The sequence below is a fragment of the Dermacentor andersoni genome, chromosome 9, assembly GCF_023375885.2.
Source record: "Dermacentor andersoni chromosome 9, qqDerAnde1_hic_scaffold, whole genome shotgun sequence".
Lineage (NCBI taxonomy): Eukaryota > Metazoa > Arthropoda > Arachnida > Ixodida > Ixodidae > Dermacentor > Dermacentor andersoni.
The window spans coordinates 109388952-109651639 of record NC_092822.1 but is presented as its reverse complement, the minus strand read 5'-3'; the positions used below and the strand labels follow the sequence as shown (position 1 = coordinate 109651639).

Below are 262688 nucleotides of genomic sequence, written 5' to 3'. Positions count from 1 at the left end.
CTGTGCCCAAGGCCAGTACCACGGCCGTCTGTCAACCACGTGTCGACGGCCGTGTGTTAGCCGGTGTGTCAAAGGCGTGCACAGCAGCCCTCTATTACTTCTAATAGAGGGCTGCTGTGCACGCCTTTTATAAATGAAAAATTGCCGCGCGACTGGCCGATCGAGGCACTTTGCGTGTGCTCGCGCGCTATCACGCTCGGGAAAACGCTTTTAGGTGTCACGTATTGAGCAACAGTAAGCTGCGTCGAGAGACTTTCATGTTGCGCTACAATTTTCTCATTCACACTTCTCATCTAATTATAATATATGAGAAGTTGATAATGAATTAAGACGAATTATCCAATTCAATGGAAGGAAAAAAATAATCTGAGTTTGTCCAAGAGACGGCAAAGGTCATTACCTTAGTTCTGTCCAGCTACGTGGCATTCAGATATTTTTAAACTCTGGCTGAAAGTAGTTGTGGCAACCTGTATAGGGAGCCTACTTTGGTTTGTTTCTTCGCCGTTTTCTTCACTGCCGGGCGAAAAATTTTGTTTTCCCTACCGCTATGAGCAGCGTGAGTCAACAACAGCAACTCTAGGTCGCTGGTATCACTAGGCGTGCTAGTGGAGCACTAGGAATGCTGTGAAGATGAGTCGCCCTACGGGGGGCTGGCGTAATGGAGACCTCGTGACACACAGAATGCCTTCAAAACTTCTGAAAAAGATTGAACACCTGAAACACACTTACTCTTATTTGACAATCACTGATATATTGTTATTGCTATTTGTTTCACCTACAAGATAGAGAAATTTTGGTAAAAGGCGGAGCCTGATATGTATTCCGTGAAGTTTCTTACAAGATTTTATGGGCTTCTTCGCGCCGTTGGCACGACATGATGCTAACTGCACTAAAAATGTAACGGATACCTTGTGGACAATGTGGAAACACTTCAAAAATTATTACGTACTTTCTTTCTATTTAGATGGCTAGATACTGCGAGTATGAGAGTACACCCTGCTGCCCTTGCCCATGCATGAGTTAACAGCCGCTTCTTGTTTATTAGCTTATGTATTCTGTGAAGTGTACGTATAAATGAGGCTCTAACAAGGAATTCTTCAGGCAGGAGTCAACGTTTTGACAAAGCGATTTGTCCTGAGCAAGGCCCTTCTCGAAATGTTCCCTCCAGCCTCAAGCATGCGCGCTTCCACCATGGTTCGTCACTTTCAACCCCTGCATTCCGATGAACTGTCTGATTGTATGCGGCAGGTGTAAAATGTTAGCTCAGAACCCACTTTTACTAGTGTGATATTCAAGTATTGAATATTAGTCAATTATTTGCGAAAATGTAAGAACGCCTAATGTAGAAATGTAATGCCGGTGACCGTCCACTCGGCGCGGAGTATATATATGAACATCGGGGTCCAAAAAGCGCGGACTTTGTTTATCAATAAGGGTTTCATTTCTTGCGACATACGAGCACTGGGCACCTTGCACAGCTTTAACACTTCTTCGATATATGTGATGCGTGTCTCGCCTGGTAGCTGCGCCCGTCGTGACAGTGTCTGCTCAGCACACTTCGTTTTGGCAACCGAGTCCCCAAAGCACATTTTTAGCGCGCCAACAAAGACTTCCCACGTCGTAAGCGCGTCCTCGCTGTTCTCGTATCACACGAATGTGGTACCGGTCCGGGAGAACACCACATTACGGAGCTGAGCGGTTGCTTCCCGCCCGTTGGACTTTCTCACTAGATTGTAGTGGATGAGCCACTCGTCGGCGTCTTCTCCCGCATTTCCTCCGAAGGCGGGTGGGACTCTATACTGCTGCAGCTGCCCACTACACAGCTAGCTGCCGTCGGAACGGCTCCATCTTCAGGCATGTCGAAGACGGTCACGGCAGATGGCGGAAGGCCGGTAAGTCGACGGCTTCGACCAAGATGCAGCAGTGATGGTTCCGTTGTTGTGAGCGCTTACCAAGCACCTCCACTACTTTGTTACGCGCGAAGCAGACCGTTTATCACCATTAAGGCTTAAGGAGGCCATTTATTTTAGGTCCCGAAGGTGAGCTCAAGAGCGGCCAGCTGGTTGAAAATCTCAACGTCGTCCTTGTTTTGATGTGGTGGAATGGAGTCGGCCGAGGAGCAGGCTTACAGACCGGGCATAACGGCTGGGCCGAGGAGCGCCGCAGAAGGAAAGTGTATCCTTCCGTTAACGAGGACCAAAGAGTGGGCCTCTTCGATTATGCAATGACGGATTGTCCGCAAACCGTCTGTGGTTTCCGGTCTGACTAGTCCTGACAAAAAAGCGCGTCGCAGTCACGTGATCCAGCTGTTGGAGACGGTTCCAAGTTTCATTCGAAAGAACCGTGACCCGAAGTCGCTCTCTTGGCTGCAGTCGTCTGCTCTTAGCTACTCGTAGATAGTCAGTGCGATGGCTTGCAAAAGGGTACAGTCTCAAAGGCCACGTCATCGACACAACCATAAAGTTCGCATAGTGGAATAGCAGAACTAGCGCATGCAACGTGTTCGCAATGCGCAGTTTGCGTCGCGCTCGCGCTCATCGAGCCCCTTGACCCCTGTCTTTAAGCTAGTTCATTAGACAATTTTAGCAGAGCGTTTGCTTGTGCTCCGCTCTGCACACGTTTCACGCACACCGGTGGCTGCATAGAATACATTGATTTCGCTTATCTAACAAGCGCGTCTCCCAGAGACGCCACTGACGTGCTCTCAGCTTGGCGGTAAAACGATTACGAAAGCAACTACACGCCCCCTGACGCACCGCTAAATCAGGTTCCTAGCGGAACGTGGTCAGCGTCCCACGTTCCGCTGCCGCTATGTGTGCTGTGCGCACGCGCGTCAGTGTTCCCGGTAGCGTTTTGCTGAGCTGCTGCGTGCCAATTGTTGTGATAGGCCGGTCTGAGCGGAGCGGACCGTAAACGCTCTGCTAAAACTCTCTATTGTCTGCGAAGTTTAGTCGGAGTTGCCACGCGGACATAAGCAATATCGCAGTCGTGCCACGTCGTTGTTCACGTAGAAGGCATCCGCCGATATGCTCAAAGCTCGAGAGGTCGTCTACTAAAGGCACGACGCGTGTCTAGGGCAGAGCGCATGTGCAGTCAACCAATTTTTTAACGATACCGTGCGAGTGTCGACTGGCCGGCCGGTCAGCGCCTTTCAACAGCGCGAAGCGACGATATCAGCTAGAGTAGCGCATGCGCCCCAACTTAACAGGAAGCGTAAGTTTCCTCTGCTAGGCACTTTCCACGAACATGACATAGCTCCTAGCGCGATTGACTCGGTGCAAGCTCCCCGTCCTGTCGGAGATCATGGCTTCCAGTGAACTTGGCGCACGCGCGCTACTCATGCTTATTCAATCGCTTCGCGCGGTTAGAAGGCGCTCACCGGTCGGCCAGTCGCCGCTCGCGTGGTACTGTTAAAGAATCGACAGACTATACACTGTCTACAAATACTGCACGTCAAAGAGCGAACGCTGTAACTTGTCAACGGAAGGGATCAACATATATGTCAGCAGCAATTGGCGAAACTGCGATTGTAAACCACCCCATCTAATGGCGTGAAATAGCCAGACGCAATATGGTATGCTTTATCGCACACCAGTTTCACTCACCTGAAAAGCGAAATCTACCTGTTTAATAGCGTATGCCAATGAATATGGCAGATCTCGCGAAACGCATCAAGAAAAGCAAGCATGTGACCTTCATCACCGTGCTTCTCTCCTAAAAAGCACGAGTACTAAAACTGAAGCAATTAGACAACGTATAAAAAATTCGCACGATGGCAGACGTAATAAGCGATAGCTGGGTGCTCAATATTTGGCGCCTGGAATGGGCAAAGCACACAGACGCACACGCCATCTTTTAGGACATGTTCACACATGTCTAACGCCGCGCGTATCTTGCGATATCAAATAATGCACCCTCCAGGCGCATTTCTACCGTCGGCGTCAGCGCAGTGCCTCCTCTATCAGCGTCGGCATCGCCGTGAAGCTCCGTATAAACACCAAAGGTAATAACACGGTCGCCGCGGGCCCTACGCTGTATGTGCGATTGAAAGCATCTGAGGGAAGCCAATGATCGATGCTCAATCTCGCCCGTGTGAAAGGGCCGAATGCGAAGAGGAAGCGCGCCTTCTTCTCTCCCGCGCGACGCACCCAGCATATCGAGGCGGCGGGGGGAGGGGAGGAAGAGAGCGGCGTTCTCTCCGGCTACAACTGGCGCATGTGGGGGCTGCGCGTGGTCACGTGGCCGTATCTTGTGAGCGATCTGCCTTGGGGGCAGAGTCTAGATACGCCGGCGGCTCGTTGCTTTGTGCATGCTGTGCGTCCTCGGCGCGAGCTTTGCGTTGAACCGACAGCAGGAATGTCACTTTGCTCGCTGCTGCTGCCGCGTTTCCTCATGCCAGCGTTTTGACAGCGGGTGTCCGCAATTATCCAGTTTGATGTGTTGATGTTTGCAGTGGGCGCGGAAACTATGCTTAGTTTGTTAGCAAGCAAATTATTAGACTTTGATACGGCTGAAAAAAGTCTAGACTTAGTTCGTATGGCTGTCTGCTAATTCGCTATCGCAACCGATGCTCCCCCTTTCGGGCAAAACTGCGTTTTTTAAAAACAGCCGTCATCGGCTAGCTGCTTGCGCTTGTCCGAGATGGCAGCTCCGAGAGTCCGCGGAGAGTCCTCGATTTCCGGTCCATTGAAAACAAATGCGATTCTGGCAGCTGTCGGGCTGGTGGGCGAGCTTCGGAAGCTGTCCGAGAAAATCGAAGGCGGGACAGCAGGCCCCAGCAGTTCGAGAATATCAGGGACTCATAATCGAAGAGGTCAATTAAGTTAACTCAGCAGAGGCAAAGAAAACTCGGCGGGGTACACTTGCAACGTTAGCCGCGGTGTGGCGCAAGTGATCAAAGCACGTCGAAACCGAAGGGGGGGATATAACACCGCTTCTCCGTTAAAGGAAGAAGATACACAAATTTCTCTCATGTGAAAACAGGAACGGTATGCGTTATACAATGAATAACGCTTTGGCAGGACCCGTAACATTTGCAAAATGAAGTAAATGCAATCGGAACATCTTTAAATACAAAATCAACACATCACATTGCCATCGAAGGAGCTGTATACATTGAGCACCATTATACTACAGCAAGTAAAACAGCAGTTTTCTTTTTAAAATAGTAGGTAAGTTTGCGTATTAGAGATGTCCAAGACAAAGTTTATCATGAAATTTAATTGCACACCACACTGTTCAGATAATAGAAACACGCACACTGAAATAACACATGCGAGTTTAAAAGACAATATTACTCAAAATTCACGGAATATGAACACTGAACGAAAAAGAAAGACACAGTGAATATCCATGTATCCGCCTCGGATAACAAGGATGGGCGGCTCATTGACATTAAGCCTTGGTTGAGAGTGACGGGCCTTGGCCGTCGTTGACGTGGCAGTGTGCGCACGGCACGTAACTGCTGGGGAAAATCCCCCCTTTCGAACGATGCTGTCTAACCTAAATGTCATGAAATAAACATTTTTGGTGTAAAAAGCGTAATTCGTGTGGGAGGGTTTTAGACGGTGGCAGGAAAACTGCGAGAAGTAGGAACCTGTGTCTAGTTAACCAAGGCAGTAGAGCTACTTGGACACATAATCCTTAAACCGTACCCTCTGTTGTCCATGTCGTGTACACCTACGGAGCACTACTTCAGATTGCCGAGTAGGATTAGAAGAATCATTCCTAGGAGATGAGCTGAAATTCTGAGGATCACTGTCCTGAGCCCCTTCAGGAGGCGTACGTTGGCATCGAAGCTCAGCAGATTCTTCCGCATAGGATGAACCTAGTCGCGGGGGTGAAACAGGAAGTAGAAATGCAGTGTGCAGCAGAACCTGTACCAGTAGGAATTAGAAGGAAAGGCGGAAAACCATCATCAAAGGATAGGCAGTCACTTGCATTACTTTTCATTTAAGCTCTCAAGAGAGTTTTGCCGTACCGAATGTTTCAGAAGTTTCCAAGCATTCCGATGCTTGCCATTTTAAAGCTGATGCTAAAGATGCACTTTAGCATATCGGTCGCTGAATTTTGAAAGTGCCAAGGTACTTGGCACCTGTCTTCCTTGAATTTCGCACCTTGACAAGATCGAATGGTTGCAGCTTCGGGCGTTTTCTTCCTCGGCTTTGGCCTACATAACCTTTGGTCTTGTGCTACTTTTGTATCACTCGTTTTCGAACTTTCTGACAAAGCTGAGAGGAAGCAAACTCTGGATCGATGGGAGTAATGTGTGCCACAACTAACCTAGTTCGAGGTTGATGACTATTCAACTATGCAATAGCATGGTTGGTGAGGCACCAGTTGGCATGTATGGTGAAAACCTGTAAATCGCTAGGTACTCCAGGACTCCTGATGTAAGCTCACGACTATCGAGAAAGGCTACTTGAATGCATTCCTTCAGCGCACAATTGAATCTTTCTACTTGGTATTTGCCTGAGGGCAGTACAGGGAAGACAGGAAATGCTTGATTCCTCTTTATTTCAGAAAGGTTCAAAATTCGTGCGACACAAATTGAGAACCACTGTCGGACAAGGACATCAGGAAACCCTTCACGACTGAAAGCTGAGATAAGGGAGCGCATAACAGCTTCAGAAGTGACTTAAGACAAAAAAAATTGACAGCCATTCCACTCTGTGAAGATGCTGTGGTTAGCGAAAGCTGACGACAGTCAAAGCTCTCAAAAGAAAAACAACGTGCTTAACCCCCGCCGCGGGTCAGCCCGAAGATCGGGCCGACCCGCGGTGGAGGGGCAGCAGGCGTTCCCCATACGTGGACCAATTCCGAAGGTAGTGCAATGCCGGGCCGACCCATGGCAAAGGTTAAGCAGGCGTCAGTACTCCCCATACGTGGGCCGAAGATAATGCAATAGCGGGCCCACCCGCGGTGGAGGTGAAGCAGGCGTTAAGCACTCCCTATACGTGGGTCCATACCGAATGTAGTGCAATGCCGAGCCGACCATCGGCTGAGGTAAGTAGGCATTAAGCACTCCCCATACGTGGGCCCATCCCCAAGATCCCGAAGAGCGCTTTACAGGTTCCCGAGCCCACAGGGGTATGTGCCATTGAGCTTAGACTCTTTCTGCACTATCACCAGTATCGGCCCACTTGCTCATTTTTTCTGCTGACGGAAGCCGAAAATAGTATGCAAGGTTAGCATATACAGCTTTCGCTGTAAAATCGAACTTCAACCGACTTGGAGCAATAATCTACCAGGACGGCTGCAAAGAGACCACGCTGAGGAGCCTGACTGATTGGACTGATAGTGCTTATGGCCACTTTTTCACACGGCCTGAGAGGCCATTCGACAGGTTGGAGTGGAGCAGCAGTTGGCTTGGTAGATTTGTCTACCTTCTAACACACAAAGAATCTGCGAACGAGCTCCTCTACTTGCCTGTCCACCTGAGGCCACCAGTAGATGCCTCGGAGTCTGAGCTTTGTCTTAGTAATACCCAAATGACCTTCGTGAGCGAATGATAGAAGTTTCTCTCGCAGTGAAGCTGGCAGAATGATGAGTTCTCCTCGGAGTAAAACATTATCAATGTAGGGTAACACTAACTGTAGTAGTACATATGCTTGTAGTTCTGGCGGAAGATCAGAAGCATTTCTCCAGTCATTGACTATTCTTTCTTTTAAGGCGTGACAGACTGGATCAGCCTGTGCAGCTGTTTGAGACTCCACTTTTGGGATACATGCAATGATGAATGGCACTACTTCTTCTTCTCGAACTGGCTGTCTCAGGAGAAACAGGACGGCGCGACAACGCATCAGCCATTACGTTATGGTCGCCGTTGCAGTACTCTATGTCAAAGTTGTAGTAAAGGAGTCGATCACTCCATCGAGAAATCCTGAGAGGATGATGACCACAACCTTTGGAAGACAGCAATGCAACAAGAGCATGGTGGTAAGTTCGATGCGTGAACTGTCCACCCCACAAGTAAATATGCCAATGTTCACAAGCAAAAAGACATGCCAATGCTTCTCGTTCACTTAAGGAGTATCATCGTTCTGCGGGAGTTAACCTGTGGGACTCAAAAGCCACTGTATATAGTTCATTTCCGCATTTTTGTTCGAGGACGACTACCAAGTCAACGTCTGAAGCATCGGCCGCTACAACGATGGGCAGGTACGGTTGAAGCATGCATACTACAGGACGCAAAGAAAATACTTCCTTAGGTGACTGGAAGATAAATTCAGTGTCTTGGCCACAGACAAACTCTTTCCCTTGTCTTTCAAGTTTTCTAGGAGGCTCTACCCATTCAGCGTAGTGCGGGACGTATTCAGCGTAGTACCCGTGATACCAAGAAAATGCATAGAATTCATTTTTAGTTGGCTGCGGTGCATCAACTATTGACTTGACCCTGTCTCCAAGGAAAGTGAGCTCTGGGGTACTGAATACACACTTTGCGTTTAGCTTCATGCCAGAAGCTCAGATTTTGGAAAGTGAAGTTTGCAGATTTTCGTCATGCTCAGTGTAAGTGCGGCCGCAACTGAAAGCATCCTCTAGGTAGCACAAGGTACCTGCACAGTCACTTAAAACAGAAGACATGATCTGTAGAAAAGGAGGTGACGCAGATGCCAAACGGAAACACACACACTTAATGCGGGAATCACCGTAATAAGTAATGAAAGTAGTAAGCCCGCAACTTTTTTTGGCTAACAGGACGTGTTGATATACAGAGTGTAATCTAACACTGAAAACAGTGGCATCAGCAAATCGATGCAAAAGTTCATCAGTCGAATTGAGTTTGCCCCTTTCCTAACCATGACGAGCGGAGAAATCCACTCGACGTTGAGACTCGTTTGATAATGTCAGCTGTTTCCCATCGATGCAGTTCAGCCGAAACTTACTCGTGGAGAACCAGGGTAGAGTTACGAAGTATTGCTGCTGCGCGTTGCGCTGAAGGTCGCTGACGAACCTTATGAATTAAACCCTTCACAAGACCCAGTCGTTTCGAATAAGATGCGGAAAAATTTCACTGGAGCGTTGTGTGGTAGAGATGATAGCTTGACAGCCGGATCTGCTGGAATTCCTGACACTTGTTGACAAGTGAGTGAAGTTCCTTGGATATGAATGCACAGAGCTTGAATGGAGTCTAGGCCCAGAAGATAAGTGCCCTAGTTCGTGACGTCGAATATAACTACCGCAGACGTATTGCGGTATTTCACTACCAAGAAGAAATATCCTGAATGCATTATTTCTGGCTACGAATAGTTCTTGAGTCTGAGACTCGAAACACACAATGAAATAACCTTGAAATGCTCAACGTACGTGGCGTTGTCCATCTGAGGAGGAGGAGGAAAAACTTTATTTGCTCTAATTGGTTAGAAATTAGCGGTGGCAGATGCGGTCGGCCGTCTTCACGGTCTTCTTCCCCATCTGCGCAGGGTCGACGCCCCTGTTCCAGGGCACCACTGAGGGTGGCTACTCGGCGAGCGTGCCTTACTAGTCCATGCTGGACTTTCGGGTCGCTGCTGGAGAGCACCCTCTCCCACTGCTCCGCACTCAGGTCTTTTATTTGAAGGAATTGTTGATTCTGAACGCATTCCATCCATCTGAGAGACCGTTGCTCCTGTATCGACAAGCTGCTTGAGGAAGTGCTTGCGATAGGGAATTTAGCCCAAATTATGGCCGGGGTTGAACTCGGTGCTTGTATCATTAACATGGAAGAGACTGTACTTGCCGACTGTGTTTCAGCAGAAGAGGAAACGAACCGAGCTCTTGCAGGAGACGCTCGATGCGTTCGATTCCGTGAGTGGCGAACTGTAGCATAATGTCCAACTTTCTTTCACGCGTGGTAGGTAACGTGCTTGGCCGGACAGCCTGGACCGAATGCTATGTGCTGAGTTGATCCACACCGGTAACAATGGACTGTGGCGTTATGGCTAGCTTCGTGAAATTCTTGCTGGGCGCCATGTTCGCCGGCTTCCCCAGATCGCAGCTTCCCGCAAAGTTTTCAGGCGCCATCTTGAACATCTGGATGAGGAAGGCGACGGTTATCGACGCCATCTTGCCGCTGCGTAAAGACGCGATGCAAGGGAGAATCGTTGAAAACCTGAGGTTCACTGTGGATTTGCTTGACGCTCCTTTTGATTTCTTGGGCCTCCTGCAGCGTCAGTGAAGGTCCCTCGTGCAGCACCCATTCGCCTATTCTTGTAGATGCAACGCGTTACAGGATCTGGTCTCGCAGGAACTCGTCATGCCAAGCGCCGAAAGCACAAGCACGTGCCAACCGATGTAGCAAGGTGACGAATTCCTGGAACCTCTCTCCTGGCTGCTGTTTACGTTCCCGGAAGATGATCCGGTGTACCAAGGAGCTAGTACTGTCTTCATAATGATTGTCGAAGACGCGTAAGATGTCTTGACAAGTCAGGGGTGGCGCCAGGAGGGGTCACGGGAGTTTGCCCCCTTCCCCAAGAGCGCGGAGTAACTGACCCAAGGTAGGTGGCATAAAATAAAATGTCAATTTTCATGTCGTGGAATTTGGACGCAGATGTATGAGAGCAGCGACGCTTACAAAGGACGACCTTGTTTAAGTGTAAGAATTTATTGCAGGAAATTTCTGATCACAAGCAACTTCCCTCGAGCATGTGATAGAATGGGTGCTTGAAATATAGTGCGGCTGCCGCAATAAGATAAAACTGGTTCCAACAGTTTTAAATAGATTTAGAAATGGGCTACATTTCTTCGTTGTTCGGTCTGCTAGCGTGAACCGGCAACTTCGTGCTTCGGGTGTGATAGCATCTGCCACAATATCGCACGTGCAGTCAAACGAGCTGAAAGCTGTGAAAGCATCTTTTCTCACAGAAAGCCATTGGGACAACGCTGCCTACTCTAAAAAAGACCCGGTAAGCAACTCAACCTTGCAGGACGCCACCACTTATTCAGCAATCCGCTCCGCCTGTCGTAAAAACACGCGTGTCGAATGCCGGCGTACTTGGAAGTGTTGTGGCTCGAAGTGGCGTTTTGGCCAGGAATCCACCAGGCCCATCGACGAGTTCATCCGCAAGTCCCACGCACTGTGGGAATCGGTATACGCGAACCTTTCTGTGCTGTTTGCTTTGATTGACGATAATTAACGGCGATGTTGACGGCGAACGTTTAATTTCTTCAAAGTTCAGTCCAACGCGAGAGTGCTAAGCTGACGTTAAACGTTACCTTGCATGCACCCCTGCTGTTTGTCTGCGTAGTACAGAGGACACGCAGGGAGAGGTGTTTGCTTGAGGCATTGTCGTGCGCCTAATTTCATAACGTCTGAGAGGTCGAGTACTGTCATTGCCTTACATGGCACATTGCATCGCTGCAGAAGTATTAAACTTTAATTTAATTATGGCGTTTTTTATTCCGCCCGAGTCGAAATGCGGCTGCCGCGGTCGGGATCATGTCCGCGACCTCGAGATGTGGCGTTGCCGCAAAGCTACTGCGACGGGCACTGAAGTGTTGATTTGACGTGCCCACGCTTCCGCGGTGTCGCATAGACCCTGCGGTGTGCTTTAATTAATGCGGCTCTTATCCTGCACGCCCTGCGTAATTTGTGCGCTTGACATATTTGGATGCTGTTTATTTTTCAGAAATAGCAGAGACGTACGGACGTACCTTACCCTACCTTGAACTTAAATTTATCCCGTTTTCCCACAACCGCTGCCGTGTCTATAGTAGTAGCGTACATTTCGTTGCCTTCTCATGTCATCTTTTTCTATCCCTAACTCTCTTCCCGTTGAATGGGAAATGCGAGCGAAGAGTGGCAAGGCTGTTATTCACTCGTTTAGCGACTGCGTCTGTTCTAGCCTATCTCTGCTTCCTCTCCCCCCTTCTCTCTACCATTCTATATAGCTAACCTCTGGACTTGCAAGTTAGTAGAAAGGTAAGTGCTGCAGTTTCTGCAATGCTTATTCTGCGCAGCTTAAACCATTCCATCATGTCCAGGTGGCCTCGGTAAAGAGAGTGCAGCCTTTCGGAAGCATCGTCCTGCTCATATACATCGCAAGAAACCTGTCCAAAAAGCGCGAGCGTGCGCCAGCACCTAGTGCAACTGTTCGCCAAGCTGCTTGCGTCCTCCACGGACGCCTCCCTCAGCCCATACCATAGCTTCGCGCGATTCATGCGCGGCGACTGGGAGCGAAGCAATGCGCTGAGCGTGTGCGAGACGCCGCACCAGAAGGCGCTGGACCGAATGACGAAGCCTATCGCAATGTCCAGGTGCCAGATTCGCGCCAGAACGGCGTACGGCGAGCGGCTGCCGCTTTCGGCAGCTGCGCAAACGTGCTGAGCGGTCGCGTAGACCACCATGCCGCGTTCAAGGGCGCGCTGTTAGAGGCTGGAATCACGTGGCCACGAATTCCCGACTGGGTGGACATCCTGCACACGTTGCTGTTCACCTCTCTGAAGTTCGCGTGGGACGTGATCGTGCGCGTTGTGCCAAGGTGTTCCGGCAACTAAACAGTACTGGCGTTGAACCCTGTCCGTCTGTTCCACCGCATCGTGAAAATGGCGACGAACTCGCTGATGGAAAGCGAATTCATGGTGTACTTCAACGCCTTACGGAAGGCACCGGAGGCAGCGATAAGAGAGAGGCTAGCTTAGCGGAGACCGCCGCACTCTAGAGAGTCACTGCCCTTGCGCTCGTTCCCAAGTACAGCCTCTAAATGCAGTATCCGTTGCACTTGATGGTGCCGCGTGATATTGGCATCTCCGACGTCGACTGGCTAGCTAATGTCATTGACTTCGGCTACAATGGCGCATCCGAAGTGTCACTGATCACCACGACCCCGTGCTTCGTCGCCGCCTTCCTCGACGTCTGGCGCAGAATCGGCAGCAACACCCACCGTTTGACGTCATGAAGCACACTGCAGGTGACTGCCCTGTACGCGAACAAGGACCTGGTTCTCAACTTCTACGGTGGCAAGAGTGAGCATGCCTCCGTTCGCTACAATGCCTTCTTCTTCACTATGGCTTACATCCTCTCCCGTGGTGCTCTGTTTGAAAATCACATTAACGAAGCGGTCCACAATTATGAGCGAGCGAGCGCGGACGGCATCATACGCTCGGTCGGCAACGCGTTCCGTCGCCGCCTGTCCAAATGGGCGCAGTTTAAGGAGGACATCACGGTCATTGCCGACTAGTCAGCGACGCCATCCGAAGCCTTCTACGAAATGCACGTCATTGTAGCCAACGACTCAACAGTGGGGGCGAGGTGCCCGACCTGACTGACTCTGCTGCTCAATTGACGTTCCTGGTCCAGGCTGATCATGAACGCGCCGTACCACGTCTACGAAGTCGTCGGCGCCATCAATTCCCTCGAGCTGTCAGTGCCATCTTCTAGGTCGAAGACATTGCGGCTGCTCCCGCTGTCTTTGTCGTTTCCCGCATTCGACGTTCGGCTTCCCCTGCCGCCAACTAGTTGGTCTCGCAGGTCAGATGGGCTCCGCCCTTTCCTAGCTCCTCCTCACAACCTACGCCGGCGACGTAAGGACTGCCGACGTCCTTTGCAATCTGAGTGCGTGCGTGAAGAAGGAATCCTCTCGCGCCCTCCAGCTAGACAGTGCTCTCAACCAAGCTTTGACCGCGGGTGCGCTTCGGGGATGCCTGCGAGTACGAAGTGGCGGCTCACGGCACTCACGTTTAGCGGCTACAGGGGAACTCCGCTCCTCTTAATGGTGCTGTGCTTCTTCACGTACGCCGGTAGAGATACTGTAAACGAGGGTGCCGTCTGTGATTCGGCGATGAGGCAAGCGAGGGAGTTCGCTAGAGCCTTCAGTTGCAGGTGAGGGACATCAAGAACTTGGAGAAACGGTGCAACCTGCCTTGATCGCCTTCGTCAACACATTTATGCTGTCGTGTATTTTAATGCGAAACTTTCGTTCCCTCTTCCTTCGACTTTCCCACTGCTGCTGCTGCTGCTGCTGCCGCCTATCGGAAGTCAACGCAGCTTTGACGCCGACCATAGACGGGTCAGGAAAAGACCCTCTACCTGAATATGACACGCTGAACTAACGATGCCATGAAACGGCTGCTGTCCGGCACACCCAGTCGGAGAGGAAAGGCGACGGGAGAAACTCGTCTTCACCCCACCGCGTCGAACGTGCACAATGCCCACTGGAGCTCCCTGGGCGTCGCCAACTGCAGCGCTTCTCTTTCTACTAAAGTGCGGTTCCAGAGGGGATGTAGAACTGTAGACAGAAGGGAGAAGAAGAGGCAGTTTCCAAATAAGGGAGGAGGAAAGGTGACGTGAGAAGGCAAGGAAACCCTACTACTATACGAGAGCGGTTGCGGGGAAACTGGATAAGCTCAAGCTCAAGGTACTGTACAGTACGTTGCTGCTATTTCTCAACACTTCTGTGTTGGCTTGACGAAATAGAAAACGCACGTGCACTTAGATTTTGGACACATTAAAGAACATGAGGCTGTCATCAGAATGGGCTATCAGAATGGGCTATGGCGCATGTGCGCCGATATCGTTTGCCACTTCTTTCCCTCGCTCTCCTTTCCCTCACTGCCTAGGCAAGTACATAAGCGTACGAATAAACGACCAGTGGATCATTCTTTGCTCAGCAACAAGACGCCTCGGTCCGTTACTTCAAACACAATACATGGTGTCAGAAGTGTTTGTCACAGCAGCAGAATGGTCGCCGTCAAGCCCCCGGAGCCGTTGCAGCTTTCCGGAAACTTGAGAAGAAACTGGCTACTGTTTAAGCAGAAGTTGGAACTCTACATCACAGCGACGTCGCCAGACAAGCCAAGGAAGGAAGCTGTAAAAGCGGCAATACTTCTCAGCACCGCAGGTGACGATGCCTTGGACGTGTACAACAACTTCGTGTTCGCTGAAGGTGAGGACAAAGAAGATTATCAAACTTTGGTCAGGAAGTTTCAAGAGTACTGTCTCCCCGAAGGAAATGAAGTTTATGAAAGGCACGTTTTCCGCCTTCGAGTGCGGGACGAGGCAGAACCATTTGAAAGCTTTTTGCGGGATCTCAAGAAGCAAGCGAAACTCTGCAACTTCGAAACTCTGCATCCATGATAAGGGACCAAGTGGTCTTTGGTATCAACGACAAAAAGCTCAGGCAGAGGTTACTTGGCGAGAAGGACCTTAGCTTGCAGAAAGCTGACCAAATGTGCAAAGCAGCCGAAGTTTCTGCGCAGCAAAATGCATCATGGTCGAAGGAAAGGCTTCAAGTAGAGTACACGAGAGAAACTGAACGAGACAGCAAAAAAAACAATATCGATGCCGTCAGTGGGGAAGAATTCATGCGCCAGAAGAATGTCCGGCTCGCGGAAAGTTTTGCTACGCATGCAAGAAAAAGAACCACTTCGCGGCGTATTGCAGAAGACTCCAGATAAACCAAGTCGACGAAGCACAAAAGGCCGATGATAACTTCGATATCCTGAATATCGGCGTGTGCGGCATAACTGACGGCGCGGGAGCAGATTGGACATTTCGCGGCAAGACAGCCGGCCAAGAATTGCAATTTAAAGTAGACACTGGCTCGCAAGCCAACCTACTACCTCTGTCTGTGTTCAGGCGTGCCAATCGAGCGATGGAGCCAAGAAAAAGCACAGCAGTTTTAACGGCATATAACGGAAGCATTATCAAGCATGTGCGAGTCCCAACAGAAGTCCTGAGCATAAACGGCCAAGAATGTCACGTTATATTTTTTATTGTGAAGAAAGGTCGCCATGCCATCATTGGTCTCAAGGCATGTCGGGAATTCGGACTGATTCAAACAGTGAATGCAGTAGACTCAGGCGAAGACTGCGCTCCCCAGCTGGCTTTTCCCCACCTATTTCGCGGAACCAGCTGCGTAAAGCGACTGTACAAGATAGTACTGCGACGGGATGCCGTTCCAGTGGTGCAGCCTGCCCGGAGGGTACCGTTGGCGATGAAGGAACCGCTTCGCAAAGAACTGAACCGCATGGAAGGGGCCTCTATCATTGCGAAAGTGGACGAGCTGACCGACTGGGCAAGCCCTTTAGTTGTAGTAAGAAAAAAGGACGGCCGGCTTCGCATATGATTGGATCCAAGGGCCATAAACAAAAGTATAATGCGGGAACATTATCCGATGCCATCCTGGGAAGACATTGAAAGCGAAATATCGGGCGCAAAGTACTTTTCTCGGCTTGACGCAAACGCTGGCTTCCATCAGATACCATTGGACGACGCTACATCGCGCGTGTGCACTTTCGCAACGCCCTTTGGGCGCTACAGGTTTTTAAGGCTGCCGTTTGGAATCTCTTCAGCGAGCGAGGTCTTCCAGAAGACATTACCAGAAATATTCGAAGGCCTGACGGGAGTACGCGTATACATTGACGACATTCTGGTCTGGGGTGACTCAACAGAGCAGCATAATGAAAGGCTTCGAGCCGTACTAAAGCGAGCGGATCAAGCTGGGCTGACGTTTAATGAAAAAAAATGTGTATTTTGCGTGACACAGGTAACATTTCTTGGTGACGTGATCAGTGAGAACGGTGTCCGTCCCAGCCCAGACTTAATTGAGAGCATACACGCCATACCACCTCCGAAGGATAAGCAGGCGGTTCGAAGAATGTTGGGCGTCGTGAATTATTTGCGCAAATATGTACCCTCACTCAGTGAAAAGACGTCATTACTTCGTGGCCTTATGAAGGAAAGCGTGGTGTTTGAATGGACATCAGCGCACGCGCAGGAATGGGCTCAGATATGCGAAGCACTGATACACCCACCGCTTCTAGCCCTCTTCCATTCAAAGAAGGAAACGAAGGTAACGGCAGATGCCTCGGGAACCGGCATTGGTGCCGCCTCATTGCAAAAGCACGGAAACGACTGGCGTCCAGTCACGTACGCATCGCGGGTTCTGAGCGAGAGTGAAACGCGGTATGCTCAAATCGAAAAGGAGGCGCTCGCTATAGTTTTTGCATGCGAAAAGTTCATCAGTTTGTGTATGGCCGCAGGATCTTGGTCGAAACTGATCACAAGCCATTGAGTGCTATCGCTCAAAAAAGTGTTGTAGACATGCCACCAAGGCTGCAGCGATTTTTTTATCAGTCTCTTCAAATATGATTATGTCTTGCAGTTCATCCCTGGGAAAGACTTGCTGCTCGCATATATGCTGTCCCGTGCTGCCACGCTGCCTGGGTGCGCTGAAGAAACGGAAGACGTGGATATCCACGCAGTTCAAGTGGTCTCGAGCATTGTAAGCACGAGAACAAAGCAATGGCTGGAAGAAGAAACTCGCACGGATCCGTATTTAAGCAGCGTTATAGAACAACTAAACACAGGTGCGGCCATTCAAGGGGAACTTAAGCCGTTCACATCCGAGTTGGCGGCAGTGGATGGCATACTGCTAAAAGGAAGCAAGATTGTCATACCAAAAGCCATGAGGGCCGAAATTCTGCGGCGGATACACGAGGGTCACTTGGGACAGAACAAATGCAAGGCCAGGGTACGTAGACTAGTTTTTTGGCCAGGACTCGGCAGTGATATTGAGAACCTGGTACGAACGTGCCATGTGTGTCAGAAATACGCCTACAGCCAACCCAGCGAGCCCCTGCTGCTATGGCCTACACCGGAACGACCATGGCACCGTGTCGGAATTGACCTGTTCCAATACGCAGGGCACTCGTACGTGGTAGTGTATGACGACCACTCGAACTTCCCAGAGGTGGATAGGTTGGTGGGCACAAGAGCGAAGAAAGCATTTCTAAGATATCTGCCATATTCTCTCGCTATGGCATTCCTGCGCAAGTCTGCACTGACAACGGGCCCCAGTTCGCTTCAAGTGACTTCGCTGCTTTCGCAAGACGGTACGACTTCGAACGTGTAACATCCAGCCCTAATTTCCCGCGCTCAAACGGCCTAGCCGAAAAGGGGGTACAGATTGTTAAAAGAATTCTCAAGAAAGCTACGGAGTGCAGTGAGGATTTCTGGTTGGGCCTTTTGGCTTATCGATCGTCTCCCTTAGAAGATGGACGGTCTCCCGGAGAGTTGCTGCAAGGTCGTAGTCTTCGGACAACTGTTCCCGAGCTCAACACTGATGGGGGATGCCCTGTATCAAAACATCGCCAATCATTGCGGGGCAAGCCAATATCGCCTCTTGAAGCAGGAAACGTCGTTCGGATAAAAAATGGGAACTGGTCACGCAAAGCAACGGTGCTTAAAGAAGCAGCACCACGTTCGTATATGGTCGAAACTGAGAACCACCAACAGCTGAGGCGCAATCGACAACATTTGCGGCGAACAGACGAGCACTGAGCAAACGTGAACGACTACGAGAGCAGCCGGGAAGACACTGAGCCGGAACCGAATACAACCGATCGAAGACTTTGAACCGGTAAACGACGCAGGTGACGCTGCGACAGCCGACCACTGCTCAAGCCGGCAAATGACCGGGGTTCCTGACTCAGCCGGGCAACAAGACACACCGGGAAACCCATCCGCATTGCCAACAATTCGTCGATCTACCAGATCCCGGACGGAGCCGAAGCGTCTTTGCTACGACGAAAACTTTCGTCAAGTCTGCTAGCTTAAATTTTTTTTTTTTTTTTGTGTGTGTGTGTGTGTGTGTGTGTGTGTGTGTGTGTGTGTGTGTGTGTGTGTGTGTGTGTGTGTGTGTGTGTGTGTGTGTGTGTGTGTGTGTGTGTGTGTGTGTGTGTGTGTGTGTGTGTGTGTGTGTGTGTGTGTGTGTGTGTGTGTGTGTGTGTGTGTGTGTGTGTGTGTGTGTGTGTGTGTGTGTGTGTGTGTGTGTGTGTGTGTGTGTGTGTGTGTGTGTGTGTGTGTGTGTGTGTGTGTGTGTGTGTGTGTGTGTGAGAAGACAAGCAAGTCTCCCAATTGTATGAACGGGTATCAGAATGGGTTATCGCGCATGTGCGCCGATATCGTTTGCCACTTCTTTCCGTCGCTCTCCTTTCCCTCATTGCATACGCAAGTACATAAGCGAATGAATAAACGACCAGTGGGTCATACTTTGCTCAGCAAGAAGTCTCCTCGGTCCGTTACTTCAAACACGATACAAACACTGCTCGGAAGACCGCCACTACGGCGTGCCTCGTAATCCGATTGTGGTTTTGGCGCGTACAGCCCCATAATCCAATTCAAGTTTAATACTTCTGCCGCGATGCGATGTGCCACGTCAGGTAATGACAATGCTCAACGCTCTCAGAGGTTATGAAATATGGCGCACAAGAACGCCTCAAGCAAACACATCTCCCCGAGTGTTCTGTGTACTACGCAGACAAACGCAAGTGGTGCACGCAAGGTAACGTTTAAGATCAACTCACCACTATCATGTTTGACTAAACGTTGAAGAAATTAAGCTTTAGTCCTCAACAACACCGTAAATTGCCGTCAATCAAAGCATCCAGAACGGAAAGCTTCGCTTACATCGATTCACACAGTGCGTGGGATCTGCATATATTTTTTTTTACTTTCATTGCGTGACTGGCGAATACAGTTATTATTTAATTGTTTTTTTTTCTGGCCGTCGTTAAAGCTGCGTGCTTTCATATAAACAACGCCGCTTCCTGATCTTTGCTATGTATACGTGACTTTATAAAGGTATAATGGGTACATGTTGAACATGTTTTTTTTTTTTTGTTGTTGTTGTGTCCTTATTGCTTGTCTAGGCGTATAAGTACTTTTTTATATAACGACAGCCCTACGGCTTGAAGCAGCGGTCATACGCAGGGGCCCCTATTGACGTTTCAATAAACTTCCTTCTGGCCAGTCTCTTGAATAAAGGTTTCAAAAGATATGCAGCAAACGGAGAATTTTAGCTAAAAATATGTGCGTTTTAGTTGTTTGTTTCACAAAATAGCATAAACGCTGTATTGGAAGAGCAAAAAAGTTTCTGTAGGCGCAGAAAATTTTTAGCGCAGCCTTGCGGCAGTACTGTTCTCTTCATCGCGTATAGAAGCCTCCGCTCTGTTACATGTTTTATATCGATTACACAGTTAAGTGATTGAAGGACTCTTTTTTTATTTTTAAGAAGCGCCATGTGATCGCCTGCGATATCATATTTCCCTATTTATTTCTTGCAGGAAGAACACGCCAGATTTAGCCGGCAGTTTCTCACGACCTTGTTTCAATTAAATGAATTGATTGCTACACATCGTAGCTACAAGTTTTGACATATAGGAAATACAAAAGGAGGTACCATGGTTAAGGATTCTATTTGGGGTCTCCAGTTCAGACTAAGGGTTGAGAGGAGTAACTATGCGACAGCAAAGTGAAAAAAAAAATCAAATCAGAATTGTGAGGTGCGGCAGTATCATCCCTACACAACTGGCTTAATTCTCAAGGGAACGTGTGAAGGAGTATAGAGTTACCACGAAAGCGTTGCTCCCTTGCGATCCTAGGGGCATGGTTTTAGCGTCCCCTGGTGGGAGCTGAGTCTCTAACATGGCACGTACCCGCTACGCTGCAGGGGTCGAAAACAGGGTTGTAAGATGGAACGCAATAAAGCGTGCAGTAACCGTGAATGTGAATGGTTTAGAAAAAATACTTTAAAAGTCATAATGATGCGTAATTGAGTAATCAAGCCTGTAGCGACAATTAAATCTATTAAAAAGAAAGAAGGTCCGTTGAAATATCCACTCATTTTTTGCGTGAGATTAGGGTTTCTTTTTATTTTAATTGGCGCGAGAAAAAAAGAAGGCAAGGCGTTAACGTCTTGTCCATTGCTGCTTCTGCAGACATATACATTCAAAAATGCAGTAGCAACTAGCTCAAACTACTGCCTTGATGAAGTGATACTTCTCAAGCCATGCCCACAGCGCCTCCTTTCTTCTTTCTTTAGGTTTACTCTATTCAGCTACAGTATACAGCAGGGCTAAAGTAGAGACCCAGCTTAAATTTGCCTTGCCCCCTGGCAGCAACACAGCTACAGAGCGTACAGTGCTGGTGCTAAGTCTTTTTATTTTTGCAGCGGTACAGCATATTTATTCTTCGCGCATCGCTAGCGCTCAGCCCTGGCTTCTCGTGAACTTCTTTGAGCCTGCTGCCGTCCTTGGCCAGCATGGTTGCCAGGCCTCGCTTGCGGGAGAACGACTCCGAGCCGTACAGCATGACCGAGTTTCTGTCGAAGGGCGTCAGGAGCTTGTTCTGCCACGGCTCGAGCTTCTTGAACTGATCCACGTTTTCTGCGACAAATGTTGTGGAGCTTCATGCCGTGGGTTGGGATCAAAACACATGGATGAGAAGTAGAGGGGCGAACAACGCAAGGGCAAACTCTCAGCTGTTTTTTATTGAAGGAACTTTAATTTGTGATGATGATTTTTCTTTCTTGTCATCAAGTCCGAAGCAGAGCGGCGACAAACAGTCACCTAGCCTGCTTGATCTAGTCATTTTTATTGCATCTATCGCAGTGTAGCATTTCGCCTATCAACCCTTAAAACATCTATATCTGCCTTGCACACTTACCTATGCCAGTAACGTATCAGGCTCTATCAATCTCTCCCCTGCTTTTCTTTCCACCAGTACTCGTCATCTGTCATGCTCAGCTCCACTGCCGAGCAGTTAATTCTTCCAACTGTTTTGAATCCAAGCGCTGCTAGAAGACGGGCGTTACCTGCGAGCCTTGCTGGATGAACATCTTAGCATTTTTACAATCCTAAGTGCGCCACCTGGCAGGGAAACCAACCCTCGGACCAAAAAAAATATATCTAAATAATGCGAACATACACCGGCTGGCCTATGTGCTACGGAGATATGCGAATTGTTTTTCCGTCAACAAAACATATGGCTGACTGACACAAGAGTAGACCCCCTTTTTGTTGTGAAACTCCGCTATGATTTGCCTGTTAATTTGGCATGTGTCTCTTTATAATATACCGGTGTCTAGAGACACCGGTCTGCAGCTATATCTATGACAGTGGTATACCAAGTGGGAGAGTGCCGTGTTTAGCTTGCATGGCGAAACAAAATCGGGATACCAGAATGCTAAAACGAGCGTAATTTGCATTCTACCAGCAATACTATAGTGACTTCTTCACGGCGTTTCAATTAGGTGAAAATTTTCTCCTGTATTCCTCAAAGAAGTGTCTCAATATTGGATAAGGAAAAAGTGGTTTATTGTACCGTATGTACGTAATGTGCATTTGAAGGTGCAATGATATGAACTTTGTATTTGCTGTTCAAGCAACATCGCGAAAATTTTGTCAGCTCTGGGGCGCTATAACGTAAAACTATTCCAAACTTTTCTATTCCAATTCTGCTATCAGCCCTCCGCGATTGGTCATAAAGGCAGTACATCATTGTTTACAAATGTCCGTTACACAAAATTGAGTATCGCGAACCATGCGAAGCAAATGAAGAAAAAAAGATGTGCTTTAACAGGGCATAATAAAAAACAATGATAGGCACAACGGTATCGCAAATGTACGGAAATTTTCCCTCACGGACAACTCCACCGACGCCGACACCGAATTGTCTGTGACATGGTGGGCCTTTATCGCTGTCGCCTTAAATCTGTGTCCCTGCTACTGTCATCGCTTCGTTATACAGAAGCTAATGTTTATAGAGCTACAAGGAAGATTGAACCACGTACACTTTTCGGGTTTCGATACTTCTTGACAGTAGAGATGCCATTGATCTCCCCACTATGCGCAATATGGGGCAGCAAATAGGCATCACACAAACTTTGCAGTACTGAGCGTCGTCTGGAAAGCGAACTCAAACCTACGTTTTTAGAATGATACCATAACAAGTACAAGTAAGCCCTACATCCCGTTTGTACGCCGGAATACCGGTGCGGCTTTGTCAGATAAGAAGATTGAAACAAATCGATAACGTATTCTGCTACTTACGGCTGGTTTCGCCTAATGTCGGAACACCAGTGAAAAAAAATGTTTTTTTGCACAATCTGGTGGACAATCTCAGTGGTTACATGACAATGGTTGAGTCATGTAACGACTCGTTGACGCGTACAGCCTGCTTCATTTACTTACAAAAGTGCACGCCTTGGTTTTCGGCAAGAAGTTTGCACTACCTTAAAACATTATTGTGTACTTTCTCGCACTGAGCACAGACATCACAGAGGAGAAGAGCGACCACTTGCGCTGAGGGGAGACGACACGAGCTCGAAATGAGGAAGAGATGTGACATGTTCCTGTACTACAGAGAGACAGACAGCTGTGGCTTTCGCTCTGCCGGCACATGGCCTCATTTCCCTCCAAACTATGAGCTATGTCCCTTGCCTCAAACAGTTAACACACCGAATGACTTTGCCATGGGCCAACACTCTATTTGCCCTATATACCAGCACAATCAACACTTGTTGCACGAAGCTCTTGCGTATATGATCAAAATACCTATGTCAGGGCACCTTATAATGGGTCTCTTGAGAGAAGGTACATCTAGTTTCAGGCGATAGAAGTTTACTTGTTTGTACAGAGGGCACACGGGATGAATTGCTTTTTAGTTCACGTTCGTACGCCGAGATACCATTGCTGCGATGCGCAAGTGAACGATAAGTCCATAACACTTACAAAAGAGACAAAGGCGCACCAAAAAGATTCTGGAGCCATGTAAGAGAACTCGGAGCTCCAACTAAAAATTTGCAGACGTTTATAAGGGATGAAGCTGGTAACATCTTGGGAGGAGACGATGCGCTGCGGTACATCACAGACACCGTTAGGGCTAACTTCGGCAGGAAAGAAGGCATAGTTCGGACCCAAGCAGATCACGCATCAGCAGAGGAGCCTGAGGTATCAACATTTACCAGGGCATGTAATGAGGAGGGAAGATAACCGATGGTGATTAATGACTACGGACTGGATTCCAAGAGAAGGGAAGCGTAGCAGGGGGCGTCAGAAAGTTAGGTGGACGGATGAGATTAATAAGAAGTTTGCAGGGACAACAAGGCCACAATTAGCACATGACCGGGGTAGTTGGAGAAGTATGGGAGAGGCCTTTGCCTTGCAGCGGGCGTAGCCTGGCTGATGATGATGTTGATGATAGACAATTCAGTAGCTCAGATTAAACCTTTATGGAGGGCATTTTAAGATATTAAGGGAGCCTACGACAACGTAGACACGGAGTTTTTATTTTTTTACGTGAAGGACAATGCCTCAGGGCATACAGGGTTATGGGAAGGGGGCGAATAAGGATAATTAAATCAACGAAAACATATTTGCCTATTTATTAAAATGCAGGAGGGATGGATAATGGGGTCCCTGCGTCCAAGCAGTGAATTGGCTAGGATTATGCGGCGAGAGTCCCGCTGCTGAAAGGTGCCGGAGCCTCGTCCTTTTATAAGTTTTCGTCCTGTCTCCCTGCCTTCATGAAAATGTGTTACATCTTTTTCCTAGTTTATATATAGCAGCGGCAAATATTTAAATTTAATCTCTTCCCTCTAGCATTTAGCCTTCGGGCACTGAGACCGGGCCTGCAATGAAACAATGTACTCGCCGCGCAGCCTGTTACCTAAGTTGAGCGATAATGCGCAACAGTTCCCACATCTTCGGCCTCGCGACTGTACATACCTGGCTCCGCGTTCTCCGTGAAGACGTCGATGTATTGGTCCCTGTCCGAACGGGAGTGCTCGTGCGCAAAGCCCACCGCGTGCGTCAGCTCGTGCACGATGATACCCTGGTAGAGACAGTCTCTGCCTAGGGACAACTTCTGTGCGCCACCCCTGCGCCCAACGTGCGAACTGCAGCTGCGGTGTGTATAAACAAAACAAAAAAATGCTGCGCATTCGCCTTCTGGTATCCCCTCGCCTTGCGAGAGCTTTATGCACAGCACTAGAAAAACGCTCCGAAAACTCGTTGCGAAACGTCTCGGCATGTTGTATGAATTGTAAAGGCCAGGCAGTCCCCACGCTTACGGCGACGCAGTTATTAGGGAACAGGTTAACACAAGAACCTGTGCACTTACTATCTCCATGGGGACAGTTACATAATTCCAGATTTTTACATTTTTTTTAGTGACCGGCTTTTTTTACTTTGAGAAATAGTGCCCGCACCAACGCGCATGATCGTAATCAATTTTGCCTACGTAAAATTGACACTTCCCGGCGTTAACATTAGTGGTGCGAACCATAGGTGGCGGGGCAGAATGGCACGTTGCACGACGGCTGGCGCTGGAGTAATGTATGCATTTTCTGTTGATTCTAGTAAAAGGCTTATTGAAAAATATACAGAACATGCAATTGCAGGCGGCAGTCACATTTAGTCGATGTGGAGAAGCCGTGCCTGCCCGTAGTTCTGAAGATATCCACCTCTACGTGCAAAAGTTGTAGAGTTTAGAAAGTAGCACTGCCATGAAAGTAGACACGCCACTTATGCAAGGAACTCAACTGATGTGGCGCGTCGCTGTTACATAATAATAACGAGAGCAATTTCCAAACAGCACATTGCGAATTGGGCGCTGAAATAGAAGGACATTTATCAAAAGAGCGTGTAAAGAGGGCTGTGTAATAGGAAGGCGAAGAAATGCTGTTATAGTAACAATTACTGATACGTACGAATCTTAACCTTACTTTTTCCTTACACTTCTTGATTGTTTCGCTTCATAAGAATTGGGTTGCACTGCTATTTTTTTCAATCTTTGTGCTCAAATGGGAACAACTAACCTTGGGTGCAAATAAGTGATGCCTTTAGTACTGACACACTCTTGCGCTCTAGAGTACCGACGCTGTCTAAAGAATGCGCGAACATTTTATACAGCGCCTTTGTCCCAATGCTCGCCTAAATGACTAAATAGGCACCAAAGTTGAGTAGCTGCCATTTAACACCCCTTTAGGTTATTGCAAAGCCCGCAAACAGGACAGCTTCGCGACGGCAATATTGCAGTAAAATAAGGTGCAGGCTACCTTTCAGTTCAGACAAGATGGCGGCTGAACAGACTGCTTGAAGAGCCGGGATGGGCAATTCACTCGCGAAAGCAAGAGTAGTCGCGCTTTTTTAGGCTAATAGCAACGTTGTGCATTTCATAAGCTTACACAATGAGTACCGTACAACAGTGAAAATATTACGGGGTTAAAAACAGTCAGACGTATATTAGCAGGATATTTACAATAATCGTAGCGGCTGACAAGGTGGTTGACAGCGCGCGAAGTCCAGAGCGTCGTCTTCTTCCGACCAAGCTGACAACACCTTCTTCGTCAGCGTGTCACATGACCCCCGGCGACGGAAGCACCGGCTCGGTGCTGGTTAGGAGGCGGGCGAGTGATACAACTTAAGACGCGCGACATGGACCACGTCGGAGCGATGCTGAGCCACGGTTGGCTCAAGAGGGGCGATTTCGTACGTGACGTCAGTTACTTTACGTAAGACACGGTAAGGGCCAGAGTAGCGTGAAAGTAACTTCTCCGAGAGGCCAACGCGTCGCGACGGCGACCAAAGGAGAACCAGGGCTCCCGGTGTGTAATGGCCGTCACGATGGCGGGCGTCATATAAGCACCGCTGATGGTCCTGCGACTCCACAAGTCGACGTCGGGCAATATGGCGTGCTTCTTGAGCTTTGAGTATGGCTTCATGGGCGTACTCGGATGTGGAATTCAGACTAGCAGGCAGAATGGTGTCGAAAGGTAGCGTAGGGTCGCGGCCAAACAAGAGGAAGAATGGAAAGAAGCCGGCGGTATCATGGCGAGACGAATAATAGGCGAGAGTAACGAACGGCAGCGCAACGTCCCAGTCGCGATGGTTAGCGAAGACATACATGGACAGCATGTCAGCAAGGGTGCGGTTAAAGCGCTCGGTTAGACCGTTCGTTCGTGGATGGTAAGCAGTAGCAACTTTGTGTTTAGTCGCGCACGAGTGCAGAATGTCGTTGACAACTTTAGAAAGAAAGTAGCGGCCGCGGTCGGTGAAGAGCTGTCGAGGGGCGCCGTGGTGAAGGATGACGTTCTCTAAGAGGAAGTCGGCGACATCGGTTGTACAGCTTGTCGGAAGAGCCCGTGTGATTGCATATCGGGTGGCGTAGTCTGTTGCTACAGCAATCCACTTGTTTCCCGAATCAGACGTAGGAAAAGGGCCTACAAGATCAACACCTACACGGATTCGAAGAATGGTTCTGATGGTACGTCAAGTGGTTGAATGCGACCAGCAGAGAGTGTGGTCCGCTTTTTGCGTCGTTGACAAAGGTCACGCGCAGCGACATAACGGCAGACGTCATGGTATATACCAGGCAAATAGAAGCGACGAACGCGGTCATAGGTCCGTGACACGCCAAGGTGACCGGCAGTCAGGACATCATGAAGCTGGCCGAGAACAGTCTGACGCAGACGCTCAAGCACAACGAAGAGTCGGGCAGGGCCGTCCGGGCGCATGTTAGAGCGGTACAATATACCATCTTTAAGTTTAAACATGCGAAGGGAAGGATCGGGCGTGGTTGAAGTGAGCCGTTGAATAAGGTCTTGTAAGGAGGCGTCCCGACGTTGTTCGGCTCCAATATCGCGAAAAGCAGCCAGAGAGAGAACGGTGACAGGTATTCCGGCCGCAGAAATGCCAGGAGGGTCGACAGGATGGCGCGACAAGCAGTCCGCATCTTCATGTAACCGGCCGGTCTTGTATACAATTGAATAGTTGTATTCTTGAAGGCGCAGAGGCCAGCGTCCAAGGCGCCCTGAAGGATATTTGAGGGACGAAAGCCAACACAGAGCGTGGTGATCAGTGATGAGTGTGAATTGGCGGCCGTACAAATGGGGGCGGAATTTAACCACTGCCCAAACGAGAGCCAGACACTCGCGGTCGGTGATGGAATAATTGCTCTCAGCAAAGGAAAGAAGGCGGCTGGCGTAGGCAATAACACGTTCTCGCCCTTGTTGTTTCTGCGCCAAGATAGCGCCAATACTGTGGCCACTGGCATCGGTACGGACTTCTGTTGAAGCTGACGCATCAAAGTGAGCGAGAATGGGCGGGGACGTAAGCAGCCCAATCAGCTCGGTGAAAGCACCAGCTTTCTCAGGGCCCCAAATGAATGCAGCGTCTTTCTTGAGGAGCTGAGTGAGAGGGCGCGCAACGTTCGCAAAATTTCGGACAAACCGACGGAAGTAGGAGCAAAGGCCCAAGAAGCTGCGAACATCCTTGGCACATGTTGGCACGGGAAAGTTTTTCACTGCCCGTGTTTTATCGGGATCAGGGCGTACACCAGAAGAATCGACGAGATGCCCGAGCACTTGGATTTCTCGAAGACCGAAGTGGCACTTGGACGAATTTAATTGTAGCCCCGCCTGACGGAAAACAGATAGGATCGTCGATAGGCGTTCGAGGTGTGTCGCAAAAGTCGGAGAAAAAACTATCACGTCGTCCAGGTAACAGAAGCAGATGGACCACTTGAAACCATGTAGGAGGGCGTCCATCATTCGTTCAAATGTGGCCGGGGCATTACATAAACCGAAAGGCATCACTTTGAACTGATACAGGCCATCGGGAGTAATAAATGCTGTCTTCTCGCGGTCCATGTCGTCGACGGCAATTTGCCAGTAGCCGGAGCGAAGGTCGATGGACGAAAAATATTGTGCTCCATGCAGGCAATCCAGGGCATCGTCAATGCGTGGTAGCGGATAGACGTCCCTCTTGGTTACCTTGTTGAGGTGTCGATAATCCACGCAAAGTCGCCAACTGTTGTCCTTCTTTTTAACTAGTACAACAGGGGATGCCCATGGGCTGCAAGAAGGTTCGATGATGTCTCGAGAAAGCATCTTGTCAACTTTATGTTGGATGATTAGTAGGTGAGACGTGGTAGGGTCGTCGATGGATCGGGCTCGCATCACCGCTGTTTATTCGATGTTTTACGACAGATGTTTGTCCTAGAGGGCGCTCTCCAAGGTCGAATATGTCCCACTAAGAGGCAAGGAGGCAACGCAGTTCATTAGCACCCTGGGGCGGAAGGTCGGGAGCAATCATTTTTGTTAGGGCATTCAAGTCTGAAGGGGCAGGGGGCGAAGCAAGCGTTGAACACGAGGAGCTGTTAGAAGTTAAAAATGTTGTAGTCTCTGGCCGGCGTTATTTGCGCCAGGGATATTTCGCGCGGGAGTACTTGTGTACAAAGTCCAAAATTCACAAGTGGAAGGCAGGACGCGTTGTCTGAAATGGTAATGACGGTGTGAGGAAAAGCGACGGTATGCGAGAGCAGGACATCCGGATTAGGGGATACGATGTAGTCACCGTCTGGTATAGGAGGAACGGGGGAGACACCTATGTAGGTAACGGCACGGTGTGGGAGGCGAATATGCTCTGTGGAACATAGCCGTATCGGAGCACTATCGGGAGGGTCAATAGCAGCAGGTAGAGCGAGTTGCACAACACCAGCAGAACAGTCTATCAAAGCGGAATGTCTAGACAGAAAGTCAAGGTCCAGAATGAGGTCGTGAGGGCAGTGCTCTAAAGCATAAAATAAAACAGAAGTATGATGTCCGGCGACGCTCACGCGAGCCGGACACATGCCAATAACGGCTGGTGTTCCACCGTCGGCGACTTGGACCACAGGCGACGGAGCAGGAGTAAGGACTTTCTTGAGACGATTCCGAAGATGAGCATTCATCACAGATATGTGCGCGCCAGTGTCAATCAGAGCCCTAACAGGTACACCATCCACGTTCACTTTAATGAGGTTCCGATGTGTGGGCAGGGTCAGAAGAGGATTTTTGCGTCGGGTCGGTTTGGCAGCATCACCTCCAGGTGCTGCACCCGTTAGTTTTCCGGAAGGGTGTGCCGGAAGGAGCTAGGGGACGGTGATCGCCGAGATGGGGCGATCGGGAGAAGCGGCGACGTGGCGAAGGCGAGCGGCTAGAGCGGGCAGGACGAGAAGTGTCGCCAGAATTTGCTGGCTGCGTTTGCGGGGCTAACCGAGGAGCAGCATGAGGGCCGTGGAAAGGGAGGTAGGGCCAGGGGGTCGAAATGCATGAAGACCGGCAGTGACGTGAAATATGGCCGATACGGCCACAAGTGAAGCATATAGGCTTGTCGTCTGGAGTGCGCCATTCGGCCGGATTGCGATACCGCGTTGGGGCATTCAGGCTGCGGGTGCGTATGACTGTGCTGGACAGAGTGTAGTCAGGTCGATTAACTTAGCAGACGTTGGTAGAGCCAATGTTGGCTCATTCCTGGCGCACGACGGACTGTATCAGTGAGACGGTCGCCTGGCAATTGTCGGGGCCATGGGTTGGGGTTGAGACAGGAGAACATCCCCGCACCTCCACCAAAAATGCTACGGGGTTAAAAACAGTCAGACGTATATTTACAGGATATTTACAATACTCGTAGCGGCTGACAAGATGGCTTCGTAGATACGTGTTCCGAGCGCGTTTCATTGATTGGACTCGAAACTCTCTTTTTAGCAGTCAAAGTATAGTGGCTTCAATCCTGGCCACTATTGCAACACACCCTGCATGTCTACAAGGCTTCTTGGAAAGTATACCTGCTCATTGCACAAGTAAATTCCCCGGCCTAAATTAGCGCAACGAGAAGTGTCGGCCCCATTGTGTCGTTTCGTGCTTGTTTTCGGCTACAAGCAAATGACGCAGAGCTGCTCCGCAGTGAACTGCCACATGTCTGTATGCGGAGCGCACCTAACTTAAAGCACAGTCCTTCTTTCTATACTGTACAGGGTGATCATTTTTGAGGTTATTGGTTCTTTTAAAAATTGCCTCTTACAGATAACATAATTCTAGTCCTTAAGGTGGATTATTAAGAGGCGGACATTGCTTGCAGAAGAAATCGAAACACATATTCAAAGAATAACAAGAATTCACTAATTATATATTTAATTAGTTTAGGACACATATTGCAATTTTGGAATTCCAGCTGATGAGCTTGCAAGGCACATCCACTTGTAATGAATTTCCAGAATGACGCCAGTTAGGAGATATGCGTCATCAAACTAGCCCTAAAAATACATTGTTGTTCAACTTACACTTTTAGCAAAACTCTTTTTTATGCATTGAAGCACAAAAGGAATTGGAACGTCCATGTGCCCTGTTCCACATAATGGGAAAGAACATCTGAAAACTGGTATCATCCTGGAAATTCATTCACCGGCTACAATTCGTAAATTACTATATGTGCAATTAACTAATTACATGAATAAGTTAAGTAGCAAATTTTTGTCAATTAGCTCAATATGTGCTCTGATTTCTCGTGCTAGTAATGTCCGCCTCATCGAATAATGCCGCTCAACGACAAGAATGTTGCTATCTGCCACACGTGATCTTTAAAAATTCCATAAAACGTAAAAATTATCACCCCGAAGACATTGAAGCCTGCCATATCATTTGACCACGTACAACTTACGGATTCCGAGTGCGAAATTATTGTTTGCCGAAAGCGCTCAGTGACTTCAAGCCAGTGAAGACTTGCGCACAATGTAATGACTCTTTACTAAACACGTTGCATTCAACATGCTGTTCTTACTGCTTGTTTGGTATTGGTTTCACCTGCAGAAAGAAGCGATATTCTGCAGTGCAGAAGTTTTCGTAGGAAGTGCATTTTGCGAAATGCGCACACTTCTGTCACTTTTGGGCTGCCGTTGTGAACGTCACAGAAGTGTTCCTATAGTCTAGGCTGCCCAAACCAGCTGTCTAGTACTATCTATATGCACAAAAAGACGCTAATCCATTTGTCGTTATCCTGATATGTATTTAGGCGAGGGGAATAGAGGACGTTTGATCATTAAAAACTGAACATACCTTGCGAATATTGGCCAAAATTTTATAATTTAGAGCCGAAAAACACAAACTTTATTATCAAGACGGGTATCACTTTTATGCAAGACCTAACCTGATAGGGCTTTCAGTACTGACAGGGCCATCAAACAAAGCTACGCTTTACATTACTTGCTTATCTCGGTTGGTTAATTTTTCTAGTCTATTGTTCTTGAAATAGCGGTTTTACTTCAGTAATGGATCAAATGTAAACTTCGTGCGCTTTTAACAGACTTGTTCTGATATTTATATGTAGGGTTACAGATGACTCAATATTTCTTTCTTTTTTTGGATTCCGGATTATATTGCAAAACGAGCTATAACAAAATTATATTCCTAGCTTTCACTCCAATTTTACTCCATGCGTGAGAAGCTCATTACACTAAGTTCAACGGCCGCATTTGGGCGGTTATCGTGCATTACTGTGCAACGCAGTATAACATGTGTCACTGGTTTACAGTAACAACAACAGCCTCAACTAAAGTTTCATTTTATACGGCATAATACACATACCGTGTAAGGTCGTCGCCGAAATATTGAGAAGGGCTGCTCACCCGTCTCCACGCATGATGTGCAGGTAGTTCTCATGCTTCTTGCGGGCCACAAAGCGCAAGCAGCTTTTAGACTCGATGTCGGCCATTGCCCGCAGAATCTTCTTCGTAGTGCGATCTGCCGATAAGAAAGTAACGTGATTGCGCCTACTTTCCCCTGCATAACTCACTCTGCAGTGAACAAGCGGAATGGATTAAGGTCTAGGCACGGTGTCCGTGGTTTAATCAGTAGGTTTGTTTCCCAAAACAATCAATGCAATCACTAAATAACTCACATAAGCACAAGTGCCTGTGTGCCGTGTCTAGGCAGGTCATTGCTAACTCTGAACGGAATCATCGTGTTGGCCCGAACCAAATGATCAAAGAAAAAAGAAATGCTCTGCTCTTAAAGACGAACAAAGCAAACAACTAATACAAGGTGTGCGTGTGCTTGTGCGCGTGTGTGCGCGCGCGCACGCGTGCGTGTTATGAAATTGTATTGTATCCAAGAAATCACAATCCATGTGTATGTTGGCGTAAACCGCGCTCCGTTAAAGAAAGAAACGTTGGAGCCTCTCGATGTCGGTAGTGACCAGTGCGATGACTCCTAAATGCCAAGAGCCCGCACTAATAATTCACTCACGCGCAGTGATGGGAGAGCATCAATGGGAGGGGGACGGTGGCAATAAGCGAAAATAGGCGAAAAGATGGCGCTACCTTAAAATGGTTGATCAAGGGACACTACGCGAGCGTTTCGAGACGCCTGGTATCTGCGTGCACACTATCTTCGTAGCAGGTGTTGCCTCCCACGCTATGTCGTGCATACATGTCGACTTCGCATATTCTTCGACACAGTCGGAGGGGCTTCGTTGCCATCGGTTTCAATGCATCGCCTTTAGGGCAAAACTGCCTCTTTTCGTAGACTGCGGAACAATGAGGCACAAAAACAGCGAAAGGAAAGCAGAACGAGCTCGCAAACAAGCGACTACTGGACCATAGTTACGAGATCCCGCCGTCTTCACTTACTGAGTTGAGCGTCGATGACGTAAGGAATGATTCCTCCCGGCCACAGGCGGTCCTTTTTAGTAACTGCATTCCGCTGTGCACGAGAAGATGCAGTCACCAAACAGCGTTAGCAGGTGAACGACAATGACATGCAGGCTTCTACAAAAGTACACTCGAACGCGAATGTTTACGGACCACGAGGTCTGCAGCAAAAACTTGCAGTTCTCCGTAGCGTCGGAACGCAGCTTAGGGTTCGGATTTTCGATCTATACTAGTATATGCCTCGTACATTTATCCTGCGAATGTGAAACATGAAGTGGAAACAACCTTCCGAAGAAAATGAGCTAGGCCTGAGACGAGAACACCGGGCTTTGACCAGTACAAAGCCCAAGCTTGGTAAATAGATAGTGGTTTTGGCATGTCAGATGGATAATGAGATGGTGGTTCTGGCATGTAAAAGCTCAAATACTATTTTGCTTCTTCATTGTTGATTCTTTTGAAGTGGCCATCTTGCCCAGGAACATCTGTCCATTGTGAGGTGCGTAATAGTTGACAATACTGAAGTAGATTTAGATATCATGAGCTCTCAGTTTGAGTGAACTTGCAATGCTTCTTTGTTTTTTGCTTTTTTTTTCTGCACCACAAGACAGCCAACAGCGGCCGAAATAGCACGTGTCATACCGCCACCCCGTCTGAGAGCAGTGCGGACACTTTTCATGGAAGGTCGTTTGAAATGGAGCGAAAGCACTACTCACATCAGCGGAATTGTCCCGTGGCCGGAGAATATCTCCCTCGAAGTCTCCTGCTCTTTCCAAGGCCAGTACTCCTGCACAATTAAGAATATAATGTTTCCGCTTAGCGCCAGAAAACAGCCTCCCGCTATGCTTGCTGCCCCCGGCACTAAGGCGCAGACTACGCACTCACCTGGGCCTAGAGGGAAAGGTGTTAAGGAATAGCACATGCTTTAAGAATTATCTTGCGCGGCTACTGTAAACGTATAGTTCGCATGAAAGTGAGTCATCTTGTGTTAACTCTTCCAGGCTTTGCTGACCGTGGCTGCTTATCTCTCGCCGAATATCTCATTCATGGGAGAAGAATTACATAACGAATCGGCTTATCTAGAACCCGAGCTCCACTACCCCTACGGATTTGCCGATGACCAGGCTTTGTTCTGTGTGCAATTACACCTTGAAACCACAAATGATACTTAAATATGCTCACTGTAACAAATATATGCCTTCAAGCACATAGTTTCTTTAATTAAGTCAAACATTTCACGCCTTTATTGCTGAGATATGCAGCGTCTGCTCAGTCGGCTTCTCGACGAGTAAGGTGGACTGGTGCTTAAGACTGTGCTCTAGTAAACTTCAGATCAGTAAACTTCAGACCACGCATAAAGCGTAATGGGTAGTGGGACGATCTAAGAGAACGCACTATCTCTGGGATCGGCCACTAAATTCAAAAATTATCCGAGTTGTATTTGTACATCACGTGTCTTCGAAACAACATGGGTCACCTTTACCATGAGAAGAGCCTTGGTAGGCTGTGAAAAACTCAAAAAACGAGAGACGGGTGGTGAACCCACCTTGATATTGCCCCACCATCTCACCGTGACGTCATGTATTTTTTACAGCGGCTGCGGGGGCTTATTTATTTTTCCATCGGTAATTTGTACAGGAATTGTATTCTAGAAGGTCCACGACGATGGCAGGACAACGGCATGACGAATGTGGCACGACGACGAGTGTACTGCGGCAGTGCGAGCTTAGAAACATTTAGGCATTTTTTTACTGTCTCAAAAACCACTATAATGGAAAGAAACACTTCGAAATCCACGTAGTCACTGCGACGTATACCTGCGCTGGGATTTCGACGCAAAATAAGAAAAATGAAACCTCTACTATTTTATCTTCTGTTCGCCAACCTGATACAATAAAAATAACTAGGAAATAGAGTTCTAATAGAATATTTTCTCTATTTGAAGTGACTTATTGTCCCTTTTGTGTGAGCCTATCTAACACACACTTGTCAATTCAGCAGAGCCAACCTACTGATGCTTACGATTTGTATTTGAGGGGCAGTTATGAAAGTTTCTTGGGAAGAGTGCGAAAAAGCGCCTTCTAATAGTGCTCCTTGCCGATCAAGAGAACACAATCCGCCAGCATTTATTGATGTTTTCTCCCAACCTTACGTGTGGGCTCATCAGTAGGAACCACTTTTTAGCATATTGGATAATAAATGTAAGAAAAAGTTGATAATAAGTGTAGTGAGCATAACAAGCGCGCAACGAAGGCATAAGGCCCTGTTGACATCAAAGGCCACCAGATGGAGCGCGCTAGGTAATTTGTAACATCGATTAGCACACAAAAGTATGCGGATGCCTCGTACGGTGGCAGTCATGGATGCTATACTTATTTGATGGATGCTTGCATTAATGCAAAACGAGTTCACTTTGCGCAGTGTTACATTATTGTGGATATATTATTGTTCTTCATGCAGATGTATTTTAACGTTTTGTATTTGCCATGCCATGCGTTCGTGCGTTCGCAAAGTTTGCCTGCGTAGAAGCAATATACGCGAATGAATTTAGCCGACATAGTTATTTCTTTAGCACAGTGAATGTCCCTCGCTATTTTACAATCAAATCTCAATTGCACTTCCCGTTCAAGACGTTGATAAGTGCACTTTGGTAAGCAGCAGCATCAGAACGTAGCAATTCTAAAGTAGACTCTAAACTGTCAGCACCATGACAATGCCGGCGAGAGCTGCCGAGTGCGCTTCACGTTGGTCACCATAGTACAGGGAACTAATTAAAGGGCGTCAAATCGAAGTTGATCTTTCTCTTTCTCTCGGTGTGCGTGCGTGTGTGTGTGTGTGTGTGTGTGTGTGAGTGTGTGTGTGTGTGTGTGCGCACGTGTGTGTGTGTGTGTGTGTGTGTGTGTGTGTGTGTGTGTGTGTGTGTGTGTGTGTGTGTGTGTGTGTGTGTGTGTGTGTGTCTGTGTGTGTGTGTGTCCGTTATCGCTTCTGTAGAAACATAGCATAATTTCGCAGCGATGAGTGCCCGCGTCTTGTACGTCATCGCGCTTATCGTGCTTATCGATTGTGTCCAAGTTTCCAGCGTACTAAGCACGCACAGGCATACACTCGTAATCGCCATCCATCACATCAGCAGCACTCGAGCTGTGCGATAAGCTTAAGGTTCTGAGAACAAGGACAAGAGAACCACCTCATAGTTTGATGTCACATGAGTCAAGTCGATGTTCGCGCATCGGTCACCATAACGTAGCGCACAAACCTGGTTCGGGTAACGGTGAGGATAGCGCCATTACCTTTCGCGACGGGGCGAAAGGGAGCCTGCCGTATCTATCAGAGGAGGCGTTTTTTGAAACCTCCTCTCCTGCGATGGCTCTGACATCTTTCTGTCGAGCAGGAGGCCGTGGGTATGACTCCCTGCCGCGTTCTGATGAGACTGGAATGTGAAAACGTTGTTTGTCCCTCGGGTCACTTTAGGATGTTCGAATGCATAATGTGTTATTTATGACATGCACGTACCTGCCAAGTCTTACATATATCTGAGAGACTCCTAAATCTCGACTAATTATCCGGATAGTACGTACATAATCGGAAATTTCCCGAAAAGCTTCCCCAACCCCATCGAAAAAAAATGCGTCATGCAGCGTCATCGTATTTGTCGTTATGCGCTAGGCAGCTAGCCCAAGTCAGACTTGAATCTAAGCCATTGGTACGCAGGCAGTGTTGGCCTAACTTCAGAGCTTCAGATCGAGGCATGCGCTGACAAAGGCGCTTGAGGCAAAAGTATAATATACGTCGCATAATAACCACTTTTTCGGAGTCAGCTTCACCGCAGTACGGTCTTGTTAGGCGCTGAAGTATATTAAGAATCCCAAGGGGCGATGGTCACGGGACATAATATAGGTTCCTTAATTATATACGCATTCTCTCCAGTCATCGTACGAGCGCCGAGACGCCGAGACATCTAATGACTTTACTGGCAGCCATTCAGAGCTGTTCCTTACGTTGCTGTGACCGAGAAAAAAAATGAGCTCATTTTATTGTTCGAAGGAACGTCATAACGTACCTCAGAATAAGTACCTCAGAATAAGTAGTGAAGTGTACAAGTTAGTAGTTAGGGGTTCATTGTTAACAATTGCGCAATAACCTGGGTTGTATGCAGAGTCAAGAACAAGGCGCTGAATCTTAATTGGCAATTTTTTTCTCCTCACTACTCCTATTTGCACAATAGAGAGGCTACCGTCTGCACGGACCCGCCGTGGTTGCTCAGCAGCTATGGTGTTGGGCTGCTGAGCACGAGGTCGCGGGATCGAATCCCGGCCACGGCGGCCGCATTACGATGGGGGCAAAATGCGAAAACACCCACGTACTTAGATTTAGGTGCACGTTAAAGAACCCCAGGTGGTCGAAATTTCCGGAGTCCCCCACTACGGCGTGCCTCATAATCAGAAAGTGGTTTTGGCACGTAAAACCCCATAATTTAATTTTAAGTCTGCACGGCACTGGCTGGTCGCAATTAAACAAGAAAACCGTAGTAGGAAAAACTACGAAAGAACAAAATAGTTTTATCACACAGCTGTGAAGCTTCCGCAGTTATTTTATGGTGGCCCTATTTGTAGCATGTCGGCTACAAACTAAGGCCTGTGACAAGAATAAACCGTTACTTCAAAGTCAACAGCTTCTTCCTCGTCATTCTTATGCTTACGTCCTACCCCGTCTATCAGGCTGTTGCTTATAACGAATAGTCCAGCCTGGAAAGTCTGCAGCAAATTTTTCGCCTCCGCAAAAGAAAACAGCAGCAAACGCAATATGAGGATGCAGGCCCTGCCAAACTTCTTGCGTGGCGTAAACATGCCACACAACTATAGAGATGTAATCACGTAACAAACCCTGTTGCTAGTAATGAGCGAGGCGGAGAGATGGGGGAAACATACAAGGCCTCCGCGTCCACGATGTGATTATGACGAACCACGATCTGATTATGAGGCACTACGTAGTGGGGAACTCCGGAAATCTTGACCACCTGGGGTTGTTCAACGTGTACCTAAATATAAGTACACGGGCGTTTTCGCCCCATCGAAATGCGGCCGCCGTAGCCGGAATTCGATCCCGTGACCTCGTGTTTAGCAGCCCAACACCATAGCCACTAAGCAACCACGGCGGGTTAAGGAAAGAAAAAACTAAGTTTCACACCACATTACCAACCCATCGGTGTTCAGATCTCGTGGATGCCTAGAGGGTAAAAATTCTGCATTGTGCCAACGCCGTGCTTGTTCCACTCGCTCATTGGACGCAGTGGACCGGTGGCTATAAACGGCGTTCTGCAGCGCAACCTAAGATATACCGGCTTCAGTTCACGTCTGTGCAGGCCGCACTCCAATTTTGGCGGGACTCGAAAAACGTTCGTGTGCTTAGGTTTACGAGAAGAGAGAGAGAAACAGAAAAAAAGGAAAGGCAGGTAGGTTAACCAGACGCGCACGTCTCGTTTGCTACCCTGCACTGGGGCCAGGATTATGGGGACGAAGAAAGAGAGAGAGAGAGGAGATAGAGAGAGCACAGTTTCACGCACATTTGAAGGTTTGCACCCAGTCTACACACAGTCGCCAAAACCTGTAGACTTAAGGTATTTCAACAACGCTTTCGTGGCTTTCTGTGCCATCGACGCGTACGGCCGTGGTACAAGGATCTTCATTTCTGAAAATGGTCTAGAGTCCAGCTGGCTCAATGCTATCCGGAGAGCTTCACGCTCGACGGCGTACTGGGGACGGAGACGTAGGATGTGTTCAATCATTTCTATGGTTCCACAACAGTCGCACGTGGGCGTATCCCCCATTACGATGCGCAAGGAGTAGGCCTTCGTAAATGTAGGTTTACGAGAACGTTCTATAGAATTCCCCGCGTGGCTATTCATCCACAGATTTTTACTACGGTGTCTATAATAGCATTTGCTGTTTCGCTGGGACTAAACTTGCGCGCGTTACCGAAAAGAAAGTAAGAGATTACAATCACAATTACTTCTTTCAAAACGTGTTTGATTAGAGCTACCAATTACGGCGCCAAGATAGTATTCAGCAATTACTTTAGCGTTATTTCCCTCCCTGCAATAAGTAGAACGAGCTTATCTGGCTCTTTCAATGCATCCTCTGCAGCCCTTCAGACGATATCTATCTTCGCTAAGAATTGTTTTTCAAAATTATCTTCCGCAAGCTCGTTTTGTCTCGAGGACATCTGAAGTCACCCTGGAAACTTGCTCTATGTGCGCGCTGTAGATAAGGGCTGGGTTGTAACGCAGAAGCACCTTGCTCACAAGATTGTGGTTACTTACTGCCGCGATGTTGAAGTCTGGCTTCTCTATGAAGCGCAACGGTTAATTGTAGCTGGAGCTAGGTGAAGAGCGCTCCGGATAGGCGAGTAAAAAAAATGAAAAGTTGTCCATAGCTGATTCCCGGCCATTAAGGCCCGAAGTGGCCTCGGCTATCGAGCCATAGTAGCGCATTTCAGTTTGTCTGCCAATAATTTGTGAACCTCCTAACGCCGTCTTTCACGATCGTTAGCCATTCAGACCTAAACGAATAATTGTAGTATGCCAGCGAACGTTCACGTTTGCAATGCAGTTTAATGTAAAGCTGGCAATTATTCACCTCTAAAGATACTGTTCGTGCGGTAGAATTGCGAGACTGAATGTATGAGTCGCGTGTCACACAGAAACAATCGCTTTTAACGGCCAAGATACTTCTGTCGACATTAGAGAAATCACTGGATGCCCTAAGCGAAGGAGAATTAAGCAGCAGCTATTACTGCCCATAAAGTCCGCTTGAAAACGCTTCCAGAAAAGATAGAGAAAGAAGGAGAAATTTATTATAAGAGAAAAGCTAAGAGGCCGGACTTCACAGACAGGTGTGTGAATCTGAAAGCCGGCCATGTTCAGGTGATTGAGGAAGAACGGCCGGATTGTGGGGAGAGAGTAAACCATGTATACGTTTTCAACCCTTCGGACACAGTAGTACTCACAGATTTTCAGCGCTTCAAGTTGCGTATTGAGTCAGAGCGTTTTTCATTAATAATGTAACTGGTTAAATGCAATCAGTTGCTGGAAAAAGCCATTAAATTATAGTGAGCGTTACCAAATAAACAAGGTAATCGTTAAATTACAAAGATTGCGCAGAGACGCGTAATTGATAACATGTAAATCTTTACATGCAATTTGTTACGTACAAGTCTGGTCGGGAAATTGCATTCCGTGCATGAAAAAGCCCCATCAATCGCTACGCCAATAATTACCGGGATGCTTCCAGTCAGCCACCGGCTGAGCCACAGGATCCCCCTGCGACTTCCATGGCGCCGATGCGAGCGTCAGCCAGAGAATGCTCCACGAAGGTGCGACGCGCATGATGCCGATGCTCTGTGGTCGCTTCGGAAGCGCTAACGCCTTTTATTTCAACTCGCAATGAGGGACGCCGAAGCGTGCTCGCCGCGATTAGATAACGCACGCGCACGCTTGCCGGGCCTGGGTGGTGTTTGATGCGTGTTATGCCAAAAGACAAAGGAACGTTACCAAGCGTGTTACGCACCGCACTGTTCCGATAAGAATATACGTCACGGAGCCCCTCTGTCTTTGTGTACAGACGCTGCCACTGCTAGCGGGAACAGGAGAGCACATTACAGCGCTACGTTGAACGCCACTACCGACGCCTCATGAAGTCTTGGCACACGACTCACCATAGCAGACGACTCCCCAGGATTTTCGTCAATCGCTTTGATTGCGCCTGCACCGCAAGTCTTCATGAGGTCCCTGTGGTGGGGTAGTCCGCGGAGCGATGCAATGCGTTCCGCGTTTCCACTAGCAGTGGCCGTGCCTGTACATCTGCGCTATTTGCGGAATGATTATATTTCTCGACAGTAGAATCGCACATCAAGATGTTTTAGTTCTTCTCTCTTTACTCGATCGCCGTGGAATCTAAATGGTGGGGTTTCGTGTACCGACCTCTGGCGCTTATGTGACCGTGGCTGCCTTATTCGAGGACATCGGGGTCAAAATCTTTTTCTTCTCACTCCGAGAGACTTTAGGGGAAGGCGTAAACGGTATTATAGCACGGCTCATGCTGAAGAACAGCCCCAGGAAAGAAAGAAATAAAGATTAAATGAAAAAGAGAAATATATTACAGAACGAAAAAGAGGAACAAAATACGAAAGAAAGAAAAGAAGAAAGCAAGAAAAGCAGAAAGAAAGAGAAAAGGAAGGAAGAACGAAGGAAAGACAGGAAAGAAGACAGAAAGAGCTCAAGAAAGAAAGAAAAAAAGAAATAATTGTGTACACGGTGAGGGTTGCTTGAAAGTATTTACTTGTGATCCAGAACCTGAACGTACAGCGATACCGACGGATGAATATCCAACGTGACCGAATGTCCGACGGGTGACATGACTGGCGAAGCTAAATCTTCAACAAGACCGAATATTCAACGAAAACGGACTGTAAAACTACACTGTATGTCAAACCGAGACTAGATGTCCTATGATGTGGAATGTCCAGCGAGACGCAATGTACAACTAAAGAAAGTGATTGCATTCGTCTTCAAGATTATCGAATGCCTGGGCTTCTTCTGGAGTACCCAATCACCAGGAAACATCCATACGCAAAATTCCCACAGGGGCCTCTGTGTGAGCAGGCGTTTGGGGTGGTGCAACATCACGTACCAGAGCACACGAGGGTTGGCCTCTTCCGCCTTTAACATTCTGTGGCTTAACCGTGTCCGAGGAAAAGCGGATCCTGGAGGTTGAGCCGAAGCCGGGTGTTTGGACCTTGATGAACCCTCAGCGGAGGCTTCATGTAGACAGCAGCCCTGGACTGACCCACCCGGGGCAAATCGGTAGTTGTTTTTTCCTGTCTCCCTCTTCCTCCAACCTTCGTATTTCTCTGACTTCCCATCTTTCCTGTCTTCTCGTGGCTTCCCTTCACTTCCAGTTTTTTCCAGGCAGCAAGGGTTAACCTTGTATGAATAGCGAACTTAAGCTACGTCATATTTGGTTATAGCGTTGACGTACAGCTGGCTTTTACAGGACCTGTTTTTACAGGCCCTGCAGCGTCCCCTTGTAGGGCTCCATGGTGGTTCGCTAGCATTACTGCCGAAAACTTTACATTCATCTACGGCTAGTTCCATCGCCCCACTCCCTGATCTTCCTCAGAAATGAGGGCACCGATCAAGTCTTCCAGTTTTTTAATCACCAAAAAAAAATCTTTCCCCCGTCTCCATGCCATTCATACTGAAGAACCAAACATACCAGTGCGAAGAATTTCATCAGTCCTTGTTTTATGGTCTCTTTCCGAAGTTTTTGGTACAGATAATAAAGCATCGAGGATGGCAAGCGGTGATCTCCTCTTGTAGATCTGCGACCAGAAACAGTATGAAAAACTGCCCAATCTCGTGTCATTTGGGGATGCCCAAGTAACGGCAACCCCACACCCTACTATGAATACCACCCGTGGCGTTGTCTCAGATGATGATCTGTTGGAGCTAACTGAAGCTGAACTCCTAGAGGACTTCAGTGAACTGAACGTCATCAATGTTAAACGAATTAAGATGAGGCGTGAGAGTAAGGAAATCCCGACCAAGCACCTGATGCTTACATTCGGTTCAAGTGTTCTGCCCGAGGATCCATTGATACCGGGCACATCAAACTCCGTGTTAGGCCATGCGTGCCAAATCCCCTCAGATGTTTCAAGTGCCAGTGTTTCGGCCACAGTTCACAAAGCTGTCGAGGCTGTCAAGCTTGTGCGACATGTAGTGCCCATGAACACACCTTTGAATCTAGCAAGAACTCTCCCCACTATGTAAATTGTGATGGGGAGCACGCCGCATACTGGCGGTCGTGCCCATCATGGAAAAAAGAAGAGGAAATAGTGAACATTAAAGCAAAAGAAAACAACTTTCACGGAGGCATGCAGGCGGGTATCCTACCAGCCCAAGAACACCTTTGCCGATGTGACGCGTCAAGGGGCGGCGACACAACGGATTCTGGCGGCTGTCCGGCACACATGCAGTGAGTCGGCAGTGACGACTCCCGCCCGGCGGCTACGGCTAGCGCTATTCCGCCATCCCGGAAGAAAGGACCATCGACCTCCGGGCCGGCGGCCTAAAAGGTCTCGTCCGACTTGTTCAGCCCTGCACGTCAAATGTAGAGCTCGCAAGAGCGCGTGCCCAGTGCCTCGGAAGAGGCGACGGGCACAACAACCAGTCAGACGGCGCCACCAGCGCCTAAGGAGCGGCGAGTCTTTCTCGATCGCTCCAAAAAAGAAAGAACTCGCGTCACGGCGCCTGAAAAGGGCCCGTGAGCTAACCTTCGTTTCTTCAACACACAGCACCAAACACATTATCATAATGGAAACAGAAATACTACAATGGAATGTTCAAGGGCTTCTTCATAACCTCGACGACATTATAAAACTACTGCACAAACACAATCCAAAGTGGCTGTACACATTTGAAACCTATAAAGACTAACTTTCTTCACAACTACACCATCTTCCAAAAAGACCACGACGACGCTAATGCCTCCGATGGTGTAGCAATAGTTGCCGACAAGTATGTAGCTTCTCAAAGCGTCGCCCTTCAGACGTCCCTTGAGGCAGTGTCAGTTCGGGCAATCTTTTTAATAAACTGGCCACTGTAGTCACTATAACATCATTGATCATCTTCCGGATCCCTACATACTCTTGGGTGATTGTAATGCCCACAATGCACTGTGGGGAGACTCGCGATGCGACGCGAGCGGTCGGTTCATTGAAAAATTTTTTATGATCTCTAGTGCCTCCCTGTTTAATAAAAAAGAGCCGACCTATTACAGCGTCCAACACAACACGCTTTCACCGATAAATCTAGCAACTGGCTCTTCTCTTCTGCCTCACCTGGAATAGAACGTCACCAATGAAATTTGCAGAACTGAGAACCTTGCTGTAACTTTAAATCTAACTGTGGATGAAAACGCTCCCCATATTCCTCGATGGAAATTAGCATTGGCGAATTGGGAGCAATTTAAAGAAGCGACTTACTTACCACAAGTTTTTATAAAGGATTTTGGTATAGATGATGCTGTTGTACATTTTACCGCTCTTATTATTGATGCAGCCCAATGTTTATCCCACAAACGAATGGTAGTTCACTTACACAATGTGTTCCCTGGTGGAACGAAGACTGTATAGAGGCGCTAAATAGGCTGAATTGCGTATTGCGCAAATGGTGAAATGTAGAAAATCTAATTCTATTTAGAAAAGTTATATCACAGGGAAGGCGGACACGGCGTCCGGCAAAGAGAGAAAGCTGGGTGAGGTTCATCTCCGGCATTAATTCATACACGCAGGTGGCGAAAGTGTGGAACGGCTTAATAAACCTAAAAGGGCAACAAATCCATCCTTTGCCTCTGGTGATCGACCAAGGGAATACCTTGAAAGACCAGGCAGGTTCTCTTGGAGAGCACTTTGAGCACGTATCAAGCTACACACATTACACAAGATCATTCCGTAAATATAATCTAGCTGAACTTAAGACACTGGATCGTAAATTCCGTCCTAATGAACCATACAACCGGCCTTTTATTATTGCCGAGATTAGAGCTGCCTTCAGCGCATATAGAAGCTCTGCACCGGGAGCTGACAGAATCATATATGACATGATTAAAAACTTACACACCGACACACAGATGACACTTCTGGCACTTTTCAACTATATCTGGGCTGCCGGATACCACCCATCCTCATAAAAGGAAGCTATTGTTATTTCCGTCTTGAAACTGGGTAAAGACCGTTCCTTGGCAGCAAGTTATCGCCCGTTAGCTCTTACAAGTTGTCTGTGTGAGCTTTTTGAAAAAAATGATTAATCGTCGACTCATACATTTCCTTGAACTGAACAATATGCTTGATCCCTATCAGTGTGACTTCAGAAAAGGGCGGTCCACGACTGATCATCTTGTGCGCATTGAAGGAAACATCTGTGATGCATTTTACACAAACAGTTTTCCTTATCGATATTCCTCGATATGGAGAATGCGTATGACACAACGTAGCGTTACGGGATCTTGCGAGACTTGTCAGGAATGGGCATCCGTGGAAATACGCTACACATAATAGAAAGCTATTTGTCCTATCGTACCTTCCCCTTGAAAATCGGCAACGTATTTTCGCGACCATCTATACAAGAAACTGGTGTACCCCAAGGAGGCGTGCTTAGCTGTACGCTCTTTATCGTGAAGATGAACACGCTTCGTGCTTCATTACCGCCAGCCACTTTTTATTCTGTTTATGTTGACGACATACCAATAGATTTTAAATCCTGCAACTTTGCAGTGTGTGAGAGACAAGTACAACAGGGCTTGAACAAAGTGTTCAAATGGGCAGACGAAAACGGATTTAAAGTAAACCCCAACAAAAGTTCCAGTGTACTTTTCACAAGAAAGAAAGGGCTTATTGCAGATCCCATTATCGAAATGTACGGGCAAAAAATACCTGCGGACAAAGAGCACAACTCTTTGGGCACTATACTTGACGGTAAACTAACTTTTATTCAAGACATAAAATATCTTAAGCTCAAATGTTAAAAAGCAATGAACTTACTGAAGATGTTATCCCATGCAACATGGGGCAGCGACAGGAAGTGTTTAATGAATCTTTGCAAGAGCCTCATTCGATCACGATTGGACTATGGTGCCATAATCTATCATTCTGCCGCCCCGAGCGCGCTAAAGGTGCTAGATCCTGTCCACCATCTAGGTATCCGGCTGGCCACTGGCGCTTTTAAACAAGTCCTATTGAAAGTTTATATGTAGAATCAAATGAGTGGTCACTCCATCTGCAGAGAACATGCATCAGCCAAACATATTTTCTGAAAGTTTACTCTAATCATCAACATCCGCGTTCTAATATCGTTAACGATATGAGATGTGCTACACTCTTTCGTAATCGCCCCTCTGTAAGACAGCCTTTTTCACTGCGTGTGAGGGAGCTGAGCACTGAGATGAATGTCCCACTTCTCGAACATGGCTTAGCGTCTCCAGCTAAACTGCTACCGCCTTGCGATTGCCAGCTGATACAATGCGATATATATTTTCTAGAAGTTACAAAGCATGCTCCAGACATTGAAATCCGAATGCATTTCCTAGAACTCCAGTACAAGCTCTCCTGCAAGGAGTTCTACGGAGACGCATCGAAGTCACATTCCGGGGTTTCCTATGCAGCTGTCAGTCCATCCTTCTCAGAATCGTATTCCCTTCATCCGCAAACAATTGTCTTTACGGCTGAGGCCTATCACTATTGTCGGCTGTGAAGCACATAAGGAAATCAAAACTCCAAAAAGCAGTTATACATACAGACTTCCTAACTGTCGTGAAGGCCTTGATGTCACTCTGTAAGCACAACAATCCACTGCTTATTGAGCTCTATTCCGTCCTGCGTAAAGCTTATATATCAAACCAGCATGTATTTATGTGCTGGGTGCCTGGCCATAGGCGCATCGAGGGTGACTGGCGGACCCGGTGGCCACGTCAATAGCACCACAAGCTGTTAATCCTACCGCTGCTGTCCCTGCCACAGATATCAGGCCTTTCTTACGAAGGGAACTGCGAAACTACTGGTAACGCTTGTGGGACACGGAAACAAATAATAAGCTCCACGTAACAAAGCCGCAATTAGGCTTTTGGCCCTCTGCAACAAAATCACGCCGAACAGATGTCCTATTCTGTCGTCTCAGAATAGGACACACGTTCGGCATCAAAGATTTTCTACTCACTGGAAATGAACCTCCAGCCTGTGGTAGATGCAGGGAGAGGATGCCAGTCCTCCACGTCCTCATGGAGTGTCGGGAAGCCAAATCTGAGAGAGCGAGACATTTTTCCGTAGCATACCAGAAGCACATCCTTCTTCATCCTGTAATGTTTCTTGGTCCATAACCGCTTTTTTATACCAACCCATTCCTGCGTTTCCTGAAACATATTTTCTTACATGTTATTAGTCCCTTACATTCGTAGCGCTTCTTCTCTTCAGAAGATGCCACTGCAATAGTGTTATTGTGTAGCACATGTCTCCAGGCCCTTGTGTTTCAGGGGTCTAGTGAGGCAGTAGTGCTCTAGGCAATTTTTTGTCATCTCACATATTTTGTAGATTGTATCGTTTTTTTTTGCGCAGTGCAATTTAAGGCTCATAGTACACGTCTTTGGTCGTCGCCATAATTTTATTACACGTAGATTTTACGCCCTTTCAGCGACTTTGTTTAGACCCCTTTACTGCCACGTCACATTACCTTCATAGAACTGATAACTCCACTGCAAAGTCATCAACATTGACATGGTGCTTTTTCGCCCTACCTGGCCCTTGCGCCACTAAACAACACACATTCATATATTCACTCAATCGTCCGCAAAATCGAGCTGTCGGTGAAAGCCACATAGTCTCCCTTGCGAGGCCATGAAGGAACTGCAAATTTGGCAAGAACAAAACGTAAAGAACATAGGTGGACTTCACTAAGCTAACTCACATACCAATGTTGGCGTAAAATACAAAAATAGCGTATTCACAAAGCTAAATCTCTTCGTAAGATCAGCGAACTTGCGATGACCCCCGCTGCATTGACGAGCGCTTTAGTCGAAAAAAAAATACGTATATGTAAGGGTAGCACACGTGTGAGCTTCAGCACTTCCGGCAATAATAAGCGTAAGTCGATTCATAAAATCATCGCCCAAGCACTTCGTACGGATGGTTAACCAGCAAACGTGCGGCCCCGGCGTTTATCATTGGATCAATCCCGACGGTTCATTAAACGACGGCTGGGTAGGCTGCATGATCCTCAGCACGCAGTTCGCCTGCGCGCGCCTGTTCTTGCGCCCGGGCTGCAGCATCGGCATGGCGTAGACAAGCTTGTTACCAGTTCTGCTCGCGTCGTTGCTCATCGAAAGCTGCCTGCTCTTCAGAAGTACGTATGACGCGTGTCCTACCCATTTCGGAGCCGGAAAGAAACTGCTGCGCGTGCGCTCGGCTGCGACTGAGAGCAACGACGTCACTACTGGCGCAGCCAATCGCGCGCTTCCCTTTCTTTTTTTCCCCGCATACGCATGGGGTTGCACCGGAGGAGTTTTCGGCGTACAGGCGACAGATGGACGGACGGACGAATCGGCTATTGATTGATTGATTGATTGAAAACATCTTTATTTCCGATACATATTGAAAACATCTTTATAGTCCGATACAACTCACGTCTGCAGCGAAGTCCCGCCCAAGCCCTCATAACCGCCAGCCACTGTTCCTCCGCGAGACTGCAAATATTTCGGACTTCAAGCTTTCCCTGTTACCTAAATAAGGCAATAACCACAAAATAAAAATGATAAGCGCGTAATTTTGCACGTTTTCACTCGTATATTATAGCGGAACGGTGAAAGCCTAATTCTTTATTGGACGGAAATAAAACGCTTGCTTCGCTGCTATATTTATTGCCAAGTTTCACTTCAGTTGGCAGTGAGATTTCATGAGTAAAACGGGGTCAACAGTGAAATGAACTGTACCGCGGACTTTTGAAGAGCGAAATGCTCAGACTCCATACACTTTGTCTATGTATGTTGCACACCTCATCGCTTCCACCGGTGGAGAAACTTCTGAAGAACAGCAGACGCTGCGGAAGTATGAAATAGGACGCCGTTTTCAAATGGTCGCGTGACGACAATTTTGTCTGCTTCTGTGATTGTCTGGTGGAGTAATGACTTGGCGCGGTCCGTGCGCCTTGGTTTCCAACAGCTCTATATTTTTTAACTTGTATCCTACTGTTGCCACATACAGCCACGCTGTAAAACCTAAGCAGCTCTTTCAGATGACGACTTAAGCAAAAATTTCTACGATAGGGGTGTAGCAGTCTTAATAATATAAGTGTCTATATGCACCGCTAGAGCTTACGCGGGTAAACGTTAGGACGCGCTGATACGGCTGATTGGCATGAAGCCACTTCTCATAGCCGAGCATGGCGCGTGCTTATATCTTTCTGGGTCCCTCTGATTTGTCATCTCCAAACGCATCGAACTCTTTGGGTGCGTAACGGCTGCTGTGGAAGACAGTAATATTAATGCTGTCCGACGAACTTCTACCTATTGTCTGATCGGCCATGCGCGCAATAGCTTTAATTTGCATACTCGTCATGTTATTCAACTGGGTGTTATGAAATAGAACTGTATAGCGTCCACCCATGATAACAGTCAACTTTATCACTGATGTGTTTCGAGCACTTCTTCCATCTTTTTTTCTCTCGGCCTTCCTTTTTCTTCTTTTTTTTTTTGTTAGTTTCAGCTTTCTCTTGCTCGTGAGGCTGGGGTTTATTATTTTTTCCAGAACTTTGAGGCTACATTTGTACATGCGATATGAAACAATGAAAAAGCCCCTACAAGTTTCTAAATATTAAAACTTGTTGCGGTTGCACAATTCGCTGTCGTCTTGCGTGCTATTAGCCTCAGCCTTCTATTATATAGATCATAGGTTCAATTCAACACTGAGTCGAAGCGACGTAGGGGCTACGCCCTCACTTTAGCTCATTCTGTGGCATATGGTGTCAACCAACGTAAGCGTTCGACGGATGGCAATCCTGCATATGATATGAAGCGGGACGTCAATAGGGTGACATATTAAAAAATAAACAGCGAATAAAATCACGTACCACCAATGATACGAAAATCATGTGGACAGATGGACGGACGGGCGAATCGGCTATATTCGTATACAACTAACGTCTGCAGCGAACAAGATTGATGTTATGAAATTAAATAACCTCACGAGCAAAGCGAACAATTGCCGCATGAGTACACGCACACGCACGCACACACCCGCACATACGCGCGCGCACGCATGCGCGAGCGCAAATTTCTATTTATATAACCACACTGACGAGCAACGCCGCAGACACTTAGTTTTTGTTAAACAAAGCACGCAGCATAACGCTCATAAAGACGCCACTTAGTTTTTGTTTTGCATGCACAAAGGCAGTAACAGGCAAAAGGCCGTAGGAGGACCAGACGACAAAGAAAAGCGACCGCAGACGACAGCCATCGTCGTCTTATGATTGGCTGAATATGTTCGTTCTAAACCCCAGACTAACATCAGTGCTGGACGAAATAACGTCATTCCCGTCTGGCATGCGATGCTCTTTTTACAGTTTCCTCCTCCTACTTAGGGAAACTCTTCTTAGGCGTTTGTGAATTCAGCGCAAGAATTTTCTTCCTGCCGGAGAGAGTCTTACGGTGCTCCTCGCCTTCTGGGCAGCAGTCAGGTCAACATGACGACATGGAAACTCCAGTCACAGTGGCCTGGTATCGCGAAAGGAACAATGTGAAGTGCGGTCACTAAAACGCGGCGTATCAGAAAGACCAGCCCTTACGTCGCTCGAATTATGTTGCCTTGTGCTCTCTCCCGGTGGCGCGCAATTCGATCACCTAATTCAGTGCGTTTAGACGAAGCTATGACATTAGTGTTTAATCAGCGGTGTAAGTGTATATCTAGCGGATTGTACTGAAGGATTGAATGAACTTCACATCAAAGCCATGGTGCTTGCAGCGTGCGGATGACAACACAATAATAATTCCATTTATGTTTAACTTCCATATTTACGTTCGGCCACAGTCCACGTATCCACAGCTTCTCGGCTTCGACTCTGCCTCAGTGATAATTCCAGCTTGGCATGTTTTAATTACCCGCAGGAAAGCAGTCAGGCAAGGAGACACACCACTCCAATTATATTCACTATATGCTTAGGAGAAATATTCAAGCTATTAGACTGGGAAGGATTAAGGGCGATGACCAATGGCGAATACTTCAACAACCTTCATCTTGCCGATGACTTCTCCTGTTTAGCAATGCTGGGGCAACATTCCAACAATTGATTGAGAATCTTAAGCGAGAAAGTGTAAGGGTAAGTTGAAGAATTATATACAGAACAATATGCAAAAGACAAAGGTAATTTTGTACAACCTCTCAATGGAACGAGGATTCATGATTGGCAGTCAGCCTGTCAGTTACAGGGAACCCTGGTCATGAGACAGAAACTTAAAGAAGATGAAAATGCGTCGTAGTGCATTTTAAATCGTGACCGGGAGCTCACCGCTGTCGTTGAAAAGAAAAATGTGCAACAATTCCGTTCTTCAAGTGGTTTCATATGGGGCAGAAACTAGCAAGTTGATAATGAAGCTTGAGAAAAGGTTTAGCACCGCTCAAACAAGCGAGGGAACGAAAAATGTTAGGCGTAACGCTAAAAGAGAGGAAGAGAGCGGTGTGTATGAGTGTAAAGGGGGTAGTGGTAATTGATATTATGTGGGAAATTACGAGCCGGGCAGGCTCCCTAATTCAAAGGGTAGATAATCGGTGATCCATTCGAAATACAGAGGGGGTGCTATGGGAAAGGAAGTGCTGTCGAGGACAGCAGAAATTTAGGCGGAGTAATGCAATCAGGAAATTTGCAGGCATAAATGGGAGTCATCTAGCGCGGGTCAGGTGTAATTAGAGATAGCTGGGAGAGACCTTCGTTATGCAGTTAACAGTGCGCTGATCACATTGTGCAACAGCGAACATTTGTACGGAATTTTAACAAACTGTTTCTCTTGAGGCGCAGCTCGCATCGTACTGCGAGGCCGCATTCGCATGTTGACAGAACAGCGTCGCGTGCCGCTTGGATACCACCTCCCCCACCTCGGCATCGTACTATACAGGGTGTCCCACATAGCTTGAGCGAAGAATTTAAAAATGAAAGGCGCGTCGGCAGCGAATTGAACCGAGAGCATACCATTCGCAATAGCCTATAGTAACTCCGAGAATGTTTTCTTTTCCCCATAACTCACCAATTAATTAAGTTTAATTACCCAAATTTTTAATTATTGGCTGAGGGCCCCAAGTATGATACGCAGATTTGTAGGGCACTTTGAGAAACCATTGATCGAGTTGTTTCCCGTACGATACGTCTCGCGCAGTCCTTTTTCCCGGGGTGCAAAGAAGTCCCGCGAAATATGAAAAGAAGCCACGTGACGAAGCGTTTGCGCAGTGGTATCGTGCTGCTCTCAAGCGTACGTTCGGTGAACAAGGTCGGCTGCATCGCGACTGGTGACGAGGAAGCGGCGGGGCGTTCTTTAGCTCATCGGCAGTACTCGGCCAGCAGCATGTATTTTCGCCGTCATACGACGGGAGCCGACCTTCTTCACCGAACGCACGCTTGATAGCAGCACGATACCACTGCGCAAGCGCTCCGTCACGTGGCTTTTTTTTTTTATATTTCGCGGGCTGCCTTTGCAACCCGGAGAAAAGAACTACGTGAGACGCATCGTAACGGAAGCAACTCGATCGGTGGTTTCTGAAGGTGCTCTACAAATCGGCGTATCATACATGGAGTCCTCAGCCAGTAATTAAAAAGTAGGATAATTAAACTTAATCAATTAGGGAGTTACGGGGACAACAAATCATTGTCTGAGTAACTATAGGCTATATCGTGAATGGTATGCGTACGGTTCAATTCGCTTCCGACCCGCCTTTCATTTTTAAATTCTTGGCCCAAGTTATGTGGGACACCCTGTACATGTGCAGCGACTGCCCTGAACAAAGTGTGTCAGTGTCGCAATATCGACGAATTGAACCAATCTGATCCAAAATCAGCTAGAATACTGAACGGCTATTTGCTTCGTGTATGGTGCTCTGCAGTATTCTTACGTGCACTTGAACGTGTGTTCGTATGAGGCTAGTAAGTTTACGGCACCGTTGGCCCTGAGCATCGTGGTGACGTTGACTTATTAGCCAAGACTTCATTGATGTGCCACTTGGGCTATGACAAACAGCATAGTTAGAGACTCCATGCCCTGACGTCACCAACCTATGATTTATTACCGGTCTCCAAAGTTGACGTATACGCGCCTTTGTGCATTTCGCCTCTCTCGGAATGCAGCCGCCTGAACCTGCAAAAACAAACACTTGACCTGGTGCGAGACACCATCGCGTTTAATCAGCTGAGGAGCAGCCAAGAAGAAGCGACGAACGCTGACGCGATGTCAAAGTGCGATAGGCAGCGAAACTTGCAGGTGTGGATGTTACGTAGTGAAGTTTTCTGTCACAGGTCGGGGAGTGCCGGAACGCACGGCTACCTTTTGCATTTGTTTTTTAGGGCAGCTTTCATAGCTCTCCGTGCCACCGACAGTGATACTATGCGAAGGGACCACACCTTTAGTCGTCGGTTGGCGGTCGGCGTCATCGTCGACCAGCACCTTGTATACCGTACCGGCTGCCGAAGGAGCCGATATTGAGCGTCTGCGCGTCGTTAGAGCTGCACCTGAAACCGTGTGCAGCACAATCACATGCCATAACGATGAACGTACCGGTGCTGGTCCCCGTGCTTTGGGGACACACAACCTCCTCCATCATCCCGATGGAAATAAAGATTATTATTATTATTTTTCATTTCCGTAATCAGTATCCAAATAAAAACATTTAGTCGCTTCGTGTTGCGGTGGTGGTTGTGGTGGTGGTGATGCGTACAGAATTGCTTGCCAGGCCTGGCAGGCCTGGCAAGCAATTCCTCCTACTGAGAGTCTCCTTCTGCACTAAATATATCATCATGTGTCAATCAGTTCTATCTCTTCGATAAAGGTGAGAAGAATGTGTAGCACTTCCACTGCAATCCTTTTGACGGCGATGCGCAGAATGGGCGAACGTGATGGCGCTTGTAGGCGCTGTAGCAGACGCCCGGAAAAAGAAGGGGTCCAGTAGGGGTACGTAATGATTTGCCGTATTTGATGCATGATGTGCGATCATGGTACGTATCAGTTGACCGGACTTCTTTCATTTGTTGTCGTTTAATTCGAGCTTTGCTTCCTGCTCACTCTCGTACGACGCCATAAGTTGAAAGCGCCACCAGTCCGGTTGTACCCTTATCCAAGCTAAGAACTTTTTGGCTAAGAAATTGCGTACGAACAGCGCAGCTTAGTGAATTCCACCCCATGTCCTTTTTTAGTATACCTTGGCAGCGCCTCTAGAAAACGAAATGGCACTGGAGGCAGGAAAAAGCTGAAATCCACACTATCCGCGAGCTGGGGCTCACCGAAGCACCAGCTCATGGACAGTCCTGGTTCCAGCGTTCATCTCCCCGCTGTCCCTTAATTACAATCTCAGGGGCTCTCCTTGGGCGTTACAAGTACCGCTCTGGAACAGTAGCTGTAAAGCATCCACTCCTCGCCATATGAAAGGGACGAACAATGTTGCTGGATTACAACGAGACGCAATGTACGACGAGAGAGGACGTGCGACCGAGGCGGAATGTCCAGCGACACTAACCTTCAACGAGGCGGAATGGGCCACTGAGCTGGATGTCCAAAGAACATGAGTGTCCATCGAGTCTGTATGTCCAGTATTGGACATTGTGTCTCGTTTGGCATTCAAGGCGCAAGCGTTTATTTTTGTGATACTATAAGGCATTTCAGCCGCGAGTAGTGTCGTTGCCGTCCTCTTCTTATTGAATTCTCTGTGGCGCCTAGGACCAGGGTATGCAGCCGAAACTGGGCAGAAAACTGGTAAACAGCGTTATTTTTGCTCGAACCAGGACTGAACCCGAGCGTTCTTTATTTTTTCACTTCTGAGTGAAACCGACAAAAAGAAAATGCTGGCTCTCGAGTAATCGAAAGCAGATGTAAACATTAAATGGCAACCGACAAAGCAGATTGGTTGGAGACGACAGTCACAATCGTAAAATTGGTGCGGTGCATCTTCTCAACGGCACACCCCACCGCACCACACCGCACCCCACTGTACCCCACCACACTGTACGCATATATGCAGGGTGTCCCCGCTAACTTGGACCAAGATTTAAAAAATACCCAAGAGCTCTGGAGAAATCGTACCGACTGCATAGTAGCCGTAGTCGTATGCACTACTTACGGCCAGCATTTGTTTCATCACGAAGTATTAGGTAATTAATTACTTTTAACAAGTGAATTTTTTAATATTGCTTGAATCGCAAACATATCAATTACAAAGTTGTAGGGCACCTTAAATAACCTCCGAATCAAGCATTTATTTCGTGCTGAAGTGGTCCTCGTTGTTTTTTTCCAAGAAAAAGCAAAAGCCCGGGAAATACACGAAATACTGAATAGATGTGCACTCGCACGCCGCTACTCAAGCGCCTACAAGCAACCATTGGAAGATATACGGCTGCATTCTCTTATCGCCGCATCGTACAAGGCTCCGCAACGCTTATCAATGCGTCAGCGGCGTGTTCGCTTGATGCCGCGACCATCATGTAGCGTGAAGCACTGCATCGAGCTGCCGCCGCTGGTAAAGCCGCGTATCCGTGGCTATTCGCTTGGGAGCGCTTGAATAGCGGCGCGCGAGCGCCTGTATATTTCGTAATTTGGATGTTTCGCACGCTTTTGTTTTTTCTCGGAAAAACCAACGGGGCAAAGCTGAGCACTAAACAAATGCTTGATTCTGATGATATTTGAGGTGCACAGCAACTTCGCAAATGATATGTTTGCGATTCAAGCAATAATTAAAAAGTTCACTAATTAAAAATAATGAATCAATACTTCGTGATGAAAAAATGCTGGCAGAAAGTACATGCGACTACGGCTACTATACAGTCGGTACGATTTCTCTAGAGCTGTTGGGTATTTTTTAAATCTTGGCCCAAGTTAGCGGGGACACCCTGTATATATATACATATATAGAAAGTTCTTCCTAAGCCGTCATCTGCGGCGGCTGTTTAGGTCTTGCGAATCGACTTACGCTTACTAGTGGCGGAAGTACTGCAGTTCGCGCCTCTGCTATACTTATATACACATATTTCGACTACAGCGCTCGTTTTTACAGTGACGGGCATCGCAAGCTTCCTGATCTTACGAACAGTTCTAGCTTTGTGAATACGCTTTTTTCGTAAGATTTTCTTACGCCAAAACGTGTTCGTACGTTCGCTTAGTGAATTGCACCCCTGATTTTTAAATCTAAGCTTTTTTTGCCCACTGTCCCTGGTTGTTGCAAATGTTCTATCTGTAATAAACGGGTAAGACCTACCCTCTCGGGGCTAACTCTATGAGCCGGAATGAGAGCAGAAAGGCGAACTGGGATAGGGCAAGTTAAAATTCTGCTCACAAAGACATATTGCCGAAAGATTCCATGATTCGCTATCTATAATTGTTTTTAAGTGCTAATTACGTGCCACCTGAACAACACGCGTAACCTTTAGACCGAGCTTAGCATCAGCGCAGAGCTTTTGTAGAAGGTGAGGTTATGCTCTTTTTCCATAATAATTCTGCAGTCATGCAAAGGAGTTTGAACTGCTTTCCAGCTGAATTGAACTGTTATTTTTCCGCTCGACAGTAGCACCAGAACTGGATCATTTACGCTGAACTGTAACAAAATTCTGAACGAAAAAAAGTTTTGGTTCGGTTGAGGCCTAGGAGATCACAATGGATATATGCTAACTAGCCCCGATAACTAAGCCCATACTCTATCCACGACACCATCAACACCACCCACCGTGAGTGTTGTGAGCTCGATGAGGCCAGGACGCTAAAGCACGAATATTAGTAGCTTGTTGAAAAATCACAGGTTAACAAAGTTCGCCCGAAGGGCCCCACTATGGCATCCCTCTTAACGACTATGCAATTTTTGTCGGTTAAACCCCATAATTTCGTTATTTCTTTCCAACCCCGTGATAGCAACTTTGTTGACCCCTTTTCTAGGCATGCACCTGATCAAGCAATTTTCTGTCCAAATGCCCGCTCAGACTTCCCTCTTTAATAAATTTTCGAACTTGCATCACGTAATGCACGGCATTATCTTACACGGACGTCATCGCGATCCCGATGTTGCCTGCCACAATACACATGTTCTCCGCATCAGTGGTTATGACGTCTTGCGCAAGACACTCAAAATGAAAGGCATAAAAGACGCGGGAAAGCAAAGGCACAAAGCGTATATGGGAGTAGGACAGAGGGAATTGTCATAGCATTGCTGTGTCAGCATTACTGTGACAGCATTACACACTTACTGCTCCACAACTGGGGTCGAATAGCGAGAAAGTACATTGAAATCCACGACGTCACAATGGACGTAACGACGTTGGTCTCTAGGCGTGCCATTCAAGAAATATAAGTTTTACTTATATTTCCTGTTTTAATACTATAACCATTGTTGCGAAATTAAGTTTTAAAGAATTTCGAAGGAATACTTTATTACTTCATACGAATTTAGTGTATCTCTCTTTAGCATATTTTTATCACTGACCTTATCACCTTTCTTCATTTCGATGGGGGCGAAATGCGAAAACACCCATGTCCTTAGATTTAGGTGCACCTTAAAGAACCCCAGGTGGTCAAAATTTCCGGAGTCTTCCACTACGGCGTGCCTCATAATCAGAAAGTGGTTTTGGCGCGTGAAACCCCATAATTTTTTTTCACCTTTCTTGATAATTCTTTGTTAACCTGTACCAACGTTTCTATTCAAGATATGTGCTAGTTATTCAAGAATGAAGTCTTCGGTATTGTTAACAAATACATTCCCTCAAATAACAGTTTATCATTCTCTGGGCGCCCCTTGGTACAGCCGATGCTTCAAATGGTTATCTGTCATAAAAGGGCAGCCCTTTTCATGCTTCTTAAAAAGGCCAATCTCTAGACCCTACCGAAAATCTTGCTGATATACTGGACGTTATAAAACAGAGGCTAGGGAGTGCTTCAGCGCAGGACTGCTTCTAGTGGTTCGTTAATAAAGATTAGAGGCATTGAAATGCCGCGTCATCATGCAGCCATGACGGACACTTCACTGCAACGTAGGCGCAAACGCACACCCTCTGCCCCCCCTAGCATCTGCTGAGCTCTTCCATGCATGTTTTCGTGCATGGAGGGACCACGGCACTTTTATCTCACCAGGCATCTCTCCTTATTACGCTATTATCATCCTTAGGATAACTAAAGCACATTTTCCCGGTATCTATCCATGTCCGCATGTAACCGTTATCTTTTCACACCAACTTGAGTCACTGGGTATGGGGCACTGTGTATGAGCCCCTAGGCGTGTGTCCTCTCTTCAGTGAGCCTCTTCGATGTCAACTTGGATCCCTTGATATGTGCACTGAGTATATGCCGCTCTTCATGATAATGTTCAAACGCTCGTGCCCCTTGCACAGGATGCACGTTTCAGAACCCCAAGAGGTCAAAATGATCAGTCACCCCCCGCCCCCCCGCCCCGCTTCGCTACGGCGTTCCTCATAAACAGATTGTGGTTTTCGCGCGAAAAAACCCACATTTCTCTTCAATAAACTTTAATAATGCAGTTAGCCCTTCGTTTAGCCATTCCATAATCTCCTATCTTCCATCTTACCCCGAATCACAATATATTCCAATGAATGCTGTCATTCTCAACGCTGTTACTATAAACAAATTCATTCCTAACTTAAATCAATCAGCTTCATCGGTTACTGATGCATTCGTTCAAAGATTCCATAGGAAAATATATTTTCATTTTATTGTTGTCTGTGTTTATTAATTATGGCTGTTCGTATTTTTCATTGCACTTTTCTTGGGTCAATTCACGACGGGTAAGTGCCAGGACATTGAAAAACAGGCAACGTGGTTCCGTTGTGAAAGCCTAGTGACGCGCATAGCCCGTGCTTGCCGTTATTTCACTCACTTTTCTAACTGCTTATACGTACCTTCTACGTACGCACTCTTAAAACTGCACGTTGATGCAGTCATATCTCACGCCATGCGCATGCTCGGCTTCTTAAAAGAACCATCTTACTTGCTCCTGCAGTGCTTAAAATAAAACTACACATTGCATACAATAAGACTGAGAGACTGGCTAGTTGGTTTGCCTTCATTGTGGAAACCTTTGTGCAAACTAAACGACGACGACAAGAAAAAGACAGAAAGACCAGCGCAGACTCACAACTGAACTTTGTTCCTAACACAGCACGTAACACTTTCGAGAACCATTCATGAACACCGCGCATGTGCAAGAGAGCATCCGCTTCACATGACACTGCTGTATTTCTGAGTGTTGTTATGATGTGGAAGGGATGCTGTACTGTCAATGCGCGGTGTTCATGAGATGGTTCTCGCAGGTGTATGTGTGCTGTTTTAGGAATAATGTTCAGTTGTCAGTCAGTGCTGGTCGTTGTCTTCATCTTCACGTCGTCGTTTAGTGTGAGCAAAACTTTCCACAATTACATCGCATACGTCCACGCTAACTTGTAATGCGCTTCATCAACAATAGTCAGTAGGCTTCACTCTTTGCTGAATCCCTCAGCTGTTTCGCCATGTTTAAGCTTCTTTTCTTGGCAAGTAAGCAAAAACTTTCGCACCTCCGTTTTCATAAGCTGTGTTACGATTGGTAATTATATATTCACAGCACATCGGATCAACTTTCATTTGACCGCGTCTTTGCGACATGCGCAAGGACATAATTCGGCTACACACGAACGTCAGTGTACTTGTAGTCCTTCGTTCATAAAGCACTCTGTGACGAGCTATACCTTCTTACCTCATTATCTCGTACAACATACACTGGTTGTTTCCGCACTGAGTCAAAGTACCCAAATTTCGTTTGTACGCACGTCTATTTAGTTTCAGTACCCTGTGGCCTTTTTGTACACGCAATTATTTGTTCACCAGTTACGAATTAATCATCTCATTACATTTTTCATTTGCTAGTTCTGTCCTCTATTTCTGCGTTTCCTATCCCCCCCCCTTTTTTTTTTGCTTCATCGTTTCATTACAACCGCTCTTCGTGCAATAAACACTGCTTTGTATTTGTGGATGTGTTTCCTGAATTGTGCTGAAGTCCTTGCGTGTCCGTGGCTCTCTTGTCTACGTGTTCGTAAGAGTGTTGCGTTCGGAGTGCGGCGCTCACGCACGAGTTTGTTTGCAGCTGTTCAGGAATATTCGTACTTTGTTAGTTCTACACCTAACGCCACTACATATTTCCTGCGTTGTCTATTTGGTTATAGCATCAAGGGCACGTACAATTACTATGTCGGACAGGAGGAGTATCTGTCACCGCCAAGAAACGCTCAAAGCCTACTTAAACGCAGTAACTTAAACAGACAACGCGTTCGTCAAAAATTATTGAACTGCGACGTCTCTAATCGCCCATGCGTATCCGTCGGATAACCTAGCGATAAGAGTCGTTTTCTATTTCTTGCTTGGTGGCTATGACAAAGTCATCCGGCGCGTGATTCCATGCACGCCACGCGCGCATATTTTATTACCATTGTCTTCCATATCATTGCATTCTCATTTACCTATCACGTGAACAGAGGCTTGCTGGAGAGGGGACATAAGGATGGGCGACTGGTCGTTTATTATTTCTCGCTGTTGCTGGGCCCATCCTCCGCGCGCATTTGCAGAGATAAGGAACACCTTGTCTCCCATTCTCTGTAGCGAAAATTGTTGCTCCGTATTTAATGCTGTTTAAGCGCAGAATTTACAAAGAACCACAAATGGACACCAACAGGACTGGCGCTAATTTACAACTAACGTTTAATGCAAGATGTCGTGAATATATACCGAAAAACAGACAAAAAGAAACAGAAATAACTAGTAATTTCATCGCACCCTCTAACGCACACATGTTATTTCTTTGGCAGATAACAAAACAAACGGTGAGCTGACGCACTCACAGAAATCGCTATATACTCATTACTGCAGCTTCCACGATCTTGCGCGTGCCCCGATCATTGTCTCTAAACAAGACTGCAGTGTTAACAAGATATGGCTTGCACAAGTGCAAGTCATATCTTACCACATGCCCTTGTCCTCCCTTTGTCACGTTCCTGTCGTGCTCCCATAACCGCTAATGACCTACAAAGGCGTTTGGCCATCGGAAGCATATATACACGCGGCCCCCTTTTGGGTACGGAAGAGCCGCTTCCCAAGTTGGCTATTATTCCGTTACGTTGGCACGTGGCGGCGGGCAGTGAGTGTTAGCAACCTGCAGGAGAGGGTATCGACGCACTAGCGAAGGCCTGCTGGGGAGAGGGAGAGCAGAGGAGGCAGAAGACAAGGCAGCACATTGGACACGCAGAGTGCGAGCGGATTCGCTGCATCGTTTTTTTTTTTCTGTCTAAATGCATGGGGACGAAGGAACTGCTTTTCTTGACGACCACTGCACCAAATTTGATGAGATTTGCTTCATTCCAAAAGAAGAAAAAAACATGCATAATGGGGACTGTAAGAAGGAGATATTTCATTCAGGCTACCAATTTTTGTTAAAAATTGTTCAAAATTGCACAATTTCAAAAAGCGACTCGCTCACGTTTACAGCTTTGTAACTCAGCAGCAAAGAAGGCTGTAACGATCCTTTAAACTGCGACTAATAATACTTCTAAACGGGACAGTATTTATGCATCATACATCCTTCTAAAATGCGCCACTACATTGTGCGTGGCACTTGTAACTAGTTCGTGTAAGCTGCAAATTCATGCATGAAATTTGTCCACCTGAGATGCTTTAACGTATACAGTTTACGACACAGCGATATCTGTTTTTGGTGCAGCGGTACGGATTTTTAAACCCTGTGCTTCCCTTATTTTACCAAACCAATTTCCGACAGTTCTCTCAAAATATGTCGAGTCCTCAGTCCAACTTCTTGTTACAGTCAGTATATAATTATCCTTCTCTCTAAAATACAATAATTGCTATTCAGTTGATTGAGGGGTTGTCTCCCAAAAGCATTTCTGCGTATTACATGTATTGCAATAGGCGGCATCGGATACAAACTCCGATGTCGCCTATTCAAATACATCTCTATAGCTTTCGAAGCAGGGAGGAAGAGAGGGACATATTCATTTATTTATTATTTATTAGTACCTCAAAGGCCCCATTGAAGGGGTAGTGCGTGAGGGGATGGAATTTCAGCAATACATTCCTTCTATGGACGATCTGAATGACGATGAGTCGATCTGATCAACGATGGCGTTTGGCAGGTCATTCCAGTCCCTTGCTGTATGGACGAAAATTGATGACAGATGCGCAGAAGTTCGGGCAGGGGGAGGGTAGAAGGCCTTCTCGTGGTTTGTGCGAGTGGAAATGTGATGGGTGGGGCTGATAATGGAGTTCAGAGATGAATGATAAAAGAATTTATGAAACAAACACAGTGTGGAAATTTTTCGGCGGTTCGCTAAAGTTGTGAGATGAGCATTACGTTTTAGTTCAGTTACACGTAAGTGATAGGAATAGGCGGAGAAAATTAAATGAGCTGAGCGATTTTGTACAGATTCAAGAGTAGTGGAAAGGTTATTTTGATGAGGGTCCCAGATCGCACATGCATATTCTAATTTGGGACGGATAAGTGTTAAGTAAGCAAGGGATTTCACTGATGGGGATGCTAGTTGCAGAGTTAGCCGAAAGTAACCAAGGACGCGATTTGCCTCGTTAGTAACCTGTGATATATGAAAAGACCAATTTAGATCAGGTGTCAAATGGATGCCTAAATACTTGTAAGTTGATACTGAAGCAATTTCTGCATTCCCGATTAGATATCTTGAAGATGGTTGTGAGTGACGTCGGTGGAATGATAGCAGACATGTTTTTTTTTTTTCACATTTAAGGACATTAGCCATGAATTACACCAGGTTAGTACGTGCTGAATGTCAGACTGAAGAAACAAAATGTCATCGGCGTTAGTAATAGGCCGATAGATGACGCAATCATCAGCGAATGTGTGAATGTTAGAACATATGTTAGCAGGCAAATCATTAATATATATGAGAAAAAGAAGGGGGCCCAAGACAGTGCCCTGATGTACCCCAGATATTACAGAGGAATAAGAAGATGAACATTTATTAGCAAAGGCAAACTGCTGCCGATTAGTGAGAAAGCTGCACATCCAATTAAAAACATGTTCATTAAGATTGAGACGAGAAAGTTTTAGGAATAGTCGTTTTTGAGGAACTTTGTCAAAAGCTGTTTCAAAATCGAGGAAGAGGGCGTCAATAAGATTGTTAAGGTCAATGCTAGAGCTAAGGTCGTTAATAAAGAGGGCTAACTGTGTTTCGCAAGATAAACCTTTTAAAAAGTCATGCTGGTTAGGGTGGAAGACGTTGACGGACACTAGAAATTTCATAATTTGAGAGAAAATTATATGTTCCCTTAGTTTAGAAGTGATACATGGGATAGATATTGGTCTATAATTATGGCGAGAAGATGAAGGTCCTTTTTTGGGGACTGGGATGACTTTGCCTATTTTCCCGTCATGGAATATAATGGCTGATGAAAGGGATTTCTGAAAGATATGAGACAATATGGTGCTAGTGGCATGTTTTGTATTTTTTAACACTTTTGTATTAATTCTGTCAACACCAGCTCAGGCGATTAATTTCAAAGAGTCGATTATTTTGACAATACCATCAGGTTCGAAGCTGAAGTCCGGCATTGGTGGAAAGTTAAAGGAAGGGAAATCGGGTAATTCCTTATCCGGTTCGTGGGTGATAACAGAGCTGAATGATAAATTCAAAACTTCCGTAACGTCGTGATCTTCAATTGGATTATTATCATCGTCACACAGTGTTATATTTCTGATGGGGTTAGGATTGATACACTTCCAGAATTGACGTGGGTTTGTACGTATCATGTCGGGTAGAGTAGAACAAAAAAATGAGTGTTTAGTTTCGTATACTTGTAGGTTATAGGATCTTTCTGCTTCGTAATAATTTTGCCACGTGGAGGGGTTATGCTTTTTTTTTTGGCGGTTCGGCTTTTCTTTTTTGTTATGCATGCGTTTGAGCACTGAATTGAACCAAGGTAATTCATGGCGCTCAGTTACAGTAATGGTAGGTATAAATTTTTCAATTAGAGCGTGCATATTGTTTTTGAACAGTAGCCAATTAGTTTCAGGGGTGCGATCAAGAAAATCGGTTAGAAACCAGGTTCAGAACGCATCAAGTTCACTGTTGATGCTTTCATAGTCTCCTTTGTCATAAAGTGCGATTTTTTTGTTATTTTTTTAGGGTGCGGTAAGTGGTTGAGAAACGTGGCGTGTATTGCTGAGTGGTCACTGATTCCCGGCAGATTCAAGAGTGATATCAAGTTTTCTGCATGTGATGTTAGTATTAGGTCTAATATGTTCGATGATTGAGCATTCTGCCTTGTTGGGCTGGTGATCAGTTGGGTCAGACCAAAAGTGTGACAAGTATTAAAGAAATCGCGCGCGCAAAGATGAGTCGTGTCAGATGGGTTCTGCCAATTAATTTCGGGAAAGTTGAAGTCATCTAGGACAAAGAGACAAGCGCGTGGAAGTTCCGAAGTTATCACATGAAGAGCGTTGTGGAAGGAAGGAATAAACGAAGCATCACTGTCTGGAGCACGATAGCAAGCGCAGATTACTGTCGGTGGAAATGAGGCTTTAGAACAGATTAATAATATTTCGATGGGAGAGTCAATCGGCATAACATGAAATTTCAGGCTGTGGTGTGTTGCTATTAGAACGCCACCGCATCGTTTACCGATGCGGTCGCAGCGGAAGACATCACAGTTGCGGAATGCGGTCTGTGCTTCGCTATCCGTTATGTTCTCATTTAACAATGTTTCTGTTAGTACGACTGCATTGCTTTCTGTGGTGTTGAATAGGCTAGATAGAGCATCGCGTTTAGGCCGGGGGTTTGTAATGTTAGTGTAAAGGACTGAGAGTGAGTTGGGAGTGTTTTTTTTTTTTTTGTGGGGGGGGGGGGTTGTTTGGATGATAGCTATGGGGTTCGAGGTAACACTGATTGCGATGCGTGATCGAATGTGTACGTGATGGTACCGATTACCATCCTGTCGTGTCGAAGGGTAACGTCCTTTTTGATGACTTTTAGCGTAATCTATGAGGTTTTTACGGCCAATACGAGTGTTACGAGAGTAGTCTTCGGATACGCTGTGAATTGTACTCTTAAAGAGTTTTGCGTTTGAAAGAACCAGTTCCTTAGTTTTGAAGTGTGCGAATTTGACAATAATAGGCCTGTTCTTCTCAGTATTGAAATTAATAAGCCGGTGGGCCCGTTCTATGTGTATAGGTTGGATTGTGAGATTTAGCTCGGATTTGCAAATACCTATTATGAGATTCTCGGATTCGGCCCTGGTTTCGCGGTCAGTATCCTTCACACCAAAGAATACGAGGTTGGAACGACGGGCCCTCTCCTCGCTGTCGTCTAGCCTATGTACAAGGTCTGACAGATTGTTTGCGTTTTCTTGGGTGAGGCACTGGACGTCGCTAATTTGGGCTTTAAGGGACTCTAGTGAGGCGCATTCTTCTTCAATTTTTGTTAGTCTTGATTTTATCTCCTTAAATGCTTTCTCTTGTTGAGCCAGTCTTGTGTGAATTGATTTCATCTCGTTTAGAAGGGTTGTTTGTCCATTCTTTAACTCGCCCAATGCCTCAAGCAATTCTTTGTGCGAGTCTGTATTGCCTGAGCGGGTGTAAGATCCAGGTCCAGGATTTAGTTCAATGTCCCCACATAGCAATAGAAGGTGGAAAATGACATGGGCGCAGTCACTTGCGATGGCAATACAACACAGGAAGGAAGAATATAAGGAAGACAGCGATGTTAACCAGTCAAGAGTCCGGTTAGCTACCCTACACCGGGGGAGGGGAGAAGGGGAAGAAAGAAAGAGAGATAGAGAGATGGTGGGGTATAGACGTACCGAGTCAGCGGCGCTCGCACAAGCGAGACGTTCTCAGAAAGCAAAAGAGTGCCTTCACTGCCTTCTGAGCCGATGATCGGTGGGGACAATGCCTTGGTATTGTCTGTTCACTCAGAGGACGATCGTCCAGTTTCCTAAATGCGTTCGACATAGATTGTTTTGTGCTTAAAATTGAGGACAGTGGCACAATAAGTGGTGAATGTTCTCCTTGCATCCGCAGACATCAAATGCAGAACTGTCAGCCATTCCAATCAGTGCTAAAAATGATTTAGTGAAGGCAACTCCCAGCCACAACCAACAAAGAGACGCTTCGCGTCATTGCAGTCTGGCTGGAGGTCCGAGTTACGTCGAAGCGTTTAGTCTGTGCACTTGTATGTGCGGTGTTCCACTCAGCTAAGGAAAGCGTAGGTGCTAGAATGCGAAGTCTCGCAGCGTTGGTCCGCGAGAAAGTAATGCAGATACAGTGGTCTTTTGTTTGACGCCCGAGCTGCCTTATCTGCGTCATCATTTCCAATGATGCCGCAATGGCCTCGTATTCATTGAAAATAGATATGGCCTTTTTTTGTCAAGTGATGGACAAGTTTCACAATTTCACACGTCACCTGATCATGATTTTTATGTCGGAGAAACGACCGTACACATTGTAAGGCCGGCCCTGAATCGCAGAAGACTGCCCATTTTCGAGGAGTTTCAGCATTTATCACATGAAGCGCGTCGCGGAGAGCCGCTACCTCTGCAGCTGCAGACGTAGTGATATGGGAAGTCTTGAAGCGCTGGGTGATTCTCATTGTTGGTGTAACTACAGCGCCACCGGAACTGGTTGATGTAGTTCAGCCATCAATACATACGTGTGTGTGGTCACCGTATTTCTCATTCAAGAGGAGTAAACTAAGTTGCTTAAGTGCAGATAGCGGTAAGTCTGACATTTTCTAAAGTCCTGCGATTGTTAGGTTTACTTGAGTACGGCTCACACACCAGCGAAGAATCGCAGGTCTCGCCGCAGGTGCGTGACCTGACCTGAGAGAGGCACGGTGCGCGGAGAGAGTTGCACTGAATGTCGTGTGGGGCGTTTCTACTGCGACACTTGCGAGGTGGTAGGTAGGAGACCGAGCGAAGTGTCTTATGTGCACACGCATTGCTTCAATGGTAACGTACCTTCTAATAGTGTAATAATTAGTGTAATAATTTAATGTAATAATTTGTGTCATAATGTAATAATTAGTGTAATAATTTCAGCCGTTGACGCACTCCGCGGTAGGCCAAGGCATATCTTTAGGGCTTGGGCTTGGATGCTTAGGATGGCATTCAGGTTAGTTCTGCAGCTGTTCGAGATGACCGGTAGGCTGTACCACAGGAGTCCATTAAATATGACCCTGTACAGTTGCAGCAGACGTTGGATTGACACTACCCCCGGTTTTTGCATCACTTAAACACATGGCAAAGTCCCGTCAGTGGTTTTCTCGCATAATTAAAATGAGGGTTCCAGAGGAGATTTCTGTCAATGACCACCCCAAAAATCTGTGACGTGCTGTGTGAGATCAGCTGTCCGTCGACGGATATCACGTATGGAGACCATGGTTTCCTGGTAAATGCTACCATTGCACACTTTTCCCATGCTATCTGAAGGCTTTGTTCTAGAAGGTAGGATGATGTTCAAGTGCCTGCCTCCTGAAGCCGCGCGCGAAGCTGAGATCACATCATACCCGACGTCCAAATAGAAATGTCGTCGGCGTATATGGAGATCCTAACGGTGCATGGAAGAATGTCGGCTAGTTCAATTAGTGTTAGATTCAAGAGCGTTAGCCTCGCTACTCCGCCCTGAGGTACACCATGGTTACTATAATGCTGGAAGGTTGGGCCACCAATGTTAAGTATGGAAAATGATCTCTTTTGTAGGTAGTCACTAATCAAGAAATAGATCTTGCGCCATGTCCTACTGCCTCTAATGTGCTGAGAATCGATTCGTGCGTTAAGTTATCGTATGCTCCATTAACACCTAGAAAGAGGGCCGCAGATAATCGTTTGCAGGACTTCTGGTGCCAGTTTTACGTCACCAAGTCGATAACGTTGTCTATGGAAGAACGGCCACGCTTGAAACCGGTCATTGCGTCTGGATATACCTGGTAATGTTCGAGGCACCATTCTAGCCGTACTAGATCCATGCTATCCATTAGTTTTGCGATGCAACTGGCAAGCGCGATCTGTTGGTATGATGCAATGTCTACAGTCGACTTGCCAGGCTTGAGCAGTGGAATTAAGCGACTGCTATTCCATACCTAGGGAACCGTACCTGTCTGCCAGGAGCTGTTGAACACTAGCAGGAGCACTTTGAGCTTCATCGCCAAGATTACAGGGAGTGCTGATTGCATTGTGCATGCTCTAAGTACTCATTGTTTGCATTTGCAGCCATTGGATAATTTTAAAATGTACCCCTAACAGTTTAAGTGCCTGTCATTAAATTTTCATTATCGCTACCTTTTTACCCAGGCTTCTCCGCATATTCATAAGCTTTACTTCACATGATGCAGTGTGCGAATAAACCTTATTTTGGAGACCAAACTGTTGAGGCCCGAAGGTGGGTGGTCACCTTATTCCAGGTAGGTAGCCATGGCCATGTTCTGGTAGCCTGTGCCTGTTCACCAGTCGTTGCTGGTCCTCATGTCGTCGGCTTGTCCGCTGGACCTTGTTTGTTTTCTGCTGGTGCTTGGATAGGCGTTGTCCGCGGGTTCTTCTTGCATTCCCAGACCATGTAGTAAAGGGTGTTTGGTGTACTGTAGAATTGGCAGTCTCTTGCAAATGTTGAGGGGTACATTGCGTGTAGTAAAGTGATGCGGAGGTAATTGCCCATCTGAAGTCGTCGTGGTATGACGGCTTCTTCTCTGTTAAGCTTGGTCAGTGGTGGTGGATATTCCCTCATAAAGAAGTTATAACTTTTACATGACGTTACGCTACCTTTACGCTGATATCAGTGGAAGTTTAGGCACTGTTTATGCTAATGACGCTAGGCAAAGCTTATTACGATGACATTAAGCAAACTTCAGGCTAAATACCACTGCAATTTTTTGTGGTATTAGTACTAGCAGCAAATTTTCTTCCGGGGGCAAATTTCCCAAGGTTCCGAGCTGCAAACGACACCAAAAAATATCATTTGTGTTTCTGCGCACCCTCTGAACCTTAAACGTTGCCAGTCATATCCTCTCCTTCTTTGATTTTATTTCCAATTTCCCCTTAAGAGGAAGCTTTTCCTAACGGCCAACTCTAATGTCACCTATTCAAACAGATGTAAAACGCAGAAATGTTTTTCGAAACAACCACTGGGCCTATTTCAATAAAGTTTTTTTTTTTTTGCATTTGAGCGAGAAAGTTAAATTCTAGTGACCAATCACTCGAGCAACCTCACTTTCCGTGGCAGCGAACTCATACGTGCAATAATAGGAGGGCAGCACAGGTTTTCTTTCTGCGCCGGAAATCAAACAGAAGGCAAGTGATCGCTCGACCTCTTGCAACAGTCTTTGTCACCGCGTACGCGAATACATTTTTATGTGCGCTGTTTGTAATCAGAAAACACTTCCTAAGTTATCTTATCAGCGCCGGCGACGAGAATGACCCGGTCGGAACCAACCACCGTGATCCGAGCAGGTTGCAAACAGGTTTTTTCTGCGCGCGCACATGCGCCTATTACCGAACCAAGTCGTTGCACATGCAGGCAATTCTGCCAACCCGCGCACCGCCGCAACAACCTTATATATGTGCCGCTGTAAAGGCTACAATATGAAGAGTAAAAGCAAACATGAGGCTGCTACACTTGTCTCCTTTAGCCGGTATAATTGCGCACAATAAGATTGCAATGCATACGAGACGGATACATGAGAGGCGTATACAATGCCTCTGCAGCTTTTACGAAAGTTTTGTCTCTTGTACCCACTGGCTGCTCACCGTGATGGCCGAAATAATGGCTGTCTGCGCCGTATCTGCGGCCACATGGTGGTCATTTAAACGAGCGAGCGAACGTCGGTCAGAAGGCGCTCAATGGCGGGCGCTGTCACGTGAAGAAATATGGCGGCGCCCATGGCTATCGGTCAGTATAATGTCTACACTACTACAGCGGTATCTTTTGTGACACCTTATGACCCCATCTGACACCCCATCGATCAACCAGCGCTAACGGTTGGCGTAACAAAAAGCGCTGGACGCCATCCGGATCAATTATTACGTATAAGTAGCGTACATGGTAATCACGCGTAAGGAAAATTCCCTAGTTTGCACTTACAAGATACACCGTATCGGGATTAAGCAATTCGATGAATTCACATGCCTCGGATTAGCAACTGATTCTTATATTACCTATAACACACATGCCAAGTACGTTTCCTTGGCGACAATAGAAAATTTATTGTTATAAGCACTGTTTAATATAGCGCACCAGTGTCATGAATTAACAGTACGCAGCACAGCCACCAGGTGGTTGCTAAAGTGTGTAGACACTGTCGGGGACCCGCTCACAAAGATTCGCATAGACATTATAGGAATAGGGCAAAGGAGAGCACTTAGATTTATCTATACTGCTTTTATGATTGGCACATTGCCGTTGCCAATGTCATGTTGTGGTTTGAGCTCCAGACACTAGGGGGGAAACTCGCCGCCAAATACAACGCCTACAAATGATGTATACCATTGTTATAAGAGCCACAGTAATATGAGACTCGGCACGTGCATGCAATTTAATGAATCGCGACAGGCAAGAGGCCTAGTAAAACAATTTTAGTACCAAATACTAGAACAGTCACACGTCGTCTATTCTTCCTGAGCAGAACAATACGCGCTAGGAACGCGCTATTGCAAGGCGTGCTCAACTCAATAACTCCCGGTTCTTTCTTAGGTGCAGTGCAGCCGTACTTGTACTGTCGTGCGTTGATTTTCTCTTTTTGATTGTTTTTTTTTTTTTTTTGGTTGGTTTGTTGGTTTGTGGGCGGCGCAAGAAGACCAAGGTGGTTCCGAGACGAGGGCCAGGACCAGGGTCAACAAAACTTCAATGCCTACCGGAGCGGGTCACGGAGCTGGAGCCGACGGTCCAACCGGGACGGATCCTATCCACCCCTGGGCGGCACGGGTCAGTAACAGCAGCAAAAACAGCAAAAGAAGAGCGGCGGCGGCGTTAAGGTGAGCTGGGGGACCGGCCCTCCCAAAACACTTTTTGCTCCGCACTCGGGACCACACACTAACAACAACACGCAGACAGCAGCCGAAAGGCAACTAAGTGAGGAAAACAAAAGTCTCAAACGCGAACTCGAGCTAAGCCGAGAAGAAACGCGACAACTCAGAAAGAGGATAGACGACCTAATTAAAGAAATGCAAGAGCTCAGACGAGCGGGGTACTCGCCGATCAGAACGCCAACGCCACCACCGCAGGCCGTGGCACCAGTGCAGCAAAACACAGAAGAGAAAAGCTTTAATGATGAAATCAGGAATTTCATGACTAGCGTGCAAAACCAAATGCAACAGATGCAAAATCAGATGCAACAAACGCAACAAAAGATAGCTCTGCAGGACCAGAGCTTCCGTAACTAGGTCAAAAATCAAAACACGCAGAAAACCACTAATGACGCCAGGAATAGGCTATACAATGACAGGAGATTCGGATCAGAAACCCAAGGTACAAGCAACAACAGTAACAACGCAACATGGCAGGACAAAACCAACTAGAAGTATGGCAGTGGAACTGCAGAGGGTACAAGCGCAAGCAAGGACTCCTGCAACAGTTCATATCTACGCGAGAAAATCCACCAGATATAATCATGCTACAGGAACCCAATAATACCCCCGCGCTCAGGGGCTACACGTGCCAGGAGAGTGGCCGCACCGCGACCCTCATAAGTAACAAAGTAGTAACCATAGCGCATAAAGAAATCGAGGACACCCAGATAGAACACGTGATCACGGAGGTGATTCCCAAATAGAAAAGAAAGGCTAGAAGTACCTACATAGTAAACTTGTACAGTCCACCTAAACAGACAAAAGGAAACTTTATTAAACTTTTCGCGGAGGCCAAAAAATTGGCGGGAAAAAACACCCTAATCATAGCGGGAGACTTTAACGCTAAAAGCCCGCGCTGGGGCTATAAAAAGGAAGACAAGAAGGGACGAGGCATCTGCACGGCGGCAGAAAACACCGGGTGCGAGCTGCTAACCGATGAAAACCAGCCGACTAGACAGGGAAACAGCGTTAGTCCAGACACGTGTCCCGACCTAACCTTTATCAGGGGCGCCAAGCAGGCAGAGTGGGAAAACCTGCTCGAGAACCTTGGCAGCGACCACCACATAATAAGAGTCAGCACGGTGGCACACAATGTCAAGAGGAAAATTGGTACGGCTCGGCTGACGGATTGGGACGCCTTTAGAGCACACTGTCGACTGCTAAAGGGTAACATTACCTCGGTTGAAGAGTGGAGCCAACAACTAAAGCAAATTCAGGAAATGTACACGCAAGAAGTGCATAGAACCGAACAAACACCGGAGGTAGACAAGCGGCTCCTCAGGCTCTGGGAGGCTAGACGCGGGCTCACCAAGAGATGGGAAAGACAAAAGCTAAATAAGAAGCTAAAGAAGAAGATAGCGGACATCACTAGGCAGACGGAGGAGTACGCGACGCAGCTGGCCAGACAGGGGTGGCAACAGTTTAGCAACTCGCTGAACGGGACCCTAAGTACGGCCAAAACGTGGCGCATCCTCAAGGCCCTAATGGACCCTAGCAAGAACAAGTCCGAAAGCGGCAAATCGATCCAAAGACTGGTCCACCAGTACGAAGGTTCCGAAGAGCAGCTCCTGAAAGAAGTTCGAGAAAAATGCTACGGGAAAGACCAAATCGAAGGTTACAAAGGAGATTATCTCGGTGAGGAAAACCGAAAATGGACCGACCCATCACGAAAGAGGAGGTCACCGAAGCCGTGAGAGCGGCCACCAAGAACACAGCGGCGGGAGCGGACAAGATTCGAAACTCGCTCATAAGAAACCTAAGCGACGAGGCAGTCGATCAGCTGACGTCGTACCTCAACACGCTCTGGCAAGAGGGGAAGGTACCGGCGGAATGGAAACACGCCGTCGTGGTCATGATACCCAAGCCGGGCAAGAAACTACAGATCGAGAATCTCAGGCCGATCTCGCTTACGTCGTGCCTGGGAAAACTGTATGAGAGAATAGTCACCAGAAGGATCCAGCAGCACCTGGAGAACGGGAGGTGGTACCCAGACAGCTTGTATGGCTTCAGGGCCAACCTATCGACGCAGGACGTCCTCCTGCAACTCAAAGAAGAGGTACTCGACACAATGCCCAAGGCGGGTGAAAACGTTGTGATGGCGCTCGACATCAAAGGCGCCTTCGACAACGTCAGCCACGCGGCCATAATGGAGGGCCTCAACAACACCAACTGCGGAAGGAAAGTACACGACTACGTCAAGGACTTCCTAACCGACAGAACGGCAACGGTAGGGCTGGGGGAGTTGAGAAGCGACACCTTCTCCACACCGTGTAAAGGCACACCCCAAGGCTCCGTGATATCGCCCGTGCTATATAATGTGGCGATCATCGGCCTGGCAAAACGACTCGGCGAGATTCAGGGCATCCAACACGCGATGTACGCGGACGACGTCACGGTTTGGGTCACGCAAGGTTCACTGGGAGAAAAACAAGAAAAGCTACAAGAGGCTGCGCGCTGTGTCGAAAAGTACACCAGAGAGAGGGGACTGGTATGCTCCACAGAAAAATCCGAACTACTGAGAGTAGGTAGACACCCCACCCAAGCAACACTGGAAGTAACGCTTGACGGTCAAAACATCCCGGAAAAGAATATGATCAAAATCCTGGGCATGTGGCTACAGGGCAGCAGAAAATGCAGCCACACCATCAGCCTGCTGAGCAAAGTGACGGAGCAGGTGGGCCGGATGATCAACAGGGTCTCCCAAAAAAGATACGGCATGAAAGAGGAAGACACACTCAAACTCGTCGGCAGCCTGGTCGTCAGCCGAGTCATCTACTCGCTACCGTACCACGCGATGACCAAAGGAGAGAGGGAACAGGTGGACACGATACTCAGGAAAGCATACAAGACGGCTCTCCATCTGCCAAAAAACACGTCAAACGAAAAACTGCTCCAACTGGGCATCAGCAACACTTTCAGCGAACTGGCGGAAGCCCTGCTTGAAACGCAAAAAGCCAGACTCAAAAGCACCCCTGCAGGTAGAGCGCTCCTGACTAGGCTGGGACGGGACACGAGCGGACACGTAGATAGATACGCAGACGTGCCCGACTGCTTAAGAAAAACAATAAGCGTTAGGCCAGTACCTAAGAACATGGACCCCAACCTCCACTAGAGCAGAAGGCAGGCGCGAGCCGAATACGTGGAAAAGACACTAGCGCTACTAGAGAACACGGTATACACGGATGCTGCCACGTACCCGCGAGAAGGGAAGCGCACGGCCACGGCGGTGGTGGTGGACGGCGACGGGAATCTGATCACATGTGCGACGGCAAAGGCAGACGACACAGCGGAGGCCGAAGAAATTGCCGTGGCGCTGGCGGCAGTAGAAGGATATAGGTCAGGCAGGCCTCTAAACATCTTAACAGACTCGAAGGAAGCGTGCAGAAATTACACGAGGGGCAGGATTAGCAAAGCCGCCCTCAGAATTCTTGGCGGAGCCAACTTCGCCGAGAGGAACGTTACGCACAAGTTAATTTGGATTCCGGCCCACGCAGGCATCGAGGGTAACGAAAGGGCAGACATCCTAGCTCGAGAGACCACGTTCCGAGCAGAGCAGTCGCGCGCCCCGGAGTATCACCCACACGCTTGTGAAGGCGGATACACAGAAATCTTAAACTTATACAGAGGGACGAGAGCCAAATATCCCCCACGGCACAAAGCTCTAACGCAGGAGGAAGCAACGAGTTGGCGCAGATTGCAGACAAACTCCTTCCCAAATTTATACATCCTAAACAAAATGTACCCAACTCAATACAGAGACACCTGCCCATGGTGCGGGGCCACACCCACACTATACCATGTCACATGGGAATGTAAACACAATAAATCATTCCACCAACACAATAACCCGAGTGCGGAGCAATGGGAGAGTCGGCTTACCAGCTGCGAGCTCACGGCCCAAAGGGCCTTAGTGCAGCACGCTAGTGAGGTAGCTAGGCTCAGTGGAGCCCTGGAATAGGGGCCCACCCTTGCCGGAAGAGGCTCCAAGTCGCCGGCGCCCAAGACGACCGAGACCTCGAGACGCTAAATCCTTGAAGGAACCAAATAAAGTTTCTCTCTCTCTCTCTCTCTCTCCGCATTCCTACTGGCAGCAAATGTGAAGGCGTCAAGTATTCATTTGCCAAGACTTCTGTATTTCTTATTACCTTTTAGGAAAGGAGTATGCAATCACGTAATTTGATGTACCACTCTTGTCTGGTCTCTCCAAAAGGAATCGGCCAGTACTTAAAAAGAACAAAGAGAACACTTCTCACTATGCAGAGCTCAAGAAACTTGTCTAGAACACGCTCGCGGGGGTGAGAGTACCGTCAAAACATTACCGAACCATCATGGCAATCGAAGGCAAGGTATATCTTGTCAAGGTGCCCTTGGACGATCCCATCCAGCCGTTTTCATATCACGTGTTATCGCTAATGCCGCCAGCGCCTTACGGAACACGTGGCTAGAGCCTTCTAGACAAGGGCGTTGACGTTCGTACACGCCCATGTGGCATCTTGACGTAGCATACCGTAAAAGGCCGAACGGGACATTTATTTATTTATTTATTTATTTATTTATTTATTTGTTTAACAACTTATTTATTTATTACAGAAAAGCTGCAGCTCCGCAAGGAGATGTATATTGCAGGGGTTAATACAGGTACTAAATACAAAGAAAAAGACGAGCATGTGTTTTGCCTCAAAGCACTCTATAAAATGCTAAGAGGACCAGTATGAGAATTCCTACGAACATACAACATGTATTAACTAACGAATAGCAAAAAACAAAGAAATGCAATATATATGTTTTTTTTATCTCTTCCGGTTTTGTTTTCTACGCGCACTGACGCCTGTTCTGTGGCGAAGCGGCTACATGCGTATTCCGCCTAATTCTTTCTCTGCGTCGAGCTGTTGACTGTAACAGCAACTTTCGGTACGCAAAATTTTTTCTGTTATACTCCCTCAATTTTAGCTTTTATTTGTGTTATCGAAACTATGTTTGAGACAGCATGTTTCAAACGCGCGCGAAGTAATCTGGAATAATTCAATGTATGAAGTAGACAGGCTCATGCAAACGCCAGAAGTATCGCCCAAGTTGTATTTTCAAGCACTTATTTACGTACTTAGCGCCCAAGAGGTGTAATAATGAAATTCGTGAGAATAAAATTCGCCGACTTTTGTTGTTATTCAAGCGCATTTGCCATTTTCTACACCATTGACGTATACGCCAGCTCTGGGTGCTACTGGAGGTAGAGCGCACCGTGGACATTCCTTATATATCGGTATATCACGCATTCGTCGGCGTAGAAACGGGTCTTACAATCAAGATACTGAGCAACATATTGTGCATCAATTAAAGGCAACAAAGGCTCCAGCAAGCACCTGCTTCATTTTTGCTGTGCTACGCAGCAGAAACGGCGAACCCTGGCAGCAGTTGGGCGTCCTGCACAACGCTGACGTCATAAGCAACGCCGACACCGGCCTTACAGGCACCGCAGCTCAATGGTGCACGAGATGAGACTTCAAGACTGTTACAGCCGACTGAGCCGAGCGCGAGGGTGTGGCCACTATAGGCTTCGTCATTTTTGCAGGCAAAGAGACGCGCGAGCTTCACGTGCACCATTGATGCCGGGACTCCACGGCGCAAACGCGCCCCTGAGTGCCCATAAACTGCCGTCGCAATAAAAAAACAAAATGTCAGCCATGAGGTAAATGTCTTCGACAATTGTCTTCGCCAGGCCAACAGCTCTTGTGGCGCTGACAAGTCCTAGTTTCCTTGATCTCATCAATTCTGCATTTAAAATAGTTAAAGTAAAGGGAGCAGCTTTGTCTCGCTATTTCGCTCGTTTTTATTGGCTCATCGTCGGTGGTTAGAGGTGGTCGACAAGGCGCCGTTGCAAATGGCGCCCACTCTCTTCCAACCGGAGTTGTGGGGGGGCTTTCGTCGCTGCGCGCTAATTATTATAGCTGCTCGAGACGAGCGTGCGGTCGCGCGAGTGCATTCCAGCACCTCAAGATTGACACGCCGTGATGAAGTGCTTAGGACGGACAGCCCACTCCTGCCACCCCCCCCCCCCCCCCTGGCGGGTGCGGGAGAGGAGGATGGCAGCTGCTTTTCACGCCGACGCCCGCGCCACTAGAGACAACGCGCATCAGTCGAACATTGGCTAAGTAGCATAGAAGACGTTCGGCAGCTTCTTGGCCACCATTCCTTTGACACATTAGGCGATGTCGGTCACTGCTGTCAAGAATGAGCATGCACTGGTGAATACGACGCCTCGACGTAAGGACAAAGTATTGTTTCTTCTCTTTGGGGAAGATCAGGTAGCACGCGCAGTTGCACAAAGGGGTTCCAGTGAATGTCTGCGCGCGTTCTAATGCATCTAAAACCTTGCTTCCTCTATTGATAGCGAGAAATCGGGAGTGTTCGTGGTTGGCATGAGCACTCATTACCCGTTTATACGTTTTGCAAGTACCGGCAGGCCTGAAAACATGTGTCGTGGCAGTCATAATTTGGCGCCACCGTTGACGCGAATGCGCCTCCAGAGTCCACAGAATGTCCATCGCAGTAATAGCGTTGTACCCAGTGTGCAATCGTTTCTATTTCGCGGCTGGTTCCGTCATATCCAGCGGCACGTTTATTAGCCAAACGAAAACGGTATCAAATGTATCTTTCGTTACGCCGCACGCATCCTTCAGCCGACAAGCTGTAGAGGCGTCATTTCTGTGTCACTTGGCGACGCCTTCCAAACAGGGATTGTTGGTGGCCGTCGCGTCCGCGTGAACCACGAACGTGCCGGTGGCCCCGGTGGTCGCAGCGCCCTCCGCGACCGCTGCGCCCTCTGCGGACTTGCTCGTCTCCACGCGGTGCTGCTTGACGATCAGACCGCACACCACGAGTCGGCTCTTGTATTCCCGAGCGAACTGGGGGTCAGCGGGACGCCAGCGCGTCGCGTGGGCTTTCACCACCTCCACGTTCTGCGATAACTCGGAGTAATAACGTGCATGTCAAAGGAAAGTGTCGAGGCACGCAGTATTTGTGGAAATGTAAAGTAACACAGAGTTTTATAGGAAGACGAACTTGAAGTGAACAACAGCGGTCGATCAACAGACGCGCAGGCTGGAGCCAATGTTCTGACAATGAGATTTGTCATCGCTCTGACGACTCATCGAAACGTTCACTCGTGCCTGTACACCGCTCATTCAACCACTGCTTATCACTATATTCACTCTGCATTTTCTGGGCTTTCTAAAGATCTGCGTACGGAGCTGAAGGGTGCAGAACGCTCAAAAAGGCCTGCAAATCACGCGGTAGGCGAGTTAAAGAACAGCAAAATTGCTAGCTCGTGCACAGTTGCTACATCTCTACAGAAAAGTTCGGCAGCGTGTTGCACTCTCTGTAAGACTTGAAGGCGAAAGCTTGCTGCACACTTGGTAATGCTTTAAGTTATACATTCGAGAACTAGATTTCTTGCAAGACATAACGAGCCGCAGTGTGAAGTTCAGGTGCGGCGCTTTTGGGTGGACCACCTCAATGACACATGCGAGCACGTAATGCACTACCGAAAGGTGCAGCATGTTTGTCGCCAGTAAGTGTTTGAAAATGCGTAACACAAGCCGAAAACAATCGCGTTCCATCCTCTCAGCAGGCAAAAGCGGCACTCGCGGTCGAACTCCTTGCTCCCACCGCTTCGCGAGTCACACCTCGTTTCTCGCTTGGTGAGCATCCTCGGCCGTAGCGTACTTTCGAGGCCTACCGCGCGATCCGCTAGGCGAGCGTCCTCCATCGCCGTCTCCCTCGCTTCATAGTCGACTGTCGCCACAACCGCCGCCGACACCACGTGACGTCAGCGACGCAACATCTGTTTGTCTGCGCACGCCGTCAGTTCCCTTCTCACTCGCCCGTCGCTCGGAGACGGTCACGTGGGCTTTTGTACCACTTTTTGTGCCTGCTGTGTTTCGATCAAGGTCACCGCGCAATGAGCGACTTATTGAGGCTTTCGCCTTAAAAGTGAGCAGCGAAATCGACAAGGGCCAGTGGTCCCTTGTCATTCGAGCTGTTTGCTTTTGTGTAGAGAGTTAGAAAGCATTCATGTTGGAAGAAAGGCGCGATAAAACGGACAGATGGAAGAAAAAATGCGATATATTACGGTAACACGAAATGTTACATTCACCCCATAAACCAACAACTGCGGTAATCGACGCAGCTTGGTCACCGATTGCGCGACTCGGACATATACAACATCGGCGAGGTAATGTGACCAGGCTTAAAGGGGCCCTGAAAGACTTTCTAAGAGATCATAAATTGGCCTCGCTAATAAAAGATGTCGCCTCACAAATTTCCTGTCGCAAATATTTTTCGAATCTTTCAAGTACAAACGGAATTACACGTAGTCATTGCACTGATGTGCGGCTTTCTCCTTTCGTCTCCACGAGTGCGCTGGAAGGGAGGATGGCAAGTAGACAAGATTTCACCTATGGTTGCACTCAAAAATTATATTTTTTTTTATTTACGACGCTACTTCTGGTTCATGTGTGTGCGGAACACTCTCGACGCGAGATGGAGGCACTCGGGCGCCTGGAGCTGCTTCACATACACAGACCAATCAGCGTTCGCAGTTGCCTCACCAGAGGGCTTGTCGCGCCACCCCGTGGCGGCCGCGGTATCTACGCTATGCAGCACAATAGTGTGATTTCGGAGGCCACGCGCGTAGCTGCGTGGCCTCCGAACGAAGCCACAAAGATTAAATGCTTTTCCGGGTCTTTTTGAGATCGCAGATATGCGTATTTGTCATTGATTTAACTCAAAATTAGCAATGATAGTGTAGCGTAGAAATGTCCGCTACTTGTTCCGCACCGGAGAGATGAGGCGAGCACATTGGTGATCTGTAGACATTTCCTGATTTTATTTATTTGAACTTTAGTTAATCCAATTAAACATTTAGGCACATGCACAATTCATAACTGCGACATCTCAGTAGCACTCGCTGCGACCTCGTCCGTCGCGAACTCTCCTGGAACCCTCGGAAAACGTCACAACATCCCGCCAGAGAGCAAACAGAACACCAATACCAACTCCTCGTTGACCAGAGCCAACCAGGCCGCACAGATTCAAATCCTCACAGCCAATCGTGGGCGGACTTCGCTGAGTTTGAACTTGATGACAGCCGCCTACCTGAAGAATTATGACCCAAAGAAAAGTAAAGATACACAGAAAACTACAGAGACATCCGTTGGGATTTAGACGAACTAGAAGGAAGAACTATCGGCGTCTACAAAGAGAAAGCGCACAAAAGAGTCGAGAAGCATCCCCGAACAGTTTGGGAAATTAGGAGGCGCCACTTCTGTCGCCAGTACAAAGGCGGACGACAACGCGGTCGGCCGGCCGGACCACGGTGTTAGAACACCGTGGGCCGGACCCTCAGGTGGAGTGGGTGGTGCCGCGCGTGAGGTTCCCCCAACCGGCCTCTCCACTCGTGGGCGAGAAGACAGCTTGAGAGAAAAGCGATAAGAAAGGAAAGAACACTGGCACACAGCACAGGCGAACGAAAAAACGTAAAGAGAGACAGCTACGCGACAATAGTGTTACTCAGAATATTCTCGCGATCACGAAATGAGCGAATAAATGTCAGTGCGCTTGGCATCTTTCAACGTAGCAGCATGATGAGATTGGGATGAAGAAAGCAAGCGATTTTTTACTATTATTGACGTGGGAATAAATTCCTTGCAGCATGCAGTGCAATGATATTTGGATTACATTTTCTCTGAACCCTTGTGTACAGATCGGCAGCGTTTTTCTTTTTTGTGTTCAAAAATGTGCTTCAGCACCGTGTCTTGAATGGATGATAAAAAAAAGCGCGTGTTCTATATTATTCGATACCTCTTCAATGCGATGTTTCCCATAGTATCTTTGTTGTTTTGTGGCGTCACATCCTGTCACTCAAATGAAAATAAAAGATAGTAAAGTATGCTGTGAATTCTGGACACTCCTAGTCCAAGGTGATGTGCTTTTTTCGCAGTTGTTATTCAATTCAAAAGGGATAGAAAATTGACACTTAGAAATTGATTCACCACTCTGTTCATTTCATTGGTGCTGTATGGTATAACACGCAGAAATCAAGCTCAAGTTGTGTCACTTAGCCGTCAAGAACACGAAAAAAAAGAAAATTCCTTCATTAGATTGCGCAGATCGGTGACAGTCGAGCGCCACACTGCAGGCGTTGTTTTGTGTCTGCTTTCCTTTTTTTTCGTATATTTATTTCGTGCTAACTGATCTAACCACGATCTCTTGTCATGGTCTTTTGGTGCTTCGCATGCGCATGCGCAGTTGAATGTTATGTTACGTCCGATACCTCAATAAATCTTCCAGTTTACAGTCCGCACTTACGTTATCTACTCCTTCCTTGGCCTTCGTTTTCAGTGTGCTGTTATTAGCCGTTCAAAGAGTATAGCGCAGGGCGTTCAGAACGCGAGGGTACTCACGAAGTTGTTGGAAGCCAGTATGGAGTACGCATAAGAAGGCACGAAGGTGAGCGCCACCAAGGCTACAGAGGCCGCGATGATCTTAGCCGGCACGGTGTACGCCTGGTCGCGGAACGTGGGGCTTGGCCGGAAGAGCAGGCCCAGAACCAGGAATATCTACGGGAATGAGGCAGGGCCGCGGTATGCTCTTGTCATTTGCTTCTCACGGTGCCCCGCAAAGACGCAACGAGTCCCTCCGTCTCGGTATAGTTCTCGATGCACTGTTTCTGTCGCTTTACGCCACTGTCGCCCAGGAGGAGTCATGATGGTCGAGTTCGCGGTTTTGAGGCGAAAGCCCTAAATCTCTGTTTCAAGGTCATGTTGTAAGGTATAGAAAGTATCACGTGACCCAAGGAAGGCCAGAAGCGAATCAAAGCATGTCCAGCCATGTATAAGGGATTATTAATGATTAGCAAAGTTAGATTGATTAGTAATTAGATTAAGGTAGATGAAGGTGGATGAAGGCCGATTAAGGTGGATTATGGTGGATTAAGAGGATTAAGGTAGATGAAGGAAGGTTACGGTGGATTAAGGAGGACTGAAGTAAATTAAGGTCGTTCAAAGCGCATTAAGGTGGATGAAAAAGGATCAAGGTGGATTACGATAGATTATGGTAGATTAGGGAGCACTGAGGTCGATTAAGATGATTAAGGAAGATTAAGGTGAATTGCAGTAGGCTTTACAAGGCCTTCGCGTATCTTAGGCGATAGGTAAGGAGACCTGCGAATTTTAATTTGCTCTGCACGTAGGTATAAGCCGTGCGCTATGCATTATACTTATTATGGACTTGCCGCGGTGGCTTGGTGGTGCTAAGCACGAGGTGGCGGGTTCCATTTGTGGCCGTGCCGGCTGCATTTCGATGGAGGCGAAATGCAAAAAACGCTCATGTACTCAGATTTTGGTGCAAGTTTCTTTATTTGTTTGTTTATTTATTTATTTATTTATTTATTTATTTATTTATTTATTAGATACCTTAGGGCCCGAGGGCATTACAGAAGGGAGTGGAGTGCATTAAGAAGAAATGCATATAACACAGAAATGCGACAATACAGAAAACAAAACAAGCAACAGTAACTATGTTGCAGCAACATGCAGCTGCTAGATTACTGAAAATAAGCAAGGTCTTCAATAGCAGATTTAAATAAGTCAGTGTCGGTAATTGCGGCAGTTGAGGTGGGCAGGCGGTTACAATCATTACTTGTCTTAGGAATGAATGAGTAAAAATATGAGTTAGTTTGAGAAAGAGGGACGCCTACTTTAAGATGGTGATCTCTACGGGATGAAATGTTCTCTGGCTCAGATAGAAAGACTTCTTTATGATGGGGATGATGATAAATTTTGTTAAATAGTGGTAACTGAGACACTTTTCTTCGTGCGGAAAGAAGAGCAAGGTTCAAAGTAGCTTTCATGGTCGACACACTAGATAGGCGAGAGTAGTTGTGAAGTGCAATAAAGCGGACAGGCAGCATTCCAACAAGCAAAAGGATGACCGTTTATTTCACAGTGCACTTATATAGACAAGGGATCATGTGATCCGTACAAAAGGAATGCGCGCACTTGCTGCGCAGTGATATGCGACGTCACGCTATACCACAGTCGTGAGGAAAGAAGAGGAAGGTTCAAAGTAGCTTTCATGGTGGACACACTAGATAGGCGAGAGTAGTTGTGAAGTATGAATCTTGCGCTGCGATTTTGCACCGATTCCAAAGTTTGAATGAGGCACTCATGACCAGGATCCCGCACCAAGCATGCATATTCCAATTTTGGGCGTACGGCCGATTCCTAGAGTAAACGTTTTAATGAGGATGGTGCCATAGAGAAATCGCACATTAAATAACCAAGCATGTGATTGTCATTATTGACAATGAACTTAATATGTGTATGCCAGGACAGATTATTGGTTATGTAAACACCTAGGTTTTTATAAAATGTTACATATTCTAGTGAAAGACCTTCGGTCTCGTAATTAAAGGCACCAGTGGAAACAGGAGGCGTTTTCCGGGAAATTCTCACTGCTTTGCACTTATTAGGGTTAAGATGTATTTTCCAGGTGTGCTTAAATAGGGGACGTCTGATCACGTGAGATCAGCTGTCTCGAAATTCTGGATTCTGGATATTCTATCGCAAATACGCACTAAAAAAAGAAACCTACGCGCATATTCGGAAACGTTTGATCCCGATCTCAGATAAGTTTAGCGACGCTGATATTTCATCCGGATTTACGCTCCCTCGTTCGGATGGACACACACAAATAGCAGTCCCGTTCAATCATTCTCACCTGCCCTGCGCGCTCACACAACAATTAGCACTCGTCAGCATTCTTTTACCGGGGCGGCTATCAAATGAGCGCGTATGCGCCGAAACGCGGCATCCGAGATGCATATCACTGCTGGACCAAAGGATACTCCCTCCTTTCACCTGCCTATGCTGATTCGCTAAAACCCGCTCCGAATTCTACAATTGTCGGTGCTCGTTGACGATCACACTCGCGCCCGCGCACACGCATGAGCATCGCCAAGATAAACAAACTTTCGCACCCTGATCTCAAGAACAAACGCGATGTGGATAAACATGTACTTTGCAGCCCCCCCCCCCCCCCGAAAATAAAATAAGGAAAAGTTTATTAAAATTAAATTATGGGGTTTTCCGTGCCAAAACCACTTTCTGCTTATGAGGCACGCCGTAGTGGAGGACTCCGGAAATTTCGACCACCTGGGGATCTTTAACGTGCACCTAAATCTAAGTACACGGGTGTTTTCGTATTTCGCCTCCATCGAAATGCGGCCGCCATGGCCGGGATTCGATCCCGCGACCTCGTGCTCAGCAGCCCAACACTATAGCCACTGAGCAACCACGGCGGGTGAAAAGTTTATTGCGAATCACAGAACAGCGACACGGCAGCTGTAGCATAGCTACATGAGCACAGAACCAACTTGGCGTTGTTCACTTGTCCTGCACCAATTCGTTAAGTTCGGACTGAGCTTCACTGGTACAAATTTGTCACATTTCGAAATAATTCAGCACGATCGCATGGCGTCTATCAAGAATCCCGAAACAAGAACACATCGGCGACACTTATAATCCATTTCGTATTTCCCAGCGCTGCACCTGGGCTTTCCAAATGTTCGAGCAGGGGCTTTGTCTAGGCTCATACAGACGGGCCCGGAGAATGTCTGTACCCATCGCATGAACTGCTGCTAACTTCCCTGCACCGGCAAACATCTCGCGATTTCGTTTCTTTCTCTTTTTTTTTTGGGGGGGGGGGGGGGGGGGACACCCCCCGTAGAGGCTTGGTGGTTATGGCGTTGCTCTGCTAAGCACAAGGTCGTGTGTCCGACTCAGGGGGCACAAATGCAATTTCCAATAGGGCACAAATGCAAAAACACCCGTGCACTATACATTTGGTGCACGTTAAAAAAGAACGCACGTGGTACAAACAATACGGAGTCTCCCACTACGGCGTGTCTCATGATGCGGTCGGGCTTTGGGCTGATATATGACCCCAGGATTCAATACATTTAAATCTCTATGGGGACAGAACGCATGTGCAAGACAAGTGAACCGGAAACACGGCCGCTCTTTCCCGGCGTGTTCATAATCACGTGACTCTAACGGCGAAATATGCGTATACGTATCATCACCATTTTATAAAGCGTGCGACCATCAGGCGTTCAGCCCCGTATGTTCCGCACTTACTGTCACGTCGCAAACAGTTCCTTACCGTGAGTACCATTGGAATGACCGAGGTCCAGAGCACCTGAAGGACCCTCCAGGGCGTTCTCTCCAGCATGAGGTCGCAGTCGATCATCACGCGTTCGAGACCTGCCACAATAATCCTTCCTTCACTTCAACAGAAACACGAAGTTAGAGAGCAGCTATTCAATCCAGTATTCTGAAGATGTGGACGCGCATAATCATTACCCGCCACAATGGCAATAACAAAAGGTAAAGTCACCAATAGCGTCATTTCTTCAGTGTTGAATGTCAGCAACCGTGATATGAACTAATTATTTCAACGACATTTTGTGTATTTCCTTTACTCGCTTTCTTGTACTTTATTCATCAAAATTTTTTTCGTGCTCTTAGTTGTGTTATAGTGAGAAATCGTATAATCGGGATACGGTTCTATACTCAAACCAATAATTTGGTGCCCACTGGCTGCCTAAAGTCATCTGAGGTTTGGCTCCTGGAGAAAGTTGAAGAAACGGTGACTTGGCAATGAGATAAAAAGAACACAGGGGTGGGTTTCGCGAATAGGGTTTGGCGCCCAGATACCCACGCACATCGCAGACGCGCCTTCCATTGCTGGTCTCTATTATGTAAAGTCCACTGCATTCAGTGCATGTTACGTTATAACAACGCCAACATAAGCTGAAGAAGGTTGTGACCAAAGGCACGTGACAGCAGAAGCTCCAGCAAATTTCTCGGGAAAAAAACTGTAAACGAGATGAACATGGCAAACGCAGCCCTCCTGGCCAACAAACGCGATATCTCACCACATATGCTCTTCACTGCACATTCGACGGGTTGCCACCTCGCTTCGATTCGGTTTCCAGCGATGCGGAAACCTCTGGAGATTGGAGCCGGATAAATCCTGTACGAGCCGAAAGTTCAGCTGCTGCTAGAGCAATCGGCGGGGCCACGTGACAAAGAACTGTGTCAGACATCGGACCCGCTCCAGACTCGAAGGTGAAAACGCCTTCAAGCGCTCCGAATGAACAAAGAGAATGTGTTTCTAGCGCTGGCTCTAGACCAGCAGCACGTAGAGTTCTCGGGAGCGTTCGAAAGCAACCAGTCGAATTGAGCAGAGTGACTCACCATTGAAGGCCCTGGCAGCATCGTTCACAACAAGTATGACAACATGCATTCAACTAATGCGCTATCACGCTCCCCCTACTTCAGGCTACATAAATTATTTTATCCAGGAGTATGCCGCATTCTGTGCTAGATTTTCCAACAGACACCGAAAAATTCATTTTTGGTAATTGTATTGGGTACTGTATCGAAAAGCTACTGCAAACTATTTCTATTCCAATTATGCAATCAGCCTTTCACGACTGGTCAAAAAATTTTCGGGCCAATCCCACTACACCTCCTTGTCACGCGACTCAACGAAAACCGCGAAAACTTGCGTCGAAATGCTTGCGTTGGTGGTTATGTAAACGTGAAGTCGGGAGATTGAAATAGTTTTACGTTATAGGGCCCAAGAACCTAATTTTACCGTAGCGTTACCTGACCATACGATATCCCGACATACTATAGAGTAGAACAAACGCGGTTAGTAACATGTACGAAATCTGCATCTGCATCTCTGACGAGGGGATTGGAATGCGTTCATGTGTTGTAATACATTTTCTGTCGACTTCATTAATGTTGCGATCAGTAATTACGGAAAAATAGTACCATTATCGAGAACTCCTCTATCCCACACATTATTCATTGTTACGGTTCGTTTTCACAGCTTCCGCGCAAGCAGAGAGCACCAGCGATAGCGCCCGACTGCTAGCTGCACACGCTGATGACATGCGTGCAAATGTCACAACCATCTGTGCCAAATAGACGTTAAGACGTGCAGCCAATGAAATGATTGTGCCTCACTTTCACTTACCATAGAGTTGGAAGACAACCAGCAACTCTCCGATGATGTTGGCAAAACCGACAACGTAATAAAGGTACTCCAGAACAAGGACCTTTATGTAGGGGCCAGCCTAAGGGATAGTGAAAATATTGTCACGTGGTGGTGACGTTCAAGAACACAGTAGTAATACTGTGAAGAACAAAACTAACTTTTATTGGGCGAACCTGTGCCCACAAAAACAGGCTACACTTATAGCACAACGATAGCGGCGAACACTGTCGGCGATCGTCGAAAATCTGATCAGCGGGTCAAGCGCGTCGGCTTTTATACAGCAGTCGTCGAATGTTCCAGACTAATCGCTGGGACCCGCGCGTATTCCACAATGTTCTACGCCATTCGCGTCAGGCGATGAAATCAGATAACATAAGGTTCGGCGACAACAGACAGCCGGGTAGAAGCATCGATAACTTTCCAGAAACGTCGGATACATGCAGGCGCGTCCGTCGCTGTGCGATTACAGTTGTTAAGCGGCGAAACGTGGTCGCCCGATAAAGATAAGTACACGTGTCAATACCCCCCTCTTAAAAAGCATCGACCCGATGCTGCAAACAAACGAAGTTAATAAACAAAAGCATTCGTAGCAAAGAAAAGAACAAAAATGACGAAGTTCGTCAGCGTCCGTAAAAGGGTTTAAGGCGCACCACGTGGACCACTTCAGATCGTGCGCGGCGCCGCTGTGAATGCGAAATGCCGTCTGGCACGACCTCATAGTCCAGAGCGCCAATACGTCGGATGACCTTGTAGGGTCCGAAATAGCGTCGGAGTAGCTTCTCACTGAGTCCTCGTCGGCGTATCGGGGTCCAGACCCAAACACGGTCGCCAGGCTGGTACTCGACGAAGCGTCGTCGGAGGTTGTAGTGTCGGCTGTCGGTCCTCTGCTGGCTCTTGATTCGCAGGCGGGCGAGCTGTCGAGCTTCTTCGGCGCGCTGTAGATAGCTAGCGACGTCAACATTCTCTTCGTCAGTGACGTGGGGTAGCATGGCGTCGAGCGTCGTCGTCGGGTTCCTGCCGTAGACCAGCTTGAACGGCGTGATCTGTGTTGTTTCTTGCACCGCCGTGTTGTACGCAAAGGTTACGTACGGCAGGACCGCGTCCCACGTCTTGTGTTCAACGTCGACGTACATTGCTAGCATGTCGGCGAGGGTCTTGTTCAGGCGCTCCGTGAGACCATTCGTCTGCGGATGGTAGGCAGTTGTCCTCCTGTGGCTTGTCTGGCTGTACTGCAGAATGGCTTGGGTGAGCTCTGCTGTAAAAGCCGTTCCTCTGTCGGTGATGAGGACTTCTGGAGCACCATGTCGCAGCAGGATGTTTTCGACGAAAAATTTCGCCACTTCGGCTGCGCTGCCTTTTGGTAGAGCTTTAGTTTCAGCAAAGCGGGTGAGATAGTCCGTCGCCACGACGATCCACTTATTCCCGGATGTTGACATCGGAAACGGCCCCAACAAATCCATCCCAATCTGCTGGAATGGTCGGCGAGGAGGTTCGATCGGCTGTAGTAATCCAGCTGGCCTTGTCGATGGTGTCTTGCGTCGTTGACAATCTCGGCATGTCTTGACATAACGAGCGACGTCGGCGGTCAGATGCGGCCAGTAATACCTTTCCTGTATCCTCGACAGCGTCCGGGAGAATCCAAGGTGCCCAGCGGTTGGATCGTCGTGTAGGGCGTGCAGTACTTCTGGACGCAGCGCTGACGGTACCACAAGAAGGTAGCTGGCGCGGACTGGTGAGAAATTCTTCTTCACGAGCAGGTTGTTTTGTAGCGTGAACGAAGATAATCCACGCTTAAATGCCCTAGGGACAACGTCGGTGTGCCCTTCCAAATACTCGACTAGGGCTTTTAGCTCCGGGTCCCCTCGTTGTTGTTCGGCGAAGTCTTCCGCGCTTATTATGCCGAGGAAGGCGTCGTCATCCTCGTCATCTTGCGGCGGTGGGTCAATGGGGGCGCGGGATAGGCAATCGGCATCTGAGTGTTTTCTTCCGGACTTGTATGTTACAGTGATGTCGTATTCTTGTAGTCTGAGGCTCCACCGCGCCAGCCGTCCTGAAGGGTCCTTTAAGTTAGCTAGCCAACACAACGCGTGATGGTCGCTGACCACTTTGAATGGCCTGCCATAGAGGTAAGGGCGAAATTTCGCTGTAGCCCAAATGATGGCGAGGCATTCCTTTTCGGTTGTAGAATAATTGCCTTCCGCTTTTGACAGCGACCGGCTAGCGTAAGCTATCACGTGTTCATGTCCATCTTTTCTCTGGACTAGGACGGCACCGAGGCCTAGGCTACTGGCGTCAGTGTGGATTTCAGTATCGGCGTCTTCGTCGAAGTGTGCAAGTACCGGCGGCGACTGCATGCGTCGTTTCAGTTCTTGAAATGCGTCGGCCTGCGGCGTTTCCCACTTGAACTCGACATCACATTTCGTTAGATGTGTTAGCGGCTCTGCGATGCGTGAAAAATCCTTGACAAAGCGCCTATAGTAGGCACACATGCCAAGGAATCTGCGCACTGCCTTCTTGTCGATTGGCTGCGGGAACTTTGCGATGGCAGCTGTCTTCTGCGGGTCGGGGCGTACTCCAGATTTGCTGATGACGTGGCCTAGGAATAGAAGCTCATCATAAGCGAAGCGACACTTTTCCGGCTTCAGAGTGAGCCCTGATGACTTGATGACCTCTAATACCGTCCCAAGCCGCTTAAGGTGATCGTCGAAATTTCCGGCGAAGACGACGACGTCATCCAAGTAAACAAGACAGGTCTGCCACTTCAACCCTGCTAAAACCGTGTCCATAACGCGCTGGAACGTTGCAGGCGCCGAGCACAGTCCAAATGGCATAACCTTGAACTCATAGAGGCCGTCTGGCGTGATGAAGGCGGTCTTTTCGCGATCTCTTTCGTCGACTTCTATTTGCCAGTAGCCAGACTTGAGGTCCATTGACGAGAAGTATTTAGCATTGCAGAGCCGATCTAATGCGTCGTCTATCCGTGGGAGGGGGTATACGTCTTTCTTCGTGATTTTGTTCAGTCGACGATAGTCGACGCAGAAACGTAGAGTTCCGTCCTTTTTCTTCACTAAAACAACTGGAGACGCCCACGGGCTTTTCGACGGCTGGATGATGTCGTCGCGCAGCATTTCGTCGACTTGTTGTCTTATAGCTTCGCGTTCTCGCGTCGAAACTCGGTAAGGGCTCTGGCGGAGTGGTCGAGCGCACTCTTCGGTTATTATGCGATGCTTTGCGACTGGTGTTTGTCGAATCCTCGACGACGTCGAAAAGCAGTCTTTGTATCGTCGAAGCAGACTTCTGAGTTGTTGCTGCTTAATCACGGGGAGACTTGGATTTATGTCGAAGTCTGGCTCGGGAACTACGGTCGTCGGGGTAGATGCGACAGAATCGGAGAGGACAAACGCATCGCTGGTTTCCTGAATGTCCTCGATGTATGCGATCGTCGTGCCCTTGTTGATGTGCTTGAACTCCTGGCTGAAGTTTGTCAGCAACACTTTCGTGCTTCCTCCGTGCAGTCGAGCGATCCCTCTTGCGACGCAAATTTCACGTTCGAGCAGTAGACGTTGGTCGCCTTCGATGACGCCTTCTACGTCAGCGGGTGTTTCGGTGCCGACCGAAATAACAATGCTGGAGCGAGGCGGGATGCTCACTTGATCTTCGAGCACACTCAAGGCGTGGTGACTACGAGGGCTCTCCGGCGGTATCGCTTGATCTTCCGACAGCGTTATTGACTTCGACTTCAGGTCGATGATTGCGCCATGTTGGTTCAGGAAGTCCATGCCGAGAATGACGTCTCGTGAACACTGTTGCAGGATAACGAAGGTGGCAGGGTAAGTCCGGTCATGAATGGTAATTCTTGCCGTGCAGATTCCACTCGGCGTGATGAGGTGTCCTCCAGCGGTCCGAATTAACGGGCCTTCCCATGCAGTCTTAACTTTCTTCAATTGGGCTGCGATGGGTCCACTCATGACGGAGTAATCGGCTCCTGTGTCTACTAACGCGGTGACTGCGTGGCCGTCGAGAAGCACGTCGAGGTCGGTGGTTCTTTGTCTTGCGTTACAGTTAGGCCTTGGCGTCGGATCACGGCTGTGTCGCGTTGACCTGTGGTTGGTACGTGGCGTCGTCAGGTGGTCTTTCGTCAGCGTGTTCTTTCCTGCCAGACTTCGTCGGGACGGCGGTGTGTCGTCGTTGTTATGTCGTGGAGATAGTCTTTTCGGCGTCTTCGTCGGCGGCGGAGGATCTTCGTCAGTTCGACGAACAGCAACCGCACCTCCACCGGTTGCTGCTTTTAGTTTTCCGGATATGGGCTGACGGACCGGCCTCGGGCTGGGCCAGTGTATGGTCGGCGCTGCGGCGACAGGTAGCGGCCTGGTGACGGCGAACGGGACGGTCGTCGAGGGCTCCACTTAGTAGCGGCGAGGTAGTCGGCGATGTCACGAGGGTGTTCACCTTCCCTCGGGCGCTGTGCGTTGACGGCGAAGCCTCGCAGTCCCATCTCCCGGTATGGGCATCGGCGATACACATGGCCGGCTTCTCCGCAGTGATAGCAGAGCGGGCGGTGGTCGGGGGCTCGCCAAATGTCCGTCTTCCTCGCGTAGGTACGCTGGGTGACGGGTGGGCGTGCTGGCGGCGGCGGCGGCGGACGACGGAACTGCGGCGTGACAGGGCCCTGGCGCGGTCGCGGCGGGGGACCTTGACGGCGTGCGACGGCGGCGTAGGTCATCGCTTCTGGCTGGGGCTGCGGTAATTGTGGTTGCAGCTCGGGAACTCCAAGCGATCGGTGCACCTCTTCTTTGACGATGTCGGCGATCGAAGCCACTTGGGGCTGCAACGAAGGCAGGACCTTGCGCAGTTCTTCGCGCACAATGGCCCTGATGGTCTCCTGAAGGTCGCCGGAATCTAGTCCTTGGATGGCGTACTGCGGCGTGAGCCCCTGCCGGTTATATTGCCGGGTGCGCATCTCCAGAGTTTTCTCGATCGTCGATGCCTCTGCCGAAAACTCAGCTACGGTCTTCGGCGGGTTACGAATCAGTCCTGCAAAAAGTTCTTGCTTGACGCCCCGCATCAGGAAGCGGACTTTTTTCTCTTCTGACATTTCCGGGTCGGCGTGCCGGAAAAGACGGGCCATCTCTTCCGTGAAGATCGCGATCGTCTCGTTTGGCAGCTGCACTCTGGTTTCTAGTAGTGCTTGGGCTCGCTCTTTTCGCACGACGCTTGTAAACGTTTGCAAGAAGCCGCTTCGGAACAGGTCCCACGTCGTTAAGGTGGCTTCTCGATTCTCGAACCAGGTCCTGGCGGCGTCTTCCAGTGCGAAATAGACATGCCGCAGCTTGTCGTCGCTGTCCCAACTGTTAAACGTAGCGACCCTCTCATACGTCTCTAGCCAGGTTTCCGGGTCCTCAAATGTTGATCCACGGAACGTCGGAGGTTCCCTGGGCTGCTTCAGCACGATGGGGGACGCTGGGGCTGCCATTGGGGTTGCCTTGTCCGCAATCTTCTTGGTCTTCTCAGGTAGAAGTCGGTGCTCCGGGGGCAGCTGTTGAAGACGGCGGCTTGCTCGCTGCTCCGGGACTACGTTGGTGCTCTCTTTGCGGTCCGGGCTTGGATCACGGCTTGTCGGGGGCGTCCGGTACATGAAAGAAAAGCACCTCCACCAGATGTCACGTGGTGGTGACGTTCAAGAACACAGTAGTAATACTGTGAAGAACAAAACTAACTTTTATTGGGCGAACCTGTGCCCACAAAAACAGGCTACACTTATAGCACAACGATAGCGGCGAACACTGTCGGCGATCGTCGAAAATCTGATCAGCGGGTCAAGCGCGTCGGGTTTTATACAGCAGTCGTCGAATGTTCCAGACTATTCGCTGTGACCCGCGCGTATTCCACAATGTTCTACGCCATTCGCGTCAGGCGATGAAATCAGATAACATAAGGTTCGGCGACAACAGACAGCCGGGTAGAAGCATCGATAACTTTCCAGAAACGTCGCATACATGCAGGCGCGTCCGTCGCTGTGCGATTACAGTTGTTAAGCGGCGAAACGTGGTCGCCCGATAAAGATAAGTACACGTGTCAATATTACAAGAAGGACTAAGATACGGCAATGTTGCACAACGGCATGTAATAATTAGGTATTACCGTGTTCCGGTTCTTGTTTCAATAAATATCGGCGTGCTTGACAAACAAATTGTCAAGTTTCTTTATACCCATGAGCCTTAAGTGGCTCATGGGTAGAAAAATGTGTTGTCATGCGTTCTGTGTAACTTTAAAATTGTTGCCGTCTTAAGAAAAGATAGAGCCCACCTCTTGCCGCCATAATGCGTAGGCAACGGCTTTAGAGACAAGCCATGTGGTTCAGCGAATGTGCCTAAAATATGACGTAATGTTTTGCCAAGAGGCGATGGAATTACCACGGTATGGAATGCACGGGACGCAAACGGTTATAAAGAGCTGAGCTCGGTGTCAACACCGGAACAGTGAGTAAAACGGAAAGGAATAAGTTATATCTGATATATTGATCGCCACATATTTATCACCGTAATAAGGGGAATGTGCCTCTTAATTTCAGTATGCAGAAATGAGCACCGATTCGGCGTAATGTATCTACTGCTGTGTAAAGCTACTAATTTCCCGAGCAAAGTTTCGTGACTTTTGTTTTAAGCTAAGAAATTGTGGTGCACTATTACTGCTTCCGGTTCAAACAAAAGATTCCACAAATAAATTTGACATGTCGTATTGGCTGTTTTTTATAGCCTTAAGAGGAAGATTTACCTCGAGCACAACTCCAATGTCACCTATTGAAATGCATGTAAAACACAGAAATACTTTTGTGATACAATCGCGGCACCAATATGAAATAAATTTTCTTGTATTAGAGAGAGAGAGGTAACTTCTGGAAAATGCTGCGAGCATAACTTTTATTTGAGACCTTGAATTTACTTTTACGAAAGTTTACGACAATCGGCAAGTTTGCAACATAATATTCCAAAGAGTACTGATTCGTAACTTTGCATCGAAAATAGTTATTTAGGATCTGTGAAATGCATGTGCATAAAACGAAGAAATTGGATATATTTTACAGATGCGTGAAATTGTTACAATGTTTACAAGGCAATTTACAATTGCGAGCACATGTCGTGTTCGCAGTTCAATGGCGTATGTTCGAGCGGTTTATGCTACACCAGCATTGTCTGCTTTTGTGTACAATTGGCATGCGTCTGATATTGTTTTCTATTGTCAGTTTACAATGCCCGAAACTTGATACTGGAGCTTTACGAAATTTTTCAATATTTAAATCTGTTCCCTGAATGCATTATTTTCCTAAATTAAAAAACTATTTATTTAAGTTACTATATTTTTACTACTTCTTGTCCTTGTGCTGTTCTGCACCACCCACCCAATACAGAAGTATGGCAATTCGCGTTATCCACATATGGTATTTTTTACAAGAATTGCTAGCTGCTGCTGCGATCATTATGCAGTCATGGTAATGGTGGGTAGTACGTGAATTTTTTTTTATATTTGTGTTCATGACTTCAGCCATCCTTATAGCGTTACTTATTACAATTTTTGTTCTAAATTTACGATCAATTAAATTTTACTAAGCATGCGAAGGCGGTACGTTTTCGCGCTCGGGCATAACCACTGCGACTGGCTCTGTGCATAACACCATATTTCGTTTAAAACAATCACTTTGGCCGGTTTACATCCTTATCACGGCGCGTCGACAGGAATGCGTGAGGCCATCCCGGAGATAGTTCAATATCGGGCTAAGCCGCGGCGGAGGTGAAGCAGGCTTCATGCACTCCACCAACTTCAAAACGTTTGATACCTTGGGTGCAAATAGAATCACAGAAATTCAGTGTTGTAAGATAAATACAATATATATATATATATATATATATATATATATAGTATTTATCTTACATCTGATTAACTATTCGCGTCGCGCATACATGTAATCAGATTATGCAAGGTTCGGTGAAAGACAGCGGATGGAACCATCCATAACATTCCATAAACTTCCGATACGTGCAGGCGCGTCCTGCGCTGTGCGATAACGTTTGTTAGGTGGTGAAACGGGGTTGCTTGATGCAGATAAACAAGTAACAAGTACACGTCTCAAAGCGTGCGTGCGTGCGTGCGTGTGTGTGTGTGTGTGTGTGTGTGTGTGTTTGTGTGTGTGTGTGTGTGCGTGTGTGTGCGTGTGTGTGCGTGTGTGTGTGTGTGTGTGTGTGCGCGCGTGCGTGCGTGCGTGTGTGTGTGCGCGTGCGCGCGTGCGTGCGTGTGTGTGTGCGCGTGCGCGTGCGCGCAAAGTGCTCTTAGTGTAAGAAGTTGGCCTTCATGAGCTTTATTTGTTTTCAGTTCTGTTTGCCGAATAATAAGAGGGGGAAGGAGTGCGGCGACGGTGCCTGTGCACGTGGCGTGGGCTTCTGTGGTTATGCCGTCAGGCGCGTCGGAAGTGCCGGCGCGGCTCCACCAGCGGCTGCGGCACATGCACGGGAGGTGCGGCGACCGCGGCAGCGACCGCGGCGGCGCTTGTGTCGGCATAGTGTGGTGCCAGCCCGTGTATGCATCATAGACAGCTTCGCTGGTAGTCCGTCCCTGTACGGATGTTTCGGCCCCACGAATTTTTCGATGTGTGCTTTTTGTCTGGTTATATTTTCTTGAACTCGAATAAAGGTATCTTGCACACCACTTCTCTAGGAATGATGAAGACGAAGTTGAAGGGAGCGGATGCACCTTACGACGGCTCCGTGTTCTTCACATGATTTCGCAGCCCAAATCATCAAGGACAACACACATTTTGGCACCATTCGACTCAGCTCTTCATCCGGAATCTGTGGATACCCGATTCTGGGGTGGGTGACGATTTTTGAGATTTTACGGCCATAACCCACGCCAAGTGGCGGGTGGCTGGCTAAGCCTACCGCGAGCCCTGTACCTACCGTATAGGGCTGATATTCAGGCTTCGGCATTCTTAAACCTAGGCGGCGACATTGTATCGAGAATGAAGGTTGTTGAGAGAAGCGACGATGAGATTCGACAGGAGATGGAGCATGATAATGGCTGAAAATTTGTGAGATATAAGAAACGGGCCAAAGAAGAAGCGATACGTGGGATGCCTAGCGCTAACCCTAACCGACTTCCCGAAGCGAGCGGAGTGAAGATCACCTCGTAAGTTAATAGTTCTAGCAACATGCCTAAACTGCCTATGGGAAATTACAAGATTGTGATTAGACCAAGAGTACAGCTGCACCTATCCCAGCTAAGCCTACTACAACTAGGACAAGTCATCTACGAGGCAGCATGGATCCGTTACGAAGAACAGGAGACGTATTCCATCTGCCCCAACGACTTCCAGAATATTCTAGTCGTCAGTACTCCGAATCAGGACCATGCAGGCAAGTATCAGTGCATCAAAACAATCAAGTTCAACGGCAAGGATTATAAAGTTGCAGCGTACGAAACAGCCCCGGACGTTACAGCTAAAGGAATCATCCCAGGTGTGCCTGTGGAAGTTTCCCCGAGAGATATTACGGCGACCATTATCACAACACGAAATCTGACGGCGATCGCAGCCAAACGACTGGCAAACACCACAACTGTGATCATTTTATTCAACGGTTGCAAGGTTCCCACGTACGTTTGTTATGGAGGAGTGCTCACGGGATGCTCGTTATACAAGAAACAAGTGGACTTTTGCAAACAGTGTAATAGACTCGGACACAGAAATCACGTGTGCCCGAAGCCTGAGGATAAGCTATTTGCGAGATGCGGCAAGTCCAGCCCGGATTAATATAATCCATGTCAGCCCAATTGCCAACCGGGCGGGAATGATCACCCCACGGCCAACAAAACCTGTAAGGCCAAGTTCACGAAACCCTACATAGTCAAGCAACGACAAGGACTTCACCAAGAGCAAGCAATTAAACAACAGGAGGAACAGCAGCACCAGCTTCGCTTCGCAGACGGACCTGTCGGGCGAGGCAGATCCAGGTCCTGAAGCAGAGCAACGCCTAATGTCCGATACCGATTCAGGTCCCGGGCGAGATCCAGGACCCGGTCAAGGAGAAGACGAGCGCACCCGGCTACGACCCCTAGGGGGAGCTGGTCAGATGCGGTCAAAGGGCTGCGCTCTGGGACACCGGAGGCGACTGCACACAATTCTAATAATGCTAACGAAATAGCTGAGATGAGGAAAGAAAATGCGCACTTGAGAGAATTAATAGCACAGTTAACCAAGGAGATTCAGGAGCTTAAGAGCAACAAAAATCAGACAAACAAACAAATGCGATCTACAAGCCCCGGGAGACGAGGTAATTCAAGAAAATAGAACGTAGGAGATTAATACTCCACCTCCTTCCTAGAGAAAGGCGATCAGGGACACAGCTACGGCTTCAACTATGAGCTTAAACCAGGCAATTTTTCGCTGGAAACACCAGTCTTTCGCTGGAAGTCTCGATGATCTCGACCAGGCTAGAGAAAATGGAGCCCAATATGGCTGACATTTAATGGCAGGATAACAGAACTTAACCCGAGAGTTGTTGATCAGAGACCCATCGTCTCTGATCAACAACACACCTGTGCTCAGTTCGGCAGGGAATCTACAAAATTTGCAAGCAGCTGGGAATTGCAGGCCTTATAACATTGTTTTAAAAGCGCCCTCCTTCCTTCCGCCACCTTGCACGGTGACCACACCATAAGATGGGAAAGCGTAAGAAAAGAGAGCTTATCATACGGCAGTGGAATTGCAGGAGCTAGGAAGCCAAAAAGGCTGTGCTGCAACAATACCTTAGAAACAAGACTAAACGACACGTTATGATTCGTCCAGGAAACTCGTGGATTAGCGAAACAGCCGGGATATCAAGCTACCGGGCCCCTAAACGGGAATAATAGAACGTTAACTATGCCCGTAAGGAAAGTGCTGTTGGTGATTCGTCAGAACACGCAAATCTCGGATATTAGGCACGTGCTTATAGAGCTCCTCCCCAGATGAAGGAAATGCTCAAGTATACTTATTATAAACTTGAATAGTAATCCAACCCTCAAAAAAGCGCTTCATAATTCTCTTTAGAAAGACTGTGGTGATGGAAAGTACTAGTCCTCTAATCATAGGGGGAGACTTCAATGCCTCGCACGATGTCTCGGGGTGTGGTTATTCGTGAGTGAAAGGCAAAATGCTATGGCAAGATACAGAGTACAGGGACAACGCTCGTAAATGAGCCCGACTCCTTTACACGTATAGGGACCGGGCTCAACAGAGATACCACACCGGATCTTACAATCTTAAACAAGGTCGCAAAGCTCAAACGGAGAAACACATTCGAAGACTTTGGCAGCGATCTTAGAATTATATAAATCAAGATCAAAGAAGTAGCATATGCCGAAAATAACAGATACGTTAAAGGGATTAGCTACGACAAGTTTCGCAAAATAAGAGACGAAAGGAAGCAAGAGACGATCGAAAACACAGAACAATGGGCTAGAGACCTCATCAAAACCGTAAGCGTAGCCACTCACACAATCACGCTGGACCAACCTGTAGAGAAGATTGATAGTCCTCTCGCACACATGTGGGAGGCGAAACAATCGTTACTACGTAGATGGCGTCAGCAAAAGTACAATGGGAGTCTACATAAGTGAATAGCTGAGCCTGTGCCGACGGTCGACGCCGCGAGTATGAGCCATTAAAGGCTTTCCCCTTAATCGCTTCCGTTCCGCTTCCCTGGCCTTGGTGCCCGGTGACATGTTAGCCCGCCGCATTCGCTCATTCTTCTTCTCGCATTTGGTATCGGGGAATCCACATTATTGGGGCGCTTCTCCGAACAGCTTGCCGTGCAATCATCACCGGGCCGCTTGAGAGCCATCCGACTAACTCGACTGCTGCAACGAGACGTATGACGAAGGAGTAACGAAGGAGCGTTGCTGCGCGCCGCTGTGTCATCACGTGATGGCTGAAAGAGTGTAAAGGAGAGATGCCACAGCTGTGGCGGTGCAATTGTTGCTATGCGCCGCTGTGCCATCCCGTGATTGCTGAGAGAGTGTGAGGGGCAGAGACTACAGCTGGCACCATTCCAGGGCACGGACGGACGGACGGTCGGACGCCGCGAGTATGAGCCATTAAAGGCTTTCGCCTTAATACCTGCTAGATCCAGACAATCCCAGGATAGCTCAAAAACAATTTGCGAAAGCTTCTGCACAGGCCCAACGGAAGGAAAATCAGCTCATCGCTGAGGCAAACCCTACATACCTTCCCCCCAACCCAATCGTCAAGCAAGGGCGGTATGAAGGAAAGCCTAACGAGACCTTCGATGAGGACTTCACTGCACAAGAAGAGATTAGAGCAGCGCTGCAAAAACAATATGAAATGTGACCCGGGGCCAGACGCGATTAATAATAAGATGCTAAGAAACCTGGATGATCAGGCAACAGAGGACATTACGAAATACATAAACGAATGCTGTACCAAGGGCTCTATACCACAACAGTGGAAGGAAGCCCAGGTTATACTTATTTCTAAACCTCGAAAACCAATAATATTGCAAATCTACGGCCGATATCTCTCACCTCTTGCACAGTCAAGCTTATGGAGCATGAATTCCTCATCAGAATAAACAATTACTTGGAAGAAAACGAAACATATCCAAATACTATGTTGGGTTTTCGGGCTGGACTCTCTACTCAGGACCGTTATGGTGCAAATCAAGCAGAAAGTACTAGACAGTAAAGCGTGGTCCACCATAGCCATATTAGGGTTGGATCTCAAGAAAGCACTTGACAAAGCAGCACATTCGGCCGTACTCAGTCGGGTCAGCAACCTAAGCCTATAGGAGAAAGGGCGTACAATTACATTCGAGACTTCCTAACGAATAGGAAGGCTACCCTCACCATGGGGGAACTCAAGCCTGAGGTGGGGGACATGGGCAGTTCGGGTACGCCTCAGGGATCCGTGACATCGCCCATGCTCTTTAACATCATTATGATAGCACTGTCAGAAAAGCTTGAGGATTTCGGAGGAATTATTCACTCCTCATACGCGGATAATATTACCATATGGATCTCGGAAGGAAGTGATGGAGAGATAGAACAGAAATTACAGGAAGCGGTAGATTCTTCCATCAAGTTGTGGAGTACCTTACAGGCACGGGACTTGAATGCTCCCTAGAGAAGTCAGAGCTTCTCCTTTACAGACCCACCCTCAAGGGCAGGCCGCCCAAATGATACATCAAGGAGAGAGATTACGAAGAGATACAGATTCGTATGATAAATTACGGCGTCATCGCGAACGTTAAACAAGTTCGGGCCCTGGTACTCAACATTCAGACGAAGGTAACTAACTGGGAAGCTCTTAGAAAGCTCGTTACCAAGGTCCCTAACGCCATTCAGCTCATCAGGAGAATCACGAGCAAGCATCAGGGAATGAAGAAGACTAGAATTGTTAGGCTCATTTGCTATTTTGCTATAAGCCACATTATTTACGTAGCTGTGTACCTTAACTGGTACAAGGCAGAAAAGGACAAAATCAATACACGCAAAAGGAACGCTGTCGTGCAGGCCATAGGCTTGCACGAAAGCACCTGTGCTGAGAGAATAATGCAGCTGGGCAAGCATACCACCTTAGAAGGATTGATTGAAGCTCAGCAAATAGATCAGATGGAAACACTAGCAAGCACACGTACTTGTAGAAGTACACTAAAAAAATTACGAATAAATTACCATAACCAGCAAGGACCCACGGTTGCATTGGCCAGAGAGATTAGGAGAAAGATTGAAATCACAAATTTACCCAAAAATATGCACCCGGAATTCAATCAGGGCTGGTGAACGAGCAGAGCTAAAGCTCTACTCAAACACTACGGCAATGACGAGGAAGTGCTATACGTGGACGCTGCGGAGTATTCAAATCAGCAAGCGTTTACCGCGGTAGCAACTAATACAAAGCAAGAAAGCGTACACACGTGCTCAATCGAAATCAGGGTAAAATCAAGAGTTCGACGAAAACTCGTCTGGTCAGGATTGCTCATAGTCAAGGGTAAAACGGACGCCGACCAATAACATTAAAAAAACGAAACCAAGACGTTTCGGCTCCCGTACGGTGGCCTTGTTCACATGTGAACAAGGCCCCCGTATGGGACCTGAAACGTCTTGGTTTCCTTTCTTTTAATGTTATTGGTCGGCGTCCGTTTTACCCTTGACCAAAACCAGGGTGTTTGAGGTTGCGGAGGAGGTTGCCATCGATCTAGCTATCGCTCGTCCCAAATATGGATATATATTTAGAGACTCTCAATTGGCTATACGAAATTTCGCCAGAGGACGGATATCAGTTAAAGCTGCAGAAATAAACGGTAAAGCCAAACTCGTATCATATGAGGAATTTCACGACAAGGAAATCATCTGGTTCCCAGCCCATACAGAGTCCGAATCCCCCGCCACCCTGAACCTTAACGAGTCTGCCCATCGTGTTGCCCGAGGAGTCATTATTTTCACCCGATTGGGGGGAGGGGGGGGGGGCTCTGACCGAGGAGGAGATGGAACGGACGGATATGTATAGACTCCTTTCATTCATTCATATAACTCAATACTACAATATATTCACCTTTTAACCCAGAAATGGACAGGTTGTAGGCGTTTAACTAGAGGCGCCTTTGAAACCAGAACTTACACGAACCCAGTAGATCTTAACCGCATGTTTCCGGAATTATACCCTGATATCAAATGTAAATTATGGGATAGAGGAGCCACCGTAGAGCACACACTCTGGGTTTGTAAAAGTTCAGAGGACAATTGCAGTCTGGCCCCCAACCCCCCGGATAATCTAGAGGCGCGATTGAGAGCCGCACTGACTAGTTCAGATCTTCGGAACCAACTTTGGGTCGTCCAGAAAGCCCGGGAAGCTACCGACAGACAGAGTTTCTCTGCTGCCCCCGGCGGCGCCTAGAACGAGGCCATCATCATCATCATCATCATCATCATCATCATCATCATCATCATCATCAGCCTGATTACGACCACTGCAGGGCAAAGGCCTCTGCCATACTTCTCCAACTACCCTGGTCATGTACTAATTGTGGCCATGCCGTCCCTGCAAACTTAATCTCATCCGCCCACCTAACTTTCTGCCGCTCACTGCTACGGTTACCTTCCCTTGGAATCCAGTCCGTAACCCTTAATGACCATTGGTTATCTTCCCTCCTCGTTACATGTCCTGCCCATGCCCCATTTATTTTTATTTTTTTATTTCAACTGAGATGACATTTACCCGCGTTTGTTCCCTCACCCAATCTGCTCTTTTCTTATCCCTTTAAGTTACACCCATCATTCTTCTTTCCATAGCTCGTTGCGTCGTCCGCAATTTAAATAGGACCCTTTTCGTAAGCCTCCAGGTTTCTGCCCCGTTCGTGAGTACTGGTAAGACACAGCTGTTATACACTTTTCTCTTGAGGGATAATGGCAACCTGCTGTTCATGATCTGCGAATGCCTGCCAAACGCACCCCAGCCCATTCTTATTCTTCTGATTATTTAAGTCTCATGATCCGGATCCGCGGTCACTACCTGCCCTAAGTAGATGTATTCCCTTACTACTTCCAATGCCTCGCTACCTATCGTCAACTGTTGTTCTCTTCCGAGACTGTTAAACATTACTTTAGTTTTCTGCAGAATAATTTTTAGACCCACCCTTCCACTTTGTCTCTCCAGGTCAGTGAGCATGCATTGCAATTGGGCCCCTGAGTTACAAGCAAAGCAATATCATCAGCGAATCGCAAGTTACTAAGGTATTCTCCCTTAACTCTTATCCCCAATTCTTCCCAATCCAGGTCTCTGAATACCTCCTGTAAACATGCTTTGAATAACATTGGAGAGATCGTATCTTCCTGCCTGACGCCTTTCTTTATTGGGATTTTGTTGCTTTCTTTATGGAGGACTACGGTGGCTGTGGAGCCGCTATAGATATCTTTCAGTATTTTTACATACGGCTCCTCTACACCCTGATTCCATAATTCCTCCATGACTGCTGAGGTTTCGACTGAATCAAATGCTTTCTCGTAATCAATGAAAGTTATATATAAGGGTTGGTTATGTTCCGCATATTTCGCTATCACCTGATTGATAGTGTGAATATGGTCTATTGTTGAGTAGCCTTTACGGAATCCTGCCTGGTCCTTTGGTTGACAGAAGCCTAAGGTGTGCCCGATTCTATTTGCGATTACCTTAGTAAATTCTTTGTATGCAATGGACAGTAAGCTGATCGGTCTATCGTTTTTCAAGTCTTTGGCATCCCCTTTCTTATGGATTAGGATTATGTTAGCATTCTTCCAAGATTTCGGCACGCTCGAGGTCATGAGGTATTGCGTATACAGGGTGGCCAGTTTTTCTAGAACAATCTGCCTGCCATCCTTCAACAAATCTGCTGTTACCTGATCCTCCCCAGCTGCCTTCCCCCTTTGCATGTCTCTCAAGGCTTTCTTTACTTTATCCGTTGTTACTTGGGAAATTTCAAATTTTTCTAGACTATTCTCTCTTCCATTATCGTCGTGGGTGCCACTGGTACTGTATAAATCTCTATAGAATTCCTCAGCCCCTTGTACTATCTCATCCATATTAGTAATGATATCACCGGCTTTGTCTCTAAACGCATACATCTGATTCTTGCCAATTCCTAGTTTCTTCACTGCTTTTAGGCTTCCTCCGTTCCTGAGAGCATGTTGAATTCTATCTATATTATACTTCCTTATGTCAGCTGTTTTACGCTTGTTCTGCCAGTTCTATTCTAGCTGTAGGGTTAGAGGCTTTCATACATTTGCGTTTCTTGATCAGATCTTTCGTCTCCTGCGATAGCTTACTGGAATCCTTACTTGTATCCTTACTGGTATCCGAGGCCATCAATTGCAGGACATTTAATAAAGTTGCCCCCCCCCCCCCCCACACGCGCACCACTCCTCTCAGTACGACGCCGTGGTTCTTGCAGCAGTGGTTTGACGGAATCGCTTCAGTTTATTTGTTATTTTATGTTCTTACAGAAAGCTAGTTATAAAGCAAATTTTTATCATAAATTTATTGTGCGGCATTGATAACTCCGGCTTGTGTCTTAATATGGATGTCATCTGGTGGTTTTCAACGAAGTACGCACAATAGTGTTTGTTCGATATAGTGAAAATGAATATGTGCGATCAGTGTGACCTGTCAGTCTTTTAGTTTAGGCGAAAAGCATGATCGGTGCCGTCGCTATTCATTTCACCGCTCGAAATAACGCAATAAAACGACTATTTGTGATAGTAAAAGAAAAATAACTTCGCTGTGCACGCGGCAGCGTTCCTGATTGCTTTCAGGTAGCTGCAGTATCCATTCCGTGATCATGGTCCAACTCGGAACTTACAGGCGTGGTGTATACACAGCTTGCGAAGAAGCAGATGACCGAGGTGACGACGCGGACCGTGCGGTTATTTACGTGTGCGTGCGGGAATTCTTCGTCGACCACTTCCACAACCAGCTCGGTAGTCAGCAGCTGCAAATGCGTAACGGATTAGCGGACAACACCATCGACTCCTTCTCCCAGAACATGCGTAAGTACACTCGCGCGAGGTCGTAGTTTTGAACCTCTTAGCTAATCCAAAATACAGAGAAATCGCTTGCCTCTAATAATAATTTCTTGTGTAACAATCTCGCAAACTTTCAAAGAATAGGTTGCAAAGCGCAAAATACGCGCTGCCATATCTTCCGACTAGGTTAACCTAAACCTTTGGACTAGCTTGCGGCAGTGAAAACATCTAATGGATAAATTTCTATTACTCAATCGGCACGTACAATGCAGTAGCCATAACCGTCTTAAACTATCTCGACATGAACGGTCTAAGGTCCATTTTTATTATTTGTTCAATCTGGCAGTACGTGGCACGGTGGTATAGTGGGCGACACACAGCATGGACTTACAACAAAATTACGTACGAGAGCATGCGAAGTACGCACATAAGATAACCTGTTATCTCTTACAGCGAGCCAACTTTCGCAACAAACTATACATGACCAAGCGAAAGGGGAGACTAAAGGGTGCGGTCTTGTACGCGTTCCAAAATAGAACGGAGGCGGTCCGTTCTTTACGTCGGGAAATAGGCAGTCCGTTCCATTGCATTCGTCCGATAGACGACGACACGGAATGATTGACAGCAGATATCACGGCACAATTGACGTCATGGCATTCGTCACGGTTCAAATTGACCAATTGTGTGCGGCTCGGTGGAACGGACCGCCTGCGTTCTATTTTGGAACGCGTACAAGATCGCACCCCTAGATGAACCTATTCCTAAGAAAACATACGGATTTCTTGAACATAGCTATACGAAAGCCCTCGCCACGGTGGCTCTTACTTAAGGTGATGTGCCGCTCAACCCGATGTCACGGGGCTACGGTAGCCGATAATGCGCAAACTCTTCTTGACCAAGGACCAATTACGCTGACCACTAGGTCATTATCGAAAATACCCTGCGTCATCAGTCGATATATCCAACTGTAGCTGGCACGGCTAACAGCTCAGCGCGTTATCTTTCCACCGTCAATTCATATTTCCGCTCTACACGATATCTGTTCTCTATGAGAAGGGTGTTTTCTTTTGATGGAGGAGAACAGCTGGCTAAATATGTACGCTATGATTATCTGAGAACATAAATAGCGCGTTATTTCCACTGAACCTGTGGCCAAACTCAGATTTTCGTTTTCGTGTTCTTTAGCATTGGCTTGGTCGCTGGATTGGCTGGAATTTCCTATTAGGAACAATCGAAGCGTTAGAGCTTTTTGGGAATATAGGCCGTGTTCTCATGCATCTAAAATGGCCAAAGCGCATTTTTTTCTGCACCGACGAACCAATAAACACTTATCAAATGGCCTTTTCTTAGATACGAAACTACGTGGTGACGTCACAATGAACTTCCGCTCATAGTGGCGCCACAGATTTCGATGACGTCAGCTCGGTTAAACCTAATAATTGTCAACCCAGCAAGTTCTCATAAATTTTCTTGCGCCAACACTTTTCGAATACAGGAATACTGCACAAAATCGGTGACGCCGTCTGAACTCACAAGTAGATTATTCGAGTTCTAATTTGTCTGCAAACTTGGCGTTTGCTGTTTACCTGGTTATCGAAGGCGTAAACCGTGAACCGTCGAACTGGTAGTGCCATGTGGGGGCGCAATGCTCAACTGCTGCACTGAGCTATTGCTGCAGCACCCGAATGGGTTCTACTTGGCTGCGTGTTTAATTTCCGGCAGTGGCGTAATCGTGAACACGTTGACTCTATAAATGTGTTTTTCTTTTTCGACAAGAACACATGGAACAAGAATCCATAAAGAATTGCGGCGAGACAAACCATCGCAAGATGTCACTATTGTGCCGCTATCGCTAAAGTCCCTTGATAATTTGAAAGTAGTGACACTCTTTGAACTCTGCCGCCGCCGCGCGACCTCCTCGCCTCGTCCTCGCCCCTTGCGCGTTCCCCCGCGGCAACCAGTTTTGCCCCCGTTTTTCTGCGCGACGATTGGTCTCCCTGCCGTTGCCCTTGGAAACGCGCGGATTTTGAGTTTTGCTTGTGTTTTTCTTTTTTGTTCGCGCCATTTTCCTCCTGAGCACGGCTGGCTCGGTGCTTTAGCTCGGCGTAGCGAACGTTGTACGCTGTGTTTCTGGTCTATGTGCTAGCGCTATGCCGGGCTGTTGCGCATATAACTGCAGCAAGAAGCCTGAAGATGGTTATGCCGTTTTTATGATACCACAACGAAAGCGTGACGGCTTGCGTAGGAAGCAGTGGCTGCATGACATTGGCCGAAAGAACTTTGTTCCGACAAAGAACAGCGTTGTTGGCGAACTGAGGAGCCTTTCTTATAGCTCGCAGCAAAGAATCTCGTAATGGTGCATTTTTTTTTCATTCTTCCGGCCTGCTCACCAGCGTTTTTGTTGCGGTTGTCCTCAGTATGCTTAATATTCTGGGAAGGCTCCATCACTTCGCACGTCGCTAACTGTTGTTATTCAGTCGGAAGTGCAGTATTATGATTCTGCTTTGCGCCCTGAAAAAAATTAGTGGCAAGTATACCCGTAGTATTGCAGGTGATGAGCGTTAGCTAGTCAAAATTCAGTTTTTTTTTTTTAGTTTTAGGGCGAAAGCCTTTAGATCTTTATGTTTCGAGGTCGCGTTGTAAACTGGAAGTATCACGTGACCCAAGAAAGGCCAGAGGGGACCCAAAGCATGTCCGCCCCTGTATAAGAGAATGATTACCCAAGTTAATTAATGAATCATTAGTGGTTGACATAAGGTGGATTAGGGACGATTAAGGTTGATTAGAGAGTATTAAAGAACATTACGGTGGATTAGAGTGCATTATGAAGGATTAAGATGCATGAATAAAGATTAAAGTGCGTGGAGGAGGATTAAGGCGGATTATGGTGGATTAAGGTGAAGTGTTGATGAAAGGGTATTAAGACCGATTAGGGTGGATTAGGGTGCCGGAACAAGGATTAGGGTGGCTTAACGTGGATAAAGGGAAATTAAGGTCGATTAATGTGGATTAAGGTGAATTAGGGTTGAGAAAGGAGGATTAAGACCGATTTGGATGGAATGGGGTAGATTAAGTTGGATTAGAGACCATGGAGCTGGATTAGGCTTTATAAAGGCGGATTAGGATGTGTTAAGGTAGATTGGGACCATCAAGCAGGATTAAGTGGGATTAAGGTGCGTGAATAAGAATTAAGATGAATAAAGGAGGATTAAGGCGGAATATGATGGATTAGGGTTGATGAAGGAGGATTAAGACCGCATAGGGTAGGCTAAGGTGCATTAGGGGCGATATAGGTTGATTAGGTTGTATTAAGGTGGATTGGGAGTTTTAAGGTGGATGAAGGAGCATTAAGGTGGATTAGGGTGGACTAAGGTGTTCTGGGGTTCATTGAGTATTGAGACCGATTAGTCTACCATAATCCTCCTAATGCACATTCATAGACCTCAATCCTCCTTCATTCACTTTAATCCACCATAATCCACGAAAGGCCTCCTCAATGCACCCTAATCCACCTTCATCGACCTTAATCTACTCTAACCCTCCTTAATGCACTTTAATCCTCCTTAATCAACCGTAATGCTTCCTCATTAACTTTAATCCACCCTAGCCCACCATAATCATCTTTAATGCACCTTAATCCCTCTTAATCCACCTTTATCCTTCTTCATGCCCTTTAATCCCCCATAATCCACTACAATCGTCCTGAATGCACATCAACGCACCTTCATCCACCCTAATTAACCTCAACGACCTTAATCCCACCTAGTCCTCCTTTACCATCTTTATTCATCCTAATGCACCTTCATTAACTTTAATCCACCTTAATCATCCTTAATACACCCGAATTCATCTTAATCCAATCACTAATCAATCATTACTTTGCTAATCATTAATCATCTCTTATACGCGGCTGCACATGCTTTGGTTCGCTTCCCGCCTTCCTTCGGTCACGTGATATTTTCTGTAGCTCACAACGGGACCTTGAAACAGAGGTTTAAGGCTTTCGCTTAATAAGCCACACACAAAGGGATGTGTCACAAGCAATACTAGATCAGACGCACGAAGTAAAGCATCTGATCATGTGGCAGAAAAATTGTCTGGAGTATAGAACTCGCCTCAAAGCTCCCTTTACATCGGTATACCCCGTTCATACGGCTTTAAGAAAAAACCAACCCCCTCATAAACGTTGCCTCCAGCATTATCGATGCTGTTATTAGCATTTCTCAACATTTTCAACCCCACTGGGGCGCGCAACTGGCCCAAAATAACACGCCTGCATAGAATCCTGCAGCCCGTCCGCGGGAGCCCAGGAGGAATAGCGCGCCGTGCGCAGCCGGCGGGCGAGGAGAATCGAGGAGGAAAGCGCCGCCAGGAGGAGAGTGTCGCTACTGGGCCTCTTCGATTTTCGGAGTTCTGGCAGCCCGCTGGGAGCCAGACGGCAGCCAGCTAGTTCCGGTTCTGACAGGAAGTCACGTGGGCTGGGATTCCAAGACAACCCGAACCTGCCCGAAGTTTGCAAAATCGAACGCCGGTACAGCTGGCCAAATGTAAACGTGCTACCAGCATGGCAGCGCCCGTCGAGGCCGACGCGCGGTCGGCGTAGTCGGCCCGTTTATGCGTTGCCAGCTTGAAAATATATAGTTGCATTCAGGAATACGATCACTTTCGCGCGACTCGGCGCAGGACGCGTACTCGGCCAACCTCGCCTTGCGCAGCGCAACAGATGGCCTCCGACGGGGCGGATGACGAAGACGCGAAATCGTGATTGTATACTCGAAAGCGATAGCTGGAGGATCCCTGCTCGCAGCGACCACGTCGACCACCGGCGACATTGATGAGTTGGCGTTGTGTCATCACAAGACATGATAAAGCAGGTTATCGGGTACGTCTCATACGCATAAAATTTCGCGCCGACCTGCTTGGGCTTCGATTTCAGAAAATTTCTTGTGGCTGATGGTGCTTCTCATTTAAGGAGCTGGGGACGCGGCTGGCGCGTGAAAATGCACGTCGCCTGTGACCAGCGAGGCGTTTCACACGAAAAACAACATTGGTCGCAATCATGAGAGCAGTAAGCCAATGTACGCGTGTCTAAATGTACAGCGTACAATCAGTGTATTCTTAGATCAACGGCCTGCAGTTCGAACACATATCGGTTTCGAGCTGCCACCTAAGCATACGACGGAGAGACGGAGCGAACACGGGCTAACTGCAAAGCCTTCGCCAACTGCAGATAAAGGAGAGATATACATAGGCGAAATATGTGCAAAGGAACGCCACCAGAGAAAGACGAACCCAAAATGTACCGCAATGTGTGAATGAGCGTCTACAACTTGCGTGGAACACGATGCAGATAACATGCACGCATGAGAGCGCGGCGCGCTGTTCACCTCCGCGAAGAAGCAATCAGGACACACACACACAAAAGCTTCAAACGGTTCACCACGGCTCGTATCACACCGCTTCGCGATGCGGAACGGAGCGTTAGCACCTAAAACGATAACGCTAGAAGTAAGGAAATCCGAAGATGACCGTAGACAGTTGGCTGAGCGAGGTAAATTTAAGTCCTCAAGCGCCCGCGTTGCAATCCGTGAAGTCCCCGTAAAGATGGCGGCGAGAGCCCATCACCTCTTTTAGTCGTCTGCTAGCCAGAGAACTTCCAGAGAGCAGCCAGACCAAAATCGTCCTGGCAGGTTCTGGCAGCCCGCGGGTAGCCAGAACCGTCCAGCGCGAGCAAAACGAACGCCCGGCGGAAGTGCGTAGCGCGGTGGGCGGAGCAACCCGAGAAAAACGAAGACGCTCTGGCTGGCTCTGGCAGCCCGCGGGTAGCCAGAAGTGGAAAATCGAAGAAGCCCACTTTCAAATTATCAAAGGCTTTTAGCTATCGCCTGCCTTTCAGGCTCGGCCTGTGACGTCACGACAGATAGCTTGGCGACGACTGCGTGCGCCAAGCTACAGTACCACGTGACCTCCCCCTGCGTGTATATCATCGGCCAGCGCAATGAGCACGAGCTATCATTTTTCTGTCGTCACCACAGCTCGTCGACTGACTTCTGGCACGCACACGCTTCGCACTCGTATGCAGCGTCACCACAGCTACCACCACCGTCCGGTTGCCCGGCCTTACGCAAACGTGACTGTTAATACCGCAGTGCCGGACAGTGCTGAAGCTCTCTATTGCCTTTGTACTCTTGTAAACGTCCGCAGGAATATTTACGATGATACGCAATCAATCTCAAAACATGCGGTTTGCTTTAATTCTGTACAACATCGGAGACAGTCTACGTAGGCAGCTAAGGAGACAGCTAAAACAGCTTCGAGCCCAAGAAGTGGAACGCGGTGAAACCGTCAGGAAGACGAGGGAAATGCTAGATGGATGGATAACTGGATGGATGTTATGAGCATCCCCTTTGAAATGGGGTGGTGGGTAGTGCCACCAAGCTCTTGCTATTATACTGTCTAATGCCCTACCTATGTTTTTAAAAAACACAAAATTCCCAGCATCAAACTTCCAACGTGATACCACCTCGGGGTGACAAGAAAACGTTAAGCGCACATTATCCCTCTACGTTCACTCTGTGCGTCTGCGAACCTATGAAAAACGCGACATGACTTACATTAAACGCGACGTGACTTACATCAATTTATGAGAAAGCGTCACTGCGCTCTCTTCTGCGCAGACGACCTTCCCGTTAACTTGTCAAGCGTCCTCCTCAGCCGCCATCGTGTTTGGACAGCCACATAGCCTGCATCGTTTCTGACTTCATGTTGTCTTCTTTGACAGCTTCGTCAGAATTGGAACGAAGCTTAGTACATCCTAAGCTTCGGCGAGTATTGTAACACCGCAATGAACTCGACCAATGAAAAAGTGCGAGAATTATAGAGAAATGTACGTCAACAGTGTACTGACTTGAGCTGGTTGGCGAGGAACAGCGCTTAAATTGCAGAGTTATAGCCTGTCAGCTAACTTTTTTATTGTTTACAGATTAGCCGGTTACGCAGCGAAGCCGTAGGTGGCATGTACCAATGCTGCATGCTAACGACATCTAATAACGTTTTGTCTAACGAAAATAGGTTTGAACCATTTGGTGTGGCATGAGTGTTCTCGTCAAAAGGAAATCCCAAAAATAGTGCACGTTAATGGTTAGGTCGCTACCATCGCCTTACACCAGCAGTTTAGTAGAATATGATAATCACTGCGCAGTGTTCGCTTTGTGTGCATCTAATGAAACTCCGCGTCACAAGGTGCCGCTACCACCGTTGTCGCTACCCTACACCTCTCCGGGAAGTTAATGTTTTTTACGAACAAACTAGAAATCTTCATAATTCGGCGCAAGTTGTGAAACTTCGATGGATCAAGGGACACCTTTGACTCCAAGTTTCTGCACGGCAGTCTCAAAAAAGCACGAGCTGTTTACATTAACACGCGCTGCGCGAGGTTTGTTAAGTGATCTTTCCTACGAACCTAACTTGAACTAACAGATAGCAAGAAGTGCCGCTAAAAAGCATTAAAGAGACGCATTTTGTAAGCTCGGATTGCTAGGTATGCGGAGGGTGGCAGCAATATTTGATGACACCAGTCTGCGCGTACGACGCCTTTTAAGACAGAGGTTTCTACAAAAAATTTATGAGAGAAATATGATCGTAGTCGGTACAGGCAAAAAATTGAACGGTTTCACGTGCAGAAAACACGGTTGGATTATGAGGTACGTCGCTGTTGTGTTACTCATAATTAACTCTGAACACTCGTGGTTGTTTAACGCGCAAATAAATCTAATCACACCAGCGTTTATAAGTTTTGCCTAATAAAAACATGGCCGTCGCTGACGGAATTGACCCCGCGACCTTGCAGCACAACGCCAAAGCCACAGGGCCACCACGGTAGGTTTCGATCTGCATACTGCCGCGACAACTTGGTCGCATTCAAGTTGCGCGCCTTTCGTATTGGACACTGTGGCCGCCGTACCGTGGTGTTGTTCAGCGATAGGCAGCGATCTTCGTGGCACGGGTAGCCGGTTGGACCCGACTCACATGCGCCACGCGCGCGAGGTGTCACGCGAGAAGAAAGAGGAAGGCGGTTCGAGGCCAGTTTGAGAACGCGACTGCCGCGGATTTCTTCACGACCGCAGTGACTTTTGCTTGTGGGCACAAGTTCGCCCTTAATAAATATCGTTGCTTTATTAACATCGTTACATAATGTGGCAGCTCAGTGGTTCAACTAGCACGCGAGTGATAGCTGTAGTGCAAGGCCTTAGCTAAACTTCGCCCTTTTGCCTTAAAATAGCATTATCACCTTGGAGATTTATCACCTTAAACCGAAATATTGCATTATGGATGCTGCAATTTGCAATGATGTTTGATAGGCACAAGAAAATATGGTTGCAGGAACATTTAGAAATGTAAACCTTAATTTAAACCGTAAAGCCGCAAGCACGCGTATTCGACGAATATACCTACTACCCATAGTTCGCACTGGAGCTCTAGTGCTATAGTTCCCTCTCGTAATTTAATACGAAACTAAACGTGGCCATCTTGGTCAGAACACACGAGATGTGCCCAGAGGCGCGTTTGCCGGCTTTACGCATCGTCCATTGCGCATTAGAAAAAAAAATTATGCCATACTTCTTTGTAAGTTGTTCTCTTTATTTCCCCCAAATTACTTTTCCTGGATGACTTTTTTTTTTACAGGAATAGCGGCTAGGAAACTTCGTTCATCTCCCGTACAATCTGTCGCAAGAACAAACATTCTCGTTCCTTCGCAGCAGAAATCGTAAGCAAAGAAAATTGTATTTATTTCCAACTAGAGTGTCGCACGTGCTGTCGTCGTCGTTGCACAAATTACTGCTTTTGTGATTCGCACTTAACAAGCAAAAAAAAAAGTATTTGTTGAGACTGTGTTGGTACATTAAGCTTCTATGCAAATCGGCTGCGTTTAACGTGAGACGAGGTTGGGCACGCCATAAAAGGTGGATGGTGACGTCATAATGAAATTACCACTGAGCTCACGATGACGTCACGAATTTTGACAGTGACAACTAGGGTACAGTTGATAACGCTCAAAATATAAAATGTGTCGAGACATTTTTTGCGTCAACACTACTCGGTTACAAGATAAAAAACATCGAAATTCACGACCTCACATTGACCTACCTGCGCTGAAGTTTCGAAGGTAGACTCCACTGCACCAATAATGAACGCTTTACTGCCAGAACAATAAATATAAAGCTTAGAAATAAAGCATTTACCCGTGTACTTTCATTTAGTGTTGCTCTCTGTAGTCCCTTTAAAGCGGCCCTGCAACGCACCAAGGAAAGCTTGTTGATCGGTAGAGACGGCACCGCCTCAATGCGGCGGTCTTGTGTACTTCCTGGACAGGACGTGACATCAAGGCGTGCCGCTACGAGTTAGCGGTTAAAAATGTGACGAGCGATTTACGCTTGTGCGAGCTCTTGCAACCATGGGAACGACGCATCAACATGCCGAGCACTTGGTGCGCCAAAGGCCGCCTCAGAACAGCTGTTCTATACCCACAAAAGGTGCGCCACAACCTCGGAAATCGAACGGCGTGCCCCCCAATTGCGGAGGCCATGGGCGCCCCATCAACAGGCTGAGCAAAGGTTGGGGAAACGCGGGGCGCCGATTTTCGCCAATGTCCTGCCGCTATTGGCGCCTCCCTGTGATTTCGTGGTAGAGTGAGACGTGGCACCTAAAACGGCAAAAATTCGAGCTCAGGGTAACTCTCATCTTTCTTGTATTTTGACATTTCTCTAGCCGATAACTTGGGTTTGTATGAATTATCGTAACCCTTTCTTTGCACTTTGTTCGAAGGCATGCTTCGAATAGATCTAAAGCAAGCAAACATGGTGGTCTGATAAAAAAGGTGTTACAGGGCCCGTTTAAGGCTTGCATTTTCAGTGGGCTTTGAAATTCTTCCCGCACTAATACAACGGAGAAATAAGTCCGCCATAGTATGGCGCCATATTCTAATCTCGCTATCTGGTTTCACTGACACTTTCAGTGAACGAGCACCTTTATCTTTTCTGGGTTTATGACATATCAACTAGCAATGCGCAACACTACAGAATTCGACGCGTATCGAATCATGTTACCAGTGATCCGAGTCCCATGAAGACCACGAAAAGGAAGAACACCGGCAGCACGACTCCATTCGTCTGTGTGGACAACAGCGCCTGCGGGATCTGCGCGAAGGCCACGTCCTCCACCACATCTGCGATGGCAAGAATATGCGTATTGCCTACTGTTCGAAAGCTCAGATGGCTAACAGGGAGTGACACATGAAGATTTAGGGGTCATCTAATGTGCCACGTGTGGCTGTGTGATGCAGAACAGTTGAATTGCTACCGAGAAAGCAACTTGCCACGGTTAGTTATTGTTACCGAGAGTAGAATTCGCCTGCCATGAGGAGCCGGAATTATAAGTGGGAGGGCTAATATTAAGAGATTTGATGGATTTCCAGCGCTTTAAGAAAGCAGGAAAAAAATTGGGGAAAAAAAGGCGGAGCTACAGGTAGGACGCAGGTCTTCAGCTCAGCTGAAGACCGACCTGTTCTTTCGCTTTTTCTTCTCTGATGTTTTTCCTATTTCTCTAAAGCGCTGCAAATTCATGAAATGACGATATTGCAACTAGCCCACCTGTCCGATTTAAGTAACGATATTTAGAGAATTTCTCGCGAGAAAGTTGACCTCCTTACAAAAAGCAAATTCCTCGCACATGTGTAAAATCATTTTTACAAATATGTATTGGCCAAATCAAGCGCTTGACCAAGCACCACTCGTTCAACTAAAAGCGTGATTCAAAACAGGGTCACTGACCTAGTCAAAACAAAACCGTGACGTTTCTTGTTTCACACGGAACCTTCATTCACAATGATGTCGGTCTCAGGAAGGCTTTTAACTATGTCTTAGTGGGTGGCCCAAAGATTTAAAACACTGAGGTGGTTCAGATTCCCTACCGTCCTGTTAAGTGCGAGAGGTAGTGTAAATTACGAGTGATTCCACCCAATACTCGCCAACACGATACGGTTTCTTCAATCACTTGGACTCGCAATAAAAATATGATTACTTCCCAGTGAACCCAGCCCCTGTGTATACAAGGTTCCCTATAAAACCCGGGAAGTCAGGAAATTCTTGTTTTGACTTCAGTAATGACCCAATTTTTCAAGAAGTTCACAGTTCCTATAGTGTCAGCCATTAAGTCTCACCTTACAAATACCCAATGCTTGCAGTGTTGCTTAATGCGCTGAAATCGTGCTCACGCTATCGACACTTATCGTGTCCAACAATAGTCGTGGAGGTTTCGCTGTTCTGTGCCGCCCTTGCCTCGCGCTTCCTGGCAGGGTCTCGAGCACGGCGAGCATCCGACAACCTCGCACATCGCAGCACAGCTAAGCGCCCCGTGCGCAGCGTGTAGCATTTTCTGAGCCGCTGACGTCACGTCAGCCATATTCTGAACATTAAGCCCCATAATAAACATTGAACATTCAACCTTCTTTGAGTATTGGTACCTGCGATAACGGAAACTCTGTCACTTCGTCTGACTGAATGATTTCAAAATTATGCCGGTGGCATGTCATAACACCGAGAGCGAGCCCTGTCTGCCTTATAGCTCTTTCTTTCGTAATGAGGGCGGTAATCCCAGTTGTTGAATGGTGCAACGCCCAAGCATCTCAAGTTTTGAAGAAGCCAAATGCAGAATGCTACTTCATAAACTAAATTTTTCGTAATTCTAGATTACCAATAGATTACGACTGTTCGTCTTTCAGATTGATGCATTTTCCCAAGTTCACTGAACACTTCGGATATTAAATGTCATCCGGGACCTTCCAAAGCTGGTCTGAAGACTCGAACAAGTCACGGTGCTCGAGATTTCAAGTTGGTCGAGTGGTTATCCAAACCACGCCCTGCACCACGAACTTCTGATGTCATTGTATCACGTCACTCCTCCGCAATTGGCCAATTATAGAACCAGCTCAAAAACTTATCCTGATTCCTTCCCATTTCTCGCTTCAATAAGCTACTGCTATTTCTGTATGACCTGTGACAATACTGATCACATCTACGCGCGCTGCTGCCGCTCAATATCATTGCGCCGTTCTATTATTCGCTGACGTCACGCTGTTCCCGTGGATATTGGTGGTCTTGATAACTCGCTTCTGATTGCACAAATGCATCTCTCATGACCAACGACAAAACGTAAATCCGCTGGAAATATGCGAGGCTTAGCTCGAACCTATGATTAATATGTCTGCGGTGATTGCATGAAAATCGCCGACACACTTTTATACCTCGCGGGCTCACTTGTTTAGGCAATTGTGAAAAACTTTACTAACTGTACTCGCATATTCAAAACGGACCCCAATTCCTAAACTTTCTTCAATTTGCCCGCTCTGTGCAATACACACCTATCGAGATTTCAGCTAAGTAGTAATATTTCGCCGTCTGTGGCAATCACTTAAATAACGTACGAGGTGGGGAAGCTACTTTATTTATTTTTATTTATTTATACATACATACTGCAGCCTCAATGAGGCTGTTGCAGGTGTGGGATGAACAACAAACACACAACATCTATAAACAAGGTTGCGTAAATTTTTTCAGTGGTAGTGAACGGATGTTTCCCGGTAATGAATTCCAGACTTCAATTGCTGGTGGAAAAAAGCTGTGTTTAAAAGAATCAGTGCGGGCAAAAAAGGTAGAGATATTTAGAACATGGTGACTCCTCGTACATTAGGGTTTGGAAAAAGTCAAGTATATAGTTATCTAGAGAGGGGAAGCGAGGAGAATTCATTAACGTGTGAAGGAATTTTAAGCATTCTAGTTTTCGACGCTCTGCAAGAGGACTGAGACCAAGTAGAGGAAGAGAGTTAGATGGCGAAAATTCCCTGCCATTTCTACTACAAACTAAATGCACAGCCTTTTTTTTTTTTGCACTGATTCTAGTTTTTTGACGTCACGATGTTTGCATCACGATGTGTACAACGCAGCCATATTGGAGGATGGCGCGAATGAGGGTTTTATATGTAAGAAGTTTCGTTTCTTGAGTTGCAAGACGCAGCGTAAGATGAAAGTAACCTAGTATTTTAGGGCCTTGTTAATGGTGGCACCAATGTGTTTTGGACCCCGACAAATCGTATGGTAATAGAATACCTAAATATTTGAATTCGAAGACCCTATTTAAAGTAATTTTGGTAAAGGCATAGGCAAAGAAGGAGGGGGATGAGCGTCGCGTAAAGGGCATGGAGACAGTGGAGACAGGAGACTTGAAGTAAACGCGGGTGCAGGCGTGTCAAAGATGGTGGGAAATACACTTTAACTGTTGACATATTATTAATCGTCATCTCGATTTCATGAATGTAGAAAGGTTTAAATGGACGTTCCTGAATAAGTGTTGTTGATATCGACGTTTCGTGTACCAACCTCAGCAATAATATCTATTTTCAAGCATACCTTATTCGGCGAATTTTCGCGAATATTTATCATCCATCTACATGGATTACGAAAGTGGGTCTGCTGCCCTAAAAGACGTGTACAAAGATTTCATTAACTGTAAAAATGAACTTTCTAATAAAAAATTTGGAGGACGCTTAAGCTTCGCCTTTCAGAGTGGAACACGATAGCATTCAAAGATTCCTGACTGATTCTAGTTAATGCAAGGAACCGGGGGCGCCGCTCCGTGGCCCCCAAGACACCCATCGCACCGGCGCGCGCAATATGGCGGACGCCGCGGCCGGTTTTTGTGTGAAGGGGTTTCTTTGAGCTTTCGCCTAACAGAATTATGTTTTCTCGTGCAGTCAAATTGCGATCCGAGAGCTATCATGTCTGTGCAAGTCGTAGTTTACGATTTTTCTACGTAGTTCAGCTTGAGAAATTCAATAAGTTCAGTCAGTTCCGTACATCATATCGAGGGCCTGGGTATGCGTGGTTCAAAAACTTTTTGCCGATGCGACGTCTGACGCCGGGCGCGGACTGCTGGATTTTTTGCGACATGGGCTCCTTAACGCTCTCCCGTTAAAACCACAAATCATTCATTAATGCAATGTGTAGACCTGCATATTTGATTCCTTCTCGGGGGAACGCGCATTTGTAAAAAAAGTAACCAGCGGCTGATAACGAACCGTGCATTATCGATCGTCCTTTATTACCATAACTTGTCGCCGCGATTCAATGAATGGTGCAGCGCTTACCCGTTTAGTGAAAAGTCGTCAGGCTTTCTCTTCTCCGAAAATAAACGCGACGATATATCACAAATTACTATGGACGGGATTTAAGGCTTATTCTTACTTGCCTCTTCCAATCGAGGCCGCAAGCGAGACTGCCCGCTCTTCAGCATTTGATATGGTCGTGCCTTCAAATTTATCACTAAAAATGAAAGAAATTGGTTTGACCTCGCATATTACTAACTGGATTAAGCCATATCTATGCAACCGTAATCAGAACGATAGCGTTAACAGATCCTGTTCGCGGTTTTTAGACGTATACTCCGGCGTTCCCAGGGGCCTGTTTTGGGACCGTGCTTAATACTTATATTAATGACATTGTGCACGTGGCGGACTCGTTTGTATCTTTCAAGTTATTCGCAGATGACTGCATCCTATTGACCTCTGTCAATTCTGTCTCTGAACAAACGACCTTGAACTATGGTGTTGGGCTGCTGAGCACGAGGTCGCGGGATCGAATCCCGGCCACGGCGGCCGCATTTCGATGGGGGCGAAATGCGAAAACACCCGTGTACTTAGATTTAGGTGCACGTTAAAGAACCCCAGGTGGTCCAAATTTCCGGAGTCCCCCACTACGGCGTGCCTCATAATCAGGAAGTGCTTTTGGCACGTAAAACACCATAATTTAAAAAAAAACGACCTTGAATAACACTTTAAATTAATTGGTAGAATGGTGAGCTAAATGAGAAATGGAAATTAAACTTCAGAAAACTGTGCACATGTGCATCACTAATAAACGCAACAAACTTCCCTTGGCCTACCATATAAAAACAACTCCCTTGAAAAGGTTGAGGAATGCGAATAATTAGGGCTGACAATAACTGCCAGTCTTAACTGGTCGACCCATATAAATAACATATGGTCTACAGCCCGAAAAAAATTAGGCCTTTTCAAACATAAGTCAGGCGAATATTCCTCCTCCCTGAGATTGGTGACATACAATCCTTTCATCAGACCCTCTTTGGAATTAGGCAGTACTGACTAGGACAATTTTACTCGGAAAACGCAGAAAAACTTCAAAAATTTCAGACATTAGCCCCTCGGCTATATTTACAAACGTTTCAAATGTCTTCACACACCTTCGGCGATGTTACAATTGGCCGAACTCGAACCACTTGCTCAGAGGAGAAAAACAGGACGTTCGACCTTCTTAGTTTCTATTTGTTTGGTAAACTGGCTATAAAACCTTACGACTACGTGGCAAAACACACTGGTCGAGCCTCACATCACAAACACAGTCATCACATCAAGCTTTGTATTCGCAACAATTACCTTTTATAGATATTCATTCTTCCCGCACACAATTACAGAATTCATCGCCACCAACTTCACCCTTGCTACGTAATACTTTGTGATGCGTTATAATGCATGCTTTCCTTTTTTTTCACACTATCCTGCTTGGAATATTGTCCGCAGTATTGTACCAAATAAAACAGAATAAAGAACAATGAAGAATTAACGCAGGCGCAGGAAACGCGACAATCAGCGTAGGACACAAAGATGTGTTCCGTTATGCTGTCCCTCGCTCGGTTTGTTGTCTCTCTCAATTTTTACAGCGAAGCTCTATATTTCTACCGCCCAAGGAAATTTTCGCGTCATTGTGGTAAGCAACAAACTCCCCATACGTGGGCCGATCCCGAAGAAAGTGCCATGCCGGGCCGACCCGCGGCGGAGGTGAAGCAGGCGTTAAGCACTCCCCGTTACGTGGACCGATCCCGAAGATAGTGCCATGCCGGGCCGACCCGCGGTGGAGGTGAAGCAGGCGTTAAGCACTCCCCATACGTGGGCCGATCCCGAAGAAAGTGCCATGCCGGGCCGACCCGCGGCGGAGGTGAAGCAGGCGTTAAGCACTCCCCGTTACGTGGGCCGATCCCGAAGAAAGTGCCATGCCGGGCCGACCCGCGGCGGAGGTGAAGCAGGCGTTAAGCACTCCCCATACGTGGGCCGATCCCGAAGATAGTGCCATGCCGGGCCGACCCGCGGTGGAGGTGAAGCAGGCGTTAAGCACTCCCCATACGTGGGCCGATCCCGAAGAAAGTGCCATGCCGGGCCGACCCGCGGCGGAGGTGAAGCAGGCGTTAAGCACTCCCCGTTACGTGGGCCGATCCCGAAGAAAGTGCCATGCCGGGCCGACCCGTGGCGGAGGTGAAGCAGGCGTTAAGCACTCCCCATACGTGGGCCGATCCCGAAGAAAGTGCAATGCCGGGCCGACCCGCGGCGGAGGTGAAGCAGGCGTTAAGCACTCCCCGTTACGTGGGCCGATCCCGAAGATAGTGCCAAGCCGGGTCGACCCGCGGCGGAGGTGAAGCAGGCGTTAAGCACTCCCCATACGTGGGCCGATCCCGAAGATAGCGCCATGCCGGGCCGACCCGCGGCGGAGGTGAAGCAGGCGTTAAGCACTCCCCGTTACGTGGGCCGATCCCGAAGATAGTGCCATGCCGGACCGACCCGCGGCGGAGGTGAAGCAGGCGTTAAGCACTCCCCGTTACGTGGGCCGATCCCGAAGATAGTGCCATGCCGGGCCGACCCGCGGCGGAGGTGAAGCAGGCGTTAAGCACTCCCCGTTACGTGGGCCGAACCCGAAGAAAGTGCCATGCCGTGCCGACCCGTGGCGGAGGTGAAGCAGGCGTTAAGCACTCCCCATACGTGGGCCGATCCCGAAGAAAGTGCCATGCCGGGCCGACCCGCGGCGGAGGTGAAGCAGGCGTTAAGCACTCCCCATACGTGCGCCGATCCCGAAGATAGTGCCATGCCGGGCCGACCCGCGGTGGAGGTGAAGCAGGCGTTAAGCACTCCCCATACGTGGGCCGATCCCGAAGAAAGTGCCATGCCGGGCCGACCCGCGGCGGAGGTGAAGCAGGCGTTAAGCACTCCCCGTTACGTGGGCCGATCCCGAAGAAAGTGCCATGCCGGGCCGACCCGCGGCGGAGGTGAAGCAGGCGTTAAGCACTCCCCATACGTGGGCCGATCCCGAAGAAAGTGCCATGCCGGGCCGACCCGCGGCGGAGGTGAAGCAGGCGTTAAGCACTCCCCGTTACGTGGGCCGATCCCGAAGATAGTGCCAAGCCGGGTCGACCCGCGGCGGAGGTGAAGCAGGCGTTAAGCACTCCCCATACGTGGGCCGATCCCGAAGATAGCGCCATGCCGGGCCGACCCGCGGCGGAGGTGAAGCAGGCGTTAAGCACTCCCCGTTACGTGGGCCGATCCCGAAGATAGTGCCATGCCGGACCGACCCGCGGCGGAGGTGAAGCAGGCGTTAAGCACTCCCCGTTACGTGGGCCGATCCCGAAGATAGTGCCATGCCGGGCCGACCCGCGGCGGAGGTGAAGCAGGCGTTAAGCACTCCCCGTTACGTGGGCCGAACCCGAAGAAAGTGCCATGCCGTGCCGACCCGTGGCGGAGGTGAAGCAGGCGTTAAGCACTCCCCATACGTGGGCCGATCCCGAAGAAAGTGCCATGCCGGGCCGACCCGCGGCGGAGGTGAAGCAGGCGTTAAGCACTCCCCATACGTGCGCCGATCCCGAAGATAGTGCCATGCCGGGCCGACCCGCGGTGGAGGTGAAGCAGGCGTTAAGCGCTCCCCATACGTGGGCCGATCCCGAAGAAAGTGCCATGCCGGGCCGACCCGCGGCGGAGGTGAAGCAGGCGTTAAGCAGTCCCCGTTACGTGGGCCGATCCCGAAGAAAGTGTCATGCCGGGCCGACCCGCGGCGGAGGTGAAGCAGGCGTTAAGCACTCCCCATACGTGGACCGATCCCGAAGATAGTGCCATGCCGGGCCGACCCGCGGCGGAGGTGAAGCAGGCGTTAAGCACTCCCCGTTACGTGGGCCGATCCCGAAGATAGTGCCAAGCCGGGTCGACCCGCGGCGGAGGTGAAGCAGGTGTTAAGCACTCCCCGTTACGTGGACCGATCCCGAAGATAGTGCCATGCCGGGCCGACCCGCGGCGGAGGTGAAGCAGGCGTTAAGCACTCCCCGTTACGTGGGCCGATCCCGAAGATAGTGTCATGCCGGGCCGACCCGCGGCGGAGGTGAAGCAGGCGTTAAGCACTCCCCGTTACGTGGGCCGATCCCGAAGAAAGTGCCGTGCCGGGCCGACCCGCGGCGCAAGTGAAACAGGCGTTAAGCACTCCCCGTTACGTGGGCCGATCCCGAAGAAAGTGGCATGCCGGGCCGACCCGCGGCGGAGGTGAAGCAGGCGTTAAGCACTCCCCATACGTGGGCCGATCCCGAAGAATGTGCCATGCCGGGCCGACCCGCGGCGGAGGTGAAGCAGGCGTTAAGCACTCCCCGTTACGTGGGCCGATCCCGAAGATAGTGCCAAGCCGGGTCGACCCGCGGCGGAGGTGAAGCAGGCGTTAAGCACTCCCCATACGTGGGCCGATCCCGAAGATAGCGCCATGCCGGGCCGACCCGCGGCGGAGGTGAAGCAGGCGTTAAGCACTCCCCGTTACGTGGGCCGATCCCGAAGATAGTGCCATGCCGGACCGACCCGCGGCGGAGGTGAAGCAGGCGTTAAGCACTCCCCGTTACGTGGGCCGATCCCGAAGATAGTGCCATGCCGGGCCGACCCGCGGCGGAGGTGAAGCCGGCGTTAAGCACTCCCCGTTACGTGGGCCGAAACCGAAGAAAGTGCCATGCCGTGCCGACCCGTGGCGGAGGTGAAGCAGGCGTTAAGCACTCCCCATACGTGGGCCGATCCCGAAGAAAGTGCCATGCCGGGCCGACCCGCGGCGGAGGTGAAGCAGGCGTTAAGCACTCCCCATACGTGCGCCGATCCCGAAGATAGTGCCATGCCGGGCCGACCCGCGGTGGAGGTGAAGCAGGCGTTAAGCGCTCCCCATACGTGGGCCGATCCCGAAGAAAGTGCCATGCCGGGCCGACCCGCGGCGGAGGTGAAGAAGGCGTTAAGCAGTCCCCGTTACGTGGGCCGATCCCGAAGAAAGTGTCATGCCGGGCCGACCCGCGGCGGAGGTGAAGCAGACGTTAAGCACTCCCCATACGTGGACCGATCCCGAAGATAGTGCCATGCCGGGCCGACCCGCGGCGGAGGTGAAGCAGGCGTTAAGCACTCCCCGTTACGTGGGCCGATCGCGAAGATAGTGCCAAGCCGGGTCGACCCGCGGCGGAGGTGAAGCAGGTGTTAAGCACTCCCCGTTACGTGGGCCGATCCCGAAGATAGTGCCATGCCGGGCCGACCCGTGGCGGAGGTGAAGCAGGCGTTAAGCACTCCCCATACGTGGGCCGATCCCGAAGATAGTGCCATGCCGGGCCGACCCGCGGTGGAGGTGAAGCAGGCGTTAAGCACTCCCCATACGTAGGCCGATCCCGAAGAAAGTGCCATGCCGGGCCGACCCGCGGCGGAGGTGAAGCAGGCGTTAAGCACTCCCCGTTACGTGGGCCGATCCCGAAGAAAGTGCCACGCCGGGCCGACCCGCGGCGGAGGTGAAGCAGGCATTAAGCACTCCCCATACGTGGACCGATCCCGAAGCTAGTGCCATGCCGGGCCGACCCGCGGCGGAGGTGAAGCAGGCGTTAAGCACTCCCCGTTACGTGGGCCGATCCCGAAGATAGTGCCAAGCCGGGTCGACCCGCGGCGGAGGTGAAGCAGGTGTTAAGCACTCCCCGTTACGTGGGCCGATCCCGAAGATAGTGCCATGCCGGGCCGACCCGCGGCGGAGGTGAAGCAGGCGTTAAGCACTCCCCGTTACGTGGGCCGATCCCGAAGATAGTGCCATGCCGGGCCGACCCGCGGCGGAGGTGAAGCAGGCGTTAAGCACTCCCCGTTACGTGGGCCGATCCCGAAGATAGTGCCATGCCGGGCCGACCCGCGGCGGAGGTGAAGCAGGCGTTAAGCACTCCCCGTTACGTGGGCCGATCCCGAAGATAGTGCCATGCCGGACCGACCCGCGGCGGAGGTGAAGCAGGCGTTAAGCACTCCCCGTTACGTGGACCGATCACGAAGATAGTGCCATGCCGGGCCGACCCGCGGTGGAGGTGAAGCAGGCGTTAAGCACTCCCCGTTACGTGGGCCTATCCCGAAGAAAGTGCCATGCCGGGCCGACCCGCGGCGGAGGTGAAGCAGGCGTTAAGCACTCCCCAACGTAGGCCGATCCCGAAGAAAGTGCCATGCCGGGCCGACCCGCGGTGGAGGTGAAGCAGGCGTTAAGCACTCCCCATACGTGGGCCGATCCCGAAGAAAGTGCCATGCCGGGCCGACCCGCGGCGGAGGTGAAGCAGGCGTTAAGCACTCCCCGTTACGTGGGCCGATCCCGAAGAAAGTGCCATGCCGGGCCGACCCGCGGCGGAGGTGAAGCAGGCGTTAAGCACTCCCCATACGTGGGCCGATCCCGAAGATAGTGCCATGCCGGGCCGACCCGCGGTGGAGGTGAAGCAGGCGTTAAGCACTCCCCATACGTGGGCCGATCCCGAAGAAAGTGCCATGCCGGGCCGACCCGCGGCGGAGGTGAAGCAGGCGTTAAGCACTCCCCGTTACGTGGGCCGATCCCGAAGAAAGTGCCATGCCGGGCCGACCCGCGGCGGAGGTGAAGCAGGCGTTAAGCACTCCCCATACGTGGGCCGATCCCGAAGAAAGTGCCATGCCGGGCCGACCCGCGGCGGAGGTGAAGCAGGCGTTAAGCACTCCCCGTTACGTGGGCCGATCCCGAAGATAGTGCCAAGCCGGGTCGACCCGCGGCGGAGGTGAAGCAGGCGTTAAGCACTCCCCATACGTGGGCCGATCCCGAAGATAGCGCCATGCCGGGCCGACCCGCGGCGGAGGTGAAGCAGGCGTTAAGCACTCCCCGTTACGTGGGCCGATCCCGAAGATAGTGCCATGCCGGACCGACCCGCGGCGGAGGTGAAGCAGGCGTTAAGCACTCCCCGTTACGTGGGCCGATCCCGAAGATAGTGCCATGCCGGGCCGACCCGCGGCGGAGGTGAAGCAGGCGTTAAGCACTCCCCGTTACGTGGGCCGAACCCGAAGAAAGTGCCATGCCGTGCCGACCCGTGGCGGAGGTGAAGCAGGCGTTAAGCACTCCCCATACGTGGGCCGATCCCGAAGAAAGTGCCATGCCGGGCCGACCCGCGGCGGAGGTGAAGCAGGCGTTAAGCACTCCCCATACGTGCGCCGATCCCGAAGATAGTGCCATGCCGGGCCGACCCGCGGTGGAGGTGAAGCAGGCGTTAAGCGCTCCCCATACGTGGGCCGATCCCGAAGAAAGTGCCATGCCGGGCCGACCCGCGGCGGAGGTGAAGCAGGCGTTAAGCAGTCCCCGTTACGTGGGCCGATCCCGAAGAAAGTGTCATGCCGGGCCGACCCGCGGCGGAGGTGAAGCAGGCGTTAAGCACTCCCCATACGTGGACCGATCCCGAAGATAGTGCCATGCCGGGCCGACCCGCGGCGGAGGTGAAGCAGGCGTTAAGCACTCCCCGTTACGTGGGCCGATCCCGAAGATAGTGCCAAGCCGGGTCGACCCGCGGCGGAGGTGAAGCAGGTGTTAAGCACTCCCCGTTACGTGGACCGATCCCGAAGATAGTGCCATGCCGGGCCGACCCGCGGCGGAGGTGAAGCAGGCGTTAAGCACTCCCCGTTACGTGGGCCGATCCCGAAGATAGTGCCATGCCGGGCCGACCCGCGGCGGAGGTGAAGCAGGCGTTAAGCACTCCCCGTTACGTGGGCCGATCCCGAAGAAAGTGCCGTGCCGGGCCGACCCGCGGCGCAAGTGAAACAGGCGTTAAGCACTCCCCGTTACGTGGGCCGATCCCGAAGAAAGTGGCATGCCGGGCCGACCCGCGCGGAGGTGAAGCAGGCGTTAAGCACTCCCCATACGTGGGCCGATCCCGAAGAATGTGCCATGCCGGGCCGACCCGCGGCGGAGGTGAAGCAGGCGTTAAGCACTCCCCGTTACGTGGGCCGATCCCGAAGATAGTGCCAAGCCGGGTCGACCCGCGGCGGAGGTGAAGCAGGCGTTAAGCACTCCCCATACGTGGGCCGATCCCGAAGATAGCGCCATGCCGGGCCGACCCGCGGCGGAGGTGAAGCAGGCGTTAAGCACTCCCCGTTACGTGGGCCGATCCCGAAGATAGTGCCATGCCGGACCGACCCGCGGCGGAGGTGAAGCAGGCGTTAAGCACTCCCCGTTACGTGGGCCGATCCCGAAGATAGTGCCATGCCGGGCCGACCCGCGGCGGAGGTGAAGCAGGCGTTAAGCACTCCCCGTTACGTGGGCCGAACCCGAAGAAAGTGCCATGCCGTGCCGACCCGTGGCGGAGGTGAAGCAGGCGTTAAGCACTCCCCATACGTGGGCCGATCCCGAAGAAAGTGCCATGCCGGGCCGACCCGCGGCGGAGGTGAAGCAGGCGTTAAGCACTCCCCATACGTGCGCCGATCCCGAAGATAGTGCCATGCCGGGCCGACCCGCGGTGGAGGTGAAGCAGGCGTTAAGCGCTCCCCATACGTGGGCCGATCCCGAAGAAAGTGCCATGCCGGGCCGACCCGCGGCGGAGGTGAAGAAGGCGTTAAGCAGTCCCCGTTACGTGGGCCGATCCCGAAGAAAGTGTCATGCCGGGCCGACCCGCGGCGGAGGTGAAGCAGACGTTAAGCACTCCCCATACGTGGACCGATCCCGAAGATAGTGCCATGCCGGGCCGACCCGCGGCGGAGGTGAAGCAGGCGTTAAGCACTCCCCGTTACGTGGGCCGATCGCGAAGATAGTGCCAAGCCGGGTCGACCCGCGGCGGAGGTGAAGCAGGTGTTAAGCACTCCCCGTTACGTGGGCCGATCCCGAAGATAGTGCCATGCCGGGCCGACCCGTGGCGGAGGTGAAGCAGGCGTTAAGCACTCCCCATACGTGGGCCGATCCCGAAGATAGTGCCATGCCGGGCCGACCCGCGGTGGAGGTGAAGCAGGCGTTAAGCACTCCCCATACGTAGGCCGATCCCGAAGAAAGTGCCATGCCGGGCCGACCCGCGGCGGAGGTGAAGCAGGCGTTAAGCACTCCCCGTTACGTGGGCCGATCCCGAAGAAAGTGCCATGCCGGGCCGACCCGCGGCGGAGGTGAAGCAGGCATTAAGCACTCCCCATACGTGGACCGATCCCGAAGCTAGTGCCATGCCGGGCCGACCCGCGGCGGAGGTGAAGCAGGCGTTAAGCACTCCCCGTTACGTGGGCCGATCCCGAAGATAGTGCCAAGCCGGGTCGACCCGCGGCGGAGGTGAAGCAGGTGTTAAGCACTCCCCGTTACGTGGGCCGATCCCGAAGATAGTGCCATGCCGGGCCGACCCGCGGCGGAGGTGAAGCAGGCGTTAAGCACTCCCCGTTACGTGGGCCGATCCCGAAGATAGTGCCATGCCGGGCCGACCCGCGGCGGAGGTGAAGCAGGCGTTAAGCACTCCCCGTTACGTGGGCCGATCCCGAAGATAGTGCCATGCCGGGCCGACCCGCGGCGGAGGTGAAGCAGGCGTTAAGCACTCCCCGTTACGTGGGCCGATCCCGAAGATAGTGCCATGCCGGACCGACCCGCGGCGGAGGTGAAGCAGGCGTTAAGCACTCCCCGTTACGTGGACCGATCCCGAAGATAGTGCCATGCCGGGCCGACCCGCGGTGGAGGTGAAGCAGGCGTTAAGCACTCCCCGCTACGTGGGCCTATCCCGAAGAAAGTGCCATGCCGGGCCGACCCGCGGCGGAGGTGAAGCAGGCGTTAAGCACTCCCCATACGTAGGCTGATCCCGAAGAAAGTGCCATGCCGGGCCGACCCGCGGTGGAGGTGAAGCAGGCGTTAAGCACTCCCCATACGTGGGCCGATCCCGAAGAAAGTGCCATGCCGGGCCGACCCGCGGCGGAGGTGAAGCAGGCGTTAAGCACTCCCCGTTACGTGGGCCGATCCCGAAGAAAGTGCCATGCCGGGCCGACCCGCGGCGGAGGTGAAGCAGGCGTTAAGCACTCCCCATACGTGGACCGATCCCGAAGATAGTGCCATGCCGGGCCGACCCGCGGCGGAGGTGAAGCAGGCGTTAAGCACTCCCCGTTACGTGGGCCGATCCCGAAGGTAGTGCCAAGCCGGGTCGACCCGCGGCGGAGGTGAAGCAGGTGTTAAGCACTCCCCGTTACGTGGGCCGATCCCGAAGATAGTGCCATGCCGGGCCGACCCGCGGCGGAGGTGAAGCAGGCGTTAAGCTCTCCCCGTTACGTGGGCCGATCCCGAAGATAGTGCCACGCCGGGCCGACCCGCGGCGGAGGTGAAGCAGGCGTTAAGCACTCCCCGTTACGTGGGCCGATCCCGAAGATAATGCCATGCCGGGCCGACCCGCGGCGGAGGTGAAGCAGGCGTTAAGCACTCCCCGTTACGTGGGCCGATCCCGAAGAAAGTGCCATGCCGGGCCGACCCGCGGCGGAGGTGAAGCAGGCGGTAAGCGCTCCCCGTTACGTGGACCGATCCCGAAGAAAGTGCCATGCCGGGCCGACCCGCGGCGCAAGTGAAACAGGCGTTAAGCACTCCCCGTTACGTGGGCCGATCCCGAAGAAAGTGGCATGCCGGGCCGACCCGCGGCGGAGGTGAAGCAGGCGTTAAGCACTCCCCATACGTGGGCCGATCCCGAAGATAGTGCCATGCCGGGCCGACCCGCGGCGGAGGTGAAGCAGGCGTTAAGCACTCCCCGTTACGTGGGCCGATCCCGAAGATAGTGCCATGCCGGGCCGACCCGCGGCGGAGGTGAAGCAGGCGTTAAGCACTCCCCGTTACGTGGACCAATCCCGAAGATAGTGCCATGCCGGGCCGACCCGCGGCGCAAGTGAAACAGGCGTTAAGCACTCCCCGTTACGTGGGCCGATCCCGAAGAAAGTGCCATGCCGGACCATCCCGCGGCGGAGGTGAAGCAGGCGTTAAGCACTCCCCATACGTGTGCCGATCCCGAAGATAGTGCCATGCCGGGCCGACCCGCGGCGGAGGTGAAGCAGGCGTTAAGCACTCCCCGTTACGTGGGCCGATCCCGAAGATAGTGCCATGCCGGGCCGACCCGCGGTGGAGGTGAAGCAGGCGTTAAGCACTCCCCATACGTGGGCCTATGCCGAAGATTGTGGAATGTCGGGCCGAACCGCGGCGGAGATGAAGCAGGCGTTAGGCACATCCCTCTACGTGGGCCGATTTAGAAGATAGTGCCATGCCGGGCCGACCCACGGCGGAGGTGCAGGTCGCCATTAAGGGGCCAACATAAACAGCTTCAATGGTCATCCTTCTTCACAGATTGGAAGGGCAATGAGGTTTTTTCTAAAAAGAAAAGAGAATGAAGGCGGTAGAAAGTTGCCGCTCCTGGAATCCAACCCCGCAAATCACGTGAAACACGCCGTGGCCATCACCAGTTCAGCTGCAGTTCAGCCATCCTGACGCTCACTTTTTTTATGCTTATGCCACTGGGTCTATCACCGTGTATTGACCACGTACATGTATAACATCTTGCCGAAAATAACAGTGGTTAAAGACGTAACAAAAATTGAGAAACGTGCGAGCTTTCATTTTGTATTTCCCTTATATGTTGCATATTCACGCGGTGTCCTTTCAGGTGCGTGCCTCGCTAGAGCGTAACATTTCGTACACCAAATAACCTAGCTAGCTGCTGCAGGCTGCAGCACATTATTTTATAGGCTATATAGGCTCGTCTGGGTGCTTGTACGTGTAGCTCGACTCATCTTCCGAGTGCATCAACCCAAAATACCACATAGCATTTGTACAGTTATAGTGTTCTTGGTATATATCTGCGACTAAAACCGACACGACACAGCGCGCAAGTGTTAGACAACCACCAACACATTGACTGACCTGGGCGCACACAAACTGGTGGCAATTAATTCAAACGTCACTGTGTTTCATTAGCTATGGTGCTATACTCCTGTGTGCCAGCTTGATGATTGGATTATCAGTCGCGGCAGCCGATACTAAACGCAAGCGCAAATCTTTTTGAGTAGCTCTAAACAACTAACGGTCCTCAGCTGTGGCGTCTTTCATAGCCGATTTGGGACAGATGACGTCACTAAAGACCGAGTAACGAAAGTACAGGTAGATTCGTTTTTTGGAGGGCGTTGAGGCGGCCCCTCTTCAAGCCGCACATGTGCGGCTACTCACTGCTGGCCATGACCTGGTCAATCTCGAGACCTGTCTTCCGGGCGTAGCTGCCCAGCACGAAGAAGACGATCGCCGCCGTACCCAGGCACTTCAGGGTGTCCAGAACCAGCAAGTAGGCTAGGTCACTGCGCGCAAACACAAAACATTAGTTAGCAGCCCAGAGGCCCAGGAAATCGCGGAACGAATAAAAACGGTCATCACAAGCTCAGCAGCAGCAACTTGTTTTCAATCAACCACTTTTGGGCGACCTTGCTACTTTAACGTAATGCAGCATGTGATAACGCTTGCATTCGCTGCAACAAAGGATGCCAATTATTTTTATCTTTAGTTGTACATATATACTGCAGGCTTTGACGGCCCTTACATGAGTGGTTACAAAGGTAAAACAACAGCAATGATGAGCAGAAATCAATGGTTTAGCTTTGGTCACAAAAGATTCCACAGTATTAGAACACACAGCACTGTTTAGTAAGTCATTCCAGTAAGAGATAGCGGAGGGAAACAGTGAATATTTATGTAAATTAACTCGGCTTGGAGGTTGGTGAACTACCTGACTATGGTTAGTTCTTGATGAGGGGAAAAAAGGGATCAAGTAAGTAACGTGACCATGGAATTTTGAAGTGGCCATGGTACAAAAGGTAAATGAATTTAAGTTTTGAAATTATTCTTCGTTGTGTCAGCGGTTCTAAATGTGCTTTCAATAATAGTTCAGAGACACTGGATCACCTTGAATAATCAGAATATACGAACCTGATTGCCAGTTTTTGTATGCGCTTTACTTTATCAATTAGGTGTTTTTGACAGGGGCTCTATATTAAATCAGCATATTCTAATGATGGTCTGATAACTGTTTTGTAGGCATTTAATTTGACGTGTGGCGGAGTATTGCGCAGCTTCCTTCTTAAGGACAGTTTACCTTCACAGGTTTGAAATATGGAGGAAATGTGAAGTTCCCAGTTAATTAGGTTCGACGTGATATTAGGGCACAAGTATTTTACTTAATTGCATTTGACGAGTGCGGTGTTTCCTAGAGTATACATGAAATGAAACATTGTCCCGTGTGCGCTTTTTGTGTTCCGTTGCACATGATACGCCTTTCTGTACCCCAGCGATCTTGATAATAATTTAACGTCAAGTAATCTGCCAAGCTCTTAGTGACGCCAAGCAAATAGATGCAAGGCCAGGCTAACTTAAATACGTCGATAAGCTTGTGGAATAAACAAGAATCGACATAACTAAAATTACTAGAATGTACTAAGTGCTTCTATACTGCTGCAATTTTCGGTAACGTGATCACCGAAACGCATTTCTCAACGTGAAACATTATAAACTGCATACTTCCATTCATCATGCGACATCACAGCAACCAGCAAAACGTGGTCACATTTTCTAATTCCTTTGCCCGATTGACCACAAATACTATAGCGATTTTACTTGATCTGTATAGATACTAAGCAACAAAACAATATAAATGTGAAAAGTATTTAGCTAAATTGCCTGAACTTAGCAGCCTTGCCTCGACTGACGCCATACTAAAACTAATATATCATTGTCAAAGCTTTGACACGTTCCAACTACTCCGGCACACATTCCTGTGCAATTCGGGCTTGCACAGTCTTTCTCCCAGGAGAATTACCTTGCCTGCATAATCTTTATCAAATGCTCTCTGGCGGAGCGGTGTTAGATACGGGACCTTTTCCTGAGCCTCCTTCGAGTTCACCAGACCACATCGAATCGCGCCACAGCTAATTAAGGAGCGCAGAAGCACATCTACCCCGTTCCCGAGGCGCGGCACGTGCAAACGAGTTGGCGTCCCCCACTTCGCGCGCCACAGGTGGAGCTATTCACTGCTTGACTCTTCCCGAAAGTGTAGCCAGAGCCTGGCACGGTTCCAGGTAACGTGGGTCCCGAGGCAAGACGGCTGTAATGCACTGTGAAGCCCTGGCAGCAATCCCCCCAACCGCCTTTGTGAAGGAAGTTGCAGACCGGGTTGGCAATACCGCAGAGAGATATAAGCACTCGTACAATTGGGGCCCAAGGAGCGACCCTCGGCGCCGGGTGTGACACAATCACACGGGCGCCTACCATTGGCTGAAAATGACATCTGAGCGCGCTCGCCGATTGGCCGAACGTGACGTGACTTCGAGACACCAAAGGGCTTAAAAGCCAGAGACCGGGAGCAGGAAGAGAGCATTCCTTCATTCATCTCTTTCGAGCTTCTTGCCACGAGCCGCAGTGTTCGAGTTGCTGCCGGCCCGTAATGACTTTATGGCTGTTAATTTCTTTGTACTCTCACTGTAAATAATGTAAATAAACCTCCAGTTTTTCATTTCAAAGTCCTCCTCAACCTCGGCCAACTCCCGCACCCAACGGCAAGGTCCAAAAATCTGGGGGGGCAGCATTTGGGATTCTCCTCCAAATCCAACAGCGGGCATCGACGTCTGCATGTCGTACTGCCATTCTGCATTGCCACATGCAATACATGACCAGAAGCATAACGATACCGATTGGAGAGCAGCCATGACATTGAATTGACCGGAAATGAAATCGGTATGGGTCATTCGGAAGTTCTTATATAAGCGTATGTTGGACAACGCCCCAAGGAAAGACAGCGATCCAACAGTTCCGACACACGTGTTCAATAGTTTCGTCCTTTGTGCACGTAATACAGCGGACGCCCCATGGAACTAGTGACTCTTTCCTTGCTTCACATTTCTTTGCTACCATTGTACTGGTGTGCAGGGGAAAGAACAATATTTTTGCTGCCCTTCGTACCATCATTTCCTTAACTTGCTCAAAAACAGCCTTTTGTAGGGATGTTGAATAATGAGACGGTCGATAATGCGTTATAAGGAGAACACTATAGACCACAGGCAAATTTGTTCGACTTTTACGAGTTACTTTGGTTAAGCGATCTGAAGAAAAACCTACCTAAAATATTCGCAAGTCAGTACAATTTCCCGTAAAGAATCGGCCCAGTGGTCATTATTCAAAAGACTAGCGCAAAATAGCAGGGACAAAGACAGAGAAGACGACAGGACGAGCGCTAAACATCAACTGAGGTTTTTACTGCGAGCAAAGGTACATATATACTATTTGCTATTTATATTTGCTATATATACCCTGCTATTTTGCGATAGTCTTTTGAATAATGATGACACACCAACTAGCCCAGCTTTCTGCCTTGATCGACCCAGTGGCCCCGTCATTTGGTCAGCCGCTACTATAAAATATCAGGCAAAGGTGCTCTCAAGTAAAGGTTACAGCATGTAGGTCAAATGGGTGCTTTACATCTCCAATAAACGGGAACTGGCTGACCACTTGGCGCAAAAACAGCTAGTGAATTTAACCTTCGCGGACTCCTCGGGAAGGGATTCCAAGGCCTATCCAAGGCCAACCAACACGCAAGTCGGAGGCTTCCTTTCTAACCACAACACAAAAAGGATTCCTTTCCAAGGGAAACCACAACAGGGAAACCCGGAACATTTGGTGCAAGTTTTATGCGCCAGCTCACGTACAGTGCAACATTTCAAGGACGTACTAAATTTTTCTCACCAGAAGAACCTTAACGACTAACTCTATCACGTATAGACCACTGCTGCCCTTTTCATTGTCTCCCGTTTCGAGCAATCCGCATACCTGCTTTCGTCAATATGGCTCACTGTATCGTAATATTCCAGCCGTGCACCTATGTAACCTGCATCACTTATCAGCCTGATCGCTACATTGCAGGACAGTGTAGACGCCTCATAATGCTTATTAAAGCTGCCAAAACGAGTGCGCCGGTTACATGACTGTGTTGCAGAATTTGGAGTGCTGTGCAATCTGTAGACTCCGTGTTCTACAACTGGGCATACGGTAATGACGCAAAGGACTGTTAGATCAGAATCGCCATCAAAATAGTAAGTTAGAAGAAACAATGCCTTAAGAATTCCATCACATATGATATCAGACCGTAGGTAGGTCGGGCAGCTGCTCTTACAATCTGACCATCCACAGCAATTGCTGTTATCTCGCGTAACTATTTCCTCCACATATAATGTTAGTAACTGACAGGATTAATTTCCAAATGAAGCAGCTCCAAACTTTGTTACTAACTTTCTTTCTTCAAAATGTAACTTGCGGCTATAGAGCCATCCACATTGCTCACACGACAAAGTTGTTCTGGAAGGAGTTGTGGGCGGTGATAAAGCTGATGCCGTAACCACCGAGACCGATGCCGAACGCGGCGAAGGCCACCACGTCTTGCCAGAGCTGCGGATGATAACAAACGCAAGGTGCTATCGTCAGTGGCCGTTCCGGAAAGTAATACGGTAATCAAACTCACAAGACTCCACATACCTAGCGTGGGTATAGTTAATTTATATTTGTTTATTTTCTTTTTGCACAAGATACAAGTCATATTGACAGAGATAATGTTCCAAGTAGCGATTGGTTCATGCTAGACGATGTGATCTATAAAAGAATAAAGGTAAGAGAAAGTCAAAGTGCTGTCAATGTGAAAAGTCTGTGGGCTGCAAGAAAATGCTGTTAGAAGTGTCCCGTGTGCATCAGTTGTGACATTACAAGCAAGTCCAACTACAATTGTATATGTCTATTCGCTTTAATCATTGGACTTGAAGATTATCGAAAATAGTAACATATCCTTAAAGTTTGCCGGCAAACGCACATTCGTTGTCTTTTTATTTAATTTTCACTACAGAACGAAGTTCTCCACCGCCAATATTTAATTGGGCTCCTGTCTTGTGTAAGCAAGCACCCGTCGTAATGTTCAAAAGCTTACAAATTTCTTATCGCCCTATCTGATACTCTGCTGTCTTCGACTGAGTTTTGGTTGCCTTGTTGTCCGCTCTGCAAAAAAAAAATGAAGGTATATGCCCTATACCAATTGCACAACCTCCCGCACTGCACTATGTCCTGGCAGTCTCAACTACTATATCACTTGCACCTGTTCGCTCTCTTCTTCATACTACCGTCTGGCTTTCTCTTAACGTTACAAACAGCACTTTCCACTACATCACTCGTTGAGCGGTCCTTAGACTTGTTACATCCCTTAGTATTCTCTTCCTGCGAATTGCTTCTGTCCCACATTTGATTACTGTTGAATGCAAGACCACTGAAGAGAGCAAAATGTTATTATGCGAAGCCAATGCACTGGCGAAGCATATTACGAGAGCTCAACCCAGCTCCTCAGGCGCGGCGGTGTCGCCTTCAATGACCTTTGACCCCATGCCATACCACGTGACACCGTGACGTCACGACAGAGGAGAAACGGGGCTCCAACTCGCGCCGTCGCTCGCGGCGTCGCGGCGGTATATAAGCAGCTGCGCTTGTTTCTAGGTGGCTTTGGCTCAACTCTTGCAAGATGGGCTGGGTGGGAATCGAACCAAGGTCTCCGGAGTGTGAGACGGAGACGCTACCACTGAGCCACGAGTACGATGCTTCAAAGCGGTACAAAAGCGCCTCTAGTGAATGCGGTGTTGCCTTAGAAACGAGCTGCTTCTAAGGCTGAGGCGTGCGTCGCTTGCTCAGGCGCACATTTCGTTGCCGCGCCGAACGCTGCGTTGCTCGACGCTCACCGCGTCCAATGCGGGGCGCGTAGTCGCTGCGCCGTAGCCCATTGTCTTACACCCCTTGGCGGGTCGACGGGAACGCTGTCGCGTTCCACTCTTGAAGGCGAAGCAGAGTAACGCATGAGTTGTGTTTCTTCGTCTAGCCGAACCAAATATAGCCAAGCAACAGCAGTTCACCAGGCTAAACAGTGGTTCAACAACTAAAATAAAGGCTAGTATGCTTCGCATCCTGGGCTTAACCTTAGCTAAGCCACAGCCATTTTTATATACGTAAGGACTGAAACATCATGTCAAATGCCCAGCCATCATTGGTATTCACCCGTAAAAATCTATTATAGTGTGATACCGTAGATTGCTTGATTGAGATTACTGTAGATTACGCGATTGCGTACCCTACAGATTGAGCGTCATGCGTGTGATGTCTTCCGCCAAAAGGGCCGAGGGGATTCTTCGCGAAGGGCACATGGGTTTTCGTTGGAATGCCCGGCTGCTTTCGCGGCTCGCATTGGTGCAGTACTTTGGCGACGCGATCATCGCCGCGCGGTCTATACGCACCGCGTGTTCGACTATTTGCAATGCTTAAACCTAGTGAGCAGTCCTTAAAACAGAATAAGCACTTGTTGACAAAGCGCCGTGATTAACACATGCTGCATTGCTTGCCCCGTGTATCAGCAAATTGTCCGTTTCTTATATCACTTTTCTTATTACCTTTCACGTTTTTGTGAACACATGTGCCGTGTTTAATATAAGCGCATCGGTAGTTTGCACTCCATTTTTTCCGACCACGCATCCTTGTTCCCGTATGCCACACGGCGAAAGACAAAAAATCTGGAGCACTCTAAACGCATTACTGATGAACATGCAAAAAATGCACGCTTACTCTACACGGACGCACGGGTCTCAGCCTGTTAGTTGCAACGCGCGCATATCTTAAATGTCCTTTTTTTCACTCCACAAAATGCGACAGAAAGTGGCATGGCCATTATTGTCGAGCATGTACAGCAGTCTCACTGACAAGGGCGGATCCGGGCAATAGCTCTTCCTAGTGAGCAAGTTCTATCCCCGCTATGGTTTATTCTTTCCTTTCAATGCTTAACGATATCGCCGTTTATTGGTCGCAGCGTAGTTGTTACCTAGTTTTTGGCCCCATTACAAAGAAACCATCAACGCCTACTTTTAGCAGGTGGCCTGGTTTTAGGCCACACCATGTGTAGTAATCTGTGATATTGTAACTACTCTTTTTTGGAAACAATAAATCTGAATCTGAATCTGACGCGGCAGGCCATTGAGGGGGAGTCCGGGCTAATTTTGACCACCTGGGCTTCTTTAGCGTGCACCGAATTCACAATGCGCGGGTGTTCTTACATTTCGCCCCCATCGAAATGCCACCGCGGCCGGGATTCGATCCCGCGACCTCGTGCTTAGCAGCGCGACATCATAGCCGCTACGCCACCACGACGGGTTTCTAACTTATCATCATTCATACAGATGAGTTCACCACAAAATCACTGAGTTGCTGTGGGACATCAAACACTGCTAGACAAGCAATAAATCCAGCAATAAATCAACTAATCAATGCATGTACTGCCTCGATTTCATCGGCAGAACCAGCGGCAGGACCATGTCTACGAAGACCTATGGCCGTATCAAACAGTTCGCACGTCACACATCCGAGAGAAAAACAAATACGAAAATCCGAGACACCTGTTTTAACGTGACAACATATGAAGCGGTTAATTGAATGCAGCACAACCAAATGCGATGCGTAATAGTGCGCCTATTTTAATCCTACACAATGTGCAAACTCATGCAATGTTAAAATATACAGCGTCAGACGTCGACACAGTGATGCTACGAGGATAATCGTCATGTATAATGCCTGTCAATGGAAGAATGGCGTAGTGTATGCACAGAATATGACAGGCATATAAATGGCTGTAAAGTACAGGCTTTGTGACGTGATTTATCGTTTTATTACGCAGAACCGAGAAGCGTTCGCTGGTACTAACTTGTCAGCTGTAATAATGCCGTAATAAATTGTCTAGTTGGCGATGAGCAAGAAATATAAGTGCTTTCGATGGGCTCGATTTGTGCTAGTTACAGCTATATGAACTGCAGTCAAAGAAGACGTAAGGAAAATTATTGATTATGTTTATGCTGTAACGTATAAATAATAATAAAAATGGAAACGAAAGCAGACGAAAAGACAACACTGCCGCTGGTGAGATCCGAATAGAAGACTTCCGTGATACGCGTGCGAATCGGCAACATAATTTGCCCTGCGCTTTCTTTGGCATCATTGGCTGTTTCTTCACACAGGTGTGAGCAAGGAACTTACGTACTACAGAAACCGCCCCCTGAAGTTAGGCAAAGTTAATTTCGCGTTTAAAAGAAGAGCTCTTTCAAAACCGAACAGCCGTATCCGTTTTCGTATGTGATCATGGTTTCCAGTGGGTGCGATTCTTAGGACTTTCGCTGCGCGTGCGGCTGCAATCTCCTCCTGAATTAGTGCGATGGCCGGTGCCACTTGGACAAGCCTGACGAGCAATAATACCCAGTCATAGCGTTCCATGAACCATTCCGCAGAAGCGTTACCGCCAAAAATTTGCTACATTGCCACGAAGGACAACGATGCTCATGGTACTCTTGGTGCGACAATAAATTGGTTGCCGAATACAGCCTCTCCCATCAGTCCTCTTTGGGTGCCCATACCAACTGATCACGCCGCAGAAGCTCCTGGAATACGATGCTGTGCTCGAGAGCCCGTGGCTAAGCTTCGCCGAGCGATGAAATCGTGATCAATGGAAGCTCGCGTAAGAGTGCCGGGCTCTGCAGCTGGGCCACATGCGACTCATTTACAACGGTGTTCTTAAGTAGCACTCACTGCTTCCGCATCGAAGTCGGCAGGCACATAGGCGCGAGCAGTTACGATACCTGCGACTCATGGGGGGAAATGTTCGGCCTTCTACAGCGGGTCTTTGTATTTAAGAGGGCCTCGAAGCTGACAGGGTGCTCCCTTTTGGACGCCTCGACTGAACCGCTCTCTCGGCTGCCCACCCTCGGCGACGTCCTCTAGGTGTCACTAGTGGTAGAGTCGGCCGCGGTGGCGCGGGCAGGAGGTCTGAAGAAACGTACAAGAGCATGCCAGGACGCTGGTCTCCTAGATGAAGTAACCGCTTGTAGACCGGACTGAGCCCTGGCTTTACTGCGGTGTTCGACAAGTAGCCGATTGTCGCGGTCTGCATTGCTCACCTGACTGGAATATACCAATCGTGAGGATACGCCAAATCCGCGTTGACACTGTGCTACAAGCAGCAGCGCGCGGCTCCCCGCTAAGCAGTTGACCGCCCGTACAGTCACCATCTGTGGGTCGCACATGGAATACATTGAGGAGGCGACATAATCTCTCATTTTCCAATACTGCATTCTCTTGTTATTCACTTACGAGCTTGCGAAAGGCCAGCTGTCTCAAGCGCTTACCTTCTCGTGGCTTGAGCTATGCTTACTGTTGGTCAAACCTTGAGAGTGGGTATGTGCCACGATAACCCGAGGGGCGTACAATTCTTGAATGTGTTTAGACGTGTGCCGTACTTATCTGCGCCGAAAAAAATTTCGTCACCTCTCTTCCCTAGAGAAGCGCCACACATGCCGCCTTCCTTGTGACACCGCTGCCTCGACGCCTCACGCTGTAGGCCTTATTTGGCGTTCGCATTTCAGCGTAAATTGTGAACGATGTATTTCATAAACGGAAACATTGCACGAGATCAAACTTGTGGCTTCAGCAGCGCATAAGCATAAACATTGCATAAGATAATAAGTTGTGTAAGCATAGGACCAAAAAAAAAATGCTTGTACGCATCACGTTCAGTTGAATAGCATTTCATCACCCACTTCTTTAACGCTTCTCTTTAGACGGTTTCGAGATGCGAGTTCAATCTGCATATTTTCTTTTTTTTTACATTATGAGCCAGGGCCAACCCTCTCGTACACATTTAGCAGTATATTTAGCAGCGTTTTCCGACAACTTGCATGTGCACGTTATTACTTGGAAGAATAGTGAAAACCGTAGTGCTCACCGAGAGGCGTGCGAGGGCGCCAAACTTCCAGACGGGCAGCTGGGAGAGGCCGACGAAAGCGCCGTCACGTACCACAGTGGCGCCCAACAGCGCAGCCAGCAGCGTGTATTGGCTAACTGCCAGGGCATACAGGGACTGCGCCAAGGAAGCACCAGTTGCAAGGCAGAGCTCCAATCGTTCAAAGGGACACAAACATAAACATTATAGCAGTTGAGACATTAACTATTATTTGAGATCTCTAGTTTCATAAATTGTGCTGTAGGTTAGGTGCTCCGTAGAACAGTAAATTAAAATCAAGGGAACTTTTTTTTTTTAATTTTCCGCCAAATTCGAACGGCAGTACACCAGTGTGACGTCAATGAGTGCAAAGCATTCTTTTTTCCGTGTTTCGACCATTTTGACTCACCAAAAAATCTTCTCAAAGCTGTTTACGTTGACTCTTTTGCGCTTTTAGGAAGTATTGTAGTCCCTCTTTACCAAATAAAAATTAAATAAGGCTGAGCAGACGGCCATCAAAACCTAAGACGTCACGGCCAGCTGGCACAAGACTTCAAAGAGGTATTGCCACGTGTTTTTCGTTCTTGCCTTTACCTGCCTTGTCAAGCCTCATTTCACTACAAGAGTGGCCTTTGTGTTGTTGTAGAAAAATAATTTGCTAGGAGAGCGGAAATCATTTAGGAAAATATATTTCCTGGCAAGTTGCTCCCACTTTTTCATATAGGGTATGTTTGCAGCCTCTTTTGAGGGCCGATCCCGGAGATAATTCATCTGGTACCAATGCTCCCTGTGGTATCGGTACCAACAGTGTCAGCGTGTGGTCGGCGCTGCCACCGAAGCAGTGCAGCACCATGTGGTACCGGTGGTACCACCTAGTGCTATCAGTGGTAATCGGTATGTTCTCGAATTCTTCCGTCGTCACAGCTAGCGTTATTAGGCGCTGCTGTTTAAGACGCTACGGGCCTCTGAGTAAATTTTATAGTTCGTACACCCCATTCTCCCCCCCCCCCCCAACTACTCGCTCAGGAACCCGTTTTCTTTCATCGACGGCAACTAGAGGCTGCATTGCCGTCCAGGATCCTTTTTTTCTCTTTATTCCCAGTTTAAACTTTCCTGAAAGCGTTAAATTTTCAGAAAGCTTAAAGTCATTCTTGTTCCCTGGCTCCCCTTTCCTCCCTTCGTGGTTAGGACCAAAAAAGTTTTATTTTAAGTCAGCTTGCTCATCACTATAATAACAGTGTAGATTACTAGAATACTATTCGAAGAAGTATGTGTACATTCAAATAGTTACCCAGTGGCTGGAGGATGGTAGTGCAAAGCACTATACTCAGGAAGGCGGTTGCGAAGCTTCAGTAGAAGCCCATACGTTGAAAACATGGCGGTTTATTACTTTATCTGGTTCTGATTCTAAGCGCCGTCTGCGTTCAACTCGAACTATTACAGCGCAACAAACACTCAAGTGGAAGTGACGCCCATTGTTCGCGCAGCTACTGGTTCATCGGTAATTCAAATAATATTTTTAATGTGTTAGCAATAGGAGTGTCAAAGGGGGAAAGAGCACATGTCTGTGAAGTATGCGAAGCCAGTCACGTATATATATATATATATATATATATATATTGTTTGTGTCCTTGTTTATGGGCTTTTTATGATAAGCTTAACACAACATTTTGCCGATTACGATAGTCCCTAATGCAAATTTCGAGCGCAGCCGTTTGGCTGCTATATTATGGGAAAGAATTTCATTCTGAAGAACAATGGTTAAAAGGTAAAAAACCCGGGGCACTTCGCCGACCAAATAAAGACTTAAAAGAAAACAAGACGTTTCGGCTCCCACACCGGAGCCTTGTTCACAGGTAAAATAAACGAAAGTGCTCGAGCAGCTCGCTTAAATAGTCTAGAACACGTGACGCAGGCAGCGCGCATACACTGACGGCAGGTTGCCATCGCTCCTGTTCAGAGTGTGTGGCGTTGTCTGGATCATGAGGGGCTCAAGATAAAGGCGTCGAGATAGTCCTTTTTCCCTGGCAAGGACACGTGCCTTCCCCCAGTCGATTGCGTGGCCGCTTGAAGTGGCATGCTCAGCCAAGGCACTGGATTCCACATTTTCTTTTTTGACGTCATAATTGTGCTGTTTAAGACGCCTTTCAAAGTCACCAGTTTCGCCAATGTACACGCAGTCGCAATCCGCGCATGGGACAACGTACACAACACCTGGGAATTTCTCTTTTGGTAATGGCACAAGTGGCACACATTCCTAACCAGAAACTACGGCAATCACTCGTCAATGTTAAGGACAAATTACCAAAAGAGAAATTCCCTGGTGTTGTGTACGTTGTCCCATGCGCGGATTGCGACTACGTGTACATTGGCGAAACTGGTGACTTTGAAAGGCGTCTTAAACATCACAATTATGACGTCAAAAAAGAAAATGTGAAATCCAGTGCCTTGGCTGAGCATGCCACTTCAAGCGGCCACGCAGTCGACTGGGGGAAGGCACGTGTCCTTGCCAGGGAAAAAGGGCTATCTCGACGCCTTTATCTTGAGTCCCTCATGATCCAGACTACGCCACACACTGAACAGGAGCGATGGCAATCTGCCGTCAGTGTATGCGCGCTGCCTGCGTCACGTGTTCTAGACTATTTAAGCGAGCTGCTCGAGCACTTTCGTTTATTTTACCTGTGAACAAGGCTCCCGTGTGGGAGCCGAAACGTCTTGTTTTCTTTTAAGTCTTTATTTGGTCGGTGAAGTGCCCCGGGTTTTTTACCTTTTAACCATGTTTCATCCCGACCAGACGGGCTTCCGTCAAACACTGAACTTCATTAACCTTCGTCAGGCGTATGGCCAACCCATCGTTCAGCAGATTCGCCAGTTTGTATCACTGTCGACGCGAATGGCAGCTTTCCGCGGCCACCTCAAGTTTAACTCTCAATGCAAGACTCTGGGTTTGATCCCTCGTTCACTACGTCTGGGAAGACCTGTATCGACACGCTTTGGTCTCAGCGTCATTGCCAAAGCTGAGCGGCAACTTTTACAAGCACGGATCCAAGACTGCCGGGAAAAAGTAAGGACTCTGGAGAACCAAGCTTTCTTTGCTCGCCGTCAGCTAGAGTTTCGCTTGCCTAACGATTTCGCAAGCGTGCAGCTACATGCCAATTTTCAAGCAAGCCTTCGAGCACGGAAAGATGATCTGTCGCACGACAACAAGATTCACAGACTTCAAGCCCAGCGAAGCGACGTTCAGCGCAAAGCAGGAAAGTGTACGGTTCTCAACATGTCCTCGTACAAACCAGACAAAACTGAGCTTTCGGTCCTCAGCCTTGGCCTCAACTTCAATGCCGGAGCTGCAAGGGATAAAAAGAAGTTTGTATGTGCCGTGGAGAACGCCGTTAGACAAGTTGATCCCGCGCACCGTGATGAGGCCCGCACTCGTGTTGTGTCTGTTCTCTCCAGACTGCGGGGCCCCCCTTCTTCGGCCCTGTCTTCAGAAGAGCGTCATGCGGTGAAGAGGCTTCGCGGCAACTGCAAGGTCGTGATCCTTCCCGCAGACAAAGGGAACGCGACTGTTCTGTTGGACAAAGTCGACTACTCCCAGAAGATGTTGACGCTGTTAGAAGACACGAATACGTATGTTCAACTTGACCGGGATCCAACACCCAAGGTGCAAAGAGACTACCAGAAGCTTTTGGCCGATGTCTTTCGTGTGGTCCCCCCTGAACGCAAGTCACTGTATCTTACATTACTTTGTCATAATGGTTCGGCCCCTGCTCTTTATGGCCTCCCCAAGGTTCACAAGCCAGGCGTTCCCATGCGTCCAATTGTAGATTTCACGCGTTCACCCCTGCACAAGCTATCAGGATTTTTACATCGTGTCATTTCGCCCCTCGTCGGACAACGTGCCACTCACATACGCAATTCCTACGACTTGATGGACAAAGTCCGTGACGTCGTACTGGACAAAAACGACATCCTGGTCTCTTTTGACGTGAAATCGCTTTTTACTAGTGTGCCAACGGAACTGGCCGTGGATGTATGCAGTACCGCTCTGGAGTCTGATGCCACTCTACCCGAGAGATCGCCCATTGATGCACCGGACCTGGCTCGGCTGTTACAGTTCTGTTTGTCAAATACGTACTTTACGTTCCAAGAGTGTTTCTACAAACAGGTCCACGGAACGGCTATGGGAGCTTCCATATCGGTAACCGCCGCTAACTTGACAATGGAAGCACTTGAAAGTCGAGCACTCGCTTCGTTCAGCCCTGCTCCGAAGGCATTCTTTCGCTATGTGGACGACTGTTTCTGCATCATTCATAAAGAAGCAGTTCAGTCGTTCACTTCACACCTGAACAGCATGGAAGCAGCGATCCAGTTCACGGTAGAAGAGGAAGTCGACGGCAAGCTTCCGTTCCTTGATATGCTGATTGAAAGAAAGGGGCCTACTTTGTCGTTCGCAGTTTACAGAAAGCCAACTCACACAGGACGCTACTTGCACTGCGCCTCCTTGCAACCTGCTTCTCACAAAAGGGCAGTGGTTTCGACGCTCCTACGACGCGCGGAGAAAATCTGCACGAGGCAAGAAGACTACGCAGCCGACGTAAGCGTGGTACGGCGGGAACTATCAGCCTGTGGTTACCCGTGCTCTTTCTTGAATGCTGTCGAACGACAAATGGCACGTCCGCAGTTACCCCATGCTGCCTCTAGTCAAAAGCGCGCCGGAATACCCTATATCCCGTCCACGAGTGAAGCTCTAAGCCGTATTCTGCGTTCATACAATGTTCAAGTGGCACACATTCCTAACCAGAAACTACGGCAATCACTCGTCAATGTTAAGGACAAATTACCAAAAGATAAATTCCCAGGTGTTGTGTACGTTGTCCCATGCGCGGATTGCGACTACGTGTACATTGGCGAAACTGGTGACTTTGAAAGGCGTCTTAAACAGCACAATTATGACGTCAAAAAAGAAAATGTGAAATCCAGTGCCTTGGCTGAGCATGCCACTTCAAGCGGCCACGCAATCGACTGGGGGAAGGCACGTGTCCTTGCCAGGGAAAAAGGGCTATCTCGACGCCTTTATCTTGAGTCCCTCATGATCCAGACTACGCCACACACTCTGAACAGGAGCGATGGCAATCTGCCGTCAGTGTATGCGCGCTGCCTGCGTCACGTGTTCTAGACTATTTAAGCGAGCTGCTCGAGCACTTTCGTTTATTTTACCTGTGAACAAGGCTCCGGTGTGGGAGCCGAAACGTCTTGTTTCCTTTTAAGTCTTTATTTGGTCGGCGAAGTGCCCCGGATTTTTTACCTTTTAACCATGTTTCATCCCGACCAGACGGGCTTCCGTCAAACACTGAACTTCCTGAAGAACAATGTTCTCTGGGTGGCGCAGCTTAGCCTCTTCTCGGGCAGCTCGTTTAGCGGCAGAGGCAGACCAAGCATTTCCACCGGTTGCGTCACCCATTGTTCAGAAAGAAAGCGTGAGCACGGAAACGCGTGGCTCGGGCAGAGCGGATTCTCTAGTGGCGGCTGAGTCGCAGGCGAAGTAGCGTATGCTTAGTGGGTACGAAGCCCACGCCAGCACTTTGCATTCGCTCTCGCCGCATGCGTGATCGTGCCGGCACTCCACTTTCCACCTCACCCTTTTCGCCTCACCCTCCACCGCCTTCCGCCTCCTGGTTGCGGTGCACCCTCCTCTCCGCCTTCCTCCTCGCGTCCTTCATCCCCCTGCTGCACTCAACGTTCACTTTCACACCTTTCGCTGTGCTCTTTCGCTTGGCTACGCCGACGATCGCCGTAGGAACGGGCGCCTAAGTTCTGCGCTCTAAAATCGGGCTCCTCGGCTTCCTTTCCTCTAGTTCATTACATGGCGAGGCTATCGAATCCGATAGCTTTGACGCCTTCAGGTAGCATATGTGTGCTTATTGACCAGTTACCTTCCCCTAAAGAGTTTGCGTAGACGTGACGCCAGCGGCAGACAGGACGTTGGAGATCCTCCGCCAAGGCCGTTCACGGTGGCGCTGGCTAACATTCCCAGGATTAGTGCACCCCAAAAGTGTATGGGAAGACGGCGCCGCGGTAACGAAATTGGTAAGAGCATCGCAAGCGTAATGCGAAGACGTGGGTTCGTAATCAACCTGTGGCCAGTTCTTTTCTAATCCACTTTTATTTCCATTTGTTTATAATTTCTTCAATTCCATTAAGAGCTCCAGATAACTTCCCCTATGATGCCGATGGTATCATTATTTGTTACCTTCTTATGCTGTGACTATTGAAAATATCAGGCCCCTCATTTTTTCTTTCTTCCCGTTCATATATATATAAGAGCTGCCGGATTTGAAACCCTAGCTACGTAATGAACTAGACGGAAAGGAAACCGAGGAGCCCGATGAGCTCGTATATGGCGCAACTGACGGTGGTCTGTTCCGGACCACCGTCACTTGCCTTCGCTTTTTGAAGAGCCAGGACGTTTGTTGCGAGTGAGGTACTGAAAAACACTTTGAAGCGTGGTGAACGCGGTGCAAATCGTGCATCCGGGACATCACAGAAGGGCAACGTAATGTTAACGCATTTCTCTCGAATTTACCGCTAAATCGCCAAGCGATGTTGCCATTTGTTATGGATTCAGTGATAAAGCTTCGGAAGCTACTGAGTTCTGGCGTGTTTAAAAGAAACGATAAAATAATCTACTAATTTTTCATTGATAACTGCTAAAGCGATATAAACTTTTATTAAGCACAAGAGACAAGTGATATATGCTTTTCTTTTTCGAGCTTAAGCATAGTCCCAACTACACTGAACACTTCATGCTTCAAGTACCACATAGAATCTGAGCCCTTTCCAAGACGGTATTGAAGGTTGGAACAAGGCGCCTTTTAATCGTTAGAACTCTCAAGATTCTTTCTGCTGCATGTATTTATTTTAACGATGCACCACGACAAGAATTTTAGGTCATTTTTATTGCGTTACTGCTTTCGCAAAGGGCACAATGTATACAACTAACAGTAATCATTGGACCAGTGGCAGCGAAAACTTTGTTTAGTGTAGCTCATTCTGCCAGTATAAGTAATCTACTGGTTACTGCGGATGTCTCAAAGGAAAATACACTGCTTTTATTCGGTAAAAATTGTATGTTCGGTAAAATAACTATGCGGATTCCACGCGCTGTGGGCACCGGTTCAAACAAAGCTTTCGATAGTGCTCGCAAAAAATGCTGGTCTTGTTTAGTGACTATTTGCAAACACAGCGCACAACTAAATTACAACAAAGACATTGCGACAAAGCCGCGATGTCTTGTTTCCCTGTCATGTATAAAACTGAAAGAGTAGTGGCACCATTTTCAACACTTTATAGTATCAAACGTTTTTTTTTTTTTTTTCGATCGAAGAGAACTGTTTGATGCGCGGGAAGAAATATTCACACCGGCTGTCGTCCAAAGTGACAATGGTTGATTACTAGAGCCCTAAGCTTGAACCGCAGCTGTTGCCTTTGCTAAGCCTATAAGGCTGTCCGGTCTGTCTCTTCGTCCGCTACATTCCATGCGCACCACTCGCAATGCGTGTAGGGAATTTTAAGAAGAACGTGCTTAGTGTAGTCCGCACCAAGCCGAAAGCGAAAGAGGTGAAACAAGATTTCTGCGCTTCACATATCTACACGATTTCAGTGCAGGGTCTACAAAAGGGATCTTTTGGCCTCTTCATCACACCGTGCCGAAAATTGTGTGCTCGCTCTGAGCTTTCGTAATATGCTTTCAACCTCGTGAATGAATAGCGGAATGGTGCATTCATCTCTGTGTCCGTGTGCTGGTTTCGCCCATGCGTGTGCTCCTTCATTTCCAAGCATATACCGGTATGACCTTCTAGTCCCTAGTTTTTCTTCGTAGTCCTCCCTATGTGCGTTCTCGTGCAAAACGTGATAACGTCGGTGTGTGTAGGGACGACAACGAGTGCACGCACTCGAACTTCCTAGAAATTCATGCAAGTGCTGGTCAGTTGCCTTAAGCATAAGTGGTATATGTAGTGTTGTATGTGAACATAGAGGTCAAGTGTACGTTAGCGAGCAATCAAGTGGGCTATAATCGAGTCAACTGAGATTGACTGCTTCTTATGTTTGCCTGTAGATCCTTGTATGGGCCTCGAATTAATCACGTTATCTTTACACGGACTCTCCATATTGTACATCCTACAGCCAAGGAGCAGAAACGTGGAGCTTATTTGCCTCACAATCACTAATCTAGTGCATATAAAGGCTGTCAATGAAATGCGAAGCATTGTCATGCACTCGTTTTTTAGGAGTCCTCCATCGCAACTGATGATAAAAGGTGGGATTCGCTTTAGACGACGCAACGCAGTCAAAAGGGCCGCTCCTTAACATGGGCCATGTCACAACCTATGCACAAAGTGCACATGCGAGCCCGATCGTGACAGGCCCCACCCATCATGCAGCCGATTTTTCACTCACGTATTGCATCTTGGGAACTCCGTCGGAGAGAAGCAGGAAGAGCACGATGAAGAGCGCGGCCGATATGAACACGGTGTCCATGCGCAGTCCCCACAGGTCACTCACGCCGCTGCCCAGGCCCAAGATCACTTTGCTGCACACAAGAGTGAGGCTGCACTGAATGCCCGCAAGAGCGTCGAGTCAAGCATAACAATGTATCGGCTTTTTTACGTTTATGCCGTTTTACAAGGAAGCTGTAACGGCCTCGTTACACAGCAGTGCCGCTGTGGTAAGCGAAAAATTCCCCATACGTGGGCCGATCCCTGAGATTGTGCAATGCCGGGCCGACACGCGGCGGAGGTGAAGCAGGCGTTAAGAGAAAGCTTTAGCTCGGGTGCTTCTACCTAAATACAGGTAAAATCAGAAATAATGTTTCTCGGCAACCACTGGACCAAATTTGACGAAGTCTGTTGCACTAAAAAGGAAAGCTTAAGATCTAGTGCCTGCTGGTGTCGAATTTTTCATTTACGTCGTCATTTTTTTTCAAAAATCGCACATTTTCAGAAAACTAACCTATCAAGTTCACAACTCTGTAACACAGCAATGAAAAATTATATCCCAATTCTGTGAATTGCATCTGATAGTACATCTAAATCGGACAAAATTGATATGTTACACATTAATCTAAATAATTCAGTAATATGAAAATAGTTTTTGCAGAACCCTTGTACACAACGGAACAAATTCACGTAAAATATAAATTGACATATCCAATATGTCCGCTTTCAGTGATCTAATGGATGCCCTTTACAGAACGGCGATATCTGTTCTTGATGCAGAGCTATTAATTTGTAAACTTCGTGCTTCTATATTTCTCTAACTTGCGAATTTTTGAAATATCTTTTAACAAAATTACGGACCTAAGCCAAATTCCGCTGCCAACAGTCATTAGAACTTAAGTTGCTCTCAAAAATGCAACACATTAGATTAAACTCGATCCAATAGTTGCCTTAGAAAAGCATTTCTGTGTTTTGCATGTATTTTAATAGGCCGCGTCTGAGTTGGGCGCGAGCTAAAGCTTCCTCTTAAGCACTCTCCATACGTGGACCGATCCCGAAGATAGTGCAATACCGGCCCGACCCGCGGCGGAGGTGCAGTTCGCCACTAAGGGCATACATACACAGCTTTTCTTATAATCCTTCTTCACAGAATGGAAAGGCACTGAGTGTTTTTTTAAGTTTTTACGTTTATGCCGAGCATCTGGGCGAGTTATTTCATATCTCCGCCACGCCTATAGAGGCATCGACGATTTTTCCCTGGTGGGCATCAGACGCCCTGTTGCTTTTCTTTCGCGGCTCATTTCAATCCCTCAACGGAGGACCCCGCTATCGCGGGACGCTCGCCTGTTCGCCTGCAGGAGTCCCACTTTCCGTGGTGGTCAGCTCAGGTAAACAGCAAGCATAGCAGTAGCACCGGGAGCACAAAACAAAAGGTCAGACCGCCTGTATTACAGAAGCGCCGTGAACGCCGTCTGCTAACTCCCCTGCTTTTGTTTGACTGCCGTCGCGGGAGAGTCTGCGGTAATTATATATTCCGCTTACACATCTAGCGTTTGCCAACTCCTTCAGAATAACGTCGTGCGCTAACCTGTCAAACGTTTTCTCAAGGTCAACGGCTATAGTGACTTGGAGTCGGGCGGTGCTGGGGCCTTTCAGTACGTGATGTCTGGTACGTTTTAGTAGAGGAACGCTCTAAAGCCTAGCATTTGGGTTGAGAAAGTGCCTGTTTGGTCCAGGTGACTTTGTAGTAACGTAAGATTCATGCGCTTCATTACTTTGCCGGCATTCGGGGAGCAAGCACATGAGGACATGATCAAGTATGACCGCACGCTCTGACGCTGGAACCACAAGGCTGTCGAGACAGCTTGTGCGCAAGTGCTCCTCTTCGTAGAGTTCCCGCAGTTACGATATCTGATATCTGAGATCGGCGCGCGCGATGACAAGCAAACTTTCTATGTAGTCGTCAACCAAGGTGGTATGACGACCAAGCCTTTCTAGGAGCATTTCTATTGTCGCCGCGTAGTGCGCTTCCACCAGGCGCAAGCTTTCCATTGCACGCTTCACTGTTCCGCTTAAGTGTGACCTTAAATATAAAACAAAAATTATCTATGTCGCATAGCTCGCGGTTGTTAAGGATTGGAGCCTCAAAATGTTCCCAGAAGCCCTGCCGCTCTTGAAGCTCACCGGAGGAAATGGGCAGCTGTAGTTTCGGTGCGGCAACTAGTTGTATCGGTGCTCGGTTACTTCCTTGTGTGAAAACTCCTCGGGTGGCGAGATCACTCACACTGCTCTGGGTTGCTCTGGCTCCGGGTGTTGCAGCAAGATTCAACAGGAAGCGGACCCGGCTGATGATGCTGCGTGTTGCGAAGCCACAGACATACTGTGGCTTCCGCCTTATACTCGCCGCTGTCATTTATGAGGCCGGCAATCTTCTCGTTGAACATTGCAAGCGCCGAGTCCTTGTCCTGAAGGTCATTCAAAATAACCTGGAGTTCGTACGGCGAAAGACGCTCAGCTTGCAGCGCTTCGGTGGCGGACGAGATTAGATTCGTAACAGCGGCTCCAAGTACGCCTCTGCTGCATCGCGGTTGATCCATCGTTGGTGCAAAACACCAGTCCTTCCCGGGTTTCATGGCACCAAAAACAATGTTGAAGACAGAGACTGACGTCCATCGAATGCGGTTTACTCAAAGAACAGCTGACTAAGATGGCACCGGCATGAGCTCTAGCACAACCTCCTTGCTGTCGCACTAAGCTCTTGACTTCTCTCTCTACAGCTTCCAACACTGGTGGAGCGAAGCGCCAGCCGTAACGGTGTCACTGTCGCACCGTTGTACGGAACATCCTTTCTTTGAGTACCGAAGGAAGCATGGGGTGCTCAGTGGTGGCCGCATCGTCTTTAAGGACCCTAAGACCCGTCGAGCACCACCGCTGCATCAACTATGGATACCTGGTTTTGCGCGCAAAAGTCACAATGTTACTATAAGGCATGCCGTAGTGGGCGACTCCAACTTATTCTATTCACGTGGGTTCCCTTACCGTGCATTTAAATCTAAATGCACGAGCAATTTTGAATTTTACACCCATCGAAAAGCGAACGCCACAACCGGCATCGAACCTGCAACCTCGACCTCAGCAGACACCCACCATATCCACTAGGCTCGCGGCCGTACAAAGATAGCAACGTGACCAATGATCCGGAATCGGCGAATCGGCGTTACAGGTGTCGCACGTCAGTGGCGCTTGAGATAAGAGCTATGGAATACCACTCCGCGTTTGTGAGTGCGCAACGAAACCATTAGTGGGCTTTACGTTTACTGTCCTTTCCGCTTAAGACCAGTGTATGTACCACGTTGTGGCATGCACACAGCTTCTCAGCAGCAACGCTAATATGTGTGGGCACCAAGGAGGTTTGGTGGGCGCGAAGCTAATGGCAGGTTGGTTCAGCTCATGGCAGACAAGAGTTGAGTGAGCGCGCGTGAGGGTGGCGTCGACTTGGCTGTGTCATTCTCGAAGCCAAAAACTGCGCGTTTCTGAATCACTTCTATACTTATCATATAACTAACTCCTATCACAGTAGTTCCTTGTAGCGCTGGGTAGGCTGCAGGGCTCCTTAGCCAATAGCAAGGCTTAATTCCCTCAATGTGCGTTCATCCGCGCCGCGTCGTCTGCTGAGCGTCTGCTTGCCATCCTTTCGATACATCCTCCAATGATGGTGGAGTGACACAACAAAAGCTTTTAATGAGATAGTGTTAAGGGCTCCGTGTCGCAGGAAACACGGCGTCGGTGTCCCGCGTCGAGCGTCGACCGCCATTTCGCGAAACATCATTCCGAACCATACGTACCCAACCACGCTGGCCCTCCGTACAGCTCAGAGACGTTATTGAACTAGTTGAATTCCTCAAAGTCAATTGCGTCAGAAAAATCGTAAAGTACGACATACACACAACCCACCGACATGATAGCGTTGGACTGTAATTTGAATATACGAGAAAACATCATTCTGTTACACGGAAACTCAAAGACAAACCTTTTTTTTTCAGCGTTTCTACTATTCATAGAGCAGCGCGCCTGGTTCCGTGCAACATCTCCAGATGGTGCTCGCCTCCGCGCAACCGCGGCCGACGCAAGAGCCCAGATTTTTACCAGAAAGCTCACCTTCGTGCATAGCGTTCGCCACCAGCGTTTCCCGATAAACATTACGGTTACGTAAGCTGAAGTTGCCGGGAAGCGTGAGAAGCAGTTGGGGATCTTTTAATGCTATCGCGTTCCACTCTCCAAGGCGAAGCGTAAGCGTTATGGAGGAATGAAAATATAGGAGGGAGCATTACGTCACGCAGCAAGCCTTGGCAAGCGAACATTCCGTGAAGCCACAGTGGTGGCCCAACACGTGACTTTTGCGTCGAGATCACGGAGGAAGAATCGAGATTTGCTGAGACGTTTGATTCTCAGTAGCTATGCCAGTAGTCCTTATTCAGTGCGCGCTTGTTCAGCGGCCCTGCCGTATATATAGATGTGCCTGCAGAGAGGGAACACTAAAACAAACCGCGAACTTCGACGCGCGATCATGATGTGTTAGGCCTCCAGATTGGCTTCGATCGCGTTGCGGTATGCTGCCTCCTTATCATTTTCTTCTTCCATGTTAAACGCGCTCCAAATTTTTGTTCTGTGACTATATGCTGGGTTTCCATGAAAGCCACAGCGGGGCTTCGCTTCATCGATATACTTTCTGAGCAGTTTATTGCAGCCTTCTTAATCAGTTTTAGTAACAGCGGACGCTCTGATAAATGTTCCCACGAGCAACACCGTCTGCTCATCATTACGTCTACCAATATTACGTACCATACTAGAGCGTAGTAGTAAATTAATGATGCAGTGAACAATTAGGCCTTCGGAGCGTTCCACACCTTCAACTAATCACCGAATTGCGAATTCGAAAAACGGCCGTGTACTTAGATTTAGGTGCACGTTAAAGAACCCCTGGAGGTCCAAATTTCCGGAGTCCACCCACTACGGCGTGCCTCATAATCAGATCGTGGTTTTGGCACGGAAAACCCCACAATTTCTTTTTTTTTTCGCTACCGTAACGCTCACTCGTAGAATCCAGTGACCGCGGACTCGGTGCCCGGCACGCAGTTTGCGGAGGCGTTGTTGAAGTCGTCGATGGGCACGATGGTGACGCGGCCGCGGTAGAGCAGCGGGTAGCCATCCCGGACGCCGCTGCCGGAGAAGCGCCGCGCCAGGACGGTGGCCACCGTCTCGCACGGAATCTGCGAGCGGTGTACGATTGCGTCACTGCCGAAACCAGCACAAAGCCAGAACGTAACGCTTTCTGTTCGTCGCACTAGGCTGTGGCTGCATCAGGTCGCAAGTGCACGGCTGTGTGAGTACACTGTAAGATCATTTACACCCTTAAAAGTTAAAAAGGGTGTAAACGTGTCCATAAGTCGCGCCCTTAGGGCATCAGTTATATAAATCACACCCTAAAGATGTGATTTATAGGCACATTTACACCATCGTTCACTTTATTTATAGTGTAAATTATTTTACACTGCATTCGACATTTCGAATACGAATCGAATCGTCTTCGTTAATTGATTAGCATCAGATTCTAGTATTCACTAAAAACATGACGGGTAATCGTTTTTTGTTCGAATCTAAGGAGAATAACACCACTTTGCAGAGTACTGTTGGAGAAAAATCCGACTCAATCGAGGCCTTTTCTTTCCGAAATATTCCGCTGCTGCATGGACAGCCGCGGATGCTGCTGAAAAGCACGAATTCATAAGCGAACGGACGGAACAGCTAAGTTTTGCACAGCTTCTTCAAGACATTAAATAAGAATGTGCATCCTCTAGGCAGTCTATGAATTTGAGTTCAATTGCGAGTGGCATTATATACAGGTATCAAATAATGTAAATAGGTCTTTTTTACAAGGCTGACTGCGAAACAAAAACGTCCTATTTCGCTGTATTAAGAAATGAGATAATACTCGGTATTCGATGCGATATTCTAAAGTCGATGTTCTCAACTATTTGCAATCGATGCGATTCGCAAAAATTTCGCTATTTTAACACACTTAAAAGAGTCTGGGAAAATGTGAGTGTGAACTAGAGGTCCGTTTGATGCAGCACGTCATCGACTAGAACTCTCTGGAATTTGCCTTGCAAGTGGGTCTCGACTAGTATGGTGACATTGGTGACCACGATTATTACGGGCATATAGACCACCCCCGAAATCGACTTCTGTTTCAGATAACGATATGTCTTTTTTCTTTTCAGTATGTGTGAGGGGCAACAGCCTTGCATGATCATGTTTGCTCTCTCAGGAACAGCTTCCTTACACTGAAAATAATTATTACGATTATTATTACTATAATAAATATTTCTATATTACCATAATAATTACAATATTATTACTATGTTATATAATCGCTACATTAGCAGGGACAGTAGAGGCAGCCGAGAAGAAGGCTTGATAATGAAAGGCACACACCCTTGTAAGCTGATCGATCTTGAGAAAGCCCCTCCCAGAAAGCGGTCTGTGGGTCATATTTCCGTGTCTATGAGCTCCAAAAGTGTTGTTCGCAAAGTTCACTAACATAGTGTGTAGCCGTGGTTCAGCGGTTTACAACGTCGCTACCTCTCTCGTGGCACAAACGAGCACACGGGAGACCACAGCGTGCAAGCGAACCATTTCACGATAACGCGGCTTACGTATTCGGCCGAGGGCGCGTAGCAGCTGGTGTTGTCCGCAGCCCACGAGGCCAGCTCGCAGCTGGACCAGGGCACGACGCCCTCCAGCGAGTGAAACAGGTAGATGATAGCGTGCGACACGGTGCTGTACTGGGGCAGGTTGACCATCACCGCGAAGTAGGCCATCGAGTAGCTCAGCCCTGGTAGATTGCCGACAGCGGAGTCAGGACCTCGGAGCCTCGCATGTGCAGTAGAGCAGCGAGCGCTCTACTGAATATGCGCCTCCATGTTGCCGCACATACTACACGAACTCGAAGCATTATAGTTGCCTTCTGCAAGACAATCTACGATGTCTATGTATACAACCACACTATACATATTAAGTGCGCACATGAATCAAAACCAAAAAGGTCGTTCGTTCTCATGGCGGGATATCGAGTACTTTGTCTGCTTGTGGCCAGCGTTGTGGCCAATATGAAGGCGCCTGCGTGTTAAATGTGTGGACCTGTGGACAACCAAGAAGGCTCAGTCTTAATGCTTTCACGTTGTGCGAGCACAACAGGCAGCTTTCTGAATGTGCTAGTCATATGCGAGTGATACGTCAGAACAGTACATAGGACATCCCTGATTACATATGAACGCAACGTACAGCGCTCGATAGTGCTACCAACATACTGCAGTAATGACGACATAAACATATCTGACATCCCAACGCTAACGCCTGTTGCAGAGAGTACGCATGCCTGACTAGGCCTGAATATTACAACGATAGACTTAATGAACGTTTCGTCGGCTTAAACACAACAAGGACAGAGTTAAGGAGAGGGGCGCTTCACAGGTACATTTTGTAACAATAAAGCTAAATGAACGTAATTTATTAACAATATAGAGCTTATTCTCCTTTCATCGAATATGATGTTTATTTCTGTGTGTGTTCTCCATGGTTATTCTTCTGTGGCCCCTGGAAGTGGCAAGTCTCTCTTGTGCTTGTGCTTCATACTAGCCGTGGGATATAGCTATAAAATAGCGTTTATTTCTCTTATTGCAAATAAGTTCGAGAATTAATTTTCTGACCTAACAGGTAAAGAAAAAGTTCTAATCTCAGCTCTACTTTCTGAAGAGAATGACGATTGCTTTCCTCAAATGCGAATGATCAAAGTTGGCGAAAACTGCAATAAAGCCACGAGCATTTTGCACATTCTTCCGCATGTGAATGCAAAATTTAGTCGTATTCGAATCATTCCAGTACAAGAATGTGCACAAATAGTAAAACAGTGCAAGTGGACAGATGAGTGAAATAATGTTGAAAGTTCCTGCACATCCTAGTTAGTATTGCAGATAATCAATTTGCATGAAATTTCTATAGAATGCAGACCAGTCTTTCTAGAAGAAGTATTACACTTTGAAATTCTGCGGCTTAGATTGCACTTTGAAGTACCCTCAGCATATCCTTGCGAGCTTCCTGCTTCAGCTGGGTACTTTTTTTTTTCTTCCCTGGCATGACTAGATTATGTTCACCTTTCCGCTTTCCGGATATTTCTTTGATTCTTCTCGTATTTCTCAGAGCAATCAACTCTCGAATCGTAAGACGTCTAACTCGTGTTGTACTTCCTAAAAGCCTTTGTAAACTTTGTTAAACCACAGTATGTTTAGAGAAGTGGTAGCTTTCACAGCGGTGCTTGAAGCTAATCCTGCATTGGGGGACAGCATCCAAACCTTGTTGTTAGGAGATTCATCCGCATATCGTAGTTTACCTTGAATACAGCGATACAGCAGCTTTTGCTTGACAATATGTTTTATTTAGGAAGCACAACATCCTTCGCCTGAGCACCGCTGAAAAGTGGAGAATGAGCTGGTGTTGACTCAGGCAGGAATACTGCTGGCTCTTTTTTTTTTTTTATATTAAGTGCTATAAAAATAAACAAAGCTGTTGTGACCCTTTGCTGAGCGATGCCTACTCCTTTTCGCTTGGTTGATTGCTCCCCTGTTGTTACATTAAGTAAGCTCCCCATCTGGGCAAAACTTGGGGTTTTGAACGTTATCAGTGGAGCGTGAATAAAGAACTGAAGCCCCTGTATCCCTCCATGCCTGGATCAGAATAATTCTTTGCGGTCTTCAGTTTGGGGAACTCCCTTGACTTTTTAGACAAGAAAATATGCTGCTGCAGCACACTTTTCGAATATAAGTAAAAAAAACTTGGCTTTTAAGAGCAAAATGCGATTTTTTGACCCGCGTCTACCCTCATGTTCAAAACATGGGATGACACGCACCTTTATTCTGTTCTAATGCATGCACTGACCTCGGAACAGTGGGCAGCAGTTGAAGATGCCTCGGTTTCCACTTTTGGTGAACTGCGACAAGACCGACTCAACGTACAGCACTGGGTAGCAGATGACCACCACCACGATGACGTAGCAGACGCCAAACGTCCCTGCACAGGCAGTAAGCACACAAGCAATCATTACCATGGAGAGGGACACTCTTGTTGCATGCACTTATACAAACATGCCCGGTCTTATTATTAACCAAATGTTCAGTGTTCTATGGAATTTCGATGCACTGTCTCCATCCAACGAGTATTTCACAGCCATAACGTTCCTTGAAGCGCAGCGAGTCGGAAGAGATGCGGTGATTAGACAGCGACAAAATGGACCACTCTTTCCACACTCTAGCGAAAGTATGAGATGATCCTGCCACTGAAGTGTACATGCCTATAAACTTTTTTTCCGTGGGCGCCGCCATATTGCGAAGGCAGTGGTGCCATCTATGAGCAGTCGGCATGCTGGCTTGGGCGACCGCCCCGTGTTGTATGCCAGGTATACACTCCTGCGGCAGTTTCTGATAGTGTCTTCACGATAGCGAAATTTCTCTAATGTGACGTGACGTCTCCTACGTGGGAAACTTTTCTCTGAGGCGTAATTAAGTGATTTAGGCTGGTATGGCCGAAGTTTATTCTGGCGTTGAGGCGCACGGAGCCCCCAGCGCGATGTGCGAGCGCGTGTTTAAGCCTACAGTAAGCCTTGGAGATCAGTTGTGTATTCGTTTCAGGATTCTGACATCACTGCAACACTCTCACTGCAACTCTAATTAAGCGGCAATGAGTAGTTAAGACGCGTACACGCCCATCAGTGAAATCGTGGGTGTCGTTCTGCGACGGATAAGTTCTGTTCTTATCTTTATTATCTGTAAGTACATTGCACGACTACCTTGCTCATTGGACGCACCCCACAGGGTTAATTACACCTGTCAAGTGGTAGAGCTGCCAACTGCGGAGTGCGGGAGCGTCCGAATCCGTGGTAGATGTTCGGTCATAGATGTGTTTCTTCTATATAGCTCATGGCCCAAGCACACGGCATCACTATGCATGGTCTTATTGCGTCGCTAGCTAATAATATTTTAAGCGAAAGATGGTGACTGAATTGGCGGATTGACCACTCTAGGCAAGCGTGATTCAAACTTCTGATTCTGTATCTTAGCACAATGTTTCCCACCTGCTATGATCTTGTGTACAAGATCGCAGTATTCATAAATAAATAAATAAATAAAAAAAGCCACCACGAGGATTAAAACCGACTTTTTTATTAGTATTGTTCCGCCGGTTCTCTACGGCGCACCCACCCGCTTTACCCAAACTGTATCCTCCCAAACAGCCGTTCCAATTGAAACGATCCCCTTAGATATTACTGCTTTACGGAGATAAAGGACAATGCCGAAGCACAAAGCTTAAACGTATCATGCTGGTTTACCAACCGTAGTCATCGCTACGTTGAGCCAAGCCATCGGCCTCATGCAGGAGACTAACGAAGACAGCGATTTCATGTCTCCTAGACTTGAAAAGCGTGTGAACAGGCCCATGGCTGACGCAAATGTTTTGTAACGATTGGTGCTTGGATGCTTCGGGATTGCATTGGGTTGCCATATACGAGCACTTTTATGCTTTAGTTCCCGTGTGAACCGATCAGATAGTGAGAAGGTTTTCCAATTCACGCTGGCAATTACCGGACGTCCTGATCTTTGTCGAGTGGAAACCGATTCAACGAAAATAGACCACCAAACATGCACAGGCCGCGGCTGGTGATGCCCATCGCATGCTTTATCGGGGAAGGGAAATTTCCTCGTATTGTAATTACTGCTGCACCGAAAGGCTACACAGCGACTTTCCGGCGACATCGTATGAACTAAAACATCTCCAGATCGTTCCGCAGCACGGGATAGGAACACATTCAAGCAGCGCCATGCCGGCTACCACATGCGAGAGAAGAGAGAAGGCTCGCGGCGGGGCGCCGAAACTCCTTTACTTAGGCTTCCAAACGCACGTAACTTGTATTTATCATAGATCGGACTGATGCGCGCGCTCAGCCTCGTCGATTAACATTAATGAACCGCGAGTAAAGCCCACCTAGCATGTGCCTTTCTCGTGCATTATCAACCACCTTTTTCTTTTCTTTTTTTATGTGCGAGCCTAACTGGCCAGCTAGTGCAACCGGCGAATGTTAGTTCAAAGCCGCGAAAGAAGCGAAGGAAGAAGGCACCTGGACGGGAAGTGAATCGTGCGCCGGGTAAAGTACGAAGGAGCACGCTGAGCGCGCGGCAAAGCAATGCCATGCCACTTAAAGAAAACTCTAGGCGATGTTGACTGAAGGAGCAAGCAGAAACGAGGTGAAGCGTCGCGGAGGGGGAAGGTAAGCGGAGGTGCGCTGGGTTGACCTCCTCTGGCAGTTGCTACATGTTTTGTCTGCCATACGGACGTATACCGGGTTCGTCGCGTGGTAACATCATCCAGGTGATAACATAATCTGTGTGCGAGTGAAAGCGTGCGACGGTGACCCGACGATGGCGACTCAATCTCGCTTTTGCAAAGGAGGAAAGGGGGGAGGAAGCGCGCCGTCGTTCGTCGCGCGCATGGCACTGGGACGTGGCTTTGGGGGCACAGTCTAGGTGGGCCGGTGGCTCGTAGCTTTGCGTGCGCTGTGTTCTCGCCGCTCAGTTTTCGTTGAAGCAATATACAGCACGAAAGTCACTTCGCTCGCTGCGGCTGCCGCGATTCCCCATGCTAGCGTTCTGACACCGAGCGTCCGCGCTCATCAAGTATGGCGTATTCATGTTTGCGTGTGCGCGCTGACTCCATCTTTGTTGATATATTTTGTCTGCGTATGTTTGCAAGGGAACGTCCTACTCCGGCGGCTGCTGCGTATGGCGCGGCCGCGCGAGCTCTGTCTGGAATACGATTTGCGAAGCGCACAATGTAGGCGTCTAGACGTGCCGAAGGCCGATAACTTCGTGTGCGCTATAGCACCCATGCGCTCGAGGGTCAGCTGTGTTCACCCACTGACCTTTGGTTCCCATCGAGTCCTGATTGCACCCCTGATTTAAAGCAAACAACCGCATTTCCAAAAGTAAGTCCTGGAACCATTACACCTTTCCACATACCTCGGAGCACCTCGTACCTATTGTATCCCCATAGAGCTCTGTGCTTCATTACGGCTGCATTTCTCTTCCCCTCCACTGTTATCGTTTTTTCCTGTGTTTCCATATATCTGTTGCCTTCGTTTATCCGTATACTAAGGTACTTATATTCTGTTACCCGAGGTATTTCCTGGCCCTGTATCGCCACTGTCTGTTCACTGTTTTCATTGAATACCATAACACCAGATTTTGTAACACTAAATTTGAAACCTAAATTTTTGCCTTCCTGTCCACAGATATTAGCCCGACGTTGCAAATCAATTTGCTTGTTAGCTAGCAACACAATGTCGTCCGCGTAAAATGAACCTAGAAGCGGCTGCTCTACTACTGTACCCGCCTGTTTGTATGAAAGATTAAAGCCGACATTACTTCCTTCTAGCACCCTATCCATCCTCACCATGCACATCATAAACAGCAGTGGGGATAAAGGGCACCCCTGCCTCAGTCCCTTGTTGATATGAACTTTCTCTTCTCTCCTCATTCCTTCCCATTCAACGCAAACGGTATTTTCTTGGTAACTCTCTCTCACAAGCTGTAGACAATCGTCACCTAAACCTTACCCTTCCAGAATATCCCACAATATGTTGCGGACTACGTTGTCATAGGCTCCTGTAAAGTTTAAAAAGGCCACATATAACGGTCCGCTTTTTACTTTTGATATTTCAATACACTGTGTAAGAACAAATAAGTTATCATCTAAACGCATACCTAATGAAAGTAAAATCAGACATCCACCCGTTCGTAGCAATTGCTACAAAGGAAACCCATACAGGTTCCTCGAAAGAAAAGCCTCGCAGTTGATGAAAAATTCATCCTGCTCCGGGACTCGAACCCGGAACCACCGCCTTTCTGGGGCAGCCGCTCTACCATCTGAGCTAACCAAGCGGCTAGGAGATGGTAGGGCGAAGTCGAATTTGTCAACAACTCGAAGCAAAATCAAGAGTTGAGTCTGGTGCTGTTTGAGCAAAGCAAGAGTTTGGCATATTGCCAAACTCTTGACTTATTGTGATACTATAATACTATAATAATGCAGAGCACGTGCCGTTTAGCAAAAACCGATACGCACAGGATCCAAATCCTCAAAATGTCGCAAAGCAACTCTCACCACTGTTTCAAAAGCTACCAATGCCGTGCAGACCCAAGGTATGACACGCTCTCGCATGCGCTCAGCCACGCGGCCACGCTCTCACTTTCCTACCAAAACACGCACAGTAAAGCCACTAATAGTTATTAGCCTTGCCACCTCCAAGCTACCATTTAAAGACTACAAACACTCAACGTCCCACCCGGCTGCACGTGTTGGAGCACGTGGCGCGAAAGGACGCTCTAACCATCCTGCAAAACCAAATGTACATGAAACACACCCGCGCAATACGAGAGAGAAAAAGAAGAGAGAAAAAAAAAGAAAACCACCGAATTACTATTTAAAGGCAAAAGAAAGTCAGCAAATCAAAAACAGAAGCAAGCTCAAAGCATGCACAAAAACTTATGATTTCGTCGCCGCCACGGAGCCCCGAAAAGCACGTCCATTCGCCACAATACCTCAAGCCACCATTCTACTGTCAGTTGTGTGCCACCATTGTGCTGTCATTCCCATGACAGCACAGCGCCTCTTAGAAAACTCCCATAGACGGTGGCGCTAAATTTCCCTCTGCGTATTATAGTGAGAAACTCTATGGGTCCAGCTACGTGGCATTTGCATATTTTTAAACTCTAGCTAAAGTTAGCTGGGACACACTGTATATATATATATATATATATATATATATATATATATATATATATGTATGTATGTATATTGTTACGTGTGGAAAGACACAGACGAGAGATGCTATCTACACGCTATATACACTGGAGCCAGGCAGCCAGGCTGACACTCGCTCGTGCCAAGGGCACCGACCAACTTCGTCGTTCTCGCGGCGGCTCGTCTCTCGCGGAATCATATCGTAATATATATATATATATATATATATATATATATATATATATATATATATATATATATATATATATATATAGTGAACGAAAAGAAAGGGGGTTAACCAAGGGGCCCGATTTTTATTTATCATCGGAAGCCAGCAAACAAAGACACCAAGGACAACACAGGGGAAATAACTTGTACCTACTAATTGAAAATAAGGAAATTATATATTAATGGAATTGAAAGTAGATAAAGAAACAACTTGCCGTAGGTGGGGAACGATCCCACCTCTTCGCATTACGCGTCTGTTGCTCTACCACTTGAGCTACCGCGGCGCCATCTTCCCATCCACTTTCTGGGGTATTTATGTGTTACTACTGGAACCAACCCTGGTAGTGTTAGCCAGCGCCACCACTCACATACCTTGGCGGCGGAGGTGGGTCATTCTTTGTGCCGCAGGCGTCACGAGTACGGGATCTTTTTGGGTGAACGCGATTGATCAGTAACTCACACGTGCTACCTCAAGGCATCACAAGGCATCAATGTTGCCAGAATATATATATATATATATATATGTCAATCGTGTGGAAGCACATGCGGTCAATGAACCCACACGTGCCACCTGGCCTGAAGGCAACAATGTTACCGCGTTATATATATATATATATATATATATATATATATATATATATATATATATATATATATATATATATATATATATATGCATGCGCATAATCTCCGTGATCGTGCTCTTGGCGTTAAATTCTTTATTATTCGACATGCACCAGCTAGTTCAACAGCAAGTACTACGAGAGAGACCTAGCAGGTTTATACGGCCTTTAGTAAGCGTGCGCTAAAGCGTCGGTGAAGATTCCCTTAGGTATAATGTAGACACATGAAGAAAGGAAAAGATATTGGAGGGTATCGCGCCTAGCGGTCTCAAGCCAACATCCTCTGAAGCCGCTCCCCCTCCTTCTGTCCTTACCACTGGCTCTTCAGTGCATTGCGCACTAGAAATTTTACCTCGCTGAAGGATGGAAAAGACAGAGAAGTGGAACTCACGTAAGCATGCAACCATTTCAGAGTTCCATTCAGCAGGACCAACTATGGTAAAAAAACAACTAGCACACTTAGTTCTATACTTCAAAAGTACACATCATAACACGATCACTATTGCGCAAGTCTTCAGATCATTGAACTTCGCAAAAATTCGATGAAAATATATTTGCTTTCCTTTTCTGGTTGACACTGTGCCATTCAGTTTTTTGTGTGCTTTATCTGTAATTACCTTTTGTTAAGGCAGTTTCACATTGTGTTTGCAAATATTTATCCTTTTTTTTTCTTACGCATGCTATTCCGTTGGACCTAAACTGGTCCTACTTAAGAAAAATGTATAATGACATACGTATTTGAAGTGAAGTGAAGTGATTTCATTCATCATCAATTAAAGTATACATATCCAGTGGCATGGCGGGAAGGGTGGCGCAAAAGCAACTGAATGCCTGACAATGCGCCAATCCCCGCCCACATCACGATGTTGCACAACACTCAGCGGGTCACTCCATGTAATACATAAATGCAGTGGAAAAACAAAATAACAAGAATAGTGCAGAACACACAGCCTGGTGTTCTAATACATAAATGCGATGAAAAAAATCTAAGCCGTGGTTTTAACAAGTGAACTAGAACATACTTGACATCAAGAGCTTATTGAAAACATTTTCATGGCTGAATTTTAGGGCACAATACATTTCTGAAAAAAGTATACAAGATAACCAAGTCTTACACAGAAGCGACAAAAAAAAAAAAGAATGACACGTTTGAAGCGTGAGTAGACAAGCGTGTATATTTATTTTGAAAATTGCTTCTGATCGGCTTACACTCACTAAGCTCATGGCCATCCTGTGAGTGTTTAAAAACGAAGGAATAAGGTGTGTTAGTTATTTCTTGCCGTAGTTGGTACGAATCCTTTCACTGTGATAGGCGCTTTTCCTAAGATTATACGTGTGTGTCTTCCGGGAGTAAATATCCTTAAATATATCTGTGTTTGATTTATTTGATCGCAGCTGACTGTCGCTAGCTTTCTGTAAAATATATTTTCAAATTTTACTACGCTGTCCTTATGGAAAAGTCGAGCCGAAGGCGTTCGGCACGGGTCATTTTCGATTATACGCAAGATTCTTTTTTGCAGCCTGTGAATACTATATTTGTTTTTGTTTTTTTGTTGTGCCCCAGATTAATAGGGAGTAATGTAAGCGCGAGTAAACTAAGTGTAGTAAAGCTGCTTTGTCACCCAAAGGGGCAGTAAGCATCTGATTTTGCCAATTAAGCCAATGGATCGCGGTATGTAGGTGCGAAGATTATCTATGTGATTGGACCAACTCAATGTTTCGTGAAAGATAACGCCTAAAAACTTTTGAGTCTGAACGCGCTCAATCAAAGCTCCTCGGATCGTGAGCTGCGTATTGCGGAGAATACAATGCTTCATTGGTTGAAAAATAAGGTACTTTGTTTTCTTAATGTTTAATTCCAACTTATTTATTCTCAGCCATAACGACATATTGCTAAGTCAAAGATTCGCTTCTTGTTCTGAACTAAACATATCTTGACCCGAAAAAAGACGTTTAGTGTCGTCTGCATATAATACAATATCTTGTGTAAGAGGTACGTTTACGATGCCATTTATATAAAATAAGAATAGAAGTGGTCCAAGTACAGACCTCTGTGGGACACCGTAATTTATCTTGCCCATTTGTGACTTTGAGTGCTGCATATCTGTATACTGAAACCGATTTGTAAAGTATCTTCTTATTAAACTAAGGGGCGTACCCCTTATTCCGTATTCATCCAGCTTTAGCAAAAGAATTTCATGCTTGATCGAACCAATAGCTTTCTTAAAATCAAGAAATATTCCAATTGTGTGATGTTTTTGCTCAAATGTTCAATAATTTGATCTTTAATAGTTAACACGGTCTTTTCGGTACACTTGTTCTTCTGGAATTCATATTTATGTTCTGTTATGATATTTTTTGAGCCATAGAAGTTAGCAACTCGCACATATGTGACACGTTTTATCATTTTTGAAAAAAATGAGCAATACAGAAACGAGCCTATAGTTATTCATGCCATCTTCATCACCAACTTTGTGAATACTCTAGCTTTGGATACTCCAGCTATCTTGAATTTCTCTGGGAACATTCCAGTGCTCAAAATAAGGTTGCAAATATGTGCAATATTTATTTCACGTATGTTTATAACGTATGATATCTATGTGTAATCCATGCTATTCATATGTAAGTATGATATATATGCTATGCTGGTGCTACCTTACTGTTGAGCAATGTATGGGTGACAAGGCCTTAGTCAGGCAGACAATGTTCTGCCTTTAGCCTTGCCATCCAAGACCTTCAGTGTGTCTCAAGCAATGCTAAATGAATAAAAGTAAATAAAAGCCCGCGTCGCGGACGTCCCCAGTCATGTGGCACGATCGCGTGCTGGTAGTAAAATTCTCGGAATCCACTTGGTTCTCCTTTTCTTTAGAGCGTAGCTCTTAGGCCCCCGTTCCTGTGGCGGGCTTTGGCATCCCTCGGCGTAACCGAGCGAACGATTACAGCGAAGGATGAAAGAGCGAACGTGTGGCGCAGCGGGTGGTTAAAGAAGGCGATAGCGAAGAGAGGGCGAGGAGGAAAGCGGAGGAGGATGGTGCAGCGGGAACACGAGGCGGAAAGCAAAGAGGAGGGTAGTAGCAGAGGAGAAAAGCGTAGTGCCGCGCAAGACCGGCTGTATGGCGACGGTGGCTGCGAGGTGGCGCCAGAGTAGCGCGCGTCGTCTGTGTGGAAACAAAGTGCTGCATAAGCGGAGGTCTGTGTGCGGCGGCTGCTGTGAATCGTGCCCACGCTTCAACCACTCGCTGCCTCTCGCGGTTAGCGAAGCAGTCGTGCCACACTTCGCTCCGCTTGCAACGTGCCGCAGGAGACAGATTGTCCGCGCCAGGCAATATATATCGCGAAATGAAAACACGTACAGAGCTGCGCTGAAATTTCGCATTAGGGGGTACCGTAATCGTCGGTGAATATTTTATCACGCTACCTCGTTATCCTGAGACTAAACTATTCCCCGTGTTTTCCAATTCTACCAGCGACAATTTAGAATCACCATAAGTATTTACGAAGACTACCTCATTTCCTGCAATGTTTCATTCACCTTGTTCTGTCTGTTTACTGTGACATTTCTCAGGTATATTACTAACCACTATCTATGGGACGCAGCTGAAAACGGCAGTAGCGCCCTACGAGAGCTGTTCGTGCTTTCCTAGATAACATGAGCGGGAAAGTGACACACCCACAGCGCACTGTAGACCAAATACATCCGTGCTTGCTATAGATATATCCATTAACTATTACCTAATTCAAGGTGTTGTGGCGCAAGGAAAAAAAATAGAAGAGAAAACGAGACGGAGACAGAAATCTTGTGCAATAGTAAGTCTAATAGCTACGCAACAACACGCCCAACATAGTGCATTACCAAGCCGTTGTGGAATATGCAAGGGACAGTGTTCGGTACCTACTTTCTGGCAACCCATGGTGCTTTATAAATGCAATATAGTACCTGGAGTACAGCTTGCGCAACAGACTCACCAAGTCCATACCGCAGCATGAGCAGCGGACACCACAGCAGACTGCGTAGATTCATCGTGATAGCTGCGAAGGCCGCGTAATGATGCGCCTTGTGGGACCACGTCTCTCGTTGGCGGGCCATGTCTACTCGTTCCTTAGCAGCTGTCAGCACTGCAGAATTATGATGACGAGGAAGAAGCCTAAATTAATGGCACAAACCCACTGTGAGGGACAGACCACGAACCGGGTGGTAATATGATTAAAAAATCAAATAAATTAGTTAATAACACTACCTTGAAACGCAAGTACTTCTTCTTCTTCAAAAAGGGACCTCAGCAGGGCGCGGAGCTTCATGGGACTGTTCCAAACTACAGAGTTCTAGTTAACTGTAGAATATAGCGAAGGCCACACCCTTGAGTCCAGTCTGGTGCTGTCTACACGAGGCTCAAGCTCGGTGTGACGGGTGCAACGCTGCCTCGGTTTCAATGAAAGACTATATCGCCACTGCATTTACAAACATACCGCAGCATGACGCAATGCATCACTTACAGTTGCAACATAGGCATTTTAGAAGAGTCGTCATCATAATCGCCAGCAGCATACTTTATGTCCCCTGCTCGACGAAGGCTTCTCTCAACGATGTTCAATCATCCTTGTGTTGTATGAGCTCAGTCGATCATGTCCTTGCAGACCTACTGAATGCGTCACACAACATAGTTTTCAGCCGTCCTCGACTGTGCTTTCCTTCCATTGGCACTCTTCCCGTTTCTCCAACCGCGTTTTTTTCTTGACAATGTGTGTCCTTCTTTCGTCTTGTGTGCGTCTTCGAGCTGCCGTTACACACTAATTACACATGGGTGTAATTAGCAGGGCCAGTGGTACTGTGAATTGCAGGCACTTAAGTTCACAGAGTCTCTTGCAAAAGCTACTACAATGAACTCTGGCGCTGCGATCGTTCAACTTCCGTGGGAATTATGGGTATTACGCGAATTTTACAAACTTGAATTAGATCGTGGTTTTGGCACGTAAAACTTCAGAATTTGATTCTGAAGGACGCCGTAGTAGGGGTAGTCCGGATTAATTTTAACCACCTGGGTTTCTTAACGTGCACTCAATGCACCGCACACGGGCGTTTTTGCATTTCGCCCCTATCTAAGTGTGGCCGCCGCCGCCAGGATTCGATCCCGCGACCTCGTGATTAGCAGCACACCACCATAGCCACTAGGACACCGCGGCGTTCTTTTTTTCCTCAATGACTTGGCGCAAACCACTCTGGGAAATCGGTCATGAATTGAGCGGTGCAAGAGTTGTTTGGCCTTTGTGCTTGTGGCCAGCGACATCTTAGTCACTTAATTTATCGCGTTACCTTCTCTGAATTTCTAAGCACTCGTACTTTTTCACACACAGCAAAGCAATTAGTCACACCACAAATGCGTAGTCATTGCAAATGTTTGAATTTATAATGCAATATTCTGTTGAATATAGTAGCATTGCCACGTCAGTTTCTTTTTTTCAGGCATGCACATAGGGGGAACGGTCGCGCTGTTTCTGCGGGAAGCTGCTGCCCCCTTCCTTGTGATAGTTTTTCTATCAATTTTCAGAAATGACGGAAAGCTGTCAGTAAATGATTCAGATGCCTTGATATATAAACAACTACAAAAGCGTGAAATATCAATAAAGATCGAACATGCCTTTCTCTCCTGCTACGTTGCGCTTCGTCTAGCTTTTCCTTTTATTTCTGCGTTGGTTAGCGCTGGTGGAAAAATTACAATCAGTACTCTTGAGGCGTCTATTCTCTGTCTTGAAATTGAATGTCATAAAGAAATGATTAACTTGCAATCAGCTCATTTCAAGACAATATTGCACAATTAATAAAGGAAAAGTGAGACATCCATCCAAACGTACCTAATTGCCACAAAGGAAACCCATACGGGCTCCTCGAAAGAAAAAACCTCGCATTTGCTACGTTTGGGTTGATGTCCCATTTTCCCTTCGTTAATTACTCTCTCTACCTTGCGGGTTTCCGCAGAAAATTACGTCATATTGCACAACGTTGCTTGAAACTTCTTCTCGTAAGGTGACAACTTGTGCTCAGTTTAGAAATTACCTCAATGCGTGTATTTGTAGCTTCCTCTGTATCAGTTAACACTACAGGGAACGCACACAAAATAAGCTCAGACCATGCATTCCATGACCACCGGCTTACTCGCTTTTTATCGATATCTATCAAGTTATGTTGCAAGTCACGAGAAACGCGTGCCAGGACACAAGAACGTGACGTCCTCGACGACGACGAGTACGTTTGCTACGTGGCCTACCGAGTGCACCTGCGACTTCGACTTCAAGCAATGTGAGCCCATAACACTGAATGCGCCCCATAAGTTCCTACACTGCAACGAATGAAGGACGTGTTTGGATGAGTGAAGTCCTAAATGACACTGTCTACCTCGGTGCCATTGTCGTCATGCTGTCGCCGCCATACCATCGTCGTCATTGCTTCTTTGTCAAACATTCGTCCTTGCGCCGTCGTGCTAGTTCCATCGTCGTCAAACCCAGCACGTGCATGATCGAGCGACACGGGCGAGGCGGTTCCCAGTGAAACTGTGTCCAACTGGGTCGCGTGGACTCAACTTGCAAAAGATCGCTAAGCAGGGACAGCGTTCGTCATAGACACAAATAAAAGCTTTGCTGAAGCTGATTACGAAGGGTGTTGGATTCGCAGATTTTATTGCCAACCCTGCTCTCACCTGACTATAATCTTGGACGATCGGCCGGTACCAGACATGGTGTAAACAAACACCGGATAAAGTACAAGTCGACCTTGCCTACAACGACAGGTGATGCGCTTAAGCGCCGACGTGAGCTTAAGTAAATCACCTATCGCCATCTTGTCATAGTGATTCATATTTTTTTACGCCTCCATCGTCATTGTGTAGCCGCCACAGAGTCATCGTCGTGCCGTTGTGATGTTTCCATCGTCGTGGGACCATTGTCATTTCTACTGGCTCCTAACAACAGTCTTGGACCCCTGGCCGGTGCCGGAGATAGTCCGAACAAACGCTGCATCCAGTGCGAGTCGAGGCGGACCATGGCGGCAAGTGATCCACTTAATCGCGCACGTGAGCTCCAACGCAAAGGGGACGTCGTTGTCACTGTCCACTGTCACCACCCCATTGTCGTTGTGGCGTCATCGTCATTGCGACGTCGTCACTCCACCTTGGCCATCCCATTGCTCTCATGGCTCCACCATACAAGCGTCGTCATTCCAACATTGTCGTACCATTGTCTTCATGCCGTCTTCATCATACTATTATATTCATTTCAGCATCGTCATCCTGCTGCTACCATGCCATTGTCGTCATTACAACTGTCTTCCCTTCGTCACACAGTCGTTGTCCTACCACCGGCATCACTCCAGTATCGTCATCACGTTGTCTTCACGCCATTATCGTCATACCTTCACCATCACTCCAGCGTCGCCATCCAGTGATCTTCGTGTCATCGTTGTCACGTCGTCTTCGTCACTGAGTCGTCATCATGTCATTGGCATCATTGCATTGCGGTCATACAGTCGTCGTCATGCCTTCGTGGTCGTTTCATTGTCAACATTCTTTCATGATGATTCCTATTTTCTTCATGCCATCGCCGTCATGCAGTTGTCAGTTCAACCTCGTCTTACCATTACCGCCATGTCGAAGCAGTCACACCATTATAAACGTTTCAGCGTTGTGAGCCTATTCTCATTCCATCGTCATTCCAGCTCCGTAATTCCCTTCGTCCCAGCGCCAAAAGTCGAAAGTTTTTTTTTATTTCGTATTTGCAGTACACGGTGCATAGTATGTTTACAGCAGGAGGCCCAAAAGTCGAAACTGCAAATAGGACCTCCTATAGCTACGTGAACAGAGTATATTAAACAAGGGCATGAACAACCAACGAAGGTGCTAAAAAGGAAAAAAAGAAAACAAGAAAGAACAAACAAGAAAAGAGAAACAAATGTACAGTAATTATTTCTGATACAGAACGGTTAAGGATCTAATGATTCAAACATGCGCTGCATTAACAATTTTTTTTTAATTTGTACAACGACATCCGTGATTTCAGTGGCGGACAAGGTTATTCCAAGTGGAGATGGCAAGGAAAGAAATCGTTTGCTTAACATAATTAGTGAGGGCTTTTGGTAATAAGAAATTGTTTGACAACGTAAAACGCGTCATGTTATTGTTAGTATTTATATTTTCAGGAAGGATATTAACAAGTCCACATCTATTAATAGCTTTGAAAAGGAAAACCAGGATGTGAAATTTATGTAGTCTTTCAACGGGCAGGGTATGCAGTGATTGGAACAAAGGCGCAGATGGTTGGATAAAAGAGAAAGTGATGACTCTAACGGCTTGCTTTTGCATAGAAATAAGTCCAGAAAGAATAATTCTGCACGTACTACCACATGACGCTATACAGTAATTAATATGGGAGTGTATAAATGCGTAATAGACTGAGAGCAATGTATCCAGTTTGAAAAATGGTCCTGTTCAGATAGATGTTCTTATCCCAAAACCAACATTGTTAACTACACAGGCAACATGGCGATTAAACCTAAAATTCGAGTCAGCGATCACCCCTAGAAATGTAGCAACATATGTTGGTGGTATGGCAACATTATTGATATGTATTGATAGGTCCGAAAGTATCTTTTGGGGGGCGTGGAATACCACAAAATTGGTTTTAGACGGATTAATTTTGATACAACTAATGCGGCTCCAGTTCTCTAAGGATCGTAAGAACGAGTCGAGATTTGCAGTTCATTCAGAAGACGTATCACCACAGGCCAAAATGGTTGTGTCGTCGACCTACAAGAGTCATTGGTCTGTATACAAAAAGAGTGAAGGTCATTAATATATGTCAGAAAAGCATCATTGCATTGCGTTCATACATTCGCCATCATGCCGTCGTGGTCGTTTCATTGTCACCGTTTTGTCATAGTGATTTCTACTTTCGCCATGCCAACATCGTCATGCAGTTGTCAGTTCAACCTCGTCATACCATTATCGCCACGCCGAAGTAGTCATACAACTGTAACCACTTTAACGTTGCGGTCCTATTGTCGTCACATCACCGGCATCATTTTTGCAACCGCATCACTTTGTCGTCGTCGTATCATCGCCGCTACTCCAGCGTCGTCATCTTATATCGGTCATGCCACCGCCGTCACATCGTCGTCATTATGCAGTGGTCGCAATGGCGTCGTGGTCGTTTCATCGTCTTCATTTTACCGCAGTGATTTCAGCGTCATCATGCCATCGCCAACATGCCGTCGTTATGCTGTTATCATTATCATCATGCGTTATCGTCGTTATGCTGTTATCTTGATGCCGTCGTGGCCATCCCATCGTGGATATTCTTTCGTTGTCATACGTGACGTGCGAATCATAGAGCGCAGTAGGCTTATGTTGAGTGAGATGGTTCTTAGTGAAACTGTGTCCAACTGGGTCGTGCGGTCTATACTTGGAAATGACCGCTGAGCAGGAACATTGTTCTTCACAAACAGCGATGAATGCTTCGTGTAAACAGATTCCCACAACACGTGGGATCCGCAGGTATTTTTATATTTCGCAGGCACGCTGGCCATTCATCACGGTTCCCGACAAGAAGTTGTGTGAGGACACTGAGAACTAATCTGTGTGCACGGCAGCGATGCACACAATCTCTGACCCAATATGAACAGGATCGTTAGATTATGTCACACAAGGTCATCTCTCGTTGCTTGGAATATTGGAAGTAAAAAGAAATAACAAAAGAAAACAGGAGAGAATGAAATGTAGAGAGAGGGGCGAAAATTGGAGAAGGGCACAGGAAAATTTTGCCTGGTCAGTTCAGGCCTCAGGGCCTGAACAGCTGAGGCGGCGTGATATGCTCCCTCTGCCACGGGGCTCTAAAGGCTTAAATGCTCGCCGTCTGCTCAGCCAGTAGGATCTCCTTTTGTCCAAGCACTGCTAAGCGATACACGGCTAAGCGCAGGAGGATCCGACCCCCATGTGGTCGGGTCCTTGAAGAAGGTGCCTTGCACAGTCTTCACTTGCACCATATTTATTTATTTATTTATTTATTTATTTATTTATTTATTTATTTATTTATTTATTTATTTATTCAGTACCCACAGGCGCCAAAAGGCATCAGAGGGGGGGGGGGGGGGGATGTTTTACAGTACAGTTAGAAACGCTCACAAAAGATTTTTATACGACGTGTGAGAGAAAAAAAGAACAACAAAAGTTCAACAAATGTTACAGAGTTTCAAAACACGGTAAGTTATACATGGGCAATTCAACCAAAAGGTAAAAAAACGGGGTAGTTGAGTCACTTCAACAGGGCAAAAAATACATCATTTGACACGTCGTTGACAACACCGGCAGGTAACATATTCCATTCTTGTATAGTTTTTGGAAAAAATGAATTCTCATGCAGTTCTGTCTTGCACGGAACTTCTCGTACCTTTAGCGCATGGTCCACGCGCTGTGATCGGTAATGAGGCGGCATTATATATTTGTCCCTTTCTGAACCAATTGTGCCGTAGCATATGGAATGAAAAAGCTTCAATCGCAACCTTCTGCGTCGTACCTCCAAAGTACCTCATTTAAACTCTTCCTTAGTACTCGTAACGCTGACAACTTTGGATAGACCTGACACGTACCGCACACCTAGATTCTGTACCCTCTCAAGTTTATCAATGTCACGTGCCGTCGGAGGGTCCCACACTACACATGCGTAGTCAAAGACGTAAGGTCCTTACGTACGTTTTGTATAGCAGCCCTCATGTAGACATGCTGAATGCTCTGGAGTTCCTATCAAGAAAACCTAGCATTTTCCCTGCCTTAGCGGTTGCATAGTTGTCCTGCTTCTGCCATGTTAATTCTGGAGTGCACCAAACACCCCGGTATTTAAACTGGGTTACTTTAGCTATTAAATTGTTATTCAAGGTGTAAGAGAAATTTATAAGAGTTATTCTTTCGAGTGATTGTCATGTTGACTCTTTTGGTTAGGTTTATCTGCATGCGCCACTTAGTGTACCATTCACTAATTAGATTTAGGTCTTGCTGAATCAGACTGGTATCATCCATGCTGCTAGTCACCCTGTATAACACGCAGTCATCTGCAAACAGCCTTAGCTGCGATGTCGGGCGTTTGCCAATATCATTTACACACAATAAAGAAAGCAATGGCCCCAGGACGGAGCCCTGGGGTACACCTGATGTAACTTCTTGCGGGCGCGACTGAACCCCGTTTACAACCGCGAACTGTCGGCGCAGGGTAAGGTATTCTTTAACCCATGAGACAACCTGCGGGTGAATCTTATATTTATGTATTTTTTTCTATGAGCAATGAATGGGGTACCTTGTCGAAAGCCTTTCTGAAACCGAGGAAGATAAGTTCAACTGAAAGCCGTTTATCCAAACCAGAGGCAATATCATTTCTGAATTCTAACAACAGTGTAATACAAGAAAACCCCTTACGAAATCCGTGTTGGGAGGACGTAATCACAGACTTAGTATTCAAATGAGCTACAATGCTCGTGAATAGAATATGCTCTAGTACTTTACATGTGATGGATGTCAGTGATATTGGACGATAGTTCGAAAGGTCGTTTCTAGGGCCAGACATATGAACAGAGACCAAATGACAGGCTTATCTAAAGAAAACTTCTAAGAAGCAAGGGCAAGAACAAACAATAAAAGTACCTTATACGCCGCCGTGCACAGATACCGTAACTTCTTACTGGGCAGTACCAATGAGGCCAATGTAACGCATGGCAATTGCAAGCGACTTAATTCTAGGATTTCCTTAGTCAACAGATTGCGCTGCCTATGATGAATCCATCTGCCCTTCAAAAACGGTGATAGTGAAGATTTGCTTCATTATGTCTGTGATTTGCCTTTCTATACCTCTTCAGCTCATATCATATGTAAAGCCTGGAAGTGGGCTTTTTCACACACCTCAAATGACCTACCCAGGATGAAAAACGTCCAATGAGTCAAAAGTCGGGCTAACGACATGGTTTCTGCCACATTGTATTCCATGCACCGCTGAAACTTTCAAAACCTGACTCAGCATTAATAGTTTTACGAGCAGAAACGTGGCCACTTTCATTAGAGCACGTTATAAAAGGGAAATGAAGGGCGGAAGAACAAGGGAGTGGGTAGCCTAGGTACATAATGTTGTACATCGTCCATCGCTTTCGATTGCACTTGTTTGGTTAAAACACTTGGAATTTTTAGCAGAGATGCATTTCCGCGGAGCGCTTCCATTGCAAATGCAACCATCGACAGCGCATTTGGTGAATACAAATATCATCATTATTATGGCCAGTGCAGTAGAACGACGGACCTGCCAGTGGCACTGAAGGCCTGTCGGGCAGCACCCGGCAGCTGACGTTACCGCCCACAGCAATGCTTAACGGCACGAACAGAAAAAAAAAAAGCAGCAACGTAAATGGGGGAAATGCGATCCGCAACTGCTTTAATGTGGTATACTGCCTTTCGCACAGACCTGTCTCGCAATGTTGTTTCTATCCAACAGTGGCACACGCAGAGCGTAGACTTACGATAACTGAGGTGTATAAGTAATGGTACCGTACACTGTCGGCAGTATTAGCATAGTTACATATGCTTGCGGCAGTTTTTACTCACCGATTTGGCATTATCCGATTTCAACGCAGATGTTCATTTCGTCGACTGTGCGTCGTATTCAGACGTGTTCAAGTGTGGCATCTCACTTTGGCTGTGTTGGTTTTTATTGCCTTTGCTTTTGGTTTTTTTTTTTTTTTTAATGCGAGGATAAATGCCTCAGGGCATACAAGGGTATGTGATGGGGGTGAATAAGGATGATTAAATGAATGAAAAAAGATTTGCTGACTTTTGGTTTTCAATATGCCTCTGTTTATGCTTGGTGTTGCTGTTTATAAACAAGCTGTAGTTCCAACCTCCTCTAAGTTCGCCTTCAATCCCGTCATACCAACGCACAACAAACGACAAATAAGGCCGGCGCATCCTGCGCGAGCTGCAGCACATTGATGGCGATTTCGGCCGCTGTACAAAAGACAACCTGCGAACTGCATACGCTTGATAAATTCATTTTACTCGCTCGATAATGAAGGAAAAGATGCACTCAAGAGCAGTTCCTGATAGGGCATGTAAATAGTCTTACATGTAAACACGATCAAGCTAATTTCCAGCCTTTCGTGAGCAATATCTGCGTAAACGGAAGGTGTAGGGCGCAAATATCATCGGTAAACGCACGTTCGTCCAAGTGTACTCCAAGTGCACCCTCACGGAAGGCACGTATGCACAATACACGATTGAGCCGCTCAACGTGTCGTGACGTACCGTTTTCCAGTGACAGGGGAAAGCACCACACTGCATGAAAATGCGGGCGCCCTACTGGCACCGCGACCTGCCTGTATATGCATGCATTCAGTCAATTGTCCACATATAAAAAAGTATTAAAAGCGCATGCAGCTTCCGAACTCTAGAAAGCAGCTGTGGCTCTGTGCGATTACAGTTTTTCACCAATATTGAAGCGATCGCTCTAAAGTTTCTCAGTTGAGACCAACGTGCCACAGTACGCACTGATAAGACACAGAGTTCGAAGCGGTTCGGAAACAGCGCACACGCTACAAGTGAGAAGGTCAGGGGGCCGCACAATCGTGGTTGAAGGTCCGGAAGCTATGAGGCGAGGAAATTGTGTCATTGCAGTTGCCGGCGTTCAGCTGCACTGGGGGTGCCTCCGGTGGCTTGGCTCTCCCGTTGAGGGCTGGAAAATGTGCAAGCTTTATTTTAGAACAACTCTGCTTGAGCGAGCGCGCTGGCGAAAACACCGCGGGACCAAAGGTAGACACGGCGAATGGATGTCATTAATGGAATGCATCATGTAACCGCACTAAAAACAAGGGACAAAGAAGGAACACACAAGACAGGCGCGGATGTCACCAAGGGAATACGTCTTGTGCATACTGTAAGTGCGCTTTCGTGCGCGTGCGTGTATGCGTCAGTGCTCGACGTGCATGCCAATGACCGCGATGAACTCCTGTTAACCGTGGCCATCGTTCGGTTCGTCATTAGCTCCTTGAATATGATCATTATCAAGTTGAAGAAGCACAAATTGAGTGCGCAAAATTGCCTACAAGGTATTACGGATATTCGTAGAAGCAACTGTGTTTGCAAGGTGTCATGACGAACTTTAAGTCCGCAAGGTTTTTGTAAAAGCTTTTTGTGACTTTTGAGCAAGTGATCAGGTGTAAGGTGCTTTACAATCAAATAAAAACTCCACGATAAGAAAGATAGGTTAATTCTAGCAATACAGAGCATAGAGTTGCGCCATGTCTACCCCAATGAAGTAACAAATGTGAATTTGCTAGTGGCAAACGCAAGTAAATGAGCCTGACGCACCTTGTAGCAATGTACTAAGGTTTTTAGTAGAAATTCATAATGAACGACAATTCCTACTATCAAAGGTTCCGTTATGGGAGAGGCTGAATACCAGGCAAAACACTATCGAGCAACCAAACAAAAGGCTTATACTTTACCACCTGTGGAAATAGCGGAAAACTAACGGACCATTTTAGGTGGACGAAAGCAAAACGAATAATAACAACACGGTAATTTCTGCCACGAACCTGATTAATTAATAATTAATTATGGGGTTTTACGTGCCAACACCACTTTCTGATTATGAGGCACGCCGTAGTGGAGGTCTCCGGAAATTTCGACCACCTGGAGTTCTCTAACGTGCACCTAAATCTAAGTACACGCGTGTTTTCGCATTTCCCCCCCATCAGCCACGAACCTGTAGCATGCCACTTATGAAAGCCACTATTGGTTCACTCTGACCAGGAAATCGCGAAAGCACATTTCTGGGCGCTCGTTTTGTATTTCCATGTTCCAACCACGTGGCACGCTATTTCGATCGCAATCGATCCATCAACCCTTACGTGGCCCGGAAACACAGCCTGGGAGGCTTGGTGCTCGGTGGGGTGCTGGCAGCTGCTGGCACGGCTCCAGCAGTGGCGCGGCCTTCATCCGGATGCGGCGACAGCGTGGACGACGTGGTAGGCAGAAGCGCCGTTTTGTTCAGAGCAGGCTCGCCCTTCGCCGCCATCCAGCCTGCAGACCAGTCTGTGGCGCCCTGGCGCTGCAGCCTCTCCATGTACTGGCACTCGGCGTGGGCGTCCGGGTTCGGGCCCCAGCGCACAGATGGCATCAGGCACATCGCGGGCTCCTGACACGCGCACAGGCAAGTCAGGCGCACACTTAACGACTTGGAGCGTTAATATGAATAAGGAAGATAGGTCGAGAGAAGGGGGAGATGATGTGTTGTCTAGAACATGGCGGCCTTGACCTGTTTTCGGCTCTGCAATTCCTGCGCCACACGGAGAAAAGTTCGCCTGCCAGCCTTGGCAAGCGGACTCTCTGTGAAGCCGTTCCCTTCGCTTTTCCCGAACAAGTGACCTCTGAGAATCGGCTCATCTGCCGAGAATGTTTGGTTCGGTTCTGGTAGTTCTTAACTGATGCCCACTTGTGCGGCTGCCCTGCCCACCAAAACTTCTTTCTCGTATTTACCCGGCACAAAGTCCTCAGAGAAATATCTGGAGTCTTTCGCTGGGGGTTTTTGCTAGGGAAGCCTGCCTTTGCTTAGGTACCACGGAGAACAACGCGCTTTGCTCCTTTTCAATGAAACTTCCGTCCAAACGGCTTCATAGCGGCTGAAACAGTGTTTGTAATGGCAAAGCTGCAGTTTGTTGTCGCCAGTGGTTGTCCCGTGACATTGGGGCTCACATAAGCTTCACCACTTCGCGATGCGCCTTCAGCGGTCACTATTTTGACAGCGACACTACAGTCAGTACCAGGGCCGTCGACGGTTGGAGCCCATCTTTACAGCACTTGCCACATTGCCTAGCTCTGCGAATGCGCCGCCCAGCCGAATTTTAGTACAACCTGCAAATCGATATTTTAGAATAAAACTAATTGGCAGTAACAACATGTCAATGTTCATAGGTCTACGCCTGCTAAAGATCTACATAAACCCCTCTCCGGCCTCCCAACCTCCGCCGCATGCGCCGGGTTGCGTCACTCCGGTTAGCAGGAACCCTTCATGCCAGACCTGGTGGTGAAGCATAGGAAAGAACACGTTCTGCAGAATTCAAAAGGATGGAAAAGTATATAACACTGTGTTGTGACAGACGCCAAGACGTACACGCGAAACGCCTTTGTTTCATCGGCTGCGTTCTGGCAGCGTCCCAGCCACCACAACTTCTCGCGACTGCGTATCGCGTGAATATATGCCAAATTAAACAGCCTCGCACGTGCACAGAAAAACACTCAAGTACAAATGCAGCAGTCACAATCGCGGCGCAGTCATGCACTTGCGCACGTTCGATGCAGCCCTGCAAACCATATTGAGAAGAAAAAAAAAGGAAAAGAGTCTATCGAATACACCAATCGAACCGAGGACCTCGCGGTCATGAGCACAGTGCTCCACGAAACACGAAAATGGAGCGTATTACGGAGTATTTATCCACTGTCGCCAAGTGCACCTTGGCTAGAGAAAAGCAGAGCAAAGCGCCTCCCGCTCCGTAGTACCTATTGGGGTCAAGGACTTACGCAGTCACCATCTATCGGACGCGCTTCCCTTGCGTAGTATGAGGGATCGTGCGGCGCGCTCCTCATAGGTTTCGCTTACGGCGCTCAATAAAAACACCACGCGGCCGCCCTCCTGGACATTTCTGTAAGTACTCTCAAAATAAGGGAATTTTCTTAGTGTCGAAATAATAATCTTGGGCAAACTGAATGCACAGAATCCTTTACAGACGCTATCTCTTTACCGAATACGTACAGCGAACGTCACTTGGCGCGGTAGACGCGATGGAGTTTCCCGAACAAGCTTCTTGCGTGAAAGGTAGGCAAACGATGAGAGAAAACTATGTGAAATATGTTGTTTTAGTGGGCTGTCTGTATAACCGAATAGAGCATAACAGAATGAAGCCTGAATGCAGCGATCGCACGGGTTCGCAGCGACCGCCTGCACGTCTGCATGCATGTCCGCACACAATGTTTTGCTTTCGCGGCGAGCGCGTTTTCGCACCATGCTGCGAGCTTTAGGCCGCAGAATATCACCATTTGGCAGTACACAAGCTACCATAGTTACGTGGACGCTATCGGAGCGCTTCAAAAATAATTTCGTTATAGAGACTTCCACGCCTACGGCGACTGTGAGGTGCGGTCGCGACGATTCAATCTTCCTTTTTCTATATTCTTGGATGTTTCAATATTATTTCTCAGCTTGCGCCGCACTGTATGTTTATCGGTATTCTCTGCGTGCGATTTCCCGCTGCTTCTTTTTTGTAATCCAGTGCGTTAATTCACAACACAAACATGACCGTATGCCATGCCTTTTTTTTTAATGTGCTTCTTACCACTCCATTTCCATTCCAGTGAACTTGCCAGTACCTAGAATGAACAAGTTCATAGGCCAAACCGTCATGACATTAGCCGGGCAGCGAGCGCGGGCGAGCGTAGGAACATCGCAGTCCCGGCGCAGTAGCAGAAATCTTCTTCGCATCAGTGCTTCCTGCATACCCGAGTTGTAGCCGATGGCTGTTTTCCTGTTCTAAGTTTCGCGAGCCAAGGTTCACGCAGCTCCTTATCCTGCGGCTACGTGTGAATAAGGCTGACACCGGGCTCCGTTGGGTACGTCCCGGCACCGAACAGTAGCCTACCATGTTGCACGCATCCAAAGGCAGCCACTACCTATTATAGTGCTTTCAAATGTTGTCAAGCAGACGCCTAAGGTGAGAAAGCCTCCCCACTTAATCAGAACTGCAGCCCAGGTAGGGCTTTAAACTTTCGTTTTCAGCTCGCTTCGGCGCATCCGAAGCCGCGCCGACGTGGCCGCTGTGTCAACGTGATCCCTCATGCCGTGTCACGCCGTCGGTGGCGCCAGCTTTTCCAGTGGTGGAGCTCGCCCCCAATAGGGAAAGGCACTTTTCGAGAAGCAAAAGTCCCCAGATATCTCTCTCGCAACTCACGCATGCGCAATGCAGTGGGGGAAATACGAAAAAGAAGCCCTCGTGCCCTGCTCTAGCCGTAACTGTAGAGCAAGTGGACTAAAACCTACCACATGCTCTGAGGTGACGATTACGTGCTGGGTCCATACCTATGACTTCACTCGTGTGGCGCGATGCTCTCCCCTAATTATTTCCTTGTTGCATGCACCGACTCAAACAGCATGCAACCATGTCGCCTTCGAGATCTGTTTTTGTTACTCCTGCGAACAGTCACGGGCCGCTGTATTTGGACACCACCTATTCAAACGATTTTAGTAGTTTCTTTTCACATCATTTAGTTGCTTTTCGGACCCACTTAATTATTAACACTTGCCATCTATCGCGACTTTTCTGAGATATTAGTTCAGCGTCCGCACATGCTCGTTCATGTTTTGAGCGGTCTCACCCATCTACTCGACACGAACGAGGCCACGGCGTAGGCTGGCACAAAGCCAAAACCCGCCAGAGCCAAGCCAAGCACCAGGTCTTTCACCCAGGCAGGGTAGATGTATTCGTCGTACGACGAGCCTGGTTTGTACAGCATGCTTGACAGTACCAGTGCCTGCGAAAAAAAGAAATCGCAGTTTTGCCCGAAAGCCGAAGCATCGATTGCGATAGCAAATTAGCAGACAGCCACACGAAGTAATGAAAGCACTTTTGTCGGCCGTATCAGCTTGTAAACATTCGCCTGCTCACTAAACTTACAAGCATGGTATCAGTGCGCACAGCAAACATGAACACATCACACTCGATGACCGCGGAGACTCGCTGTCAAAACGCTGCCATGAGGAAACGCGGCAGCAGCGGCGAGTGAAGTGGTCTTCGGCATGTTTATCGCTTCAACGGAAATTGAGCGCCGAGAACACGGAACACGCACAAAACTACGAGCCGCCACATGCTCAGTTGCATCCGGAGTAGGACATCGCCCCCCACCCCTCCTCTCCCCTCTTTCTCGCATCGTTAAATGCCTCGCGCGCGACGGAAGACGGCTTGCTTCTTCTGCGCTTTCGTCCCTTTCGCGAGGGCGAGATTGAGACGCGATCGTCGGCTCCCCTCGCACGCTTTCACTTGCACATACAGCGCAAGGCGCGCGGCGACGGTGTTTTCGCCCTTGGACTTTATACAGAACCTCACGGCGACGGCGACGGCATAAATGCGTTTGGAGTGTCCATATAATTGATATCGCAATAAAGCGATGTCTATGGGTGCGAGCTGCACGGCGGTCACGTACGAGGTAGCTGTTAGGTTCTCATTGCCCGCAGGGACTATATACGCTAGTATATCTTCTGAATGCCTAAAGATGCATTTCGTTTTGTCATTTCAACCTGCTATCTATTCAGTGTCCAGAGACAAGGTAACAGAGGGTGTAATGCTCGAAACTCCCAAAAATGTATCAGTGTTTTTTTCTTTCTTTCGTCTAATTCATATGGCATTTAAAAAGGCCCTTCAACATTCATCAAGCTTGATACATAAGCACATTTAAGGGGTAGATCATGGTTTGTCACCACGCTGGCGAAGTATTGTACCATACGCGCAGCCCATGGTGCTCCTAAGCATAAAAGGAAGCCAGTTCGTTTCCTCTTACAACAGTGGCCTTCTACGTCAGTTGACAACCTGCCCGAACTTTCAAAAATGGGGGTTTCGAAAGTACCGAAAGGTAACCTCTCGTATGCTTCAAAATGTTGGGCAGTTCATAACGCGACAACGAGAACACACAGCACGCCAAAAGGCCGTAGTTTTGGAAAATTGTGGTAATAACCATCATTAGCATACTGCATTAACCACCGTGCCTGCAGCTTCCGTTCACTAGCGCCACAGTTTCCTCCAGAAACTTGCAGTGGAAACTCTATAGCTCGAAAAATTTGCGGAGGCAGCATGCAGTGACGCAGCACGCGAGACAACTGCTGATACGCAGGAGTAATGGTGCCCTGGAAAATACACAGCTTGTGAAAAGAATTGGCGGATACCACTCACTGCGGGAGTCGATGTAAGCGAAGCTTTGTATGCTGTTTGCTTTGATTGACGATAATTAGCGGTGATGTTGGCGGTGAATGTGTAATTTCTGCAGCGTTTCGTCCACTGCGAGAGTGGTGAGTTGATGCAAAACGCTACCTTCCGTGCACCACTGCTGTTTGTCTGCGTAGTCGGCACCACGTTTAGCTGCACAGCTAAGACGCTCCCTGTTCCGCGCAACGCTTCTTTCGGGCGTGAATGTCTTCGACGCTGAGTGCACGCTTTGGAGCCATTTTGCTAGCGCGTGTTTACGTGTTCCTTCTGCATGCGTAATGAGCGCGCTGTTGAGACGCCAGTTCAAGGCGCCTTCTTCAGGCTATGGACGATTGTAATGTTCGCACTTTCGCAGCACAGCGCGCGACCTCCACGAGCTGCGTTTTTGTCCCTAGGAAAGCAAGCACAGCATGTGCGATACACAAAAACTGTGAAACGCTGGTGCGGAGAGCCGAGATGAGCGGAGGCGAGCGCCATATGGTGGTATTGCAAGAAACCTAGCTGCACGCGCGGCAAGACCACGAAATCAGCGAACGGAAAGTCGGGAGAAGAGGCAAAGAAAGCTTCACTTTAAAATTTACCGACGAATACGATACTCCCTAATGCGAAATTTTAGGGGAGCTCTACACATGTTTTTATTTCGTGACATATTGGCTGGCGCGGACAATATGTCCAGTGCGGCACGTTGCAAACGAAGCGAAGTGTGGCGCGGCTGCCTCGCTATTTGGGAGATCGCGAGAGGCAGCACATGAGATACGCGTGGGCGCAAGTCACAGCAGCCCCCACAGACAGACCCCGCTCATGCAGCGCTTTGTTTCCGTATATGGTATCGGTGACGTCATGGGTGAACGGACGACGCGCGCTCCTCTGGCGCGATCCCGTAGCCGATGTCACCGCAGAGCCCGTCTTGCGCGGCACTACGCTCTTCTCACGATTTCGTCATACCATCCTCCTGCATTTGCCTCCTCGCACTCTCTTCGCTATCGCCGTCCTTCATTGCCCGCTGCGCTCTGCATTCTCTCTTTCATCCTTCGCTGTGCTCGTTCGCTCGGTTACGCCGAGGGACACCGACGCCAACGCTCGCCGCAGAAACGGGCGCGTAAGAGCTGCGCTCTAAAACAGCGGAGTTGTAGTGACAGCAACAGCAGAGTTACAGGCAACACACCTTTACGATGCACGAGATGAAACGGACGGATGAAACTGTCGGCGCTTGTCAGCGCCAAATGAAAGGTTCAGAAGGGTTTATCGTGATGTTTACCGCCGATTCCGCTCACACACGACGTAGCACAGCACACTTGTGCATGTGCCACGTTGCGGTTTCACACTGCTGATCAGCAGGAGCGCTAATATGTGCGCGCACAGTGCTCATGCACTGTGCCGAAGCAGGCACTGTGCATGCACTGTGCATGAACTATGCCGAAGCACTGTGCCGAATACTGGTCAAGCCGAAGCCGCCCAGGCTTCGACTTAACCGCAGTCATCCCCCTTCGTTGTTTTTGCAGCCAAAACACACTCTGAGTATGTGGAGACCTTCCAATTCCCACCATACGCTGTCGATACCACAGAGCAGCAAGACGAGGATGGCGGCACCGGCGGCGAGAATGCGCACCGAGTGTCCATATAATTTCGCAATAACAAGGCACTTGCAACTCTCTCAGCAACATCGCTCTTCCGACAGAAAGCGGCTGTTAACGATTCAAGCTCGTGTGCACCTCAGCGAAGCTTCACGCGCGCTTTTTATCACCACCGCTACGCCTCGCTATTTCTAATGAGACAGCACTATAGGAGAACATCACCCAGTATGGAGGTAATGTCGGCTGGCTAAAATACGTAGGCCGATCGCGAGGACTGCTGTCTAACACAGTGTCTCAATGTGCCAGCTGTCGAGAGGAAAGACTGCAAGAAGCTGGCCCTTGACGCACGCGCCAGACCTTTCAAAGGGTGAGACTGTCCCGAGAAAAGCATGCGTGCGATCGTGGCCTCATTGAAATGAATTGAGTTTATTTGCAACAATATTGCGGAATACCAGGAGTAATATCTGTTTAAACAGCTTGAGAGGACCTGGCCACCCTGCACACACGTCGACATGGTTTGAGCATTGCGTTGCTGGACTGGAAGACAAAGGTTCGATGCCACCATCGGTCACACATTGCTATAGGAGGACTTTACGCACTATGCAGGCGATCCAACAGAACACTCGAGGTGTGTTGAGCGTATGCGATTGCGTCATAGTGGGCACGAAACCGCAAAAAAGATACGAGGCTTCGAAACATAACTTTGGCAAATAAGAATGTGCAAGGTCACCCGTGACGCAGGCTCGTGCAGCTGTCCAGCCGTCACAACGTGAGTTTTCTGTCGCGTATACGTTGAGAGTTAGCGGTGCCAATTCCTGGTCTAGTTCGTGACCTGGAAACACACCTTGCCTGGAAATAAGTCGCGCACTTGAAGGAGGAGGAGGCGGTTGTTCGCGCGTTGCGGCCCGTCCCGTCGCTGCTGAAATGTTTCTCTCGAACAGCTTCGTCGAGGTCTAAACTCGCGTTAAACGAAAGTGTTACAGTGAGTGCCACTGGTATTCCATTGGCGCGCCGCAAAAGAACTGAAATGCACCTCTGCTGCACCACCCTCGCGTAGGATGAAGGGGTGAATTGAGTGAGAAATGAGGATGAAGAGTCATCAGTAAGTCAAACCAAGAAATGGACAGAGGAGGCCACACGTTCACAAGCGCTAATGTTCAACAAATGTTTAATGGAAACACGACAGGGAATATATGTGCAGGAGGTTAACAGGAAGTGTGCGTGTCTAGAAGTCATGGCCTTATTACACCTACGTGAAGTCGGCCACAAGGAAAACGTAGGTAGAGTAAAGCCATGGCAACATATGCATATCTTCCCAATAAAAACCTGCTAAAAGTTTGCGCTTGCGGCTCCTCTGTCCGTGTCTTGGTCTGCGTTATTACTTTTGTCGTGTACCAACCCACCCGCAGTGTACGTTAAACCTTGCCCGCTTAATAACCCCATTGCAAGGATTTCATTTAAAAACAGTTTTTAGTATAGGTTCCTCGGAATGCACCGCACACACTCCGATGCGTTCCTTGGAGATCAGAGAAGGTTGTTTCGAGAGTTCAAACACAGTCTTTATGCTTTTATTGCGAGAGCAATCACGCGGAACCCTGAAGGCGGATTCCCGACGTCGCCATTGACTGCGCCGTCGGCCCCATAGGGTTTCCTACAATTACTAGAGGGAGATCTGGCGCTGCGATCGCTCAGCTACCACGGGAATAATGGGTATTACACGTATTTGTCTGATCGTTGCGCTTGGGGATTCAGACGTTCTTGTGGCTTCGTTTGTTACGCTTTATCTGGGCCTAAATTGGCCTAAATGTCAAAGCAATTTGTACCTTTCTTTAACGCAGTGGGTAATAAGACTACAAGCACGCATAATCGCTGCTAACTGCAGCGGTTCCGCTTGTCCAGGCTCCCTTGGCCTAATTCTTTCAATATCGGGTTTCAGTGCTAGAGGTCGTGTGTTCCGAGTGTCGCCATCGGACAATTTTGTTAATATATATTCCATTATTTATAACGGAGTACTTTCTTAAAAATGATCGCTTTACGAAGTCACGAAGCCAATTAAAGCCAGAAGGACAAAGTCTAGGTAAATCCATGTACTACACATCATTCCCATGCAGCTCTCGTAGACACTGGCGCCATGGTTCCCTCTATCAATTGTACGAACTCTATGGTCGGCCCCGTCATGCTGTCACGGTATCGGCGCGCATGCGCGGTCCGCGCGTCGAGTGTTAGAAGGTCTCCACAGACGCGAGAGAAGCGCAGTGCCTTTTAGCGAAAAAAAAAGAAACAAGGCATCCAAGCGGACCCCCCACATGCTTCTCCCAATCGACTCTGCAGCGGAGCCGGGGTAGAGTTCTGTTTCCCACTATTGGTCATGAGCGTCGCGTTGTCGATTTATCGTCCCGGGCTGTCCGGGACTGCCGGAGACGCTGCGTGCGCAACGCTCACTGGCTGAAAGCATTGCTTCGGGCACTTCGTGATTGTCAGGGACTCGTAATCTAAGACGCCCATTAGCGTTCCCGCTTAGCAACTCTGTACGTGTAACACCGTAGTGCATGCACCAAGTCGTCCAAGCTGAACGGACACTGCCCTTCGGGCTACAAATGCTGGCGAAAGCTCAAACCATTAAATCACTTCGTGCATCACTGAGACGCGATGCCTGCAACGCCGGTAGGGGGCGCCCATCACGCTAGCATTGTGAGACGCCTAATAGCTGCCAAGGCGCTGCTTCTTCACCTCAGCATACAGTCACCTCACGTGCTGTGTCGCGCCGACATGCCACCCTCGAGTATTTCGGGAACGCCGTCTGAGCAGCGCGCCGTGAATCCTTGCTATAGCTTCTCAGTGATTCGTCCTTTGTGTGAAACTGCCCAATTTTTTTTAGTCTACATTTGTCCCAACCCTGCAACTGTGCTCACGAAATTAGTTAATTAATACCATTAATAAACATATGGCCTTTACTCACCGAGAGCGAGATTGGCAGCACCACGGTCCAGGCGGTGCGCAGGACGATGTTGGGCGTCATGTTCGTCATAGTCTGGGCATCGATGACCAGGCGACGCACACCTGGGAATAAGGGACCAGTGTTGGTAACTTGTCGAAAAAGTTGCTAACTGAGTATAGCGACTTGTGAGTCACCTTAAAAGGCGCTTCACCAAGCCACATAGCAATTGTTACGTGCCCTCTAAGGAGTGTTCTACCACAAGAATTTTTGAAATGAGTTCATTAGTAGCAGAAATGGAAATACCTGAAGTGCCGCGAACCCATGATTTTAGGAGGCGAGCGTCAGTGCCAACATAGACACTCTCTCCACTTGTGCCATGTTACGCTCCGCCTCCGACGTGAGGTATAGCCGGCGCGGATGCAACGGACGCCGGGGCTTCGTTCACCGCGGCGGAGATTTTGGCCAGTTCAGCGCTGTCCCAACGCCTGCTAAGCGCGTCCAGGCATGTTTGAATGCCACGTGTCTTCGTGTGTGTGTGTGTGTGTGTGTGTGTGTGTGTGTGTGTGTGTGTGTGTGTGTGTGTGTGTGTGCGTGCGTGCGCGTGTGTGTGTGTGTGTGTGTGTGTGTGTGTGTGTGTGTGTGTGTGTGTGTGTGTGTGTGTGTGTGTGTGTGTGTGTGTGTGTGTGTGTGTGTGTGTGTGTGTGTGTGTGTATGTGTGTGTGTGTGTGTGTGTGTGTGTGTGTGTGTGTGTGTGTGTGTGTGTGTGTGTGTGTGTGTGTGTGTTGGTACCCACGCTTGTCAAAGCGCGGCAGCCGGGGAGAGGAGCTCCCCAACTGTGAAGCGAGGAGGTCTGACCGGCGCCGGCCCGGCGGATACGTCGCTTCTTGTCACAACGTGTCCGTGCGCCGCCGTCACGTGCGCCTCTTCCGAGCCGTTCCTTCTTGCCCTCGACTCCGAGAGTATAAAAGCAGCTGCCCCCGGACGCCAAGAGAGAAGCTTCGATTTCTTCAGTCGAGTAACGTGGTCTCCCGTTTCTCCACTTCGGTCGACCTGACCGGCTGCTCTTTTGCGATGCTAGAATAAACAAGTTCTTCTGTTAGCAGTCGACTCATCCTTTTCCAGGACCTTCGGATGCTTCCAGCTGTGCCCCAGGCCGCCAGGCCCACGCTACCCTTGGGGCTTGCGACCCATTTGCAACACCCGTCTGGCTTACGCAATCGAAATTCCTTCCCTGCGTTCTCCCATACCGGAGCCGGAGGATCGCGTGACAAATACGTCACGGGCCCCGCCTTCTTTCTTATCTCCCTCCTCTCTCTCTCACACGTTGTTGGTGAGGGGCGCACTTCTGGTGACGGTCTAGTTTACGCGGTCTGCACGGGAACACCTGTTAGCGCTATAAGTCAGTGCCACAATCACGAGCGCTGAGGCGTTAGAAGATGAAACAGAATGGTCACGGGGCTGGAATACCGTAGGAAATGACAGATTTTCATTCTCTGCGCGTGCGACTGCACGACGTGGGAACAAGCAGACAAAACGCAAGTACATCTCTCTTTCTATGGTACGAATTAAAACAAAAACACGCACACATTCGGTCTGCATGTTTTCTTATTTCTCTAAACGTTAATTCGTCAATTTAAGCAACAGATTCAACAAATAACTGATCTTGCCTTGTATTATTCTCGACGTCACGTGTCACTATGAGTGACGTCACGGCACACCTAGGCGCACTTCCGCGATTGCCGCCGACTCTCGCGCTGGGAAGGCGTCGCCCGCGAGGAGAAGGGCAAACGGTGTTTGGTATGAACCTTACGCTCTTTCCACGGTGCGTATAGGGATGTAGTACTTAGTAGACAGGATCATTAGCGCATATTGCATGCGCTTGCCAGCTCAATATGGCCAGACCTGGTAACGAGAACTTTGCCTTCCTGGAATCTTAGTAACATTTGAAGCATCTGTGTTTTGACGACGTAAATAGTCAGTAAATTGCAATGATCGAAGTACTCAAGAATAGGTTTAACACCTTTATGCAATTGGATCCCGAGGTGAATATAGACACTTTCATCGGACGAGGAGAAAAGGGGGCGCGGCGAGCCTTTCCTCCTCTCTGGCTTGTTCGAACCGGCACGGCAATGTGTCGCCGGTCGCGTGCTGCGGAACGATATTTGGAGATGCTCGTTCTCCGTGAAATGCACGTGATGTCAGCTCATACGAGGTCTTCGAAGAACCATTGTGTAGCCTTTCGGCACAGCAGTAACTACAGTATGGTGTCAGATGCCTTTGAGAATTCCCAGAAGACTGAGCCAACCACGCATCCTGAATCGATGGAGCGTTGGATTGAGTAAGTTGGGAAAAGCCGGGCAAGGTTAGTGCAGCTTCCGGTGCGAAAACCAAGTTGGCACGTCTTCAGTAAATTCAATTTTTGTGGGTATTCAAGCGTATTATAGTTTTTGATCACTTTACTCATTGAAGAAAGGATACACGTGGGATGATAAATGGAAACTGGAACGGAAATTGTAACGGATAAATGGAAATTTTGGAACGCTAGATTTATACTTAGAGAAATTGGTTCACAAATGACATCAACTACAAGTTTTGAGTGCCGTGAAGAAATGTTATATATTCAGGGGTGGTAGTCTTAATATTTCTTTATTATTAATGGCATTTAAGCCATGTAATTTAAACAAAAAGTGGGTTTTCCCGTCCGTAACATGTCAGCATGCTAACGAAATTTACTCGAAATGCAACTGAGTTGTCTTGAGGTGGGTCTCACGCGGATATGAATGTGATAGGCCAATCTGATTCCAACAAACCGCCTCGTTTCGCTTCTGTCGCTTCGATGTAAGTGCCCCGAGCGTCTGTGAATGGAATCGGGCGCTGACGATTTTCGTCCTTGGTTCAAGAGCTAGCGAACCGAGCAGTATTGTTTAAGTCTGCATACTCTGGCTGTGTTGCGAGCTGACGTTCTGCAGAACGGTGCAGTAACGCCGTGAATTACGTAGACGGGGAAATCCATATCACGAAAGATGTTTTTTGCACACGTGCACGTTTTTAGACATGGCCTATTCCCTTTCCTGCGTCGTCGTTGTCCAAAGCGACGTACTGCCAACGTCATCACCGCAAGAGGCCCCTCGCAACCTGTGCATGTTAAGGTAAAGGGAGGGGGGAGAGAGAGAGAGAAAGGAGAAAGGCAAGAAGGATAACGAGAATAGGAAATCTGGTTTGCTACCCTACACTTTGGGAAAGGCGGAATGGGACCCAGAAAGGTGAAAAGTAGAGAGAGAGAGAGAGAGATATGTGGTAGATGTGGTAGTTTGCTGATCACGGCAAACTACCACATCAAGGGATCACGTGTGGCAAAATGGACACCAATCCAGGCTGCAGCCTGTTACGTAGGTGTGCTATTCTTGAAAACTGGAGCAGCGCCTTTGATGGCTGACGAGATCGGCATTCCAAAATGGTTTGTTATGCTAGTGGTTTGTGACCAAAGCGAGCTATAGCGCAGTAGCGAGCGATCCTTACAGTGTAGCCAGGACAGTCACAAAGAATGTGTTGAAGGGCCTTTTCTCGACGACATTCACAAACGATATTTGGGAAAGAAAATGAGTGGCTTTTTGGTTGTTTGTGCAATATTTCTAGCCAGCGTAGAGCGATACGGTAACTTTAGATTTCTTTTTTTTATATAGTATGAATTCCTGTCCTTAAACATGCGACTAATGTGTACATGCGGTCTCAATACAGACTCCACGAAGAACCGTTCAAAATAAGCTTATGGCGGGAGGATGTCGACATCAATAATAAAGTGAATTTTCCCGCTTTGCAAGCGTTGCTCGTTCGACAGATCTCGATCAGGTTCTGTTACACCACGGAACGTGAAACTCGACGGTTGCTTTTGTCAGGAAGTACATCCAGACAAGTAGATTCACTCCGCTGACGTGCGGTTCTACACGTATACAGGAAGTTCCCCCTACATACGTTTACGCAGACCCACGGAAAGACATCAGTCAATTACGAAAATTTATTCTAAAATGCTATACACTAATGACGTAGGAAGCTACATTCACCATGCAACATGCAAACGCGCTATGCATGGGGATAGAATTGCGCAAAACGAGCAGCCTATTGGTTAATGTGTATTAATTATCAGTTGATTGATTGATTGATTGATTGATTGATTGATTGATTGATTGATTGATTGATTGATTGATTGATTGATTGATTGATTGATTGATTGATTGATTGATTGATTGATTGATTGATTGATTGATTGATTGATTGATTGATTGATTGATTGATAATTTATCTACTGGGTCCAACTTCCAAAAGTAACAATTTTAACAAGTAACAATACATACGCAGCAGTACAAGGTGCGAATTATTTTGGCGACCCGTGAGATATAAGTACATCAACGGTCTTCCATTTCGCCTTCGTCAAATTAAGGCCGGCGCCTCCACGATCCGGAATCGAACCCTGGCCTCGAGCTGAGCAGCAGAACGCTATAACCCCCTCACAGCGGCTGGAGCGAAAGATGGGTAGACGTTGTGAACTAGCCATTCATTGTGCCATCTGACGACCTCTCCTAACCTTCACATCATTGTCATAAACGGCTACGCTTTCGACCCAGCCTACTTGGTTTCCCTGGTGGTGTGGCAGTACTATGATCATTACTTTCACAGGTAGTGTCGTTGTTTCGCCAAGTGTCATCTGCCACTCGGCGCGTCATTGAGTTGCCCACACCCAGGGGCAGACGGCCTCCACCCCACACGGGCGATTGCGCCTACCGTAGACCCTGGTGACGACCAGCACTTCGACCAGGTTGACGAGCAAGTAGAGCGTCCCCTTGAAGTGGCCGTCCAGCAGGTCGGCCAGGTACGGCCCCGCCTGAAGGTAAGCAGCGCACATAAGAGGATATATATATATATATATATATATATATATATATATATATATATATATATATATATGACGGTGTAAAGCACCCTGCGCTTGCAGTATTCTGAGAACTTCTGTAATATAACTGATCTGCACATCATATCTAGGCGGAAGTTCAAACGGAGTCACAAAGTCATAATCAAGAGCCTAAGCGACTGCAGCTTCGCGTATTGAGTAAATTAAAGTAAATTAAATTAATTAATTAATTACTTTAATTAATTAAAGTAAAGCTATAGTGCCCCGAAACTGCACAGTTATGAGGGACGTTGTAATTAATGACTTCGGGTTAAACGGTGACCACTTCGGATTGTTACACGAGCACCTACATCAAAACGCACGAGTGCTTTTTTCCTTCTTTTTTTTCTTTCGCCGTCATTGGAATGCTGCCACCGCCTCTACTAGGAACGTCGTGCTCAGAAGCTGAGCGCCACTGACGCACAGTGCCGAGTTGATCCTGGAGTCTGCTACCCTTGTTTTTATTGAGTGTTGCGCTAGTTTCTTTTTTTTTTCCTCCACATAACCGCTTGCCAACTGTTGCTGTAGTCAGCCTCCTCTCAAGGTGTGGCTTGAGATTCAACGTATGCGGATGCTATGCCCCCGAGCTACTCTTCCCCGTGCTCCAGTAAAGACGTCCGGAACGTCATTAAGTTCACGCTGATGTGGTAATCATAACGCTTGCCGTATTTATACGAATATAGCTTTTCTTTATAATGTTACCCGAAATGAGCCATTGCCGTATATTCGTGAGCAAAGCTAGGAGAGTACCGAGCTAACGGAGTTCCTCCGTAGCGCCCACGGAATCTGCAAGCGGAGATTATCCAGATGGCTTTAAGAAATGCAGCATATCCGAAGCACTTGATAGCATCGTGCACGAAGTCAAGAACGGGTTGTCAAGAACGCCTGCGAAGCATCCGACAATGACGACGTCTCTGGCAGTTGCGACGAGAATGCCGCTTGTGGCATCGAGTAGCGAGATTTGCAGCCGAGCTTACGGTAAACGAAGGTGTGTCATGTTCAAGTTTTCTCGTTTCCTAAAAGGGTGCGCTTCCACGTTTATCTATCGAATTATTTTTCATTTTTCGCCAAATTCAGTAAATAGGGGACGATTTATATACGTGTTCGGCCTATCGTCGAGCAAATACAGTAGTCGCCTGAAATATCGCAGCATCCTTGAGTTCCTATGCAAAACTTTTCTGAATATCACCGACGTCGGCGTTCTGCAAGAGCAAATAAAGATGCCACTCAAGGTTTTTTTTATATACTTCACTGTCAGGCAGTTCTAATTCTCAACTGAAATCGACCTGCATTGAACTTCTCGAGCGCAATCGAAGGACGAGACACAAACCAGTGCACCTGGTTCGAAGCTGTAGTGGGCTTCAAGATAACGTGTATAGTGGCGCTGCATCTGCAATGAATTGGGTTTCCAATGCTATCGTGCACTCAAGAGTGTTCGTGAGAAACTGTTTACCGCCAATACTACTTGACGAGCTCATATTTCCACGGTGAAAATGCTTTCAGGGCTAATTCTGGGAGTATCTGCCTCCAAAACGCTATATCGAATGAGCACCGATTCCTGCCTGTCTACTCAAAATATTATTAAGAAAGATGAAATGGGAAGCAGTACTACAACTTCATGCGGAACGTGTTGACATTCAAAAACCGGAATCGCATTACGATAGCCTTCAAGATCGGACGGTACGCTCATGGTCTCGAAGGTGCTATGGCGCGATACGGAATACTGGCGATGTGCTCCGCTTGCATTTAGGCTGGGCCGCTAATTAACTGATATTGGCAGAACTCTGAAGCTTTTAGTAGGATACTTTTGTAAGCTTATGGTTAGGGCAGCTTAGTATAAGTAAGCGCAGGCTTAGCAACCCAAAAAGGACCTAAGATTAGATGCAGGTAGCAACACGAATTTCAAATTCCCGCTGCAGCCCCACTCAATGTCTTTTATTTTGCAGCACCGGTTCGGGGTCTATTAATTATCAGTGCATATAGCATAGCGCCTGCACTTATCGAAGACTTCACCTGGAAACCGTCGGGTTCCAAAGCTGTATCCTTTTGGGACTTGTTTACGACAGAACTTTCTTGACACAAGCAACAACAACAAAAAAGGACAGGTCCATAGGTGTAAAATTACCTCAATATACACGATGCCATTAAGGTTCGCAAGACCCAGCAACGAAGCGTACATGGCAGTGAAAGCTCAAAGACAAAGAATTGCCAAGTGAGCGCACTTCTTTTTCCGTGTAATCAAACAACTTATCACAACGTAAAATGTGTACGCATAACTTCAGCTCAGAGCTCTCTCTGAAGCATAGGAACCTATTAGTGAAATAGTGCATAATAATCAAAGGCTTCTTTCATTTTCTCAAATTTCTACCATCCTACCATTCTTCGAGCCCTTAGATAAGTGCCACTGCGTATATGTGACCATTCTTAGCGAATCCTCCGGAATAAGTAGAAACCACTGTGTTACAAGAGCTACATAATCCCTAAACCTATCCTCATACGTGCACTTCTCTCTGACATGCACCTCTTGTCACCATTCTTCCCTGACAATGATCACACTTCTCTTTCGTCTCCGTTACCTCGCTCCGTCGACGTCTCAGTTTCCATCCACCTGATTTGGTGTTGGCCTAGCTTATCAGCGATGCAGTGCATGAAGATAAGCAGTGGATGACACCTCACGTTGCGCAGGATAAAAGTAAGCGCAAATGCACCCAGCGCAGTTACTTTGCACGCTGTTTAATTGTCCGCTTCACAAAAGCATCACTTCACATTTATTCTAGCATGTGCAATACGCTTGTATTTGTTGTTGTTGTTGTTGTTCTACATTCTAGCATTGTTCTCGCAAGAAATAGAGAAAAGCCACTTCACATCAATACTTGGGTGGACAGGCTAAAATTGTCGAATGTCGTGCTTCCTCGCGCGTTATTTTCGGTAAGAAAGAAGAAGCCCACGCGAGTGCGATTGCTTCGCACACAATAAAAGTAAATGTTTTCGATAAAACGCAGCTGTAAAGTAGATAAAACGTAAATTCAGCAGAAGTAATATTTTTTTTTATGTAACCAATCTTAGCTATCAGTTCACTAATCGCAATGTTCATCCTGTGTTTCCGCCTATATCTTCTCAGATTGCATTGTTTCTTTTTCGGTTTTTTTTTTTTTGTTTGAAATCCAGGATAACTTAGCTGCTACGCCTTGTACGCTAGATCCTACTTTGTTCTTTCGCACTGTTTGCTGTGTTCATTCACGTTTTTTTTTTTTTTTCTTGCATCCTGCCACCTTACGTGCTATGTACGCTGTAGTAGCGCCATTGGAATATGAACCTGGCAACGTTTAACGCTAGAACCTTATCTAGTGAGGCGAGTCTAGCAGTGCTATTGGAGGAATTAGAGGGCAGTAAATTGGATATAATAGGGCTCAGTGAAGTTAGGAGGCCAAAAGAAGCATATACAGTGCTAAAAAGCGGGCACGTCCTGTGCTACTGGGGCTTAGCAGAAAGACGAGAACTAGGAGTCGGATTCCTGATTAATAAGAACATAGCTGGTAACATACAGGAATTCTATAGCATTAACGAGAGGGTGGCATGTCTTGTGAAACTTAATAAGAGATGCAAAATGAAGGTTGTACAGGTCTACGCCCCTACATCTAGTCATGATGACCAGGAAGTCGAAAGCTTCTATGAAGACGTGGAATCGGCGATGGGTAAAGTCAAAACAAAATACAGTATACTTATGGGCGATTTCAATGCCAGGGTAGGCAAGAAGCAGGCCGGAGACAAGTCAGTGGGGGAATATGGCATATGCTCTAGGAATAGCCGAGGAGAGTTATTAGTAGAGTTTGCAGAACAGAATAATATGCGGATAATGAATACCTTTTTCCGCAAGCGGGTTAGCCGAATGTGGACGGGGAGGAGCCCGAATGGTGAGACTAGAAATGAAATCGACTTCATACTCTGCGCGAACCCTGGCATCATACAAGATGTAGACGTGCTCGGCAAGGTGCGCTGCAGTGACCATAGGATGGTAAGAACTCGAATTAGCCTTGACTTGAGGAGGGAACGGAAGAAACTGGTACATAAGAAGCCAATCAATGAGTTAGCGGTAAGAGGGAAACTAGAGGAATTCCGGATCAAGCTACAGAACAGGTATTCGGCTTTAACCCAGGAAGAGGACCATAGTGTTGAAGCAATGAACGACAATCTTATGGGCATCATTAAGGAGTGCGCAATAGAAGTCGGTGGCAACGCCGTTAGACAGGATACCAGTAAGTTATTGCAGGAGACGAAAGATCTGATCAAGAAACGCCAATGTATGAAAGCCTCTAACCCTACAGCTAGAATAGAACTGGCAGAACTTTCTAAGTTAATCAAGGAGCGTAAGACAGTGGACATAAGGAACTATAATATGGATAGAATTGAACAGGCTCTTAGGAACGGAGGAAGCCTAAAAGCAGTAAAGAAGAAACTAGGAATAGGCAAGAATCAGATGTGTGCGTTAAGAGACAAAGCCGGCAATATCGTTACTAATATGGATGAGATAGTTCAAGTGGCTGAAGAGTTTTATAGAGATTTATACAGTACCAGTAACACCCACGACGATAAGGTAAGAGAGAATAGTCTAGAGGAACTTGAAATCCCACAAGTAACACCGGAAGAGGTAAAGAACGCCTTGGGAGCTATGCAAAGGGGGAAGGCAGCTGGGGAGGATCAGGTAACAGCAGATTTGTTGAAGGATGGTGGGAACACTGTCCTAGAAAGATTGGCCGCCCTATATACACAATGCCTCATGACCTCGAACGTACCGGAATCTTGGAAGAACGCTAACATAATCCTAATCCATAAGAAAGGGGACGCCAAAGACTTGAAAAATTCTATACCGATCAGCTTATTGTCCGTTGCCTACAAAGTATTTACTAAGGTAATCGCAAATAGAATCAGGAACACCTTAGATTTCTGTCAACCAAAGGAACAGGCAGGATTCCGTAAAGGCTACTCAACAATAGACCATATTCACACTATCAATCAGGTGATAGAGAAGTGTGCGGAATATAACCGACCCTTATATATAGCCTTCATTGATTACGAAAAAGCATTTGATTCAGTCGAAACCTCAGCAGTCATGAAGGCACTACGGAATCAGGGTGTAGATGAGCCATATGTAAAGATACTGGAAGATATCTATAGCGGTTCCACAGCCACCGTAATCCTCCACAAAGAAAGCAACAAAATCCCAATAAAGAAAGGCGTCAGAGAGGGAGATACGATATCTCCAATGCTATTCACAGCATGTTTACAGGAGGTATTCAGAGACCTGGAGTGGGAAGAATTGGGGATAAAAGTTGATGGAGAATACCTTAGCAACTTCCGATTCGCTGATGATATTGCCTTGCTTAGTAACTCAGGAGACCAATTGCAATGCATGCTCACTGACCTGGAGAGGCAAAGCAGAAGGGTGGGTCTGAAAATTAATCTACAGAAAACTAAAGTAATGTTTAACAGTCTCGGAAGAGAACAGCAGTTTACGATAGGTAGCGAGGCACTGGAAGTGGTAAGGGAATACATCTACTTAGGGCAGGTAGTGACCATGGATCCGGATCATGAGACTGAAATAACCAGAAGAATAAGAATGGGCTGGGGGGCGTTTGTCAGGCATTCTCAAATCATGAACAGCAGGTTGCCACTATCCCTCAAGAGGAAAGTGTATAACAGCTGTGTCTTACCAGTACTCACCTACGGGGCAGAAACCTGGAGGCTTACGAAAAGGGTTCTGCTGAAATTGAGGACGACGCAACGAGCTATGGAAAGAAGAATGATAGGTGTAACGTTAAGGGATAAGGAAAGAGCAGATTGGGTGAGGGAACAAACGCGGGTAAATGACATCTTAGTTGAAATCAAGAAAAAGAAATGGGCATGGGCCGGGCATGTAATGAGGAGGGAAGATAACCGATGGTCATTAAGGGTTACGGACTGGATTCCAAGGGAAGGGAAGCGTAGTAGGGGGCGGCAGAAAGTTAGGTGGGCGGATGACATTAAGACGTTTGCAGGGACAACATGGCCACAATTAGTACATGACGGGGGTAGTTGGAGAAGTATGGGAGAGGCCTTTGCCCTGCAGTGGGCGTAACTAGGCTGATGATGATGACGCTGTAGTAGATAGCACTACTTCCGCCCTACTTGCGCACTATACTTGCGTCCCTTGCGCCTATAATGCGCCTATGTTAGATGTCCAGAAAATCGCGCAGCAGAATTGGTGTTGAAGAGGAAAATGGAGCGTAGCGATCTGTTACACCCTGCGGGATTGATTGATTGATTGATTGATTGATTGATTGATTGATTGATTGATTGATTGATTGATTGATTGATTGATTGATTGATTGATTGATTGATTGATTGATTGATTGATTGATTGATTGATTGATTGATTGATCTATCGAAAGAGACCATGCTGAAGGGCTACGGATTTCTTTCGATCACCCTTAGCATTTCGTAACGCACAGCTGCAGCCCAGAATATACGAGGGTTGTCGCAAAGGGCGCCGCGACAGCTGTCCCACCCCTACGCGCACACGTGCGCACACCCACCCCGGAGCAGAGCGGCAGGCTGAGCGCGTAGACGAGCAGGCACAGCGCCCCCCTGGCCAACACGGTCCGCTCGGCGAACGCCGGGAAGTCGACCACCAGCACCTCCATCACCACCTCCTGCATGATCACCTGCGCAGAGAGGGAGAGAGAAAGCATTCAGAGGCGAATCGTCAAGCAGAACGCCAAATCGTGCCCGTTGACTCGCAGTTACGCCACGTGACTCGGAGTGACATCGTTCGTTAAAGAGCGGCACATACCCAGGTTGACATCAAAGAGGGTCGTTGCAAAGCGACACGTGCCCAAGGGCACAAACCCAGTGGCAGATACCGACTGAGCCCTGCATATGCGCAATATTCGGTGGCGTCATTCTCGCGTGAGCTATCTACCATAGATTTGATCGTAAAGATGGATATTGTCGGATATTGCTCAAAACTATTCCACTAGTCAACTAAGATCAATATTTAGAATGTTAGTATATGAAACTGAGTTAATTACGCAGCTACCTGTGCAATTTACTCCTGGTTAAGAAGGTATCAACTTGGATACTTAACACACTTAACACGAGGGTGGTGGTTACGGGGAATCAGTATTGCGTGGCATTTTGTTGAGTTGCGCTAATGTCGACAAAACCTCACGTGAGCATAGTGTAACTACAACCTATATTCCTTTATTCTTAGAATTCCGCTGCAGCTAAAAAAAGAAAAATCTGCATGCGCATATGCCAACAGACGCGTGTTGCGTTATAATTTTGTTGGTACGCACTACTTGTCACGTGTTAGAAAAGGACGATGGAAGCTCACGAATAGAAAAGAGAAGTTTATATGCACTCTTGACGGCATTTTCTGTATTGCTTTAAGTGCGCAGTGTCATAACGAGAGACAATGTGAACCTGCGCTAACTATCAAATTTAATCGTACCGCTCTTGGTTCGTACTGCTGGACACGACGTTTTCCCCCAACTGCTGTGATATAATGCTGAACGAAACCTTTGCAATGTGTTCAATAGCTGCCGCCGATTCCTGACCAGCGCATGCCAGTTAAGACCATAATTATGAACGGCGTTAAAGAAGTAAAATATTAAGCGCGGTTTCTGACGGCCGCATCCGGACAACTTGAGCACCGCGTGTTCCGCATCGTGACCTGAACAAGGGCGATTACGTTAACCAAACAAGAGATTGAAATGTTTTAGGTTTACAATCCAACAGCTTCATACGGGCTGTTGATAGACGCCGCAGCGGAGATCTACGTATGCCGACCAGCCACATAACGCGCCCCCAGAGCTCTGTATGCGAGCCTTTTCGATTGACAGATCTTTAAATGCGGTCGGAAGGCGGCCGCAGCGGCCGGGAGTCGAACAGGCGACCTCGCGCTCAGTAGTACGTAGAGCCACAGCCACTCAGCTACAGCGGTGGGTCGAGGCTCGAGAGACGGCCGCAGCGGAACAGGGCGAAGTTAGTGTTGAGCGTTGAGACGCGCTGCACAGCCCTTAAGTAAGCGAGAGATGCAGTGTGCCCTCACCAGATCGAAGATTCCCGTGAGGAACATGAGGCTGAAATAGAGGACAGAGAACGACCGCTCGGGCTCCAGGAGTAGAAGCGCCTGGACCACGGACACGAAGTGGGCCTCCTTGGCTGCGACAACAGAGTTCAGTTGCGACAGTAAGAATCACGCCGCTCGAAAAACGCTGACATTTCGCGCACGACGCGCGTAGAAAGACAGCATGCGCACTAATGCTCAGTACTAAGCGTGCTCTGTATATGCCGATCAGTAATCACGACATTTCGTCATCGCCATGCGAGCACTGAAAGGAAAAGAAATTGTCACCCGTCCCACAAGAGCGCTTAGCTACAAACTGAAGGCCAAACTGGTGGCTCGTATTTGCATCCTATTTGAAGACGCATCGTAAAGCATCGTATTTGAAGAAAATCCATCATCGTTTGAGGATGGAGCCCGGCGCCGACGCCTTTTCGGTGAGGTCGCACTATACAATTAGAGCTAAACAAAAGGCAGCAAAGCGCGGAGAAAGTGAGCCCTGTGGACTCACCTACTGTTAAGAATTACCATACAAGGCATGAAAAGCGCACTTTCGCTCCTTACGACTGCCGAGCGGCTATTGTTAGCGGAAAACATCAAGTGAAATTAACGACTACATTTTCGTGAAGGCTTCTACGTGGGTCTTGCGAAATCGTTTTTCATAGAGCAGGAAGGATGCTCGAACTTCGCCGCAGTTTTGGGGCACAAGTCAGAGCAACAAGCAGCGTATAGGTCCTCATTTGCCGGACTTTTGTTTAGGTAAGATGAACCCCCATGCATTCGTGCGTCTGAAATAATTATTTGTTTGTTTATTTATTTATTTATTTATTTATTTATTTATTTATTTATTTATTTATTTATTTATTTATTCATTTATTTATTTATTCAAAATACTTTCAGGGCCCAAAGGCATTACAGAAAGGAGTTGGGGGAAAAAGGGCAAGGCGTGCAGCAAACAAAAAAAAATATTACAAGGCGTCTTGTAAAGCGATCTTGAACGTGTGGCCATCAGTTACGCAGGCGATTGTAGAGGGAAGGTGGTTCCATGCAACACTTGTTCTAGGAACGAAAGAGTCATTACACACTTTTGTGCGACAAGAAGGTAGGTCCACCTTGAAGCGATGATCGGTCCTTGAAGATATATAATGAGGTGGATGAAACATAGCATCCTTCAGGTCTTTGCTATAATAATAGATTTTATGAACAAGGTTACGGCGAGATGACTTTCGACGCAACAAAAGGTCAGGCAAGTTTAGGGTTTTCTTCATAGATGTGACACAGGAATGACGCGAATAATTCGATAAGATGAAACGTGCTCCACGATTCTGAATGGCTTCTAGAGTGAAAGTAGTCTGAGTGGGATCCCATATGGCGCATGTGTAATCCAATTTAGTGCGTACCAAGGTTTTGTACAGTATTAACTTCAGGGACGATGGGGCATCAAAAAAGTTTCGACGCAGATAACCAAGCATGCGATTAACGTTGTTCGTTACATATTCGGCAGGCGTATTCAACGAAAGATTAAAATAAATGTGAACACCAAGGTATTTATAGCTGTCAACAGATGGTAATGGAATATTATTGAGGCAGTAAGTACGCGGACAATGATTAGTGCTGTGGCGAGAAACTTGCATACTTTTACATTTAGTTGTATTAAGTGTCATGAGCCATTGACTGCACCATTCAAATACCCTATCTAGATGACGTTGCAGGTTGAAATAATCGGCATGGTTAGTAATTTTCTGGGAAACCACGCAGTCATCTGCAAGCAGTCGGACAGTTGAGGAATAAAGGCAAGTAGGAAGATCATTGATATTAACCAAGAAGAGCAGAGGGCCCAAAACGGACCCTTGTGGGTCATCAGATGTTACGGCAGAATTAGGTGAAGAGAAGTCGTTAGCCGTCACATACTTACTACGGTTAGAGAGAAATTCCTTAATCCATGCAAGTACATTGGGGTCTATGCTAAGTTGATTAAGCTTTAAGATAAGTAGGTCGTGTGAGACGGAGTCAAATGCTTTAACGAAATCTAAATATATGCAATCAGTATCAAAGTCATGATCCGCGTTAATAAACAAGTCGTTAGCAAAACATAGCAATTGCGTTTCGCACGAAACTGCTTTACGGAATCCATGCTGAAGAACGAATTGGAGCCAAGGAATTCAATGAGGTTCGAAAATATTATATGCTCTACATGTTTACTGGAATGGCTGTTAATGACATGGGGCGGTAATTATTGGGGGAATGTACGTCACCAGATTTATGCACAGGGACCACCTTCTCTATCTTCCAGTCAGAGGGCAGCGTAGACATCTGTATTTACTGGTGAAAAAGCTTTGACAATATCAGTGAAGAATAAACTTGTGTACACTTCAGCATTTTTGATGACATACAATCTGGACCGGCCGACGAAGACACTTTTAAGTTGACAATCGGCCTTTCGACACCAACTGCATCAATAGCGATAGAATCCATTGGTAAGAAGTTGGTTTTTGGTATATGCGGAAATACTGTGGGGGTGCTCTTGTGAAAATGAGTAACAAACACATTGTTCAGAACATTGCAGCATTCGCTTTGAACTACTGGAACATTAGATTGGATTAACTGAATCTGTATCCTGTTAGAACCGTTAATACTGCTCCAAAACTTACGGAGATTAAAACGAAGTAGCAAAGGAAGAGTTTTATCAAAGAATTCCTTCTTGACTTTTGAAAGCGCAGTACTGCATTCTCTGGTAAATTTTTGATATCAAGACCAGTGGTCTATTCTGGCTGGGAATTTTGCGCGTCGAAATATCCGCTTCTTTTTGTTGCGCATGCGCTTTAACGTGTTATTAAACCACGGAGAGCGGGTACTTGATGAAACTTTCCTTTTGGTGCGGCTGACACGTGACCACTCGTGTCTCACGCTGCCAAGGGTTAAGCGCAACAGAGTTGCTAAGTAGAGCGTGTTGGGAGGCTAGTTGGTAAAACATACTTTTTGTGAACACAAAGTGCGCTAGGGACGAGACACCCGGGTAGAGGAAGCAAGGACGGAAGAAAGAAAGGCAGGAGAAGGTTTATTGAAATCGCACAATGCTGCCTCTTCGAACCATGCCCGTGCCCAAGCCAGGTCATAACCACGTGACCATGGAATACACCCTCGCCAAGCCCCTATCTAAAACAACAAAATCAAGCTCTTTCTTGAAAAGGTACACTGACGCTTCGCTGACGCACCTATCTGGGCCATGTCTTGCTATCAAAGAAGCTTCCAAGATTTCACGCGCCCTTTGGTCCTTTGCTCGCCCTAACACCATAGTTGTGCCACAAATCTGCTTGCACTTCTTCACACATGACCTACAATGAACTTGCATCTGATTTGCGCTACCATCTTTTAATGAGTTAGAGTGTTCCATTAAACGATTATTATGACATGTTCCGGTTTGCCCCACGTAGAACATTCAACAGGCCAGCACCACCTCCGTTTTACATCGTACAAACATGCGTCTGTGTTTTGTGCCACATCTATTACTCATGGGTTTAGAAAGGCCGGGTAAACGCGACAACTTGCAGGACGCCGCAAAAAATCACGTCAACACCGAATTTGCCGGCCACCGCCTTCATCCCATGCGAAGCCTTATGGACATGTGGCAAAACCTCAAACTTTCGCCTTTCTCTCTTTTCTCCTAACTCAACCCCAGTGTCAGTGGTATGGTGGCATATTGCCCTCAACAGCGACTCAGCTTTAGCCTGGACTACGGCCTGCAGATAACCTGCATAACGGAGACGTTTCACCTGGGAGGAAAAACTAGCTTGGACCTTATGGTGACATGACTTGGCAAGAGATGACGTCAAGTATGACGACAGCATAGTTCGTCTCTTTAGATACGTGGACGACTTCTTAATCCTGCTAAATACTAACTCTGACGATGACCTTGAAGAGGTAGTGAACTACATTCTTCCGTCCTTCAAATCCACAGTTGACGGTTACCTTTGAATTGCCAGAGAATACTTGTTTGCAGTTTTTAGACATAAGGCTGTTCATTGATGATAAGGACCACCTATGTTGGGCGTACTCGCCTCGTTCAAGTAAGGCACTTCTGCCATTCGATTTCTGTCAGTAGAAGCTGGTAAAGAGCAGCATTGTGGTGTCATGCTTGAGGTCATTTCTTGCCAAGTTAAGTCACCATAAGGTCGTCCGATCCAAGCTAGTTTTTTCTCCCAGGTGAAACGTCTCCGTTACGCAGGTTTTCCGTGGGCCCTACTCCAGGCTATAGCAGAGTCGCTACCGACAGCCACATTCCACCATACCACGGTCAGTAAGGGTTGAGTTAGGAGAAAAGAAAGAGAGGCGAAAGTTTGAGTATGTCATATGTCCATAAGGTTTAGCTTTGGATGAAGAGGGTGGCCGGAAAATTCGGTGTTGACGTGATTTTTTCAGCGCCCTGCAAGTGGTCGCGTTTATGCGTCCTTTCCAACGTAGCTAAACCCAAGTCTGATGGATGTGGCATAAAACACAGACGCACGTTTGATGTAGAACAGATGTGGTGTACGAGTTTCCGCTGACCTGTGGAATGTTCTATGTGGGGCAAAGCGGAACATGTATTAACAATCGTTTAATGGAGCACTCTAACTCATTAAATGATGACAGCCAAAAGCACCTGTCAATTCATTGTAGGTCAGATGTAAAGAAGTGCAAGCCGATTTGTGACAAAACGAAGGTGAGGGCGAGCAAAGGACCAAAGGGCACGTGAAATCTTGGAAGCTTCCTTGACAGCAAGACATGGCCCAGATAGATTCCTCAGCGAACCGTCAGTGTATCTTTTCAAGAAAGAGCTTGGTTTTTAAATGTAGATAGGTGCTCGGGGAGGGTGTGTTCCAGGGTCACACGGTTATGATCTGGCTTGGGCACGCGCATGGTTCTAAGAGGCAACATTGCGTGATTTCAATAAACCACTTGTTAGTCTGCATTCCTCCTGTCTTCTTTTACCTCGGTGTCTCGTCCCTAGCGCAGTTTAAGTTCACAAAATAGATTTACTAAGATCGCTAGAAGTAAATCTGGCACTATTGTCTCCGCCGCTGTCAATACAGCGCTTCAACTGCCGTATGAACGGTCAAGCGGCCCACTTGAACGCTATCTCTAAAAAAAAAAAAAGAGGGAGCACGGGCCTACGCCGCAATAACGCCACGCATGGCCATACCACATACGCGCTCCATGTGCTACATAAGATGCTGTCGCTAGGCAACGCTGGCCCAATCAGCAGCCGGCCGCTTGATTGCACTCCATAGTCATCAACAAGCGAAGTACGCAGACGAGGCTCCTCCCGCCATAAAAGCGTGATGCGGCTGCCCTTTATTCCTCTGTGCCCAAAGAAATTTCCCTCCCAATCTATCCTGGCACGAAGGGGAGGAGCCCATATGGTTCAGCAACAGTGAGCACGCCGTGGTCAGGCACAGGACACGCAAACAGCCACTGCATTCAAGTGTGGGGACGAAGAAGACAGTTCACTACACACAGGAGTAGCTTGAAAAGTGGATTAGGATGGAAGTTCACTGAGGTTGCGCACAAAGTACCTGCTCGCCAAGAGGCGTCCTGGGTTTGACTCCGACCGGGAGCAAGTTGTCTCGTTCACTTTTATTTCCCTTTACCTTATATGATTAATTTTTCATGCACTTTTCTTGGCTTTATTATTTAGCGGGCTCATGAGGTTGGAATTAACAAAATATGAGCCACTCGCTTCCACTACTCTACGTTCAGGAGCTTTTTTTTTTAATAAGGTTACTCTTCGGGCAATATCTTATATTTTGGCGGGGGGGGGGGGGGGGGGGGGGCTTTTTGGTACTTTGTTAAGACGAACCACAGATTTTAAGTAGTAACCGAAGGACGAATAACAATAAAATAGCAAGCTAAGTGGCACCAGCCACAGCCACGTGTCAAGAGGGATACTCATGAAAACCTGCCAATCATCCTGGACACGCGGCCGATACCACCGCTTTAACGCAAAGAATTTGAAGCGAGTGTGTAACAGGAGCTGCTACCCTCAGCCCTTCAACATAAACAGGTGCTGCCTAAATGCGCAACAGCGAGTGTTGAAAAAAAGTATACGCAAACGCTCTGTGCTCAGATTCGCGTCACTAACAAGGTTGTACGTTATTAGTGATGCGAACGGGTTTGCATGTGACGAAACAGACAGCTGCACTGGTGTCGGCGGTGGTGCCAGTGAAGAGAATGCGCCAACACAGCCAGGCCCGACTCACGCTCGAAGTAAGCGTCCAACTCGGTGTCCGTTCTCTCCGAGACGAGGAAGAGGAGGAGGAAGACCATGGCCGTCGACATGAGCGTTGTCACGAAGTTTGTCCACGCAAGGATGGGCGCCACACTGCGCAGAAAGCCAGAGTCCACACGTTGGCAAAATTTTAGCCTTCTCCTCGGCCATCTCCCAGGACACCTGAATAAGCAGCTTTCAGACATAGGAGCCAAAGCTCCTTACACATGCGAATAACCAGCAGGTAACCGCTGGGCATGAGCGTAACGTAAACCACGTCTTGGATCTTGCCGACTGCGGTTACACGTTGAGCTTGTTAACGGGTTGTCAGAGAGACATACAGCTTCTTGCGGATATATGTGTAACGAACGGTGATCTTCGAGAAGTCATTTCTATTTATCTGTTTTTTTTTCCTTTTTTTTTTTTTTTTTTTTGCTCACAGTATATGATTTTCATGGCGCTGGATACGAAAGGCGGCGTCAACGGTCAACTAGACATCCACCACCACAAGCGACGCATTCAGTGTGAAACGCAACTGCACTGAAGACCGAAATACAACATAACTTTGTTCTAGAATATACAATTTAGAAAATACAGGTTAAGCTAGAAAATGCAGTATCAGTTTAAAAAATACCGGTCTTCACAATGTTTCATCCTGCGAGCTATCTGCCGGTCACAATACAGGCTATAATTTAATTTACTAAGGCAGGTGAGTAGCAATACTATAGGAGAGTGCTCAAAATGGGAAACAGGTACATATAAAAACATGGCGATAACCAAAGCGAAAGGGAAGACACATGCTTCCATAATAAATCAGATCGTTACGAAGCTTCTACGCATATGAAGTCGTAGGAGCAGTACGGCAAGTGGAAATGATTCCCGGACTTAGGTCGGATAATTCGGTGTTGTGCATGAAATTCGAAGTGCAGTCAGGACTGGTGATTGTAGGCCTGCTCGAAAGTTAGGCCAGGAACACAGAAAAAAAAAACATAAGCGAAGCAGTCAAGGGAGAAATGGGCTGGGTGTCATTTTATGTGCGGCAGACTGAGAACAAAATCTGCTTCGAAAGACCGCTGCAGAATATAAACGAAAATTGATGAGCGGCTAGCTTATTTACATACCTGCAAAGAAAAAATGTTATCTAAGAAGAAAGGAAAACAACTTGGAAACTATAATCAGTAAATACAGGAAGGAGAAGAAGGCAAACGCCCGATTTAGTTGGTCATATCCGTACGAAACCAGCAGTTAATGAAGCAAAGAAAATCATAGGGAAATTATTTGTTTGTTAGTGTTGTTTTGTTTTATTGAAGTGTACAACTGACAAGGTAAAGAATAATGAAAGTGTGCGAAAGGAGGACTTCCCGCCGGTGTGAGCCGAACCCACACCTTCCGCATAATGCGTGCGTTGCTCTACCAATTCAGCGACGGAAGCGGCTATTCCCGCGACCACATTCTTGGCTAGAGTTGTGTGCTGTCTGATGTGCCTTTCTGTGCGTCCATCGTTCTGCCTGCGCTACAACAAAGTGGCCGGGTTGAGAGTTTAGTCAGAGATGCAGAAACACTGCAATGGGTGGAAAACACGGAAAGGAAGCCAGCTTGGAACTACGTCGAAAAGCAACAATGAAATAAAACATTTCATGATAACTCAAAGGGATGTTCACATTTTTCTAAGCCAGATCAGGGTGTCTGAGAGCGTACAGCTATCAGAAAAAAAGATTTATGCAGACAAGTTATGCCTAGCGTATAGGAATGATGCACACTGCAGCCATTCAGTGTATTTTGGTATATGTTCAGACAATGACAACTTTCTTTCAGAGAAACCATTATGGGTTTCCTTCGTGCTAATTTCAGGTAGGTGACAATTTTCCACTTTCGAGATATAAGAAAAGCACATACTAGCGCACGTCGCTGAAGAACTTGTTCCAGCTGGCGAGACGCAAGAAGGACCGGGAGCAGCCCACGCTGTACAGACTCTGCTCCGTGGCTACCTTCCAGGACTGCGAAAAAGCACAGCTCAGGCGTTCGCGAGGCTTCTCTCGTGCACTTATTTCGAAAATGTTAAAGCAGTCGGTCACTTGGGGGACCGAAGGCAGCTTTGCATTCTCATGAGGCCTAACAACAAAACACTATGTGCAAATCAATTGCGCGGAACACCGCAAGGTGGAGGGAAAGTTGTCGTCCACCCAACTGTAACTTCATAGTCATCATCATCATCATCTGCCTGGTTACGCCCACTGCAGGGCAAAGGCCTCTCCGATACTTCTCCAACTACCCCGGTCATGTACTAATTGTGGCCATGTAGTTCCTGCAAACTTCTTAATGTCATCCGCCCACCTAACTTTCTGCCACCCCCTGATACGCTTCCCTTCCCTTGGAATCTAGTCCGTAACCCTTAATGACCATCGGTTATCTTCCCTCCTCATTACATGTCCTGCCCATGCCCATTTCTTTTTCTTGATTTCAACTAAGATGTCATGAACTCGCGTTTGTTCCCTGACCCAATCTGCTCGTTTCTTATCCCTTAACGTTACACCCATCATTCTTCTTTCCATAGCTCGTTGCGTCGTCCACAATTTAAACAGAACCCTTTTCGTAAGCCTCCAGGTTTCTGCCCCGTAGGTGAGTACTGGTAAGACACAGCTGTTATACACTTTTCTCTTGAGGGTTAATGGCAACCTGCTGTACATGATCTGAGAATACCTGCCAAAACGCACCCCAGCCCATATTTATTCTTCTGATTATTTCAGTCTCATGATCCGGATCCGCGGTCACTACCTGCCCTAAGTAGATGTATTCCCTTACCACTTCGAGTGCCTCGCTACCTATCGTAAACTGTTGTTCTCTACCGAGACTGTTAAACATTACTTTAGTTTTCTGCAGACTAATTTTTAGACCCACCCTTCTGCTTTGCCTCTCCAGATCAGTGAGCATGCATTGCAATTGGTCCCCTCACTTACTAAGCAAGGCAATATCATCAGCGAATCACAAGTTACTAAGCTCTTCTCCATTAACCATTAACTTTTATCCTCAATTCTTTCCAATCCAGGTCTCTGAATACCTCCTGTAAACATGCTGTGAATAGCATTGAAGAGGTCGTATCTCCCTGCCTGACTCATTTCTTTATTGGGATTTTGTTGCCTTCTTTATGTAGGACTACGGTGGCTGCGGAGCCGCTATAGATATCTTTCTGTATTTTTACATACGGCTCGTCTACACCCTGATTCCGTAATGCCTCCATGACTGCTGAGGTTTCGACTGAATCAAACGCTTTCTCGTAATCAATGAAAGCTATATATCACTGACTGTAACATGAAGCAACAAAAGAAAGACATGGAAATTTCTCGGCAAGAAAGCTTCGCAGTTGAAGAAAGCTTCGTCCTCGTTCGAACCCGGGACCAACTCACTTCCGGGACGGTGGCTCTGCCGTCTGAGCTAACCACGAAGCTAGCAGATCACAGCCCGAGGGTGAATTAATCAACAATTCGAAGAACAGGGGCACTAAATATGGCAAATCAGCCCTGCGAAAGACCGCAAGGTGGATTTTCCATTGCATGGACCTTCCTCCACCTTGCGCGCTTTGGCACAACTGATTTGTCATATTCAATGTCACTGCGCTTCGAATTGTCGAATAATTCGTCCTCACTCTGAGGTCTGCTAGCTTCCTGTGTAGCTCCCAGTAGAGCGACCGTCCCGGAAATGCGTTGGTTGCGGGCTCAATCCCCGGACAAAATATTTTTTTTTTCATGTACAAAGCTTTCTTTCGGAGAAATTCATGTTTGCTGCCTTTGTAGCTTCGTACTAAAATTTGTGACAATTTTCCCTCTCCGCACATAATATGCCGGGCAGTGGGTTTCACATTTTATAGTTAATTGGATTTATTTAACTTAGATAATGGTAGCAGCCACATGGGCATGGATGTCTCGACTGTTAGCGGGAGCTCGGGCTGACCATCAGTTGGCTGGCATAGTAACCGAAGCTCAGTCATAATTACTCACATAATGTATTACTTTTAACTTGGGAGCCATCCAGACTAACGCTAGTCAAAATCAAATTCAGCCGGACTCACTCGAGAAGTCATGCCGAGCTTGGTTCACTCCAACTCGCCAGAAATCAGACGACGCCGAACTTATTAGGACTGACTCAGCCAAACGCAAGCTAAGGCAAACGCACACAGGCTTATATTCGCTTGGGCTAAGTGAGGCTCGTAAAAACAACAAGCTTATTGCGACTCGAGAATTCGTGGGCTCTGAGTCGCTGTTACTTGCAGAATGACGGGCTCAGGCTTACCCAAACTAGTCTAATCGCGACACCACTCAAACTCGCCGCTTCAGACATACTGATCGCGACCGTTATTTCTCGTCTGCCGCGTCGCAGCGAAGTTTAACTGAAGGCATTCAATGGCTGCGAGTTTAACTACCAGTTGCGCACGCGTACGTTGCTGCGGAACATATACAGGATACGCATGCCAGTGCACATCCGTCGCCTGCGGTTTCACAATGCACACTGCGCCTCCACTCGGCAGACACGGCCGCGAGAGAGGAGAGGTCACATTTTCCAGTGCTCCTGGCAAAGCGTTCAAATGTGACGAGCATTTCGTCATGATGCTCACGTCGCAAGGTGAGACGTTATTTCAAAAATCCGTTCCATTCAAACTGAAGTACTTTGAGGTCGCCACATGTCCGTTAGCGCTAATTAGCGCGTAGATGCTCCGATTTAGTGCACGAGTGCGTCAGTGAAAGCGGGGCGAGAGAACACGTCGCGTGACGTCATCTGGTCACTGATCTAACCACTTGTGACTTCCTTTACACTGAACACGTCGAAGAGACGGTTAAACGCGTGGCTTTGGGACTTCATAGTATGACCGCCGCCTCAACTCTTACCTCCTGGCGCTCAGTTTCCGGAGGCCACGAACAAGGTGACCAGCTCCTCACCTGTAAATCTAGCAGCTGGGCGGGGTCGAAGCTTGACAGCTGCTTCCAGAGGCTACCTTTGAAGCCCTCGCCGACCACCTTGGCGCACACGAACCACACGAGGAACACGCGAACGACGACCAGCGCGTACATCAGCTGCACGCGTACCGCGTCGCAAATCGGTTCGTGTCTCTCCGGTAACAGGTTTTACGACCTTCGCTACGCTCCTGATCTCGTGCCATGTCTAATCTCAGTGAACACTTAGAATTGTTTTAACTTAGCTCAATGGAACGGCGTCTACTTACCATTACAAAGTGCTGTATGGTAGCGCGTTTTATACATTTTATCTTCTTACTTGTTAAGTATACATAATAACTATGTTGAAATCTGTTTCGATATAGTGAAACAGCCACTTTATTTGGACCCGTGTTCCGCATACCTGTACCTATTATCTACAACATTGCTACACATCCTGTGCCGATTATCTGCGACATTTTCCGGCACTCCTGCCGAAATATGGGAGACGATGTCCCCACATGTTCAAACGTGGTTGCAGGTTTAAGTACCTAGCATAGTTTCAAGTACAGGTATTTGAAACACTGTTCAGGCTGACATTGGCTATTTATTGGAAAGCAGTGCCACGTATTTATTCTTCTACGTATTTAAAAAATTACGTATGCATGGAACGCTCTTCCATGTATGTGGTGTGGAATGCCGTCCCATTTTGTAAAGGACAAAATATAGCGAAAATGTTTCACTTACAGCAGCAACATAAATGGAAAGAAACTAAAAATGTACGTAGTATCGCTTGCCTCAGGTCTTTCTTCTACCGAAGTCATGTGTTTAAATGAGTGGATTTCTGCTCACGAACTCTACAACTAAGCTTTTTTTCTTAATGTTCAGTATTGCGAAACTGGTGGTAGCCACATAGGGAGACGATGGAGATCGAGATGCGTTGTGTACGAATTGCTTTAATTTCTGCAATTTCAACCTCTTCTCCAGATATTTTGTTCGAAACAAAATTTGTGAATTTTAATTACCCAGAAAAATGACCTGGTATTATCCCAGAAATTTCTGACTTTCTGAATTTCTGGTGCAGATAATGCCTCGGTGAAACAAATAAGATCCCTATTTCTTCTGTATTTGTTTTACTATTTAGTTAACTTTCTTACCGAAGCATCTGGTAAGATCTACTGAGTAAAGACTACCACAGTGCTAAGTAAGAACTACTGAAGGAACTAATAGAACATACTCGATTAAGCGCTCGGCTGTTAGTTGAAGCTCTATCGCAGGGTGCGCCACAGCGCACCCTTTAGGTTTACTAAAAACGAAACACAACTGTCAATTCCAGTTCAGAATTTTTCAAGGTGACAGCATGCTTGCCGAAGCCGGCTTTCATGGTTGAGCGATCTAGCCTTGGAGAGCCGCGTAGCCTATTTTGTCATCGCCACACAATCGTTAACATTTTTTTTATTGTCCTTCCGTCATCATCACGCATGCTTGCATTATACTCAATAAAACAATGCAGTGGGTTTACGTCACGAAGCTATATCGCTCGGCCCACAGTCATTCCGCGATGATTTCTGCCAATTCTTTCTCCGTTAGGCGAAGTTAAAAGGTAATTTAAAAGAACTTCAGCTCAAGTTTTTTTAATTAGACAATCAGTTGAACTCGTATTTCGTGAGCACTATTTCCCTAAGATGGAATACTCTCTTGACCAGAGTTCCGTTCTTCTATACGGCAGACCCCTGTGTCGCAGTAGTGACCTGACCTTTGCATAGGGCTTCTCACTATAACACCTAGAAGGAAATCTGACGCCACCGTCTGCGGGGGTTTGCTGAGGGGCGCTGTGCCGTCATGGGAATGACGGTATATGTGTCTGCGAGGCTTGTGTTGGCTGCTGTTGTACGAGGCTTCGTCTAAAACGTGGGTACAGGCTCTCGAATAACGCGTTCTTAAAGTAAAATCTTCATAAAAGTGCGTCATTGACCCATGTCACATTTTCCAATGAAGTTTACTCACCTACAATACATAACCAAGCGAATAAAAGCAAGAACAGACGAGAAACTGTTGCAAAGCGAGCGCGAATCTTGTCGTCTGTCCTCCAACTTGGGTGGCCCACTGGTAATTTTTACGTTTTATACAATTTTACATGCAATAACAAGTTCTCATAAATAAACAAAACTTGTTTTTGTGTAATAGTAAGGCTAAAACAGTTTTTACGTGCTGTTTTAGTAGGAAATAAATCATTGTGACAGGCGGAACGCTTGCCAGGCGCGTCTTCAAGGTGTCCTGGCTCTCCGAGAACGATGCCAATCCGAAGTCACAATGTGGTCACAATATACCAGCATTTCCATGCATACCACAGCGCAGCAGTGCCAGAGTTCCCTCTACGTAACATAATGAGAAACTTTATGGCTCTACGTATGGGATTCGGTTAGAGAGAGAGAGCATGTGCAGATGGCGGAATCACGCACCGCACTAAGGAGTCCGACGCGCAAGCAGGAAGCGGCGCAGGCGATTGCCCAGGTGGCCGCGCACGCCAGCGCCACGTCGGGGTTCAGGTGCAGTCCGTGCAGGTGGCCGCCCCCACGGAGCACGAAGTCCCTGCATACGCGACGTGTTCCGTTTGTAACAAAAAAGAAGGTAACGTACCTACCGCAAAGACAAAAGGTTGGAACGCAGATAGACCCCGACAAACTGTCCGAAAAAGGCAAGTCAGGCGAAGTTCTTGCCAAGGCCAGAATCATTAAAGCACACACGCGAATAAGTACGCAACTTACATTGCACGACGATTACGATCCCCGCACCTCGATGCGCCACCTTCATTCGTTTGGCCAGTTCAGGTGAGCTGGTCCCCCCCCCCCCCCCCCCTTTCGAAACGATTTGTAATCCGACAAGCTCTGTACACGAAGCAAAAGTCAAACGCGAGGATCAGCGCAGGGACGGCTTGAATCTCCTTTTTTTGTTACTCCGATCCATCCCTGCACTGTTCCTCACTCCACTATTCACCAACCAGCTGGCGTAAACACTCAGTGAATAAAAGTCAGCAGGCGGCGTCGGCTTGTAATACCTGCCACACTCATGCGTAGTATACTACGAACTCATGACGAGTTTTTAATCCATTGCCGAGTTTTCTTTTTTTCAAGCTGTTTTTATTCTTTTCCTGCGATCAGCCCTACGCGATTGGTCAAACATTTTTCGAGCTACTTGCGCTTTGCCTCTTTCTCACGTGACGTCGAGGAAACCGCGAGAGCTCCCGTTTGACAATATAACGTAAGTGCACTGTTTATGTTTGATTTGGCAGAACAAACGAAAATACTTATTGGCGATTCCACCCCATTTTCGCAATAAGCCCTTCGCTATTGCAAAACTCACCACGTCAAAATTACTTGTACGCATTACAGATGCATTAATATGCCGAGCAAAACTGACTTCTTTTCGGTATAGCCGGAGGCTGCCCCGTTTCAAGGGGAATAGAATATGTTTCCCTGCCGATCGCCCTGGTATTCACTACTCGGAGTAGCCGCGGAGGACGTTTTTATTTTCGTATAATAGAAAAAATTACGAGGGGAGAACGGATTTATTTGCGCACAACAAAAAGTTTTACGTGGCAATGTAACGTTGTCGAGCCCCTTTGACACGTATGCGACATCGCTCTGCCCGTTTATTTTTTCGCTCAGGATACGTTTTAGCGGCATCTTCAACCTCCTATTGCACGCCGCCGCGATTTTCGACCAGCCATAGCAAGCTAAGCAAGGGGAAGCGGACCAATCGCAGACGCCGGCACCACCCTACTTATCCAGTTATCTACTTTCACTACGCATGGCTCGGTTATCTACTGTGACTGCGGTAGCCTGGCACCACCGAAATCGTCTCCGCCTCTGCATGATACTCCCCTCTTGTCAGCGAATTAGCTAAGAAAAACGTTGCAAAGTAGGCGATGCTATTCGCTTTGAAAGCAAACAAAAGTGACCAGGAGAGCGTTGATTGGGCCGTTCAAGCAACGCTGCGATTCACCACCTGATGCTTGCGTCATCGTTTGCGTAAATTTGACATCGGGAGATCATAAGAAAAGCATATTAGCATCGCTTTACACTATAGTGCCCCAGTATTGCATAGTAAAACAACCAACTGCCACATTTGTCGACTGGAACGTCCGGCACTAGCATGAGGACGGAACTAAAATTGAAGTCAAGATTCTGCCGCTGGCATGTTCATTGTGAACTGCTTGCCCAAAGTAGGCTGTTTGACACCGTAAACACTAATGGAAGTGGAACGAGTTGAGAGTGTCAGTCGTCAGTATTTATTCCCTTTTTAACGTCACTCGTTTAACTCAGGTCAGCGAATTATGCTGCTTCAGGTACAGTTATAACAGATTCGTTTTGCAAATGTGACACAGCTGCCAGGCCTACATCTTTAGGCTAGATATGTATCAGACCACGTGGATGCAGCCAACAAGAAGTCGAAGCCTCATTTGTTGTGCGAGTCACACTGAAATTATTATAATTCGGTGAGGTGTTCAAAATCAAGCGCACCCATAGGGCGCTTGTGGTGTCCTCATTACGCGGAGGTATTTCGTGGAGTGATGACGTGAACTGTTTTGTTAGAAACATGTCGCTGCACAAGGCACTTCAGTTTTCCTGTTTAAGGCAGCACAGACTCAGTTATACTGCCTATAGAGTATAAAGTAGGCACTCCAACTGGCGCTCTAAAGGACTGCTTCGCAGTTTGAATTCGAAGCTGTAGTTAACAAATGGGCTTCGCGAGCAGTAAGTACCTCACCGTAACGACGGCCAGTTGTCGCCGTTGTGAAATGTGTGTGCAGTATTGTCGAATGAAGGCTGTTGCATTATATTAGCCGCCGGATCATCTTTAATATCTTGCCTCTCTATTTTAAAGTAAAGTCCAACTCTGGAGCTCCTATCTAAATGTATGGGAACAAAGAAATCATATATTTTTTTATGTAAGGAATGCACCGATTTTGATGAGGTTCGTTGCACGTAAGAGAAGGTGAACGCCAGTAACTGTAAGAACTGAATTTTCAATTTATGCCACCAATTTTTCTTAGGCAAATGCTTTAAAAGAGCTGAATTTGAAGAAAGAAAGAAACTAAGTACATTAGGTTGCAACTCTAACTTTTCAACAAGAACACAGTGTCATAATGCCGCCTGCACCAAAAATAACATTTAAAGCGCACACAGGTGATGTATTCTACACCGCTCTGAACTATACCGCTAATTTCTGAGTAGACTTTGGAAAACCATTCTGAGCACTGTAACAATTCCACGCAGGCTGTAAACCGATTGCAAAATTTGCCCGCCTGAGATAATCTAACAGATGAAATTTACGGAATGGCGACATCTGTTTTTAGTGCCGAGTTATGGAATGGTAAACTACGTGCTTGTATTTTTTTTTTTTTACCCTATCAATTTACGGCAACCTTTATAAGTCATTCGGGGAGCTAAATAAAAGAATCTGCTTCCTATAGTTGCTATATTTTAGCTTTTTCTCTCAAATGCAACAAATTTTATTCGAATGGATTCAGCGGTTTCCCATAAAAGCATTGCTGCGTTTTACATGAATTTATTAGAGAAATCGGACTATATGTCCCAAGCTAAACCCTGCTCTTAACCATCTAATTTTAATTGGAGGCAATTTCTGTCCAGATATTCGTGTAGTATATGCTAGGTACTACGCGCAACCGTACTAAGTGCCCTGAACACCGCCTTTTCTGAGCGGTTCTTGCGGAGAAGGAAGACAGCTGTAGCAAGTTATATTCTAGAAATTTCGTGCCTAACTCTTCCTTTTACGCATCACTATACTGTCTACATATGACTGTAAGACTCACGAGGCCAATAGAAGCTCGATGGAATGTTTCAGGCATTATCCGTCTTATGAGCACATTTACAATGTTCGTACGAAAAATAGAGGTTGCTGCTCCATGCAAAATGCGCTGTCGGCCGTAACTCAGTAAAGGCTGGAAGGTTCACGCTTCGAGGAAGATATAGTAGAAATATTTTCATACATACACATACGTGCACATGCGGCCCCCCTCTGCATTTGGAAGAGCGGTAGGCCTTTAAATCTACATATATAATAGCGTTCAATATATAAGCCTCAATTTTTCACGTCGCACGGTTTCGAGGAAGATCGAGCTGCACTTCAGGCTTAACAGCAGAAACAGGCGAAACAACCTTCGGGAAACAAAGGTCGCGCTTGCCTAGTTTCCAACACGCACGGAGCGAGCGAGCCGCGCCTGGCAGCCTAGCGAGTGGCGTTCCGGCTCTGACGTCACTCGCGGGAGGTCGCCACTGGAATTTCTCGCAGCTCATAACTGCGCACATCTTCGTTGTATGCATTTCTTCTTCGCCCGAGATTTCTTTGTTTTTTTTTTTCGCGCAGCTTTGTCTGTTGTTTCGGGTGGTTGTCTTCGCTCACGAGGACGAAAGTGTACAAGTGCGCATTGTTCTCGAAACGAAATTCAAGAGACACTCGGTATATAACAGCGAAACGGCTCTGCTCTGATCATCGCTGAGTTCGGCATTCCCCGAAGTGTCTCTGCGTATACAAACGTGGGCGCACTCACCGGTGGTAGTGCTCGACCGCGCTGACGGTGGAGGGGGTGCAGTTGCGCGCGAACTGGTGCCGCGGCACCAGCACCACGCGGTCGCCGAACACCACGGGGATGCCCGGCAGCCGGTCGCGTTCCGCGGCTGCCTCGAATCGCAGCGCCAGGGCACGGTGCACTTGCCGGCACGGTCGGGGCTGCGAACGGGCACGTGCGAGTGTAGCACGTGCGAGTGCGCTCGGAGCTACGATTGCGCTCGCCTGTGGTGGTGGCGGCCCCGTCTCGAAACTTGTATTCCTAAAATCCACGGGGATGTTCGGATAGGTTCGCAGAGAAAGCGGTAGTAGCGGGACTACACATTTATAACGAGCCCCTTGCAAGCCTTCTTCGCTTCAAAAGAATGTTACGATGCGGTTCGCAGCAGTCGCCTGTTTACTCCGGAAAATAGTGTGTTTGGTGTCACCTGTCCCCTCTTTCACTGATATGCAAATTCATATTTAGGGCCACTTCTTGGCAGCTGAACATTAACTCACGGGGCCAACAACATGACCCACTTTGTTTACTAGCTCCGAGCAGGTCTAATCATAATTTTCCAGCATACGCAAACATCTCTGAAAACCGGACGCAAATCCAGAATTTTGTAATTCGCCGTCTTGTGCCAATTAGTGGGTGAACTCGGTCCTCTGGTAGTAGCTTCGAAAAAAAAATGACGCCTGTATTTGGTCGTTTCACGCTCATTTACACACTTCGCATACCATATCCCCGCTAGGCAGCCATCTACGTATCTGAGGGCCTACCATACAGATGCTCAGTCGAGCGAGCGGTGGAGGCTGTGGCTTGAACGCGTTTTCCTCGTTGTGGAGGCGAAATTTTCTTTTCTTTTACGGTGCGGTGCATAAACTTATAAGCAGCACTTTTTTTTTCGTATGTATATGAGAGTTCTGTCATTAAAACTATCCAATTTGGAATGAAGATAAAATACGCTTGATTGTAAAACACTGCCAATGAATGTGCCTACGAAATTCCAGAGCGTTGCGAATACCGTCTCATCGTAAACGCCCTTCGAAGTTCGGCACTTGGCCCTTGTGTTCTGCCTTTTTCCCGTCTAGATTTCGCACCGGCGAGCCATGCTCCACACTGACGCAAATTCGCGCCGCCTGCCCCCCACGCACCCCTCCGGCTTCGAGGACGTAGCAGGTGGTGGCGTTCATCCCTCGGCAGGTGGACCAGGGCAGCGGGTTCTGGCTGCTTCCCAGCAGGTAGAGCACCGCGTGCGACATGGTCAGTGCGCCGCTCACCGCACTCGCCACGTAGAAGTAGGCCATCGTGTAGCTCAGACCTGCACGGAACGCGCACACCCGCCTGCAGATCGCGCGCACTTGTGAAAGCATGGCTCGCTTAGCTCTCCCCGACCTCGTAAAGAGAGACCGTAAAGTCGTTAGATAGAAAGTCTTTAGGGTCAGCGAAACCAGAGGTGACTTGCAGCCCAACTACAATGGATACAAGCGATGACAAGCGACGACGATGACGGAACAATGGCAGCGGTGATGGACGGCACGACGACACAATAAATGTACTGCACAACGACAATGTCACGCCGACGATTAATAAACGAAGAAAAGACTATGCGGCAAAAACGTCACACGACCGCACAGCATAACGATGGCTTAGCGATAATAATAATGAAAAAGTGGTACTGAGGTTTTTACTTGCCAAGACCACGTTCTGTAATTGGGGGCACTGAGTAGCGGGTGACTCCAAATTATTTCTGACCAGCTGAGTTTCTTTAGCGCGCAACCACCTTGGTGCAACTAAATCCAAGTACGATAGCTTTTCTTGCATTTTGTCCTGATCGAACTGCCGCCGCCACGCCCAGGATCGAACCCGAAACCTCGAACCCCGTGGTGCAATGCCATAGCCACTGGGCTACCACCGCGGGTACGACGATAATAGCCATTCTGTTCAACGAAGATAACGGCATGATGACATGCAACTTGAAGACGACAACGGCACGACGATAATAACGGTATGGCTGAGCGAAGATAGCGGTACCGCAACAATAACGGTGCGGCTCAACGACAATGGCACGAGAATAATAAGGGCACTGCGGAATGACGCTAACGGCATTACAGTATGCAGCTTGACGACAATAACGGCTCAAAAGCCTGAGGCCTAACCCACCGCCTACCCAGGACAACCCTGGATAAAGCGTTTGCTTTTCTGCCGTTCATCAACCAAGAAAACCTTGAGATGATAAAGTACGGTGACTATGCCTGCCACTGGCGCCACGAAACCTTGACGAAGTGTCTTTAACAGCTATAGATTCAGAAAACAAAGAAAAGATTGTCACGGCGCCACTGGTTCTCCCTTTCCGAACTTCGCATCCGTATCGTAACTGGTGGTCACTTACCAGCGAATGCGGGCGAGCACTCGAGCACTCCTCGGTTTCCCGCGTGCGCGAACTGACCGAGGATGGCCTCCATGTGCAGCATGGGGACCACCAGCACGCTCATCACGGCCGCGTACATCACCAGGAACGAGCCTGCACGATGGCGAGATCGCGCGCGAAGCGCACAATTCAAATATCATCAACAAGACGTCTGAAACTTTCGGAACAAATTTCCACATGGTTCCAAATAGGCTCCTGTAGCATCAACATCCTCGCTTTGAGGGCTAACTGCAACGAAATTTCGTATCACGTAAGAAGCTTTTGTTTCAGATAGTGTAGAAGTGAGCAGCCACCGTGCAATTCTTTCTAAAAGTAAGGGCGAAAGCCTCCCAACTAGCTTAACCTTAGTTACCATACTGAATCTTTGTTACCAAACTGAAGAGAAGAATTTAAAAAAACGTTGCCGTTACCGCTCGCTGGAGATCACACACAACCCAGACAACGGGCCCGTACGGCTACGTAGTACCAGCTACTTTTTTTTCCGTATTTTTTTTTTTATAGACAGTGCGGCATAGAAATGTTCTTCCGCTTCCATCGAACCTACAGCTGGTTTTGCTTTCTTCAAGTCCCTTCTCGCCAATTCACAAAACTCGTAATTAACCATCAATAGCCCCCACCCTTCCGGTGATACCCCGCACTTAGACCTTTGAGGTAATAATAAATATAAATAAATACCGTTAAGAACGAGCGAGGCACCTCGTCACGATTTTCGAGATTGGGCGGCGGTCGCAGCGTACTGAAAAATCTCGCAGGCGATGGTCTGGGATCAGCTTCGTATGCGCTATGCCAACATATACCCGCATCGTCTACTTAGGTGCTCTTTACAGGCCATTAATAACAAAACTTGACAATTACCGGCCCTGCAGTTTGCTAGGATTACATCCGTAGTATATAATCTACTCGTGATAACCAATTTCGCCAAAATGATATTTTGTTGCAGTTTGCCTATAAACAAGAGGCATTAGCACGATTCGCCATTGTTATCATTGACCTGTCAAGTGTAAGAGACATTGAGGCGTACGTTTCCATGGCAAGATGATTTTCCTAGTCCCAGAAAAGGCTGTTGCGATAAGCCTGGACATCGATCTGTCAAGTGTGAGAAGCGTTCAACTGGGCGTCCCCATGTCGACATAATTGCCCTCTTCTCCGAAACAGCGTCACCCTTTTTATTCCCCAAGCTGACAGAAAGGGAAGGACGAAGAGAAGAAAACCCGAAGGGCACAAAGTCGTCGACGGCAGAACCTGGCGAAAGCACTAATACTGCCACCGGCTCCCCAAGAAGACAGCGACGAACACATGACCGCAAGGGGTTATTTAAGGCCGTGCTGGCACCTATGTTAATCAGAACCGCTCAAGAGTCGGATGAGAGTCACAACCATGTGCAATGAAGTGAATACAATATTTGCAACTTTTTTTCATCATCACGATGTCCGGCTTCGTCGTCGTTTCCTGATTCTTGCGGTGAAGACCCATCTCACCCGGTCGAGGTCGTATCACCGTACCAATAGCCGCATGGAGCAAGTCTTCGGGAGGTTCCATCAAATTCAACAGGTTTCAACAGTCTAAGCAGCCATGTCTTGCACGCGCGGCACATGTTGCATACCATGCAGCCCAAATGTTAAATGCAACCGAAATACTTATTCGAAGTATTAATGTCACAAGAATATGCACATCTCACTCGCCGTAAGAATCGCTTTAAGCGGAGCTTTCCTTCCTGTTGGCGAAGAATACCATACTTCTCCTGCAGACAATAGTACACGCATGTACGTCCACTTTATCAGATCTGTTCGGAGGACACGTCGAAAGGATGGCTACTTGAACACTTGTAACCTGCTGAAAAATTGAGAGATGGCGTCATGGTGCGCGACGGATGTCGAACGCATCCATCGAAATTCGCGCTCTCAGCCCACACATTAACAAGCTAGACTAACATCGCCACTTAATATTCCACATCACGCGGTCACATTTCTTGCTCATTGGATACCCAATCTTAGCGTACGTAGTATTATGTTTTTCTTGCGACGTTTAAGCACAACGCTTCTACAAAGGGCGAGTGCCAACTAGCCCTGAGGTGCGCCCTGGTCACAAACAGGTGCTCTGCGTGTACCTCGGCCACGCCTGTAGATGGCGTACGGGAACCAGTTGAGGTTCGTCAGCCCCGCCGTGCAGAGGTAGGCCGAGGCGTAGAAGTGGAGCCGGCTGCGCCAGTAGTACGCCGGTCTGACCGGCCGCTTGCTGTCCGTGGACATCGGGGCTTGCTGCCGTAGACTGCCACGTAGATAAATGATCGCGCGGACGGAACCGCCTGGCTTGGTTGGCAAACAGCGAGCTGACGTCTCGGTTCTTCTCTTTCTTCTTCTGCGGCTTCTGATCACACCTCCGAAGCTTCTTCTTCCACAGCATATTAGTGGAGCTAGCATCCTTTGCATACCTCCGCTGTTTTGAGCCCGCCTGCCTTTATATATATACATACATATATATATACATATATATATATATATCCGCTTGCCCCGACCAAGTGACCCAAGTTGTCTACCAGCTTGGGCCACTAAGTATGGGCTTGTTGTCGGGAGGCCGTCGTGGTACTTCCATCGTCGTCGCTCCAGTTTTGTCATCCGACTCTCCTCATGCCGTTGCCACAGTTGACGAGAAAAAAATTCACCGAGGATTACTATGTTCCCGAATGCGAAATTTGAGCGTAGCTCTATACGTGTTTTCATTTCGCAATATATTGGCCGGCGCGGACAACCTGTATCCTGCGGCACGTCGCAAACGGAGCGAAGTGTGGCACGACTGCCTCGTGAATCGGCAGATCGCGACTCACAGCAGCAGCCGCAGACTCCGGTCCGCTCCACTCCGCTCATGCAGCGCTTTGTTTTCGTATAAGGCATCGGTGGCGTCATCGGCAAACAGACGACGCGCGCTACTCTGGTGACATCTCGTAGCCATCGTCCCCGCAGAGCCCGTCTTTCTTCTCACCCTCTCGCCATATCCTCCATCTCCGCGTTCCGCATCATGGTTCCCATATACCCTCCTCCGCTTTCCTCCTTGCGCTCTCTTCGATGTCGCCGTCTTTCATCGCCCGCTGCACTCAGTGTTCGCTCTTTCATCCTTCGCTGTGCTCGTTCGCTCTGTTACTCCGAGGACGCTAGCCGAAGGAACGGGCATCTAGCTGCGCTCCAAAAATTGGTGGTGCATCCATCCTTTAGAGGTAATTGGCAACTTTATTTCTATTAGCACTCTATAGTATGGGTAATTGTTGATGACGTTTTATATAACGGTTATTATGAAAGGTGGCACATAACCGATGACACATACCCAGTTACCCATGGTGGCATCAATTAGATTATTGACGTGCAGCACATACCCACTGACAAATACATTGTGACCCAAGTTGGCGTCATGAGGTTCATTGAAGAGCGGCACATACAAAGTGGCCCATACCCGGTGACCCAAGTTGGCATCAAAGGGTTTGATTTAAGAGTGACATACGCAGTGCTAATACCCAGTGACGCAAGTTCGTGCAACGGTTGGTTTTGATGTAAAGCAGTGATTTGGGCTTTTTGGTAAGACATCGTGAGGCTTATAGCGCGTGAAAAGAACAAGGCATTGCAAGTGCACCGTTGCCAGGGTGGATAATGGTGACCACTCGACGTGTGCTCTAGCATACAGAGACTGCTCCGTTAGGGGAAGAGCCCCCGGTAGGATAACTCGCGAAATTATAGAAGCAGAAATGATTGATAGGCTCGGGGATAAATGTGTGTCAAAACCATCGATTGCCCTTTCCCGCAAAGAGTTGTCGTACCTGCGCAATCGTGTGTAAGGAATTTTTGCAAACAGCGCATGTATGATGTACTCGAAAAAGTTGTATATATGTATGGGTCCCTTGCTCGAAAAAAATATTGTTGCAAGTTAGCGCCTGTGTGTGTCACGTCTCCCTTTCGTCCTTGTCTTTTTCACGCGCTATAAGCCTCATTCACCATGCACCACTCACTCATTCACCACTCATTCACCATGCACGACCTAGTGACCCAAGTCAGCGGCAAAGAGGTTAGGCGTGGACATAGATAAAAAATTGACCACCTTCCACTACTGTGAAGAGGGGTGCAACCGAAGCTCGGGATCCGCGGCTCTTCGTTGTCGTAACGCCTCGGCGATATCGATAACCGGTGATCTATGCTTTAAATCGCCGATTTCGACTTGTTGCAGGCTCTTCTTGTCCACTTAAGGCCGCCCAGTAGTTAGTACAGGCACTGCACTTTGAGAATCAGTTTAAATTTACACTCTGTGGCGATGTTGTAATTTTTGACGCACCTTTTTGCGAACGAATGTGCCTACCTTGTGGCGATGAGGGCGTGGCTGTCACCCTCTGCTGCGCTCGAGAAAAAAGCATGCCGCTCACGATTACGCCGCACTAGCATCATATTTTTGTAAGTTAATGACACCCACCAAGTCAAGAATTAAATTATATCGCCGGCTTTGCCATCCAACAATGCTGAGCGGTGATAATTGCGCGAAAATAATGTCTGCTGTTCGATAGCGAGCTTTTTTTGTTGTTGTTGTTTTGATTCCGAGTTGTTCTATTCAACCAAAGTGCTTTTCCTAAGGTCCGCCGCGCATAGGGGGGAAGCTTTAGTTTTTCCGGAGGCGGCTGAGGCCCGACCAGCTTCCCCAACCCCATATATATATAAACCTTAAATATCAGTTGCACTTGAGGAAACTTCGTCTGACCTTCAACAATTGCTCACTGAAGCGACGGCCTTATATGTGCCTTTCCGGATAAACTGTGGCATCTCTCTCTTTTTCTTCCTGAGAGTCGGAGTACAAGCGCTGCTGCGTATAACTGTTGTTGATTCTGCTTTTGAGTGAATCCGGCTTGGCCTTATTTCGGTTACATAGTGAGTTACACAGTGTTCCTCATTGTGAACCAAGACTTAAAACAAGGGCAGTTGCGTTACTCGAAGAAAACCTAGTGCATATTGTTTCCACGACAGGGGAGTAGCCGCCAGTACTTTTTTCGTTAATGAGATTTAATCAGGTAAATGTAATTAATTATATAACTCGAGAAGTACTGTCCTAATTATGAATGTGTCAAGGAGGCATTTGCAGGCACAGTCAAGGGACATCTAACTGCGGTACTTCCAGCGACGTACTAATTGCGTACAATTTTTTTCCGACTGATAAAGAAACCCCCGCAAAAATAAAAAATATGCAACGTGACTGCGCTCCCACCTGCAACATAAAGCAGCACCCTCAAATAAACCGATTGAAAGCAACTGCTTTACCTGTCAACTGCTTTACGGCGCATCACCTTGATAATGGTACGGAGGAGCACCAACTGCAGCTTTCTCGGCTTCACAGCTGTTCCTTCGTCTCATTTCTATGTCACACTTATTATCCGTATCTCAAGCCCGACAGATCAGATAGATAAAAAAGCCCCTTGATAACGCGGCCGAAGCGCCGCTCCGACCATGCACAAAACGCGAAAAGCACGCAATGGAATAGGCATACAATGTTTGAAAATCCCAGCTCTGCTCGCACCACATCGAAAGAGTGCGCGCGCAGCTATATTTCGCGCCAGGAACTTGCTTCGGACCAAAGCCCAAAAAAAAAAAAGTGAGGCTTTTATTTTTTACTAGGTGTGTACGTGCTGTAAAATCAGGTTCACGGCAAAAAAAAAATAATAAGAGAAATAAACAGACCGGCAAGCGACTCACTTGTGGAGAAAGGGCGAAACCGATGCGTTCAAGACAGTAAATGTACCACTTCTAAATGAGAAGAATTGGCAATCGGGACGTCTGAACAAAAAAAAAGAAGGATACACGCAGAATCTTCTCTGGGATTTATGTGAATGATGCATCAGCATTTCGTAGTACTGACGTAGTGTTTCGTTGTAGTATGAGGGTGTGTTTCGTATCATTGCGAGAGCGACCGCAAAAAGAATCGTGAAACGGAGAAGAGCAGTTGCAACACTCCACTGCTAAGTGAGACGTGAACGAGACAACGCAGAAGAGGCGAGTAGGAGCATTGTTCACCGGTTTTATAGATAGCCGCAGCGGATGTGGACGTCGGAGGAAATGACCAGGGAGGTGTAGCAAATGAAGGAAATGTATGCAACATTTATTAGGCACACTGAACCAGTATGAAGCGTGATCAACCGTGCTTCGGTGGCGGCTACGTCTGGCGCGGCGGCGCAGCCCGTCTCTTGAAAGCGATCTTCTGCGAAAGCCGTGGAGCGCGGCACGTGATCAGAGCTCCGTATGGGCTCACTCACGCTAAGCCGACCCGACGCCGACTTCGGTCTGCCGACTGTCGGCGACAGCGTTTTCTACCTTCGTCGGCAGATCGTTCGGCGTCGGTACAGTGTGACAGAGGCGCCGACACGAAGGATAAAACGGGAAAAGTCATCCGTGCACTTTATCTACGCAAAGACAAGACCTATCACAGCTTGTTTCCAACCAACACCAAACGGGATGTGCTACTTCAGCCGGGGCGCGGCAGATAAGGAACTAGCTGGATCACAATGTTTTTCTTTGTTTCGTTTTGGCTAACTCAGAGGGAGCTTGTTCGAGGGCGCTGCTTTGTGATGCCGGTGGGAGCACAGTCACGTGATATTTTTCATATTTCGAAAGGTTTATCAGTTGAGAAATATTAGCGCGCATTTAGTACGTCGCTGAAGATACCGCAGTTAGATGTCCCTTGGCTGTGCCTACAAATGCCTCATTGACACTTTCATAATTAGGACAGAACGTCTCGAGTAAGATAATTAATTACAATTACCTAATTAAACATTTGTAATGAGAAAATCACTATTAGCTACTTCACTGTACTGGAAACAATATGCACTAGGTTTTCGTTGAGTAACGCAATTGTTCTTTTTTTAATCTGGGTGCATGATAGGTAATTTGGACATCCTGTCTATATTTATGTCCTGTGCGTGCAAGTGACGATGTTTACCTCCCTAATTAATGTTGTAAATTATTATAAAAGTTCTGTTTATTTCATGAGTCACTTTATTTTTCATTTCATGATAAAAGGCTCTGCCGAAGGGGTCCCTGAAGTCTGCAGTATGTTTTTTTTCGGCTCAAAAACACACGCAAAGTAATGTGAAGCAAGGCGAACCTACAGCAACATATTCCTTCTCTAGGCATAGGCTACCCTTACATAAAGAAATAATTTTTAATTGACTACCTCCTTCTCTTTCGAAAAACTTAATACAGTTTGTCCTGTGTGTATACCTAAATATATTGTGTATGTGCATGGTATTTACAGTGGAAATTTAAAAAAATGTTGAAGTAAGAAAATACGGATGATGCAGCCGCGACTACTGCTTCTAATGCACTTGTCCTCCTATTGTCAGAATTTTGCAGAAATAAAGTGAAAGTATTAATTAAAAGCTGTGCCCGTCCGCGCCAACAATTAGCCACCACTTCGTGTTGTCCCTTCGTCTCGCGTGTTCCTTGCGGTACCTTCCCAAATCATTAGCTACAATAAAATTGTAAGTGGAAAGGTCTAGGCAAGTCGAAAGAAACCTCAAATCATGTGGATGCCAAAACTCTGGTAATGACATTTTATGCGCGCGCGTGGGGGGGAGGGGGGGGCTGAGTAGGCTGAGTAAACTCCGGAGGGGGCTCGGGCCCCAGAGCACCCCCTCCCCCCCTCTTACTCGGTACCTTTGCCAACACAGGTGTTTATCTCTTTGATCTGTCCGTACTAATTGAACCTGCCTTGCAGCAATGAACCTTTTTGAGTTCACCACCGGTGCATGTAGAGTTTGTGCATGCACTACGGGTGCCTGCTTATGCCCATAAAAAGAAGCAATTTAATGGACCTTCAACCAGTCCACATGAGAGATTTCGGTTATATGCTGCAAGTTGTAAAGCGTTGTAATGCTTGCGGGCGTTCTAGCCCCGCAAGCATTTTTCAAAAATTGTTTTGTTATTAGAAGAAGCTGAAAATGCTAGCCACCATCTAGCCAGGAGGCGAGGTTCACTGCCAACATAGACAACCTCTCCCTCTCCACAACTAGCGTCCACAAGCCACATTCCTATTCTTCTTTTATTTTTTTGCATGACTATCTTCCAGGGTTGGTTTTGCATGTTCCGCATGGGATGTTTGGCCAAAGTCTTTTGCGTAATCAGTGACGTTGAAGCCAGCGCGTAAATGAGGCATTTGTACATATGACCCTGCTTCTCTGGCAAGGAGCAGGGTGACCTGAGAGGAGCCGTGAAGAGCATATGTGAGCTTCAAAAAAATTCTTTAGCTTAAAATAAATGTTAGAAATTTCTGCTGCTGTCGTGCTGTGCAGCAGTTTAATACTTTGCAGACACGATCGTCACAATACGATTTACACACCATTGCAGAGTCTAGCCGTCTCAATCCCCACACGGTAAGCAGAGGCAACGTCTTTTATGCCTTGTCCGGATGTCAAGTAGCTGGAATGCAAGTTGGAAAAAAATTAGTACCCATGTCTCAATTGTTGTTTGCACTATAATTATGATGACATGACTTTTCTTGACAATGATTTCCATGGCTGAGGGGGCACTTCTTGGGTGACATACGATCAAAATTCTTTTGTGTAGGTTAGCTACCACCTTTACTTAATGTTACATGTGCAAGGGGCATTCCTGAGTGCATGTTTTACAAGTTGCGCAAGGTCAAAAGCGCTGAGGTAACTTTTGTGCGATGCCACTCGATGGCAAAGTCTTTCGATTAATTTAGCCAGAACTGCTACACTGGTGATGCACTAAGTGCAAACCTTCAGCCTCTGTGATCATGTGAAATATTATTTCAGGTATCTATTTTCCCGCGCATTGTCAGTAGCTGCATAACTATATCTCTTGTTTTGTATCAGTGTTTTGTGTCCCATCCTTTATGTTTTTATGAGTTAATAAATATTTAGTTGTGTATAATGAACTAGATTATGTATTTGTATTTTTTATTCACGCTCATTGTAAGTTGCTTCGTTCTTGCTTTTGACTTGCTTCAATGTTTTATGACCCCTCCCTGCTTTGGCTGTCAAAATGCGGCGGGTAGTATTATGTAAATAAATATAATAAAATAAACCATACATTCAATGACAAAGAAATGGTGTTTCCTCATTAGGCCGCACATTCTGTATTCCTTCAATCGCACATTATTTCTGTAGGGGCAACTAGCCTTTACAAATATCTATGCTATTACAGCAAGTCGTTCTCCAGGCTCCAGGGGTTTCTCGAATGTGGTGCTGCCGTGTGAGCTCCTCTGCGACAAAGCGCAATAGCTTGTCAAAGAGCTGCGGCGTCATGCGTTCGTGGTCATGCTGGCGCATCCGTTGAATCTGTAAATAGAAATGGTGCATTATTACCTGACAGAAGGCTCGTGCCCTACCCACATATAGGCTAAGGTATCAGGAGCTGTACACTTTTCACTGAGACACACACATTGCCACTAGCCATGATTAACTTTACCCACTCCTTCATTTATATGCTTGAATACAAACAGTGCGTCGGCAAAATAGGACAGCCAGTGAACGTTACAACAAACAAAAAAATATTGCGCCCGCTGCTGAGAAACTTACGAAAGCAGTCGCACAGCATTTTAACCTGGCAGGTCACAATTTAATTACATTACACTTCATATTCTACGGTCAAACTTTCGAGAGACAAAATTTTGTGACTCATATCTCATCCACAAGGTATGACAACCAACACATATAAAAAGGTGCTCTTGAATCCATGTGTTATACTAATGGCGCAAATATAACTAGCAGTACCTAACTTTTTTGTAGGGGTGCGCTAATACCAAATAGCAGGTTTAGAATCGAATATCGAATCAGAGGAAAAAAACTCTTCATATTGAATAAAATATTGAATAGCACAAAATTTGTTACAGAACTTAATCCTTACAAATTTTGTGCAAGAGGGTGCTACAGAAGCTCTGTATACACAGTATGGTCTACTGTTAATAATGAAGGAAGCTCAATATTAGTTTTTCAGCACTGGGTATACACCTATGTCCTAGTATATGAAGGTCTAGAAGATACTTATTTTATTAATAGATTGTCTGTTGAATAAAATCAAGTGCTTCTTCCTCCCTGAAGCTGAAGAATTAGTGACAGTATGCTGTACTGCATACGCCTACACCGGTTATTCCAATGTCACACGCCACGTGTAATGTCATTCACAGTAAATGACATTCATGCCGAATGCCGTTGCGGTGTTGCGTTCCCTTTCGACGTGGGCATACAAAATGGCATTCGCAAATTGATGGCGATAGTTTGTCGGCACCTTGTGGACGCAGGCACTCTGCAATGGACACCTATAATTTCAGGTTGCGCTTCGCCCAGCTCAAATTGCTGAGGTGGTCTTGCCACACTTTCAGCAGCGCGCGCGTCTCGTTGTCGGTCCAGGGCGATATTTTTTTTTTTTTTTTGGGGGGGGGGGTCTTCAGGTCTTAAAAATTGCGAAATACCCTGGTTGACAAGCTTATATTTGGCAGCCTCAATATGTAATGCACATTCTTTAGAAAACGATAAATATTCTGACTTAGCTTCAACAGATTCTGAGCTTCATGCTTTTCGAAACAAACGTTTCTTTTTATTCAAATATCGCTTAATCTGTCGAGTAAACCATGGCTTGTCTTCTGTTTCATACATCCATTTTTTCGGAATGCATCTCTCCCGCAGTTCTCATACAGGATCGTGCCTCGGAGGCATTCATTGTGGGACGTGGTGTACGGTAGGGGGACCCTCTCTCACCTGCCCTCCACGTACTCGCTTTTGAACCGCTCCTGCAGAGGTTGTCCTGTGACAGTAGATTTTCCTCCGGTTCCCCTCCGGTTGCACTCTTTGCCTATGAGGATGACTTATCCATTGTCGTCCCGGACGAGGCATCAAGGTTCATCGGCTCTGATGTCATGGACAGTTACTGCGAGGCTAGCGGTGTAAGGTTGAATAGGTCGAAAAGTGCAGCCATGTACTTGAACTCCACTCCGTCCAGTCCGCAGCCCCTCCATGGTCTCCCCGTGAAAACACGGCTGCGCATTCTAGGTTTCCAATTCGAACTAGACGGTTTCTCTCCTGAAAACTGGTAGCAGGCTAAAGAGAAGTTTGAAACCAGGATTCAGGAATTCAGCGCGTTGGCATGCCCATTGACTGCTCGAGCGACAATTCTTCGCTCACTTGTTTTCACTGGTTGTGTAGCTCGGCAGGTTCGCAAGTTGCCCAAGGACAAGGGAGGACTCGGAATTCCCGACCTGGGCATCGTGGCTACTGCACTACACGTCAGGTGGACCCAGGGCGCTCTTAACTCGGATATGCTCCTGACTCGAAGCTTTACTTCCTTTTCTCTTAGCACCCGATTCCGCTTGTTGTCGCAGAGCACATTTTCCCACTGTGTGCCTCACTCAGGCTCCACCATTTATGCGGCGGCTGCCAATTCTCTGGTAAGCCTCCGCAAGGTTCACCCTGTGTGTTTACCTGTTCCCAGGTAAACGCACGATCAACCAGTTCGCGCTTCGAGTGCTCATACCAAGTTTCGTTGGCACGCTGTGATGTGGTTTTCGGGGTAGGAGCACCGGGCCTTCACGATGTGCTTGCGAAAGCACGGAAGGAGGTCTGGTTCAATCTCACCCGGGAGCGGTATCGCTTGGGCGACAAGAAGTTTCTCGAAGTGTGGGCTCGTCCTGCCGTGATTTTTGATGAGTCAGGTGGAAATCTCTCCATAAAGTTATGATGCATCCTCCTAAGGTTACTCGACTCGGCTGTGCGGGCCAGTTGATCCACGGGGTTTTGTTTGGCACAGTGGAACCCAGAGCCGGAACCGGTCGTGGCGCACCCTCGAGTGGTCGCCCTGCTCCGCGGATGGCTTTGGTGGTTGGTCTCCATGGTTGTATGCCTTAACATATTTTGTGTCATGGAAGTCCGAGTGTCAGTCAGGCTTGCGTCCTGTAAGAACGACATGGCTGTTTGTGTGTTGAGTGCAGTAACTCAGTTGTGTTGCACCACAGCAGCCCCTTGTCCGGGAAGGACCGTGCGAGAAGGCCCGAACCAAAGCCCCCCGCCCAGTCAGCCCGGGGAGAGGGGGATAGCCGGGGCCAATGTACCGAATGATGCTGGGTTGATGAGTACATAAAAGCTCTGGGACGCGGCACCTCTGGGTGCCAAGTACTCTTCCCTTCTGACAATGGCGCCTGAACGTTTGTCGATTCCAGGTGAACATTTTCGTCGTGCGCTTTGGAGCTCCATCACCGCGGCGCCTGTATGTCTTACGCCTATCAAGAGGTAAGTAGCGTTCATGAAGTCAGTGTTTTTATCTTTTAGCATCCCTGCAATCTTATTCGACCAAAGTGTCGTCGTGTCTGCGCGTAATCGAATGACGGGCATTGTACATCCCCATGGTTTGCGGCGACGATAACATCAATCGGTGATTGACCATTCGTCGTGCGACGTTTGGTCCCATCGTACTGCTTTTCTGCACACTTCCGAGCTTAATCTATTAATATATATTTTAATCTGTAATATATATATATATATATATATATATATATATATATATATATATATATATATATATATATATATATATATATATATATACAATTATTATATTGTTTCTGTGCAGCGTTGGGGTCCTTCAAAAAGAAATTTCCGAATTCGAAACTTTAGAAGCGTTAAGTTCCATGCAGCCCACAGGATGGATCCGCGAGAGTTGCTGTGTCTTTCCTGAACAGTGGCGAATAATAACAAAATTGATGTTAATACGAATAACTATGCTCGACACGCGCTGCCCGGAATAGCCTTGCTTCAGCTTCGTTTGCTTTTTGGTTGCGTAACCGCGATTGCGAGAGCAATCGCACAACTGTGTAAGGTTGGAGTAGCTGAAATTTTGTTCGCATTTGTATCTTGGTAGGGGCACTTGCTCCACATTATAGCCGGCCACGCTGCTGAATTTTAAGGCGCCTGTCTTTAGGGCTGCTATATTGTTCTTGTCAAACAGTGTCATGCACGTTCCTTGGATAACGAAACTTTTGGGCGACTTTAAGTTAGACTTCTGCTTACTCACACGTGATCGTATGCTAGTATGGTGGTGACATCTAGTGAAGTTTAGACCTCAGCTGTCTGTGACGAAGAAAACATTTGCGCCGACTTAAATGCTCGAGGTGCAGTGGTGGCGTAGAGGTAGAGCATCCGCCTCGCGAGCAAGAGGACCGTGGCTCGAATCCCGGTGCCGCGCAATTTTCCACCGGATAAAAATATACGCGTGTGGATAAAATTGCATAAACAGGCCTGGAATGCGGCCTGATTCCGGTGACCAGAACCGGTAACGCACTCCCTCACCAGACCAGGATTGGCCACCCTGGTGCAGTACTTGGCCAGAACCTCCTGTATGAATACAACAATCAAACCCCGGCCCCCAGTCCCCAGCAGCTGCAAAGCAACTGACCACGGCGGCGGTCAGACCTGTGACGCAGCAGAGTGCGTAAGAATACCTGGGTCCGGACAGGCCGCCATTGGAATCTGAACCTGGCAACGTTTAACTCTAGAACTTTATCTATTGAGGCGAGGCTAGCAGTGCTATTGGAGGAATTAGAGGGTAGTAAATGGGATAGTCTCTGTGAAATTAGGAGAACAAAAGAAGCATATACAGTGCTAAAAAGCGGGCACGTCCTGTGCTGCCGGGGCTTAGCGAAGAGACGAGAACTAGGAGTCGGATTTCTGATTAATAAGAATATAGCTGGTCATCATCATCATCATCAGCCTGGTTACGCCCACTGCAGGGCAAAGGCCTCTCCCATACTTCTCCAACAACCCCGGTCATGTACTAATTGCGGCCATGCTGTCCCTGCAAACTTCTTAGCTGGTAACGTAGAGGAATTCTATAGCATTAACGAGAGGGTGGCATGTCTTGTAGTGAAACTTAATAAGAGGCACAATATGAAGGTTGTACAGGTCTACGCCCCTACATCCAGTCATGATGACCAGGAAGTCGAAAGCTTCTATGAAGACATGGAATCGGCGATGGGTAAAGTCAAAACAAAACACACTATACTGATGGGCGACTTCAATGCCAGGGTAGGCAAGAAGCAGGCTGGAGACAAGGCAGTGGGGAAATATGGCATAGGCACTAGGAATAACAGGGGAGAGTTATTATTAGAGTTTGCGGAGCAGAATAATATGCGGATAATGAATACCTTCCTCCGCAAGCGGGATAGCCGAAAATCGACGTGGAGGAGCCCGAACGGCGAGACTAGAAATGAAATAGACGTCATACACTGCGCTAACCCCGGCATCATACAAGATGTGGACGTGCTCGGCAAGGTGCGCTGCAGTGACCGCAGGATGGTAAGAACTCGAATTAGGCTAGACTTGAGGAGGGAACGGAAGAAACTGGTACATGAGAAGCCGATTAATGAGCTAGCTGTAAGAGGGAAAATATAGTAATTCCGGATCAAGCTACAGAACAGGTATTCGGCTTTAACGCAGGAAGAGGACCTTAGTGTTGAAGCAATGAACGACAATCTTATGGGCATCATTAAGGAGTGTGCAATAGAAGACGGTGGTAACTCCGTTAGAGAGGATACCAGTAAGCTATCGCAGGAGACGAAAGATCTGATCAAGAAACGCCAATGTATGAACGCCTCTAACCCTACAGCTAGAATATAAATGGCAGAACTTTCCAAGTTAATCAACAAGCGTAAGACAGCTGACATAAGGAGGTATAATATGGATAGAATTGAACATGCTCTCAGGAACGGAGGAAACTTAAAAGCAGTGAAGAAGAAACTAGGAATAGGCAAGAATCAGATGTATGCGTTAAGAAACAAAGCCGGCAATATCGTTACTAATATGGATGAGATAGTTCAAGTGGCTGAGGAGTTCTATAGAGATTTATACAGCACCAGTAACACCTACGACGATACTGTGAGAGAATAGTCTAGAGGAACTTGAAATCCCACATGTAACGCCGGAAGAAGTAAAGAACGCCTTGGGAGCTATGCAAAGGGGGAAGGCAGCTGGGGAGCTTTATATTCTTTTGAGTTGACCACGGAGCATCCGTCAGACAACAAGCTTCGTTTCTTAGACTTGGAGCTAACGTTCTCAAGCAATCATGTATGTTGGGGTTACGCTCCTCGGTCTCATAAGAGCCTTCTCCCATTTTCATTCGTGCACTCAAAGATAGTCAAGCGCGGTATAGCAAGATCCTGCATGAAGGCGGCCCTCACGCGGTCCTGTGACCACCAAGTGGATGTAAGCTTCGAAAAGCAAGTAGCCAGGCTGAAGCTCGCAGGTTTCCCGGTACCGCTTTTGACCAGCATCGCGGAAAGCCTCGCAACGAACCCCAAAGGAAAGCAGTCGGCAGCTGCTTTATCTGAGAATCGCTCACGACAAATGCTTGCGGTTATACCATATGTGCACCAGGTTGCGCACAATCTCAAAAAGGTTGTCAGCAGGGCAGGCGTCAGGTTGCTGTTCACTGCCAAGAATAAGTTAGGTAGCCTGTGCCACCAAGTCAATCGGGTAAGCAAGAACAAAGAAAGTTGTAAAAAGCAGCACAGACAGAGGTTTGTTGGTGACTGTTGTGACTGTGTGGTGTACAAGATTCCCCTTTCATGCAAGCGTTTTTATATCGGCCAAACGGGACGGTGCATCAATGACCGCATGCGCGAGCACTCTAACAAATTTCAAAAACGAGCAAAAGATAGTCAGTTGTCACTGCATTGCAATGAATGCGGCTGCAAGCCATTTTTCGAAGGTGTGACCTACCTGTCAAAATACCGTGATGACCGCGCACGCCTTATTTCCGAAGCTTTCCACATTCACGTTAGTGGCGAAGCATGTGTAAGCCTCCCTTCTATATCTCTCCTTCCGAAGGAGATTGCCTTCCTATCGCATTAATTGCAATCCCCCTGCGCATGCCCAATTCTGTTGATTCTGTGGTTGCAGATAGCGGCGGAGCATATATATGCTGACTGAAAGAATAAAGACACCTTGCTTATTAGTCAGCGCTGTTGTCTGTGTCCCTTCGCTCGTCCTGTCGTTTAGCGCTGTTTTTATTGCTCGTAATCATGAACCAACCAGCCCAAATGCGTACGCTTCTCATAATCAGATCGTGTTTTCGGCACGTGAAACCCAATAATTTAGTTTTTTAGTAATGGAGAACGTTTGCTTCTGATGTCTGTTAAAAAAAATTCTGTCAGATGATTTACCGTGTCGCATAAGCTTCGTCTACTGTTTGAGTTTTCTTTGCGTAACCGTGATTGCAAGAGCAAGTGTAAAACACCGGAAGGGCCGAATAACGGAACTCTTGTAGGCATTTGTATTTCATTGGCACCATCTCTCGCACAGGGCGGTTGACCAGCCGTGCTGCTTCAGTTTTCTTTCCTCTCACATTTTCTATCATTTGGACCAGCGTACGTGCTGACATGCGTGCGCAACGCGCAGGACAAGATTACGAGACTGCTCCATCCCCATATTATCATTGTATTCTTAGTGAAACTGTATGTCGACATTCGCCTGATCATTTTTTTTTTTTTTATTCTTGCGATAGAAATTGAAGGAACACTCCTGACGAAGTTCTGCTGATGCGGACGCGCGCCGCGGTGGGTTGTGGCTTCGTGAGCTGCTCTTCCCGCGCAGCTGTAGCGTCGAAAGTCGCGTAAACTTGGCTCTGGAAACGCATTGTGGCTGGAAGCAGGAAGAAGCGATCGCTTGTCCCTGCTGCCTCGCTTCATCACGCCAGCGTTCCTACTGCGAGTTTACCGTCAGTGAGATGCGTTCGTGTTTGCCTTTGCGCACGACACCAAGCTTGTTAATTTAACAAGGAAGCGAAGGTTTACTGTGATGTACACTGGCGATGACACGTAGAGCTGCTTAATTATAGCTGTCTGGTAATTTGCAGTCGCAATTACTGATTCGTCTTCCGGGCGAAATTGCGACAGTTTTACTGTTATGAGCTCGTTTGAGAAAGATATGTTGACGTGGAGACTAGGAGAATTCCTTTTATCTTTGCACAGAGTTGAAATTATTACAACTTCATTTCTGATGACTGTAGCTCAGCAAGTTTGTACAAAGCCACAAGGAAGAAAAGTTGCTTTTAGAACCAGCAGATTGCTGTTAAAAGTGAAGGTTGTTAACATGCACATGGTGGATAGTAATATTCGTACATATTTCTAACACGTTTTTTTTTTTTTTGCATACTTTACAGCCGTCCTGTGTTCCTGCCATCAGCCTGATGTCACTTTGGGTCGACATCATCCTTCGTTGACGATCAGCACAAAAAAAAACCCATAGAAATCGGCTAACTTTCTTAGTACCTCTGATCTTAACAGTGCATTTTCGTGTTTGCGACCACGGGAACTGATCCTGCAGGGTGAATAGTAAATTGTGTAGCGTACCCGTCATCTCTTCCGTTCTGCATCTGCAAGCATGGATGAAAGGCTGCACCCAGCGAGTGGTAACTTCCTTATGGGCAGATGTACCTGTAAACTCTGGGTTAGGTTTTGTCTCTGTGACTGTCGAATCAACAGAAATGCCCCACTAAATCTCTTAGTGCATGTGAACTGCAATGTAACTGTCTGCGACCGCTGAAGCCAGCCTGCAACAAGCCTTAGTAAAATTTTTTGTCGCCAAGATGCCTGTTATCTCTTCAGAAGTAGTTGTATCTGCTGCCATTGAAGAACAGCCACGCTCAGCCTCTGGTAACTTCCATCGAGGTTGTCTGATACCTGTGAATTTTTAGGACGAACTTGTGTTTGTGTGTGGCCGCTGAAGCAAGCCCACACAAATCCTCTGTTAGCTTTTGGTACAGGCGAACTCGTATAATGATTTTTTTGTGTCCATGACGGCTGAAGCGAGCATGCTGCAAGCCTTTAGTTAATTGTGTAGTCGCCAAGGTACATGTGATGGCCTCAGAAATATTTGGCTGCGACCATAGAAATGTCGCATTCAGCTTCTGTTTACTTGCTTAGAGGCGTTCGAGCCTGTGAACACTTAGTGAATTTGTGTTTGTGACCACTCATATACCGCAAGTATCTTGTAACTTCTAATACCTGTGAAATCAGTTTGGTTTTGTGCCGAAGGAAGTGTCTTCTGACTGTTTTTGTACCTGTGAACTCTCCAGCAATGTTCGTGTTTGCAACTGCTTAAGTGATCCTTCAGTAATTTTATTCATGCCCAGTGTATCTATAGAATCTTTAGTAGTTTTACTGTGTGCTACCACTGGAGCAGGCCCGCAGGAAGTCTGGAGTAGGCTTCCTTCATGGCTAAGACGCTTGTGAACTTTCCAGCAAATATTGCATTTATGTGCCTGTGACCGCTGAAGTGAGCCAGCCTGCAGTAGGCCTCCTACTAACTTCTTCTGTATCCCCCATCCTTGCAGCTCAACTAAAGTGGTCTCGTCACTACACGAAAGTGTCAATGTTTGCTCTGGTGACCTTTCCCAGAATCTGTTACGGATACAGAGCGCATTTTCTATATAAATGGATGATCATACAGCAGCTGTTTGTGTCTATATATGACCACTGAACTAGTCTCACGTAAATTCATTAATGCCTAACGTAGTTGTGGCATCTTTAGCATAACTCGCGTTAGTGCGTGTAACTACTAAATATGGCCTAGAAAAAGGCTCTGGCAACTTAGTGGCTAACACATCGGAATTGTTCAGCAAATTTTGCATTGATGTGCCTGTGACCATGAAAGTGAGCCCACAGCAAGCCTCATGGTAACTGCCGTAGTGGCCCCACTTCGATTTCCTAAATTTTGTTGCTACGCAAAGTGCATTTGTAAACAGTTTAATTTATGCACACTTTTATTAACCATGGTGCATCATAAATAACTCCTAATGGCTGAGCTTCTATGCTGAAATTATTGAATTTTATTTGTTTCCATCGATGCGCTTTACTGAAAACTGCAGAGTGCATTAGAGAGTTGAACTTGTGATATTTCTGCAACTGTTTTATTGAAAATAAATGCTCTATTTTTAATGAGATTGTCTAGGATTCAGCAGCCTGCAGAACTTAGTTTTGTAGCTTCGTTCGTGTTATGCCAAGAAAGTAGAGCTTGCATGTCTATATGTTTTCAGTTAATGCAGTTTTATCAAGTTGCATGTAATTTGTGTTATTAGCTTACCGTAGCAGGGAAAAATGTGCACAATGCTTAGCTGCACTGCACCCTTCTTTAGCATGCTTTGAGATGCGGTGGGCTGTATTCCTGCCCTGTCACCTGGTACTTAAGCTTTTAGATGACAAAAATGTTTGGGCGCCTTTTCGACCGCTGGGATGTATCTTCAAGAGCCATGCAGTTCCTTTTCATCATTGGCTCACAGGGCAGCACAACACCTGGCCAAGCTTTGTTAATGGTATATAAAATCCAGCAAGCCTGCTGCACTGCTGGGGCGTATTATGAGGAACGTCTTTATTACGTTAATTTAGAATCAGTATGCACGACCTGTGGATATCCTAAATCGACAACCACATGTCCCACAAACGTCCTTTGGACGATAGGTAAAACAAAGTCCCAGAAGCGTCCTACATACGTGGAAAAATGTCCTTGGGACGTACTCGCGGGATTATGCAATGAGAATACTCCATTTTTAGACATCTCTTGGACGTCCGAATATCCCGTTCGGACGTTCGTGGGACGTTTCTGTGAACGTCAATTCGCGTGCATGGGACGATCCCATGGACCTCCAAGAATTATCCATAGGCTCCTTTCATATGTCCTAGGGACGTTCGAATGTCCCGCTTGTGATCTCTGCTGGACATCTGTAGGACGTTCGTCGTCCATTTGGTAGTTAGCAGTCTTTCTTTACTGGTACTTTCTTTCTGGTACTTTCTTCAGTCTTTCTTTACTGGTAAGTACTGTGGCTAATTATACCGAAGTAAATGTGTCTGCTGTAAGTGTACGCGTCTGTGTCCGATTATTCGATACTTACAATTCGTATTCGATTCGTATTATGAAATTTCGATATCCCCCCCTCTCGTTATTTGCATTGAAGTAACGAAGAGTTTGATGGAAGCCTTCCTGGTCTGTTCGAAAGGAGGCGCGGTAAGTAGTCGGAAATTGGACGCCGACCACAATAACTAAAAATAAGAGATTTGTGCATGGAGCTTGTTCTGTAGCTTTGTTCATGATCAGTCTGAACAAGGCTCTCATGTGGGAGCCAAGACATCTCATATTTACCTTAAGAGGTACTCCTTAAAGAGACCCTGAAAAGATTTTGACGATTCTCTACAAATCTACAAACTTGCTGAGTCGTTAGAGTAGGCCCTTCTGATCATTAATTGATGCATCTAAGTGCTCCGCGTAAAGCATGTAATTTATTTTAAAGTTTTTAAAATGCACATCGCTGCCGATCGCAGCACACTGCTCGGCGGAATTTTAAGCCCCATATGACGTAAATCACCCAACTGACGTCAGTGGGCCGAGCTATCCGATTGGCTGCACAGTGCGCGTGATCGATAATTTATCCAACTTCATGGTAAACAAATGATGTTCGTAATAGTTGCAATGTTAGTTATTTTGTTTTTGTGAAAGGAAAGTAATATAAAGAGAATGCACAACAACAGGTTTTCAGTAAACTTAAGCACTTCCGGCACACAGCAAGTGTCGTCTGCTTGTGTTACAACTTGCTCCGTCTTTGACGAGAGCTCCACCGCCAGTGTCGCTCTGTCTTTTCGTGAGCGCGATGAATCACCATTGTTGCGTTGTGGGCTGCAAACGTAGCGACTGGAAATATGTCAAGTTGCAACATCGTGTCCCTCTGCAAGGCAGCAGACGAGCGAAGTGGCTGCAGCGCAGCGGACTATCGGTATCCGATCGGCGCCAGGATTTGAATAGTAAAAAGAGCACACCGTACAACTTGAACGCTTTCTTTTTGCTTTGTTTTTTTTTTCTGTTACAAGCTAGACAGCTCCGAAAAGTATCCGATAGAGAAAGTCAATTTCCGTATTTACGCTTACCGGTGATCGTTGTCGTCGGGGCCGTCAGGGGAATTCGGTGAGTCTGGTGGTGGAGAATCGTTGCTGCCGTCAGCGTGGAGCGGATTGCGAAAAGGTGTGTCACTCTATGGGTCAAAGCCCATCTCCTCGCTCATCCAGAGTAACCGCTCCTCAAGCTCTGGGTCCATGACGCGAATGACCATCAACGGAAGGATTGCAACGCAAGCTGCTTGGATAGCTATCGCTGGTGATCGACGGTCAAGCGGCTAGCGGAGAGGTTTCGCGCGGGCGGAGGTTGGCTCCAAAACAACCGGAAGTGGACGATGTGACGTAGCATCGTGACACAGAACCCGTGAAGGCGGAGCTTAGCCCCGATCGCTGGGCGAACGAGTTGAGGAGGAAAAGCATGGCTAGGGAGGAGGGTAACTTGTAATCGCTTGTAGCTCCCTTAATACGTAGCGCTTCACTCAAATTGTGGTGCGAATGTTCTACTTAAGCTGTACCCTACGCGCCTACAAAATTTGGCCGAACCGTTTCAGGGGCCCTTTAAGGGGAAGCTTTAGCTCGGGTGCCCCGGTTTAAATACATGTAAAAGGAAAATTCGTTTTTCTCGGCAACCACTGCACCGCATTTGACGAGCTTTGTTGCATTTAAAAGAAAAACTTAAAATCTAGTGACTGTTTGATTCAAATTTCCGATTTAGGTCGTCAATTTTTTATTAATAATTGGCAAATATCGCAAACTTTCAGAAAACGAAACTATCACGTTTGAAACTCTAACACAGCAATGAAAAAAGATCCCAATTCCGTTAATTGCATTTAAGGGTACATCTAAAGCGGACAAAATTGATATGTTACACATGAATCCCAAAAGATTTAGTAATATGGAAATACAGCTTTTGCAGAACCTTTGTACACAACGTAACGTATTCACGTAATATTTAAATTGACATATCGAATTTGTCCGCTTTTAATGATCTAATGAATGCCATTTACAAAACCGCGATATCTATTCTTCATGCAGAGCTATTAATTTGTAAACTTCGTGCTTCTGCTTTTTCGAACTTTCAAATTTTTGAAAATTCTTTTAACAAAATTCAGGCATCTTTCTAATCCCCCCCCCTCTTTTTGTGTTATTACAATCGTATATTCAAGTCAAAAGTAGTAAAAAAAAAAAGAATTGTGACACTAATTTCATTTCACGGCCTCATTTTTAAAGGTATAGCAAGATTCTTTAATTGCACTGCGAGTTGTGACTCATGCTTCCATCTTATTTCTCATGCTCCAAATAGAGCGAAAACTGTTCCCTCACACATAGCTATGAAGACATTATGTTACCATTGGATGTTCTCTGAACTGTGTAAACGCTACACATTGCATACTTTCTCAATACATTTTAACAGCTGCCGTTAACATCCTTCACTATCCCTGAAACCAAGGGGTTAAAGGAGGCCAGCAGAGCCTAAACCGACACCTGGGTAGATATCTTCACATTCTATCAAAACATGTTCCATCTTTTCCCTCGTTTTACCGCAGGAAACACACGCTTCTCCTTCCTTGGCGTACCTCGCTTTATAACAACGCAATCTCTCACTTCAAGAAGTAAAGAGTTCCCTTTGCATTATGATAAATTGTTTCCTTCCTGTTCGCTTCTACCTCTTAGGTAGTTACTCATAACCAGTTTATTTCCTATTGCCGCCACACAAAAGAATGTCTCAGCCTCCCCGACATGCGCTTAACGTTCTTTGTTTACATGTTGCTTACAATACCGGTCTCATGCTTGCTGGTAATCTCGCTAGTTCTTTTCCTCCACTGGGAGTTATTTTTTCTGTACAAATAATTCAACACTTTCGCAACACATTAACTTTCTTTCATGTTCCTCAATTGTTCTTCAAAATTAATTTTTCTCTGAGCTTCCCTAACCTCAAAACTTGTCACGCCAATATCACCGTGGACGGCTCCATTTGTAGCCTTCCCGTTAAGGCCTAATCCGAGGCCTCCCACTGACCTTTGGTTGCCATCGAGTCCTGATTGTACTGGTTAGCTGACTTCAAGCAAATAATTGCATTTCCAAATGTAAGTCCTGGAACCATATTACACATTTCCACATGCCCCTGAGCACCTCGTACCTTCTGTATCCCCACAGCGCTCCGTGTTTCATTATGGCCGTATTTCTCTTCCCCTTAACTATACACAAATGTATTGGTATTCTCTCACCCGAGGTATTTCCTGGCCCTGACAGAGAGAGAGAATCAACTTTTATTGAGCCCTTAATAAAGTTTGGTGCGCGCTGGCACCAGACGGGGTGGAACCTGCTTCTCAGCTCCTATATGCGTCCAGCAACTAGTTCCTGGCCCCTAGCCGCCAGCGCGAGCTGTGTCGGTAGGTCGGGGCTGGACAACAAGGTCTCTTATCGCTCGGGGGGGGGGGGGGGGGTTGAGCTTAATGCACTCTGCAAGGATGTGTGCTAGAGTGCCTTCTGATCGTCTGCAAAACGGGCATGAAGTGCCATGCTCTGTTGGGAACATCTTGCGCAAGAGCACGGGATGCGCTAGCGACGCCGTCTGCGTGCGTCGCACGATCTTTTGCTGCCTTCAACTGAGTTGCGGATGCGGACGGAGAAGCCTACATCTGCCTTTTCTGTACATTTGGGTGATGTCTTTGTAATTTGTCACGGGGTGCGGTAGCTCTGGCTCGTCCTCGGCCCGGATTGACAGTTCTCGGGCATAGTGGTCGGCGAGTGCGTTGCCTTCCACTTGCGAGTGACCCGGGACCCACACGAGCTCAACGGCCCGTCCCGGTGATCTGCGTTTGGTGAGGATCGCTAGTGCCGCGGGAGAGATGTTCCCCTTGCGGTAGCTTGCGTAGGCGGTCTTGGAGTCTGTAACCGCTGTCCTCACTCCCGGCTGTGCGAGTGCGAGGGCCACGGCCACTTCTTCTGCTTCGGCTGTATTCATCGTCCGTATCGACGCGCCTGTGACCACTTTATCGATGGTGGTGACGACCGCCGTTGCTCTGGTGCCGTGCTCGGGAAGCGAGGCGTCCGCATAGAGAACCTCGGGGTCCTCTTCCAGCTGTCGAGCCAGTGCCTTGGCCCTGTTGACTGTCTTCATTAAAAACCATGAGACCTAATTTATAACGCTAAATTTAAATCCTAAACTCTCACCTTCCTGTCCACAGATATTAGCCAGACTTTACACATCACTTTGTCAGCAAGCAATACAATGCGGCGAGGATAAAACTTACCTAGGTGCTGCTGCTGTATTATTGTACCCTCCTGTTTGTATGATAAATTAAACCCGATGTTGATTTGTTCTATAGTGTCCTTTCTACCCTTGCCATGTACATCATAAACAACAGCGGGGATAAAAAGCACCCTTGATGTTGCTGCCTCAGAACATACTTGTCTTAGTCTTTTGAAGATATCAACTTTGTCCTCACTCCTCATACCTTGCCATTCCACGCAAATGGTATTTTCTGAGTGAATCTCCCTTAAAAGCTTTATAGAGGCGTTGCCTAAACCATCTTATTCCAGAATACTCCACAAGATGTTGCGGTTGACGTTGTCATATGCTAACGTAATGTCCCAAAAAGCCGCGTAAACAGTCTCCTGTCTTCTCTGGATATTTCAATACACTGAGTAAGAACACATAAGTTATCATTCAGACGCCTATCGATTCTGAAGCCATATTGTGGTTCCCCAATATACCTTATGAGTGCTCATGCTTGAGTTTAAATTTAATTGCCTGCATTGCACATATATTTCGCTTAACACGTTCGAGAAATCATTTGGCGCTTAAAGCTGCACTGCTATTGCTCAAAATTTGCAAGAAGATTGCGTTTCTGGAGTCTACGTCGTTCAATGCAACGTTTGGTAATGTTAATTGCGTAGTTTTTAAGAAATAAAGAGCCAAGTTGACTTCATTTATGGGGATGCAAGCGCTTGCAGAGACGGCGAGACACACTTCACTCTTAAAACAGTTGCACCCTTTAGGGTGTATATTTGTCCCACAACGATAATCGTCATCTGCATTGCTTGCGTTTCCTTTCTTGAAAACTCAGCGCTCGCTACTTTCCTATCGGGAATACTGTGTCACGCTGATAACGCGCAAGCCGTTCGTGACTTGGAAATACCGGGTTCGCAGCGTTAAAGAAAGGAAATGCGGGCAAGACAGATGACCATTATCGTTGTGGGACAAATATACACCCAAAAGGGTACAACTGTTTTAAGAGTGTATACAGGCGCCGACAAAAGTGGTATACTCCACGCAGCGGGAGCCGGAGCAACGGATGGATGGATGGAAGGTAGGAGCGTCCCCTTTGAAACGGGGCGATGGCAGTTGCCACCATGCTCAGATTTTTATTTTGCCTTTTATTTTTATCTGTGTTGTGTGTTATTGAATTTCTCGATTTTCTTTAAATACGTCTTCCTACCCTTTTAACCTTATGTCACCTCTCTGCTTTTGAGCCACCAATCCTCCAATCGCCTTTTGCTAATTTCCACCGCACCTTTATTTACATGACTATCATTATCTCTGAACCCTAGGGCCTCAGGAAGGGTGACTGTGGCCGCATCGACATAGGGGTTGATACCATCACATTTTAGTATGAGGTGTTCCATTGTTTCTACATATTTACCACACACAGTACATGTGTCTTCTTCGTTAAATTTCTTTTTATAGCTCCGCGTTCTAAGACATCCTGATCTTGCTTCAAAGAGTAGGGAACTGCCTCTTGAGTTATCATATGACGCTTCCTTCCTGATCTGCTGTTTCCAGTATCGATATAGTTCTACACTATGCTTCTTTTCCATTGAATTTATCCAATTTTTACCTTCCACATTTTTAACCTGTCGTTTAATGCTCTGTCCTTTTTCGTCCTCGTGTCTGGCATACTTACTGGTTAGCTTCCTAGTTCTTTTCCGCCATTGTGAGTCAACGCTCTTTCTGTATAGGTATTTAAACACCTTAGCTGCCCACCTGTTATCATCCAATTTCCTCAGACGTTTTTCGTATAAGATTTTACTCTGAGCTTCCCGTGCTTCGAATGATGCCCAGCCCATATCTCCCTGTACTGCTTCGTTTGTGGTTTTCCCGTGGGCACCTAGTGCTAACCTTCCCACAGCTCTCTGATTTACCTCTAGTCTCGACTGAACCTCTGCCCTTAAACACAGGACCGCATTCCCGAAAGTAAGCCCCGGCACCATTACTCCCTTCCAAATGCCTCTCAGTACCTCATACCTGTTGTAACCCCACGATGCCTTATGTTTCATTATCCCGACATCTCTTCGCCCTTTTGCTATTAGAGACTGTTCGTGCTTTTCCGCGTACATCTGCCCTTTGTTTATCCATACCCCGAGATACTTGTATTCGGCCACTCGGGGTATTTCGTGGCCTTGTATTGTAAGCTCCTGATCAGTTGTATCGTTGAAAAACATCCCACCGGACTTAGCTGCACTAAAACTGAAACCTAAACTGTCTCCTTCGTCCCCACAGTAATTAACCAGAGTTTGCAAATCTTCCTGGCTATCTGCGAACAGTACAATATCGTCCGCATACATTCAACCCGGTAGTCGTTGCTCAACAACCTTTTCGCCTAATCTGTACGACAGATTATACCCCAGATTGCTTCGTTGTAACCTTCTTTCCATGCTTATCATATAAAGCATGAACAGCAGCGGTGATAGAGGACAACCTTGCCTTAATCCTTTGTGAACCTCGACAGTTGTCGTACTCTTGATTCCTTCCCATGTTATTTCAACATTATTTTCTCGATATAGTTCCTGTAGAAAATCAATTACCTCATTACCGATACCTTCAGCTTTTAATATGTTCCACAGGAGTTCCCTGTTCACATTGTCGTATGCACCACTTATGTCCAGGAAGGCTAAATACAGAGGTCTATTTTCCGCCTTAGCTATTTCTATGCACTGGGTAAGCACGAACAGGCTATCATCTAAGCGCCTACCACTTCTGAACCGTTCTGAAGTTCTCCAAGTATTCTATTACTTTCTACCCATGACTGCATTTTTAATTTCACCGCCTGCATCGCCAGCCTATATATAACTGATGTTATCGTAATTGGTCGGAAAGATTTTATGTTCTTCTTATCACCTTTTCCTTTATAAATCAAATTCATTTTACTCTGTTTCCAGCGGTGCGGAATTTGCTTATTTGTTATGACTGCCTCCAATGCTTTTATCAGCGTTTCCTTGCTTCTTGGGCCAAGTTCATTAATTAACTTGATTGGAATTTCGTCTATCCCCGCGGACGTGCATTTTGGAACATTTGCTTCCGCCTTTTTCCAGTTAAGATTGGTCAATTCTAAGCTGTTTTCTATTATGCTATTCTGTGTTGCTCCCTCACTTGGGGCGATTACCCTATCGTCTTTCCTAAATGACTCTGCTATAACTTAACCAATGTAGTTCACAGCGTCATCTCCCTCTAAACAATTTCCTTCGGCGTCGTGAATGTGTTCCTCTTTTCTGTGATTAGCTTTACCCAGCTAGCTTATATGGTTCCAGAATTTTCTTGACCCCCCTTTAGTTGCATCGCGATCTTCAGCCAGCCAGCGATCAGAGGACTGCTTTATTTCAGCCTGGACGAGGACCTGCACTTGTTGTTTCTTTTGTCGATAATATTCCCATTTTTGGCCTATTTCCTCTTCAGATAACTGCGCCCTCTTTGCTTCTCTGTGTTCCCGAGATGCCCACCGTCGTTGTTCGATGGCCTCTCTAATTTCCTTATTCCACCAACTTCGTGGCTTCCCCTTTCCTCTCCAGCGGTTTACTCCTTTTACTTCTTTTATTTTTGTACTAATGAGTAGTTCTAACTGATTATAATCCCACCTTTCCATGGGATGTTTCTTTATTGCTTCATCTATGCCAGCCGCTATTTGCGCTATTTGCGCGTCATTTAATTTTGCGTACTCTTTTTGGCTTCCCTGTATTTCTCTTTTGAGTAGGGCTCCCAACTGTAGACTAATACGCTTATGATCACTTCTGAGGCTGTACTTCCCCTCTTCGTCTATTTCCATTATTGCTAGCTTGCTATACAATCCCTGCGACATTAAGCAGTAGTCAATGGTCGTTTGTCTGTTACGGGACTCCCACGTGATTTGTCCCTCACACTTAGTTTCTCTATTTACTATGACTAGGTTGTGTCGTTCACAGAAGTCTAGCATCAACTTCCCATTACAATCTGTGTATCCATCCAGATCCTCGATGTGGCCATTCATGTCACCCAGCAGACAAATATCGGCACCTTCTCCAAACTGCTTTATATCGTCATCGAGACACTTCACTAGATCTTTGTTCTCTTGCCTGTATTTGTCCCCTGTCCCTAAATAAACTACTCCTAGCCATGCCTTTTTACCGGCAATTGTACCTGATACCCAGACAAGTTCTTTGCAAGTTAACTTTATTCTTTGCCAATTTGTTCCTTGGTGTATGAGCATACCTACTCCTCCTCCCTTCCTCTCCGTTGTTGTCCTATTGCTCTCTTCCCAGGCGTAGCCTTCAATAAGCGGTGGGTCTTCTAGATCCCTGAGGTGTGTTTCGCATAGCGCGTTACACCTACTTCTTCGTCCTTTAACTGCTGTTCTATTTCTAACCACCTCGCTCTCTTTCTACCGCCTTGCATGTTTATGTACCTGATCCTGGTGTTAAATTTATTTGTAGTTTTCTTCCTGGACCTCCTAGTGGCCATTTTATTGGCGTCAGCCTCTATTGCACTTTCTACACTGTTTCTACCTACCCCTACGCCCTGAGGCGTAGCGGACCCCCTAAAAAAGCTACTGCCCGACCTGCCAGGCGCCAGCCGATCTCGGCTCCTAGCCTTCCATTAAAGTGGATGCCATCTCGTGTAAAGCCTCCGCCAAATCCTGCTCTATGCACTTCTCTGTTTATGTCTGCCACTTCAAATCCTTTCTCCTGGCTTAGCTTTCTTATTTCACAATTTACAGCCACAACGTCCTTGGCAATTGCTCCGTTCCTTCCTTGCACCTCCGGCACTGTGCATACCACGATCTGGACTTGCTGTGCTATCGCCCTTAAATCGTCAACTCCCTCCGCTAATCTTTCCACTACTTTTGCAGCTTCACCATTCAACACATCATTTAGCCCCGCCGCTACCACTACCAAATTGCGCTCTGCAACATTCTCAGAAAGCTCGCTTTTTGTTTCTTTCAGTACTGCGTCCATTGTCCTGCCTGGGAACGTCCCGACGGCTACCCGCCTATCGCCCTTTGCACGCTCCATTATAGCTCTTTTGCACCTCCTCATATTTGAATCACCACCGATAAGTACTAGGGCATTCTTTCCCTCCCTCCTAACTTCCAGGTTGTGCTTATCATTGGCTATAAGCTCATTCCTTGGGGTTAGCTTGTTCCCCTCCTCTCCTCGCGCTCGCTGGCGCCCCTGTGGCTGCAGCGTCGCCTCCTGCGGGGTGTGTTGCGCTGCTTCGCTATAACTACGCCGACTCACCGGCGGCGAGCTGACTACCGCTTGCTCTGCCACCCTGCCCCCGACTTCGCATGCAGGGTCTACCCTACTTTCTGTGTTCTTGCCCCCGGCTTGGTGTCCCGACCCATCATTCTCCTCTGCGCGCGTCTCAAGCGCATCGAGCCGCCTATGCAGTTCTGCTCTCCTTTCCTTCTCTTCTCCGAGCTCGGCCACGGTTCTTACTAATTGCGCGGCCTGCACCGCTTCCACCTTGACCAACTCGGCGACTTTCGCCTGCAAAGCTAACCGCCTCTCCCGCTCCTCCCTCAGGTCTGCTTTCAGCTCCTCGAACTTGGCTGTCCAATTTCCTTCCAGTTTTTGTACTGCTTCCCTGACCCCTTCGCACAGCCTGCACGTAAAGCTAGACTCCTCCGCGTCTGCTAAGCTCTGGAAACTGGTCTCGTCGAGGGAGCACCAGCGCAGGCACTCGTCGCACTGCACTTGCTCCGCGTCCCCCGCGGCCTTCCCTTTCTTTGGTTTCATCGCTAGGCCTACGTCCTTAGGCTCAACGAGCACGTCCGCCAAATCACTTCGAAGAGCTAGCTGAGATAGTTAAATAGGCCTATCAAATAGGTCCCGCCTAGCACCTAGGCCTAACGAGGGAAACCGCCAGACCTAGACAAAGCCGGTACGTTTACCACGCTTACCGCGAATTCAAAATTTGCGCTCCTGCTCCATGCAAAATAAAACACTGCAAAAACATCAGCTAATAAGAAGAAGAAAAGACTATTTAGCTACGAACGAAGTCGCTGAAGCCTCGACACAGGAGCGTCCGCACGCCCAATTACTATTTAAATGCAAAAAAACCAGCAAATAAAAACAGAAGCAAGCTCAAAGCATGCACAAAAACTTATGATTTCGTCGTCGCCATGGAGCCCCGAAAAGCACGTCCATCCGCCACAATATCCAAATCCAAAACTGCATCGCAACGCCATCTACAGGCAGCATCTGGGATCGAGACAGCCAACGGGTGCCCTTTATTATCTGCAAGCATGTCGCTTGACTCGCGTCACTTGACTCGTTTCTTGCTTCAGCTCGCCAAAATGCCGAGCGACGCCGCTGCAGTAGCAATCTGCGTGGAGTATACCACTTTTGTCGGCGCCTGTACACTCTTAAGCAAAATTACACCCTTTGAGGCTTATCTTGTCCCGCAACAACAAATGCGGACAAGACAGATGACGATTATTGTTGTGGGGCAAGATACGAAGGGTATAATTTTGCTTAAGAGTGTACACTCTTACAACAGTTGCACCCTTTGGGGTGTATATTTGTCCCACAACGATAATCGTCACCTGCCTTGCTTGTGTTTCCTTTCTTGAAAACGCTGCGCTCGCAACTTTTCTGTCCACAGTGCTCTGTCATGCTAATAAAGCGCATGCCTTTCCTGACTCGGAAGAACGGGGTTCGCAGCGTTAAAGAAAGGAAATGCGGGCAACACAGATGAAGGTCATTGTTGTCAGAACCAGAAAGGTGGAACTGTTTTAAATGTGCAGCATAAACATGTGTCGCCATCTGCCGGCCGCTGCAGAAAGTAACTGTTTAAGGAGGGTTGTTGCCCGTCCTCTGGAACAGGCGGCAACCCTCCCCGAACGGCTGCCTTTTACAGATGCTGGCAGGCAACAACACAAGTTTAAGCTAGCGCTGTCGCCGGCAGCGGATTGCATCCTCACAACCGAAGACAACTTTTCATTTGTTGTTCTTAAAAACCAAGGAATGAACTGTGTCAAATGTTACAGTGAACGATGTAGACTCCATAATGCTATCTCTCGGTCGAAGTTGAGCAGGAAAAGTGCAGCACAGCAGTAAGGGCAAAATCCTTTTTTTTTTCAAACATTTTTATCGATACATGCACAATCCGCTCTGTACAGGGTCCTTAATATTTTGGTGCGCCTGTATGAAAAATTATTTTGCGCTCATAGCTGCACTGCTCTTGCTCAGATTTTGCAGAAAGATCGCATTTTGGAGGTTATGTCGTTTAGTATAACACTTAGCACAGTTCAATGTCTGGTTTTTAAGAAAAAGAAAGTGCAAATTTGCCTGCGCTTATGGGGATGCGAGCTGCTGCCGGCGATGGCGCGTGGATGGATGGAAGGTAGGAGCGTCCCCTTTCAAACGGTGTGATGGCAGTTGCCACCATGCTCAGCTTTTTATTTTGCCGTTTATTTTTATTTACCTGTGCTGTGTGTTATTAAAATTATCGATTTTCTTTAAATACGTCTTCCTACCCTTTTAACCTTATGTCACCTCTCTGCTTTTGAGCCACGAATCCTCCAATCGCCTTTTGCTAATTTCCACCGCATATTTATTTACATGACTATTATTATCTCTGAACCCTAGGGCCTCAGGAAGCGTGACTGTGGCCCCATCGACATCGGGATTGATACCATCACATTTAAGTATGAGGTGTTCTATTGTTTCTACAGATTTACCACACACAGTACATGTGTCTTCTTCGTTGTTAAATTTCTTTTTATAGCTGCGCGTTTAAGACATCCTGACCTAGCTTCAAAGAGAAGGGCACTGTCTCTTGAGTTATAAAACGCTTCCTTCCTGATCTGCTGTTTCCAGTCTCGATATAGTTCAACACTATGCTTCTTTTTCATTGAATTTATCCAATTTTTACCTTCCGCGTTTTTAACCTGCCGTTTAATGCTCTGTCTTTCTTCGTCCTCGTGTCTGGCATACTTACTGGTTAGCTTCCTAGTTCTTTTCTGCCATTGTGAGCCAACGCTCTTTCTGTATAGGTATTTAAATACCTTAGCTGCCCACCGATTAACGTCCAATTTCCTCAGGCGTTTTTCGTATAGGAGTTTACTCTGAGCTTCCCGTGCTTCGAACGATGCCCAGCCCATATCCCCCTGTACTGCTTCGTTTGTGGTTTTCCCGTGGGCACCTAGTGCTAATCTTCCCGCAGCTCTCTGATTTACTTCTAGTCTCGGCTGAACCTCTGCCCTTAAACACAGGACCGCATTCACGAAAGTAAGCCCCGGCGCCATTACTCCCTTCCAAATACCTCTCAGTACCTCATACCTGTTGTACCCGCACAATGCCCTGTGCTTCATTATCCCGGCACCTCTTCGCCCTTTTGCGCAACCATAAACTTATGTCGCCTCCTGCCGTCAGCTGCAGAAAGCAACGCTTGAGGGAGGGCAGTCTCCTGTTCCAAGAGCGGGCAACACGCGGCAGCCCTCCTTGAAACGCTGCTTTCTGCTGGTGACGGCAGGCGGCGACATCCCCCTCCCCCAAATGGCTCTCCTCGACAGAAAGTGGCTCTCCTCAACGAACGGCAGAAAGCATCCCCGAGAGCACAGGCAGGCAAAGAAGGCGCAGTTGCCGCAGGATGAACTAGCCAGTAAATGGGAAATATACCGGGAGAAAAAGTCCATGGTTCAAATACTGGCGCAAGCAAAGATAAGAGGTGAAAGTGAACGTTGGTTGTCAGAAATACGTGAGAAAAAGAAGGCCGCACCTAGAATATTTTGGAACCACATGAAATTATTAGGCAGGAAGTCAACAACAATACAACATATCCTAGACGAAGATGGAAACAAACTGGAAGGGGAAACGGCAATAAATGACATCCGAAAAACAACAGCCGAATCTTTTCAAGGCAATGACGAGGTTGTATTTGAAGAAAAAAAGAGCATGAACGAGACCCATGCGGAAAAAGAGCTGGTGCTGACAAATTTCAACTGAAGAAAGCCGAATAGAAAATTTCTAAGCGCACAGCCACAGGGCTAGACGAGGTTCCCGTTAGGCTGATTAATGAACTAGGACCAAGAAGTAAGATCGAAGCTCTCGTGAAAGCAGTGGAAAAAAACTTTAAAAGATAGACGAATACGAGACAGTTGGCGACAAAGTAGAATGAATTTAATTTATAAAGGTAAAGGGGAGAAAGATAGAATTCACTCGTACAGACCGCGTTGACAATTACATAGGTAATATACAGGCTAGCAATGCAGGCAGTCAAAGCTGCAAGCATGGGCAGAGAATAATGGCATTTTGGGAGAACTTCAGAATGGCTTCAGAATAGCTAGGTAGACGTTTGGATGATAATTAACTTATTTGTTCTTACTCGGTGTATTGAAATATCAAAAGTAGAAAGCAGACCGTTATATGTGGCCTTTTTAGACATTACAGGAGCCAGACCGCAACATTTTGTGGTATATTCTGGAAGGGGAAGGCTTAGGTGACGATTGTCTACAGCTTTTGAGAGAGATTTACCTAAGAAATACCGTTTGCGTTGAATGGGAAGGGATGAGGAGAAAGGAGAAAGTTCATATCAACGAGGGACTGAGGCAGGGGTGCCCTTTATCCCCATTGCTGTTTATGATGTACATGGTGAAGATGGAGAGGGCGCTAGAAGGAAGCAATATCGGATTTAATCACTCGACCAAACAAACAGGCCGGTACAGTAGTCGAGCAGCGCGCAGCTTCCAGGTTTATTTTATGCGGAAGACATTGTGTTGCTAAGCTAACAAGCAAAGTGATTTGCAACGTCTGCCTAATATCTGTGGACAGGAAGGCAACAATTTAGGCTGGAAATTTAGTGTTAGAAAACCAGGTGTTATGGTATTCAGTGAGAACAGTGAACAGACAGTGGCAATACGTGACCAGGAAATACGTCGGGTAAGAGAATATAAATACCTTGGTATATGGACAAACGAAGGTAAAGATATATGGAAACACAGGAAAATACAATAACAGTGAATGAGAAGAGAAATGCAGCCATAATGAAGCACAGAGCGCTATGGGGATAGAATAGATACGATCGAAGTGCTCCGCGCGGGCTATGTGGAAAGGTGTAATGGTTCCCGGACTTACTTTTGGAAATGCGGTTGTTTGCTTTAAATCAGGGGTGCAATCAGGACTCGATGGGAACTAAAGGTTAGTGGGACAGCTCACATTGCTCGTTCACGGGAAAACTACAAATGAAGCTGTGCAGGATGATATGGGCTGTACTAGTTTTGAAGTGAGGGAAGCTCGCAGTAAAATTGATTATGAATAACGACTGAGGAATATGGAAGAAAGTAATTGGACTTGGGAGAGTGTTGAGGTATCTGTACAGGAAAAACATTGATTCACAGTGGAGGAAAAGAACTAGGAAGCTTACCAGCAAGTATGCGGCCTGTAGGGTGGGCAACACAGCAACGAAGAACGTCAAGCGGGAAGTCTGAGAGGCTGAAATAATCTCATGGGTGGCGGCAATGGAAAAGAAACCTGCCATGAGTAAGTACTTAAGAGGAAGAAATGAAATCAGGAAAGAAATAATTTATGATAACTCGAAGGGAAGCTCATTACTTTTCGAAACGAGATCGGGATGCCTTAGAACACGCACCTATAAAGCGACATATAAGAAGAAAGATGAAGTATGTGCAGTGGCGTAGCTAGGTCGTCTGGCGCCCGGGGCCCATAGGTCTTCTGTCACCCCCCCCCCCCCCCCCCCCGGGTGTAGCAGGCGGAATGAGGGGTGTCTTCAGGAGTATATGGCACCCTCCCACTGGCCCCTTGCACGCGGGGCCCACGGCCCCCCGGCACCCCCTGTTGCTACGCCACTGAGTACGTGCTTGCTGCGGTAAAGCTAGGGAAACGCGTTTATTAGAAACGCGTTTTATTAGAATGTGAAGACGTCTGCCCAGCAGTCGATTTAGGCACCACTGGCCTCCATGAAGCCCTTGGGTTCAGCCACGGGATCAGCGAGAGCAGTGCATGGAAAAGTAAGAGGCGATTGGAAGATTGGTGGAATAAAAGTAGGTAAACGACAAAAAATGGAGACGTACAAGAGCAAAGTTCGCAATAGGGATCAGGAAATTTCGTTGTGGGAGTTCATAATGTTTCTTTTTTTCTTTTTTTTAAACCTAGGTAGGACATTAGACAGTACAATAGCAAAAGCTTGGTGGCGCAACGAGGTATTGGCGCAACCCACCGCTCCGTTCCAAAGGAGACGCTCATGACATCCATCTATCTTTCATGGCGTCGTCCTGCGCGTCGCATGTGCGCGTCGGCTTTCACCTCCTCGCCTGCTCTTCCAACAACCTGTTTGCGCGCTGAGGGAGAGAGAACAAGAGCGTTTGATGTTTGATGTTGGTGCTTTCTCTTCTGGCCCCCTCGGCATGCCAATGCCAAGGCACGACGAGGGTTCGTGATATATATTTTCTGCCGATGATATCGAGCCATAGGCAGGGAACCCGGCTTACATGAACCTAGTTGCGGTAAGTCATGTTTTCTTCACAGCTATTCACAACCCGACACGCTTTGTCAGTGGCGCGAACTTATCGGAGGCCCGGCAAATATGATCGGAATGTAAACAAATCGCTCAATGCACTCCGTTTAAAGCGCTTAACAATGTAGTGGCATCGTCAGCGCCACGCACGAAGTGCTGCAAGCCGCTCGCTCGTGCGTCTTTTTGGACGCGTTATTAAAGCATTTGTCTGTTTATACCACTTCGGTGTCCCTTTGATACCTGAAGCTTCGTGAAACGCTTTTGTGCCTGCTGAATGCCCGGCATTTTATATAGTTTCTCTGCGATCGCATGTCACCTCCCACAATTGCGCTCTTAGCCGTATACTTCTAAAGATCATGCCAACTTTTTGTACGCGGAGCTGTTGGTGGATGAACGGTGACAGCAGGGAGTAGAAACATGTGACATACCTTGCGTAGTCGACGTTAGTTGGGACTTCTCGCTTGTATGAATGAGTGTACTTGCAGGAAGGCTGACGCCAACTTCGTAGTTTTACCGTCGATCCTCCTAAAAAAATCGTGAAAGAAGAAATTAGACTTGCGAACCTCAATCCTGGAAACGCGTTTGACGTGTTTCATAACATGGCGTCAATCTTTACGAGGCGAACCCATTGAGTTATCTCCCCATTATGTGCCGCGACGAACGCAAGCTTCAATTCCTGTTGATGCTTGGGATCCTGAGCAACTAGCTGTCATAAATCATGTTGTAGCGTTGTCCTCGATGTACTTTCGCACTTTAGTGTAACCAGACTTCTCTGTAACTGATGGAAATGGAGCTTGACCGTGTTGCACACATTTGCAGTCTACCAAGGAGCAGATGGGTGCACATACGATTTGCTTAGTCAAATGCATATTAATCTCGATGCATGGCCTTGTTTACCCACATAGGGCATGCTAGAATCTATTACCTTGTGTTGGTTTTCTACTTGCTGTGATAATACAGCAGTCATGGCAGTCGGCTAACCAGCACAATGTTGCAGGTTGGGTGTCTGCTACAGCGGCCACAATAATTCTGTTGGAAGCAGAATGCACAGGGAAACATGTTGCAGAGAGCAATAAACAACCACACTCACTAAAAATTGTTTCGAGAAAGCCAGAAGCGTTGTGGTTGTCAAGCCCATTAAATCGGCACATTCCTTCTGCAACATGCCATAGGCTATTTATATGAGTGACACATAGAAAATAAATGTTCATGTCAAAGACAATCAATAGCTCTCCACCCTCGCTATCCGAGCAACAGCTGTTTGTGCTGCTGTATTTCTGCTACAGTCTCCTACGACACTGTTGCACTTATAGCGGAAAAAAAAAATCATATCACAAGTTTGCTCCATGCTGAAATCAGCAAGATAATTTTTATATTTGCTTCATTATGTCCAATATTTCAGTATATCCATGTAGGTTACATCAAGGTTCAACCATAATGAACTAGAAGCAACTGGCCCCATAACATGCCACTGTGATGTTCCTTTTCTACACTTGCAGACTTCAAAACCCAGGACGCCAACCACTGCGGGCCACAGGTAGTCATGTGCTGATCAGCATGCCAGGCCGAGATCTGGCGCTTCCCTCGGAGCCCTGGCTCCCCCATCACCTCGACTGCCCCAGGAGGGCACTGCGGAGGGCACACCCACCGCAGTGGAGCAAGAAGCTTCCAGCAAGCCTTCTGGCCAGGAACTGCTGCCACTGTGCGATGTCCTCTTCAACATCATCTCCATGGCATCGTACTTCTGCGACATTGTCTTTGACGTCATGGTGGCATACACGCTGTTGGTCGTGCGCCAGCAGTTGGTCTGGTTCTCGGTTGCCCTCACCAGCATCCTGGGGTCGCTGCTGGTCAGCCAGGGCCTATCTCTCCACTGGTACCTTCAGCGTGGTGCAAAGACCAAGGCACGCCGAGGCGGTGTGTTGTTGCTCCATGCCTTCCAAACGGGCGTACTGTGGCGCTACTTCAAGCTACTTCTGCCAGTACACCTAAGCCGTGTCAAGCAGGAGGTGGCCGACTTGTGCCTGCTGCGTCTCATCCATGGCTTTGGTGAAGCCGCCCCGATGCTGCTGCTGCAGCTACACCTAGCCTGGGCACAGCCAGCGCCAAGCATGGTAGCACCACTCGACCGAGTCTCAGCATTGCTTTCTCTATTCAGTGTATGCTGGGCTCTGGCCTCCTTTAGCAAGAACATCCGTCGCCAGCAACTTCACCGGCTTGTCCTCACGTGGCTAGGTGTGGTTTGTCAGTTGGCTTGGCGGCTGGGGACAGTGTCTGCAAGAGCTTGTGCCCTTATCCTTTACGCTTCACTTTATGGCCACTGGGTGTTGGTGGTGCTGCTTTTACACTGGCTCGCCATGTTGGTCTGGCTGGCTTCTCCACCACCGCGGCTGTTCCGTGGAGATGCACCTGCCCGCCGACTGGCTTACTGGGCTCTGCTAGCTTACGTGCACACCATTTGTTACGTCAACCTGAGGCCCAATCCTGGGCGACCCGGTCGGGCCCGCTGCGCCGCTTTCTACACTGCCATGCTTCTAGAGAACAGTCTTCTGACAGCCGTTTGGCTCGCGTTGAAGCCAGGCCCGCACTGGGGTCAGGACCTGGTGCTGTTTGTGGTGTGGGGAGGGTTCTTTCTTGGGCTGGGCTTCATGCTCCTTTACTACCGATGGTGTCACGTACGGAGGCTTGTGCCTCCGCCAAGAGCACCTGCTCCAGCGGCACCCACGGGGGTGTTCAACTGCCGTTTGAATCCAGCAGCACTCAAGAGGAAGCGCAAGAAGCCGTCATCATTCGTTCCACCTGCGCAGCCGTTCTGGAAGCGTGCTCCAGTTGGCAGCAACGTGGTGCCGGCTGTCGACATACAGCAAAAGCTCCAAGAGAAGCGGCGCCAGCAACTTCAAGACCTCCTAGCCATTGAAGAGGAAATGAAGCAGGGAAAGCTTCCTCCCAGAGGAACACTACAGGTATTCTGCCCTTCTGTTGACAGTATTGCACAGTGCAGAACTGTTTTGGAGACATTTGCATACCTGCCAACTCTCCCAAATTTTTCATATAGTTTACGAATTTTGGCTTGGTCTGCGACTTCATGAATATCACATTAAGTTTTAGATAACGCCAGTCCTGTTCGTGATAATGTTTGAAAGCATTCGAAAGTTGGAGCTGTGCATAACTGCAAAAAGATGCATGCAAGAAATAAATTGCGATAATATTTGTGCTGACCTCTTATGACATAGCAAGGTGCCATATATCCCAGAAGGTACTTACTTTGAAGAAGCTTACTTGGAAAAGCTCCTTCAGCTGGCGAAATAGACAACAGAAAAGTGACTGAAAAGCTTACTGTGATCTATACACTATGAGTAGCTTGTGAGTATCTGCTGTTTTAAGTTTGCCGCTGCTTGAGTAGCTGCATCTAAAGGTAAACAATCAGTAACATAAAGTTAGCATCTATCCCACAAAAAGTGTCTGCTTAGGTCAAGCTTTAAAGAAGTGCAGGCTGCCATGTGTGCAGGTTTTTTACTACTTCTAAAGTTCAGAAAAGTTCAGAGGTTGGCAGGTATGAATTTGCTACGTCACCTGACAAGTTTTGTTGGTGTTAACATTTTATAAGCGAGTTTCTCAGCTGAAGCATATGGCAGCTGTGCTCCAAGTCTTAAAATTTAATCTACGCAGGAACAATTGTGCATTTGCTTGTGGTTTTGCATTGCTTTGCTGTAAACGGAGGAAAATTGGAGTCAGACTTCTGTGAACTCAAATTTATGAGCAGATACAGATTCTGGGGTTTTATATGCCAAAACAATTTGATTATGAGGCACGCTGTAGTAGGGCACTCCGGGAATTTGTGCCAGCTGGGGTTCTTTAACATGCACCTAAACCTAAGTACACAGGTGTTCACACATTTCGTACCCATCGAAATGCAGCCGCCGTGGCTGAGATTAGATCCCGTGACCTCGTTTTTGGCAGCCCAACACCATAGCCACTAAACAACCATGGTGGGTAATTTATGAGCACCGACTTTATCGGACAAAGCAAGATGTGCTGTCAACATGATTTCAAATGTGAACAAGTTAAAAATAAATATGCTCTTGTTTCATACACAGCAGGGATTGCTATTAAGGCTAGAAAGCTCTCTCTACTTGCACTGAAATTAAATTTAACTTCCAGGAGCCAATACCACAAACTGATTATGAGGCATGCCGCAGGGGGGGGGGCACCGGATTAATTTGGACCACTTGAAGTTCTGCAATGTGCACCGAAAGCACGGTATACGAGTGTTCCTGCTTTGGAATCCAGCTACCATGGCTGGGATCAAACCTGTCACCTCAAGTTCAGCAATGTCATTACCACTAGGCCATTGTGGCAGGTCCGCTCAAGCTTGCAACCAAAACAAAGCATGTCACAAATGAAAGAAGATATGGATATTCGTCACATAACTGTAACATTAACTGTGATATTTTTATGTCCCAAAATATTATGTAATTATCACATTGAAGGCACTGCAGATTTGAACGAACCTGTTTTTCACCAAATGAGCAGAATGACCTGTCTCTGTAGCCAAAGGCCCCAGAGCACTGCTTGCACTTGCAACCACAACATAGTATGTCATATTCTGCAAGCACAAAGTTGCATAAAGACTGCTTTTTTTTTTTTAGTAACATTTCGCCAGTAGTGGTAGTTGTAATATATGAAGTAGTTATTCTACACAAAGCATTGTATATCAAGCTGTACTGCAGAACACATGGAGTGTGACTTCTGTGACCACGTAGCTTCTACAGCAGTGCCTGATAAGTGTGCAGCATCGTTGTGTTTATAACAAATGGCCTAATTCAGGACCTAAAACTGAGATGTGGAAACACAGCGTCCTTAGAAACTGGCTATAGTATGACTGCACGGCCCTGGTCTATTGTGATAGCAGGTGTTGTAATCAGGTTTTCCTTGTTCACGTTTCTGTTTGGGCTGATAGTACAAAATATAAAATCTGACATTCAACTAGTCTTTAATATGCAACAATGATCACAACGTGCATATAAGATTGTTGCTGTTAGTTGACACGCACCATTCACACAGCGCACTAACATCATCATACAGGATCAGACTCTTTACACACGTAAACAGCGCCGTGAATTTGTTCAGACAAACCTATTCCTTTGTTGATGGGATTGTATGCAAAGTGCTAAAGGGGGCAAATGTCATCTGTCCTAGAAATGGCATCAAACAATCACCTTCC

At 47.6% G+C, this 262688-nt stretch overlaps 5 protein-coding genes across 6 annotated transcripts in view; 1 reads left to right on the top strand and 4 right to left on the bottom strand.

Annotated features, from left to right (window-relative positions):
* Window positions 1-20900: 20900 nt before the first annotated feature.
* LOC126527933 (uncharacterized) lies at window positions 20901-140988 on the bottom strand. The gene is made up of 11 exons (XM_072284278.1): window positions 140800-140988; window positions 135301-135404; window positions 131151-131275; window positions 114906-115024; window positions 104637-104765; window positions 87235-87334; window positions 85348-85448; window positions 33940-34010; window positions 33206-33278; window positions 32204-32318; window positions 20901-21144 (listed from the first exon to the last, which is right to left on the bottom strand). The coding sequence occupies exons 3-11, from the start codon at window positions 131158-131160 to the stop codon at window positions 20909-20911; spliced, it is 954 nt and encodes a 317-aa protein (XP_072140379.1). The 5' UTR covers window positions 131161-131275; window positions 135301-135404; window positions 140800-140988; the 3' UTR covers window positions 20901-20908.
* Window positions 140989-145132: 4144 nt separating this feature from the next.
* LOC129383945 (sodium- and chloride-dependent betaine transporter-like) lies at window positions 145133-158914 on the bottom strand. Its single transcript, XM_072284594.1, has 5 exons — window positions 158286-158914; window positions 156008-156186; window positions 154386-154561; window positions 149254-149386; window positions 145133-145213 (listed from the first exon to the last, which is right to left on the bottom strand). Exons 1-5 carry the CDS (start codon window positions 158452-158454, stop codon window positions 145133-145135), a joined length of 738 nt encoding a protein of 245 aa, XP_072140695.1. The 5' UTR covers window positions 158455-158914.
* Window positions 158915-177097: 18183 nt separating this feature from the next.
* Window positions 177098-182638, bottom strand: LOC126528499 (uncharacterized). Its single transcript, XM_050176375.3, has 3 exons — window positions 182488-182638; window positions 178971-179257; window positions 177098-177793 (listed from the first exon to the last, which is right to left on the bottom strand). Exons 1-3 carry the CDS (start codon window positions 182623-182625, stop codon window positions 177727-177729), a joined length of 492 nt encoding a protein of 163 aa, XP_050032332.3. The 5' UTR covers window positions 182626-182638; the 3' UTR covers window positions 177098-177726.
* A 3318-nt stretch (window positions 182639-185956) lies between these two features.
* Window positions 185957-224072, bottom strand: LOC126527932 (sodium-dependent proline transporter-like). The gene is made up of 13 exons (XM_050175770.2): window positions 223931-224072; window positions 221785-221916; window positions 220547-220713; window positions 219393-219571; window positions 215281-215410; window positions 212825-212959; window positions 209790-209890; window positions 207886-208007; window positions 201635-201747; window positions 200118-200246; window positions 193380-193479; window positions 188622-188722; window positions 185957-185968 (listed from the first exon to the last, which is right to left on the bottom strand). The coding sequence occupies exons 1-13, from the start codon at window positions 224070-224072 to the stop codon at window positions 185957-185959; spliced, it is 1563 nt and encodes a 520-aa protein (XP_050031727.2).
* A 32653-nt stretch (window positions 224073-256725) lies between these two features.
* The window catches only part of LOC126528490 (XK-related protein 5-like), a 9162-nt gene continuing 3199 nt past the window's right edge, over window positions 256726-262688 (top strand). Inside the window, exons 1-2 of one of the 2 annotated variants that reach the window (XM_072284277.1) lie at window positions 256726-257453; window positions 258964-260427. In XM_072284277.1, coding sequence (XP_072140378.1) covers window positions 259195-260427 — 1233 coding nt within the window. In that variant the 5' untranslated portion in view covers window positions 256726-257453; window positions 258964-259194. The remainder of the gene's footprint in view (window positions 257454-258963; window positions 260428-262688) is intronic. The other variant, XM_072284276.1, reaches the window with a different exon arrangement.

Bases quoted from the DNA above. Each gene is read 5' to 3' on its own strand.
- LOC126527933 (XM_072284278.1), bottom strand. The intron at 87,335-104,636 runs GTAAGTTCCGAG...ACTATCCCTTAG, and splicing joins GCTGTGTATACACCACGCCT to GCTGGCCCCTACATAAAGGT. The intron at 85,449-87,234 runs GTAAGTGAAAGT...TTATTGTGGCAG, and splicing joins GGTTGTCTTCCAACTCTATG to GTCTCGAACGCGTGATGATC.
- LOC129383945 (XM_072284594.1), bottom strand. From the start codon at position 158,454: ATGGTAATGATTGCTTGTGTGCTTACTGCCTGTGCAGGGACGTTTGGC. The intron at 149,387-154,385 runs GTGAGCGTTACG...TCTTGTGTGCAG, and splicing joins GCGGTCACTGGATTCTACGA to CAAAGTGATCTTGGGCCTGG. The intron at 145,214-149,253 runs GTGAGTGAAAAA...TCTTTCAATCAG, and splicing joins GAGTTCCCAAGATGCAATAC to CATATCAAGGAACGGAAGCT.
- LOC126528499 (XM_050176375.3), bottom strand. From the start codon at position 182,625: ATGCTGTACAAACCAGGCTCGTCGTACGACGAATACATCTACCCTGCC. The intron at 179,258-182,487 runs GTGAGACCGCTC...TGCGCGTGTCAG, and splicing joins CGTTCGTGTCGAGTAGATGG to GAGCCCGCGATGTGCCTGAT. The intron at 177,794-178,970 runs GTAAGGGTTGAT...CACATTTTCCAG, and splicing joins AGGCTGTGTTTCCGGGCCAC to CCCTCAACGGGAGAGCCAAG.
- LOC126527932 (XM_050175770.2), bottom strand. From the start codon at position 224,072: ATGTCCACGGACAGCAAGCGGCCGGTCAGACCGGCGTACTACTGGCGC. The intron at 212,960-215,280 runs GTGCGTGATTCC...GTACGCGTGCAG, and splicing joins GCGTCGGACTCCTTAGTGCG to CTGATGTACGCGCTGGTCGT. The intron at 201,748-207,885 runs GTGAGTCGGGCC...CTGTTGTCGCAG, and splicing joins GTTGGACGCTTACTTCGAGC to CCAAGGAGGCCCACTTCGTG.